Source organism: Vicugna pacos, chromosome 9, assembly GCF_048564905.1.
Source record: "Vicugna pacos chromosome 9, VicPac4, whole genome shotgun sequence".
In the NCBI taxonomy this organism is placed as follows: domain Eukaryota; kingdom Metazoa; phylum Chordata; class Mammalia; order Artiodactyla; family Camelidae; genus Vicugna; species Vicugna pacos.
The window spans coordinates 67,705,658-67,994,015 of record NC_132995.1 but is presented as its reverse complement, the minus strand read 5'-3'; the positions used below and the strand labels follow the sequence as shown (position 1 = coordinate 67,994,015).

Genomic DNA, 288,358 nt, shown 5'->3' with positions numbered 1-288,358 from the left:
TTGACACAACTTAAGATATGTGCAAAATAATTCATAGAAATATTCAGTAGATGGCAGAATACATAGGTTTGACTCTCAGAGAGAGGTCAGTGTACCAATGTATGGAGAACTGTGGGAGTTGCTGAAATGATGATATACTGTAATGAGATGCTAGACTGAATGTAGAACATCTTGGATAATAAAAAACTGTGAGAGACTTTAAGGAACAATCCAAGAATAGTGATGAAAACCAGGAAAGCATGATTTCACAGAGAGTGACACTTTTATCACTTGTTTTCCTAGAGTTCTCGGCACGTTTATACAATTCCTTGTTCTTTCCTGAAAAGGACTTAACAAGGTAGGAGGAGATGGAATGAAGCCTGCTAGTGGAGGGATCCATCTTTAGGAGACTTGATGAGAAATGATCTGTGTTGGTCCTTTGGGCTGCTGTAACAAAATACCAGACTAAGTAGCTTACAAAAAAAAAAAAAGTATTTGTTTTTGGAGTTCTGGAGGCTGGAAATCCAAGATCAGGAAGTGAGCGTGATCAGGTGAAATTTCTCTTCTGGGTCACAGAGTTCTTGTACCCTCACAAGGTGGAAGGGGCTGGGGGTCTCTCTGGAGCTTCTTTTATAAAGCACTAATCCTGTTCATAAGGGTTCCACCCTTCATGACCTTAGCACCTCTGAAGGCCTCATCTGCTAACACCATCACCTTTGAGAGCTAAGATTTAAAGGTATGAATTTGGAGGGAACACAAACATTCAGACCATAGCACTACTTTACTGATAACAGATAAAATGAGTGGGCACTAACACATGCACGACTGAGTAGTGGGAAAATAAATCATGGACTGCTGTCGGTTGTTTTGCCTGCCAGGCATCCTTCCTGATTACTCTGGCAACCTCCCTCCTTTGAGGAGGGACTTGTCCCCCAATAGGAGATCAAATGGGACTGTATGTCCTCCCTCTGACCAGAGATGTGTAACTGTATTTTGTACGGTAATCAAATTACCAAACACCCCTGGACGTATTCATGATGTATATCTATAAATTCAGTGATTGTTTTTACTGGTGTTCAAGAAAAATGTGCAAGTTATCTACCAAATTTGGCTGCAGTCCATAGCCCGTCAAACTTTCTGCTCCAGTACCCAGTCACTCTCTCCTCTGCCTTCCTGCCTTCTGTTTCAACTTCTGCTCCTTCCTGCTGCAGAAACTAAAAGCCTGAACATAATGCCTTTCCTCTCTGGCCTCTCTGATCTTCCTCCTTGAGGAAAGAGGAATCCGTTTAACAAATCTCACATATCACCCTAAATAATGAAGCCCCCGGAGGCTAGTACCCTCAAGCATTTAACAATAAATGAATCTAGAGGAAAATGAATGTAGACTCATCCATCATAGGTTTGTCTCTGTTAATTGCAATCTTCAGAAGCTATTAATCAGGGCCTGGGATTCAAGTTCTGTGACACTCATTAGTGGGCAAATACAGTGAAACCTTTATCTGATGTAAGCAACCTAAAATTACATTCTGTTCCACTCACTACTTGATGCAAGAGGAGCATGATGAATTGAATCCAATGTTGTCAATACGTAGCGATGAATAAATGTGTCCTTTTTAAAATCAATCCATCATTTAATCCTCACAACAAAGGTTTTGTCATTATCCCCTTGTACAGATAAGCAAAGTTAAGAAGTGCGGTAACTTGTCCAAAGTTGTCCATCTATTAAGTCAATCATACTATTTTGAGATCACTCAATTAATGATTTATTAATCCGTGATAGATGGTTAATTACACAATGTTCAGAAAAACTGAATTAAAGCTTGATGCATCTTAAGACCGAAGCCCGATATATAGGCTAATACTTCACATTAGAATATCAATGAAGAGTGCTTATATGCTGAGGATAAAACCACGAGGCAGCTGCATTTAGTAAAACATGGTTTTTAAATTGCTTATCCGTCCTTCATTAGGTGCCATTTGGAAAAAAAAACAAAAAAAGACCTTTCTCTCTGCTTCACCAATTATTGATGTCCATCAGGAGAGCACTTACATTTGAATTATAGCATATCAGATTTATTCTCTAAGTTGTACAAAAACTGCATGTTTTAATTAAATTTAAAGGGCCCACCAGGAACAATAATATTACATGAGACATGGCCAGTGGCGTGTTAAGAAACATGGCATTTAGCCACTGTGCCCATATTTATGGCTACTCAAGAAAAAAAAAAGAGCAAAAGTATTATGTTGTAATATATCTCTCATTTGGTTATAGATTAATTTCATCTTTGTATATGCTTTTAAATTATAATAGGCAATGGGTTGTATGCATTCACAACAAATATATTTAAATTAAGTGAATAATAATATTATATTAGTAATAATCAGGATGGCAATGTTAGTGATTATGATGATTTTATCTGGAGCAAATATAAGGGCAGAAAAAGTTTGGCATAATTTTATTTATTGCTTTAGCCTAATATTTCAGCTTAGATACATGCTTCTGAGTTCTGTTCATTTATTACTAAAATAAATGTTGAAAGTTTGGTATGTACAGATATTATAATACCAGGGTTGAAGAATTTGGGTCCTGATGGAGAAACAAAATATTTTCCTTCTCTAAGTATATTCTGTAGAACATTTCAAACACTCTTAAGATTCAGAATAGAGAAAGGTGACCATTTAAAACAGTGACTCTTGAGTTATTCATTTGTCATTTGATAATTTTCTCATTTATTCCTTTGATTGTCTATTGATTCAATCAATAAGAAATTATTTTAACAAGCTGAAACTAGATACATTGCCTTTGCCCTGAATAAATCCAAGTTTTCTGATGGGGAAAATCAGACATGTAAAACAAAATTCCAATCGAGGGAGTTAAGTATTAATACCCCAAGTGACAGGTAAAGGAACAATTCAAAGAATGGAAAATCCATTCTGCCTTGAAAAATCAAAGGTGATGTTACAGAGGCAATACCTGATCTGAGGATCAAAAGGTGAGTAGGAGTTGAACTCTAGCGCAGTATACAGCATGCAAAGAACCCTCACAAATAGTTCAGTTTATCTCAACACATATATATTGAATGATTTGTCCATAAACATCTATTAAATTGTTATTATCAGAGAATACAAAGAAAAAATAACAGTCCTTATCTTTTAGAAATTTGATCTGAACAGTGCACCAAAGAAGTAACCAAAATGATTGAGAACAATATAAAAACTTAGAACCCAGGACTATGCATAATATGGGAAAAAAATACTGAAGAAGGAATAATGCAGTCTGCAAGTGGCAGGAGTGAGAGGTTACTGAAGGATGGATGGAGATCTCTCTTGTAGTTCAAGGAAGGTGTTCCAGGGGAGTAATTGGGACAGTCACCCAGACTGGAAACAGCAGGATGTGAGTAATGAATTAGTCTATAATTTGGAGCTTAACATTTAAGGGAAAGGTGGTGAAAGACAAAAGATGTTGAAACTTATAAACGCTTGCTTAGAAGCACTGAATCACTAGCAAGCTTATCACTAGCCTCCAAGTCTGAGTGTGTCCCCTCAAAAGATTGTGTAAGATCATTAATCAGAATGTCTAAAGAAAAATACTGTTTTCTAATTGTATTTATCCCATCTTATTTTCTATTTGTGTATGTTTTGTAATTTCTGCAACATAGCAGTTCTGTATATAATTTATAAATAAGTAAACATAAATGTCTTGAAGGGAGGTGAAGACGATGGCAGTAGAAGGTAGAGAAGCATGCAAAATAGGAAGGTCATAAAGTGAGAGATATGCTTTGGGAAGATGCTTTGGAAAACTTAAGGTCAGAGAAAAGGAGACTAGTCTGCAGACTAGAGGAGGATACAGGAGAGCAAGTAAGGGCCTGAAGTAATTTGGCTTAACAGAGACAGAGGTGAAGAATCAGATTCAAGAAATAATGGGGAGGAGAATATAACAGTTCATTTGTTGACCACATATTAGGGACCAGATGCTACATTGTGTGCCTCAAAAACCCAACTTAATACTCATAGCACTGGGGAGACTGTCATTCTTATCTTACCTATGAGAGAAAAATGAGGCTTAATGAAGCTAAAAACATATATCAACAGGTACCTAGCTGTAAAGTGGCAATGCTTGATTCTGAAGCCAAGTTAGTAAGACTCCAGGGTCAAGGTGTTAACCAGTTGCCTCTGAAGGAAAAAAATCAAGAGGGAAATGGAGAGGCAGGCAGGTGACCAAGGTCAAGAGTTGCTGAGAGATGGCAATTTGTGCAAGGTTTCCCGTTTGGTATGTTGAAGAATGATGTTGTGGTAATAAATTACATCATCCAACTGACAATCATTTTCATTCATTACACAGGGATTTTCACATGCATCAAACTCTCTATTATATTTTAATATGTGCATCTCCATCAATTATAAATTCTGTACTTCCTTGTATCACTTAGAACCATAAAATGGTCAAGAATTTCATTCAGGCTTCAATAATGCACAACAGCTGAAAATCAGAAAGAAAAATCTATGTTGGGAATTATAAATCAATACAAGCAAATAATCAGAACATGATTTGACAGAAGTACAATTACATAATAACTTCCAGTTGGGAGGAAAACTTTAATAATTAATTACAAATATAAATCAATAAAAATATATCATAACCTTCAAATTAGTCCACCATCATTTTCAAGCATAACGCTATAGCTTTTCCAGTTTCCCAACAAGACTAAGTAGAATATTGGAGGTCTTTCCATTTGCTTTTATTCTAGATTTCTTCCTTTCACACAAACGAAAAATTATTAAGAAGTAGTCTGAGATATTTTAAAAACACCACACTGATAAACTCGGTAGTCCCTATCTTTTTTCTTCCTCGGGAAGGTATAATTTTCAAGTTGGGTAAGACTCCAGGGATGCTAACAGTAGAGTTTTGTTAGGGAAGTGAGTTAAGGGTATTCAGAGACCTCATAATTACCTTTCTCCTGATTATCTTGGGGTTTTGGGGCTTTGATGTGTCTATCTTCCTTGAAAGAGACGGCTGCTGCTGGACAGAGATATGCAGATGTGGCTGGCCTGGAGGAATAAAACTCAACGGAGGCCGAACAAGACAGCATCTTTTAAAAAGAGTATGTGGCTTTTGATGAGATTTTAGGAAGTATCCACTGTATTGATCAGGGAAAAGGCATATAGATCTGCAGCACACCATAGTTTTGGTGTAGAGACCATAAAAAGGAAAAAAAATTCTCTTTTAAAGACAATTAGCAGTTAAGGTAAATTCCAACAAATAATGCAACCAGCTCTGTCTCTGTCTCTGTCTCTGTTTCTGACTCTCTCTCTCACACACACACACACACACACCCCCACACCCCTATAAGTGCGTGCCCATCACTGATTTTTTACACCCAAAGGCAGGAGGAATTCAATAAACCATGTGTTACATCCAATGATATGTTTATCCAAGAGGATGAAGATTATAGAGTAAAAGAAAGCCCATTATCTTTCTTATTTCACTGACATTAAAGGTAAAATTAAATTCCACTGAGCACAGTGCAGGTATGTTGTATCATAACAGCGCAATATTTTCATACTTACACATCTCTATTGGTGTTTAATACTTAAATGCCTTCTAATTAAAAATACTTTGTATTTTTAAAAGTTTCAATTAATTAATTCCTTTTATTTCTGGAAAATTATCAATTTGTAGACGTCTTGATACCACTTCTTAATATTATTTATGTGATTAAATATTAAATAATTTGAATTTTCACTAAACTCACCAATAGTGACACCAATTGGTGAGGTGTAATTATAAAAAAAAAGTTTTTAACCCACATGTCAAGTAGTTTACTTTGTCTATAGATGAGAATCATCTTATAGTTTTGATGTTTAGTGTGTCACAATTAACGGCTGAATTATTGTGAATACTCAGAATAAATATGTCAAAACAGTCCAATTCAGTTAGTTTAGATATATTCTAAGATTTAGTTTTATCACAACAATAAAATGATGTTTCTTTTTTAGCTTGTTATAGGTGGATTAATTGGATAACTAGCTCATCTGTTGGCCATGTATGCTATGTGCCTCAAATACCTTACTTAATTCTATAGCAATGAGAAGGTTTTCGTTCTTTTTATTTCACTTACCCGAGAAAAAATTAGATCCCAATTTTTCCTTGGGATAAATGGTTTCTAAGTGCAACAAATTTGCACTTTTACTTATTCAGTCTGGATAAATGAATGAAAAGACCTCCTTCCTAGTGATAAAGTGCCCTTGGAAAGGATACTTTTCTTTCTATTTCAATCTCAAAACATAAATAAATATACTGTGTTTATCATGCTTATGTTGAAAGCACAAACTGTTGTAAAATGCACTGCATAAAATCTCCATGAAATGCCATGAAGGCGTAAACAATCTATCACTCTTAGTTTTTTGACATTATCAGATTCACTCATTCACTGTTCGTCTCTTTGTCTCTTTCAGTGAAGGATACAATAGGTCATGCTTTGAATAAAAGCCACTGAAAATAACTTTGACAAATTTAAAACTAAAGAGCTGCTCCCACAGTCAAAAGAAAATGTATGTTGGCTATTTTATTGCTCTTATTTTCTGAATTGATTTGGAGAAAAAAAAACCAGATCCCGATTAAAAACCCCTCCCCTCCCCACCCCCAACAAACCTCAAAGCAGCCAACCATGACTCATTTCTGGGATTACGCTCCATGCCCTCCTGTCCCTCCCAGAAACGGAGATCTTGTTTTGACGACTGCACCAGTTTTGTGTGGCACTGTTTCTATTTAACTGACGGTACCGGTGCCACTGAGAGTTGCACAACCCTGTTCAGTGGCAGTAGAAGTAAAAGCAACAAACATCAATTTCACATCAAATCCTATAGAGAAGGAAGTACCTTTTTATTTTGAAATGGGAGAGTTGACAGATATTTCACACTTATACGCTACAGCTTAGGTTTCTCCTTATGCGGTGACTGTGAAGACCTTGAGCTAATTTGTGCAGAACCACGGGTGCCTGTGCTGTGGGCCTGGTATTCGGCTGTCTATGGTTACGCTAACTTCAGTGAGATGATTTCAGCTAGCTCCCTTTTCTTTAGTTCACCAACCAAATATCCATGTCTTTATTTACTGAGTATCTTCTATAGTGTCTAGCAGCCTGTGAATGCTACTAGTATAAAATGAGTAAGCCATGATATCTGGCCACAATAGACTCAGAGTTTAATGATGTAAATAAACATAAAAAGAATTTTAAGCCGCTGCCGCTATCTCAGTGATCTGGGCCTTTGTCTCCTTTGTTCTTATGTAGCCGACTTGCAGAAGTGCTCTGTATCCCATTAGTTTTCAATAAAAATATAATAAAAATAGAGCATCATAATTACCGAAATACAAGTACATTCTCAACATTATTAATGCACTGAAGAGGAACCAATGAATTGCCTAAGGGTTTCAGGGTGGTTTTCACCTTTGCATTGAGAGGTGAAGAGAAATGTAAAACAACAATGCTAGATGTAGGGAAACAATGAAAGCTGGGTTTAGGGCACAGGTGTGTTCTAAATTACTACGTCAAATGGACTTCGAGGTACACATTTTGAACTATGCCATAAATCAATTGCCTTTCATAGAGCATGAGAGGGGTCTTGGCCAAGTGGTAATCCAATTCACCGGTAAACATCTCTAAATAACCCCGTGGCTTCTTTTTAAAAAAATGATTATCATTATTATTTTTTATTGAAGTGTAGTCTATTTACAATGCTAGTTTCAGGCGCACAGCAAAGTGATTCACTTATACATGTACATACACATATATATAGTTTCAGTTTCTTTTCCATTACGGCTCATTATAAGAAATTGAATAAAGTTCCTTGTGCTATACAGTAGCTCCTTGCTGCTTATTCAGTTCACATATAGTGATGCGATACCCAATGACTTATTTGATTTTCAATGTGGTAGGCAGTGAGAGAAAATTGAGTGGAGATATTCAGAATAAAACTTTGTAATTATTATTTTACAGTGGATTGAGTGGAAAATTAACAATTTTGTCTGTGGTCTGAAATATTTTTCAGTTTGGGTTTTGTAAACATTTATTATAAACTCATTATTCCGAGTTCAATACACACAAACCCTTAATAAATATATGTTAAGGTATAATGTTTCAGCCCCTATGCTGAATATAAAAGTTAAGGAAAAATGATGATGGGTTTGTAAATTAAGCCTCATAAGTATGATTTATGATTTAGGGTCACAAATTTGTTTATTAAAAATAGAGGAAGGTGTCTTTTAATGTAAGTCATACAGTTAAAAATTTCAGGGTGAAAATCTATCTTACAAAATCCTTAACATCACTAGTTTGAAGATGTTCAATTTCACCAGTTCTAGCAAACAAAAGGAAAGTGAATAAAAAAATAAGACATTATCTGTAGGGGAAACATCAAATACCAGTGAAAAATAAAAGTGGAGAACTAAAGATTTGATCAATTCTTGTCTAAAATGGCTTAGAATGATAGAGATGCATTTAATAGTAGCTAAAAGTAGCTATTTCTTGAATAAGTAAATATCCACCCAGCAGTGTAAGATTGGGTGGAATTGAAACTGGCTGAGGAGCCATGGCTCTCAAGGCACTAGGACTATTGAATGTAGGTTTAACTCACCCACAGCGTTGAGCTAAAATTATGGCAGCTACATAGCCGGCAGTGGGTTTGAAGTTATATGAATTATGCATCTCGTATCCCCACTTGTGGATTTCTCAAATTCGCTAGCCTTTTAGAATTACGTACACTGATCTATGGTAACAGTTACATCGCATGGATTTACACAACAATCCTGAGTGAAACGGTGGGGCAACACTGGGGAGTAAGCCGTGTCAGAACGGGCCTGCCAGTGATGATTTGGCACACAATCAAGTGTGCAGGCAGCTACTAGAAAAAATGTTAGATGAAATGATACTCTGTTTATTTCATTTGTTCATTTAGTCACATCCTTCTTTTTTCCAGAAAACACTGAATAGCTTTAAAGTAAGCATTTACATTTGCTGTATTTTAAAAATAAATGAAAAATCAAGAGAAGATAAGAATATTAAAAAAGAATTATAAAATCAGTGTCAGAGAGGTTGAGTCCAAATTCCACATTACAGTGTTTGCAAATAGTGCAAAACAGACTATGTTTACTTCTATGATTTAAAGTTGTCATGGATTTTTAATGCCATTTTTATCAGAAGCAGCAAAAACATTCCTAACACTAGTACTTAGAATACATGTATTTCTCATGTGAGAAAACACTATGAAATGTAATCAAGATTCTCAAAACCCTCACAGTTTCAATAAAAGGGATGTAAGATGGTGCATAAAGGCAAAGTGGCATATTGTAAGTTGCTTACTAAGTGGTGTTGGTGTTTGAGAGAACATCATATTAAATAGTGAGCAGCAATTCAATAGCACGTATTTTAGAGAATGTGCCCAGGTCATTACAAAATTTGTACATATATGTGTAATCACTAAAACGGGAAATAGGCTTTGTCACTATATTTTTGTACTAATTAAAAAAGCAGCTGTGGAACATAAGCTGAGTTATGATCCAAGCTCAATAATAAGAATAACTCAAGTAAAAACACATGGAAATATTCTTGATTTTACTTCAATAGCTTAGTAACATTAATTTTGCTATGCATTGTGCATATCTACATATCTCCCACCAAAAGGCCAACATTTTTTCTTTAAACGTTTAGATGATTATTCGTGCATCCATGCACCCACCCATTCCCTCAATAAATGTTTCTGAGTATATAGTATGTGCCAGGCCCTGTTGTGAGTGCTTGGGACATAGCCATGGACACAGCAGATGTATCCCTGCTTCCATGGATCTTATGTTACAGCTGGGAAAGGTAGTTAATAAACAATAAGTAAGATAAATAATTATACATGTGTAAAGATTTTTGATAAGGACTATGGAAAAACAGAAGAGGTAGAGCAGGATAAAAAGGTGGGGTTGCAATTTTAAATAGTGTGGTCCGAACAGATCTCACACTGAGACTATGACGGAGCAGAGCTTGGAAGAAAGTAAGAACGAGGATTTGAGAGAGGATTCTGGTAAAGAATATTCAATGCATAGGAAATAGTGATAAGGCCTTAAGGTAAATAAATGTGTCTGTGATACTTAAGGAACAGCTTGTAGCCCAGAACCTGGCGCTGAGTAGAGCTTTTTTTCTTGTATGTCCCAGCATTTCATAAGCAGACATTTTTTTAAAAATGTGATTATCTGATATTCAAGTTTAATTGAAATTCAGTATACACATCAACTCTAGGTCAAAAGGTAGGGTGGGGTTAGTAGATTACTCAGAATACGTGAGCACCTCCTTATATTTAAATAAAAACTTATTTTTCGTGTTGTGTTATTAAAGATAGCATGTAGTATCTGAGTACATACAGAAATAAAATATTCAATTTGTTATTCGCTTGATATGAACTCACTATCTCATACATCATGATTTTAATACTTCCTTGAGGTGCTTCCCCAAGTTTTATTTTTCTGAAATAGCTAATGAGTCCTAAAGCAAAAAAGAAAAAAACATTTTTAGCAAGGACCCCAAGTTAGGTGACATACAAAAAAAAATCTTACTTGACTTAGTTATAAAGTCAAAGAAAATGAGCAATAAGAATTTACTTTAAAATTTCTGCTGGGCTAAACTGTAGTAAAAACTTAAAAGGGGAGAGTGATTTTATGAGATATATTTAAATAATTAATATTAAGAGGACTTGTAATTTTGAAGTGACTTTATACTTATGTAAAAATGGCACAATATATGTAAAGCAGCATATTTTAGTTTAAAATCATTAAGGTCATTAAATTGAATATTTGATTCCCAGCAGAGTATTAACATGTCTCATGTGGAATGGATTTATATGACATATGAATATTGTCATGATGAAAAAAGGAACAATTCCAATGCCACAGTCCCTTAGAGTTGTAGCTATAATTGGCCTAAATCTACTAACCCATCACTTTTGAAAACCCAAAAGTTCTTTGCAAATTTGCTTTCTTATTCTTCCTTCTTTGCTCCTGGTACCAACCATGTTTTCTTTCCTATCATCAAATCCTCTCCCATTTGTAAAACCCCATCTCTTCAAAAGCAACTAAAATGAAAACAAAAACAAAAAATTCTTCCTGTATGCATTTCAGAACAAAGCATATTTAAGTGGAAATTACAGCATTATAAACTTGGTAGGGTTATAAAAATAGCCTTTGGCTGCTGCATACATTTTGCGAGTTCTTCACTGCACAGTTGCACCTGATTAATGGGGTGAGTGGAGGCTAAAACGCACCCTGCACTCTGTGAACCAAGCAGTGAACTATGTATGTAAAGAACATTCTCAGTGTCCAAATAAGGAGAAAAACAACCCAATAAAAAAGGAGAGGACAATAGAGTTGCGAAGAAACCTTATCAAAGAAGAGATATGGGTGGCAAATAAACACAAACCAAAGGTGTTCGACATCATCAGTCTTTAGGTAAAAACAAATTAAAATCACAGCCAGATACACAACATGTTTATAAAAATGATTAAAAATTTAAAACAGCCCCACAAATAATAGAAGAGTACAAAATGCTGCCAAGGAAGAAGAGCAACCCACACACTCAGCCGCAGCTGGCAGTGCACAATGGGACAGCCACTTCAGAAAAACTTCCTGGTAGTTACTTAAACATATATTCACCATACACCCTGGTTATCAAGAGAAAACAGAAAGCATTTGTCCACATGAATGTTGATAGAAACTTTATACGTAAAAGCCAAAACCGCAAGAAACTCAAATGTTCACTAACTGACGAATGGTTATATAAATTGCTGTATTTTCATACAGTAGAATACTATTTAGCAATGAAAAGGAACAGATTGCCGATACACATATCATGCTCAGAGGAAGAAGCCAGGCACAATAGACTACATACTGGTTGAGTTCACTTACAGGACATTCTTTTTTTTTTTTTTAACATTTTTTATTGATTTATAATAATTTTACAATGTTGTGTCAAATTCCAGTGTAGAGCACAATTTTTCAGTTATACATGAACATATATATATTCATTGTCAAGGACATTCTGAGAAAAGCAAAATTATAGAGACAGAAGTCAAGTCAGTGGTTATCACGGACTGAGGATAAAGAATGTGGTTAATCATGAAATGATACAAAGACGATTTTTGGTGTGAGGGAAATATTCTGTATCTTGACTCAAGTAGTTATTACACAGCTCTATACATTTGCCCAAACTCATCAAAGTGTATACATAAAACAGGTGAATTTTTCTGTTTACAAATTATACCTCAAGAAACAGGAGTTTAAAAACCTCACTTGTAAAGTCATCATAAAACGACCAAATTCTTATGAATTATATATATAATAAAATGTGTGCCAAAAAAGAAATTAAGGAAGCCCTGACTAATATTTTGAGTGGTTTAAAATTATTAACTCGCTAATTCTTTTCAAACTGATCTTTAGATTCAATGAAATCGCCATCAAAATACCAGGAAGTTGGTTTTTGTTTTTCCCTGTGTGTGTGGGAATGAGATAGTGGGGATGAAAAATGATTCTAGAATTTATAAGAAAATAGAAATTTTTAAAAGTTTATAAAATTCTGAAGACTTTGAAGAACACTGAAGGACTTGTACTTCAAAGCATTGAATAATTATCATAAAGCTACAACAATTAAAACAGTATGGAAGTCATTCAAGGGTAGATAGACTACTTGTACAGTGTTGAGAATCAAGAAAAAATCCCACACATTTATGGTCACCTGACCTCAAAATAGATGTAAGTGCAAAACATTTGGTAAATGATGGTCTTTTTGACAAATAATACTGGATCAAGGGATATATACATATGGAGAAAAAGTCTGTTTTGATAACTACCTCACACAACACAAAAAAAATTTCCAGTAGTTCATAGACCTAAATGTAGCATAGAGCTTCCATAAAAATTCAGGAACATAGCTTCATATATATGCAGATATTTCTTCAATATCATGTAATAAATGCAATAAAAAATACATTAATAAATTAGCACAAAATCTGTAAAAGTCTATCCATTAAAAGACAGCCTTAAGAGAGAGAAAAAGTGAGTCCCTGACTGCAAGAAGATAGCTTCACCGTATATATATTGTTTGAAAAAAAAAAAAGCTTGCATTAGGGATACCTATACATCAATAAGAAAATACAAACAATTCGACAGTGGAGGATCCAAATTAACGTCAAAAAGAGTACCAAATGTTGCTCAATCTCATTAATTGTTAACTAAATGCAAAATAGAAATGAAGAGTGACAAAAAAAAAGCTAACTCACGTTAAGTTAGAGACACTTCTGAAAATTAATAAACAAAACCCTCATTTAAAAAGGAGTCCGGAAGCCAGAAGGAGGAGCTCTAATGACTTACCATTCGTAGTCAGTTGTAGACTCAGCAGGAAGAGACATACTCTGCATCTCCAACAAGAAGGGTACTGCTTTACTACCCTAGCAGGAGGAAGGAAGAATTTCTCCTCACCTGGCAACAGCCTAGCCAATGAGAGACTGTCACAACTCAGCCAACAGAAAACCACTGCACTTCCAATCCCAAGACTCCAATGGACTCTTTGTTTATAACAACTCCTCCCCAGCGGCCCCTTCTCCTCAACAGAAGAAACTTTCGTCTCCTTTCTTCTCTGGACTGGCCTGTGGTTCACCATGGATTGCATGTCCCAAATTGCAATTCTTTGATGTTCCAAAATAAACCAGTTTCTGGCAAAATAACGGATTGTTTCATTGTTTTCTATCACCACGCTGTAGCAAGTGCTACCAATGATATGGAGCAGCTGCTGGTGGAAGTGTTAACTGGTATGCTCAATTTGTGTCTCTTGTTTGAGGTTGATAATAGGGGGTCCTAAATATTGAGAAGCCAAAAATGGGACAACTCTATATTCCAAATAGTAAGGAAAAAATCCAATCATGTTAATGTATGTATTCATTTATGAAATTAATACATTTATCTGATTATAAATAAAAAACAGCTGAGATGAATAAGACTAACCAAAAGTGTATCTAGAAGTTAAATAGTACACGGTGTTTTGGCCCAAAGCCTAAAGCATAATGCCTGGAGACTCAGTTAGTAAAAATAAACACTGGCATAGCACTAATTCATTTCTGGGAAACTTACTCTTTAGTAGAAATTTACCTTTAAAGTCTTTAGTCACATAACCAAACTCAAATCTCAGAAAACCATCCTGCCAATGGCTCCTCTGGCTATAGTGTAAAATACATTGGCTGACACTGCAGGGTTAAAAATGACTACATGTTATTCATATATCCAGGAAACCAAGAAATTGTCTCAAAAGTTTGTGAATCATATGGAAATCTTACTGGACTGTGGCCAAAAGCCCGAGAGCAGTGCTCTGTATGTCTGTGTGTAATAAATTCTCAAACTTGCCTAGAGACCAGTTAGTATTTTATTCTTATAAGGTTCAAAACTTTATACATTAAGTGGTTGGTAGACAGGTTCTTCCGTCTGGAAGAAAAGATTTCAGGAGGAAACCAAAAATGTGATTAGAGAAAATTCCAGTCTAGATGGCCACAATCATAACAACTAGTAAATGATTACTCACCATAATGATTTTCACTTCACCTTTGTGAGGAAAAATATGTATTTTATTTCATAAGCTTTTATCGGTTTGCTTTCAGAAAGTGTATCCATTACAAAACATGATCATGTAGTCAAGGCTTTGCATCTCATAGAAGGAAAAATTCTTTGAATTGAGTACCTAAAAATAATAATGGTTTCACTCATAATGCATTTCACCACGTAGCAACTGACAGCTGCCTTTCACTTTTAAAAAATCTCAATTAAATCAAGAGTAGTAAAATCAACCTCTTCCTGTTTAGTCTCCTGAAATAAAAGGCAAGGCTTAACAGTGTATTTTACATCACTGTGATGTGAGCACCTGGGGACCGTCTCTAACATCTTTGGTAGCTTAGAAAACTGTAATGTTCTTCTATATCAGAATGAGTTATAAATTACCAACTTTATCCTTCTAAATCTTAATTGAAGAATTAAAATTGTACTTAGAGATTTATATTTAACATAGAATGTAAAATAATGCAGGGATATTGTCTGTAGTTCAGGTAGAGGTCAGGTGAATTTGTGTAGTCAGCATTTCTGTTGTGAAATCATCTGTGAAATAATGACAAAAGTGACCAGGGAGCTGAGAAATAAATGCTAATCTAAAAAGGACTAAATGGAAGCATTTCATGGTACATGGATAAGAATGAAGACTGTGAATGATATAAACAACTTATTATTAACAGAATTGTAAAGAAGAGTATGTCACTCATAGGTATTTTAGAACTTTTATACAAAATGTTTAAAATCTTAAAAGTCCTCTATGACAAGTAGTAGTTAACCTCAAATGTTTTTGGACTTGAAAGTGGACATAATCTGTACATTAAATGCAATTTTATGATTCTATTTGCAGATTAGTTAAGGACAAATAGAAAGAAATTTCACTTATGTAGCTCACAAATTCTATAATCATTTATGAAACGAGAAAATTCTGATTTGGAACCATATTGAAAGTACTTAATGCTTAGAGCTTTTTTATATGGAGGCCATCACCCCCTTTAAGTTAAAGCAATAAGCTGTTCTATCTCCTGTTTTACAGATTTATCTCTTTCATAAACCAAATTTTAATATTAATAGATCTGGAAATGATAGCAGTATATCTATCTTTTATTCCAATTAAAAAGCCTATTGTGAAATGAAAATTAAAATGAGATACCGGTTTCACATCGCATTCTGAAAAGAATGAATACCCAGTGTAGGAAAGGGGATGATTCAGATACTTCGGCTGAAGGATAAGCTAATGTAATTGTTACTGAGAAGTCTGGCAATATTTATCAAAAACAGGTAAAATCAACCCACTCTATTAAGGATTAGGGTGGGGTTACCTTTGGGGAAAGGGAGGATGTGGTTAGGTGAGATCATAGGCAAGTCTTCTGGGGATATTTGAATATTTTATTTATTGTTCTGGATGAAAATGAACAGATGTTTTAATTTTGTAATAATTCATCAAACTTTTAATAATTTCTATGACTTTCTGTAAGTATACAATACTTTAATAAAAGTATTTATTTATAAAACAACATCTAAAGTTGTTTTCCATGTATAAACTAGACTACACTTTGATGGGCACATCAAAGTTGGTTTTTTTATTTTTTGCAGTGTGTATGTGTGGGTGGGTGGGTGGGTGTGTGCGCATGTGCATGTCGAATGAGTGAGAAGATAAATGTAAAGCTGGGTTGTTGATTTAATTAGGGCATCCAGTCACCAAGGTCTACTAACTCATTTGGAATTCTGATGGATAGCTGCTTCCTTTAATTTATTATTTAAACAACAATGACAAAAAATAAGGATGAGTTTTCAACTGAGAAATCTTTCAGCAGAGTTTTTGCATACAGAGCAGACTCTCTCTACCCACTCCAGTGGCCTGCTTCCGTGAAGGGGCACATAGATCTTGACCTGATTTGCTTTAAGTAAATAGAGATGATGAGAAAGAACACCCTTATATCTACCTGTGAAAGCATATGTATGCTAAAAAAATACATTCATGTATTCAGAGTATTAAGAATATACTCCTAAAATGTATTCTTAAAGGCATCTTTGTTTCGGGGTTTGTTCTGTCTGGTTTGCAGACTTGGCCAGTCTGCCTGGTAGGAATATGGCAACTGACCAATAGAAAAGCAAGGCAACCAAGAAGTGTGAGCAGGGATGGGGAGAAAGGTCAGCATTCAGAGAGGTAACTTAAATTTAGATTTTACTGAAACAGTCTCCGGTGTCTGAGAATCAGCTCAAATTGGGATGAGAGTGTCAAGAACCAGACAAATGATCAGAATTTCTACATTGGATATGGATGAAGGTGAGGTTCTTACAAGGAGAAATGAGTGTAAGTCAGAGAATCAAGAAAGTAATGGGAGAGAAAGGCAGTAGGAGGTAAACTGCAGATTTGTAGGCATCCAGGGTAAAGTTTGTGTCAATTATACCAATCTACAGATTTGAGATAATGTGTCTTCTGATTGCTGCCTCCTTCAGTCCAGGATGACTCAAAGATTGGCAGTTTCTGAAATAGCAGGTGAAAGGCCCTCAGGTCCCGAACACAAGTTGGGCATTTAGTGAAGTGTTAATCTAGACTTCCTGGTTTAGACCTTGAACGTATTGATTTTTAGAAAAATGTTTTATTTCATTTCATTTTCTTAAATCCTTGAGGCAAAATTGAGACCGAGAATAGGCTGCCCCTTTTATTAATTTCAGTGATTCTTTGGTTACATAAACAGTGCTCAGAATACAAGAAACGAATGTTTCTGTTTTCTAATATGCCAAGAATTTGACTTCAAAATGTGAATATAATCATAAAATTCTAGGCACTCCACAGTCGTAGTAGTTCCAATCCAGAAACTGAGTTTTAAATACATAGGTTGCAGTAGTTTTTCCTAATTGATTATTGGTGATAAATGTGAGCTATCTAATAGTTTTGATTCTTCCTCAATACCTGTGAGAGCAGTTAAAATCATAACCACAAATTACAAGATTCCATCACTTCTGCAATGTATTTTTCCAACCTATTGAAGTGTATTTGGATACATTGGCTTGCTTTGTTTTGTTCCTCAATAAACAAGTCACATTTTCTCTCAGCAAAGATGGATCATTTCTGAAAGTCACCCAGGTACTTAGATCATAGGCTCAAAGCAGTTTTTAAAATGTAACTAAAGATAGACTGTGACCTTTTAGATGGTGAAAAGACTTATTTTTGAGCCATATGGTCAGCCTCAGGCTTAAGACATTAAAACTGAGGCTGGAGGGAGTTCAGACTATGACACTGATTAGTGCATATGTCTCTACATTAGATGCAGCGAAAGACAGCAAGAAAATCTTTTATGACAACTTGTCTGTTGCTATTAATGAGATCCATGGAAAAGGAAAGAAATCATTCTTGGATATGTCAATGCCTGAGTTTGCTAGATCACAGTAAATTGCAGGAAGTTAAAATACAATTTTAGGCAAGATTAGAGGGCTGAAAGACTGAACAGATCATAATTCCGAGGGCACTTCTGACTGGTTTATCACAAAAGATACCTGAATTATCACATTTTCCTCTGTTGATATTAAATCCCTTGATATTTATTCCTGGGGTGTTTTCCATGGGACAAAAATAAACTGACCTTGCCTTAAAGTCATGATGCTTATGATAAATTACTCATGGTAAATGTCTAGATACTAACTTACCTGACTTACTCAACCAGTTAATTTTTTAAGGTTATTTTATTTCCAGTTATAAGACAATACAATTGTTATTTTATCCTCAGACTCTCATATTATGCAACAGGGCAGAGAATTCTTCCTTCTAAATAATACTTGCTTTTTTTTAAGGCTGAAGAGGGTTTATAAAGACGGAGAATGGCAAATTGATGTGACAGCTTGTAAAATTCCATATTTACCATTTCTTTTTCCATGATTTAAAGTTAGAACCATGATGAATTCTCTAACACTATTATCTCACCTCATCACTTCAGGTTTGAGCATCTGAGGGAGTCTCAAATACTGACTGGCAGGAAGAAGGATCTCAAACACATTATATTTTCAGGTCTCAGTATGAGACCAATACACTTGGTAGGGCTCCTGTGGCCTCCTTGTTTCACAATCATATTACAGTACAAAAATTTTGTTCATGATTCCATACAATTTTTTTTCCATTTTTATCTTCATCATAATTCATCTTCAAAGCCAAGATAAAATATATGCATACATTTTAATGGGCCTTGGATATCCACTCTTTGCAAGGTGATTGTTTAACACCAGGGAGGGCTAGGCTTCTCTGGTTCTGACATGAGCTACCGTTGTCCATCACTTACAGTCAAACCATCATTGTCGAGAGCGCTCCAAGAACACTGGCCCTTTGAGAGTCTCTTCAAAGGAAGAGCACTTTCTGCAATCAAATATATTTCAGAAATGTCACAAGCTTTACTCCACAGCAGAGATTTAAAATGCTCATTAGCAGAGATGTCTTCCAATAAAGAAACTTCTTTGGCTTGTTTAATTCAAAATTCTCAGTCTTACTCCAACACAGCAACATTTTCTCATCATAAATCTTAGAACCTCTTAAGAACCAGTGTTCTGTGAAACACACTTTGAGAAATGCTTTCCCCAAATGTTTAATGACTTTCTAACTAATTTCCTGGCCTCAAAGATAGTTATGCCAAATTAATCAAAACATTCTATGATATAACTTCCCTATTTAAAAGCACTTTACGTATCCCCACTGTCTCTTGGATAAAAATAAGTTCAAACGTCTCTTGGACAAAAATAAGTTCAAACAACTCAAGCTGAAATTCAAAATTAAATACAATATTCACTCAGGCTATCTTCCTACATAAAAATGCACCATTTCCTAAAACCAAATTCTTGCCAAAGTCAAATATGTTCTTTTATTATTCCTACAAAGGACAAGTCACCTAAGTTCTCTAAGTTTCCGCAAAGCCTGTCTTACAGCTAAAGTTACACATAAAGACTTTCGTATGTCACACTCCCTTGTCTGTTCTCTGAAACTCATTAAATGCTGTGCAATTGCACTTACCCTGTCTTTGATGTGTTTTGTTTTATTCAATGAGCTCAGAGAAAATATAATGATTAAAAATGATGAGCCCACATCTTAGCCAAGATCACTTAACGGTTATGTGATTTCAAGCATATTACTTATTCTTATGTGTTTTTCTTTCCCAATATCAAAAATGCAAATGAGTATAAGTTGGCAGGATTTCCATGAGTATTAAATGAAAATATACATATAACAGAGCTTTCTAATATGTAACAATTATAACTAAGGTTAGGTTGCCATTTTTTCATATCAATATTCACCTTTTACGTTTCTTTGTAGTGTCTTCATTTCATATGAAATGGTTTTTGCTTATGGGAAATACTTGAGATATTTTATGGAATCAAAAATATCAGAACTTCAGGGGCCCACAGGGGTTATTTAGTCCAGGCTCATTTATGCACTGGAAACTGATGTGCTAAACAGGTAGTTTACCCGCCTAGTGCCATACAGTTGATAGTGCATCCATGCACAGTCCTCTGGGCTAAGTGAGACCTATCAGATCCAGATTTTAATTAATGACTTACCTAGAAAAAAAAAAAGGCAAGCTACAGCTGACCTAATGTTTTAGCTGACTTCCAAAGTAAGCACTCTTCATGTAGAATGTGGTAAAATGCAAAACTGCCCCCAAATTCTTCTCCTCTTGTGCCCACATTCCCTCACTGAGTACTTTGTGGGGCCTCCCACACATAGCCTTGGTGTTGGCCATGCAGCTTGCTTTGAACAATGAGATGTTATTAAGTATGAGATGCTTAAAAAACATTTGTGACTAGGGCTTTTCCTCTTTCGAAGCTCCTGGAACCCGCTGGGCACCATATGAAAATATTCAGACAAGCCTGCTGAGGTATGAGGGGGCACAAAAGAGCTGAGTTGCTCTGATGTAGGTGCCCCAGAACCACCAGCCCCAGCCAACCTGTCAGCTCACCGGGGCACGTGAGTCAGGGCAAATTAAGCAGAAGGACTCGCCATCTGAATCCAGCCCAAATTTCTGACTTGCAGAATCATGAGGCAAATAAAAGGATATTTTATGCTACAAAGTTTTGGGGATGGTATGTCAAACAGCAAAAGTGAACCAATAGAAACTACATGGTGGCTTGGTTATTAATGAAAAGTTGTATGAAAGATAAAGCTCCTGGATTCAAGTCCCCTCAGACACAAGAAGATCTTACTTATGTTTCTGTAAATAAAATACTTATTTAATAAAAATATCACAGACCCAGATATTAAAAAATTGAGCGCTGTTGTCCTAAACATTTGTCAGTTGTTTAGATGATAAATCAGAAATACCAGCTGGACTTCTTTGCTTACCAACTGACTTGGGCACACTGCGTTCTTCAAAGCAAGAATTTTATAACACAAAAGACACTTTTGACAATGGCCATGAAGAAAATATTGTGGTATTTGAAAGTCATCTACTATGTTCAACGAGGATGATCATACATTATTCCCCTAGATCTTTGAGACAAAAAAATCAGCCATTTGTTTCTTTCCTTTAAGCAACGTAAAATTTCTCACATCCATATCGTTGAGTAAAGCACATCACAGCTTCACACAAAGACATCACATACATTTTCATAGTGCTCTTGGTAGGATAGAGCAATGTGATATGGAACATACAGCAGATTACTTGACTTTTTCTATTTTACGCAGATATCCATGAAAGCCTGAGAAGCACTTCATTGAAATCAGCACAGTGTTGATGAATGTTCAGCAAGGACTCTTAAGGCACGTTTGAATATGTAAATTATTCTCGAAACACAAGTAGTATGCAATCCACATTTTGCATATTGTTCAAAACACATATATGTATCAGGAAAATGAATATTTCGTCTATGGGTGGCAGCAGATGCTATGATAGGGAATCTGGACGTTCAAACAGGAGTGAATTAAGGATCATCATTGCCTCAGGCACAAGGAACAGCTTACTTTTTGCCAGATTTCTTAATTCCACCTGTGGTGGGGGATGGACGAGATAAGGCATTCTAGCAGAAACAGAAAGAGGAGGAGAAGAAACTCGAGGACCTAAAAGCCTTTTTTTTTTTGCCTTATGTCATTCATCTCCTTGGCCTGCTTCTTGGGCTGCTTCAGGGGCTGCTTCAGGGGCTGCTTCTTGCCATCCTCCCGGCTGGACATGGCACCTGGCTCACCTTCCCAGGACCCTGTCACCGGAAGCGGACAAATATTTTTATTTTGCCATGAATTTTAAACATGCTTCTTCTTTCCCCATGATATTTGTTAAACTATAAATAAATATGTATATTTTTGAAAAAAAAGTAAACTAAACTTACTTTACGATGTGTCCAACAAAAAGTCTGCAATTTGAATTTGATGTGGTTAGAGGTTGTGAAATCACTCTAGGATTTCCGTGAGCCTCGTGGTTCTGGATGGCATCAGTAGAGGACTGATGAGTCAGGCTAGAAACACGAAGGTGCATAGACGCAAAATTAGAGAGGAGGGCTTTTTGGCTTCTGAGTAAGTGATTGAAAACAGAGTTAAAGTATGCAATGGATTTCAGTTATACAAAAGGTCATTAAATAGGAGGTTACAGTCACCAAAGTGAGTAGGTGAATGTCGGAGAGGCAGAACGGGATGAAGCAGTTCCCAAATGGGGAACACTCAGGCACGGTAAATAAGAGAACAGGTATGAGACACTAATACCTGTGTGATATTGATGCAGAGGTGAGATTCTGTCTGCTCTACAATTTGCATTTTAAGTTATTTAAAATTATATACTTCCTCAGGAGTAGAATCCAGTTTCCAAGTCACCACCATTATAGGAAGACTATAGGATGTAATCCTGAACATTTGGACTACATTTGGGTTATATGGAAAAAAGTATGGAATAGGAATACAGAAATAAAATGACCGAGAATGATTCCTCAGTCAGTCAGTAAATCTTTACAGAGAACCTAGAATGTACAGGAACATCACCTCATCACTGGGATGGAGGACTACTGCAGACAATCTATAAGAAGAAAGGAATTAATTTATATAGTAAAACAGTAATTATGTTTCAGCTTTTACAGTTTCTGTAGTCATTTTACACACTTAGTCTGCTATTTTATCATATATAATTATTTGTATTACATTGGTCAATTACTTTTTCTAGTTTTTAGACCCATTTAGTATTGACTACTAAATTCCTTAATTGATATTTCTTGGTTCATAAATTGCATATGAATATCCATCGGCTTCATGGCATTTTTTTCATCATTTATGGAATCCAGAACCTAAAAGGTAATAGATTCATTCTGCTTTCACAAACTGGAAAAGTCTCCCTCACTGTGCTAAAGTCATGAGCTCACATGCTAAGCTTCACCGTTACAGTTGATACTTTTATTTTCTGGCTACCCGGAACAGAATCCTGCTCCTTGAGCCATAGAAGACTCTTGGAATTTGAAATAAGACAGTGCATTTTGTATATTTAAAAGGCTAATTCTCTAGGGGAATTTAAACTGCAGCGAGCAAAAATAATGTCATTTCATTCCTGTGTCTCCCACATCCATCTCAGCGCCTGAAACATATTGAATGTTCTATAAATATTTGTAGAATAAGTACATCATGGATAAATGAACCATGAGGCCAACTCTGACTACTCTATTCTGGTAACATTATCAACTCCAAAAGAATGGGCCGGGATACAGCCAAAAGGAACAGGGAAAGAAATTAAATTGAATGTACTCAATGTTTGTTGAATTCTAAGACTTAAAACGTCATTTTGTTATGTTTTGAGTATAGTACAGTGGCGAACACAAAACTAAAAAAAACCAAAACATGTAATAGAGAATATAGTCAACATGTTGATTTATTAACCAGAACATTCAATATCACGGAAAAAATGTCTTCACCTATGATAAAAACTAATTTTAGGGTACAATGTACATCAGTCAACGTTATTTTAACCTAGATTCATCTAAATTCACTTCTTTGAAATTTGGATGTCCTTTTTATCTCATGACAACTAACAAGAGTTCTAACTTTAGGTCAAGGTTGATTGGCAGAGATGCTTGGCAACAGTCAATGTTTCTATAAAGCGAAATTAAGCTTCGTTTTTTCATCTTGTTAATGATGTACATGCGCAATGCCAAGTGTTTAGCAATGTTAATCAGAGAATCCATTGTGAATGATTAAAGGCACATCAAATATATAATTTGTAATGCAGGCTCAGGGCTATTGTTGCATTTTTGCGCTGATGAGTTAATGGGTTTAAAGAAATGATACTATTAGGCTAACGTTATTTTAACTTCCAAAGAAAAGGGTTTTCAATTAAAATATTCATAGACTCTCCCTGAAAAACTCATCGTCTTAGTAAGGGGAATTAAGAAATGGCATTTTGTCCTGCAATTAAATTTTCAAAATACTACTGAAAATATACTAAAAAATAGTAAGAAATGGCCAGTATGGTCATGGAAAGATGCCTAGTATCATTATAGCTGATCCAGAATTTGTTAAAATTGAAGAACAAGAAGAGCAGCAAGAAATAAACGTCTTTGTAAGTCATGGAGAAGCTGAAAAGTGGGCATACAGCAGAGCGATAATTTGTGTTACAGAAATTAAATACTGAACTAAAAATGCTTGTAGAAGAAAGATTGTCTAGGCTTCTTGCATTCAATTCAAATAGATAAAGATTTTGTCACCTTATAAACTGAAGTACATCCAACAGATAGAATTGTTTAAAGGAAGAATCTAATCTATTCCTTTAAAAATTTTCAGTATCATCAGTAAACCCAGACCTGGGTAGCTGGTATCTGACTTGAGTTTAAGATAGTCTGATATGACAAATCTTGTGAGTTAATACTTTGGGATTATTTTTTATCAATTCTTTATCGTGGGAAAGCTACCTGAAGATAAAGAAATAAACATTATATATCTTGTTTGAACTAGTGAAATTCAATACTTAGCAAAAGGATATTTTTAAGCTTCTTTATAAATGATAGGTTGAAGGCTTTGTACAGAAGGTAGATCATATTGTCAAAATGAAACTTCATTGAATGTCGCCGCTATTTCTGGACACATCAAGAGAGAAAATGTTATCTTCGTCATTGTCTTTATTACCATCATCATGAGAACCAGTCAAAGTATTTGTTGTCATGATGATGTGAAGCATTTATACTCAGTGCATTTCAGTATATACTACTTCTATAAGAATTGTCATAAACAAGATAATAAAGTTATTTCACTTTCATTCATTCAGAGAGTTGTAATCTCTATTTGGTTTCAAAATGTGGTAAATGTGAATGATAACCTTGATAGAAACCTGGAGAATAAAAATTAAATTATATACTAATTTTCTTCCCAACTTTGGCAATATGTCTCTTTGTATAGGCATGAATAAAATTAGAACTTCTTTTAATTTAGAAAAATAACATTCAAGGAAACAAGGTGTTCCATAATACTTTCGATACTTTTTAAAACAATTATTTCTATAATGGATATTTCTTACCATTATACTTATCTAATCTAGTTTCTAGCTGAAAAGTTACATAGACAATTATTGGCAATTCTATTTTTATAATTAGTATTAATATTTTAATTGAAAATTCAAATAAAATGAAAAAATATAGGATTTATATGCCTGGAAAAGCGAATATATTTGGTTTTGAAGTTGTAATCGAAGAAATCTTTCTCATATAGCTGACTGATATGAGCCACCCAGCAAATGTGAAGTTACAGCTTTCCTTTTCTGTAAAGGCAGTGATGCCAAGGGACAGCAAACATCATTATTTAGCATGTTTATTAACTGGAGCTTAGGGAACATAGAAAACCATGTTTTCCTGGGGATGTGAAAAAACAGAAAGGCCACTTTATCTTGTTGAGCTCCTCTCCTAAGAAGTTTTCACATGATGGGATGATTTTTCATCTTTCTTATGTGATGAAAACCAGCCTCGTATTAGGCAACCGGTATCTTTGAAACTATGGAGATTTGAAATGTTCTCTAAGACCCACTCAGTTAATAAGCAAACAGAATGCCTTATTTATTTTACTTAACAGATTCCAGTCTACAAAGTTTTAGAACCAGCAACAAAGTATTAAATATGACTAGACAGTATGAAATAGAAAGCGAAACATCATGTGTTGAATAAAACTTCTCAAAGCATGAAAGACAGGCTCATTGAAGCACTGAACAATGATCTTGGGCAAACAATGCGACAGACATAGATAAGTTTAGTTAGATAAACAAAGGCTAGGGATAGATAAAAATGAAAAGAATAATTTGCAAAATAACAATTTTCACTGAGAATCAGAATAAGCAAGTAAATATGAATATTATCAATCATAGCAATAAGTAACATCAAAATATTCATGATTAACACTGTCAGGTAGTCCAAAGAGAATGATAGAGGTGAAAAATAAGGAATTGTATAAAAAAATGAGGCAAAATTATCAACAACTGATATGATCATCAAATGCAACACCATGGTGGACTGTTGAATGGAAAGTGAATTTTAAATCAGGAACAATCTTATAAAGAAAGAAATCAGAGCAGAAGTTTTCATTATAATTTAGGGAGATTAAAGGCCATAGGCAATCAAAGTTCTTTGGCTTGGAAGCACATTGTATTTTTCTAATGGCCAAGCTGATTTTTAAACTTTTATTCTGTAGATCTTAGTAAATATCATAATCATACAATATAGATAATTTTGGCAATAACTAGATATCTACAAATAAATGTATTCATCTAATTTCAGAATTTAAGTATGATAATGCATAAATTACATTAATATAGTTTCTCAATAAATGGCAGGACATTTTAGATTGATTCACACAATTTTATTACATTTTTGATTCTGTTAATTTAGGTATTTTAAATACTTTTATCCAAAAGAAATCTTTGGACGTCATTGAAATTAAATACTTCTGCTTTGCCAAAGACAGTATGAAGAGAATTAGAAGACAGGCCACAGACTGGGAGAAAATATTCATAAAAGACACAACTGACAAAGGACAGTTATCCAAAATTTACAAGAAAATTCTTAAAACTTAATAAGAAAACAAACCTAATTAATAAATGGACCAAAGACCTTAACAGACACCTCACCAAAGGAGTCATACAGAGGGCAAACAAAATGTGAAGAGATGCTCTATCTCATATGTCATCAGGAAAATGCAAATTAAGACAATGAGGTGTGAATACAAACCAATTAGAATGGCCAAAATCTGGAACACTGACAACAACAAAGGCTCGCAAGGATGTGGACCAAGAGGGATTCTCATACAGCTCCTGTGGGAATGCAAACTGGTATGGCCCCTCTGCAAGACAGGTTTGCAATTTCTTAGAAAACTAAACATACTCTTACCATCCAATCCAGCAAATAGTCTTAGGTATTTAGCCAAAATAACTGAATACTTAGGCCCACACAAAAACTTGCACATAAATGTTCACAGCAGCTTTATTCATCATTGCCAAATCCTGGAAACAACCAAGGTGTTCTCCAGTGGGTAAATAGATAAATAAACTAAGGTAGATCCAGACAGTGGAATATTAATCAGTGCTAAAATGAAATGAGCTATCAGGCCATGAAAACAATATAGAGGGAACATAAATGCATATTACTTAGTAAAAGAAGCCAACCTGACAAGGCTGCATACTCTGTGCTCCCACTATATAATAATCTGAAAAAGGGGAAAACAATAGAGACAGTAAAAAAAGTCATTTGTGGAAAAGGGTAGAAATGGGGGATGAACAGGTGGATTACAGAAGATTTTTAGGGCCATGGAAATTCTCTATGTGATATTATAATGATGGATATATGTCATTATACATTTATTCAAACCGAGGAATATACAAAGCTAAGAGTGGACCGTAAGGTAAACTATGGACTTTGGGTGATTGCAATGTGTAAATATAGGTTCATCCTTGGAAAAAACAAAAACAAAAACAAAAACAAAACAAAACAAAATAACCAATACCACTCTGGTGAGTAATGTTAATAGTCAAGAAGGTTATGCATGTGTGGAGACAGAGGGTCAATGACAAGTCTCTGTACTTTCCTCCAAATTTTGTTGTAAATCTAAAACTATTGTAAAAAATAAAGTCTTAAAAAAATCTTTAAAAATTCTGTCCAAGTACCTTAACCAAGATGTACTTTTTAAACAATTATTTCTCCTCACGTTTGTAATTGCTTTTCTTTACTTAAAATTTCAGGAGTGTTTTCCTCAAAGCTGCTTTTCTCTAAGGAAACCTAAAAGTTGCCTAGATGGAATATTTCAAGATGCTGTTTTTAAAATATAATTAAAAGCCAGAAAATTGATTAATATTTCTGGAGCCATTCAGTTACATAAATTATATTTAGTGGAGTCATAGATCAAAACAGAATTTGTTATAATAAAAGAAGGAGAAAATTGTTCATTCAGACCTTAATTTTATACATTAAAGCAGATCTTCTGGAGAATTTTAATTCAAAGACAGTATTTTAATGTCTATGAAAAACTTTGAAACTGAACTTGATTTGGAGGACTTGGGGTGGTATGGTGTCAGCAAGTGAAATGTTTGTTTTAATAAATATGAATAACACACCATAATTTCTTTATCCATTCATCCATCAGTGTGCACTTAGGTAGTTGCTGTATCCTGGATGTTGTAAATAATACTGGGATGAACACTGAGGGTGCAGATAGCTTTTTGAGTTAGTATTTTCTTCTTCCATGAATAAATACCCCAAAGTACAATTGCTGGATCAATCATATAGTTTTGACTAAATCTGGTAAAAACATAAAACAAAAATAAAAAGAACAAAAATGAGAATTCTAGTCTGAGCACCTACCTTACTTCTCTTGATGTGAGGATAGTTTGGTATGCCATTCATAACCTGGCATTGTTAAAATGTTTTTGTAGCTTAGAACTGTTTTTGAAGCTTTTGCATCAAACTACTAATATTTTTTGGATTTCTTCTGAGTAACATGACTTTTAGCTGAATTGCTGTGTATTACATTATCTGTAAATTATCTGCTAGAAAGTGCATAAATTAAATTTTGAGGTCTTTTAAGACTGTCAGATTATTTCCATTCCCATATACTACTTCTGGCTAAATGTAACGGTCTGACAAAATTCACAGGTGATGTTAAACAATTTGCTACAGAGGAAATTGAAATGTATAGCTCAGTTGAAATGAGACTAAATAATGTAATTGCTCAGTCAAATGTTAGAATACTAGCTGCCACTCATTATGCTTTTTCTCTTTTTGTCTTGAAAAATAGTTTCGTGGAGGAAGCAAAATACTCAACCTAGAGACTACATTTTCCAGATTTCCTTGCAGTTAGGGATCTCCACTAACTCACATATATGAGTGTTGTGTATGTTCATGAGAACTGGTTAATGCAATTCTGAAGTTCTTGCAGCCGTCCAAGACTATGAGTTTATTCTGAGGGTATCTGACGACTTCCTGGTCCTAGGAATCTGACGACTTCCTTGAGTAGCCATATCAGCCAGAAGATGCTTACATTCAGAATTTTTTTAAGAGGGTAAAGCTGTGTACATATAAGCCACTGTTAATACATTGTGTATGGAATCTACTGTTGATACAGTTCTGAGAGTGCCGCTCAGGAGAACTGAACTGATTGCCTCCAGTAATACTTAATATTTGAAATATTTATTAGAAAAAATAAATGTGTCTTTATAGAGTTAATAGCTACCAATAAATACCTTAATTCATTTTCAATGATTATATACACAAGAAAATGTAGTTAATTATGGGTGTAAGGAAGTCAGTTGAGATTTTTAAGAACCTTGAACAATAATTTGTGTAATCTTTGATCCAAAGATTTCCAACTACATGTGATGTTTCAATAGCATAAATCTATCTTTATTACATAACATGTGAAGTAAAAAAAATCTCCTTTATTTATATCTGATACAAAATTCACTGGGAAATGTCAATTATCAAAACTTTTAAAAGCTATTCATACAAAGCATACATTATCTCATTTGAATTTGTAAGGCAGTAGACGGGTCATTTATTAATTTAACTTCTTTATATATGAGCTTTATATGTGAGCTTAGGGTTAGATTTCAAATGGATCCAAATAGAGCTCTTATGCTAAATATAATGTCCTCAATATGAAAAAGTTATGAATACATTGAGGTATATGTGGTTAAGTGGATAGCTTCTCTCATGGTTTGGTTCAGATTTAGATTTCAGTGATTAATTTGCAATACAGAAGAAATAGGCTTGAGGAAGAAAAGTGATGAGTTTAGTTTTATACATTCTGAATTTGAGGGGACTACAGGACCCTGAAGGAGATGGGGAGGCAATTGATGAAGCAGGTCTAAAGTCTTGAGTGAGGACAAAGACTGCCATGGAGATCTGAGAGTCATTAGCATATAGATGAGAATGGATGTGGCTGTCAAGCGGGCTGTGTGGTTGGAAGAGCAGTGGGTGTCATGGAGACCTGCTGCTGAGAGATGCCTGTAGAAAAAAACCAGCAAGGGCAGGAGAGAACAAGAACAGGGTCACCCAAGGCAAAAGGACAAAATCTTCCCAGAAGGGAGTAGCCCTCAGTGTTAAACACACCAAGAAAGTCTGGTAGGACAAGGTTCAACGAGAATCTATTGGACCCTCAACCATTCAAGCTACTGGGGATACATTGTGTTAGAAGAAAGAAGACTGGAGAGGGTCAGAGCTTAAATGCGTGATGAGAAGGTGGAGGGAAGCAGTTGATCCTGACACCAGAGTAATGTCAATTTTTCTTCTGTATTTCTGATTCTTATGATTCATATTTCTGATTCTTGTATGACTGGTGCCTTCAGGATAATACTAATAAAAGGGGTTATAGTGACAAATTTTGACTTGTACTTTAATTTGAAAGAAATACTTCTCAATTTTCATCATTTCTCTTGAATTCCTTTGAGTTTCCAATAGAAATCTGGGCCAACCTATCATTCCCTGTTTAGATGTCCATTTAGGAATGAAGGGCTCATTTCTTCAGTGGCGTGGAACGCTACTGGCAGGCAGTTCTAAGCTGTTAAACTTCTATCTGGATTGTCTTGGCTAAAGAAAAGCCCCCCGACCCAAAGTAATTTTTCCTGGGATATCCTACACCGAATTACATAGTCACAGGTGTAGATGCTTGCTTGCTTACCCACGTCAGGACAACTTTGAAGAGGGATCTCAGCTTCAGTGCTCCCCTGTATCATCAGCTGAAGCTTCCTTTAAGGCTTCATCACAACCCATCTTTTCCCTCAGCTTTATCCTGGTCCCTTTTCCCTCCCTTCTACAAGAGTTGATTCCAGGAGTCCCCCCCAAGAAACCAACTATATGCTGATCTCTGTCCCAGAGTTGGCTTCCTAAGGAAACACGAATTGCAACAATAGTCTTTATCAGGTTATTCATTTCCCTTTTATTCCTAGTTTCCTAAATACGTCTACTATTATTTCTTTTTACATTTTATAAACTCCTGGATGATTCTTGGACTATACTGGTAGTATAAATTCATACTCAACTTTCCATGATGGAAACTTCTAAAGTTGTGTGTTTTCATATGAAATTAATAGGAGCTGATGGAAGGGACTCGATATTTGCTGCCTGTCACTCGTGGGCTTCAGCATGCACACTTCTGATGCTTGGACATTTTCTCTTTGCTCTTTCGCATACAACTATATATTTAATTCTTTTTAGTTACATTTTAGCCCGTATTTCCACATTCAGGGCAGAAGTTTCTGAATTATTCCAGTCCACCATGTTTCCCAAACCAAAAGTATAAAACATTCCCTCCTCGTCTATTTTCTATGCAAGAAAACTCACATACACAATTTCTATGGGTTATCTATATAAAAACATCTTTCTCTCTGATTTAAATTGTGACTAGCCATAGAAAATCTGCTTGCCTTAGGTCAGACTCCCTAGAAGCAGATATCCCAAGAAAGGATATGTGTGCCAGTGATTTAACATAAGATATTGGTTAAGAAGTTAGAAAACCCAAAAAACAAACAAACAAACAAAAACCCAAAACAAAACAAAAATAAAAAGAGAACAAGTCAAACGACTGTGAGATTGTAAGATTTCAGACAAAAACCCCAGCTTCACCTTGATCCCATGGTGAACCACGTTGCTTGACTTGCCCAAAGCAAGAGAGTTGGACTTGCAGATTCACTCACCAGTCAGTTACAGATTAAGGGCCATCCAGAGGGATATAAACTCCCAAACTCACAAAGAGTCTCTGCTCTCTGCAGTACGAGTTTTCCTCTGAAGAAAGATAAGTGCTCCAGCCTCAGAAGGAAACACACAGAAACAGGGGGAGCTGCTTACAGAAGCAAGAAAGGGATCCGGGTGGATCTAGTGGCAATAATGTCTGATAAATATATATTATACCAATATACTATACATTGGTATAATACATATTTGTATTATGTCTAGCAAATGGAAATCATGTTTTCTAACTGAAGAGATTTTTAGAGGTCTTAAGCTGACGAAAGGGAAAGATTGGGTGTTCTTAGCTACATTATACAAACTGTAAAACTGCAGTGGCAAGGTGTAACAACATTAATATGCTCATTAGACATGATCCCTTGTCTCTCCTAAAGGATGGAAGTAATATGGAATACGGAGCATTATGGGAATGAGAGTCCAGCAGTAATATATACACACACCATAGATCTTGTATGTGAATGATGCCTAAGGAGGCCGGGATGTGCACTGTGGCTGCTAAGACTGCTTTACATGTTTCTAGTAAAGTGAAGGTGAGTATCAGAGTGGAAGTGGTAGGTTGATTGAGCTCTGGCTGATCGGTGATCTACAGGCTTTGTTCACAGTTCAAAAGCCGAAGTGAATAGTTACCTTAGTATTTCCTACTGAGGTAGTTGAAGGTCCATAATTATCTGTCCAGGCAAATGGATTGACAGAATCAGATCCTTCATTTCTTACTACCTAATGAAATCCACAGCAACTCTGTTGGCTCAGAGCACTTTTTCTTCGTGCAAGATATTAAAATAATATGATTATTACTATATACACACAGACACACAAACTTGATAATTTAATGAAGTCTAAAGTTAACAAATAGCATTGACCAATTTACCCCCTGGAAATTGTGATTTATATTTGTCCTAGGAAAGTATTGTGAAGAAAAACCTCTCTTACTGATTTTATATCGAGGAAGAAGACTGCTTCGGTCTATATTCAATGTCTTTCAATAGGTACTACTGAAGTAAAATGTACTGAATTTTCTTCTGTAAAATTGAATACAATAATGTCATTTAAATTGAGTTGGAAATATGAAATGTCCAAAATACCACATATAAAAAAAGAAGTTTAAATTTAAATCTCAGGTTTTTCTCTAATAGAAATACATGTTTCTAAAAATAAATTAAATGGAACAGAAAATTATAATTCTAACTTCACTTGACAATTCCCTAAGGTTCTTGGGAATCAGCTCTTTAATATTAAGAAAAATACCATCCTTTTAAAATATATGTAAGTCTTTAAAATAAAAATCATGTTTTAAAATGGGACAAGTGAGGAAAGTCCGACTTAGTTTTTAAGAACAAACTCCTAACAGAACCTTTCTTCCAAGGTCATTCAAAATTATATCACAAGAAGCTAAAAATCATATTTAAACTCTGAAGAAAACTCAGAGCAGATTCTTGTCATTTTCTTCAAGATAGTTTCATAATGCTGCAGTGCCCCCTGGTTGCTATTTCGTCCACCACTCTGGCCAGCCTTTGAATGAAGGTCTGAGTCTCTGATACCACACTACGAAATGCTCTTACTCCTCCACGTCAGAGAAACTCCCTTAAATCAAGCATGTTGCACTGGAATCAATCCATTCGGATTATGTTTTCAAAGGTAACAATAGCTATCACTGTAACATTATAGCTGGTAATCGCTGGTTCATTGCATTTCTACTGTTGTATTGGGGACAGTTGGCTTTAATTTCAAATAATTTCCACGCTGACCAATATGAATAATTGTAGATTTTGAACATCATTAAAGCACTGATATTTTTCAAAATAATTCACTTCTTATTTTATTTTAAACTCCTTTCTGTGTGTCTAGAACACAAGAAAGGTAAATATCACAAATAGAGACTATGGCATTGTTGCCAAAATATTGCTCCCCCCACCCCCGCCAACTGATGAGCCAAATAACTCAAAGACCAGGTCTTGGAGCTTAGAAGAAAAGAGGCAGCTTTATTACTTTGCTGGGCAAAGGGGACCCACAGCAGGCGAGTGCCTTCAGAACTGTGGACCCATCTTGGGGACGGGGTGGGGTGATTATTCAGCCATAGCTCAAACAACAAAATATAGATAACAATCAACAGAATCATTTTCGTCATAAGGCTCAGAGTGGCATCATGGTGTCTCCAGGTGACCAGAGGCTAGTGGTTGTCACTCTTTCCATCTCTTTGTCTTTTAAGCTCCCAAGGCGTGGTCCTCTTGGTAATTCAGGCTATTTTGTAAGGTTACAGTCTTGTGACCTTCTCCCTAGAGAATGACTCAGGGACTAAGCATGATTATAAATTTTGATTACCAGAATATAGTAGAAATAGTAAGGTCAATAGCTTTAGTTTTAACGATGGGCCAGGAGCTGTGAGCAGTAACCAACCGGCCAGTCAGGTTTGCTGATTGTTCTAAAAGCAAGCAGTAAGCATAAAGCCAAGAATTTTTTAGCCTAAGTACGGCCATTTTATTATTCCTCCTTCAATATGAGAAAATTTATCACTTTTTTAAAAGTTGTGAATTACGTAGTTGCGCTGCCAAACAAAAATAATAAAATAATGCCTTCCATAAATCAAACATAAAAAGACGATTAGCATGAATAAATGTTAATTGACAGCATTTTAAAATTAATAGGGTTAATGATAAAGATTATTCGAAAATGTGTTAGTGAATTAATCATATTTCTCATTAAGAGAGAACAATAGATTAGAAAAGAAAGATACCAGATAGATTAGTGTGTTCACTTTTTACATAAAATAAAGGATAGCTCATTTATTAACATCTCAACATGAAGGACAGGAGAAAGATAATTTTAGTAGACCTTAGGAAAGCAAACACAGAATAAAGGAGTCCTGCAAATTTAAATTTTAACTATTCTCACTACGATCACATACACACACACACACACACACACAAACAAAATAAGCTTAAAAGACAGAATTCAATAAATAACAGGCAAAACTAGATGGTGGATAACTGTCTCAGGGGGATCAACTTGAAATTTGAAATATTGCTTTTCAAAAAATGTGTACCCAACCAAAATAACACTATCCCTGTATCTCCTTTTTGATGTGAATTGTAACAACGAATGTGCCAATGTTGTTGAAGAAAGTATAAAAGTAGCCTGTATTCAACACTATTCTTTTAGGACCTTAGTAACTTTAATATTAATTTCTGTAACTAATCAAACAAGAATATTCATTGCTAAAAAAAAAAAATCACCACACTTCCAGTCAACAAAGAGACAAACAAGCAAACCAAAATTCTAGTCAATAGAACCTGTTCTAATTTAAAATGTACCCTGCAGGAACTTGTAAGCCCTTCATTGAAATATCTACAGTTAATCAATACTCACCCAATGATACTTATTATAAATATTAATGACAATAGCAAATGTGCCAAACATCCTAAATTAATCATGTATACAATAATAGATATCAAAGTGAAAGATTCTAAAATGAAAGAATTAAATAGAAAAGAAAAAAATTCATTATAAATCTGGAAACTATGACTTCTGTGTATAGCTGGAGAAAACTGAAACTGAATTTTATAAACAAAATTAACTATGTATATTTAGCATACCAAGAAAGAAAACTTCCTACTTAGAGCATTGATTAATTAATATTCAGACCCTATTCCTGAGTGTTGTATTTTCCTCTAGGGTTTCCTTCAGATGAAAAGGCAGTTGTTTTATAAAAATGCTAACAAAGTGTTATGATAAAACCATCTGTGAGAATTCCTCCGGTGCTAGTACAAGAACAATTAGAAGAGCTCATGTGAGCCGCTCTGCACCATTTCTTGGCTTCGACAAGCAGCCATGCACACAACATTTCAACGCTATCCTCAGAGGAAGTCATTTTAGAAACAACTGGGAAATACCAAATATGAAATTCTGACAAGAAAGTACTCCAGTGCCGGAACTTGCTGCTTTGGACTTTGTGGCATAACACATTTTCAGGACTTGTTTGACTCCCCAGCAGCCACAAAAAGCGGAGGTAGGGTAACACTTTCACCAGGTCATTCATTGTCTCCGAGGACTTTATCCTTCTTATTTAAGTCAGAAATTATTTTGAAGTGCATACATAGAATTAGAGAAGAATGAATTCATAAGTTATTTATTTTAAGATGCCTATAGACAATAAGAGAAGAATAAATTGTCAATAAGTTGCTTTCCCCAAGAATCAAACTCAAATTGTGAAATGGATTGTAAGGAGCAGTGGTGTGCTTCGGAACAACGAATGACAGATGTGTACCAAGGTGAATAAAACAGCTTTCACAAACGAAATATGCTTATGGGATGATGTGGTGGAGAGAAATTCATGCTTTTTCTCAATCTCAGATATTTCTAATTTTCAAAATTATCAATAGAGTTGCTCGTCACCCCATCCTGTATGTCTGCTCCGGAATTTGCAATTTAATAGAATCAGCAAATTTATCATCACCATGATCATAAGGTGAAAATAATTTTATTTCACAGAGCACAGTAATATATTTCATTGAGGATAAAGTACAGAGTCAGTTTTGTATTATATTAGGAAGAGAAAGACTCATAAACTTTCAAAATTTTAGATTGAAGGTCAAAGCTAGTATAAATGAGTAAGACTCAAAGTGCTAAAATGAGCTCTGAGGCCACCAGAAATACTATGTTTGCCAAATTACTCTATCTCAGCTTTTTTCTTTTCTTTTTAATGATCTGGTAATAAAGTCAGCCCATCATATAACGTCTTATAAACATCAAACTCAGTAGACAATGTCAGTATAAATGAGCCCAACTGTCTGGACCAAGATCACACTCAATTTTCTTGATTTTTTAATGTCAGACCTTTTGGTGAAAAACCACTATTACAGATAAGGAAATAGCAAAATTTAAAAGTTACAGATTTTTTCATGCTCAGTCTTGTGTGGCTAGGCTTCTGAAATGTTCTATAAAATGTTACAACTGGTTTTCATCTGAAAGTTCATCTAGATTAAAGTTTTAGCCTTTATTTTCATTTTTCATTTTCATGAAAACTCCTTTGCTGTTTATGTGTGTTGTCTCTGTCTTCGGTGCCGGCTCTCCTTGATCTCTTTCAACAGTGGATGAAAGGAGCCAACGATCTTGGTAACAGCAATGAGCGCTGAAGGCACCTGAGTGCAGCTTCAAATGAAGATGGATCACCTGCAGCAGATGCAATGTCTAAATAACCTGCAAAACAAAAGACTACCCTAATGCTTCAAACTGAAATGAGAGAAAGCTTAATAATATCTCTGCAATCCAGCGGAGGTAGAACGGACTGACTCATCTTAAAGTCTGCTTGAGGTACCATATTATCATCATTTCGGTTAAGATGACATTCTTAAAGGCTGACTGCACCCAATATCCCTAAAGGACACTCAGGCCTGTAAAACATAATTTTATCTCTTGGTACTAATTTAGTTTAATATTTCCTGTAGCATATGGTCAGTAAAAACAATACATGTAATTCACATTTGGTTTATAAGTACTTTTAAATCAAATTAGATTTATCAAAATTACTCTAAAAACATAGTAGTCCAATGGTGACTAGTTCACACAAATGTTTTCAGGGTACTCTAATATTTCAATCACTTCATTAAATCAAAGTAGAATTTTTATGATCACATTCATCAGTTTCACTACTTGAAACAAGAGTAATTCAACCCTCCAATAAAAAAGTACAAAAGATAAAAAGCGTGACCTTGGTTTACATTAGTTTTTTTCCCAAAAATTTATTTTGTAGATCTATAGCAAAAAGCAATAGCTAAAAGCAATGGCCCTGTCAATTAACACAGTAGGGAATTAAGAGTAAAGCATCTGGCTACCACTTAGCTGGTATCTGCAGACAGGAGTAATAAGTTGCTGTGGAAATTAACACGTTAACAAAGATCTGAAATATAACATAACTCTAAGGAGAAAGGAAAATGCTAGAAGTAAAAGTATTGATACATTGCTTTCTTTGGTAGTGACCTTTGCTATGACTAAAACTATCAATTCAAAGATAGAGTAATTTATAATATACATTAAGTATTTTGGAAATATGTAATATTACACACTATCATAATGACTAATGGCAGTAACTTTTAAAAGAGTATTGCTGGACAAACAAGATTATACCGTATATCACAGGGAAATATATACAAGATCTTATGGTAGCTCACAGAGAAAAAAATGTTACAATGAATATATATATATATATATATATATATATATATATATATATATATTCATGTATAATTGAAAAATTGTGCTCTACACTGGAATTTGACACAACATTGTAAAATTATTATAAATCAATAAAAAATGTTAAATAGATAAATAAATAGCTGGACTTCAAAAAAAAAAAAAAAAACCAAGGGGGGAAAAAAAAAAGTATTGCTGGAGAGATGGCATTATGTCCTGGGAAGATATGGAGAATTACTTTTGCAGACTTATTTTTCAAAGTTCATTTTCAAAATGACTTGTTTACCAATACATACTCTTACACATTTCATTTCATTTGTTCTTCAAACCATGAAGAAACTGATTAACAGTAATGTTTTTTAGGGAAGGATAAGTTTAGGAGATTAACCAGATTTCAGTAAAGGTAAAAAACAAGGTGCAGTCACACAGCTAAGACACAGAAAATGTTATAATTTTTATTTTAAATCAGGAAGTCAGATAATACTATTTAAAAGTTCTAAAAAAGTTTCTGAAACTATCTATGGTGACAGAAATTAACTATACTTATTGTATTGATCATTTTGTAATATATACAAATACTGAATTATTATGTTGTACACCTGACACTAATAATAAATGTTGTGTTTCAGTTATACCTCAAAAAAATTCTGAAGTGAGGGTATCTTGTTGAGGAAGATGAATGGGACTAAATTTTACACAAATTTTTGAAATAGTTTTTCAGAATGTAGCTTCTAAAAGTTGATTAACTGGATCTAGCCTGCATTATGTACAGCTCTTTTGGAAATGGCTAAAAAATTCTGAAACTGATTTTTGTAAGTTCTAGGATTAAGAAAATAAACAATTTGTGGATATGAGAGCCAGTGTTCTCAATGTTAGAAAACTGAGTTACAAGTAGGGAAAAGAAGAAAAGGCCAGAATAAATATTTTTTGGTTGAATATGAATTAGAGGTAACAGTATGAACATATATATATATACACACACATATATATATATACACACACACACACATACATACACACACACACACACACACACACACACATATATATACTTATGGATATATATATATATACCTCAACCATTTTCAATCAAAGAAGAAAGGACACAGAAGTCAGCTTGTAGAGGATCCCACTGGTAAATCTGGGGAATTTGAAAAACAAAATAATTACAGTGCCATATTATAACCCATAGACTAAAATAAGTATGTATGAGTTTACAGTGTAAAAAGCATGATGGAAATAGATACTGTAATTTGGAAACCACTAAAGCAGTAATTAATCGTTAGACAAGAATCACCAATGGAGGCTTAAAGTAGTGGGGATGGTGAAAGGTATGATGAAAATGGAATATTTGAATAGTTTCACAGCATCTTCCCATAAGATACTTACTGATAAATGGAAAAGTAGTAATTTTACACTGGGGACAAAGGGCAGACACCAAGTTAACAAAGTGATCACATTTAAAATTACCAGTGATGCAACATACCAACACACGTGCCTCCCGACATGACATACTAGAAAGAAAACTGCATCATTTCTGTGTTATCCCTGACAAATATGCCTAACTTGACTATAACTATAAAGAGACATTAGATAAACCCAAATTGTGGGGCAGTCTATAAAACAGCTGCTCGAAATTCTTCCAAAGTATAAGGTTATGAAACACAAGGTCATGTAGAGGAGTTATTTCAGGTTAAAGGAAACTAAAGAGATGAGACAGTTAATGTGATCCTGGAATAACTGGTGACATTTTAATAAAGCCTGTAGATTATATAATAGCAATACGTCATTGTTAACTGCCTGATTTTTATAATTTCGCTGTGGTTATGTAAGACAATGTCCTTATTTTTCAAGAAATACACTAAAGTATCGAGAGATATATGTGTTTCCTGCTTATGCTGAAATGTTTTAGAAAAAGCCAATACCTACTAAGAGATGGAGAACGAGTGATAAAACAAATGTAATTCCCCTGGCAAATCTTAGTAAAGAAAATCCCTGCATTTTTAATGTTATTTTTATAAGTTGAAATTCATTCAAAAAATCCTTTAAGTAAATAACATTCCTGGGAGAGTGGAATTAGTATCTCTGGGACCATGTTTCCTTGACAGGATTAGAACATGGTTGGGAAAAGACCTGAGTGGAGTGGTTCCTGATGGCACGTGTAAAGGCGATTGTCAGTGAGTGGAGCCAGTGATGTTTCGTGGGCCGCATGGCAGATGTTTCCCACAGTGAAATTTTCCTTATTTCAGTTATTTGATGATCATTCTCAGGGTAAACTTGTGGACAAGATAAAGAAATATATTCATAGACCACCAATACATATCTGTAGCTTATTAAAAATAGAATTGTGCTGTCTTCTTTCCTAGGGCAGTTTTTTTTTTAAATCTAAACTGAGTCTAAGTTTAGAGGAAGGTTCCAGTTCTGTGACAGAAAACTCTGAATTTAACATAGAACTGTTCAAATTTTTAAAACTTTGATGACAAGAATAAAGGTGTGGCTATCACAGTAGCTTCTGACAGAAGGTAGCAAATATCTTTGATGACATAACACATTTGAAAGGATCAGAAGACTGAAAGATTGGGCAAATTATAAAGGACTATGATAATAGAGAAAAATAGAATTATCATTTTTAGATTCAACAAATAAATACAGAAATAAAGATACCCGCAAGATCTGACACAAAGATGACTCAAGGAGGAGGAAGAGGTTTGGAAGAGGTTAAATACCCACATGGCTCGCTTGAGAATGCCCAACTAAGATAAAAATACTTTTCTCTTAATTTCTCTTATGTATAGTCATGCCCTCTGGGTTCCTGGAAGAACTCAAGGAAAGAAAAAGGCCAACCTGGTTTACAGATGTGAGATTTTATTAATCTTAGTATTTCTGCTAAGTTCTTGGAAACAAGCTATTTCAGAATGATTCCATTTGCATCTAAGTTCAGATGGCCCAAACTTATAACTCTCGGTTCTATTTTCTTTCTCCTCCCATGGGACTGCTTGCTCATTTAAGAGCTTCTGTCACTCTGGCTGTCAAAGCAATAGTCTGCACATTTGAACACAACATACAAAATAGGAAACAGGTTATATCATTTCTCTTCTTCCTGGCTAATTTCTTGGCCTTAGTCCAGGTATCTCCAAAGCTCTGAAACATTTCGAAGGCACAAAGGATGAATGTGATGGAAATGTCAGAATAAGTATACTCCAGGGAATTGTCTGGAGTAATCCCTGATGAACAGTCTCAGCTCTCAGCAGGAACACTGGCAGTACCAGGGAACACAGCCACCTCCCCCATCGGATGGGGCTGGTAATTTGTTTGGTATGGGGACTTTATGTTGTGTATGCTGTTTTCTTGATCTCAGAAATGGAGCGAGTAATTCAAGATAGAATAGTTGGTAACTTCTCTCAACTTTGTCACGTCTTTGTAGTATCTGAGTAAATCTGACCACAAATTGACTAGATCTGTGTCTGCTCATCCTAATAACTATCAAACACGCGTGTCGCTCAAATTTACATTATTTCTAATGCAGATGATTGGATTACATATTTCTCATCTAGAAGACGTAACAGCACCTTCACGGGTGGAGTTCAAGCCAAACCTGACTCCCTACAAGTTTTTGAATATCGAAGATGGGTAAATAAAGACCACGTGTGGCTTGAAAACAGACAACAACTGCAAAACTTTTATTCTGAAACTGGACATTCAATACAGCTCAATCTAACTGGATTTTGATATTTCTCTGTTTAAGCCTTTATATATATGAAGTGTGTGCGTACACGTGCACATGCACACACACCCACGGAGTTAGCACTAGAGAACTCTGTACGAAAGAAACTCTTGCTCTATCTCACTGATACCAGACATCTTACCTGCTTCACCAAGCCTCTTTAAAGGCAAAAAAAAAAAAAAAAAAAAAGCATTCCAGGGTATAGCTGCGGGGAATAGTCCTAAGGCTCCCACCATTATCAGCTTTTAACAGCAAGTCACTGTCAATATAATTTAACTATTTGGGAAATATGTTTTGCATTACTTCTTATTCTTTTTTCCTTCTGCAATGCCAATTCTAGCCACTGAATTCGTATTAGAATATGTATATCATCATGTCAGGCAATGCTATTTGCCAGCCCAGTATTTATTTGAGATTCACATTCGATGATAGGAAGTGTTTCTAACTCCCTGGCCCATATAAGACTAAATTATTTCTATTTTACCCAAATGGAGACCTGTTAGAGTCTGTCCTGCTCTAATTGTCTGCAAATATTCACCAACGCCTAGACCTGCAGGCATCCTGGTAAGTGTTTGCTAATTGTCATTTTGAACTTCTTCTCTGCTAAATCCTAGGGCATATTGTTCGTTATTTCCTAAAAAAATGCGATCTCCTTTCCCCCCTTTTTTCTTAGTTCTATTTCTAACTTCAATCAGAATCACACATTCTAACAGCCTCCTTCTTCCTCTCTCACTGGTGAAGTGTCAGAAGTGGGAGAATATGAGTCATTCAAAGTAAACATTTAAGAGCTTGGTAAAGCAATTTTCTGTTTTTCCCCAAAGGTATGTTTCATCTGGGTGTTTTAGAAATATAGCAGCAAGATGGTGCTCCTCCTTGGAAGGTCAGTCGGGTACAGCCCTTTGGTGACCATTTGCACGACTCCAACCAAACATCAATAGAAATGGAATGTGGAGCACTGTCTAGTTGTGACAGGTGGACAATGGGATAGATTATGATTAATGCCATGCAATCATTCTTCTGTGAAGAGCCCCTCAGATTACCAAGAGTTGCCGCCAATTCTCAGAATGTTTCGATTCTCTCTGCACTCAAGTACAGAGGTATTTGATACCACAGATTGCTTACCAATAAATGAGATGGGAATTTGTCACCTGACCACTTAAAGACATTGATTGATATTTTGTGGAATGTTTAAAATGTAAGAAATGAATGTCAGGTTTCTATCTAAAAAGGGCTCACCTTTGGAAGCATAATTTATGGAAATCCATGCATCTCTAGCTTTGAAATCCATTTTTGCACCTAGGAGCTAATTAATGGAAATAAGATAAATAAGTCCCAGAAAAATGACACTATTTCAATCTCATGCAATATGGAAGTCCACTCAAATCCATCAGAAAATGTTCCCATCCAGAGAAATAGCGATTTCTGAAATTATGTAACAATATATTCTTGTTTTGCTTGTAAACAAAAGATAACATAGCATAGTTGATGCTTGTTTAAACTTCGCATACAAATATGCACAATGCCGATCGGATTCAATTTATCCTGCCTTAATTTGAATTAACTTGACGGATCTTTTGACACACGCTGAACAGACTAATTGTTGCTTATTTGGGTGCACTGAATCAGTGAACGTGGCCATCAGCATTCAAGCAGATGTTCATAGTTTCTGTGATTGCCTGGAGGCTGAGGATGGAAGAAGAGGGAGAATCATTTTGCTGATTTACTTCTGTTAGTCATCTGTCAAGTCACAGACTGCATTACAAATACAGCTGTTAAAGTAAGCAGACTCTGCTAAAGAGTTGTGAAGAACAGTTAGGAATGCTAATTATACTTTTACCTGCTGACACACTTGGATGCAGATACATAGTTACTTTGATCAGAATTTGGCAATGGTAGAATTGTAACAGCATATTTCTCTAGCCTTATTGTTTCCAACATCTTAATTTTTAAATATTATTATTATGATAAATTTCAAGCATACAGAAAACTAGAGAGCAATAAAGCAAAGTGTACCTACTACTCTTAATTCTTGCTTTTTCAAATCTGGTATTGTGCACTATTTACTAGAACTTTTTTTTTTTAAGAACAGGAACATTTACAGATTCTATTGAATCTTCCTCTGAATAAATGGGAGAGATACTAGAATCTGATCAACTCCATATATCCTTTAAATTTTTGTTACATAGTTTTGTATATTATCAATTTAAAGTATTATTTACTGCATAAATTAAAAATAACAATAAATTATATCAATAGGGTAAAGAATCTGACCCTCTTTAATTCTGTGAAGGCTAAGATAAGTGAAGATGCAGAAGGAAAAGCTGAAACAAGTAGAGGATGAAGTTTAAGGAAAGAAGCTGTCTCCATAAAAAGGAAAGTACAAGGTCAAACAGCATGGGCTAATGTAAAAGCTGTGGCAAGCCATTCAGAAGATCTAGCTGAGATCACTAATGAAGGTGGCTACACTAAATAAAAGATTTTTCAGTGTAGACAAAAAAAGCTTTATATTGAAAGATGATACCAAAATCACATTATCCTATTTATTATACTATTTGTTCTAAGTCTCCATATCTTTTAGGACAAATTTTCCTACCTTATTCTACCGAATCAGATTCTGGCTATTCTTAAATACATTGCTATGTAAATTTAGATAGATATTGCTAATTTTCACATGCAAAATAATTTGGGATTTTAAGTGGGCTTTGTTAAATTATAGATTAGTTTATTGAGAATTGAGAAATTTTAAAATACTGAATAGTTCTTTAAAATTTATGGCATGATTCATCAATGTTATAGCTTTCAATTTGTTTAGGCTTAATTTAATTCTCAACAAAACTGTATATTTTCGATAGATACTTTCCACTTTTGTTGTTACATTTATTGTTGTTACATTATTTCTAAACAGAATGGTTTATATTTTATTTTTAATTTTTGCCACTAATTGAAATACATTATTTTTATATATTATTTTTAATGATGCAGTAACCTGTTACAATAATTAATTATGGATTCACTTGATTATCTAAGTATAAAATTATGTCACTTGAGATAATGAAATTTATAGGTTACATAGCATTGTTTACCCATTGTTCGTTCAATCAGTTATTGCTTTAATTTTCCTTGCTGCTCTGCTGAGGAATTCCAGTACAAGAATAAATTGTATTGTATATATTATTTGACAGCTTAAGCAACATCCATTCCATTCTTAGCAATTGCTGAATTTTAATCATCATTTTAAAGAACTGAATTTTGCTTTCACTGAGTGTGAAATAATCAGATATATATATAGATCTCAGCCCCTGATTCCTGCATGGAGCTCCTAAGACCCTTGTAATTTCCTGAGTGATGGCATCTGACACAGAGTTCCTAAGTCCCTTGGAATTCCTGAGTGATAGGAATGCCTTTTGTTTTAATGAGGCAACACTTGGTGGGCTCCTGGGTGAGGACTGGTCACCAATAAGATCAAGCCGTGATTGGAAAGCTTGAAACGGTTCAGCCCCACTTCCGTTTTCTGGAGAGATAAGAAGGGCTAGAAACCAAGTTAATTATTCATCCTTCCTATGATATGATGAAGCCTCCATAAGATTCCCCCAGGTATGGGGTTCTGACAGCTTCCACACTGGAGAACACACCCACATGCCTGGCGGGGAGAGCCCCTCAACTCCACAAGGACGGAAGCTCTCGAGCTCAGAACCCTCCTGAACCTCACCCTATGGATCTCTTCATCTGTTTGTTCATCAGTATCCTTTATTATATCCTTTATAATAAACCAATAACTGTAAATAAGTGTTTTCCTGAGTTCTGTGAGCCATTCCAGGATATTGACTCCAAGGAGAGGGTTGAACATTTCAGTTCTACTCTCAGTAAATTTCAGTTCTACAATAGTGTACTGTTGACTTTGGTTTGCTAATATCTTGTTGAGGATTTTTTGCATCTATGATCATCAGAGATATTGGCCTGTATTTTTCTTTTCTTGTCATGTCCCTGTCTGGTTTTGGTATCAGGGTACTGCTGGTCTTGTAAAATGAATTTGGAAATATTCTTTTCTCTGCTAACTTTTGGAAGAGTTTGGGAAGGTTTGGCATTAGACCTTTTTAAATGTTTGGTAGAATTTATCAGTGAAATCATCTGTTCCTGTACTTTCGTTTGTTGGGAGGCTTTTGATTACTGATTTGATCTCTTTACTAGTAATTGGTCTGTTCAGATTTTCTAATTCTTTATGACTCCATTCTGGTAGGTTGCATGTGTCTTGGAATATATCTATTTCTTTCAGGTTGTCCAATTTGTGGTGTATAATTGTTCATCGTAGTCTCTTATAATCCTTTGTATTTGTGCGGTTTCAGTTGTGATGTCTCCTCTTTCGTTTCTAATTTTTTTAGTCTTTTTTTTCCTAGTAAATCTGAAGTTTTCTCTAATTTGGATGTCTTTTCAAAAAAACAGCTCTTAGGTTTATTGACCTTTTCTGTTGGCTTTCTAGTCTCTATTTTTTTTCTGCATTGATTTTGTTATTTCTATTCTTCTACTAATTTGGGCTTAATTTGTTTCTCCTTTTCCAATTCCTTGAGGTGTAAAATTAGCTTGTTTATTTGAGATCTTTCTATTTTCTTAAGGTATGTGTTTATCACTGTAAATTTCCCATTTGGAACTGCTTTTGCTGCATCTCATAAGTTTTGTCATGCTGTATTTTGATTTTCATTTGTCTCAAGTTTTTAAAAAAAAATTAGACTGAAAGCATTCTAGAGATAAAGTGAATTACTTGAAAATGACAAAAACTTAAATTCACCAAGGCGACAATAATTTTATATTTGTCAGAATTCTTTATAATTTGCATGCATTCCTTTCATAAAATAAATACATCTAGGTGAATATAGATATATACTTGTTAATAGGAGTGTGTGGAGAGAAGATGTTAGGTGACAAGATAGTAGAGTTGAAATTTTGGAGCATGGTGGGGAGCAATTGAAGTCCCCATGTTGTGCAAGGAAAATACTGAAGATCAGAAATAAGGAGCATGTTTTGTTTTGTATTTCCCTAAGAGTCACCCTTAGGTCTTAAACTTCTTCACTCAAAGGGCATTTCCAGTCCTGTCTACACCTGGAAATTAGGATGCAGGAGCAAGCTAACAGGTCTGTATATCATGGCTCATATACTTTAGAAACTGGGAATAGAGCCCAAAGGGAGAAGTTCTCCTCTACAAGGGGTCACCAACATTAAAGGGAATATCAAGTTATAAACTATTATATATTGCACGACAGCACAAATTTTCCCATATATATGCTTTAATCTTTATGATTTCAAGGACGAGTCTAGCACCTCTGTGACTCTTTTTATAGCTAATTTCAACATAATAATTAGAGTTAATGTGTAACTACACCAGATCTTGGCTGCTTCTACAGTGTACCCTGTAATTATAAATTTTACTAAACATACCAAGTAAGCACATGAAAAAATTATTATGTACTTAATTATACAAATGTCATTTAATCAATTTTTCTTAAACTAGGTAATTTCTGTTCCTAAAAAAAAAAATCAGGGAAATAAAATGATCAAATGATACACTTGTAACAAGTGGGATCCCTACTTGTGATTGCTCAATAATTAGAAAAGTGGTATAATGTAGCTTTTCACAGTAATTGTTTTCTGTATCCTCTCACATTCTGGATGTCACCAAAAGCCCTTAACCATATTCACACTATTCTCATTGCATTGCAAACATTGGTTGCCTAATTATCATGTCAATAAACTAAACTGCACTCCTTTAAAGCAGGGACTAAATTTTGTTTATAATTGGACAAACCCTCCCCCAGTGCCTTGTTAAGAGCTGACAGAAATTAAGCACTAAATAAGGATATTATACAAATGGGGAATTAAGGGAACAAGAGGAGGTGGTGGCTCATGACTTGAAAGACTGGATACTCTTCCAGGTAGAGAAATGGACGAAGGGCATTGAAGACAGAAAAATTTGTTTGCAAAGGCAAGTTAATTTTATTCATTTATTCAGTAAATATTTATTGAGCCTATTATCTGTGCTAGGCTGTTGGTATGCAATCTGATGCAGAAACATATGTGGTCCCAGCTCCCATGGAGCTTGCAGTTTCTGAGAAAAGGTATTCAGCTAACCAATCACCCAAAAAATGTGTTACTATAAGGTGAAATAAGAGTACAAAGCAAATAAGTGTATACACCAGAGAATTAATGTCTTCTCCGAAGTTAATTGAGCATGTTTTACAATCCTAACTTGTCTCTACTATGGCATCATTTATAACTTTTGAAAAACGAGTGGTTGTTCATAGCGTGTAAACCCTTAGGTATCCTGCATTATATGTTATGCTACATTAATGGTGTCTACTTACACATAGTGCTGTATTCCTTAATGTGTAGCCTAAGATGCTTACAATTTAATATACCAGTTCTTCCCTCCAATCTTCGGCGCTGTTACGTCATACATTTTACCTAGCTATCGTTTAAACATACAGTATATCACTATTTTTGCTTTCAATGGAGCTGTCTATTAGAGAGATTAAAAGTAAGGAAAAGGGGGGGAGGATAATGCTCAGTGGTAGAGCACATGCTTAGCGTACACGAGGTCCTGGGCTCAGTCCTCAGGACCTCCTCTAAGAATAAATACATAAATAGACCTAATCACCCCCCAATAAAATACAATAAAAAAAACTGTATTTTAAAAAATAAGAATAAAAATAAAAGTAAGGAAAAACCTGAATTTTATGCTTTCTTTTATTTATTTTAGATCCAGGATTCACCCTTCTTTTTAGTATGTCCAAGTTTCTGTCTGATTTCATAGTCTTTCTGCCTGAAGAGCTTTTCTTAATACCCCTTGTGGTGCAGGTCTACCGGACATAAATCATCTTTGTGTATGTATGTTAAAGGAGCTATTTCTCCTTTGCTTTGGAAGATATTTTAGGGTATAGAATTTTATGCAGATGGTTTTTTACTTGTAGCACTTCAAATATGACAATTGATTGTGTTTGTATGATTTCAGGTAAAAAGTGTGCTGTAATTCTTATCATTGGTCTTTTTATATAATGTGTCCTTTTTCTCTGGCTGCCTTCAAGTTTTTCTCATTTTCAAGAGTTTGAATATGATAGGCCCAGGGTGGTGTGTGTGTGTGTGTGTGGTATCTGTTTAAAATTTTAGAAAACTTGTGGCTGTTCCATCTTCAAATATTTCTCCTCCCCATTACTTTCTCCTCTCTTTCTGGGATTCCAAGAATACATTTATTAGACCAGTTAATATTGTCCAATGGCCCTTGGATTTTCTGTTCTGTTCTCTCATACTTTTTTGCTTTTGACCTATCTTCAAGGTCACTGAATTTTTTTTTCTTTTTCTTTTTTTGTTGATCACATGGAGCATGTTTAATTGGCTGTATTGGGCATAAGTATGTTGAAGGCATTCCTTATCTTGTTACTGTTTTTTAATTTGCTTGTTTCTAGCATTTTTTTTCTTTCTAATATATTTTACTTTTCTGCTGAAATTACCCGTCTGATCTTGTACAGTGCCCCCCTCTTCCATTAGAGACTTCTTCATGTTAATTACACTGATTTTGACATTCTCCTCAGAGATCTCTAACATCTGTGTCTGTTCTATTGATTATTTTGTCTCTTGGAGTGCACTGCTTATTTCTTGCTTTTTCAAAACCTTTTAATGCTTTTTTTAAAAAGAAACCAGACATCTTATGTAAGAGTAGTTACTGAGGTAAATGACTCTTTTTTGGCCTGAAAATCGGCATGCTTTTTCTTCTGCTGGACCTTCACTGTGTGAGTTTGGGGCTCTCCAGACAGGCGTGGCCTTGGCTGGGGTGGTTTTGCTGCTATTGTTACCCTCAGTGCGCCCTGCTCATCTAATTCCTTCGGTGATAAGTTGTGTTCAGGTTGGGGGCTAGTGTTTTATACGGTGTTATCATCTCTGCTTCCTCCTCAGCTTTAGGGCTTCTCTTTACAGTGTGCCTGAGAGAGCGTTCCTCTCCAGTCTTGTTCTATCCTGATCCTCTTCCAGGAGAAGGGCTCGCCTGTCAGTCATTATTTTTCAGTCTGATGAGTCTAATTCTCCCTCCTCCAGCGGTGGCTCTGGACAAGCCTGTGTTCCTATGCTGCCCCCTTGGTTTCTTCAGCAGTCTTCATTAATGCCTCCTAGGCTACAGCATTCACTGCTTCTCTGTTGCAGGAAGTTCTGCCAGGCAGGTAGGGAAGATGTATCAAAACGGGGCCCGTGCTCCTCCTGCACAGTTGCCGTTTCCCTCCCCCAACCCTGCACGGTGACCGACCTCTCCTCTCAACTTTCACTGATCTCTCTGGGACCATCTTATGTGGTCTGTGTAGGAAAACCAACAAGTGGGTGTGAACTCCCCGTATACATGCAGTGCCCAGGTCTCAAAACTCACACGAACACACAATCTGATGCCAATTTGTTAGCAACTCCAGCTGTGTGCTTCTTGTCAGTGCCTGGCTCTGTCCTCCCAGGGGAAGAGGTGCTCCTGTCCTTTCTTTTCCTCCAGACTCTAGTCTCATCTTGAGTTTTGGGTTAGTTGGTTGGGCCATGAGTTCCGTTTTGTGGTTCCAGAAATTCATGAACTTGCAATTTGCTGCTTTTTTTGTTTTTGTTGTATGAAGGTGAGAGTGGCACTCTTTCTATCTCTCTCCACTCCAAAAAGAAATGGGAAGCCCAAAGCCATAATTTTTAAATTGATACTTGAAAAATGAATAAGAATCCACTAAAGTGAAAAGGGGTACCACAGAAAAGAATTCCAGGTGAAGGAAACATCATGGTACTGTTATGGGGAAGACTGATATTTTCAAATAAATGAAAAAGGAGGAATGGAAGCAGTATAGCTGAGCACAGAAAATGAATGTAAAGGTGAAACTGGGAGAGACTGGAGAGGTAGGGCAGACCATATCATGTCTAGATCTTGTTTAGTTCTTATCCTGTGAATGATGTCTATTCCTTAATCTATTATAAGTAACTTTCAGAATTTTGTTTTAACATATTTACCTTGAATACACCCTGGAAAACTAATTTAAAAATCATATGGGTAGACCAGTTGGAAACTGCTGCAGAAGTCCAGGTAGAATTAGATGGACCTTGAACTGGGGAAATAGGAGTGGATATGGAAAGAAGCAGGCGGATTCCTCTCTTGGAGAGTCTGATGTGTGTAGAGAAAATGGTGGGAAGTTCAGGGTGGCAACCGCACAGGTTAATGAGTCAAGTTCCAGGAGATCAGGCTTGAAATCGGTTGGAATGAGGTTATGAAAGACCATGCAGTCCATGCTAAGAAGCCTGTATTGATTTCTTCTGTATGTAATGAGATCACAGCAGGTTTCAAGCTGAACTGTCACATAATCATATTAGATTTGGGGATCAGTGATTTAAACCACTAAATTATAATCTATGTGAATGGGAGACTGTTACATTCTAAAGAGTCAGCGCAATGTTGTTAAACCTATGTTAATAATAATGTATGTTAATATTGTAAAACCAAGTAAGAATTGCTTTTATAAGTAAGTGAATGAACTATTAAAACAAACAAAATTTGTTTTCTCACCGCTTCTACTTGAACAAAATAATCTGTCAGTAAAATACGTTAGTCATGAAGTTGGGATCATAGTCTACAGAAAACTTGATTTGAAGTTGAGAGATCAAAAGAGGTTATATTTGACAATTTATAGTTCCCTTTATGGTTCAAATAAAGCAGAAATAAAAAATACATCGTATTTTATACCATAGCAAATTTATAAATCCTGCTTTACAAGTGAGCATTCATTACATGTTGATTTTCTAGTTTTCAGGTGTTAATGTCTTAGTAGATTGAACGATCTAGCCATTTGTTTATTCAGGTTACCAAGGAGCATATTGGGCACAGAACAACTGCTGTGTACTGTGGATGCAAAAAATTAGATAACATATACTGTGTCCAAAACAACAACAACAACGTCTTTGCAATGCAGCGGAGATACAAGCAAAACAGTACGACAGTAAGGACGGAAATACCAATGTGAGGCAGGATGAGACTTTATAATAAAGTAAGCAAGCAAGACTTCGTACAATGATGTATAATGCGTTTATTTCTGAAATAATGTATCAGGAGACTGTAAATAGCCCAGCGTAGATAAACCTCGTGCAAGAGTATGCATCTCTCGCTTCTCTGCATAGTTCATCATTCCCATTGGGGTTTTTTGGTTTGGGTCACTTCTTCGTTCCAGCTTGTCACAGAAACTGCATCTCCGCCAGCTGCCACTTATTGACAGGCAGCAACCTCATCTCATCAGCTTTTACTTGGGAATGTGAGTGGACTGGCTGGAGTGCCCCAGGAGGACAGCCTCCCAAGCGGCCGCCCCACAGCTTCCGGCCCCATCTGGATGGCGTCTTCTCTAGCCCTGCTGAAGCCTTGCCCTTCAGATTTGGAAACTCCTCTTGCTGCAGACTCAGGTTTGGGGCCACAGTGGTTACTCTTGCTCTTTTCAGATCCTTCCCCTCACTCGCCTGCCCTCCTGCTGCCCATCCTTTTCCATTACTCCCTAGATACTGAACTCAACCTACTGCTTTTCCAGCTCCAGTGAGAGAATTTTCCTTTTCTAACTACGTCATCTCAGCAGGGACAAAGAAAAGTTTTGCTTTCGTTAAGCCACAAATCAATGATCAATCTAAGTCTTCACGTTGGTCATTAGGCCTTGTTTTAGTCTGCTTTCATACGTACGTTTATGACCCACCATTTGGTCAGTAATTTTAATATCCTCAGATGGCTAGATATTGTCAAAGAGTATTTTTGAATTTTGTCCTTCAAGATTTTGAAATCTACAGTTTATTTTTCCTTTTTTCAAACCCTATCTCATCTGTCCTTCAGCTGACTCCAGAGCCTGCAGAACAAGAAGACACCCTCACAGCTCGAAAGGAAAAGGAAAAGAAGCTGTACCCTTCCTCCCACCAAAATGCCTCTTCCCTACCAATCAGAGAATCCAGTGTCACAGAGTCCCCAAGTGCTTAGTAAACTCTGAAATGTTATTTAAAATTCTCCTCCGCCTTCCTCTATTTGAACTGCACTCTTTTAATTCATTTCTATTTTCCATATTACATTCTTTTTTTCCCTTGAACTAGGGCTATTGTATATTGCCTTGTTACTAGCTGTTTTATTGTTAACAGTGATGTTCTTGTGTACATTCCTCTTAATCCATCAAAAATATCAGAAAGGAGAAGAAATAATATTCAGAACCATCAAAAATGTCATGTATTATAATTTTAAATTCACTCAGAAAGGTTATATGAAACAACTCTTATATGAGTTATACTACATGTGGCCCTGCTCCTTAAGAACAGAGCGGCATGTCATAAAAACCCAATCAAGTTTAGCACGTATATTTTACAATTTATATGTTACAATTCCACAAGCACTTAACTCTCAGATATTGTCCCCATATTTTTAGTAGGTCTTAGAGATAGTTTTCTAAATTAGGTTCCTGGACCCAGTTCCAAAGCGTGTGTGGGGGTGGGGGGGAGGAAGGAGGTTCGCCACGTCTCCAACAAGCAATGCTTTGACACCAGCTGGGTTTCTTATAAGTCAGCTCAACTCTGACACTGTTTACCTGGAAATAGCATGAGATTCCACGGGCTGAAGGCTCAGTCCACAAGACCATACCCCCCACCAGGTTGTTACCTGTACTTCCAACCAATTGGCTCTAAATCAGAGGTCCCAACCACCCCCTCCTTGGATTTAATAATTTGCTAGAGTGGTTCACAGAACTCAGGAAAACCTATTCTACTTACCCATTAGATTCCTGGTTTCTTTTAAAAGGATGTAACCCAGGAACAGACAGACAGACAGACAGAAGAGATGGATAGCACAAGGTACAGGAGAGGGCGCAGAGCTCCCACGGCCTTTCCAGGCCTGCTGCTCTCCGGCATCTGCTCATGCTCACCAGCCTGGAGCCTCTCCGAATCCAATGCTGGGTTTCTGTGGAGGCTTTATTATAGAGGCATGGTTGACTGAATCACTGCCATTGACAAGTTTTCAACCTTCAGGCCCTCTCCCTCCCCTGGATGGAGGTCAAAGGTGGGACTGATAGTTCCAGCCCTCTGATCACATGGTTGGTTCCTTGGCCCCTTTCCTTGGGTAATTTCTAAAAGTCACCTCGTTAACATGAAAAGAGATACCTTTATCAACACTAAAGGAATTCCAAGTATTTGAGAAGCTGAGTCAGGACAAAGACCAAAAATTTGGACAACTTTCAAATACGCATTAGAAATACATTTTGGTCATCTCAATAACCCAATATATATTTTTCTTATAAATCACATTATTGCATTTTCACAAAAAACAAACACAGAAAGTTCATAAAATTATAGCCAAAGCAGGATTTACTGTAAATTTTAAAATATTCAAATAAAGTAAAATATAACCGGTTGGTACCTTCAATTTTGCATTTATTGTAATTGAATGGCTACCATATAGATAAAAACTTATATTCACTCATAAAAGATTAAAGTTATAAGAAAACAACCTTGTCCACCAAAATTGTTTTTATCTACTCATTTTTATGTCCTACAATTTTCTCAGTTGTGTAATACATCTCCATCATCTTTTACTAAAACATTTACATACATATAGTTTCTCAAACAGAAAATATAGCCAATTTCAATGGTAACTCTGCAAAAATATCCTTCTGTTAGAAAAAGTGGAAGGCAGTCTGTCAAGACCTATTTTCAGTTCAGAATTCCCAGAAATTGTGGTCTCTTGATAAAGAGGCTAATGAAAATATTTCAAAACGTTTGGCTTTGAGGAAGAACTACTTGATAACTACTTTTCAGATTATATTGGCATGTGAATACACTCTCTTACTCCTCTCTAACCAGTCTCTACCCAGTCCACAAAAAACAACTTTCACTAATCAATTTTATGCCAAAAAAGGAAACACTGATTAAAATAATCCATTTTATAATAATACTTTAATTTAATTTTTTCTAGACTGATACCATTCTGAATTCTCAGCAGTTATGGCTGATCCTAGAAATACTGCTGCATAGTAATCAAATACAAACAACAAGATAAAACTATGCACAGTCACTGTCTCATAATTTCAGGGGGTCAAGAGTGTAGGCACAGCTCGACTGGGTGTTCTGCCCAGTGCCCTACATGCTGCCATCATGGTGGCAGGTAGACTGCATTCTCTCCTGGAGGCCTGATGGGAGGAAGAATCTACTTCCAAACTCATCAATTGGAAGAATTTATTTCCACGTGACTGTGTGACTGAAAGTCCAGCTTCTTATTGGCTGTTGGCTGGAGTCTACCTTCAGTCCCCTGAGGCCACAGCATTTAATGCCATGTGGCCCTCTTCATAGACAGCTGACAAATAACTGTTTGCTTCTTCAAGCCCAGCAGGAGAATTTCTGGTTCACCAATCTGCCAAGATGGAATTTCATGTAACATAATGTAAATATGGGAGATGGCACTTTTGTCATATGAAGTAACCTAACCAATGGCATGATATCTCATCACTTTTGCTGTATTCTCCTTCCTACAAGCAAAGCAGATGCCCTGCCCACACTCAAGGGGGTGAGAATGTATACAGGCTTAACAGCAGAAAATGGGGCTCATGAAGCCACCTTAGGATTCCCTCTACCACACTTTTCTAATATTCCATCAATACCTCTTGAATGGGTCATATCCAGGATGAATTAAAAATATGTGTTTGCTTCTAATTGTACCAGTAGGAAGGTTGTATTCCAACTTAGTACACTCTGAAATTTCTAAACCTAAATTTTGACCCATTTGATCACACTGAATTTTCACAAAGAAGTCCAAGGCTTGGTCTGCAAAGAAATGGATTTAGCCAGGCTATTTTAGAAGAGTTTTCACTTTTCAAACTTAAGGCCAGTCTTTCCCTTGGCTACTTTCTCATGGGAGTATATTGAAGACAAAACCATTTGCAATGGCAAACCCTCTTACGCTGGAAATGTTTGTTATTTACCTGCTTCCCGTTGGTCTGGCCCTAGGGATCTAATCTTTTCCAGTGATTTCTTTTATCTTCAAGGTGGAACTACTTGAAGGAGTGACATTTGTTTTCATGATTTCCCTTCCATTCCCTTTGTCTCTCTAACCACAGTGAATTTCTCAATTGAGTATTGTAAGCAGGACCCAGGTCACGTGCCAGAGAGGTTTACTTTAAGATCTGTACCCTCTTTACTAATGTATCTCTCATCTAATGCCTGAATTACGGACTTGGTTGTGGTGATGTAGGGCATCTGCTCCCAGTCTCTGTAACCCCCATAAGATTCGCAGTCATTTTGCCGATTAATGACTGAGCAAGAGGAGGCCTCCTTTCTTCCTACCCTCAGAGAATTCCCCGTGGGCTTATCACACATTTCACTCTAAGTACACTAGCTGCTTCACTCTCCTGCCCACTGCCAGAATGGCCTGGGCACAGACGCCTCAGTGGTGGACGGTGCAAATGGGACTCCTTGGTCTGTTCTAATTATTCCAATATTTTGACCATAAACTTGATAAAATGCTGTCTAAAACCTTTCATCTCAGGCATCAAGCTTCAGGCCTTTAGACAAAATCTTGCAGAAGGGCCCTCTGTCCTGGTACCTCAATTTGTGAGCTGTTTCTTCTTTCCTGGAGATATATATTTCTGTATCTTTAATGAAAACTCTTTCATTAAAATTTCTCCAGGGTGAGGGGAGTTTCTCCTTCCAAGGCCAGTGAGCTCTGCAGGAATTCAAAAGTACACAGACATTTTGAATTAGAAAATGAGAAGGGGAAAAAAAAAGAGAGAGAGATTGAGCAACAGCTGATATGGAAGAAGGGAGTTTTTAAAGTGAGTTACAAAAACATATACTAATATATTGTATGGTAAATGCATGTAAATAGTCACAATACTTAAAAATATTACACATGTTTCTGTGGGGCCAGGACTGGAGGGGATGGGCTGTAAAGGCGGTGAAAGCATTTTGGGGGATGATAGATGGGTTTCATGCCTTGATTGGGTTGGTGGTTACATGGGCTTATTTGCTCATCAAACTTCTTATTTAAAACAAGTATTTTAATGTATGTGTGTTGCACCTCCTCGAAGCTGATCAAATAAACAATATTATATACGGTTTGTAGTTGCCTTTATTTGTAGGTAAATGTATACGTACAAGCGTGGGACAGATGATCAACTGAGGAAGGGTGTGGAATGGGTGGAGGGGGCATGCATTTTGCAGTTACCTATAGCTTCATATTTTTCTATTTTATGAAGTGATCACATGTATTTAATCTGGATGTGGGTCCATAGGTATCCAATTTTTTGTATTATTCTGTTTTATATGGCATATTTCAAATTTGAATTTAACTTTATTCTGAGATCACTGTAAATTCACGTGCCATAATAAGAAATAATACAGTGAAAACCAGTGTATACTTTCAGAGTTTTTGTCAATGGTAAGGTCTTGTAAAAATATGGTACATTATCACAATCGGTATATTGACATTGAAGCAAACTAGATACAGAACATTTCCCTCATCACAAGGATCCCTCGTGATGAACTTTCATACCTACATCCACTTCCCCCACATACGTACCCACTCCCTCCTTTACCCCCTGGCAATTACCAATTTGTTTTCCATTTCTGTAATTTTGTCATTTCAAAGCTACTACATAAACACAACTGTACAGTATGTGACCTTTGGGTTAGCTTTTTTCCACTCAGCGTAATTCTCTGTTGTGTATACCCATAGTTTGTTTCTTTTATGGTTGAACAGTGTTTCACCATGTGGATGGACCTTCACCCACCGGAAATCTGGGTTGTTTCCAGTTTTTGCATGCTATGGAAAAAGCTGCTATAAACATTTACTGACAGGTTTTTGTGTGACATTGGTCTGAATTTCTCTGATGTAAATGCTGAGTGCAGTTGCTGGATTGTGTGGTAGTGGAATGCTTATTATTATTTTTTAAGAAGCTGTCTAACTTTTCCAGAATGTAACATTTTTTTTCATTCACATTAGCAATGCATGAGTCATCCAGCTAATCTGAATCCTTGACAGCATTTGGTGTTGTCACGTTTTTTGTCATTTCAGTAGATGTGTAGGGCTATCTCATTGTGGTTTTAATTTACATTTCACCAATGGCTAATGATGTCTGAACATATTTTCAAGTGCACACTTTCAGCTTTGTATCCTCCCTGGTGAGTTGTCTTTTCCTTTCTTTTGCCAATTTTCTATTTGGAGTGTTTATTTTTGTTGAGGTTTGAGAGCACTTTATGTATTCTAGACACTAGTCCTTGTTAAACATATGGCTTGGAATATTTTTTCTCCCACTCTGTGTCTTGTCTTTTCACCCCCTTCACAGAACAAAGGTATGCAATTCTTTTCAAGCTCAGTTGTTTAATTTTTCCTTTGCTATGGTTTGTGCTGCTTTGGTGTCATCTCTAAGAACTCATTAGCCCTAGATCTCAAAATTTCCTTCTATCTCTTTTTTCCTAGAAGTTGTATAATGTATATTTTAGTCCACAATCCTTCTTGAGTTACTTTTGTTTAAGATGTGAGATTCATTTTTTGCTTATGAATTTCCAATGGCTTTGTCATTATATGTTGAAAAGACTCTATCTTCCATTGAATTACTTTTGCAGTTCTGTCAAAAATCAATTGGACATATTTGTATCTATTTCTGGGTTCTCTATTCTTTTCCATTGATCTGTTTATCTGTTCTTTTGCCAATACCATGGAGTGTTGATTGCTATGGCTACACAGTAAGCCTTATAACCAGATAGACCAATTCTTCTACTTTATTCTTCTTTTTAAAAATTGTTGTAACTATTCTAGTTGCTTTGATTTTCAATATAAATTTTAGGATTGTCTTGTGCATAACTGCAACGTGTCTTGCTTGCATTCTGACAGGAGTTGAATTAAACCTATATCAGTTTAGGGACGTTTGGCAAGTTTGCTACACTAATCCTTCAATTCAAAACACAGTATGTCTCTCCATTTGTTTAGATTTTCTTTGATTTATTTCATCAGTGTTTTGTAATTTGGGCTTACAAATCCTGTACATGTTTTGTTAGAATTACACATCTAAGAATTTCATTTTTTAAAGCAATGTTAAATGGTATTTTATTTTTAATTCCAGTATTCACTGCTAGTATACAGGAGTATTGTTGATTTCCGTATGTTAGTCTTGTGTCTTTCAACTTTACTGAACTCATTTATTAGTTCTAGGGCTTTTATTTTTGGAAATTCTTTTGGAATTTCTACACAGGTAATTACTTTACCTGTAAAGATGGCCAGTTTTGTGTCTCCCTGTATCTGTGTGTGCTCTCCTCTTCTTGTAGGACACGAGTCATATTGGATTAAAGTCCATCTTAATCCAGTTTGAACTCATCTTGACTTGATTATATCTACAAAGACCTATTACCAAATAAGGGAATATTCTACATTGAGGTTCTACATTGAAATGGATTTATAGGGGCTAATATTCAACTCAGTACAACTAGGTTTTCTTTTAGTCTCAGGTATAGCAGACTTGGAGTTGAAGTTGGAATTTAACAGATGTAGACTTTAAACAACCCCCCCCCCAAGAAAACCCTGCTTTCTCTACCCAAAGGACTATAAAAGGGGAAATCTAGCAAAGTAGAAAACTTTGAGATAATAACTGCTCTACTGTAACTAAAACCTTGTGGTCCTATATTTCATTGACACCAGGAAAAACTAAGTAAGGAACATGAAATTTCATCCTTATGGGACTGTAACAAGGCTCCCTAATATTCCCACTAGACTGATGTCAGAAAAGGCCAAGTAGGGACCTGGAACTTCTGTCTCTACTGGTTGGTAATGAGCCCTTCCCTTCACCACCTCCTCTATTTCCCTTGTGTTGTCAATGGAAAATCATGGGAAGCCTGAATTTCCATTCCCAACTGACAGTCAAGAGGCAACCATCTCTCTCTACGCTCCACTGGGGTGGTGTCAGAAGAGGTCGAGTTGAAAGTGAAGACTTTCACCATCGCCCTGCAGTAATGAGGTCACTGTTTTGTGGAGATTATGGGGAGGGGAGACTGAATTCTCACTACCATCCCTGTAATAAGCTGCCCACCCCCTAGATTATCCCCTTTCTTCTTTTGACCTTTCAGAATCTCCTTATATTCGATTTATATAACATGTACAGGGTTTTTCAGTTGTACTTAGTGGGAGCAGTAGAAGAAATTAAATCTACTCTGTCTTCCCAGCAGCACAAATCACTCCGTGTTTTAAGAGGAGTTTTAGATGACTTTGCTGTTTAACTTCCTAAACAAATTTTAACTGACGACATAAAAACATAAAATAAAATAAAAATATAGTGAACCGAGTGCAACACATCTTTCGGACCTTAAGCGCAGGTAGCTGTGTAAAGCACAGTTCCCATCTGGTGCAGACTGCTCAGTGTCACACAGTACAGCATCCTTCTCTGGTTCCAGGGAAGCTCAGTTAACGTATCATGCTGCTGCTTGGCTCTTTTCTCCTTAGAGAGGTCAGCCCTCCAGGACGGAGAGAGTAGTCTAAGCACTTGTATCTAGGTTGCTCCTAATTCTTACACAGGAACCCAGAGTTCCAGAATTCTGAGGTTGCTTTATAAACAGCAGTAACTTTCTTTTTTTTAACTTTACACTGACTCTATCTGAATCTGAAGGAGTAATAACCATTTAGCAGAATCTCAAAACCCTCTGAAGTACAGACTCAGGTTAACCTTCGTGCAGGAAAGTCACGTTTTTTCCCTTCAAGATGTTGCTCATTGTCTCAGGCACAGACTCTTCCCAAAGTCTTCCTTAAATGTTTAATGTACAGCTAAGTAAACCAGGGAGGATCTGATCTCAATTTACCAGTCACTTCATTCACTACATATGTTTTTGTGATGGTTAATTTTGTGTGTTAACTTGATCAGATTACAGGTGCCCAGCTATCTGTTTAAGCATTATTTCTGGGTGTGTCTGTGAGGCTGTTTCTGGAAGAGACTAGTATTTGAACTGGTGCTAGACAGAGTAAAGCAAATTGTCCTCCCCAACGTGGGTGGACATCATTCAATCTTTTGTGGGACTTCATAGAACAAAAAGTGGAGGAAAAAGAACTCTTTCCCTCTGCTGACTTTTGCTTCACATGAGCTGAAACATCAATCTTCTCCTGGCCTTGGGCTAAGACTTACACCATCCAAACTTCTGATTCTCAAACTTTTGGGACAAGAATTTACAGCATTGGTTCTCCTGGTTCTCTTCCACTGGTTCTATTTCCCTGGAGAGCCCTGTTACTGCAGTTTTCATTACAATGCCAGCATCACGAGGGACCAGGCTGGAGAGGGTAGCTTTGTACAGGGTATCTTTGTTGGAGACTGTAATGGACTGAACATTTATTCCTCTGCTCTAAATTCATATGTTGAAGTCCTAATCACCAACATGTAGTTGGAGATGGGGTCTTTTGGAGGTAAATAAGGAGAGTTGAGGTCATGAAACTAGGACCTTTGTGATTGGACTGGTGCCTTTATAAGAAGAGACCCCAGAAAGCTTGTTCTTTTTCTCTCTTTACCACGTGAGGGCACAGTGAGAAGGTAGCAAGGCAGAAAGAGGTCCCTCACCAGAAACCAACCATAGTGGTATCTTGCCTCCAGGACTTCGAAAAAATAAATTTTAGTTGTTTAAACCTCAAAGTCTAGGGTAATTTGTTATGGCAGCTGGAACAAACTAACATAGACAGAAAAACTTTTTACTTTGCATTTTTCAGGGTGGCCTTCACTATTCTGATTAAAAAAGTGTAAACCATCCCATAATATACCTGTTTTCTCTCCTTGCTTCGTCTCTTATCTCTCATGAGATCTGACCCCCCCTTCCTTGATATCTGGATGATCTTCCCAATTATCTCTGAATTTATTAATATAACTCTTTTGGTCCCTTGCTTTTTTCTGGACAATGAATTCCCTCTCTGATTAATAATTAAGATTATTTCCTAATCTCCATCTTCCTTTGCCTCTTCTTGCTCAAGATCTTAATCCTGGGTTTAGGATTTAAACACCTAGAAGGGCCAACCCACATGAAGCAAGTGAGATATAAACAGAAGAGGAGGGGAGTGCTGGGGGCTCAGCAAATGACAGAACGCACGCTCCCGGTGAAAAGATGCAGTGTGCACTCACTCACCTTTTGTTAGATCCTCCAAATTTTCAAGATAAGCCAAAATTCCAGTTTTTAAAGGTTAGCAACTAATTTAAAAGATTTAAAGATGATGTATGCGAGCCAGCATTCTTCAGGCCACACAGCATCGATATGAGAGCTCCATTTGGCCCTTCGGTCCCCAGTTGAGGATTTCTACCTCAATATCTTTAATGATTTCTCTCCGGAGTGCCAGGGCTTATTATGCAAACAGTTCTGCAGGTGGCTTATGTTGATATCCCCTTGACGGCTTTGGGTATCAGGCCAATTTAAGGCTTGCTTATGGTGGAATCATGTCTTCTGTCTTTTTTCAACTCCGTCTGGCAAACAGCTCCCCCTGGCTCAGAGAACCACTGCCCAGCTGACTGCTGGCAGTCGAGCAAGTCTCCTCCTAAGAACAGAACACAGGATAACTGCCCAGGCCACGCAGTCCTGGGGGTGAGTCTGTCTAAACTGAACAGTTCATGATGCCGCAGGCTGGTGCGCCGCTCAGCAGCCAGCCCTGCAGCAGCGGAGGGCCTCTGTCAGGCAGACTCTGCAGACACCAACACCATGTTCTCTTAGGCACCAGGATTTCATTTTCCTCAGTACTTTACTTACTTCATCGAACAATATTGGATTTTCTCCTTTCGCCTGACCTGGGCGGCGAGACTGGATCATCAGCAGGTGCTTTACACCGTCCTCTTGATGATTGCTGGTTTCTATTTTTGGTATCGTTTATCCTGGATATACTGCTTTGGGTTTTCAATTTTGGTGGTCAGACCTGGGTTGCTCTTCACCGCGGAAGCTTAAGCAAGTCTCTGCAGCACGCTGTTTTATTCCTTGTTTCTCATGTATCAGGCCAGGTCGGGCAGCAGCCTGCGGGAGCTGAAGACTGTTTCGCAGAACGTTTCAGAACGACACCAGAGAACAGGTTGATGTGGTGAAAGAAAGCAGAAAAATAAAAACTCTTTTAAGCCACATTCTAAAAGAAAAAGAATAATACTCAGTGTTTCTGACTTCCAAGATTTTTTTTTAGCCCAGATTCTTGATGTAATCATTATCTTTACTTAACATGCTTTGTCATTTGCAGCAACATGGATGCTCCTGGAGAATGTCATTCTAAGTGAAGCCAGAAAGAGAAAGAAAAATATCATACGAGATCACTCATATGTGGAATCTTAAAAAAAAACTAAGCATAAATACAAAACAGAAATAGACTCATAGACATAGAATACAAACTTGTGGTTGCCAAGGGGGCAGGGGGGTGGGAAGGGATAGACTGGGATTTCAAAATTGTAGAATAGATAAACAAGATTATACTGTATAGCACAGGGAAATATATACAAGATCTTATGGTAGTGCACAGAGAAAAAAAATGTGACAATGAATATATATATGTTCATGTATAACTGAAAAATTGTGCTCTACACTGGAATTTGACACATTGTAAAATGATTATAAATCAATAAAAAATGTTAAAAAAATAAAAAAATAAATAAAGCTGAAAAAAAAAACATGCTTTGTCTCTTCCAGGTAGAAAATTTCTATAGTGTTCTGGGTCTCATTCTAAACATTCACTCAGTTACCTTCCTGTTCCTCATCAAGGTTGGAACCCCTGCCGTAGACTCCCTCAGCTTCCTTGACTTTGCCTATTGCAAAATTAATTACTTGCTATTATTACTGTTATTAGAAATTTTTCATTTTTAAAAATACACCAACCTTTAAAATCTCAAAGGTGAGGGGGGGTTGGTCTGTCTCATTCACCACTGGATCCCCAGGAAAACAAGTAAACATTCAATGTCTCAGCTGCATTGATTACGCTGTGATACACTCTCGTTCATACTTGCTTCTCAGTTTCATGCAGTTTATTATCGAGCTCCCGTTCACAGACACTATTTTATAGTTGCACAGGGCAGAACAGCCCACTTTACCCCCTGCGTGCAGGACTTGTTGGTCATCTTTGCTGCTTCCCTCCAAGTGTGCTTCTTCTTCTCAGATCTAAAATACACGGTAGAGAATTTTATTTCCTTATGGGTCAGTAGTTTCATATCAGGAAACCCTAGAAGCTTGCTTTATATATTGTAAGTGTGTAATCCAGGATCTTAAGTTTCTAGGAATTCAGTTAAAATTCTCTTGTCGAAGAACATAGACTTATTAGTTTGTACTCGTGAATCTCTCATCCATTCAATTAAAGAAAAAATAAGTATTTGTTTAATACTTAATATTAGTTTGCGGAGGTCGTCTAACAGTGCCACAAACTGCGTGGTTCAGTAGCAGGAATTGATTGTCTCACAGTCTGGAGGATAGAAGTGCAAAGTGGGCTGGGGTTCCTTGTGATCAGGAAAAGATCTATTCCCGGCCTTTCTCACTGGCCTGTAGGTGGCTTTCTTTTCTCTGTGTCTCTTCACTTTGTCTTTCGTCTGTATTTGTCTCTGTGTTCAAATCTCTCTTTTTCATCAGTGTTAATAGATTGGGATGCACCCGAATAGCTTTATTTAACTTGATTATCTCTGTAAATATCTTGTCTCCAAATAAGATTATATCGTGGTGGATTCAAACTTAACAGTCCAACATATGGATTTCTGGAGGACACAATTCAACCCATGATATATCTTATATATGATTAGAACTAACGTTTAGACTCTAGGGGATTTATATTTTACACTTCCGTTGGTTAGAGCAAACTAACACTCGTTAAAGAGCAGTATGTGATACGGAGAACTATGCATCCAAGCGCGAAGTTGCGTAGAGCACGAGTTTAAACTGTAGGAATACAAAAATTTTTTTAAAAAAATGAATGTTAGGCTGGTTGGAAGCAGTTTTTGGGTTTGAAATATTGGGAGCAGAGTAGACATTTGCTCAGAATATGAAATAGGTAATCCTTGAAAGCTTTTGAGCATACGATTGACAGTGAGGGTGGGAGAATGCAGACGTCTTCACAATTTTCTACGCCTCCCCACATCCATGTGCTTTGTGATGTGACTTTGCAGCTCCTCCCACTGGGAGGTGGAGATTTTTTTTTTTCCCAGTGAATCTGCTGGTCTATGACTTACTTTGGCCAATAGGATGTCGCCTGATTAACACCACAGCAGTTTTGACCCTGACCTCAAATTAATGGTTGTGTACACCTTCTCTCTGCCCCACTCCCACCCCCGCCTGTATCTATGTCTCAGTCTCTTGCTTTTGCTCACCATTTGAGGAAGCCTGGCATCATCTGCAAGAGGATAAGAAACCATGTGAAGGAAATCCACCGTAGGCAGGGTCATTCTTGCCCCCAGCAGATCATTCTTTTGCCCACAGCCTTCAGACACGTGAGTGAGCCCAAGCAAGACCAGCCTCACTGGATGCTAGAAAGGCCTCCCATTTAGCCACAGTGATAATAAAAGCATAATGTTTAAACCATGAAGTTTTGCAGTTGTCTGTTAGGCAGTATTATTGCAGTGGAAAACTCAAATGATGACATTTGATTAATTAAAGAAAGAGGAACCAGGCAGCAATGGTTGTATGGGTTGGAGTGTTTGTGTATGTAGGTGGTAAGTAGAGGTGGATGACTACAATCAGGAGTGATAGTTAGGAAACCGATCCAAGAAGGGCTCCAACTAGGATGCTAGTAATTGAGTTCTACAGTAAGGGAGCCATGAAGAGCGTTTTGAGAAAAATGGAAAATCTTGTGGATTAAAAACAAAATGGTAGAGGAGGAATTTAGGAATTTTATTTTTCCTTTTGCCTAGTATTATAAACTTTTGCCATTTCCTTTAGAGACCTTTCTCAAATGATTTTTTTATGGCTCAAATGAGAACTTTCCTTAAGCCATTTCTTCATTAGTTTGTCAAAATATAACTAGTCATTTTGGAGTTCCAAGAATGGGAAGTTTAACCACATTCTATAGAGTATGTGGCCATAGTAAAATATTTCACAAAAACAAAAAGTCTTTGCTTGGGATGATTGTTTTATAGCATAAACACCAAAGATACCCCACTGTCAGGCATAGCAGCTGGCTTTTTGTTATGGCAACAGTTAAGAGATCATTTAATAAGACTTCCACGTGCTCCAGTCCCCGAGTATGCCAAGGATAAAACTAGATTAAACATATTACTGCCCAGCTCCTTTGCTTTCTGCCAGCTTCCCAGTGCTTCCTTATACTTGTCGTCTAACCCAAACTAAGTCCTTCCTACAACTTCTTTAAAGAATGTGCCATCCTAAGAGAGAAGGAACTTCTCAAACAAGTATTAGGAGCACATCCACCTATATAATAGCAATGAAAACACGGATTACTTTTTTTCTTCAATTGTCAAGGATAACAAGAAGTGAAGATGAAATTTTGAATATTTGAATAGTTTAATGTTCATGAATATACATTTGTCAAGGATCGAAGAATGGCAGTCTTTGGTTATTTTAAAACATCTCTCTCATCAAGTAGTTAGGTAATTTTATTTTACTTAGGTCTATGTTTATGTGTATAATGTGACTTTCTTTCATCAAATTTTCTTAGAAAATGATGTCTTGCTCATAAAGAGCTCCTCTCAGACAAATCACCCATTAAAACAGAGAACAAACAGGTGGTTGCCAGAAAGATCTTCCTTCTGATGAGGGAAAGACTGATTCCCTCTGATGAGGGAAATGATGCTGAGTGAAATAGGGGAGGGAAATTAAGAGGTACAGGCTTCCAGTTACAAATAAACGAGTCATGGAGATGAAATGTACAGCAGGAGGAATATATTCAATAATGCTGTAATATCTTCAAAAGCTGACAGATGGTAACTAGACTTACTGTGGTGATCCTTCTGAACTGTAAAGAAGTGTTGAATCACTCACTATATTGTGCATCAGGAACTAACATAGTGTTGTAGGATAATTGTATTTAACAAACAAACTAACTAACAAAGAGACTCACAGAAAAAAGATCAGATTTGTGGTTACCCGAGGTGGAGGGTGGGGAGAGAGGAAACTGGATGAAGGTGGTCAAAAGGCATAAACTTCCAGTTATAAGATAAATAAGTACTAAGGATGTACTGTACAACCTGATATATATAATTAACACTGCAGTATAGTATATATGAAAGTTGTTAAGATGATTAATCTTAAGGGGTCTTATCACAAGGAAAATTTTTTCTGTTTCTTTAATTTTGTATCTATATGAGATGATGGATGCCCAGTAAACTTATGGGGTCATCATTTCATGATGTATGTGAGTCAAATCATTATGCTGTACACCTTAAACTTATACAGTGCTGCATGTCTATTATAGTTCAATAAAACTGAAATAAAAAATAAAAATAGAAACAAGAAAGGTTAAATTTAGCTAAAACTTAGTGAGTGAAGAGGAACAGACAAAGTAGAAGTGGTGTCTTCTTTGCCTATCTTTGGTTCTTTCATTCTTGTGATTCTCCAAAGATCTACATCAACATGTCAGCTTTTCTTTTGTTTAATAGATGTGTTGTTTAAAGACAACAATCTGGAGCCATTAGGAGCCCTAATGCTTCAGATGACAATGTTATAACTTTCACACAGATTTGCGTCACTGTGGAGTGTTCATGCTGAGAAGCCTCACACAGTTAGCAACAGACACCAGGACACAAAACTAACCCATCACTGAGCTGGCTCCGCACGCTTTGTTTGAATGAAGTTACTAGAATTAGCTTGAAGATCTGTTCTTAACATTGTGGTGTTTATTTTATAATTTGTCTCTTCTTCTTTGCTACAAATGAAAATTTTATATGAAAATGACTAACTGCCATGCCTTTTGCTGATGACGGATGGGCGAATTTGTAAAGCTTGTTCCCAATGGTATGTGATTATTAAAACATACACATACACACACACACAAGAGCCAGAGTTACATTTATCACAAATATATGAAAAATCACCTTGTAAGTTGATGTTTTCTAGATTTAAAGATTTTTTTCATTTAGAAACTTGTTAGAAACAACATCCCATGTCATTAAATCTAACACTGATTTTACCAACTTTATCATTCATTCTACAAATGCACTATGCCTCTTTTAAAAACCAATTTTCTAACTGTATTCCTTTAGATTGTTTCCATTGTTTAAATTGATGTTGGATAGAGTATTGCAACAGCATAGTTTTAGGTAAAATCTTGATGCATAAAACTTAACCCGTATTGCAATGCCAAGTCGCGGTGCACTTAGACCTGTGGGAACAGAGCGAACCTCTGTGGACAGAACTCAGCCATCTTGGTCTCCCTGCCCTCAGGTCTTGCAGAACGTTGCTCTTTAATGAAATCTTATCCAAGGCTCAGTGTAGAAAAATAGTCAGGAAAGCATCTCAAAGGGTCTTACTCAATAATTTAAGATTTTTGACCTATATTTTGTTGGCTAGTGTTTTCAAGTGTAAATAATTTCTCAGTTTAATGGATATGATACACCTAATATTTTCTAAAATGAAATATAATACCAGAGAATGGAATATTACATATCAGGGTGCATCACAATGCATATGAGTTTGCACCATGTTATTTCAGTTTTGTGTAAGGTGTCTGTGAATAAGAGGAAGCAAGAGAGAGGGAGAGGTTGTGAACATACTTTTCGTATGCAGTGAAACAAACAACAACAAAAAAGACACTGTTGTAGGTGACGGGACACCACTGAGCAGTTTTACGTATGGGAGTGAGACAGGAGAGAGGTGTGTAGGGCACAACCATTAAAAGCATGACGCAGCAACTGAGGACAGGACACGCACTGGTTAGAACCAAGATGGTGGAAAATTCACCTCTCAGGAGACCTTGAGGCCCCAAATAGCAGAGCATTTGACTCCAGTTGACCTTGTGTTTCATTACGTGCTCACTGTAATATATTAGCGCGGTAAATGACACTCCCTCAGGCACCATGACAGTTGCAAGGCTGGCCATAAAAGCCCCGAAAGTGGCCCAGTTCCTGGGAATCCCTGCCCCTTCCCTAAAGTAGCTGGAATAACCACTCCTATAGCTTGTTAGCATATGAAACTACCTGGCTCACAAAGGCTAGCCACCCCACAGCTCGCGACTGCGCTCCCTTCTGAGTGAGACGGGCTGCATTCTGTCTATGAAATGTGTCTCTACCAGGGGTGCTCTCGCTCTTGCCTTCTGAGACAGCCTGCACGCTGTCTACAAAATGTGTGTCTCCCTGAATAAACTCGCTTTCACTTCACTGTGGCTCGCTCTTGAATTCTTTCCTGCATGAAGCCAAGGGCCCTCACTTGATGGGGTGCGTCCCCAGGGACTCACCTGGGGCCTGGGGTAGGACCTTCCTCTCTCACCCTATTTTCCTGCAACAGGAGAAATCCTTTTGCATTTGCGTTTCTCATAAAGAAGTCCTTTAGTTCTTTTTTCAGTAAGGCAGTTAGATTTGGGAATAATGGTGTCTGGAAGTAGGAAATTATATAGAAAGTCATTAAAATATTGTGATGAAATATTAACTACCCAAACTTAAACAGTGGTAATGCAGACGGGGAAACAACAGGTGTGAAACATATTTAGGAAGGAGAATTGACATAAACTGAGAACTGATTTGAAAGAACAGTAAGCAGTTCATGACTCTGAATGTCTTTGGCCCAGGTGGCTTTGTGGATAGAAGTGTCGTTAGCTGAGATTAGGAGCACGGGCAAGGGAGCAGGTTTTGACACAATGAGTTGTCATCTCTGAGAAAATGCACATTGAATTTGATGAATGTTCCATTATTTGTGATACTGAAAAGTTTCAATGTAGCCTAGGGATGAATTCAACTGTACTGGGTTGAATGGTGGATAAAAAAGTAGAAGCAGTGTTTACAATCCATCTATAGAAAGTTTGATGGGCAGACAATAAAGGGTATCTAAATATGGTTTCTCCATTTGCTTATTTGTTTATTTAAATATATATTGAGTGCCTACAATGCTCTGATCTTTTTATAGGCAGCTAAATTTTTTTCATATTAATGATAAATAATTATTTCCAAGACTTCCCATGTATTTACTTATTCCTTGTGTCCCAATTTTTACTTATGAAAGTTTCAACGTCAGCAGACAAAGTTATAATAACTAAGTTTTGGCAGTTAATTTTTCTTTCTGTAAGTGTATGGCTGATAATGTACATGAACTTTTATTTAGATAGGAGACAGGTGCTTGTCCATAAAGTTTTAAGCATGTATTGTTTAAACAATCAAAAATTATTTTCACATGTGATCCCGACAGTAATATATGAGATACAATGGGAGATGCAAAGCCAGTTGATACAGTTGGCTAGGTGTCCTACATTTTACGAAGACCTGTTGGCTCTTCAGATTTTTGTAGAGACAAGGTTCCCTTTCTATTATTTTATGATACATGCTCTTGAAGGCTAGGCAACTGTAACTTATTTGTAGATGTAGCCAATAAAAGTCTCTGAAATATTTTAAATGTAAAATTTAGTCATTTCTTCTTTCAAATTATTTTATACCTGTCCCTTCCTCTTAAATCATGCAGGTATAATTTCTGTAATCCAGATCTGTGTTACCACTCACTTAAGTTCAAAAACAGTCTCATGACACTTAGTCCCCATTATCTGACTCATCTCATAGATCCATCCAGCATAGAATGCTTACTAGGTGGGTTCGGACAAAACTGCCAAAACAGTCATTCTAAACATGACTGTCATTGTGACTGTCTTGCTCAAGAGCCAACATTCATTTTTAACCATTTACTGCATATCCTGACTCTTATGCATGATGTTTAAGCCATTACAACCCAACCCTAAACACAGGCCTTGGCCTTACACCTGGCCACCGCCCTCTCATGACTGGGGCTTAATCAGACCCCTCCTCCTCTTCAGGTGCCACACCCACGTGTGCCTCTGGAATTCTCCCCTGGGTTTCCTCCTTAAAGTGCTCTTCCGTCTCTCCTCCATAACATCCATCCAACTCCAGATACTTGCAGACCTGCCATCTTCTTCATGAAGCAAACTCACAAACCAGCATCAATTGTTCTTTTAGTTCTCCAAATACCTGTATAATCAGAACCTTGATAATAAACTAGTTTTTTTTTAAGAAGTGATGGTTTTATCTCTTCTCTTAATCTGTGAATAAGGATGTAGCGCAGACACTTTCTGACATCATTATTCTGTAAAGTTGAATTTATTTTATTTTATTTTTTTGTTGGAAGCCTGTCCTCCTCATGGAACTGAATCATATCCTTGGCCATTGGTTAACTAATAATTAAATGATCATCAAGTTTTCTGGCATTGATGTCCATGGTTCAGTGTCTCAGCACAACTTGCTTCCACCTTTAGAAAACATTTACTTCAAAATTTTGCCCCCATTGCAGCTGCCCCCTTTCCTCTCCCGCCTCCCTTTGAGGAAGAGGGCAGGAGGGTGGAGGGACAGGGAGGGCCCAGTGGTGAGGGAGGCCTCCCACACAGGAGACAAAAAAACTTCTAATGAGGCTTTTAACTATTTCACCAAATATCTAAAATAAAAGCTTTATTTACCTTGTCATGTCACTTTCCACTTTTAATTAGTTAATACCTTTAGCGGTTCTCTAATGTTCTTATTATCATTGTCTCTCTTTTTCCACTCTTCTCTCAGGATTGATGTAAAAATCTCTACAACTATGAAGAAATAACCAGGTAATAATATTAACTAGGAAGTGAATTCTGTTTCTCTGTAATGAAGGAAACTTACATAAAAATATAATTTGGTGTTCTTTTTAAAAATTTTTAGGTTTTTTTTTTTTTTGGTGGGGGGAAGGCAGTAACTACATTTATTTACTTTTTATTTTAGAGGAGGTGCTGGGGATTGAACCCAGGATCTTGTACATGCTAAGCACATGCTCTACACATTGAGCTACACCCTTCCCTCTTAGTGTTCTTAAAATATATTTTACCTTATAAATAGGTAGCTATGATAGCAATTTTTACTCAGTAATTTTATTCTCCTGAAATGGACAAGATGCCAAAACCCGTGTTATTAAGTAGCTGGTTACACAGAACTTTCCACCATGTTGAACTGAGGGATCTGCAAATCACTTCCTTTCTTAGAGGACTTACTTGTTCTGTTTGATTCCATCTAGCCATTTCTCACAGGGTTGAGCACATAGATGCATGTCATTTCAGGGCAAGGTTTCTTTATGCCTTAGAAATACTCGTTTTCCTCAGGGAGCCAAAAAAAAGCAGGCAAACTGATTTATACCAGAGACGCTACTGTGATGGGGAGTAGGCTGGTAGACACGTTAGCTTACTTTTGCCCCAAGTTGTCAGTGAAATAAGATTTGCTGCTGGGACATAGGATTTGCTCTACAGTTTTGACAAAAGGCGATTATTTCCATAATGGAAAGAAGGCCTACTGTATTTCTTTACAGACCTGTAAAGGTAGTTTAAAAATAGAAACCAGTGTATTTGTGTACATCAGCTTCATGTAGACAGTATTACAGGGAGAAATGTCATTACAAAGTTATTACAAAATAAGTTCTAGTTACTGTAACATGAAACATTTCTGAAATTATTTCAATTTGTATTTTTGGAAGGAAGGAGTTAACACTGTATCTGTAACTCTTCTCTCCTTCTGTTTTGCCCCTGACCAATCTCCTTATAAACACTGAGCAATGTACTTACTAGATAGAAGATAAATGAGGATCCTGCGGGGGTTGACTGTGTCCTGATAACTGAACTTGCAATGCTTTTAGCAGGATATAGTCTGAAAGATTTCAAATTGTGAATGATTCTGCAGTCTCTGGATATCTGGGCTGCAGCTGCAGTGAAGAATTACTAGTTATATGACCACCACAGAGACATGAGAATAGCAAAATATAAAATTTGAGAGACCCTAAAACGTACTAAACCCATCCTTCTTGAGAGCAATATACATCCTGGTAAAGGGGTCCTGAGAAGCTCTGTGTGATGACTTTGGGGTTCTTGGATATTCACCTGGTATACACTGTTGCTCTTTTTTCATAGCCTTTGTGAACCGTTGTAAAGCCTGTATTTTATGTGAGTCTGTTTGCTGATTTAGACCTCTGTGATGCAATAGATTGTAATGTTTTACTTTTTAAAAATGAAATCTTTATAAAGGTCTGCAGAGTAGGTGGCACACATTATTAGCTACATTTTAGAAAGGAACTAATGCTATGGTGATGACAGTAGAAGTAGGAAATCTGGAGCAAGAAAAATGACTTATTTAGCTCTTGGTGTGCATCAGTGTGCTAGGCCCTTAATTAACTCATGTATTTGGTAGTTATCCAGCACACAGTAAGTACTTGGAACGAATAAAGCTTAAACTTCATAATTCTCTTTCATAGGCACCATCTAAGACCAAATACATAGGAGAAAAGTGTTACTTCAGAGAATTAATAAAAACATTGGTATTTCTTCGGATGGTCTGGTACTTTAAGCATGGGTCCATTTTTTAAAATTAACAATTTGTTGTAACATATTTCCTCATTCTAAATAGTATCTTTTGTATTTGTTATTTGTAATTGTGTATTATTTTTCTTAAAGGGAATTATACCAACTTTTATGTGCATCAGGCCCAGGACCTACCCTTGCCTACGAGGTCCATATCGTTCTCCAGTTTACATGTGAATGACTTACACACGCTGGGCCAGGAATAGAATGTCAGATGATACGCTTCTTCCATTGCATCGAGCTTCCTTTTGTCCAGATTAAATCAATTATAAGAGAGAGGAAAAAAATTCGATACTACGCAGAAGACCATATCCATACATGAAAGGAATATGAGAGGGTAGGTGTTTTAGTTATTTATTCATTCATTCTACTGAGTGCCAAATTTGAAGCCATTTTGCTTAAATGGACAAATAATGCAGCTTCCCAATGCAGGTCAATATGCGAAATAGTTCCTCATTGCTATGCATTCATTCATTGTCTGATGTATGGAATTCCTCTTGATAAACAGTATTACTCTAGGTATGATTTACAGACTATTTCAAATAGTTCTGAAAAGTTTTCTAATGCTGAAACTACGAACATATGTTTGAGGCTTTGTAAAATGTTTAATTATGAAAACTTTTTTGGAAATTTTATATATAACCAATCTCTATTTTGTTAGGGTATTACCGTGTGGTGTTTTTATTTTAGACATGTGGAGAATTTAAACAACTAATCTCTAAAGAGTACTATTCTTTTCCAGAAGTGTAAAACTATTCTAATCTGGATGGTCAAGAAACAGAATTGAAAGCCTTTTCCACAACAGAGAGTAATTTAAAACCTATTTAAGAAAGAGAATGACCAATCCAGGTAGACAAGACTTGAGTTTATTTATACGATTCATATCTCCCTTCTTGAAAGGACATTTACAAACTTGATTTCAAAAATAAAAGAACTTCTGAATGACAAATGTTCACGTTTTAATTTCAATATTACAGGTATGGTCTTTTGTGATAAATTATCAGTTGAAAATGTTCCAGTGAAATCTGGTACCAATTAATTTAACACTTCATATAAGAAATAATAAAACATTTATTTTCAAGTCTTACATATATTATTTAAATAGTTACAAAGTTCAATTTTTAATTTTTAAATTTTACTGCTATTTCAAGCTACCTGAAAGAAAAGGCCTTAGTGGAAAAAAAAAAGTTTTGATTGTTTTTAGTAAGTATGACTTTTAAAACAAGCACTGTTAGTAACAGTTCACCCACATGTTATTTAGCAGTTAGGTAGGTCAGATAATGTGTATTGTCTTGAAAGAAAAGAAATGATACTTGTTGGGTAGGTGCAGGTAAAATAGTATTTGGAGACTATTATAATACGCAACTTAGAATCAGATTCAAGAAGTTGACTGATTAAAAATATAACATTAAACAAATTCATAAATAATTGCTTAGTTTCCACCTTTTAATAGTAATCTGAATGGTTGAAGCACACTGAAAACAATGAGATGAGATAAGGTAGTAAAAAAATTGTACATCTGATTAATTGCTTGATGGAGACATGAATTTGTTAAGTTAGCCTCTCATACACATTTCCTGTCCAAAAAATATAAGCTTGTTTATTTTCCATATATACAAGTATCCTGTGAAATCCTAGACTCTGAAAAGAAAAAGGCTGAGGTATAGCATTGAATAAAGCATCAAGATAATGCATGATGCTTTTGGCTGAAATTCAGCAAAGTTACGGTCAGTAGAGAAGAACTGATCGGAGTGTGCTTCCAAAAGTCTTCCAGGTTTTTGCCCTCTAAGAAATTTGTTGGCGACATCAAATAATTGAACTCTTCAACATCAATATATACAAAGGCATTTTATTATTCGTCAAAGAAAGGGAATGAGTCATCAGAAATTACAACTTTATTTTTTCATAATACATATATTTATTGCCATCATAGTTCTGCAATTGTCATAAAATTAGAGTCAGATGGAATTCAGAGACACGTGCAAGTTTTGGAAATGGACACATAGATAACAGTATAGAACTGTACATAAAATAATTACAATTTATCAAACACACTGTTTTAGCACATCCATGATGGATGGGAGTGAGCACCATATCTTTTATGAATATATATTTTTCTCTTTTTTTTTTTCCTACAGCACCAAAGAAATCCAAATAGGAGGAGGAGAGACGAAAATTGGGAGTCAAGAATAAGGCCTGTTTCCATCTCAGCCACACTGTCTTATAATTTTATGATTTCCAAAGCTTTTGTCATGTGATTCTGCCCCCTCACGGGCATCGGTATTTCTTAATTGGTAAATGTATACGTAGCAAGTTGTTTTCTATACCATCCTTATTCAAAACTTGCATGTGGCATAAAATGGATTGGTGGCACCAAGGTGTATTTTCTGTCGATTTCATATATTCTTTGTTCTAATCTTAGCCAAGGAAACAAACAGGACCAACTTCAAATCCAAACTTCTGACTCTGGTCACCAAAGTCATTGATCATCACATCAACGATAGGTACTTGATCAATTTTCGGTGTGTTGATTTCAATCACAGTATTTCCATAGCCTTTTCTTGACTGTAAAGTTAAGCACAAGTAATAAGTCATAAAGTCATTTCATATTTTTAACATATATGTTATTTTTTTCTTAAGCCTCTGAATAGAGGTAAGAAGGTAAGACAGAGGAAAGTGGAAAAAAAATTGTGTTCTCTGTGTAGTAATGAACTCTTCTGGTTATCACTGATGTCATATGTAGCTTTAAACCTTGAATGTCAACTGCATTCAACAGTTAGCTGTAATTACTACCCACACTGCACAATTGCAGAGGCTCTCAGTGAACTGATAAATACATTTCAATATGAAAACCGATGTTGGTACTGGAGCATACCCCTACATAAATAATTTATCCTTACCATTATAATCACAATTAAGATATATATATATATATATATAAACATAGTCAAGTTTTTAAAGAAAAATTTGAATATAGTATAGAAATTATAATGCAAGAAGGCCAAAGTCAAAGCATTTTTGCTGCTAGGTATCAACTCTGTAAATAATTATCAACACATTACTATTGGGAAATCCAAAACACTCGCTCCTTTTAATACGTTCTCTTTGATCTCTGCGTGCTCTACTCTGTTTGTCTGCAACTGCGACTTCCCTTCAGTCGTCAGCTAAAATAATGAGCTTGCTAGGTGCTCTTTTGGTCATTTTCTATTACCTAATTCCTACACGTGTGGGACAGTTCAGAGGATAAAATAACAAACTGACGGGAGCTGCCTAAACTGGCATAACATGGTACCAGTCAGCAAGCCCCTTATTAAAACAAAAAAACCAAAAAGCGAAACACACACAGGAGTAAGAATTATTTATGGTATAAATGGTATAATGGTGGCTCCTTTGCCATTTTAGAGTCATGGACTAAGGAGGCAAATGAAATAGGCTCTTGATTTTTTTTTTTTCATTTCAAGAATAACTAGCTGAAATAGAATTCAAGTATCAGGAATAATTCCATAAAAATAACATATGATTCAAGATTACCTTCTGTCAGGGCTTTAAAAATGTGTCTATAGTATGGTTCAGTTTCTGTGTGTGTGTGTGTGTGTGTGTGTGTGTGTGTTAGTGGTTTCTAACATACTATACTTTAACAGGTTGGAATTAAGCATCAAGTCTTCATAACAACTGACGTCCGCTGTATGAGAGAAATCTGACTTAGGACCAAGTTGGGATGGTCACGCCCGCCGCTCAGCCCTGAAAGAAGGCGTGCAGAGATCACACTCACCGCACAGCCGTCAGACAGGGCTCTGATGTAAGGGCTGTTGTCGTAGGACATTTCCTCGTCATTTGATCCCAGGAACCGAAGGGCTTTGTCATAGCTCCCTGAGGACACGTCATACCAGGCTACTGACTGATGACAGTTGTAGGTGAAGTTTTGCCGCGCAGAGGCGGTCAGCAGTTTCAGGAATGTCATTTGCACCATATTAATGGAATTGCCTTCAACATCTAAATATGAAAGCTGGGAATAGGAGGATAAAGAGACACATTAAGACTCATTTCCTCCTCTGTGCTATAAAAGAGTAAAACCACTGTCACAAGTGAACTGCGATCCCAGAAGCATGTGGATGAGTCAGCAAACCTATTTTCACTTAATGACAGAAAGTGGGCGTTGAGGGTCAGAAGATCCAGAGACAGGATTTTATGAAATAAGGATTGTATTTCCACCTGAGTTACTATCAGCGATATTTACCTTGGAAAAAAAAATCACTTTATACTTCTAGTTCCTAATCAGTCAGTAAATATTATGAAAAATGCTTTTGTTTCCAGGAAATCTTTCATTATATTGATGCATCTTTTCAAATAATAGAGTGGTAAAATAGTGAAAATGAAAATTGAGGAATATCAGTGCAATGTAACATTTAACTATTTTTATGTTGTTTGACTTCACCGATTTTGTGAATATATCTACTTGGTTCACATTTTTCAACAGGTTCCTGCATTTTTCATCTTGGGGCCACAGTCTTACAAGGCATTTTTGGTCTTCTAATCTTCAGCACAGACCTGCCTGTTTGTTCCTGGACGATATATTTATATATATTCATCTTTGTATCACCAGTGCCAAGCATAATGCCTGAGACATGAAAAGGAATATTTGTCATCTGGAAATACTTATTTTGTGTTTAGAGCAGGAAAATAGTCTTAATAGCAAGTTATTAAAAACTGTCTTTTTTGGTCAAATTCATAAATTATTTTATTGGTATAACTGAAGTATCTGGGGTCAGCTGAAACATATAAACCTAGATTTAAAAAAAAATTAAGCAAGAAATTCACCCGGATTATAGATTGTCAGTATAAAGGCAGTTGTCTCTGACTTTCTGCCTTATTGTTGATTTTACTTAATTCTTACTGATTAACAGCACAGATGAGGAGGATCCTTGAGAGGCTGCAGGAAAAAAAAACTCGGGAAATTCACTCTAAGGAAAACAAAACAGCAAAAATAAAACCACACACAGAGTTCTGTGTATGTATTTTTAACTCATATACAGATAAAGATGTAACATGGGTGTTTAACAAGTAACTGGAAGACTAAACTAGAGAGTTATGTCCAGTGGAAAACTTCACTAAAAGTTGTTAATTAATATGTGGAGGTTCTTATGGAATAACTGTATAAATAATCATCAATGGAAAATAACGGCTTTTTAAAAGAACATTAAACTATTGAAAAATTATCTGGATAATGAGAAACTTTAATTTGGATATATTCTAATTAATATTTTAAACACAAGCACACTTTTAAATAGCCTTTAAGTACAAATTTTGTTTTGGCATCTGATCTTAAAATATCTCTATAAAATTATTAGCCACAAACTGGTAATTGTAAGGAAATATCTAAGCGGACTTGTGCTATGATACAAATAAAAGTTCAGGTCAGTCAGTTCACTTTATCTCCAGCTGTAACAATTGGAAAAAAAAAAATTTCACATTCCAAAAGTTCTTATTGAATTTGAAAACAAAGAACAAATTAGGTTTCAAGCATAAAGGAAATGAAATCGAGTCAGAGGTACTAAAGAGATACTATATTGTCTATACCTGATTTTCTAGTATAATCTGTTTTATGAAAGCTATCTCAGGTACTTAGTGAAATGCATATTTTATTTGATCTTATTATTTTAGTAAATTTAATATAATTCTACATATTTTGATACAAAAGTTTTAGGCTTCTCTCTAAAATCCCGAAGTGGTCTAAGAGATTTAGATGGAGCAAACTGGGGATCGCAAGGACTCCTGCTTTGTGTAATTAAGATTTTCACAGTAAGAGTCTGGAGATACATAATTTGAGCTTCATTTACAAGGTTCAACATAAACCATTACATGTTGAAGTGATAACATACCAGTTTTCCTCTCTTGAATTCACTAAACCAGCTTCCTGGTTTCTCCTTTGGCCATGACGAAAGTCTCACCTGTTGCAAAGGAACAGGAAAATTTTTAAATGGGTTAAAGTTACGAACAGTATTGTGTATGTATGTATCAATAATTTTCAGTAAGATTAAGATGCTAAATGGTTTTCAAAATGGCCTACCCTGGATTATATAAAATGAGATAAAGAGCAAAATTTGAGATAGATCTTCTGAATTCCCATTTAGCAAAGACTGAGTCATTTTCTTCCTGTTTTCTTTAATTGCTCAGAAAGAAATGGGGAAAATAACCTGGTAAAGGCATGCTAAGGGTCGGCTGTAGGGGATATGGGTGGAACTCTTAGGTATCCCCTTGCAAAGGAAACACTCACAATGCCAGCTGGCATCTGCCATTAAGGTTCGTACCATCAGTATCTCATAGCCAAGGGAGGCATCCTGAAGTATCCTGCCAGTAATAAGAGTGGGATGCTTGGAAAAATCATTGCTGCAAGCCTGATCATCCCCTGCTGGGATAATGTTTAGAATCCTCTACAGATCTTCATTTATTGTTTTGCTTTGCAGAGATCAGCAAAGTATAAAGGTATATGAGGCCTCACTAGAGGGAATTTGCGTAATCCTGTAAGGGGAGGCGCTTCCATTTTCCCACACTTGCTGGTGGGCTGTGGTGGGGGCTTTCTTATGCTTCACTACCTACCAAGCGTGTTAGGAAACAGACATTGCTTTGTCTCCTGCCCCTAAGACGGATCCTTTACTTACAAACTTAACGTCTCTCCTAAAGAGACTAGTCACACTTTCAGCTATTTGTTTTGTTGTAAGGAATTTCTGTGCCCACACTGCTTACTAAGAAGAATGTGATTTATTAAGAGGATAGAAATAAAGTCAAAATTTCCCACCTGTCAAAAGTTTGGAGACTATAATTATGCTGGTGAAAAGTCTTATATTAATCATTTGCCTGTAGCTTTAAAGACAGAACTCAAAAATACTGAGACTGCTAGGTGAAAATCAAGAAATGTGTTTGAAGAGACTAAACGTTTAAGAAGTACACAAGTGCAGAGATACTTCTATGTGATGTGAAAGAGTCATACTTTATAAAAGTGTGTTTCTGAGCATACTACACAGCTGTGAGTTCTGCCACATGGTACTTGGAATGAAAAATATTATGTATGCACTAAAATCTGAGAATCAACTGTGCTGTGTCATGGAAAGCCACAGAATTTTAGCGGGTAAGCAGGTGCATAAAGAATACATCTGGGTGAAAAATAAGAAGAGAAGTATTTATTAACTCTGTGTGTCACTTTGGTGTCTATTCATGTTTCTGCAAATGAAATGCTCTAATTACCCTGTAAGAAAAGCAGATAAATGAAAATATGACAGTAATTTTCCTGTTTAGTTCAATATTGCAAAAACACGGCAAGAACTGTCAACAGTCACCACCAAAACAGATTGGTACTTACTCCCTCCGATTTTTTGTCTGGATAAATGCAAGTCTCACCACCAGACGTGAAATTACAGTAAACTTTGAAGGAATCTCCTGAGCAACCCTGGTTAGGATCAATCCAATATTCACCTGGAAGTAGGAAAAAAATATGTCACATACAAATACATTTATATCAAAAACTGAGTATATTATATACCAAGTTTTATTAGAGAAATAAGAAAAAAATGAATATTCATTGATCTATTCCCATATGAATCCCTTATGTCTTTGGTCAAATTGAGGTGTATGTTTGACTAGTTAAAGAGTGACCCTTTGTCTTGTCTGCTCAAAGCTTTGCTAATGGCCCCATACACTCTGCCTGGAACATCCTTTTTTTTTATTCTTAGCATGTCTATTATGTTTAAGTTTCAGATTAAATCCCATCTCCTCAAATATCAGCATTCTATTTATCCATGTGTAATGAATTGCAAGTACACTGGAATCAGACATCCTCAACTCTAAATCTTATATGTATCATTTACTACTTAAGTAATCTATTCATGTAATAATATTCTTCTTGATTTGTTAATCTGTAGGATGGAAGTGATCACCTCTACTTAGCCTCAGGGTCATACTTCTGCATTATTTTACAGTAAAAACTTTTTTGTAGTAAATGTCCTCTCCCTTTCAATGGGATCCTAAGAAGAAGGTCTATTTTATATATTGAAACACAGTTTGCTATTAATTCTATTATCTAAATGGTATGAACAAGTATTACCATGTGAATGACCATGCCTGTTAATTTAGTGTTAAGTGAGTAAAGATACTAAGTAGTGGGACTGACATAAAGTTATTCCTTAAATAACTGACAATGGGGTCTTTGTTAATAAGAACTATCGGGAGGCAGAATTGATAAACACGTGATGATGACTTTGCTTCTCTCCTACCATTTTTCATGCTGCCACTTTATCTCAAATACTCATTTGAATTATGTCAATCCATTGATTATGAACTTTGAATGATTTAAAAGCTCTAACTGCTTAGCTTAGTAATGGAATTCCTGAAAATCCAATGCCAGTTTGAATTTTGAAATGAATAAAAAACATTTGGACTTTCCCTGATTACACCATTACATTCACATCTGGAACAAACCGAAATTCTCAGGCAAAAATATACACAAAAATAAAAATCATCCAAGACTTTACCAACCAGAACAACCACTCAGTCTTTGATCTTTCAATCAATCATTTAGAATTATATGGTAAGCATTTTTGATCTTGTCTTATTCAGTTAGCAGTTACTAAATATTATTTCAAATAACATACACTTAATTACTTAGATACCTTTATTCAATAAATTCAGGATGAATACCATGACTACTATGAATACCTTGTTCAATTCATTTGTAATTGATTCACTTCCTATTTCTACTGACACATCCCTAAATCAGGCCACCATTGTCTCTTGCTTAGACTAGTCTGACAGCTTCTTAACCAGCCTCCTTTGATTCCATCTTGCTTCCTTTCAAATCACTTCAAGCCATTTTTCATTTTGCTCATTATTGCAGCCACAGAGATCTTCTTTCAGTTCCTTTAAGACACCAAGATCTTGTCTTCTTTAAAGCTTTGCAAATATCCCATATCCTCTGCCTGGAATACATTTTTGATTCTTTGCATGACTGGCTATCTCTTTAAGGTTTCAGCTCAAATGGCACTTCCTCAAATAGTGACATCCTATTTATCCAAAATGAAATCACTCCCTAATTATCTAAATACCCAGGTTTTTTTTTTCTTTTTCAGAATACAGGTATTCCCCCTTCTTTCTGAAAGCTCACTTTATTCCAGTTGGCTTTTATGAAAGACTTACATTAGTATCTGTTTTCTCTAACAGAAAGAAATTGGAAGTGGATTTTTGCTTTTACAAAACGAAGTGTAAAGTGAAACGAGCATTCAGCATGTGTTTGGCAACAAGCAGTTACAGAGGCAGCGTGAACCAGGAGCAGTGAGAGCGTCACCGCCAAACTCCTTCCCCACAACTACACCCAGCATCTCAGCATCAAGCCCCATAGCTCTGAACTGTGTCTGTGAGCATCTGTGGTTTATCTCGATTTATTTTGTGCATCCTTTAGCAAGATGTATCCTAGAGTAATTGCTTCTGTGCTTTATGCCATTTTGGCTTGCAGGTTTCACAGGAACTCTCTAATTTCCGAGAGCAGGGGAAAACTGCATCTGTCATAGTGCGCTGTTATTGATACTTATGGTTCACCTGTCTCCATCATTAGACAATAGTAAATTGAGAGCATCATTCTTTCGGTTTATCTGTGCATCTCTGCCTGAAGAACAGAGCCTGGCACTGCTAAATGAATAAATATTTAATTGTAATTAATTAACACAATCAAGAATTAATAGAGCTAGTTAATATATGGAAACCACAGGGAACTATAGTCTACAACGAGCTTTCCATCTCCAAAATTTACACATTTTTTTTCTTGACTGCTCAGGTTCTACCTAATTAATCACACATTGTTTTGTGCTGTCAGCACACGCTGCCATCTTTCACATGTGATCTGCAGCTACGTGTGTATGATTTACCTTAGCTAGATCAGAAGTCTGGGTCATTCTCCTTATAAATTACTGAATTAATATGAAACTAAATGTATCTTTTTCTAATAAATATATTACAAGTTTAAAGACTTTTGATAGTGATTTGTAAAGGACCTTTAATAATTACTTGTGTTTTCATTTTAACAGGCTGTGCTTGATTGAGATAGGATTTTATGACATTCTTGTTCCTGAATTGCATGAAACTTCTCTAACTACATTGAGTTATTTAGAAAGAGCTCAGTTATTAACAGTCATTATATTATCAAAAGTGCAAAATAATATTGTCCCATGAGTAAGAAGAGTAGCGAATTATTTCCACATAAAGTGGGAGATTTAAAATCAGATGCACATCTACCCTCTTGTTAGTTTAGTGTTGTGTTAGTTAGTCAACCAACTTCGGATACTTGGAACTGGTTCCTTCTGAGAATGGGTACGTGAAGGTTTTGTCAAATAATTCATATAATAAACTATCCTGATTATTATTACAAGTAAATCATTCACAGTTGTTTTGGTTATTCGTGGATCAGTGAAATAAACGTTTGCCTCAAACAACCCTAATTCTTCAATATTCTATTGACCTTGTAGTAACTTACAGTTAAAAAAATATGAAAATGAATATATGCATGTTCCTATGTGACTGAAATATTGTGCTGTACACCAGAAATTGACACAACATTGTCAACTGACTATACTTCAATAAAAATATATTTTAAAATATTGTATTTACTAAATCATTGCTAAACTGATAGGTCACATGTGATTCAGTTATGCTACTTAATCATATTAATTTTAAAGTCAGTTAGGACATAGGATATAAATTATTATACCGTAACATCTATGTGCACACTTAAAACCAAACTTACTACAAGGCAAAATGCATTTGTGTTATCTTAATCATTCCAAAATGATATTGTTATATTTAAGGAAACCTTATTTAACAAGATAAAGATTTTCCAAAGTAGATCTTGAATTATAATCGTTTTCTTTGGTTTTATTTACAGACTATGTTAAACATTTAAGTAGAATTAATGAGCTGACAATGCACCTCGGGCACTGAGAGGCTCAGTACACTTGCTTGGCCATGTATTATTAACATACCATCTGGGAAGTCAGGATGGCTGAGCTGCAGGTCTTTGCAAGTTCGGGCTGGGTTGGTCTGTGTGCCCATTGGAAACTTCATATGCTCAATGTCTTGTTTCAAGGAATTGAGGGAACCAAATATTTCCTCCATTCCATCAGTGTAATCCAGAATATTATCTCCTGCATCTGCCTGCATGCCTTCTGCATGTCTTCTCGTTTTTTTGGGTGACAAGATTGGTAAAGGCTGAATGACTTCACCAGGCGGACCCTGCGAAAGAGATGACGGGCATGTAATTGTGTCCTAAGGTACAACATTCTGCAGATTAGTTACTGCTAATTATGTTATTGTTATAAGAAATTATAGTTTGTTCAACTTTTCAATGTTTTTCCTATTTTCAATGTTTTCTCTAATTGCTAGTGAATATGTATAACATATATATCTTTTTGATATATATATCTTTATATATAAACTTTGTAAGTTTTTAAAAAAAATAATCTAGTAGAGATATTGAGGTAGGCACAGAAATCAGATGATTTCTGGACCTTTTTCTATACAAGTAACAGCACAGATCTGTGTGGACATATGGCATATATGCTACTTTCCTTATTAATTCTTCCTCATTTACTTGCCCTATCTCTGCAACAAGATTTTAGTCTCTGAAGATTAAAACAACAGTTTACGTTTCTTGTGCTGTATAATGAGTTGTCTATTGTACTTGATAATAGTTTATATAATGAAACATTCAGCTTTTAACTTAAATATATCAATTAACAAACTTAAAAGAAGTGCAACCAGACTTGAATGTATATATGTGTAAGAGTAGAAATACACCAAATAGTTAATTCATATTGTGATGAATTATGTCCCACAAAAATTCCTACACAGAAGTCTAGGAACTCAGAGAAAGACCTTATTTAGCAGTGGAGTAGCTGTAGCTATAATTAATAAAGCAAATGCATATGAGGGCACTGGAGTGGATCCTATTCCAATATGACTGGTACCCTTCTAAAAAGGGGAAATTTGGGCACAAGACACACAAAGATGACATTGTGAAGAGACAAAAGAAGACAGCCTTCTAGAAGCCAAGGTGAGGGGTCTCAGACATTCCCCCGCACCCTTTCGAAGGCTCCAATGCGGCTGACACTTTGATCTAGGACTTCTGGCCCCTAGAACTGTTGGACAGTACGTTTGTGCTGTTTGAGCACCTAGTTTGTGGTACTTTGTTTCTGTAGTCCTAGCAAACTAATCCACATACGGCTTCAAAACAAGTTCAAGAAGGAAGACTCAAATTATTTCACATGGATCTAACACAACAGTTGGGTGAAGTCTGGAAAACGTCAGTGTCAGTAAATGGCAGCTATTATTACTGCTTTTATTATTATCATTATATGCAGTAGGAAAAAAATGCCAAATGTCTGAACTTTTGTTTTTATTCCTAGGTCTTAAGGTATCTTTGTGGCAAACAAACAGTTGCATTCATGAAAATATAACATAAAAGTATATGATTTTCTTGAAAAACTAATAAAACAAGATTGTTACAATATATAGTTAAGGTTTCTTTATATTCAAAGAGTGAAACCAATTAAAAGACCGGTCTTGGCATGGAGACCTGAGTACTTAATTAAGGTAGTTGCTATTTCCTAGAAAATCAGCACTTTGACAGAATGTGCTTCTTCATCCTTATGAATTCAGAGAAATTGCTGGCAGTCTTAGGATGCCAATTGCCAGAATATCACTCTTGTTACCATGCACTTACCGGAGGCCCCGGAGGTCCTGGAAGACCACTGTCACCCTTCTGGCCAGCAGGTCCCTGTTAGAAAGAATAAGGAACCAGATAAATAGAGAACAAGGCATTTGGGTCGGCTTTGCCAAAAAATTTAAATGCCAAAGAGAAAGATACTTACAGTTGAGCCTTTGGTACCCTTTGGACCTTGAGGACCCTAGAGAGTGCAGAGGCGAAAGTACAGATAAAACTGGAGCATCTGTGTCTCTTCGGTATATTTGTACGTTTACTTTATAAAATTCTTTTGTCTCGTACTTACTGGTAAGCCTGGGGGACCAGGTGGACCTATGGGACCAGCAGGACCTGGAATTCCCTACAGAGAGAATTATCCAAATTAAAGCGTTTTTCTCAGCTATTCCATTTTCACATTTTGCAAAACAATGCACACTGCAGTTTAGCCAAAACAAAAATACATGAGAATAGCCTAAAATTTCCATTTTGAATCTAAGAAATAAGTTTTGAAAGACAATCTGTTTTTTCTTTTCCATTTTGCTGCAATGTCTCCCTCTCTACGTATACATCTTTACATTTCTGCAGCCTTTGGAGTCATAATTTGCACGTGTTGGGGATTCAATAAATGTTATGTAATTAGCCATTGGACTATAATTTTTATGATCTTTAACGTAAGTCATATTTTTAATTTATTTACTCTAAGGTTAAATAAATTTCTTTTTGAAAACATCATTGACTTAAGATTAATCACTTCCTTGGTCATGTTTAAAGGAATATGTGCAGGTGTGTGGGTGTTCGACTGGAAAGGAGTAGGAAAATGATTTTTGTCTTTACTCACTCCGTCCCCTTTTGCTCCTGCAGATCCTTGAGTTCCAGGGAGTCCCCTGTCACCCTTTTCACCTTGTTCTCCTGGAGGACCAATCAGGCCAATTAAACCAGGATGCCCCTTTGGGAGGCAAATAAATGTTAACAATATATAAATTACAACCATATGTTAAATTATAGTCAAAATAATTTAAATTAGATAAAATTTTAACCGTTTCTAAATGAAATACAGGATTAAGAACCTCTTTCCCTCACCTAACAGGATCATTCTGCTTACATTAAGTGAGACCTTTATTAAGGGTTGGGAATATGGTCAAACAAATGCTTTCTAGAAATACCACATTTAGAGTTCCACTTAAAGAGAATTTCTTCAACTAAAAGACCAATACAGACTATAAGTAATATTGGTGAAACAAACAACTGAAAATTCATTATTTTCATAAGCATCTTATTTTATATGAAATGATTTCTATTCTTCAGGTATTTGTAGGATCTGAGAAACACTTTGAGACTTAAAAATAGTTAAAAATATTAATGTTGTTCTAAAAAAGGTTTATTTTCTTTAACTATTTGATGCAATAGAGAATGCATATCTTTCAAATCATTATCCAAAAGATAAGTCTCATTTAAACTTTTTATTTTCATTTTGAAAAACTCTAAAAAAATGGGCATTTTGTTATTCTATTTATTTTCTGAATAGTTATTTTAGTATAACCATATGCTTTCTCCATATGGTTCCCACAAAGGAACATTGAGAAACAGAACACTGAATTCTGGTACACTTTTCATTACTACTTTGGATATTTTCTCTTTTCTAGATTCATCTTGTAAGCTAGAGATGGACAGCTTTTTTCTTTATTAGAATGACAAAGGTATCCTTTGAAATTTCCTTTTGAGTAATTTTAATTTGCAAAATTATTGTCTCTGCTATTAGGATATCAAAATTATAATAACACATTCTTTTTTTTCTCTCTCTTTTTTTTTAACATTTTTTATTGATTTATAATCATTTTACAATGTTGTATCAAGTAATAACACATTCTTTAATTCTCACCTTCTCACCCTTGGAACCAGGGTCACCTTTGAGACCAGGTAAGCCAGGAGGTCCCTAAATAATGAGAAATAATAAACATACATGGAGTAAGTACAGATTAGAGAATCATAATATTATCCACAGGGCAAGCTGGTTTTGATAATATGACAGAGTTCAAAGTAATTATTAAAAATCAGTGTTTATTTTTCAGGATTTTAAATAATCAAACTGAATGGTTTGATATTTAACCATAATAATAAAATATAATATTGATAAGTTTGATTGAATAAATATGAAATTAGAAATAGGACATGGTCTATTTGATTTTTTAGTTGAGAAGAAAGGATGCATTTTTAATTACACTAATTTTAGAGGAAGAGGTTTCCAAATTACACATTCATTTAATCAAATACTTTAGTGCTAAACTCATATTTAAAGGTTACTATATTTCCAATAAAATTTAAAGATAAAAACTTCAATAACCTTTTGACAGTCAACTGACCATTTTTAATCATTTTTCCTATGTAAACTCCAAAGATAGTATTTTTAGCTATAATTCCTGAGTTGAATCTCTTATCTAAATGATTTGTAAATGTAATAATAAGATAATTTACTTTTCTCATATGATCAGACCTCTATTTTAATAACTTAACCCTTTTTATAGTCCAAGGACAACGGATTTATCCATTTATGCTGAATTATATTTTAGTGAAAATTATGGCATGACTTTAGCAACTAACTCCTAGTCCTAACTTCTAGTCATGAAAATATTCATATTGATAACTTTGTAACAAACTCTTTTATATAAAAATTAGTGTTCTCCAAACTGAAGGCAACACAAAATAAGATCCTTGTTCTGAAATTACAACAAGTTGAACAGATTCTGTTAGAAGAAATGTAACTGACTGGTGGTTTGTTAAGTATGTGATTGATGGAATCAGGGCCAGAACAATACCTATAACACGTGAGTCACTACTGCCTACAAGTACCATGTGAAGAAACAAAGGGAAAAAACGAGTTTTCTCTATGAGTTTGAGTTATGTAGATTTAATTGAGTTATTTGAATTATAATTTCAATAATGATTTTAACATGCCACTTAGAAATCAAATTGTTTCAACTTTAACCAAACTTACTAGTTTTTACCATAGTATCTTCTACAAGGCTACCATGACTAATTTTTCCCCCCTACCTAGATAATTTGAGTCCTCACTGTGAAAGAGTACATTAAGTCCCAGTTCATCATTTTTGATGCCATGGATCTAATCCCAACAGCATGATGTAATATAAAAGCATGGGTTCAGAATAGAATAGATTTGGGATAGAAGCCAGCCTCTCTAATTAGCAATTTAAATTAGCTAGCCAAAGAGAGCTTCAGGGTTCTCATCTGTAAACCTAGGATTATATTCCTGTCTCAAGGGGCTACTGTGAGGTTGAATAGATGAGCTCTTTCCATCCCTTAGTTTCTCAAGCCAGCTCCACAAACTGAAATTCTGAACATCAGAGGAGAGAAAGAATACTGCTACAAGTCAGTCCTATGTAACAATAGTATTTTGGACTTTTATTAGTAATATTTATATTTGTTTTAATTAGGAATGCATGTGACATTCTGTAAGTACAGATATAAAAGTGAACAATTTCCCTACATCATTCTACTAACAATAGATAAAATTATTTTCACAGAAATTAGGTACAATTTTAAATGTGAATGTGCCTGATAATCTTCTAATATGAAAAGTATTAATCCTCAGATGTAAATTTATGTCAATTCACTTTAGATTCTTTTTTTGTATAAAAATAAGCAACCATGCCACTTTGTTAAATCTCTTGACAAATACTCTATCTTAGCGGATCTCAAAGTGTGATCCTCAGACCAGCAGTGTTAGCCTCATCTGTGAACATATTAGAAAAGTAAATTCCTAGGTTTTATTCACACCAACCGACTCTGAAATTCTGGAGTTAGAGACCAGCCATCTGTTTCATAGGTTTGTTACCCATTAAGGTTTGGGGAACATGGCTCTGTGGCATTAGGTCCCAAATCTACTAAATAAATATGCAAACCAGAGATGCATTAAGGATATCATCTATGGTAAAATAAAAACACTATGCATTTAGTCTGCTAGTTCAATAATTTTAAAATTAAGGAAACATATTTTGCATCTACTTTTCTCTGATCTCATCAGAAAGGCCTGGTGAATTATTTGTTGGGAATATAATGTTGCCTAAAAGCACATTTTTAAAGGAATAATAAAATGAGTAATGGAAATAATGAAATAATTTTTTGAGGTCTTATGACCATCAGGATAGATGCCAAAATTTCTACATATTCGAACAAGATGGCGTAAAAAAGCATTAAAAAACAGCCCTAATAAAAATGTGATTCCATGAAACAACCATATACTTGTACCAGTGACAGAAACCATTTAAAAATATTGGTTAAAATTAACGTATGTAAGTTAAAAGTAAATACATTCTTTAGACTGAAAACACAAAACTATTTAAAGAGGCCAGATTTTTTTTCTATCTCTGTTTTCTCATTTTTACATTCAAACTCTTGTAGGCACACAATATATTCTACAGAAATTTTGCTGCAAGTGGGAGAACTAATAGGGATGTGGCCTTTGGGGCATCAATATTTCAATCACTGCTTCATTCAGCATCTCAGGTCTACCACTCATTAGCTGGGCAATCTAGGGTCTATTCTTTCTTATCTCAGAGTTTTATTTTAAAAAGTATTCTAATAATAACTGTGTCAGAGAATTGTCATAATGAAAGAAAAACCAGGCCTACAAAAGCACTGCATATAGTGAAATGTCATGTAAATGTTAATTATTATAATTTGTTTTTGACATGGTACAGATAGTTACCAATTAGCTTTCTCATCCCATTCTAATAGTGATTCTAAAGCAGCAAAACAGAAGAAATACTAGGGATGCTAATTGCTCAAGTTTAATGAAAAACATACTAGACATTATTTGTGTTTATGATGCATTTTAAATCATTTCTATAAATATTATTCATGAAGGAGTTAGAGGAAATGAGCTTTAATTCCTCTAAGGTATTAATCTCTTATAAAATTATGAACTATATTTAAGGAGGAATTTGCCAAGCAAAATCAGTTTCTTATCATTTTCATCAGTTGGAAATAGAAATTGGTGAAGTTATGATGTTGATAGCAGTTATAAACAACCCTCTGAACCTGGAACATATCAAAAATATCAGCTCTGCATATAAAAATGTTATTTCAGGTACACATATTTTCTGTTTCCTCTTTAGGATACTGTAAATTGAAAAACCCTAGGGAAATACATAATTCATAAGTAATAAAGGGAAAAGGAAAACAGGGGTGATACATTTTTAAGTGCCTAGAATACACAACCAAATATTTCCCCTGCGGTATTATGTTGTGCAGAATATTTGCTTGGATATGCATCTCAAAATTCTAGAGCCCTGAAGTTAAAGAAACTACAGATCCTACATTTTATTTAGAATGTAATATTGTGAACTGATGCTTAATTTGGTGGAAAGCAAATGCTTTGTTGTTTAATCATTGTTTAATCAGTCAACCTGCTTAGTCATTACAGAATGTTATGCATCTCAAACCTGTTTACAGATTATTTAAATGTAGCATTTAAAAAAATAAAAATATAATTCAGTAACCCATCCTACCATTTATTCAGGCACTTACTGTTTTTTAAAATGATGTTATCAAATATTTTATTTATCAATATGTGAAAAGAATTAATGTGTGATAATAGTAAGGTAAACATGTCCAAAGATAATTATTGACCAATTTTTCAGCTATACTGAAACAAGTAGGTTCTTAATATGAAAGATTATGAAACAAAACAAAATAAAAGCTTAAACTAAAATAGATACTAATCATGCCTTCAAAAGATAAAATAATTAGTTTGAAATGATTACATCATGTAAATTTTGACTAAGCAGCAGGGGAGAGAATGTAGAACGATTATGATTCTCTCCTAAACACTCCATTTTATTCCCATTTGATTTTTGTTGACTATTTACTAAAAAAAAAAGCTTAAAAAGAATCAGCCAAAGCATTCTTTATACCGTCTCATCCTTGTCCTTCGTGTCCTCTTTTCCTTCACATGTGCTACTTATCTATTCTTAGTTCCACATGATGATTCTGAATATTTATCTATATATAACATTCATGCATATGTAAAAGTTTAATTTTTACCATGAGAAATATTTAAATTTTAAGGTAAAAAATAAAAACTGTACCATATTTAAACTCTGGTATAGCTGATCATATAGAGTGGTCAAATACAAAATATCATGGTAAGAGCTTGAACAGATGTTTGTCTCACTCTAGACCAAAGAATTTCCAATCCAAAGGTTAACATAAAGTTATTAAACTGTTGCTTAAATAGCAAATGGTCTAAGTTTTTTTTTTAACAAATAAGTCATTTAATTAACATAAGAACCCAATGGGGTAAAAGATATTAATATCCCCATTTAATTCATTTTAATGTCATAATACCCTGTAAGACAGATACTATGCATATTCTCATTTCACAGACAAGAAATCTAAAGCTTAAAAAAAATTGAGTAACTTTCCTAAAAGTCATCCACCAAGCAAGCAGTAGTGCTCGTTTTTAAACCAGGGCACTTGGGTTGAGAGTTGATGATCTTAACCAGCAATCACGATATACCACTTCTGAGTCTAATCCAAAATTGCCTACTAAAATAAGTATTTCTTAGCTGAGTTGAAAAGCTCATTGAACTGCTATAAAAGACAACCTGAAGATGATTTCTCCACCCATCCTCATCTCATGAAGACCAAGTAGCATCTTCATTAAAATTAGATATCACAGTCAAACTATTTGATGCTATGAAAATGCTACCATATATTCACATTCTAAGTACTCTCTGATAAAATGAGCAGTCAGAGAAAGGAATGGCATTCAGGCTGCTTGATTCTGATGCTCTTCATTTCACTGCCCAGAAGGGTGTGAGTTGTTCAGCTCCTTGCTCTGTAAACCCACATTTACCTAAGATTCATAAATATAAACTTTTCCAAGCCAGAGTCAGGTGGTACGTCTGATGGTTTTATTTTTAATATTAGCTGAAGGAAATCTCCAGCATGTTTTTTATTTCATCTGGAGAAAGGTCAGAATACTTATTGGAAAATGTGAAATAACAAGAAAAACCTTTGGCAAATTTTAGGGTGATATTAAGGTGAAGCATTTTTTTCCTGGGCTCTTGACTCTGCACCGTTAGGGGTTTAGGATGTCTAAGAAGAATATTCCCTGAATAGTGGTGCAGATGTGGAGCAGCGGATCCTGCTTCAGCCAAGCCCCTGTTCCTATGCCAATGGGTTCATTATCAGATTTGATAATTTCAAAATTTGGTAACCTCTGTCCAGTTATTAAAATAAGTGATCTTTAACTTTTCAGTGAAAGGTAAAAAAAATCTCTGTAACTTTTAGGAAATATCTGAAATGTTAGAGAAAATTTTTGTAACATTTTTACTAAAAGGAATGGCCAAATTCTCCAGAATAATTAAGATCGCAAATCTGTTTTGGTGGCTTTCTGAGCACGTACACATTTCTGAGGTAACTGATACATTCATGATAAGAGGCAGTTTTATAAGATTTAAATTTCTTTACTCAGGACTCTATTTAAACCAACAGACATTACACTTGCAAAGGGCGATATATACTGCTTCCTGTTTTAATTAATCCCTTTATATTGTCATTATTTTGGGACAATGAAGTTCAGGTATCTCTACCATAAAACAGAATCTGTCACTTAGCAAGCAACGATTTTAAAGGCAAGGCTTAGATTCTCACTTTCTGCCCAAATTTTATAGCAAGGATAGCCTTGGCTCCTACAATAAACTCCATGTATGAACCATAGGCTGGTCAACTGAATGCTTTACTGCATTTCCCAAGTGTGTTGTTTGCGTACAACGTTTATGATAGTAGCCAAGCTTCAGTGTTGTAATAATCACACCTCTCTTCACTCATGGGGGTTAATGTTTCATCTTTCAGCCCATATGACTCACGAAGAGAACAACTTATGTGGTGAAAGAATCACTGGATGTCTGTGCCAACGCTGTTCTTTTAAATGAAGTGCCAGGAAACTAAGTGTAATTGCATGCATTTGGGGGAACTATCCACATTTGGAAAAGAACTGGCTGGGCCATTAGTGGCATTTTATTCAGAGTGGAAATATTTGTTTCATCCAATGTCCATAAGAAAGGAACGATTTTCTGATCAAGGGCATATTTTCCAAATAACTTACCAGTTAGCATTATTTTCCTCTTTTTAGATCTGAGTAATTTCAGTTCCTTGAATATTATCCTACATATAACCAATTTACAAGAAAAAATTTCATGAATTCTAGCTTATGAGCAATTTCATTTCTGGAATTCGAAACGACACATAAGGTGCTACTCACCATAGGACCAGGTGGTCCATCTTGGCCTGCAGCTCCAGGGAGACCTTGCTCTCCCTGTGGAAAAAGAAATACGATTGATTTTTTAAATTAACAAAGGCAGGTTTTTTCCCCCTGTAGTTTAATTTTGGTAATACAAAAAAGAAAGAAAGCATTCCATCACACAGAGAACATCTACAAATACTGTAAGCAATTTTTTTCAGTTTTTGTACTTTCTGTGTTTATGTCTACATGCACATGCATACGCACACATATATGGATTGATGGAAGCATGTATAGAATTTTTACGTCTTTGAGATCTCAGGGTTTAGTTTTCTAGTCTAGCTTTATAAGTTAGAATTCCACTATGAACTTATTAAATAAATGACATGCTTAAATATTTTAAAAATCCCTGTCTTTAATTATTACATAATATTTACTGAATTCTCATAAAACATCCACACGGTAATTTGTAAAATAATGCTGACATAAACATTTTCATTCATTTTTTTTTTTTTTTTTTTAGAAATAAGACGTTCTTTTCAAAATGACATATTTCAGCACAGATGCTCACCACAGGGCCAGGGATGCCCCGAAGACCCTCTGGTCCAGGCTTTCCAGCAGGTCCCTGAGGACCAACTGGGCCAGTTTTTCCTGCAGGACCTTCGGCTCCTGCTTCTCCCTGTTAGAAAATAAAATACATGAACACACTCATAATGAAGAAAGATATGTTATCATTTTATTAAAAGTACTGGAATGGATGTTGTTCAATGAACAATGAGTTTTTCAAGCATAACACCTACAAAGTATATTTTACCTTAGCGCCTTTTTCACCTTGTCTTCCCTCTGCACCTGCAGCACCAGGAGGACCCTATAAACATAAAACTGCATTTAAAATATGTATCACATATAAAAGTAATGTAACTGAGAACTTATTTACAAATACTCTAGTTTAATTTGTAACAGAGCCTAATACAGTGTGGCTTTCTATAGCTATTTAGTTTAAAACACAGTAAGGAAAATCAAAACCCTTTTTATGTACAAACTTTTAGCTAGAATCTTAAGGATAAATGAAGCAAAGATTGAGTGGAATACAGATCATCATATCATAGTTAATGTAAGGAGACAATAAAGATATAATTTTGAAAGAAATGCTGATAACTCTGTCACCCTTAGTGTGATAAATACTCAGATATCATTTATTATGTTGAATAATTAGGAATGAATTGAAGGTTTTGAATTCACTTCCATCATTATATCTGTTTTAAGACTGGCTCCTTAATTAATCTCAGAAGAACCATGCATTACACATTCTCATAATATCGTGTTCAAACTAGAACAGCACAAAATTAACGATCTTGCTGGTCAACAGATACTGTATTTTCATTCTCAGAACTATGTAATTTGCATGAAGAAATGGCATAAAATATAGCATCACTTTTTAAAACCTAGTATTGGAGAAAAAGCAGAAAAAATATTCATACTCCATATGCCATTCAAAAGCTTGAGAAGTTACTCTGGAATTTGCATAACTTTTGTCCTGCTGCATGGATTGCTATGGAGAAATGCTAATTTAAAACTTTTCATAATACTACTTCATATATATAGTTTTCTATCTTTGTGGGATACCTATTTACCTAATTCTTTATTTCTTTTTTATTAGCTGTGTGACTTTTAACATATTGTATTTTTGAACTTCAGTTCTTTCATCCATAAAATATTATTAATAAGAATTCTCTTGCTATAGAATTGTCATTAAATTTAAATGATATAACACATGAAAAAGGTATTTTGTGAACTTTCCAGTATAGCTGTATCAAATATAGGTACGGAATCTGGTGCTTCAGATCATAAAGCCTGGACTCAGACTTCCTGGCTTTAAATCCTGGCTCTGCCACCAACTAGCTTTGTGATCTTTGGCAAGTTATACACCCTATGAGTGATTCAGTTTACTTCTCTGCAAAATATGGATTATAATAGTAGCTGTCTCCCAGCGTCATTATGAGAATTCAGCTAGTTGATACTTGTAAATGTAAACAAGAGCCTGAGACACGAAAAAATCTGTGCAAATATTAGTTATTGTTATTATTACTAAAATGATTATATATTGTTATTTTATAGAAACTCTATTAAAGTATTTTACCAAAACTTTTCACAATGCTGGCAACCTAAGAATCAGGTTAAACAAAACTGACTTTCAAAGTACAACTGCAGACACCATGTCAACAAATCACTTTTTCTATGCATGCTGTTTATAATCCCTGAAAAACATAAACTCCATATTTGAAACTACTTGTTTTAATCAGAAAGTTGAAAGTTGGTTAAAAATATATTGTAGAATATGATCTTGTAATATATAACCGAATCCTGAAAATTTGGCGTTCAGATTTCCTTCTTACATTTACATAAGTCATCTGTGAAATACAAAACTTGAAATTTCTAAAACTTGTAACAAACATGTAGAAAAGAATCATTTACATTATATAACATATAATATTCAAGGTATCAAGGACAACGATTTTTCAAACTAGAAATATACTAAAAATTCCCATTATATCTAAATTTTGTTCCTACTCATTACATTGGGTCTTTGATATTTTCATAGAAACCTTTCAAATCAATGCAAACACGACACTTGGTTTGATAGCCCACTAAAATAAGAGTCCTTTCGGCCTTTTATTATCTTGGGCTGCACAATATATATATTCATAATAGATTCCCTCTAAGACATAAAATTGATAATTATCTTATAAAATATTTTTTCATTTCCACTTACTAATTGATTTTTATTAATACTTAACAAACACAAAGATTCCATATGAATCTTAACTGTGCTGAAACTTTCTGCATACGTTCAGACATAATAGAGAGTTTAAAAAAGAAACAATGATCCCTGAAAAAATTGTATTTAATTTTCCCCTATACTCTTTGTTTCCCATTTGTTTACTTCAGTTTTTGTTATAAACTGTGCTCAAAATCATTAAATGAGATTGAGATTGGAGGCTAGGGAGTGTAGCAGAGATGGTATCAAATGGGGAAAATAAGGTGAGGCAGGAGGTTGACTTTTTCAGATGCTATATTAATATTCTAATAGTGAGTCATGCTAGTCTTTTCATACGGTCTTTTAAATCCACATTTAAAATGAGTATCAAGCATTTTATGAAACTTAAGAGAGTTCTGCGGCCTCATTTATCTCTCAGAGAGAAAGTTAATATATCATTAGTAATTATTTTTTCAACATCATCACCGTTAACTTCATTTATTATTAGACATTCATTGTGCTTTGACCCAAAGATAAGAAATGTACAAATTCTGTAAGCAGACGCTTGAAGCAGCAGCAATTTGTTAACAATAACACAGGCATTAAAAATTAAGTGTCATCTTTTGAATTTCATACTATTTATGCAAGAGGATTTCTATATAGAAGCATGAGCTTCAAATATTTCTTAGTGTCAAAGTGTTGGTTTAACACTTTAAACATTTTGGTTTACAGATGGTAATGAGACTTATTGTCATGATTATTTTGTAATGTATAAAAATATCCAATCACTATGTTACACATTGAAACTAATATATTGTAAGTCAATTGTACTTCAATTAAAAACATTTTGTTGTAATGTTTAAAATACAACCTAGCCATAATGACTATTATTTGGAGAACAGAAATTCTGAGATTCAACTGAATAATGGGCATTTCCTGAGTCTATGAAGGTTTTTCCTTAAAATCGTGACATAAAGGTATGGGGCATTAACCTCAAGGCTGCATTTACACACTTGAACTTTATCGTTTAGAAGATTTATAAATATCTGGCTTAAAAAAAGCAAGTCATCAATTGTCTAAAAATGTAACAAAAATAAATATTGTTTGGGAGAAAAGAAAATTTGAATTTGAAAAGCCTAGAGAATTTAAACACAAGTAAACTACAACACAGCTACAAAACTATGATTCGAGTAAAAAGTTTCTTCAAATCAAAAGGATGACTTTCCTCTTTGAAAAAATGCCTGATGTCTATCATGGTAGAAATCCACATTAAATGGTTTTACTCTGTTTTCTATCTCATTTTTCCATTTTCATTTATTCCTGATATTTTTTCCAGATGGCATAGTTTTTTTTTTTTGAAGAAAAACTAGGATGAAAAACAGATAACACACTTTTTCCAAGAGAATAGGAAGTTTCCTTTGAAAAAAACTATTCATGCTTATGAACAAATTCTTGTTTTAGTCATTTCTTTCTCATGTATCTGCATAAACAGAGCAGCAAGACTTAATGTAGTGAATTACTTGCTGTACTACCATGAAATAATAAGTATTCTGATTGGAAAATGCCTCATAAAACATGATACAATAAAACAGACCCTGGCTGAGTTTCTATCAGTAATCACTGTTACATGAAATTTTCCTTGCTATGAGAAATATACTTTATATAAAATACACAGTATAATCCTCTTTCCACTATTTACACATTACAGTATTATTTCACAATTTATCCACTCTTCCATGCATATTGCAAATTTTTAACTCTTCCTTATATGCCAGCATACCCTGTGCATGGACAACAAAAAAAAGAAAAAAGAAATTCTAAGGAGTTCACAAAGTTTAGTTATGAAGGTAGACAATAAAATAAACAACTATAGTACATTGTAAAACACGCAAAGGTGAAGTAGGCATGCAGAGTAGGTACACTGATCTAGTTTGGCAGTAGGGAAGGCTTTCCTAAGAACCTAATCTCTGATCTTAATCATAGTGTGCACAGATATGGGAGGGATGCTTCCCTCTAACACTTCACCATCTGACCATTCACATTCATGAATAAAGGCACAGGGATGGAAATAACAGATACATACACACACACACACACACACACAAATACACACACATATATGTTATATACTATAATATATATTTATTGTATATTACCTATATATTATATGGTATATATGGTAGGTTAAAGCTTCCTCTGTTTTTCTATCAATTAGTAATATCAATCACTGCTTTAATTTTTTTATTATGAAGTTTTCTTTGGCAACATGAGATGGACTCCTTAAGACTCCATTTAATACATGCATTTTCAGGTTACAATATTAAAATTATTTTAGTCATCTCCAGATTTTTTTTTCAGTAAAAGGGCATGGATCTAGCTTTTGATTTTAAACAGCCATACTGATAAATTCACTTATTAAAATTCCACAACTGATTGATACAAACTGCACAATCTTCTAGTGCCTTAAGGAAATATACATTTATTCTCAAGTATTAAAATGTGTGAGACAAAGTACATGTGCTACAAATGATGACTTAATTTTTCTACTGGTTCAATAACTGTTAGATTGTTATTCCTCAGTATCACTGCCACTCACAACATTCTGATCAATATTCTGTTAGGGAGGTTTATTATCATTTATTTGAAAGATTCACTCAAGGAAAAAAGTGACAACACTTTCCAACACATTGCTAGTCATTGCTACTTCTGCTATGAGATGTTGCAGCAAAATTTGTATTGGTCTACTTTTCTGTTGTCTCCAATGTAGGGAAACAAAAGATAAGAGAAATATTAATTTCCATAACACATGTACAAAGCTTACTTAAGATTATATTTTCTAGAAGAACTAAAGGGACATAAATGATAAGGTAATTATGTATTCAATTAAATCATAAGTGTGTAGATCAGATATTCTAATTGTTGTACAGGAATATGTTTTTGCTATTTCCAAAAGGGTAATAGTAAATTGATTCCTGCATCAAAGACATTACTGTCTGCTGGCTGAATGTAAAGGCTGGTGAAGACACAATTCTCCTCATCAGTTACAACTCACAAAATTCATTCTGCACCATACCCCTTTGGGCTCAGGTGCTGTGTTCATCCAGTGCATAAACAGAGTGACCTCATAGATGTGCAGTACATTTAAGTTCCCAAGTACTTCTTTCTCATATAACTCATTTTAATCACATTATTATTTCTGAAACTAGTTCTAAATCCCTGTTGCTTGGCAAGTCCATTTTATTTAAATTATATGCAGTCATCATGGATTTAATACTTTGGTTTTTGCAATAGGTCTCATAGCAAATTTCTTTACAGTTCATGTTACATGATTTTGTGAATTTACACCAAAAACTAAATAATATAAATATGTATCACTCAACAGAATCACAGTATTCTGTACTTCAAAATGTAATTATGAAGTTACTATGAATTTATTGCTAATAAAGTTTCATTTCAATGAATATAATTCAGAAATTAGAAAAAAAGTCATAATCTTTATTTTACCTATATATTTTGTTTAACGTGATCATTTCATTTATAAATGATGCCATAATTCAAAACCTATATTTACTCCTTAAGAAGAGCATTTGCTGTTTGAACTCTTGATAAAACCAGATATTAGACCTGGGGGTTTAGATATACATTTTACTAATTTAGGCCTTACTGTAGCATGGAAAATTAGTTATTATGCCCACTTCATAAATGAGAAAACTGAGACTCAAAGAAATTAACTTATCCTAAGTCATATTTCTAGGTATCAAAACAAGGATTTAAAAAACCAGGTCTGTTTGATTCTACAGTAACAGCATTTGGGACTACTTTGTGCTGATAGTGAGCTGTGAAGAGTGTCAGTGTATAGGCTGAGAAAGACCTAAGTAAATAATTTGCATTTCTATTTTTTTCAGCTAAGCTACTTTTTTTTTTCTTTTAGGTTAAGTTGGAGCCCTTGATTAAATTGACTAGTTTGGTTAGTTGTAATTCAAAAGAACAGAAACATTATATGCTAGTGTTAAATCAGAGCAAATTATAGTTTTAGTAATAAGACTGTTGACATTAGAGTAATCTTTTATATCATTAAAAATACATTTTACTCTGATAAACAAAAACGATTATTGTGTAAAACGGAGAAAGCCAATTAAACCTGCCAGTTTATCCAGTCCTGATACAGAACACAACACATTGTGTTAAATACCATTTTCAGGCTAAATTTAACGATGCCACATTTCAAAAGAGGAAAACCTGCATAATGTTGCTCAATTGGGCTGACCTAAGGTTGATGTTTCTGCTAAATCAAAATGGACGTAAACAGCTTTGTAAGCTTTGTCATTAATAATTCATGGTTACAAAGTCTTCTAATTTTGCTTGTAAAGTGACTAGAGCGGAATAAAAATAGCTTATCGTATTTGTAAAAATCGTTTTTTAAAATGGGAGGCTAGAACATCTTTAAATTTTTGATGAGATTATCTCATCAAAAGTCAAAAAGGGAGAACCCCACAAAAGAATTTTCTAGTAATACGAAAGAAAAAGATTATACAGGGAATGAATCAGTTAAGAACTTTAATGTCTTAAGTCTCTCAACATACAAATATATCACTTCCTACATGTCACTTGCAACTATTGCAATCCTCTTTCTCCTAGAGAAATTACCATTCTAAATTTTGATTAATGATTGCCTTAATTTTTAAACTCATTTTTACCACTTATGTTTGAATGCTAATCATGTTTTTAATTTTCTGCACGTTATATAAATGGAATTATATGCCTTCTCCAGCTCAACATTATATGTACTTTCTTCTTAACATCAGGTATTTGTGATCCATCTTTGTTGATTCTCATATCTGCAATACATTCATTTTCACTGCCATATAATATTTCAGTTTATGAATATATCTCAATGCACTTAATTTTTCTACATGTGTCTCTTGTGTAAGATGCCATCCAGAGTATGTACCTAGAAATGGAACTACAAAATAGTAGGAAAAGTTCATTGTTAAATTCTACTAGGTAACATTGAACAATTTTCCTAAAGCAGTTTTACCAATTAACTCATATACTAGCTGTATATAATAATCCCCATTATTTTTTTTGAAAACATTATTTCCAACATTTGGTTTGTCAGACTTAAATTTTTGTCAATTGATAGACGTGTGTAGTATCTCAATGTAATTTTTAGCACACATTTCCCTAACTTCTACACATCTTTTCATGTGTTTGTGGAGCATTTATGTCAAATATCTTTTCATGTCTTTTGCTGATTTTTTTTCCCTGTAAGTTGTTTGATGTTTTTCCTTCTTAATTTGTACAGACTCTGGAAAAGTCTTCTCTGTAAGTTTTATATATGTTAAAAGTATTTTCTCCTAATTGGATCTTTCCAATGTCCTTTCAGTATTTTTAGATAAACAGAAATTTTTCAGTGTAATATATTTGGTACATCAGGATTTTCCATTCTGATCAGAATGTGTGACCAGAATTTATAACTAAGGGTCAAAAATTTATTCTCCAACAATTTTTGCTAAAGTATTCCAAAGTTTTCTTTTTACATTTAAGATTCTAATTCAAGTAGAATTTTTTTTTTGTGAATGGAAAAATGTAAAGTCCAATTTTACTATTATATAGATTTTCAACTGCCCCAGCACCATTTATTCAATATTCTATCTTTTATCCAATGATCTGCAGTGTCTAACTGGACACAAATGAAGTTTCCATATATTTTTGAGCCTTTTCTAAGCTCTCTTCACTAAGACCATTTGCCTGTATAACTATAGAGAGGTTCAATTATAACTTTACTGACACAGTATCTTAATTTCTTATTTTCTACCCATCTTATTGATGCATTTAAACATATTTTTATTTTTTTCAAGGTTTTTAAATTCCTTTTAGTCAAGAGAGTTTATCAAGACAGTTTGTGTAGTTAGAAATACTGACAGGAAGAGAGTAATATGACTTGTTGCTCTCTAATTTTCTGATATTTAAATTTAAAAAAGAAACTTACCAATTAAACTTGCAATTTACTAGTATCATGTAATCATAACTTTTGAATTGAAAAAAATCACTGGCTATTCTTTATGCTCCTAAAGCAACAAATAACTAAAATTTGTTGAGTGTATACTATGTTCTTGTTAATACACCTTTAATATGTTATATATTATAAAAATACTCTATATTATAGTTTATAGTGTGTACTATATACCATGTAATACATAATTATTTCTAATCTGTGAAAAATATATAACCTTATTCTCATTATAAAGACTGAGGAATAAAAAATCAATGGTTAATATTCTTATATGGTACCTCATTTAAGCAGCAAATGTAGAGGTCTAATGCAGGTGTGAATGATGAGAATACAAATACATGGACCTCCCACTATCAAACACTGGCTCGTTTTCTGCAGCACAGAATATAATCTAAATATTTGTATATGTGCTGACTTTTCTATACCATGTTCTTAATTCTAGAATTGAATGGCGGTCTTTCTAGAGGTTTGTTTTGGTTACTCATTAGAAGTATGCTTGTTGGGGGAGGGGCTGGGCGGGGGGCGGGGCGGCAGGCTGGCCCCTCGGCTGTGCTCGGGGGCGCTGGCGGCGACGACATGGAGCGCGGGGCCTACGGCGCGGCCAAGGCGGGCGGCTCCTTCGACCTGCGGCGCTTCCTGACGCAGCCGCAGGTGGCGGTCCGCGCCGTGTGCCTGGTCTTCGCCCTGATCGTGTTCTCCTGCATCTTCGGTGAGGGCTACAGCAACACCCACGAGTCCCAACAGCAGTACTGCGTGTTCAACCGCAACGAGGATGCCTGCCGCTACGGCAGCGCCGTTGGGGTGCTGGCCTTCCTGGCCTCCGCCTGCTTCTCCGTGGTCGACGTCTTCTTCCCCCGTATCAGCAACGCCACTGACCGCAAGCTCCTGGTCATCGGCGACCTGCTCTTCTCAGCTCTCTGGACCTTCCTGTGGTTCGTTGGCTTCTGCTTCCTTACCAACCAGTGGGCTGCCACCAAGCTGGAAGATGTGCGGGTGGGAGCCGACTCGGCCCGGGCGGCCATCACCTTCAGCTTCTTCTCCATCTTCTCCTGGGGCGTGCTGGCCTCCCTGGCCTACCAGCGCTACAAGGCCGGAGTGGACGACTCCATCCAGAACTACGTGGACCCTACTCCGGACCCCGGCGGGCCTCCGGGCAGCTACCAGCAGCCGCCCTCCACCCAGAACGCCGAGACCGCCGAGGGCTTCCAGCCGCCTCCCGCGCACTGAGCTGCAGCTGGGGCTGGTAAGGCGAGCAGCGAGGGCGCCTGGGGGGCCTCCCTTCCTCCCGGACTCCTCCCCGGAGGCTTGACCCCGGAGCTGCGGGCCCCCTTCGTCCGGCCTGTCGGAGCTCCCGTCTCGCCAGCCCCGGCCGCCCAGAGCCTCTCGGCCTGACCTGACTGTGCCCCAAGGGCTCTTCAAGAGCAATTTTTAGGAAAGGGTTTTCAGTTAGACGTGTTCTGTCATTACTTTTAATGATGCCCAGCCCCGCCTGGAGTAGCTTGAAGTGCTTAACACGCTGTTTGACGAGTGCCTTAGCTTCTCCCCCGCCCAAAGGCGCCGGGCCCGGGCCCAGGCCCAGGCCTCAGGGCCGTTCTCTGCCAAAGACCAGGTGGGACCTTCCCCCTGCTCTGCTGCCGGCGCTGGGCTGGGGCTCCTTTCCTCCTCGCTCAGGTTCCTTCCTGCCGTCTGTGCCCCCAGCCCCGTGCCTGCTCTGGAAGCCTGCAGCCCCGTGTTCACTGCTGTGGTGTCAGCTTGCTCTTGATTCTGGGGTCACGACCCTGTGCCAGTGCCTCTGAGCCACCCTCCTGACAGCTGAGGGGCAGGGCCGGTGCCCGCCGCAGGGGGCTGGGGCCGCACTTCCCTGTCCCTGCTCCCAGCCCTTGGCTGCAGGGAGGGGCTTTGCCTGACCAGAACACCCAGCTTTATGCAAATATCCTGTTGTCAGTTAGGTGTGGGGCGCACCCCACGGCCCCTAGACGGTCCTGAATGTATTACAAAGCCTTGGGGAGGACGCACAGCAGCCTCGGATTCTGTTAGACTAATTTTGGAGATGGAATAAATGTTTTCCTCATTCATTAAAAAAAAAAAGGTATAACTGTTGATCATTATGCATTCCAAAGTATTCAGTACAAATATTTTTAAAACTCTCTGCTATAATAAAAGTGAAGTTTGTTGCATTGTATTACAAGGTTTAAAAACTAGTTCATATGAATGGAAATATTTTAAATGTTTATAATAGTGTCAACAGTGTCAATATTAACTATTGTGCTGAAATACTCTTTCACATATAGCTTAATAGATTTAAGATAATACCTTTTTGATAGTTTTGTCATAGATTTGCATATAAGTTTTAAGTCATATGTTAATCCAAAAGTTGCATGTGATATAGTGGTTCACATCCAAGTGCCCTCTCTTTATAAAAAAAGTTTCCATTCATACTCTCTAGTATATTTTTTATTTATTTACTTTTTTAAAATTTCAAAATCATTCAGTTGTTTTCAAAGTGAGTAAGTCACATAATCCACCACTGTCTAGCTAAAGAAACTAATTCATTCCATTACTCTGTCACCATATTAAAAGACATCCCAAAGAGCAAATGGTACTTAGTTCAATTTATCAAAGATTATAAATAATTTGTTTGACATATTTTAAAATAAAACTGCACTGGATAGCACTCACTGAGAATTTGCTTTGGATAATGGAATGAGCTGAGAAGCTTTTAATATATATTAATAAAGTATTCAAAATAGATTTTTAAGTAGTCCCTCTTTTTCCAGTAGTTACTGCACTTAAAGGAAGGTCTATTTCCCTCTGTATCAAAAGAATAATATTTTATACTTATACAAGATGGTCACTTTTTTGCTTATAAATATTCAATAACTATTTCATAACTAAGGACATGTTAGCATGTTTGCTAACATTATTATGTGAACATATATTATTATTTTTGTATTATATGAGTTATCTTAAACCCCAGGTAGTAGGCCCTCCCTGAGAAACAAGATAAGTCACTTGCCCAGTGTAGCACAGGTAATAAATGGTAGAGCTGGGTTAAAAGCCAGGTAGTATGACTTCATTGCCTGATTAACCACTACATTAAATAGCCTTCCATCATTTGACTGAGAGAAAGAAAAAAATGCTTTCATACCTTCTCAATCTACTTTCAAAGATTTCAACCCACTTTCAAAGACATTTTACATAATTATTCTTCTGAAAGGCCTGGAATACTAGAACATATATACACATTCACCTGGAGAGTTTTAAGGACATTCAGACTGCAGGCAAAAATGGACAACAGATCTTGAGAACCATGTCACACTTTGTAATTCTTTTCTCAGAATAACAGACGTATGCATTCCAATGCTCGTTTTGGAATACTTTTTTTTTTTTTTAACCAAGACTATACTTTAGTGCTGCTAAAGAAAAGAAAACAAAGAACAAAATAATTACAGTAATAATAATAATGAGAATGCGAAAGAGGAGAAAGGTAAAAAAGGTACTTGGTCCATGAAAAGAAAATGGTACTCGGAGAAAATATTTCCTCTAAAATAAGCTGATTTCTGTCAAAAAGAAACGTTCGCTTATAAATGTTAACTCAAATTTCTATCCTGAGAGACAGAAGTAAAACCTGTCCACACACTGTATATGAGGACGTGCAGTGTGACGATCCCACTTAGACGAAGACGCCGCTAGAAAACAACAGTGGCTCCGGCTGCCCTGTGCCTTAGGCGTGCTGAGGGGGAAATGAGCCTACAGAATACATTTTGATGTTTATCACTTACTTTGTTCATAGGTAGGTTGGAAAACAGACTAAAGGAGATACAGGAGAACACTGCATACTGATACAAGAGCTGTGAGAGGCAGGTCAACCGGATTGTTTTGTTATAAAAACAGTACAATCGTAGGAAAAAGGCAGTAAAGTAAATCTCCTAGGGTCCACGGTAGCCAATATTTTGAACAAGATCTTTTTATTTATGTTTACCATAGTTCTTTGTTAAAATCCTGCCAGTGTTTCCAAATCAGAGTAGCTGGATAGTGTAAAGAGATCTAACATTATACGCCGATTCCTGAGCTCATTCTATTGATACTGCATTCAGGTTTTTACATTTTCAGCAAGCACCAGACTTTGGACAACTGGCCTCCCTGGAGCACACCATGAGCTGAAGTTCAGGGTACCATCAGAGTCTTTTAGAAGAGCCTACAATATGTGTACGGTGGCAGAGATCTAAGCACAAAGAAGTGGAAAACTACTTTTCATTAAATCTGTTTAATCTGATTAAATCTGTCAAAGTGTGTTCTATTTTAATAAGTATTTTGACAAATATAAGGAATGAATCTCTAGGACTTAATATTCTTCAGCACCATTATAATGTGTTGCCTACAGCTTACATATATTATATAAATTTATACACACAATGGATAATGAGTAGATGTTTCAAATAAAGAATTTAAGAAACTTACTCTTTTTCCAGGAGGACCTGGTGGGCCAGCCTCACCAGATGGGCCAGGAGGACCCTATAAAATATGGAAAATAGTTTGTAAGCAGTTGGGTATTATTATTCTATGGCCCACAGCACTTTTCAAAATCTGGACTACAGCCTACCTTCTTTGTTGATTTCTCCACATCTATCTTTCCTGGAAAATCTCAGCCCAATTTCAGATACCTAAACTTCCTCCAAATGGCTATAATTAGACCTGGTCAATTCATATCGAAAACTTCTTCATTGCTGGAAAAAAGTGAATCGAATTCGCTCTAATCCAGACTGTCTTTTTTTAAATGCTAATTTGACTCCAAGAAGCATCTAATAGATACACTAATTAATAGAGTCATATGGTTAATAATTCTACTCATACCACGTAATTTTGGGAGACCATACATCTATGACCTCTAAATTTCTTCTTGTGCAACACTAGCATTTTTATGCCAAGGAATACACAACATGCGGGGACATGACCCACAAGTCTTACCTACTGCAAATGTCCAGTGGGTACGGCTCTAGAGACAAAGTCACGTTAACAGTACAGTTTGTGTTTGGCTCCTACTTAAGTTAGTGCCCTCCTTCACTTCCTCCCTAAATAACCACATGTGGCCAAAGCCTCCTATTGCATTTCCCAAGTTAAAAATTGAAAAAAAAAAAAAAAGTCCAATAAGATGCTGAGTTCATTTAGGTGAGTGAAGTAATTCATGCTAATGATATCCTGATAACCCGATTTTCTTCATTTAAGTCTTACTTGTGTTTTTAAAATGATTTTTTATTTAACACAAAAGGCGAGATGGCTGAGTTTGACACACTGTGACAAAATCACTAGTATGGCATGACTACAGGCTATTATGAAGACTTTGCTTATGTTCCTTAAATCACATCAAGTAAGAAACATCCCATGTAAGACGGACTCTAAACTGGAATTCAGATGTAACTGATAATTCATTCTGAAAAGTGTGTGCACACATAGTCATGCTTTTGAAAGTCTGATGATTTCTGATAATTCCTTTACAACATTTTGAGTCTTATTAAAGTGTTTTGAGACCAAAATAGTGTGCTTACTTACCGGCTGACCAGGATCTCCGTCTTCACCCTTGTCACCACCAACGCCATCCTGACCCTGTAATGGACAATAGAAAATGAACCCAGATATTTCTCACTATTAATTTACTTTTATCAGAAAAAAGATGGGGTGTACTATCTTAGTCCTTGAGATAAGTTATTAACAGATAGACAAAGAAAAGTAGTAGTATATTCTTGGAGTTGTTTTTTCAAGGATTATGGTATTTCTCACTCTTTTCATAAAATTGGTGAAACTGCTACCACATCAAATCTAAAATAGAGTATGTTCTTAATATAAGAAAAGCAGACGATATAATTAGTATACAAGGCCAGTGCATCCTTTCACTATGAACAAATACGGTGTACTCTGAGATAAGATTTACATTTTAGAGAAGAGACTGAGATAAAAGTAAAAATCCTGCAACTTTCAAATAATAGTAATGCTGCTACTCAGATAATTAGTATGCACAACCCAACAAAGTCTGTAAAATTAACCCAATGAAGAGATAATAATAATCATGCAGCACAGGTCGAATCGCCTCCAAGTACTTGGATATTATTGTGGCAGTTGTGACTACAATTTACATTATCCTTTTCTTTTTATTTTTGAGGATCCACTTAAGTAGTTAAGAATTTAGTTATTAGCAATGGAAGCACTGGGAACATCCCCAGCAGAATAACTGCTTTGTTTTTCCATGATACTTACTGCAGGGCCGGGTTCCCCGGGAGGACCAGGATCTCCAGGAAAACCAACAGGACCCTAAAATCATGTTTTTAAAGGAAAGAAAACAAATTTAAAAATTTTTTATAAAATCATGATATTCTGATGTGTAAGAAGTGAAAGTCATGGTTTACCCATATGAGAATATTTCCCTTATCTGGCTAGAAGAATTTAAAAAAAAAAGAAAGAAATTGATAAAGCTTATGAATATGGGAAACAATGAAAAGTCAGCTTTGCCAGCTGTAGGCCATAGTCTCATTATTTTTAATCTAATTTTGAAAAGCTCCAAAGTGGCTTTGAGAGATGCCACTTGAAAGAGGACCAAGGTCACTTACCGGGTTACCCTTAGGCCCATCATCACCTGGTGGTCCCTTAGCACCAGGAGGTCCAGCAGCTCCAGGCGGACCAGCTTCTCCTTTCTCTCCTCTTTCTCCTTTGGGACCCTACACAATGTAAGAAAGGGAAAGATTATCTTACAAGCTTTAAATCAGAGTTTCTCAACCTTGGCATAGGAGGTCGGACAATTCCTAGCTGTGGGAGGCTGTTCTGTGCATACCAGGATGTTTAACAGCCCCCAGATCTCTCCTACTTAGAAACCAGCAACTACCATTTCTCCAAGTGTGACAACCAAAAATGTCTCCAGACATTGCCAAGTGTTTCCTGGGAGTCAAATTCACTCCTGGTTTAAACCAATCTAAGAACAATACAGTTCTAATACAATTCATAAATGTCTATTTGATATAGCAGGGTTGGTTTGTTTCCTGTGTGGACAGTCCACCAAAAATATATGTATGCAATAAACAGCTCAGAGTTTTACTGTTCTAACTTACTCAAATGTGACTTATTTCAATTTTTATGTGAATCAAAATATGCAGAGGATAGGCAAAATTATTAACTAAAAAGGCTCTGCAGTTGTGATGACTCTTAACGAAATGGAAAAGGAAAGCAAATAACTGACTCACAGCTAGGAGTTAAGTTACATGTCTAAAATACTCCGAAATATCTGAACCATAACGCACTACACTGACAACAAGATAGCACTTACGCCTGGGCCTGCTTCTCCAGGAGGCCCTGGGTTCCCCGCGTCCCCAGGTTCACCCTATAAAGAAGAGATCACATGAGTATCAGAACACAGAAATGATGTCTTACGTTTCTAAAAATGCCTTCAATGACGACCATGACATTTTAAACTAGCCCTTAACTCATGATATTGTTTAAAAGGCAGTGGACGACTCTGATAAAAAGAAGGAACTTTTCCTATTACTGACGTTAATACTTTTATTTCTCAGGTGAGGAGACACAACTGGATAAGCTAGATGCTACAGTTCTCATCAGTTTAGTTAACAGCTGGAGCATTAACCCAAGTTACCACCAAACCACACAAAACAGACATTTGCATGTTTCCTAAAAATTGTATACTTGTGTTGCATCAATATTTATATTACAATTACGTTTATGGGTTAAATAATATAATTTTTTACTAAAATATGAACTTATCTTGATTATAATAAGCAAATAATTTGATAGTATTTTGATAATTCTATAAAATATATTTAGTAGAGGCCTAATGAGGTCTAAAGCTATAAATAAATACAAAAAGACTACTTATAAGATACATAAAGGTACTTAGATACTAATAAAAACTGCTCCTTTTGAGGATATACATGTATTATGATTATGGTCTCCCTGTGTACATATGGATGGCTATTTTCTGACTCAGTGGATTAATAAATGAACCTCCTAGACTAGAAGGTTTTAGTTACGCAAGTCTGTTACTAACTTTTCACCCTTAGAAATGCATACAAACATATTCCATTCAAGTAATCATCCAAGTGAAGACGGACAGTACATTCATGCACCATGTTTCTCTACAAAATCAGCTATACTGGAAACGCTAAAGTGAAAATTGTTCTAAATTTTTTAACACGTGAGACCTGAATTTCGTTTAATTTTTAGCTCAGCTATTTCCAGTATTTCTGGCACAAATCTTTTGCTCATAAATTGGTTTGAAATGTATTATATTAAATATAAACATAATTCCAGGGGAGAGACTATTTTGTGTATATCAGTTTTTACTCTTTGAGAATATGCACATATTTTAACTTTTTGAATTATCTGTATAATGATGGATGACAACAAGTACTTTCTAGGAATTTATTAGTATTACTGTTGTATGTAAATTATTTTCTCTCTCAAGGTGAGTAGCAAATATTTTCAATTACCTTGAATAAACTTTACAAGTAAAATACCGCATTTACATTATTTCCAAAGCAATGAATCTCAGTATGATGGATGTAAGTGATATTTTTATGAACCATTATTGACATCTTTGAAAAAAAAACTTAAGCAGTTTGCCATTCAAATCAACTATAAAATGTCCATATTTGATTCTTTGGAATAGATATAGTATACTGCATAACCTCACTTAGATGTGGAATTTAAAATAGCCAAACTCATACAAGCAGAGAGTAGAATGGTGGTCACCAAGAATTGGAGAATGGGGGCCGTGGGTAGATGTTGGTCAAAAGGTACAAAATTTCAGATACTCAAGATGGATAAGTTCTGGAGATCTAATATACAGCAGTGTGACTATAGTTAACAATATTGTATCGTGTGCTTGAAATTTGCTAACAGGGTAGATCTTAAGTGTTCTCCATCACACAATCCAAAAAAAAAAAACAACTGTGAGTTGATAAGTAAGTTAACTGGCTTGAGTGGTGATTATTTCACAATGTATACATGCATTGAAACATAAATTGTACATCTTAGAAATACACAATTTTGTTTGTGAATTATACTTCACAATAAAGTTAGGAAAAAGGAAATACAGGAAGCTTATTGACTATGTACAAAACATTTTTTGTGTACCACATTAACCCACGGTGATATCACAGAAGTTGGAACTAGAGGAGAAATAGTTGTATATTTTGTGGGGTTTTTTTTGTTGTTCTGTGTATTCTGTTATTCCCCTTTAATCTCTTTTTACTATAAAGTTAAACTAGATTCTGAAAAAATTGTCTTTTTTTTTAAATGAGGGATACAATATAATAGGTGAAGAGATAGGATTAAATAATTGTCAAAATGTGAAGACAAATTTTTACTACATAGTCTCCTCCTTTTGAGAGTAATTCATTAATATTCATTTGCCCAAAATATATATGATAATTACCATTTTGTATATTAGAGATAAGTGTGCACAATACAAATGGCAATTACTTCTAATTAATATTACCTTAAAAGGTCCCATTTTAAATCTTTTGAAAGGAGATGGGACAAAATCACGAGTAAAGAAATAAAACACTGCAGCAAGACTGCATTATATGAATTAAATCTTTATTTCTAGTATCAAAGACTACTGCATATTTATTCATAATAATAATAATTGATCTACAATAATATAAATTCTATGAAGAGCACTGGCATATGAAGGATGTGCTAGATCATAAATTCATTGTTACTTATCATGCAACCATTTTACCCCATTCTATAACACATTTGTTAAGATCAAAGCTTCCTTCACATTGGATGGCAAATTACTCTGTATGCCTAAAATCATAAAATACACATTCTTAGGTTAAGGTCTAATATATTTCCTTGCTTTGAGGAAAGTATTGACGTAAAAATCCATCAATAGCAAATATATATATAAATATAAATATATATATATGTGTGTATATATATACATATATATAAAATGGAAAACACATATCTAAGCAAAGTACATCATGACTAAAGCATTTTAGCTTTTTTTCTCTTTTTATCATTGAATTAGTGACTAGGAATAAATTTTCCAAAATAGAAATGGGTATATATTCAAACAGAATCAGAGCTGATGTCAGAAATCTATAATCCACATCAAAGTATATTACCCCAGATTCTGAAGAAAAATTAAAATTAGAGTTTTATTTCTATCCTAACACATAAAAATTTTTAGAGAAAAAATAAAACTCTATTTTTTAGTATAAAAATTTAGAATCAGGTATGTTCTAATTGTAAGAAGTCAAATACCATCTTGATTGATTGAATCATTCCATTAAGGTTCAGAATTGACACGGTATCATCAGCTAGGCTTTAAACAAATGGAAACAGTATGGAAAGAGAGTTTCCCCAAACTCCGAACGTCTAGCATCCATGTTTATCTTCAAGAACAACACAGAAAATAAAACCATAAAAGAAGCAACTGAAGTACTTAAAACTGTTCCCACTGCACCCCAAAGCTTTAGGGAACAAGCAAGATAAGCTGAAAGGCTATTAAATGGTTTTAGAATTTGCTACGTAGGAAACAGACTAGTTCTCACAACCATCTGGTCAGCACTCGAGTCAAAAGGGGCTGATGCAAAAGGAACTTGAAAGGTGTGGGCTACCTTCTTCCATCTACACTGTGATACCATCAGAGACCGGTCCTCTCTTCTGCTATTCTTCCTATGACAGCTGAACTCAACAAGCAAGTTCTTTCAATTCCACACTCAACTTTTCTGTATTTTCAAAACCAAATTTTAAATTTAAGAATATAAACAAAGAGCTGGTCAATAAAAAAAAACTGGACTGTTTAAGCAGTAAGAATTGGATACTAACTTCCAAATATTTATAATTTAGTAATTAAGAAACTAGTTAATCCTATAAAATTAATTATAATCAAAATACTAGAATGTGGATGTTGAGAAGAAATAAACATCAAATAGTATATTCTAAACCTACTGTATTTCCTTTTCTGAGGGCTAAATCCTTTGACTAAGATAAGTGAATACAAGATATGATATGTCAAAAAATTTTGAGACTAAACAACACAATCATTCTTAAGATTAGGATAAATCTGCACTTACATTTATTAATTAAACTGAAGCAAACTCAGGATATTTCTACATTTTTTTACTGTATAATATATGGTATGAAATTCAATTTTTATTCCTCAAAATGGGCAAGTAATTTATTTTTTAAATAAAGCAAATATCAATGTTAATTTTCTTGAAAATTCTCTTAAGAAAAGAAAATGAATGCATAAATAATTAATCAGAGAACCATCTGACATTTTCATAAAAAGGAAGAGCAGGTATTTTAAATAAAATCACATTCATGAAAAAAGGAAGCTATTCTAAGCCCAGATATTATGGCACATGCCAGCTATTCTGAAAAGTGCCAAAGACAGGTCACAATTTTGGCAATGAAAATATGACTCCAAATATGACAAAAACGAATGATTAATTCTTTTGGAATGTGAAGGGAGTCTTTTCTTCCCTTTAAGTCATCTGATCTCTTCTATTGTCTGTAACACATGATACTAGGGACAGTCTAGTCAAACATACCTGGGTGGAATGGATCCTGATTTAGTCACTTTCTAATGATAGAACTTTGGTGAAATTACTGAAATTCTCTAAGATTCAACTCACTCAGCCTAAAAATGTGGATAATAATAATAACAGTACCATCATCATGGGGTGGTTGGGTTGATTAAAGGAAATAATCCATGTACACCACTCAGCACAATACATGGCAATCAAAAATGTGATATCTCAAAATCATCTTACCTTTAATTATTTGACTAGTAGAGCAGATGAGCTGTGATTCATATGACTGTGTGTAAAATATTAGAAGCACTTAAAGTACTAGCTAACATTATCAAAGTCTTGCTGTTTCAAACTATCATTGCATTCCTTACCTTTTCTCCAACACCACCAACTGAACCAATGGATCCTGGAGGTCCTTGTGGTCCCTGTAGTGTAGGAAAAGGAATGTAATTATCTTTACTCTTATAAAAATATAAATTCATAAATATATACCAGTTGTTCTCAAAGAGAGAAAAACACATGCAAGAATATTTCAGGTCATTTGAAAGATGGGACAAATGATGAACTTTATTGAGTTGTCAAATTTACTGGATAGCAAATAATTTAATTGTAAGAAGTTGATTTTCAAATTCACCAGAATTTTGGATATAAGGCAGGAGACTTTCTAACTCTAGTCATGTCAGTTGACACTTGGAACATAAGTTCAATCTCTCTGCCTACTGAATAGATCAGATTTAGAGAACGATTTTGTCGATATTTTTTAGTGGATCAAAATACGACTCTGGTTAAATACTACGTAATCCATGGAAAAAGCAGTATAAACCATCTCTTAGCCTTTAAATTACTTAGGGAGAATTAAAACCCAAAGCATTTTCAGTATATCTGTTTCTAGTCTATTTTACCCAGTTCTGGCCTGCCAGAATTAAAAGCAGGAATGATAGGATAGCATAAAGACAAGAATAAATGACTTGTTCATTGTGAAAAGGGAACATCAAATGGAAAGAGAACATGAAAACCTATAAATTTGTTAATGATAAGATAAATATGGCACTACATTTCAAATCCTGTAATATTGGAACAGTGAGTCAATAATTAAGTTTAGGGGAGATCACCTTTATATTCAGAGGAAACATTTTTATATGGTAAGAGGTGCACGTATTTCATACACATATTACTCTGACATAGAAGGAAAATACAAAATGCAAAGCTTTTAGATAACATGCATAAGTAAGGGATGTTTGGAGTACAGACCTAGGCTAGTACAATCAAAGCCAATTCTAAACCATCTTCTCAAGCAATTGTAAAAGATAAAGGTTAAATTTGAAAAAAATTCAGTAACATTGAACAGCTATTATACGCAAGACAATATGTTGAACTGAGCAATGCGTTTCTTATAGCTAATAATTCCTACTCAGCAATAAACATATACTGAATGTAAACTTTGTACCAATATTGTATTTGTGGGGACTAGCCCCCTACAAAGCCTGCTTCTTTTCCTGTAAAATAAAATGGACTGAGTAAATGATCCTTGAGCTCTTGTTCACTTAAACGTTTAACAGTGGTGTAATTATCTCCACTGTATCTTAGACACCACCTGCCATTGAATAAAATCTACATAACTTCAAAATAATTAACATATTTCACAGTCTTACATCAGCTCCGTTGGGACCTTGAGGGCCTCTTGGGCCTGGAGGACCAGGTGGACCCTGTAAGAGATGATATTAAGGTTTATGAAGACCAAATTCAAGTGCATTATGATACTTGCATTTTGTGCTTGAGAAAACTAAAAGAATGTTTCAGCCTATAAAATCAGTCAGTGAAGCAAATCAGGGTTATAAGTCATTCTTGATGGATACAACATCATGTTAGCAAGTGATTCTTTACAACTGGAGCTGCAGGAAGAACAATTTAATTAAAAATCAGAAAAGTCTATTGTTACTCTTTGGTACAACGAATTCATAATACAACTAGAAATATTTTATGCCAGAACACACTAGAATGCTAGCGTATAAAAGGAACATAAAGTTGGAAAAAGAAGTGGTGCTTGAGTAGATTTAGGATTCATTAACTCTGTATTTTTTATTTGTGTATTTTTGGTTTTTTATGTCAGTTCTCATGTTACACATGCTAGGATTGGAATAAGATTAACTATTTCGTTGTTTTCCTAAAACAAAGGTTCTCTCTCTTGGTTATGAACTAAAATTATCTTGGGGAGCTTTTTATAAAATACTGATAACCAGCATCTCTTTCACCTCAAGGTTGTGATTAAATGAGTCTGTAGTGAATCCCAGGGCATTATGGACTTTTTAAAAATTATTCTAATATCACGATTAACATGCTTCTCTACCACTTGCTATTATCACATGTCAGGGAGAAACATTAATTCAATGAATGATTCAGGGAACCACAGCAATCACATTTAGAGAGGTACTTGCTATGTAACTGATGCTGTTGGGGTATTTATGAGTTATGTGAATCAGCAATAATTATTATGTTCCCTATTTTTAAGTTTATTGTAATGATAAGAATAATTGCTTATTTGCAGAAAATAAAATCTAACATGCAAGTATAAAAATATCAAAATATGTATTCTGAAGGAAGCAAAAGTTGGAAGCAATGTTTACTGAAGGGAAAGAACTATTAGGAAATTTATTTATTACATTTCATTATGGATTTCAATGACCTTGATTAACTGTTTCCTATTCAAAGTAGTGCTTAATCAACAAACACATGTATTTCAAATTTTCAGTTGAAATATTAGACTTAAACTTAGAGCAGAAAGGGGAATCAATAAATGCAAATTTTTATGTCATAGCATTCTGATTAAGACAGAATTCCTTATTAAATTAAGAATTTGTTTCAAAGTACAATTAATTTTTAATACTGTGTTAACATTCGCTAATTAGCCAAATCCTGGGTAACTATTATTTAATGTTTACCTGTTTCACGTCAAATTCCAGAGCTAAAGACTAATAAGTAACTGAAGTGTGGCAATTTATATACACCTCAACAATGTACATGCAATAAAAATATATAACAATATATCAACCAAATAATGCCATGTATATAAACATAACACTATTCTAAAGTGAGAAAGAGAAAAGATAGAGAAATATTTGAGATGATGAGAGAGATTCCAACAGTTGCAGACGCAGGTCTGGGTCAGGAATAGAGAGGCTTCAATCTGAAAAGTCATAGCCTTTAGGACTACATTGTTCATATCAATAAACCTTAAGAAAGATATCAGTAGTGTGGAAATTTACAATATACAGCAATTCCAAAAAACAAAAAAACTTACCATGGGGCCAACATCCCCATTTTCACCTTTTTCACCAGGTGGGCCTGGCAGACCCTAAAGAAAATGTAATAGAAGAACAATAAAAGTCATTTATATATATTTTTTAAATGGCCAATTTCTAATGTAAAACTAAAAATTAAATACAAAGTTAAATAAAAACATGGAAATTAGGATTCACAGACTGTCATTTATCAAAATACTTATAATGCAAATATTGACTACAGATTATGGAATCTCACATCTACATTCACAAATTTTATTCTTTGTATACTACTACTGGTTGATTTCAGTTGCAAGAACTAAGTGCGTAATTCGGTTTTGGAATTTGTAAACCTAATCATTGCTCCATATTTTATAAGTAGTAAATGGAACTACCATTGTAAAACTTTTTCTGAAAAATCTTGTCCAAAGTTATTTTAGAACGCCTTATCCAGGTGAGGACTTTATAGTTAGGTACAGTTTGACAAAAACTCTTTCAAAAATGAATATTCCATCCAATATATGTCCAGGGTTACAAATATCTCCTGAATTCTTGAGCTGTGAATTCCACTTCTGAATGTTAAAAACGCATAAGGTCATGAGACCCGATACCTTATACTTCCTTTATTCTCCCAAATCCATTTCCTTTCTATTCATTTGCAGTGTAATTGTTTTAGAAGTTCTGTGCTACCAAATAAACTCAGAGTAGCTGCACTTAAGTTTTCCCTGGTTATGCCTTCATGGAAAAATTATTTTACTTCCTCTTGATCTTCCTGACTAGTTTCCCTGTGCAGAGTTGTTTATATTTCCTCTTTTATATCACAATACTCTATATATACTTGATTGAATTGCACACTTAAAACTGCAATTATACCACTTGTTCATGCCAATTTTTTACCTCAAACAACTAACAGAAGGCCAAGTAAAAACTGGGATTTTAATAAAATGTTGAACTAATGATGAATAAATGAATTCTAAGAAAATAAATCAACAGGAAAAGCTACATGCAATAAAGTGCTTCTTGTAACACTAGCTATGATAGTCAAAATCCTGCATTATTCCAGATGTTTAATCAGAAAACATAAATTTGGTTATACAAACTAATGGAATATAATAGGACTACAATTATGATACTAATACTTTAAATATGAATAGTATGTATGATAAATAATAAAATACAAATAGAAATGAATGTTCATACTATAAATTTAACTGTAAAAAACGTATTAAAATAGGTATGATTATTGGACAGAAAGAATAAAAGTGGTAATAGGTTTTAATATGGTCGAATTATGGATTGTTTTAATTTTAAAATATTTTTAGTGTTATTACCTATATAAATCATGCATTTTATACATATTTTAATGTTTATGTAATAGTATTTCAGATATCTATATAAGAAATAAAAAATACACAATACAAAAGTGCTACATTTCTACTGGTATTTTAGTAAAATTATTGAGTTGGCCCTAAACATTGTGGCTGCAAATTATTTGACCAAGACCCATAGTGATAAATATATTTTACATCTTACCTAGTAAACATGCACATGCAAAATAGTTGAACCATGAGTTTCAAAAGGTAATACTTACCTTTAACAGGTAGATGATGATCTTTGATATTTTTATTCTGTTTTAACTTATCCTGTTGTATTTCATTTTTTAAATGCTGGTAATAACCCACTAAATTGTTTTGTTTTTACCAGTTTCATATGATTCTCAGTTTGGAGAGAGCGAACTTTACTGAGTATATTTGTGAAATTTAAAACAGTTCCATCTATTCATCTTTATAAGGAAATCTTAATTACTGATTTATGATGGACAACATATACCAGAATTTCATTTATTTTTTTCCCATATGGCAGTTAGATGTCCAGTAAAATAGCCTGTCATGTGTAATTTCCAAATAGTTATCGTCATCTGACGCTAATTTCTAGAATTACTAGAGAAGTTCCTGGGAGGAAATAGCCAGGCAGTGTATTGGATTTTAGCCTGCCTAAAAATTATCTGAAAGGAATTGCTAAACTTTTAGACTCCAAGATCCAAAATCTAAGAGATTCTAATTCATTGATGCACCACATGAACTTAAATTCTTAAACAGGCAAGTAGATCTAACACAGATGAAATAAATATTTCAAGTTCATTTCCTTAAGTAGTATGCTTTAGAACTTAAGTATTATTAAGTTCTTATAGACACTAAATAAATTAACAATCACATTCCTTATCTTTTGTCCAGGTTTTCTCCACTTTCAATACTGAGTACTTCTGCTTGGGGATCTCCAAATTGAATGGTACATAAATATTCGTCCATAGTTGTGTTTTTTTTCTGTAACAAGCCCAGTTCTGCATTGCCATCCTTTGATTTATGCATATGGTTATTCCTAATATTAGTCCAATAGAAATTTCCCAATAGGAAAACATTGAAATACTTATTTATTTTTGATGAAGTTTTACTATAGTTCAAATTAAAACAGAATATTCTTATTATTAAAATTAATAGAAACTTAACGAGTCAACTCCTCTTGACACAGGAACTAAATGTGCAAAGCAGCACGCCACTGTTAGTCAGTTTTCTATGTCCTAGCTTTCTCCTAGGGAGTAATTGATGCACGGAGAGACTCTGTTTTAAGGTCTGTCAATTTAAAATTATTTACCACTTAAGTGATAAAATGAAAAAAAATGAATTCAGGCCAAGAACTCTCATTCTATATGTCTCTTTCCTATGCAGACAAATAGTAACATCAAATTGAAACATCAAGTCCTTTAACGAGATATAGTAGATTATTATTATTTATGTCTATTATAATCGCTAACATCTATTCTGCCATGAAGGTTCAATTAAAGGATGCAGATGTGATTGTGAACATGTTAATTACATTAGCATCTTTTCAGATTCCTGATTTAAAGAGATAACAGCTGTGGGAAAATATAACCAATTTTTTGTGAACTGATTCCTTGAATCACCTTCATCAAAGAGCACATTTCTTTCTCTGTGGAAATGGAGACTTTTTAAATTTAATATTTTGTAAATATAAGCTATTAAGGCATCTTTTTTTAAATCATGAGAAGTAGATTTCTAAATTACAATATTATAGAATTCAGAGTAGCCAATTAAACTAAAAACCAGCAAATGAGTGGTAATATATCCAGTGGCAATGTAATTTTAATGCCTGTTGTTTTCAAATATGTGTGCTTCTCATACATATTGACATGTAGTACTCATGATTGCTTATTTGTTATTGTCTAATACGTATAAAAGAGTTAAACACAAAAATGAAAATGAAGTTTTTACATTTTCCAAATTGAAAAATAATTATTTTGACATTAAAAGAAAAGTGGAAAATTATATGTTCTCTGGTAGACATCCATTGAGTGTTGTAACAATAATTGTTATGATACTATAATTATATTTTTATAATATAATTTGTACAAATATGTACATAAGCTATTTAATATTAAAAACCACTATTCTATGACTTTAGTTATGAAAATAAAGGTCAAAATTAAATTTATATAAATTCAACTTCTATTTACTTCTCTACAACTTCACAAAATTTTAAGGAGAATGAACTAGATGATTTAATTTAACCATTTCTAAAATTGCCAGTATGGCATGACCAATATCATATGGCACTCAAAGATCGTTTAAAACAAAAATTTGTAATTTTTTAGAGGATCACTAAGTAGGTATCAAATAAGCAAGTGGAAGAATAAAGCCAGATATTTTCAAAGTTTCTAGGAAGGAGTCCACACCACATGGAAGGGTGGAAAAATCACTCAGAACAGGAGATGACTACTATGCAATGGTTTATCTAAGAATCCAATTGTAAGGTTTTTCTGAAAGAAAATTTCTTAGCTTTCAATGTTTTACAATTTATTATTTTATCTCCTGAATATGCTTCATAAAATATAAATTATAATATTAAATTTAATAAGTAATTTTAAATGACCAATTTACTGTTAATTTGTTTATTTTACCCACTATTGTTTAACATATGCTGTTGGCAGTTTCTGTTGGTAGTTTTGATTGACAGTCTGCTATTTCTCAAAAGGCTTTTAATTTTTGCTAGCCATCTGGAGTACTAGTACTAATTTTCCTGCTATGAGAAATATGAAAGAACCCTTTTAACATCTTACTTTTAATTATCACACTTAAAGAAGATTGTAGTTTTATTTTTCAAATACAGTGGGAATGAAGAAAGGTGGTGTTATACCTAAGATGGGGCTAAATAAATTCTCCAAACAGAAACCAAGGCTGATGCATAATAACTGATAAAAAGCATTTAAAGTTCAGATATACGTTTAAGTAAAACAGTCATTATGCTTCAACACTGTACCCAAGTTCCTACATAGAAAAAAGGAATGCTGTTTTGTTTTACATCCACCAGAAAACCTGATGTGACAAGGATGTGGGAATGACAGAGTGCACAATTCAGGGAATGTCTTACCTGCAGACCTATGGGACCAGGAGGTCCTGGGAAGCCTCTGGCACCCTCATCACCTTTCTGTCCAAACATTCCCTGCTGACCTCTGGGACCTGGCTCACCATCACCTCCCTAAGAAGAGCAATGAAAAGAATCACAAACTAGAAAGATCATGATTCTGATACAAGACATCATAAAAAAAAAAAAACAGCGATTTCCAATTTAATCAAAGCTGGTCTATTTATAAGTAACCAAGTGAGTAGATTAAACTGCCGTTATCTGCTGCAAATATACCATTGTTTGTTTTGCTTACATTTTTTCTTTTTTTATTGAAGTATAGTTGATTTACAATGTTGTGTTAGTTTCAGGCATACAGCAAAGTGATTCAGTTTTATATATATATAGATAGATTCTTTTTCAGATTCTTTTCCATTATATATTATTACAAGATATGAATATGGTTTCCTCTGCTATATAGTAGGTCCTGGGTGTTTTGCTTACACTTTTTTGATTCTGGAATATGACTGATCTTTTTCATGTATACCAAGTGAAGTAAAAAGCTTATCTAATAAGGGAAAAATTATGTTCAGAATTTCCTACAAATTAGGGACTTCTCAACTGGTTATTATCTATTTTCAAATGAAGTCATAGTGTTTTTTGCTTCAAAGATCAGCTTGGTTAGTTCTGTTAGATAATTTAAAGTTGATTCAGTGTTAAGCATACAAACCAACTTATTACCACATGAAATCGACTGGTTATGTGACAGTTTATAAGTTTAATCAAAGAAGAGTAAGGATTTAGATGTGCTGAACATAGAGGAATACTTACAGCAATTCCAGGGGCACCAACTGGACCTTGAAGACCTGGGGGACCGGGAGGACCCTGCGGTGAGATAAAAATCAGTAATTTTGGAACTGAAGCCAGAAAAGCCTCAATTATATAGTGCAGAACATTTGGTTGATCAAAATCTATTAAGCATCTCTATACTTCTTTGGAAAAAAAAAATTTCTTTTTTCCATTCAGTGCAGTCAACCATTATTTATTTTACTCCCTGAGACTCAGACTTGCATCCCTGCAATCAATTTTAAATTGGCAGTTATTGAAAGCATACTCATCTGTAATGTGGCTATTTACAAATTGATTTCTATGCTAATATAAATCATGTCAAAGCTTCACATTTGAAAATGTTCAAAATACCAGATTCCTTTAATATGGGTTGGGAAGATCACATGAAAAATTCATTTATATGCTATCCTCTAAATGAAAAACAGGATGTGGGGGATTCCATACAGACGGAGTGTACTAATATATGAAAACTCAGAATTTTCTTTGTATGTAAACACATGCGAGCACAGCATTATATATTAGGTATACCAGAGTCTCACATGCATAAATACTTCTTCTCACCTGTCTTTTGTTTTTTTACACAAATACCTGATCAGGAACTATAAAAGATCCAGACAGTAAAGAGTCACTGGACGGTGTTGCTCTTTTTCTTAAAACTGCCGCACGTTGGAGAGAGTGCTTAAAGCAATGGTTCTGGAAGGGTGGTTCAGGGACCACTGGGGTACCTGGGACCCTTTCAGGTTAGCCCAAAATTCTTTTCATAACAACACTAAGACATGATTTGTCTTTAAACCATATGATATTTGAAATGATGATGCAAAACGGATGGAGGGTAAAATTGCTGGTGCTTTAGTCTCATTCTGCATCTTTTAGGGTTGAAATTATTGCATTTCATAACACATCGTTTTGAACAGAAGTTTTATTAGAACTGACTGAATCTCAAACTGAATAGTTACCGCAGATGTGATGTAGTATTGATATCATTATCTTTGGATAGGTGAGTAAGTAGTACTATAGAAGAATATCTATGGTTAGTAGTCAAAGGAGTTAAATGAAAAATGTCCCCTCAGTTAAAAGTAGGTAACTCACATTTTCTCCTTTGTCCCCCTTGCTGCCTTTTTGTCCTGGTTCACCGATTTCACCCTGTATTTGAAAGATTTGAATTAAAGTTTATCTCTAGTATGACATACCTGCCACTGCATTGTCATCACCATCATCTTATTGTTAAGTTTTACTTTAATGTAATTACGTGCTAACATTTAATGTCACTGTTGAAATGAGAAAAGCTTGCTACTTATTTTCTATTGACTAATATTGCTCTCTAGTATTGATTCGTACAGAGACAAACAAAAGTCAAGTGAACTTTGAGGAATGTTGTAGCTGGATTTTTAATTCCCAAAATCAATTCTGTCTGAAATATCACCAGTATAAACTGATAATGGAAATACACTGGTATATATAAAAATTTAATTACGTATTAATCAAAAAGTACTTTATTTTTCTCCTAGTTTTCTAACTGCTGAAATGTGCATTATCAGAGCACTGGTTAAAAAATTTCATTATATCATTTCACAATAATATTAGAAAATATATTAAGTACAAACATTTAACACAGCTACACATTCAAAATCAAGAGCTTAGAATTTTACTTATGTGTTAGTAAAAAAATAGGTACAGGATCATCAAATATGTATACAGGTCATTCCTGTCTTACTCTGCAAAATCAAAGACACGTGGGCTAAATGTATATGAGTAATTGATTAATTTTGCATTTATTTCAGAAACATATACATTTAAAAACAGATACATTTAAAAATAGAGAAGCAATTTTGGCATCTGCTATTTTTTTCTCACCACTGTTGTTCTTAAGAGTCCCTTTTCTTATTTACATCCCACTTATTATTTCATGGGATAGATACTAATTCTCAACCTCTAAAATAAAACTTTTGAACACAAGGAAGATGTATGAAACTTTGAAAATGTTATCCTTAGATCTGACATCTAATCTTTGAAAGATTAAATCTAGGATTCTTAAGAAAAAAATGTTATTTTTCATAGTAACTAACATGAATGAAGAATCCTCACCTTGTCTCCATCTTCCCCAGGGGAGCCAGCAGGGCCAGCGGGCCCCGGGAGACCCACGGGGCCTTGTGTTCCATCTCTCCCTGCGGGGCCTTGGGGACCTTTTTCTCCCTGCATTGAAAATCCAGCAGATTGTCACTTTGCTGTAGGAAATCTATAAATGAGCTACTTGTTACAATTTTTAAGTGCAGCTATAGCAGCAATACTCTGGCTTCCATATTTGACAAGGAAATTGCTTTAATGTTCCCCCCAAATATATTTTCCAGTAGCAAATGATAACACAAAGATTCCTACATTCTTTCATGAAGAAGAATACTATTGTTAGCAATTTATGAATCTCAAGTTATGATCCATACAAAAAATTACAACTCAACTTAGAATTTCTCTTTCAAACACACATTTTTGAATCAAGTATTATGTATTGATAAATTAAATGCTTGATGTTTGTGAAAAGTCACTGAGCCTCTATTCTTCTGTGGTGCCACTGAAATAGCTGGACAGTGGCTATTAGGTCCCCAAAATATAAACTGTATTGCCTCATATGCCCAAATTTATAGTCTGCTTTATGTGCAGGCTTTTTCTATTTTTAACAGATGTTTTGATATTTTTTCTAGATTTTGATATTTTAATTCATTGCTGCTTCCACTGATTCAAAATGACAAGGCTGTTAGCTTTTTCTGTTGTTTATTCTTTGCCAACGGCATTATCTTCCTGTTTTAAAATTTACCTATATTGCGTAGTTTAAAAAATAGTGCCCTGACAATGAAGATGGCAAAAATAAAAAAAACACCTTTCATAGCTTAAATAAATAATTTCCTAAATGTCAAGACTTCATCAGTTTTGCACAAGGTATGTGCCTGATTGCACTCAGTGGTTCTCTCTTCTCCTGCTGGACAAGCAGGGGATCCAGGTCATTAGCTCCCACCTTGGCTTCCCCCTGCTCCCCACCCCTTTCCCTCACCACCTCCTGTCCCTTTACGATGATTAACTTTTATCTCTTGAATATATTTACTTCCCTTTATCTCTACTATTATCATCTTCCCAAAATACTAGTGGTCTTCCTCTGAACTACTGAAATAACCTCCTTCTTTTCACACATCTGTTCTTACCTCCAAACTATTCCCTCTGCTGTGACCAGAGAGACAATCAGATCATCTTATCCACATTCTTCAGTCAATTTACTTGTTGACACTTCCTAAGATAAAGACCAAGCTGTTCTGTGGCCTGCCATTACCTGGCTCCTACTGCCTGCGGAGCAGCGTCTAGTCTCCTCTTGTCTCTGCTCTCTGTGTTTCAACCCCTCTCGATCTTTTCTCAAGTTAAACTCAATCCCGTGCCCTTCCTGACACTTGGCCTGAGTGCATGTTGTTCATTTGGCTTGGAATGCCCCCAGGAGGACCCTTCACCTAGTTAATTCCTCCTTATCTTTCATGTTCCATCATCAATGTCCTGTCCAAGGAAAGGCTCTGATTCCAGCTTAGGTCCCTCTGTTACAAGCTGACATGCACCAGCTTCTTTGTATCATTGAGCAGAGCCTGTAATCATGCATGTACTCAGTGGTTCCTTGCTTATCATCTAATGCCCCATCAGGCAATAAACTGTGTAAGGGCAGAAACGGTGTCTGTTTTTTTATCCCATTGTATCTCCCTGGCCTGTGGCCCAGAGCGGCCATTTAAGGGATATTTGCTGAGTTAGTTAATTACTTAATGACAATAAAAATAACAAAATATCTCTAAAACGAAGTTAACTTGTTAGCTTTGATTTCTTACTTTATTGGGTTCCATAAAAGCTTATTTTTCAGAATTACACCATAACTACCATTTAACACACACCCTTGATGACACGCTGGAGAATTTTTATTTCTTTCAAATTAAATATTACAATGTCTCAAACTTATTTATACTCATAAAATGTGCAATGAATTTCACTATTTAGAAGACATCAGCCGATTCAGATAGTTCTCCTTAACAGGTTTCCTTGAGAGCCTGAACGCCAAAAACCAGTTCTTTTATATGAGTGTTATCTGTAAGTAAGACAGAATAATTCTTATCTGCCTTCATTACAGTATACGTAATCTCTAGCCACAAATCACCTGCCATTTATTTCTTCTGCCCTTGGTCTGTGTGGAGTCAGGAAAAGCCTTCCAGCTGACCTACCCCATTCTAAATTTAGACTCTTCATTCCAACCTGCAAGATGACAGACTCTTCTTCCATTAAGAAGAGTCTTCCATTCCTGGCCCACAACCTACAGGGCTCCCGGAAAGTCATCCATCCTGCCTTAAGCAGTCTTTATTTCATCACTTCTACCCCTTCATTAATATTAATAGCTGAATCTTACCTTAAAAATTGAAAAACAGCAGCTACTCATCCCCGTGTCTTAAGCTTGACTTGGTATGCTCTCAGCTTTTATTATAGTTCAGAGAATCCATCCCTCCTTATTCAAAAGCCAATTTATGCATTTATTTTCTAATTATTAATTAACCTTTTTAATGACAACTCTAGTTTACACAAATGATGATGGTGATGATGACAATAATTACTCACTCCCACCATTATGACTTTCTCTGAAGGGTGAGTTCAAATGTTTATTCTCTTCCCTCAATGTTACATCAAATGGGGATTCAATAGTACGGTTCCTACAACACTCTTATTCTAAATAACTCCCAGATTTGCAATCCTGACACGTATCATTCCCTCTTCAACTATCTTCACACATTCTTGAAACTGTAAATAATTTTTTCTTGTATCTACACCTACTATTGCCTAATCCATTTATGCTTAATATATTGCCTTCATTGTGTTTTGGATCTTGCATTTCTTCCCATTTCTACAGTTGTCTCTCAAATAAATACATTATCAACATAGCTTCCTATCTGTAGTCTAAGAATCCAGTACCTCCCTAATACAATCAATAGTTTTTTTCCAAGAATTATTCTTTCCATCAAAATATTTCTATCAATGCAGTTAGTTAGAAGAAGTTTTAGCTTTCTTTTCCTTACCTGCTTTCCAGCACCCCCACCCCCTAGAGTTTCTTATCAGATTGATTAATTTGGGAATACAGGTTAGGTTATAGTTATTGCCGTAAGTCATGTGGATATTCATGGCTCTTGTTTTCCGTTTTCTCCCTTTCAAAGAGGTTGGTTGGTAGGTAAGTGGACCAAGGATGTGCTTTTCACAGATCCGCGTCTTGTCTCTCTCTTTGTGCAAGCCTTCACATGCTGATAGTTATATGACAATTTATAACACAAGTTGATCAGAGAAGTTAAGATCCATAATTTATATTTGGTTTTGTAAAAGGCTTCACTTAACATCTTAGCCAACATTCCCATTGCATGGAGGTCTATGGGTACTTTCATCTAACAGTTTTGTAACTATTTTATCCTACCATCCCTAAATGGATCCTTCCTTCAAAAATACTACTTAATACAGTGTCCAGCATTTATTTGTTCTCAGTAACTATTTGTTGAATAAAGGAACAATAGAATGACCATCTCGAAGTTTTTGTTCGTGGTGGGAATAAATGAGAGAGATCAAATGGGCAAAGTGTTCCTCCTTTCCTTCCTTCTTTGGTCACGGTGTCATCAGTCACCAACAAAACCCAGGCCCAACTCTCCGCTTTTATGAGGGCTTCTGTCAATAATTTCTCCTTTGTCTCACCAAATTAATTTATTATCATTTTCAGTACTTTTTCATATTCTTGTCTCTGTTTCAATATTTTACTTCTTCATCATAAAATCGAGCCTTTAACCACTTTAAAACTCAGCATTCAATATATTATCTTTGTGGAATTCTTGACTTCTCTAATTAATATATTCTCAATTTGCATCAAAAGCAATGTATATCCCTTTTCTCTGTTCATTGTGTTGTGCCAAGATACGGGTGTGCTGAAATTTTGAATGAATTTGTATTAAAGGATCTGAATCTATGTCTTTTTTATCCTCGCCTAGTACACAGTTTACTATAAAGTTTTATGGACAAATCTTTAGCTTCTGAGGTTGCTTGGAAATTACAGAAATTGTAAGAGGGAGACAAAGAACAATTTTTTTCATAGTTGTCTATTAGCATCTCAGAAAATAATGTCTAAATTTTCAACAAATTTACTAAACTGGAAATACATTGCTTTAAAAATTGTCAGTAATTAAAAGTGTTTTTTCTGTCACCTAAAAATTCTATCCACAGGTAACATGGCTCTATTTTAATATTCTAAATGTTGTAAAAGGTAATATATTATAGAATCAATCATTTGAATTTGGAAATACTTTAAACTATCACCAACAATAATGTCAATGGATAAGGAAAGTGATTTGCCAAATCTGACTCAACTTGCTAGAACTAAGGCTTCAGTGATAAAAAGGTACTTTGAAGAATATAGGCTTTGACTGGATTATACATGTCAAGACTTACATATACACAAAATTATTGAACTCATACTTCTGCATCCTATGGTCAGCAATTTTTATACACATTCACTGAGTGAGTTGGTGTTTTAACCATGGAGGATGAGCGAGGGCTTTATTATTTTAGAAAATTCATATGATTAACCAAAAGCAGAAACAAAATTAGGGAAGAAATCATGATGATGAAACTTAAACCTAATGAGTAGATTCTTAATTATTTAAACATAAGCTTTTAAACAACAAATATAAGATAAAATAATTGGCCAGATGTTTTCCATCTCATTCACTGTAGATCAAAACTCAAATTACATGAGAAGGGCAGTCATGTCCTATGGGTTTCACTTACAGACTATGAAAGGGATTGGAAATGAAGTTGTATTACAAGAGGAGTGAAAGGTGCAGACTTTTCTAATATAAAGCAGCAAAGCGTAGTTTTAATCAAAACTCCAATTTTAAGTTTTAAAAGCAATATCAGAAGCCTTTTACATTAATAATATCCAACTCCCTCACAGGTATTAGGGTTTCATAAAGCGCGGGAAAATGTCATCTCATTTAATTGAATTTGAAATTTTCTGTATTATAAATATAAAAAGAAGTGTGTTTATATGCCAGGCACATATGCGGAGAGAATGCAGTAGAGTATGAAGAGCTAATATCCTTGAATAAAAAGCAATAACTTGTGCAGGTGGCAGTATAATATATTTTCTCCTTGAAATTACTTACAGGAGCACCTTTCTCTCCAGCTGGACCAGGAGGACCCTGAGGTCCTGGCCGCCCTGGTAAACCAATTGGGCCAGCTGTTCCTGCTGATCCACGTTCTCCTGGTGAGCCCTAGTACAGGGGAGACAGTATTTTGTTATTAATGATGAAAAAAGTGACACTGGCTTATGAATCACTTTCGTAGTAGTGGAATCTTATAGTATAGTAAATAATGTAAAAGTAACTTTCAGACAATTTTAAGATCGCAGAGAGAACCAGTATTCACTATTTAAAAAATCAAATTCTAGCCCCAATATCAAGCACAGATACTAAAGTTAGAAAATATTGATAAGATGAAAATATTTCAAAATTATATATCTTCAATATTTTATAGATGTTATCCTTTTCATTTAAGTATTCAAAAGTGTTTACAATGATATATAAGACGTAAATCCGATAAATGCTTTCCTATACGATTTTCTCCCTGTATTATTATGGATAGGCAGAATACACTTTCTAGACTAGCATTTTTCAAAGCAATTTCTGGACTTCACCTCAAACTTGCTGAATCACAAAGTCCTAAAAAATGAGCTCAGAAATTGTCATTGCATGGAAGTACAAAAATAATTTCTTATATAATAAAGTTCAACAATCCCCATCCCAGAGTTTGGACTTTGTCCCAGAAAGACCTTAAATTTGTCATGGAGTCCTGTAGGGACCACTGTGTTATATTATGAACACTGACTAGATAATTCACATTTGATGAGGTATGTCCAACTGAGTTTCAAAGTAGATGCCATTTATTTTCAACTAATTTGCTTTTAAAAATGCCTAATATGTAAAATTAAAAAAAAACAGTGCAGATACTGCTTTCATATTAATTACTACTATCAACAATTCAAGAAAACACTATTTAAAGCAGGAATAAAAGAAATGCAAACATACATTTGCTAAGTCACATAAAGCTCAAGTATAACCTATTCACTATTTCCAACTTAATTTAATGAACAATGACAAGAATATTGTCTTTGGATTGGATTCATAGATGGGTGACCAAGTTAAAATTTATCATTTTCTTTCATGATTGAACTAAATGTGAAATATTAGAAAATATGACCATTAGCAGTTTTCCCTAATAATTGAGAAGTCTAGATAAAAACATCATTTTAAAACTCAAAGAAATGATTTATAAAAGTTAAAAATATTATAGTTTAGCCTTCATTTTCTGATATTATCCTTCTTATGTAATTAAAATAATTTTATTACAGAAATATGAATTATTGACTTGGTTCTAATTTATATTTTTATTAACTAGAAAACTAAATACCTATGGACATAAGAACCATGAAAATGACAACAATTGGCACTGCTGTACTGCTTTACAATTTACAAGTCAGTTTCACATTTATTTTCTCATTTTATTCTCACAAACCTTCCATGGAATTGATGGTACAGCTGCAGAGTGGCGGTTTTAAGGATAAGGAACCTGTGGTTCCCACAGTCAGGGAACTAGTCAAGAGAAACTCTGAGCTTGGACTCCTCCCTGTGCTGTCCCCACAAAGCTGCTCACTGCTTCTCCCTGATGAAGATATCAGTGGCTCCCAGGGGCCACTTAAGTGGAATTTCTTTAAATTTAGTACCTGTTCGATTTTATCGAACTATTCGTTGATTAGAAAGGATTAGAAGAATACCTACTATTTAATTTCTTGACATTATTGTTCTGGCTAAATTCACAAACTACATAGAGTACTTTTTTATTTTGCAAAGTATCTGAATATTAAAGTAATTAAAATGAATGGAGAGGACATAGATTTTAGATTATTGGGACTAACTTAAGAGTAACACTATAAAAAGTGATTGTGTCTCTGACTTTGTTTGTCTTAGGACTAACTGAACCACTGCTATAGTTGTTTTAATTATAGAGTACCTTAAACTTAGGAAATAGAAATAATTTGAAGAGACTTCACCAAAAACATGGTTAAAGAAATCATGAAATTTGAACTTGATATAAACAAAAGGTAGCATTTTTGAGCTATAGTGAATATATATTTTAAAAACAAACTCAGGAATTGTGGTTCATATGGATAATAATTAATCAAGAGTTGTGTGAAAATTACATTTTTACCAATCACATAATTCATATAATAAAGAAATGATGACAAAGGAAAATTTCAGTTAGTATTTTTTTAGAGAATAAACATGTATCCTCTGTCAAAATTTATTTTTTACTTTAGTAATATTAAAATACATGAAAAAGAGTCAACCACAAGTGGTACGACAGTTAACCAGGTGGCAGACTTTAGATGAGTGATTCCAGAGGTCAGTGCACAAGATAAAAATAAGAGAGTCTTCTACATGTTTTACATTCAAGAAGTGCAGCCCGAAAAGTGAAAGGAGAGCAAAGATTTGTCTCTACTTATTAGAGAAACATTAAGTCGTTAAGTCTGGAGGAAAGGCTGGAGGATGAGGAGGAGGGGGAGGGGGAGGGACACATGGAGAGATTGTGAGAGAGAGAACAGGACAGAGAGAAGGAGAAAAAGGAGATGAACAAGAGCAAGAACCCTGAAGTTGAAAGGAACGCAAAGGTATGCCTTGAATTACAAATAAGAAAGAAAAAATGTTCAGAGATGAAAGCACTCTTTTTTGGTAAAAGTATAAACAGAAGGCAATATACAGTGTGATGTGGGTGATTCTGTTTTAATAGGTTAACGTTATCATCCCTAATGGTAAATCTCTATCTGAAAATCTGATTTATTGGGATCAACGTGCATACAAACAAGGTGACTGTATTACATTTTTGTTTTAACATTTTACTTGCAAAATCTTATAAAAGGATGACTACCTGTTAGGGTTATCAAATCTAAACTGAGCACCCAATTTAAGTGCTGAGATACTTTATTTGTAATTGACTATCCAAAAAGAGTTGCAATTTTAATTTGTCAGGCCATGAAATCTTTCTCTTTAATCCTGTTTTAAATTTAAACCCCAACTTTTCAAAGACTACCTGAGAAAGAGACCACATTAAACCAGGTTAAGGTTGACAGCTATGAGATGAGAATGATAAAAAGGGGAGATTCACTAGAAAGCAGAAGCATATAGTAAGATAATTTATTATTTTCCAATGATTGAGCCTATTAAACAATTTTTGTGCTAAGTACTTTACATGCGCAATATAACTTAACTTCTGTACGACTTGCTTACTTTTCAGGTAAAGGCCATAAGGCCCAGGGTCCAGCTGATGTGTCTTGATTCACACAGTTTCTTCCTGAAAGCTGAGTACTTTATAAATGATGAAGAAAAAAATTCCCTGATTGTTTGTACCACTGTAATTTACACGTATTATGCCAAATTTTGATAAGTAGAAGAAATAAAGTCATTTAAGACCAATGTTCCCAAAACAAGCTCATGTTGATTCAACTTTCTAAAATGAAAAAACTAAAGAATTGATAGCAATGCTCATCTCCTTTGTCAAAAAGTCACTCTGTGACTTTCGTATAATTTGCTCTACAATTCATTAGAATCTTTGCCCTTTGTCATTGTTGTTGACTCGTTTATTTTAAATATTAAACAAATAATTATTTTTAGTTTTGAGAACTAACCATTTAGTACATGTGACACTATGGGACTTTTTTATTAGGTTCCATCTCTGATTTTAAAAGTTAAAGATTTCTTTCTTATGTGCAGAACCCTAAACAGTTTGGGTTAATGCATTTTTTGAGAATATATTTATCCTTGATCTTCTTTTTATATTTATATATACACCTCTGAAGCTTATATATACCTCTGAGTGTTCAGTCACACTTATCTTCTACCTTGGACAGCCTTTGGTCTTTTCCTGTACTGGTAAATTCCAGCCATTTTTTAGGCCCAGGATAACAAACTTCTCTCCCCAAAGTTGTATTATTCTGAGAACTTAAAGCATGAGACATCCTTCTAAATATTCCTTACACAGTCTATCATTGTACTCTAGGTTTTCCACCATTATTTTCTGAGGGAATAAATGTAGCATTCGGTACTGAATTTTGTCCTGTAAATACCTCCATGATTTCATCATGAATATTTCCAATGCATAAAATATTTACTGTATATAAATAATAGTAATAAGCTTAAGGACATAATAATACAATTAGTTATGTGCGCTTGTCTTTTAATAAATTATGTGAACATGAAGGATATGTTAAAAAATTTAATACCTAAATGTACTCGTGTAGTCAACAGAAATTTCCCAAATTTTCAGGAGAATATCAATTGAATGCATACTTTTCAGAGAGGATGTGGTATAAAATTAAAAGAAATACATATTATCTTAACTAGATACACTATGACTGACAAGTTACATGGAAATAACTCATGGCTTTTATAAAGAATGCTTATTAATTTTGTAGTGAAGTATATTTGGTATTTAAGAATAATCAAATAAATGTTTTCATGTATATCAAGTAGAGAAAGAATGCAGATTTGAATCAATGACAATGTGTATAGTTTGAAGATATTATATATCATTTTTTAATTACAAAGCTTAACTACTTAAATTACTCCACTGGGGCATTCATAAGATTAAATTTTAGACTGCCATCTTGGCTGTGAAACCTGCATTAAAATTAACAATAGGGTGGGGGAGGGTATAGCTCAAGCACTAGAGCACATGTTTAGCATGCAGGAGTTCCTGGGTTCAATCCCTGGTACTTCCTCTGAAATAGTAAACAAACAAACAAACAAACAAACTGAATTACCTCCCTCCCCCCCAAAAAAAACAACAAAAAATTAAATTAACAGTAAAAACTCATTACTTCCCTGTAGCTAAAATAGTGCTCATGATCTTGTCATAGCTCATTAACTATGAAACAGTGGATGAAAACAAGAAGAGACTTTTTCAATATATATTTATGCCCTAAAGTACAACTGCAATTTCCTTTTCTAATCGGTATTTCAAGCATTCTATAAGTCTACATATTTTTAATAACAGTATGCTCTGCAATGATTTTATTTTATACATCTAAAAATGGAAAGTGAAAATCTCTGATGATACCTACTGATTAAGCAAATGATATTACAAACTTACAAATCCTACTTAAATACCCCAGGCCAACTTTGAAAAGAATAAGCCTTACCAATCCTGTAATCCCAATTGAATCACTGAAGAAATTCATTTAAAAAAAAATGAAAGTTTGAACCCAGTACTAAAAAGAGAAGCCATTCACCCATTCAACAAAAATTTAGTGAGACTCTACTTTCTTGTGACACTGACTGAGAACACAGAATGTATTACGGTAGGTATCAGCCCTTGAGAAAGTCACACTGCAAATACATTTTTTTCTATAAAGGGTAGACACTTAATAACAATTACTGCATTGCCCTATAGCTCGTTATAGTGAAGAACAGAGGGTGTTATAAATGTCAGATAAATGAACAATTACATCTAAGATGAATATGCTTGGGTTTAAACATAGGTTAAACGGATAATGATAAACTCACAACAGTAAGGTTTTTGCTTATTTTTAAAATTGATCTCCATACTTCGAGTAGTTACCAGAACATCACAAGCCCTAAGTAAATATGTCAACTGTATGTGTGACATTTTCATTTCCAGAACTTTCTCACCTTGAGCAAACTGATTAACTTCTATTTGGCTCAGTTTTCTTGTCAATAAAATGGGGATAGAAATAATTTGTCAGACTTTTTTTTCTGATATTAATGTGTCCATATGTCTAAAGTTCTTCAAACAATGTCATAAAGTATGAATGTGACAGATGTTAGAGAACTGTACGTGAACAGCTATATATTTCAAAAGTAGATATGCAATCTCAAATGACTGCAGAATTGAAATTTTATAGAAAACTAAGATTCAGAAGTGTATAAGGTGTATCTAAGGTCATACCATTAAAAGAAGAGTAGAGTTTTCCACAAAACATTTAAACCATTTGTATACTCATCTGCCTATAGTAATGATAAACTTTTTACCCACCAAAAATGCTTAACTGGAAAGAACGCACAAAAAAAAAAAAGCTAAAAGCTATGAAATATTTCCCCAATTTATGATTTAGATAGCAAAGGACACATGGCAATTTAAGCTTTCCAAAGATATGTTTGGAATTGCATGAATTGTAACAACTGTAATATCATAAAGAATTCTGTTATTTTAATACTAAACATTAACTACTACAGGTCACTTGTTTTCAGCTGAAGGGTTGAGATTTACTTTTTCTTTTTTAAAGGGAGGAATTTACAATTCTCTAATTAGTTACCTTTTTTTTACGTTTATGTTGGCTTTATCCTCTTCGGTACCCCTTTCCCCTAAACCTTGCAATGGTAATGAAACAAGTCAACAGCATCAGTTTATTTTCTTGGAGTGGTGAGAATAGTGGTTATTTCTCTAATTCTTCATACACAGGAGAACACCTGATACATATTTTCTGTTACTTTCATTAGGTGTTTCATATTCTGAGGAGCATTTGGAAAGGAAAGGAAAGAAGTAAACAGTGAAATCATCTCATCAGCATTCAGCTAAAAGGCAGCCCACCAGAGAGAAGAACAGAAACAAACACAAGTTCTTATGAACCAGAGTTATATAAGAAAAAAGAAAAGAAAGAAAGAAAGAAAGAAAAAAGCCAAGTTTTTAAAATAAAAGTTGACCTTCATGGCAAAACTAGTATGAGGAAATTCCCACTCTCTGGATTACATATATTTTAACTCAGATTTTTAAGCTAAAAATTCAGATAAAATACCAAGTATTACCAGAATTTAAAGAATAAATTCTGAATGATTAAGTCAAAGTCCTACAATATCATGGTCTTTGGTCACTGATCCTCAGCACCATCTCTATACTTTGCTCATCTTGACTGGATATCATAACAGCCCCCTGAGATCTATCTGAGTCTCAAGAGAGAAAGAGTGCTTTGACTCAAAAAAAAGAAAAATAGCACATACCCAATTAGTCAGTAGTTGTAATCCTTCTAAAATCTTGTCCCTTGTTTGAGGATTAAGTAAAAGCCAGTGAAAAGAAGGTTCTCTGGAATAGGATGCAGAAAAAGATTAGGAGAAATAGAAATTATGACAGAAAGGGCACACAAAATCCTAAGCAAGAGACAACAACAGGAAGAAATTATAGCACATGAAGAGAAAGAGAGAGTCCGATTCATCAGGGGACAATTATGACATAAGAGTCATAGGAAAAGGATAAAGACTGATATATTGCACAGTTGTGAGAGCTCAGACATTCACCCTTTAGCAGCTGTGTGTCTGGCCCCTTCTCATCTACATTCTCCATGTTAAGACCCACTCCTCCAGGGGGACAAAGGAAATGTGGCTGTAAAGACAGAGGGCATTTACTAGTGCACTATTATATTTCTTTCCATCTCATTTTTAGAGAAATAACTGTTGGCAATGAGGGCATTCCATATCAGAAAAATACACAGGAGAGAGACTATTTCAGGGATGGATTCTGCTTGCTTTTGTTTTATAAAAATATAGGTAGTAGGTATGCTCTGAGAAATGTTTCCATAGTGTATTTGTACACATGGTGTGTTGACATAAATATAAAATGTTTCCTCAATTTGTGTTCAACAAAAGAGAAAATGCTGCACTGCCTTCCTCTCTTGCTGTTAGTCCCTTGCTTCCCTCTGCCCTGTGTCTGTACATCAAGACATCCACTTAGTGAGCAAACCCCCGAGATCAGAAGGCATGCTCTGCTTTGATGGGCATCCATTACCAGCTCTCCGGTACAGCATCACGCATACAGTGAGCATTTGGTTTTTGCCAGACTTTAGAAGCCCAAAGTCACAGTATCCTGTTGGGATAATTTTGTTTGTCTAGAGTGGGAGCATTAAAAAATGTTTCTCAAGATACATTCACTCCTAGTAGCAAAACCTTTGGAGAACTATGACACTGAAATACTGGTTCTTTGCTAAGAGGACTAAAACAGCGATGAACACGTCAAGACTAAATCTAGCATATAAAAAAACTTGCTTTTCATAGATAAAACTGATGTTTATTTATAGCTCTAACTTCAACAGAATTCCTTTAAGGAAAAAATCATTGTTTTCACCTTGCCTTCTTCATTGTATCTCTTAATATATTACTCTTTATTTACAATGTTATTTTATCTATTTCATATCCTTCTTCCTCACTAAACCATAAGCTCAATTCAGGAAATGTCCATTTAATGAATCTCTATAAATTCAGCTTAATAGATTGTCAGGCACATTCAGATACTTAGAGTTTTCCGTAAGAAAAGACTTACAGCAGCTTACAGGGAAGACATAAATAAAAGACACTATAAATCATAAATGTGAAATAAGGAAAATAAATAAGCAATTAACCTTTGATTGGCAAAAAATAATTTTTTTCAAGGCAGGTCAGGATGCACTGAAGTGTTATGAAGTCAATGTAAAGGATTTTGTCCAACATTTAAAGAAAGTAACTATAATAATATATAATAGTTAATATTCAAGTACATCACATGTACTTTTTGAATAGAGTTGAATGCAAAAATTCACAGAAACAGTCATAAATCAAGGAGTTATCTTCTCTATTGTGTCCCAAATTTAACTCCAAGATTTCTGTAAGCCACAGCAAAAAGAGAAATATAATTTTTATAATTCATATCAGTTTTAAAGAACCCCAGCTAACTGCTCAAGAAATAACAAGTAATTCTAATGCTATGATGAGTAAGAGATTTCTTTTGAGGATATTCATAATAAAGGCACTTCATAAAAATTTCCCATATCCTCAGGCAGATCCTTCAGATCCTTTTGGTTGATACAACTCTACACACTATAGATCCTCTAAATACAAGGCAATGACATCACAGCTAGACCTATCAGAGTTCAATAAACCCGTTTCGCTTCTATAGATACCATAGCAACATGATACAAATAGCCTCGTCTATGTTTCCAACTGAATAGATTAGGAATAGAAAGAATGTATGTTAACATACTATACGTCAATAAAAGTTTTGTGACTTCTAAGAGGTTTGGAGTTTTCCTGTTTGAATGTTTTGCTTTTGTTGCTGTTCCTGACCAGGTAAAACTGAGCAGGCACGGATGGCACTGCTAAACTGTCATTCCCACAAGGACACAAGCTTGAAGTCATCATTCAGTTTTCATCTTTCCTCCCTCCCCATATCCAGTCTTAGTAACAGATCCTACTAGCCTATCCGCCTCGTGTTTGCTCCTTCTGCACTGGTCTTTGGCTTCCCACTGCCCTCTCAGTGGCTCACTCTTGCATTATGACACCGATCACTGAGCTTTTATGCTCCTTGAGTCTCTCTCACCTCTTATATATTGCACACTAATGATAATTTTCCCTTAAAACTTTATTAAATTTATTTACTCCAAAAAACTTCAATTTTTTTACTCTATTTGTTCCCAAAACTTCAAATCTTCAAATTACCTCAACTTGTCATTTTAGAACTTCAGTAATCATACAGCATATTATATTTCCACTCTAGCATTATATTATGTAAATACACAACAGAGTACCTGGATCCTAGAAAGAATTCATCACATTTTAGACCTTCTCCCAAGGTGCCCCACTTTGGTAAAACCAGATATTCCTTAAACACCTTGTCTGTTCCCTAATTTCAATCTCTTAATTTAAAATGATTACGTAATCTTCTATACTCTTTGAAGTCAAGTTCAAGGTCATACACCTCTTGCATGACCCTTCTGCTGATTTCTCTTCTCTTCTCCTGCCCTTGCATAATTAACATTTGTTGTTTAATGTCATTTAATATCATTAGGCATTAAGCACTGACTGTCTTATAATGCTATGTAGTTTTGGTTTGTTTCTTTTCAAAATTGTTTACCTTATTTTAAGTCTCTTCAAGGTTTGTCTTCTGAGTTTAATTGTATACAGGAAAATAAGTAGTAATTGTCAAATAAACAGTTGCTAAAGCTAACTAAATAAATATTAGATTTTTTAAATCATATTAAATATGTTCTTCCATATGTAATTGGATAATCGTTGACTGTTGTTTAACCACCTGTTAAAGTATACTTTGGAAATACATGCACCCTATAATACATCAATTTCAACTGTCCAAAGACATGGGATAGCATTGTTTGCCTGGACCCTAAAAAATAACTTTCAACAATTTAATTCTTATATTCATGAATCATGTTTCACAGATATAATAACCATTGATCTTAAAAAAATCCATCCCCATACCTAAAATAAAATCATTTTAGAACCTGAAGGTCTGGTTAAATAGATTGCATTATAGATTTTATCTATGCTTAAATAAGCACTTGTGTCTTATTCAACTATTGTTCCTGCTAGCGCTACCACCACTATGAGACTATCTTAAAATTTCTACATAGTTTTATGAATTTTATGAATAGGGAAAGTCAAATGTCATTACTGAAATATTTTATTTTTCTTTAAAAAAATCTTTACCAAATACCCATACCAACTGTAGTCATTGTAATATGAGTGACATTTGTATGATCTACAGATTAAATATAATGTTAATCAGCCTGCCAGAGGCTATATTGCTGTGTTCTCAGTCGTATTTATGCTATGTCTACTTTACTCCAATATCAGGATACTCCAATATATACGATAATTTAGATAGAAATGAAATGATTACATTGACAGCATTATACTGTGAAGGTAACCAAAATAATAATACAAGGAACACACAGTCTAATAAGAGAGACAATCAGTTACACTCCAATGCAATTTCTAAAATAAACATCATAACAGAGAGCACATAGGGTGAAGAAATTTCACTAATAGATAAAATGGAGGCAAGTTGTCCGAAGATGACTTTAGAGATTTAACGTTTCAGCTTGATCTATACAGATGAGTAGGATTTTTTTTTCCAGATAGAGAAGGGAAAAATGGGGTTTTCTGGAAGAAGAAGAAAAGTATATCTTCTCTGCAAAGTATAAAAGCTCATGGTGGCTTGGGAAGGAAGACGTTAAATGCATTAGGCTAGACAGAATTAAAATGGAGGCTTTAAGAAAAATAAAATAGACTATTGTGATTGGCATCGAATTTTGAAGATAACTGTTGGTTATAATAAGGGGTTGGTTTGCAAAGGCAGCATGGGACCATGAGGCATATCTATATATATAAGCAGAACAATGGCATAGGTAAGGATTTATATTAAAGCTATCATTCTAGAATCAGTGGGCAAAACTAACAGAGGAGGATAAGAAATGAAGCCAAGGGGATAAGTTAAGGTACTAGTAAACATGAGAGAAAGGAAAGAGTCTGAACAAAGGTGATGGGAGTGGAAGTGAAGAAAAGGGGACAAATTAAAGAAATATTCTGGAGGTAGAACTAATATGACTTCAGCATGATACGTAAGGAATTGAGAAACTATTTACGGCAACATTCAGCTTTTTATTTTATTTTTTTAAGATTTGATATAAACATGATTTTATTAGTGAAGTGAAAAAAAAAATGTAGTGAAAGATAGTACACTCCTGAGAATTGGGAGCTGGCCATCCCAGAAGGGAAAAATGACCAACTTTTTATTTCGGTGAAATAAAATGGAGGAAGAGATGAGACCACTGAAATTGGCAGTTTGGCTGTTATTGTTAACTTTACAGAGAACAGATAAGAACGAACGCAGATTTATGGGGAAAAAAGAAGGCTGTATTCTATTGCTTTCTAAGGGATTGATATGCACCTCAAGAAAAGAAAAGATGAGGTAAAAATCTGGTATTTACTCATTTGCCAATCATTACTTTGACTAAATAAAGCAATCTGGATAATATACAAAGTGGATATATGCCTTTCACGCTCCTGGGATTTTTTAAATAAGTATAAAATTCAAGTCTCATCAAGTACCAAGAATGAGACAAATTATGATTTATTTCCTCAGGTACTGTAAGAATAAGATAGCTCCTTTTTACCTCCTGACAGCAGTGGTGAAGTAAATATTTTCAATCATATAAACTCTTCTGTTTCTGCACTCATTAGAGCCTGCAATTAGTAGAAACCAGGCATTGACTGACTTGATTGACATATGTTTATTTTCTCTCCCACACACTGTGGGATCACAGCATGCGAGTAATGAAAGAAGAGCTGTAATTCGCAACCATGGATAGCACGGCTATTTATTATAATCATACTTACAACTGGACCTGGTGGGCCCTGGGGACCTTCTCCTCCTTTCAGTCCAGGTGCACCCTGGGAAACGTGAAAAGCAAAGAAAACGCATCAATGTGAGTTGAATATAAATAGAAGGAGACGTACGACTGATAAAATGAGGATGTCAGGAATTGTTTCCAGACACAAATGTATATTGCTATATGTATTATGATAATCAATGCAGATGCTTACACATTTCCCCATAATTACTCATAAATCTTTATTTAGTTAAGACCTAAGATATTGCTTCTAATAAGCACTTTTATTCACATGCTTTGTTAACATGCTAATTATACCTGAGCTCCAGGAAGTCCTCTTTCACCTGGGAAACCGCGTAACCCTGCTGGTCCATCTTTCCCTGAGACACCTTGAGGACCTGGGTCACCCTGAGGAATATAATATATATCCATCAAAGAGAGTAATTTCTACATGTTTCCACAAACCAAACTGTGACCACCTCTAACCTACTGCGAGGAAAGCCTGAATATGATTTAACGATGAGAGCATAATGCTGAGAGCAATGTCCTATACACTAAAATGAACTAACTACTATCTAAATTTAAGATTGTGTATAAATGGATGGTTTTATGGTCAGTGGAGCTAACTGTTCCTATATCATTGTTCAGTCATGCCTTGAAGTACAATAAACTGAGTATTTCACTGACATATCTAACATTCATTTAAATACTATGCCAACATTTAGAGAATCTATGGACAAGTAATGAGAAGCTACAGTGAAAAATAAATGGATGTTTCCAGCCAAGAAAAGTCCTTGAGATACTGTACCTTTGCCCCTTCTTTTCCTGCAGCACCAGGAAGACCTTGCTCGCCGGGAGGGCCAGGAGGGCCAGGATGTCCACGTTCACCTATTGGGCCAGTCTCACCAGTTGGTCCCTAAATGAGATAAACAAACTTCATTAGCTTGCTCTTTTATTTTTGGCAACAATAACACAGAACCAAAACCCTTTCACAAAAGTTTATCATTTTCCATTATTTTCACGATGTTCTACAAAACATTTCACATAAAGCGGTGGAAGTAGTATATCTGGTGGGAGTCTGAATGGATTATGCATAATCTTGGTTAAAATCTGAGCACACAAGGGAAATATATAGATAAATTCAAAGAGCTGTTTTCTTTGTTTAATGCCAGAATTGTTTCAGAGTGAGGACAGTCCAAGTATTGTTAAAACTGTTTTTTACCTACAAATTCATCTGATTCCTTCTTTTTTATGTAAGGTGTCAAATGAGTTTAGGAGTAAAAGAGGCATTGGTACCCCGCTGGTAGCTACTCAGTGAATCACTGCTTGATTATAAGCCCAGGTTCCCTGGAACCCAAACAATCAAAATGATTCTCCTCGGAATTTCCATGACTGGAGACATCCCTATTGTTAATCTATATTCATTTGACAGAATCTAAATAATGCGGCAGGAGGATCCCAAAGACTGTGAGTTGCGGTTGGCAGTTCCTCCTAGCCGAAAGCCACAACAAATAGCCCACTGCCTAAATTGCTGCAAATGCCAGTGTGAAAAATGTCAGGTCATCTACATGTCCCCTGAGTAGTGCTGTTTTGTGGTGCTAGTTTAATAAGCTTTCAAGTGTAAATAGAGAATGGTGACCAGTTGCTCTCTATTTCCACTTAGAATAAAGCAAAATGAAGGATTTAAGTTAGCAATATATAAAGGGAAATTTTCCAAATGCTAAGGTTGTTAAACAGTGGAATGTGTTACTGAAGCTGCTTATGGAATATTATTTTCTGCTATTTTTCTAAAAGTGCCAAAGATTCTTACCTTTTGGTCTTGGATAAAGAACACATCTGCCCCAAATTTGAGTGTACAGTTCTAGGTTTAAATTCCTTTAATTATGTATTGCTGAATGTCCCCAACATATCATTAATGCACAAACATTTCCTCTCGAAAGGAATTTTTCCTTAAATATCTGATCAGAATTTCAACAGAAAGGAAGGCAAAAATTGATCCTAATTTAATGGCTATCACCACTGAGACAAAAATTAGCAGTGATTCACATGCCTGTCCAAAAAAAAAAAACAACAAAACAGTGAATATCCAGTAGTACAATAAATACTGCTTCTATTAAATCACTTCCTTTGTCCTAACATAAAAATATGGTTACATTTGGAACAGGCTGTAGAATTTACTTTCTTAAAAGGACTGATAAAGAAAAATAATCCAATGAAGATGCATACTCAATAAAATACCTGCTATTTTCATGCCTTAAAGTAGGGAGACAAAAAAAGAACACAGGTCTCAGAAACCAGATGTCTGCATTAGGCAGAGAGAAATTTTCAAAAAGCGTGAGGTCCTGAAATAGTCAATTAAGTCCCAAGATGTTTACATTCAAGATGGGACTCTAACTCTATTGCTGCTCATAAATAAGTAATCTAATAGGGATTTAATAAGAAATTGTAAGCTAATTTTTTTTCACAGAAAATTGTTGTGAAGTTGTTTTGAATAAAAAGAATTAAAAGTATTTGGGAAGGGAATTTTTTTTTAATAAAACCAATAAGCAGTTAAAAGGAAGACGTGGCACATGCATACACAAAAGTACGCAAAATGAGTACCACGAGCATGTGTTTTCTTTATAAAGTAGCAAACAGCAGTTCTCTTGGTTCAGAATTGATCTCTGAAATTAAAGAAATCAACCAATTCAAAAATTCTCTGTTTTTTGCTTTTATCACATGTATTTCTAGAAAGAAGATGCAGTTTTTGTTTCTGTGTGTGTTTGTGTTTGAGATAAGAAGTATTAAGAACTAGTTATAAGCCAAGAAAAGAGTATGTCAATCAATTAAATAATCAAAACACTTAATTCAACTTTTGCTATAATTTGTTATTACCAGTGGACAATTCCAGCTGAGTAAACCAAACGTGTCTTGTCCATTCAATACACTATGCCAGAGTATAAACACTGTTTTCTACCCCCAGGAATTATTTTCTATAACTGTTTAGTGCTGTAATTCAGGATACTGCATCAATTTTTGAGATTCTTTCTGCCACCTCTGTTGAAAAAGCTACTTGTCTTTGCCATTATTTCGATATACTCAAAGATTACAAACTAGTATTTTATCACTGATGGAAATCATTGCTATGAAGACAAACATTTTAAAAAACATGCAATATATTACAGACATTAAAATTTTAGAAGAAAATTGTGTTAAAGGCTTTTATATTATATTTCTAATATACTGTACCTCTAAATCTAATTTATACTCAACACTGAAGTCATCTTTTAAAATTTGAAATCCCCAAAAAACATGACAGCTAATCTATTTAAAAAGTATTCTGGTGTTTTTAGCAGGTGATGCCATGATCAGGCTTTTGTGTTAACTTTGTTGTGAGCATTCTGACTTATTTTCATTACTTATTTTATTATTTTATTCTTTTCTTTTATTCATTTAGGCAATTGAAAAATTGCTTTAGTTAATGATTTGCTAGAGTTCATTTGATGTAGGCAAGTTACATATATTTAAATGCCATCTGAAGTGTAAAAATACATCATTTTCAATAATAATAAAATAAGCAAATTTGACACAACTTAGGAAAGGTGACAACATAAACAGTAAACAATAAATCTTGTTAGGGAAATAATGGAATGGAATGTACCTGTGGTCCAACGACACCTCCTGGACCAGGAGGGCCAGTCTTGCCTTGAAATCCCTAAGGGAAAAAAAAATGTAATCCATAAAAATCTATACAGGACACAAAATATAAATTTAAATTCTCCGAGATAGTTGAATAATCCACATTAAAAGAAAGCCATCTTTTGATTAAAAGTACTTATTTTTATATGTTTACGGATTATTACATTCTAGTTCTCTTTAAAATTTATCATCTATTTCACACTGTAGTCCTACAATTACTTTCAACAAGCTTAAAAAAGGAAATAAGAAAATGGGATGACGCTGGAGCAAAAATATATTCTTTGTCCTCTTTCACTATTGCAGACAACGTAGAAAGTTTAACCTAGAAACGTTTACAGATGAAATAAATGATAATTTAGATTTTTTGGAAACAATCCATTGGTTATTTATACAGAGATAACTCTACAGTCTGTGATATTAATGCGTTTCTCTTTCCTGCATTCCAAAATAAGCAAGATACAAAAATAAATTTGTAAAAAGAATACGTTGCATGATTTGTAATCATTTCAGCATTTAATCAGTGTTCTTCCCTAAAACCCAAAAGAATATACTTACAAATGTACCTTGCATACAATGTGGTCATTAAAATAAACTCCAGTAGATGTGAGTGCATGTATTCACTAACAAGGACTTTGGGCATATATTCTGGTAACTGTATGTCTCGAGACTCGTGGGTTATTCATTCTGCATGACCATACTATGATCGCAAGTTTATTTCTCATGTGAGTTAATTTACATTTAATAGTTGGAGAAATAGACTCAAAATACTGAGAGAAAAACTTGCCAAATAACTGAATTAAAGCAAATAGTATTTGCAATGCAGTTATTCATTATAACATCAAACTGGAAATAAGAAAGTTAGAAAGCAAAGGGCAGAAACTGGCCCCACGTGTGAACCACAACCTTCCTGATAATTATGATTAAATTATTTACAAAAACAAACTTAAAAGTAGGAAAAAATTCTGTATTTGTAATTATTTTAATTGATGCTACAGGGAAAGAAAACAGATTTCTCCTATTTTTTAAATAAAAGAATGAATTCTTAAGACCATCAGGTTTTCACCTGAGCTATTACTCACCATAGCAAAATAAATCAATTCAAGGGAAATATCTCATAGAATTTATTTAGTAATTTATAAAGGGAATAGTAGCTTGACTGCTTAATTTTAACTTCTCAGGAACTTACTGGTTTGCAAGTTTGCATATACACACATATAAACACATATATACATTTATATTATATACACAGTACTTTTTTCTTTTCTACTGAGAGCTAACAGCTTGCTGTTACTTACCATTTGTTTACAGCGTTTAGTCCTACACCCTAACTACTCCTTAGATGATCTCAAGAAGTTCCATGGCAACTGCTACCTATAAGCTGACCAACTTCTCTGCAACCACCTATTTCTCAATGTCTAACCTCTGCTGAGTTCTGAAACTCCGCCAGTAAGTGCCTGCTTGACATTTCCAATTGTATTTCATGCCTTCTCGACTTAACATTCTCGAGCTTGTTCTCACTAAATGAATCCTCTCCTTTGATTCTCCCCCTCTGTTCTCTCCCTTTTTAAGCAGTGCCTGCAGATCTCAGGCTCTCCTTCAGTCCTCAGGCTCAGTCATTTAACCCTACCGGGTCATCTCGGAAACCCCCTCAAGTCCAGCTTCTTCTCTCTTGTCTAGCAGACATGTTTGACTCAAACTGTACTCACCGCTTTCCTTGACCACTGCAGTTTTTCAAGTCACGTTCACTCACTTGCCCACTTGTCGTCATCTCACGAAAGCAAATCTGTTCAACTCATTGCTAAGCATGTATCATGAAATATCCGTGACCAAGTCTGCACAGTCTGGGCCCAGTCTGATGCTCCAGTTACCTCTTTGCTTTGAAGATATGTGCTAAATTCTAGCCATGCTGATTTTCTCAACTTTCCCTGAACCACATGTTTGTATGGCCTGTTCCTCTGTCTGGATTATCTTTGCCCAAGTTCTAATCACCGAGTTTGACATGAAGACGTAAACACAATTCAGAACTTAAAAAAAAATTAGTCTTATAAAGTGTTTTTCCTAGTAACTGTGAGAGCAAGAATAGCACACAAAATGATAATGATAATAATTAATTATGAAGATCAACTGATTAAAAATAAATACTTACCCAAGGAAATTCTGTGGAAAATTTGCAACCTTGTACTCATGTATTCTAAGAGGGTGCTAGCATATCGGAGTGGATGACAGATTTGGGAGGCACTGGAAAACAGCACTGTCCATATGTCTACTCATTCAAAACAATCAGAGTGTTTGCAAGTATCTAATAAATCTGACACTAGAGATCTTGCAAACAAACTATGTACAAGAAAATTTTTATAGTTCAGAATTGAGAAGAGGAGTAGAGATGAGCAGCAGAGTGTATGCTTATCATGCACGAGGTCCTGGGTTCAATCCCTGGTACCGCCATAAACAAATAAGTAAATAAAAACCTAATTACCCTCCCAAAACAAACAGAATTGAGTGTGCTTGTTCAATATTTTACAGGCCATTTAATACTAGGATAACAAGTTAAACTATGTTTTCCAAAATTCCTGGAAACAGAAATTAATTTGATACATGGGGGTAATAGAAATGTAACACCTATTCTGATCACCTGTAAGGGACTGAGTTAATTTTAGGATCAATGCACAGTTTAACACTGTTTCTGCAATAAATGTGGGCTGTTTCAGCACAATAAAGGCTATCTCTTAATTATTCCTAGTGGCCTTAAAAAGCTTTAAATTGTAAGACATCAGAATGAAACTTCGATTCAAGGATTTCTGTCTGGGGACAAATCTCAAATATAACAAAATAATTTCTTCTTTAAAATAAGTAAAGACATATATATCAAAATACAGCTGCCCTAGATTCTGACTCTTGTACAAGGCAATCTTTAAAACCCCAGTCAGCACAGAATTAGGTAAGAAAGAAAGGTTCCTGGCTGTGAATCCTGGTGATTCGCTACTGCTCTTAAAAGTGGACTTGAAATCAGGAACACAATTTACCAGAAGTAATTCTAGTCTTTGTTTATGAGAAACTACTAGACTAGAATATCCATCCGAGGATCATTAGCTAATATGCTATTTTTCCACTTTGTTTAACTTTAAATGTTATATATAACATGGTTACTTTGGATAGAAGCAGAAACTCTTGATTAAATTGAAGACAAAAGGGATTTTATAATGATAAATCTCTAGGTACTCCTTCCTCAAAAGACACTGTAAATATTCTAGAGTTATTCCCAAGAAGCTCCACCACGACTTAGTTAAAAATGATTGACTGCAAGATTTGAATGAGAATATATCTGCAAATTTGCATGAGGATTACCCCTTACAGAGTTTATCTTATGCTCTTCATGCCGATGTCATCCCCAAGAGGAAACCCAAACAAGTATACTCTTTGGTCTCACTAAATCATTTTTGATTCTGCTTCTGTAACCGAAGACTTTGAAGTTTACAATCTGACTGAAGCGGAGAAGCTATTACAGTAAGAATTGTCACTTGGTGAACAAAACAGGAATTGGCTGCTGCTGACACTGTTTCTCCTATGCAGAAAATCACCATGTTTTTCAGATTTTCATTGGGCTTTTCAGCGGAACTCCAGCTATGTGTTCATGCTGGCAGAATGCCTTAAAATTAATTTTGAGCCACATAGTCAAAGGTAGCCTGTGTTTCGGTTTCCTTAAGAAATCTGGATAAAATCAATCAATGGTAGGAACCAAGAATCGATTCCAAGGAGACATGCTAATCCATAATGATTTCTGATGAGACCACCACCCCACAGCAACAGCCAGACACATAGGCTTGTAACAGCGGCAGAACAAATAAGCAAAACCACAGGACTCTTAAACCGCAGCTGAGCTTCCAGCTTCCCCTCCGCCCAAATCACTGTGATACGTATTGTTCAATTTTGTTAATGCTCTTTGCCTTATAATTTTAAAATAAAATTATTACATTTTTCCCATTTACATTTTTCTACTTGAGAGGAGAGGATGCATTTGACACAGGTCCAGACCAATTATAGCCTTATGGTTCCAGTATCAGTAAATATTTCATCCCTTAATTCTGGATAGAAGAATGTGTTAACCACATGGCTTATTGTATTGTGTCTCCTTTAGAAGTGGAAGGGTGAAGGGTGGAATATATCTGTAAAAAAGACTTCAGTGAAAGGGTCATGGCTGACAAACTTGTGGAGGTATCCAAAAGATAATGAGGTCTTTCCATCAGCTCATCCCTAAAGTGCTGCTATTGAAAATAAGGAAAATAAAATCAAGTAACATCCCCGTCCTCAAGTATATTCATTTAGGTGTTTAGATACAAACATGGATCTCTTTATGTATTTAAAAAATATTTTTAAAAAGGTTGAGTGAAATTTCTCCATTGTCTTTAACCTGGTAATTGACCTGTTAATAATAAAGGAGGTTTCTATGACATGATGAGGTGCTAGAGATGGAAAATTTGATTTAGAAGAATGGGGTCACTTACAGTCTCCCCACGTTGCCCTGGGTGTCCCGGCAGGCCATCCTTCCCAGGTGGTCCCTGAAATCACAAATATTAAACATTAAATGTCATAAATATTCCTTAAATTATATTGATTTTATATATGGTTGTATATGTATTTATCTCTTTAATGTAATTCTATAGCTATACCTGAGACCAAGAGAAAATTGTACAACTGCAATCTGAATTTTCTACTTTTAAATATTTTATTAGCATCTATCTTTTAAAAAAGAATATTCATATAGGTTTGTATTTTTATTTTTGTAAAAATGTTGGTGCTTCAGTATGTGACAAATGAATATTTCTCCCTCTTTTTGGTGATCTATTTTTAATTCAATTTCCTACACATCAAGACTAGGATAACAGAGATAGACAGTGTCCTCTAGTGGTGGTCTCAGCTTCTAACTGAAAAGAATGTGAAAGAAACACAACTCTTACTAACAATGGCATTTTACTTCTCAATTGCTTCACATAAAGGAAACAAGGTGCAATGGTCAATTTTAGACGTCATCAGGACCAGTTTTTCCCAATAGGTTTTCTTGGAAGCATAATGTTTATTGAGCACTGAAAGCAAATCTACTATGTTACCACTTTCTATAAAGGATGCTGTCTTTGTCATGATTGAAGAAATAAATGAAACTGTTAAACAAGTACTTAAAGTAAACAACTCTGTGAGGTTCCTGTTTTAGATATTTAGTGCTTGTTTAGGCGGCATTATGGATTATTCGTCCTACTCGAAACCATTAGCATCAAGTTCAAATTTCAAAACGTGTAATAGGTATAGGCAGAGATATTCTCATTCTTCTGGATAAACAAAGAGAAATGATCACTTTAATAACAACATTTTTAATGATGGCAGGTGTACCTCTCACAGTATGTTGATTAGTTAAATAAATACATTATTTACATTAGCCTATTTTCAAACATCAATTCTTTGTACACTGAGTTTGAAAAAAGTCTTTGTTTCAAAATAGGATCATTTTCACAGCTTTCTTTTGCTAAAGTAAGACTGTTTCTAGGTTGAGTACAACATTTCAGGAGAAAGGCATTCTTTGTAAAATATTATAACTCTTTAAAACAGTGAACTTAGATCTAAATAATGTCACCTGGGGTATAATGAAACACTACTTTTAATGGCTTTCTTTGATTTTTAATAGATCATATAAAGAATTAATAGCATCAACATTTTTCTTTATTTAAGTATATATCCTTAATATTAATTGATTAATCCTAAGTAATTTTAATGGCTCTACACTACTAATAAAATAAACATATTAATTACCAAATAATTTCATGTCATTAATTTAAAAATAATAATGTCATTGATCAAAAGTGACTGTCCTTTGATGTCGCTGGTGAAAAGCAGGGACAACAAATTTATGTGAATGGGGGTGTGCACATACTGCAATCTGTGAAAAGACACATAAATAAATGTTAACATGTTTTTCACTTCACAGTAGCACTGAGTTTTGACTTTTCTCTAACTAGAATGTATCTTATAGTAGTCATGTTACAAATCTTAATCACCTAATTTTTTAAAAATAGGGTAAATATATGCTGACATTGGCATGAGATTAGCAGACCTTAAACATGAACATTCCAAAGCTCAATCCATAATCAATGTGTCTTGTGAATGTATATATATTTTGTCATTTATTTTCACATATATATGAAATATATTTTCTGATTACATTGAAAATGAATTGATTAATCTGCAGGAAGAGGAGCTTGGTTCTATCCCTCTACCTGAATCTTTCCTTCTAAACATGAAAGAAATTAAGACATTGCTTTCCTATACGTTCTACCACTGCATACCAGAGAAATGATAGGTGCTTTTATTTCATGCTCTCATGTTTCACTTGTCAGAGCAATAGAGTATAAAAACCATTTTGTTTAGGAGTGAAAGCGATGTTCCTTAACAGTGTCATGTGTCTCCAAGCAGACTGCATGCTTCTCAAGGGTAGGTATTTATTATACTTCTAATATTCCTTAGAGACAAAATACATGCATGATCAATGTCTCAAAGCTTGTTGAAAGATACATGAGAGAACAGACTGAAAAAGTCTGAGGAAAAATGGCTGTCTTTGACAATAAATTTATATTACATAAGGGAAACTACTAAACAATTTGTACAAATATGATTGGTACGATAATGCTGAAGTGATAAATAACACTGGATTTTATGTTGCTAAACAACGATCTATCCACATGGCTTCAAAATAGTTTTGAAAGAATCTTACGTGCACATTTTTGCAACAAGATTTTCACTTCTTTGTTTACGTGCAGCTTTGCATGAATTAATATTACATTTGGTGTAAAACTAAAATAGTGGGTAAACAATATTATATGCAACTAGTATCTGTATTATCTTTTATTTAATACTAGCTATTTGTATTAATACTTTTATAGAACTGTAATATAGAGAACAAACTTTCTTGACATGTGTGTAATAATAAAGCAAGACTGTTCGTGATAAACTAACATTTTAAACAATGTCAAAAATATTGCAAAAAGAGATTATCTCAATATTTAAGTTAGTATTTCACAGTAAATAATTCATTTTTAAAATACGTGTGCTAAAGTCACATTTGAAAGTAATCAGAGAGAGGAGGTTAGTCAAACTCAATCAAAATACTGGAGAATATTTATTTATAAATGATTTTCAAACTGTTTAAAAATATAATGTAATCACATATAGAATTTATTTAAATTTTTAGCATCTTAGTTCAGAGTTTTCTGAAATGTTCTTTTATGCAAGATTGTTATTGGACTATATTTGGTTAACTATAATTATTTATATTATATATATAATTATTAGAAATTAGAAAATTGGGATGAACAGTTTTTGAAATATTAGCATATACAAAAAGTCTTCCATAACTTTCTCATACAAGATGTAAGTTGTTGTGGTTTTGTCAAAAAGTTTCAGCTCACAAATCAGTTTAAAATATTCAGCCAAAAATCTGTATCAATGTGCCTCTAAATGAAAATATCTATGATGTGAGTAAAACTGCCATTAATTATTTACTGGAAACTAGTTATTTGTATTATTACATTGAAAAAAAATTGGCTCTTAAATCATTCACTGAAAATTTTAGCTACAATTTGTTTCCTACAGAGTAGATCATATTCAAACTATGTTGGTCTTAGTCTCAGCCAAAATGCTTTTGAACTTTGCTGTTTGAAGTATGGCCCATTGACCAGCAGCACTGCCATCATCTGGACATTTGCCAGTAATGTCATGTCTCAAGACCCATCCCAGACCTACTGAATCAAAATCTACATTTTTAACAAGATACTGATGTGATTCACGCGCACATTGAAGTTTGAATAGCATTGTCCACTCTAGACTAGAACAGGGCTTCACAAACATCAGCAGGCACCAGAACTAGAGAGAGTTTGTTAAAACACAGACTGGGCCCCACTCCTACAGTTTCAATTAGGTAACAGAGGTGAAGACAAGATGTTGCATTTCTGAAAAGTCCCATGTGCTGCTGATGCTCTGGTCCAGGGACTACACTGTAAGAACAATTTCCTTAGATAAGTGGGGGCTATGGGCTATGGTTTGAATGTCTGTGCCCCTTGAAATTCAAATGTTAAAGTCCTAACCCTCAAAGGTGATGTTATTTGTAGGTGGAGCCTCTGGGAGATGCTTAAATCACAAAGATGGAACATTCATGAATGGAACTAGTCACTTATAAAAGACGCTCCAGAGACCCCTTTCTGACAGGTGAGGATACAATGAAAAGTCCATTACCCAAAGGAGGGCCCTCCCCCACCATTCTGGCACCCTGATATCTGACTTCCAGGCTTCAGAACTGTAAGAAATGAACTCTGTTGTTTATTTGCTACAGTGTGTGTGCTTGTTTTTGTTGTTTTTGTTTTTGTTTTTGTTTTTGTTTTTGTTTTTGTTTTGTTATAGAAGCCAGAACAGACTAAGACAGTGGGTAAGCTGATCCTAGCTCTTATAAATAAACTGAATAAGTTGCCAAAAATTAAAAAAAAGAGAGAAAAGCAACTGAGCACTGAGTATATCTTATATTCCCATGAATATCTGTGTAAAAAGAAAAGATATCAATTAATTTTGTCAAAATATTTGATGAAGATATTCAAAAAAGTGTTGGTCTAAACAAATTTTATAACAGGAATATGATTCAGGAAGGGTTATCATTACCTTTCCTAAGAAGAATAGAGACAAAAATACTAAATACAAATAAATAGATCTTGATGTGATAGAAGTAATATCAAAATGTCATAGGGTGTTTAGGAAGTGACTTTTTGAAGAAGGATACATTCGATGATGGTAGGTAAAAGAGAAATTGATACACCAAATATATAAAATTCAGTAATGATTTTTAATTGAGTACAAGGGTACTTGAGAAAATGATACTAATGTTGTTCTAGTTTTCATATACTTTGAAAGAATATTTAAACAGAATATTTAACTAGACATGTATAAATAATATTTATTTATTCAATAAGGTATATATGTCATATTCAGATGCATTTATAAACTCCGTAAGTTTAAAATATCTATATCCTTTGGTGTTATTAAGCGTAAATTTATTTTTATAGAAATTTTATCAATATTTATATCTAAAATTTTTTAAATATCTAAGCTATTACTCTGGAAAATTTGAAAAATTGGCCAATGAAGAAAGAGAAAGAAAAAACTATGACACTTACAGGAGGACCTTTTGGTCCAGGGAATCCAACTGGACCCTGAGGTCCTTGAGGCCCCTGAAAAGAAAAAAGCAGTGGGGAAATTTAAGAATATGCTTTAACAGACACATCTTTATACTTTTTAGTTTATTTCTACAGATAAAATGCAAAATCGAATACAGCTCCTTTACCATAATGGCAGAACTATGGCAACACAACAAGATAACCTATGTTAATCTAAAAGCAAAATGGATGATTTTTCACACTATTCAGTACTCAAAACTGCACATCCCATCACTGGTCTTAGCTCAAGAACACTGTAAATATTTAGAATTCATATTAAAAGTGAATAGAACATAGATGTATCAAGGAAGTCCCATAGACCATCTATTTTTAACATTGGCTAGAAACATCCATAAAAGGAGGCTATTTCAATTCCACAGTGCCGCCAAAAAGAGTAACTATTTTTAAAATTCACCCTATAAATGTTCTGGCTCTAGTATACAAAACTAACAGAAAAAAAAATGTTTCTATCTCAAAAGACCATAGAGGATAACCTGTAACTAACCTCTGTATTTAAAATATATTTATTTTTAAGGATGTCACTATTTCATTTTACTTATGTATAAACTCCTTTGTAGATAAGATAAAGAGAACTTTTTATATAATATTCTCATTAACATTCAATCCAAATATACATTTATAATATTGCTTTTGACTCGATGCTTAACCAACCATATTGTTCAACACTCACATTTACATATTTTTAAAATGCATAAAGTCAACCCTATTACAATGACTATATTGGTGGCAGCAAAAGGATAAAAGATAATTCTTTCTATGACTGGAACATAATTATATTTCTAAAAGGACTGTATAGAAAATGAAAAATAATACAAATAAAATTTCTTAAATAACAGAATTACAGTAGACTTTATTTATACTTACATAAAAAATAAAGTTTACTAAAGTTGATCTTTAATATAATTGACTCTTTTCAATTTACCAATTTAGCCTTCCCACAGGAAATTTCATTACCATTCTTAACTCAATGCAAGTGCAGAAATCAGCACAAATTTTTGCTATTACCAGCATCTTATCTTATAATCAAAAAGAAACTTCAAGGTTAGGTATGTCATTAAAAAAACAGATATCTCATGCAATTACCAAAAACACTGGGTGGTTGGAACTTAGAAACTTTGGTATTCTCATTAAAGTATAAAACTTCATTCTTAAATATCTAGCATAAAAAGAAAATTATAAATAAAGATAGTTTTAAATTCAAAATTTAAAAATGGTATTCCTTTAAGGTTATGTAGCAAGCTCTGTATCATAATTTCTGAAAATGTCATTTCTTTGCTTTCTAAATTTTTACTGCTTTTCAAATAAAATATGATTTTGAATTTAAACTTCTTTAAGAAAGATAAATTTTCAAAAATCATTCCTTCAGAGAAAAGAAAGAAGAGTGGGTCTTTCTGCATAAACTGCACAAAAATGTGTTGACACATTCTCCTTGTATTAATCAAAAAAGTTTCTAGGTAAGGCAGAAATTATGTAAAAACTCAGTGTAAAGATAGTGTTGGAACTCAATTAGTGTTGCCAGATAAAATACTGAATGTTTACTAAAATTTCAATTTTAGATAAATAACAAATAATTTTAATATGTCCCAAGTATTACAAGAGACATACCTATGCCACAAAGTATTCACTGTTGGTGTAAAATTCAATTTATTGGGGTGCCTTGGGTGTCTTAGTTCTTTGTTTTTGTTTCATTTTGGTTTTGCTAAATCCGATCATCTTAGACCCAACTAAAAGCTGCATTAAGTCTTTAATAGCAGGCATTCATGTTTTGCAAATCCTGAGTATAAGGGATCATATTTAACCTGCAGAGTATTCTAATGACTGTTTACACACATATATATACATAATACGTATTATTTATACATATATACTATATATATACACATAAATATATTGTTAATAAGAGTTCGTTGAAATGAGCATTGCCATTTCTAAACCAATGGTACAACAAAATTCTCTCCCTGAACTTCCCAAATCACATATTTTGAAGAAAATATTTTTGTGATATTACTTTTATTGTTCTTCAACTGTGTGCCTGAGACATAATAAACAGTTCATGATACTTAAAATTCTTTGCAGAAAATGTGAATATATTAGGGAGAAAATGTCTCATCCATTACACAGAACACAAGAAATATGTTTTCCATCTTTAAAACGTAAAAATGTTTATTGAAAATGGTTTCAAGCTTACTTAAACAATCTTTAAAATCAACCTTTAATTTGAGAGTCTCAAAACATACTTTTCCTACTCTCAAAGTATTTTTACAAACATTCAGTAAAGTTATCGTGCTCTGGGGTTATACTGTTCTGTTCTAAAATAAATTTGCAAAGATTTATAGTTGATTATGAAATTTTGGAATGCATGCGCAAAATATGTAAAGACAGAATAGAGTGTGTTACAGACAGCTCTCCTATTTGTGCTACAATTTGTTAAACGGTTCTACTCCATTTAATGATTCAGTCATTTTAATTGAGTTAGCTGTATCCTCTTATTAAAATGACTTTGGCCATAAAATATTCAAATGTATGCATTATTTACGTAGTCAAAATGTATGAGATGAACTTAACTTGGGAATAGCTCATCAAGAGTGAGAAACATTTAGTAGAAAGTTTAATTTAATTAAATTTGAACCAAAGCCTTGAAACAACTGTAATTAAATATTTATTCTTTTGTCTTATCTACTGACATTTCTGTCACAAATAGAAAGTTTATTCCAAAAAAAGACCTATTCTCAGTTTTAAGTTATACATCAGAGTATTTCTGCTTTTCTTGTTGTGAAATATCTATTATAAATTTCAAAAAATAATATACAAAAATATACTAATATATCTACATAATATTAAAAATTATAGACTATTGAGAAATGAGACTAATTTCTTTGACAATAATACTGAATTAATATTTAAAATTCTTTCAAGAGGATAGTGTTCAAAAAAATCTGGCTACAAAAATGCTACATTTTGCCAAAAAAAATATAATAAAGGACATGCTTACTCATGTGTATTTAGCTTTACTTTGCATCAATTGAAAATCAATTTACTAAATAGTTCTTCTATTTACTGGAATAGATGTTTTATCTTGATTTGAATGTATATCGATTGTGACTTAATGGCTACTAGTAGCTTGCATTTTACCAGCACAGTGCTGCTGCCAGCTGCTCAGACAAAGTGAGCATCAGTATGGGAAGCAAGAGGTGTGGCGGAGAAGGTAATGGGTGTTAGATGCACATTTAAAAGAAAAAAATATTTTGGTGTGAGTTTAAGAGTTGACATCATAGGCCAATTACACACATTATTTCGCTCATTTTTATAACAGAATTAATAGCACATAACAAAGCTTTTCTAAGAGAAGTAAATTAAGGAATACAAATTTTAAACTCTGACTAGATTTTGTGGATGACTGTGTCCATGTATTTGCAGACACATGTAACTTTTCCCAGAAATTTAAACACTTGCAAAATACTAATATTTATATGATGTGACTGCATCATACTCACTCTTTCACCAGGAGGGCCAGGAGGGCCATCACCACCTGAAGTGCCCTGGCAGGAACAACAACAACAAAACAGAAAAGAAAAATCAGTTTTGATTCCTTCTTCTGGTAACATCCGTCCTCTGGAAGAGGCCCTTACAGCAAAGCCCAAATGGAACAAATGCTGATGATACCTTGGGACCGGGTTTCCCAGTCGGACCCCTCGCACCTCTCGAACCTCGAGGACCCTGCACGTGAGCGCAAAGAGGAAACTGGTCTAGTTTCAAGCAGATCCAAAGCCACAGGATCAGTTTTCATTTCTGAGGAACATTATTTTGAAAAATTAAACCCAAAATGAAAAATGAAACTCATTATTTTAAATCAAGGAACCTACCGTTGGACCTCGCTGACCCCGAGGGCCTGGTTTGCCAGCAACGCCCTGCCAAGGACAGTTCAAACAGTTTCAGTATGAGGTAGATCACAGTAAATTGTGTCTGGTGCTGAGAGACAGGTACTCATGCAAGAATTATATTAGATAATCTGGAACAGCATACTTATATACCATACCCGTGCACCTTTCTCGCCATTGGCACCTGGAAACCCAGGAAATCCAGTGGAACCCTACAGAAGAAATAATAACAAGCCATGAATGTAGTAACTAGTATTGTTAGCCACAAGCTGAGTCTTTTGAAACAGTGATTCTCAGGAGCTAGTAGCATTCAAATCAAAAATATAATTTTAAGATACCATACAACCTCCATTTATGTATTTAGAAATGAACTTACAGTAACAGCTGAAATCCTGGAAGCATTGAAAGCATGAATTGATAAAATATTTTAGTTTTTAACTTTAAGTAAATTAATTAATCAAATAGTATCATTTCTCATATTAAAAAATAGCAGTTAAGGGGCATTTCATATAAAATAAATTTTTGACTTACAATTCTACATACTTGCTTCAACTCTGAAGAAAAATTTTATTTTTCACAATCATGAATAATCAAGTACTAATATAGGACTTTCATAAAATATCTTTCCTGAATTAACAATATTGTGTTCTTATACTTAACACTTTTTAGTTCAGTATTTTTATACCTTTAGAACTGGATCAAATTGTAAACACTAAAAAACTTCATCCACCTTTTCTGTTTGATGTTTGAATGTGGTTAGATCTAGTTGAAAGTCTGAGTTGGATACTCCAGCATTAAAATCCATTTTTGGAATTCCAGAAACATAAATTCAAGACTTATGTTTGTCATGCATTCACCTAAGTAAGTTGGGTACATTACTTTTCCTTTTTGAGCATAGTTTTTTCTTCTGCAAAGTGATAGCAATCAATCGCATCTTATAGGTACTTTGAAATTTGTAGGAAATTGGAATAAAGGAAGGCAAGGTATAAAAATGATAATGATAAATAACAGTAATAATGGTTATTTAAAGATGTAATAAGCACAGTAAAAGCATTGTGTATTTTAATCCACAAACAGCTCTATTTTACTAATATAATTTAATTCCTCCGTTTTACCTTGTATATATATATATCTAGATTTTCATCTGCTGAGATTTCTTTGAATATGACTGTGATTGGTTTGCCTTGTCATTGTATCATGAAATAGAGCAGATTAGAGTTCAATCCTTGCTCCTCAATTTACTATGAGACCCTGGGAAGGGTAGGGTGGGGGGCTTCCAAATACTCACTTTTCCTATTCGTACCAGTATATGGATTATACGCAATAAAGCGTACAATGTCTAGCGAAGAATAGTGACATGCCAATTTTAAACACTTCCCCATGCATTGAGGAAGAGTAACAGTGTCTTCTTTGACTTGAATATATTCCTTACTTTTTTTATCCACTCATTTGGATTGAACTATCCCTAAAGGAACGTTTCTCTAAGTGATAAATAGCTCCTCTGTATCAGAATAAACTGGAGTGATTGCTAAAAATATGGACTGTCAAATCTCACTGCAGACATACTGAGACAGATTCTCTAGCAATAGGGTCCAGGAAACTGCATTTTAAACAATTTCTCCAGGTGATACGTACAGGATGGATGCTATCAATTTGTATTTCCACCACAAGTCAGGACAATTGTATGTGAAACCTTACGGGAATTGATGGACAAAACTCAGCATCCACTGCTAAGCTTTTTATGACCCATTCAGCAAAATATTCTAATTCCTGCCTGTAGAGACCACTATGTGATCACCCTAAGGACAATTGTTAGGACATATAACACTCACATAAGGGGGAAAAATGTCTTCAAATTATGTGTCTTTGAAGGGCTCTCAAAGCCTTTCCTCTTTCTCCACAGAGAATCAGATAGTCTCATCTGGGAGGAAATTACTATGTGACGACTCTAGGAGTTTGGGAAGTGAATATAATCCAATATGGATGTAATTCACCTCTATCAAATTTAATTTGGGGACAAATATTCATCTGTCTTGAGCAAAACAGAAACACATTTGCAGACTCCACTCAAGCAAATTGCTCATAGGCATTAATTTTATGTTTAATAAATTTATTTTCTTACATAATTCCTGCTCGAAGAAATTTATGGGAAACAGACAAAAATGTCTACCACCTACTAAACAGTTTGTATTAAATGGGCATATTCTTTTCTCACATAAGGAGAAGTCAGTAAAACATGTAATTTCCACGAAAAGGCATTATCTGCTTTTAAATGGAAAAAACAGTTAGCAAACAAAAGGCCAAAAAGTCAAAGGTTAATGGCAAAATTGGCTCAGTCAATATGTATGAAACTTTCAAAATTATCTTAAATGCTATTTTAAATATAAAAGAATCCTAACTTAAAATAGATTTTACTTTCTGAAATAGCTATCATTTTATAGTGCATAAGGCAGTGCATCTTTTAAATATCCATTATGGTTTTATGGCTAGCAAGATATTGGATACATTATATTGCCTAATTATAGTCCTTAAATTGCTTGAAAGGATAACAGCTGAATTTCACTTCTAGTACAATAAAGACAAAAACTATTCAAAATTCATTGGTTTCCCCATAGGAAAAAAATGTGAAGCTATCTTTGATGTACCCATCATTTTTTGTTGTAGAACAGAGAAACGTAAATGGTTTTGATCATAATAAAAACTTACAAATAAAAGTAATATAAAAAGATAAAGAACAACATTTCAGACATTTAGGTTAAAGGGTAAAAATAAAAGGTTTGATTCCTCTAAGAAGAAACATTCCTTTTAAGTCATTCTAGTCCATTTTGTTAATAAAAATAACTCAGTGAATGCCAGAGAATTGACTTAGGAAAAACAGAAAAAGATAAGAATGTCAAACTCATAAAAGAAAATTGTACTCATTCAAGCAACATGTAAAGGCAGTCTTCTGTTTTTAAATCAAAACACCGCTATTGCAATTCAATGTAGTAATTAGATAAAAAAAATTTAGCAAGTAATCTAAGAATAGTTTAAGGTGTGGGGTATGCAGTGAATATCTTATTTTACTCAAAATTCGGTGAAAATGAGTGACATCTGAAAGGAAGATAACTAGGTGACAGAGCAGTGTATTAGAGACAATATTTAAAAGATGAAAATTACTAATCAGTGTTCTAAATGTAGCCAGAAACATATAAACGATGTTTGTACTAATTTTAAATCATAGCTAAAATGAATCTTATTTTAGAAGGGCCCAAGTACCTCCTACCATACAAGGGAATATATATTCTAGATATTCAATGAAAAATTTTGGGACAAAACCACACGGCAACTTTAAAATGTTGTTATCACACGATGACAAGTCACAAGTGCATGCAGTTTCTCATTGGTCAGGAGAAAGAATATTTTTGTCTCCCATTGATTAGCTGTGACACTTCCTAATAAATATATGTTTGGGGATTATTATAAAACTAGAATTCATCCTTACCTACTAAACTTGTTAAGCCTGACTGCATTAAGCAGGGATAGATAGATGAGAAAGAGATAGGTTGATAGATAATAGGTAGATTGATAGATAATCCCATGTGTATATAACTATCTTAATATTAATAACCAAAATTTATGTATTAAAACATTTAACCACTTAATGTAACTAGTCAATACATCAAATGCAGCCTTAAAGTTTAGCTTGAGAAAAATTACTACACCAAGGTAAACAGATATTTCTAAAACATCTTCCTTTTTGCTTAAAATATATTTCAAATAGTCAAAAATAGAATTTGAGTGTATTGAGTGTAGTGGGCTAAGTGGTGCCCCCCAAAAGATACATCTAATATTCAAATGCTGGAATCTGTAAATGTTACTTCATTTGGAGGAAGGGGGCCTTTGTAGATGTAGTTAAGTTAAGGATCTTGAAATGAGATCATCCATTTGATCTAGTCTCCAGAACTGTAAGAGTAAATTTCCATTTTTTTAAGTCACCAAGTTTGTGGTGATCTATTACAGCATGGGAAACAAATTCTGTAGAAATGAGGGCAAATAAAGAGGATGAAAGAAGTATGATTCTTTCTTTTAAAAAAAAAATCAAGTGGTAATTCAAACCCTTAGAGAACTAGAAATGAAATCAAGAGCTATTATCCACCACCTGTCGTCTACCTATAACTTCTAGGTATCCTATCTGCTGTCCTGCAACAGACCTTATTGCAGTCACGAGGAAGTGGCTGACTGTGCCTTCCTTTCGTGACCCAGTCTCTAAAATGCTCTAATGCATAATCACCTCGGCTCTCTGAACTCCCTGCACTCCAGGTGCCCGTACACTCTCTCACTTCGCCTTGCGAAATCGTATTTTAAGGACTCATCATCTCTGTGTTACAAACTGAAAGAAAACCATACATGATTAATAAATATAACAATCAAGCTAATAGTTTTACCTTTGGACCTTGTCTTCCTGGATATCCTGGTAATCCTGGAACACCAAGCTTCCCCTAAAGTTAAAAACAGTAATAATAACAAATTCTAAGTTGAATTCAGTTTAAATAATAATTAGTCATTTTTCTAGAATTTAAAAACACATATTGGCACACTTGAAAGGAAGATTTGCAAGTTTTTACCGTATTTTTATTTTCTTTATATTTATTAATTTGAATAGGGAAAAAATGTTGCTAATGCTAAAATTAATGCTTGCTAACTTAACCTCTGTTGTCTAAGTGACAGAGGCTTCTTTGGGGACATAGAACCCTGAGTAAAGAGAATTCTAGGACTCTTGGTTAATTAAAGAATATGGCTACAAACACACATAAGTTTTATCAATATTAAATACTATATAAAGTTAGTGATGTAGTTAGAAGTACATCTAGATCTTATCATTCCAACTAAAGTTAATCTTTTTGATAAAATAATTTCATTCTTCATTGGAAATACAAAGCAAGCAATCATAAGTTACTTAACTTTTTTTCACTGAGTAAGTAAAGTTTAAATAACTATACTAAGAAATTTGAACCTAATTTTTGAGCAAAGTTTCTTCTTTTACTCAAATATTTGAATAAATCTGGGTTGATAAATGCACTAAATGTTGAGAGATATAGTTAAATGACGATAATTTTTGTGGAGTGTTAACTTCTACAAGTGGGAACTTTAATGTACAACTATTTTGTTCCAGTGCAAATGGTAAAATACAATGAAGTCCAAGATGTGTAACAAACATCAATAAGTTTAAAATGCTACATTAACATTAAAATGCTGAACAAAGCATTAATTTAAAAATACAAGTAGAGAGACAATTATTAAGTGAATTGAATGAATTAAAATATATTTGTGAAATTTTACTGTTGCTCATTTTCCTTAAGATCTTAGGAAAGCACACTTCATACATAAAATATTTTTTATCAAAGTCTTAAACATTAGCAAGCAGACAGTATCATTATTTCCCACATATATTTAAACAAAATAATAAAAACAAAAATAAGCCCAAATTACTATATTTCACATTAAAAGATGAGAAGGACTTTCTGAACAAAAATAAATATTTTACTGGATGAAGCAAGGCAAGAAATTAGGAATATAGTTTATGACCTTTTCATTGAAGACTGAACTAAAGAGTAGTCTGATTCAAGATCAACATGGCATAGGTGAGCAGTCTTCAGATGGAAAATATTCAAACAAGCCTTAAGAAGCATACTTACAACGATGTCTTGGATACATTAAGTGATCATAGCTTGTTTTATGCCACTGATTTCAAAGTTAATGAAATTCTCTAATTATGATCACAAAACTTTTGTGGTCTATGTTAATTACTACATTAGAATATGAACGCATTCATTTTAGAGTCATTTAAAAATAAATCCAGACAGAAAATTTGTATTTTCAGCATGGTGATAGGCTACTTCAATAAAAGGGAAAATAATAATGAAATGTTAAAGATGAATTGCAGGGTAAAGTCCTGAGGCCCCAGAATAGTTTGTGGGATTATTTACACGGAACAGAGCAGCACTGAAAAGAGGAAGGTTCTAGAGTAGCCTAAACCATTAGCAAGTGAGCACTTCAAGTGCGAGGGTCATAGGCCTTGTAAGCCCTTGCTCCCCAACCTCATTTTCTCCTTCTGTTGCCTAAACACAAGGACATATTCATCAGTGCACAAACGGCAACTGGGAGTGTGAAACTGCAGAAGAGCTGCATCTACGTTAGATGACTCATAATGACACAAGGAAATGATTTTTTATTTGTCTGGTCACAATTCCTATATAATCTTTACATATTTTCCTTCTGGGACAGAATGGTGAGAGGCAGAGATGACAGTTTTCTTAAGTAGAATGGAATTTCCATATTTTATAGAAAAATGGCATGCTCAGTTTCAAAAAACTGGAGAATAATCATATATTACAAAAGGAAATCATTTGATTTATATCACCAAAAGACATCTATTATATATATTTTCCTTTGGTGTACATAATCAGATAACAATTGTCATAGATATTTCTAGTTTCTTCTTCATTTAACTTCAGATTCATCATAAGATGTTTACAGTATCACTAAACATCTTATGAAGGCACATTTTTAATGATGCCTAACATTACATCTAAATATAAATGTAATGGTTGCAATATTTTTTGACATAATGCCTACATCCCAGTGACTCTTAAAGCAATGAATATTAATATTATCTGGGGATGTTTTCAAACATAGGGATGCCTGGGTTAACTCCAGATTAAAACAAAAAGCTCTTTTAGTTCAGCCTGAGCATCAGTATTTTTTAAAACACTTACTCTATTAAAAAAAATACGTTTACGTGAAAAGAATAGAAAATGGACATTTTCATCTGAAGGCCAAAGACGATTCTGCTTGTTCTAAAGTTATAGGTAGACCACCTTTGATTTATTCTCTCATCCTTCATTAATCACAGTCAAATTCTCAGCCTCCAATATAGAAGAACTTTAAGAGTGCCTGATGGGGAGAGGAATAGGCTAGAAAAGAAGGAAGAGTGAAGGAGAATAAATGTGCCCATCTCAGGATTATACTTCTAAGTAATATATGGATGTGCTTAAAATATAATAAAATCCTTTAGATTTATGTCATGAGTGATTAAAAATACCCTAAAGTGACAACGAAGCATCATGTGCAAGAGGACCTATGAATTTAACATTGCTCACTAACCTTCTCTCCTGCTTGACCAGAAGGACCAGGGTCTCCAGTTGGACCAGCTCGACCTTTGGGGCCTTCAGGGCCATCTTCTCCTCTTGGACCCACTTGACCAACTTCTCCCTGAAACGCAGAGTAAGAACATTCTTGTAGTTAAAGTATTATGGAGATTGAATGGCAGAGATAATAGTCGATCAAAAAGTTATATTCTTCAACTCTTGGTTTGTTTACTCACGTATTATATATGATAAAGCAGCTTGAAAGTGTTTGACTTCATCAATGTTTCCATTAATAAATAAATAACTGAATATAGTTTCACATTTGAAAACCTAGAGAAGCTCAATGCTACCATGTATCACATTAATTTTAATACATTGTGTTGCAGAAAGACAGAGAGAGGGAAAAAAAAGAATCAAGATGAGCTAGTACAGGGTGGCAGAATATGCCACCCCAAAATATGCCACTTTGGCATAAGGATTATTTTGAGCTGAAGGCTATTGAGAAGAAGCAGGGACAAAGAAAAAAATAATTCTTTACCCACCACTTACTAGCTTAAAAACAGGACATAAATTTGCAAAGGTATCTTTCCTCCCCTATCTACCAGAAATGACCAGAATTAATCACTAGAGACAACTAGACCCTCACCATTCCGGAGTCAGAAGCAGGCACCAGAACCATCCACACAACGAACTTCACTACTAGCCTTTTCTACCATTAGTTTCCTGTATATCTGCCTTCCCACAATTTACAGCGCTAGAAACTCAAAGTCCCCTTCCTTTGTCTTGTCACTGCTCAAAGTTTATTGTTTCTTTGCTAAGATGCTATAGAAGCCCAAGTTCTAACCACTCACCTGGTTACTCATCCCTGAGCTCCCATGTGCAATCATGTTACGCAGGCTAGCAAATTTATGTTTGCTTTTCTCTTATTAATCTGCCTTGTGCAGGTTAACTTTACAGGATTACAGCCTGAGAACCTAGCAGGGTAGTAGGAAAAAGAATTTTTCCTGCCAAATGATAGCAACATTGGAAAACAACTAAAATGTCTCCATTTTAGACCTGATTTTCACATTTCAGGTATTAGGAGCTGCAAAGTGTAAATTATCACCCCCACATACATTTTAGAAAAATCAATATTCTATACAAAGTTTTTTGCTTAAATTTATTAGAGACTATTATGCTAGTTATAAAGTAAATCTTCCTAACAAAACATTTAATTAACTTTAGGTGACACAATTTTGTTTTTGAGATACTCATTAACAGAAAAACAGTGTACCATTTTTACACTCAAAAATTCAAGATAATTAAATAATGAAAATTCATGAAACTTGCAGATTTAGTTTCCAGACAGCATAGCTCACTATATATGGATAACATTTAGCACAAATCTATTGAATTAATTATATTAATCAATTTGATCATTTTAGAAAATACCTATAAACAATAGCACCATATATATAACATATAATATGCTAAGAATAATGTATATATAAAACTATGTCTATGTATACATGTTATAGGACACAGAGAGATTTAATATAATATCTGACAGCTGATACCACTTTATCTCCACAAAAATTAAAACACCTATTTTCATATAAAAATAGAACTGAAAAATATCTTAGATAATACATTTTATTTATCCTATGTTCGCAATTATTTAACTTAGGAATAAATACACGCACAGACATAAATGTTGTAGTAGTGCAAATTTTCTTTTTACTTACTCTGTCACCTTTGAGACCCATGTCACCTTTGAATCCTGGGAATCCATCTTCACCCTAAAATAAGTAATAAAACAAGTGTTTCATCAGTGGTTTGGATGAAAGTAAAATATGGCTATCTAAATATGAATACTGATAAGTAAGGAAAATTGTTCTGAGAAATGTGAATCTTAGCTGTGAAACCTCCTCTTCCCTATTTTAACCCTTTATCTCCAGTATCCTTCTATTTTCCCATAATTAATGCCTTTAAGTTACTGGAAAACTTTTTCACAGATGTGTCCATTAAATCTTCCCCTTCATATGGGGGAAATAACCATTCTCTTATAACAACATGTAGCCTTTATTATTTGAACAAAGAAAAAGTAAAAATTTAATTATTTTAACTTCAGATTGAAAGAACTCTGGAATACCACGTCAGAGGTCTTTATCCTTAATTTACAATATATAACTAATAATTTTATGCCATGCATTTTGTCTCCTGTGATTTAAATAAATGTCTCTGGCTTAACTTTCTCTCTATATTACAACCTCTCTTCAGGTGAAGAATAAGCAAATTACTATTTTCTTTCATAATTAAATAGAGATTACTTATTGTCACATCATGTGCACAAACCAAGGATGCTGCAAACTGGGCATCCTTTAGCAAAGAGAGAAGAAATTTTGACTATGGAAATATTTATGTCTAGGCTTTTAACAAGTAAGCTTCATTACTATCTCTTAATCTCAAGAAAAAATTTAAATTCCTAGGGAATACTTATTCATGTCTTCAATAGCATTAATTGAGCAATTACTCTCTTCTGCGAACCTTGGAGTACTTGGCAGTTTTTGTTTTACCAATACTGACGGTAGAACATTTGCATTAATTTTAGTACAGATGGAGTAGGATGAGTGTTTAGAGTAGAAAAACATGATGATGATGTGCTGTGCTGTGCTGGTGCTGGTGGTGGTCCTGGTGAAGAAAGGAGTGGACTGGAGAAGATGTGAGGAGGCAGTTGGTATCTTAACTAGTAGTTGGAGAAGGGATATGACTTGCAGAGTTTCAGAAATCAGAAAAAGACATGTCAGGCCGAGAATGAGAACAGGGCTAGGGAGACTGGCACCTACACTTCCATATCCTGCTGCCAAAATGACCTCTACAAAATACAAAACTGATCACATCAATTTTTACTGTAAAATACCTTGATGATTCCAAATTAAATATAAGCTGCCCCTTACCCTCCCCTTCCCAACACGATCTAGCCCTTGTTCACCTCTTAAGTTTTATCTTTGGTCTTAAATCTCCCCTCTACTCCCACCCAACACCCAGGGACTGAATTTTTGAAAAACCGAATTACCTGTATTTCTATTTCTAATTCTTGCATCAGTGAACCATTTATACAGACACACAGATCTGCAAATCCTTCACCTCCTCTGTCTACGTGATGACACGTTACTCTTCTTTCAGGACTTAGTTGGCGATTCTGCTATGAAATTTTCCATACCCTCAGTATTTCCCCCCCTTAAAATTAACTGCCTTGTCCTGTGTGCTCACTGAACATTTATTACTGTAACAAAACATTCTCTACTTAGTAAATCAAAGGTCTCTTTCTTTCTACTAAATGGTAAGAAACAAGAATTATGCCTAATTAACCTCTAGATCTCCAGTGCCTAGTGCATTTTGACCCTCAGTAATCGTGATATTTAATAAATATTTACCTAGTGACATTTGGACTCAGCCATGCCTCAGTGTCAGTTTGGTATGTTAGTAAGGTACGTGAGGGTCCAGAAAATGTCAGATTGTTATGGATACATGAGACCGAGACCTGGGAAAGGAATCCAGCCTGGTATTCTACCTACATCTAAGAATTCTGACAGGTCTAAAAGTTTCCTTTAAGACAAAATCATGATATTTTCAACATTCTGGCCATAAAATAGCCTTGTGGAGCTAGGATTCTCCCTGCATGAATGCAGTTGGGCAATAGCAGGGGCTTAAAAGTTGAAAAAGACCACTTAACTTCCTATTAACTAGTGTCTTCGTTACCTTCTCCCTAGAGAGAAAAGTAATTACACAGTTGCCAAGTTTAGTTTAAAAAATACTGCATACTATGTCTAAAATCAGTAACAGTTTTTTGGATTTTGTGCAGGGAAAATTGTTTTTAAACAGCGAACATAATGGATTAGATGCTTTTTCTGTCAAAATTGTGTTTTTCAATACATTCACAATTTAAAAAATTAATTAGATGACTTAAGTTATTAAGTATATCCTTACAAGAAGTGACTTTTTTTTTTAAAAAAACAAACGGCACTTCCAAGTTACTAAGCTTTCCAGTCCTAAAATGATCAGGTCTGAATTAATAATTTATAAAAGGAAATAAATGGTGGAAAAGTGTAAAAGAAGAATTCACGTATGTCACTTGGTTAATTGGGTTACGTTGCTTTAGGCCTAAGGAACAATCTTTATTTCCTCCTCATTAATACTTTTGCTGTGCATGCAATATCACATATGAAGACCTCCTTCTCCCCTAATTAATTCATGGTACTTCTAACTTTCATATTTTGCATTTCATTTCAATTTATGAAAATTGAGAATTTCAGTGAAGAAAAAAGGAAATAAAGATTCCTCCATCATGCTTATAACTGGATATTCTACAATCCCTATAACAAATCCACGAATAAGGCCAAGCCTACAATTTACAAAAGTTAAACATACGCAAGGAAAAAAGGGGATGAAGGACTGATTTTGTTTATGACATATCTTTGCTTCTGTTTTATAATTCAGTCTTCACCCCAGGATGTAAGAATATATATATTTTTAAAGTTTCCAGGATACAGAGTACAAAATTAGACTTGTGTTATCTGGTATATAAGTAGTCACTCAGTATATTTGGGAAATGGAATATCTGCTGAATAAATTTAAATTTTTATAGAATAGATGCATAGCAATTAAAATCACCTAAATAAATTGTATTTTACCTTTTCACCTTTAGAGCCCTTGAGACCTCTGACACCATCTGCTCCCTATGGAATAAATTAGAAGGATTAAATGACTACAATATTTTACAATTAAATTAAATAATGGGGGGAAAATCAAATAATATTTACCTTTACTCCTCGGGGACCAGGGTAGCCAATAGGACCCTGTGGGCCAGGAGGACCCTGAAAAAGACCCATTGCCATTTAAACACATAAAACAATGAATGTGCCACTCATTCACATACCATAATTTTACCAAAGAAACTCTAAGAATATGATATTTTTCTACTTTTGGTAAAAATTTCTTGTGTAGTTTATCATTTGTTTCTAAAGTCAGATATGATTAACAGATCATATAATAAGCCCTACCTACTTCAAACTTATTATATCACATGTTCATGCTAAAAATAAGATAAATATTATGAATATGTGAAATAATATAAATAATATATAATTAGCAACTAATTTTCTAAACATGAAATAAACTGTTCTCAATGTCTACAATGAACAATTATAGATTTCTAACCAAAAACTGGTATAAATTTGTAGCATTCACATCATCAAGAACATGATCAAAATTACATATTTTCCACATCTGGCTTCATTTCACTAGTCTACCTAAAGGAAAACATGATTTCCACTAAATGTTAGCAAAAGTCCTTTTGAAAATAAAGACATATTACAGATACACAATAACTATTTTCAGAAACTTATTGTCTAATATTCATATCCTTAAATGATCACATATGTATTTATATAAATCAGAGAAATTTATGTATACATATACATACATATATATGTGTATATATGTGTGTATATATATATGTATATATATATATATATAAATCAGAGAAATTAGCAAAGTAAGGCATTTTCTCTAAAATACAGTGTGACAGAACATTTAAATGGATAGTTTGTAACATACCAGAGAACCCTTTTCTCCAGACTGGCCTTCTTTTCCAGGATGACCCTATATTTACCAAAAGTATATATTGGTGAGATACAAAATTAATGGTAGTTTATACTATGAAAGTATTCCCTTTTTTCAATCTGTTAAGGTTTTACTCTTTATGTTTCAAAATGTGTTGAACATTCTGCATTAGTATATATGGCTTTAAATAACACTGGAAACTGTGGCATTTGGAAGGAAACATAATAAGCTTATATGGGATAGATGTAAGTTTCATCAACTGCATAACATTTTTGAGAGAGCTTGGGAAAAACACATAAAACATTTTAGCAATTCAACCCAGTCTCAGAATCTTACATAAAGGTGTTTCAATCTAACTTTTATTTTGCATATTGATCAAATAATCACATGTGATATCTTCAAAAACAACTAAGATATATGGATGGGACATTTTAAAACACAGCAACATCATAAATACTAATGATGTCAATAATCAAGTATTGAGAGTCAGTAAATAAAAATGTACAGCTCCGTAACAATTATACTCAATAAAGACAAGTAGTGGCAGAATGAAGATCTGTGTACACTAGCTCTGAGTTTGGAGAGAAAAAGAAGCGTAAATAACAAATGTCTCAAAACAACAACTGTAGAGATTATTACATAACTACATTATTTATTACTATGTGATAAGATAAAATAAATTGCTATATTTCTAGAAAAGTAAAAAAAAAAATTCCTGAAGCAGACGATGTCTGAGGAAACTTATGAATGGTGAGAAATTTCACCTGAACTCTTACAAACATGTACTTTGCAAAGGAAGAGAGAATGGAAAAGTGTTTTCTATGAAAAGAAAAGGGCGTAACACAAGACATAGCAACGGAAAAAGTAGAGCATGCTAAGAAAAAAGTGAGTGGTAGGAAAATAAGAGATTCTGGCCTTGAGTTGTCCAAAGACCCCTGGGAACTCCTCAGAGATTTTGCACTACGGAAGTGACATGATGAAATGGCATTTAGAGAGATTAATGTTTAATTCCTGGCTCAATTTGCTTTCATTACTGAATTTATAAAATCACTTCTAAAGCACATGTAAAATCCGTTTTTGAATATAATATGTAGAAACGTTAGTGACCAGGTAACTACGACTTACGGGAGGCCCGTCGGCACCAGGAAGTCCCGCAAGCCCTGGTTTTCCTTGTGGTCCCTAATCAAATAGAGAGAAAGAATATTTTAGTTTAAAAACTGAAAACAATGAAAAGTCCGACTTTGTTTATAGGAATATACTATCGAAATTCGTAACTTGAGTCACTGGCTTTTATCCATAAGCAACAAACCTCTAAACGCTTTTTAACATATTATGTAGAAGAAATGGTAAGTAAAGATAAATGAAAACCAAATTTACTATGTCAAAAACATGCTAGTTTTCATCCTGTGTAGTAGTCCTAAATGTGCCTTTTTTAATGAACAAGTTAGTTTTTGCATACTACAATGAACTGAAGCTTATAGAATAAAAAAGGGAAACAATATAGGTCAGAAGTACATTGATTTATATCAGTGATAAAGCAAATATTGGATATTTCCATCAATGGTATTAATAAGTGCCATTCAAATAATTACACAGTAACACTGATGAAACCTCAGTGATTATTAAATATATTAAGAAATATAAGTTATAGATTGACAGTTACAGGACATTAAAAAATACTACTTTGACGTAAAAAGGGCATAATCTAACATGCAACTAACAAATAATAATATAGTATTTATTCAACAGATTAATCTCTGTTTAACCACAGAGATTTCAGAAGTCATTTGATCTGACCATTGCTAAGGTTGGAACATGGTAAAAATGACTATTGCAAGAAGTAGACCCTTCAATGGGAACAAGTTGGCTTTCTGTTGAGAATAATTAACTTTATCAACTCCCCAGAGCCCAAGCCATTATTGCTTACTGGTCAAGTTATTAGCAACAATTAAAAGGGCAAGAATTTATCAGCAAGTCTAGATGCGGGACGTAGGAGGATTTTTCCATTCTCAGTATTTAGGGAAAGTGCTGTATTCGTGTATATGAAGAGCACAGAGTTTAACAAGAAAGCCTCGCTTAAATCACTATGGAACAACACAAGAAATTAAAGTTAACCTTTAAATTGAACAACTTAGACTTTATAACAGAGTTTAATTGCATCTCATTTACAGGATTTAAAAGTTTCAATTCCCTTTGCCACTCGGCCAAATCATATTCAGTCAAGTAATCTCACATTATGAGGTAACTATTAGAAATCCCTGTTTTTTATGGCAGTATTTTGTCTTATACTTAAATTACTCTTGCTCTCAGAAAAAAAACAGTGTTATTTCTTCAAAACAAAACGTAGAGTACAAATGCAGAACTATTCCACTAATTATTCTTTTCAGCAGGTGTGATATTTCTATGATAATGCCCTTCTGTGTAATATACTATATGGATTTCTTATTGTTGCTATATATTTAAGGATAGACTAGAAATACCAAAACTCTTGTACAATAAGATGACTTTTTAATGAAGTTAAAACCAATCCATCTGTATTAGAGTGGAAGCGCCAGGACAGCACAATGTTTTGTCTGCTTTCCTAACTGCTTTTTGTTTCACTACAGGAAGGGAAATAAAGTTACATGAATAAATGTCATAGTTTTTAGATTTTAATGAAATAGTTAAAATTTACCATGTTTCTATGCACTATATTAAGCAATATATAACACATATTATATACATTTACATATATAGCACCCATTTTAAGTCTCAAGCAATTCCATGAAATAATCAATGTTAATATAATATGTGACAGAGTTGCAGTATAAATGACCCAGATCTGTAGCCATGTCTTCAAAGTTCTTGCCTTTAACTAATATTTATTTTGTGTCTTGTATTTCTTACTTAGCTCAGAGTTATACAGCACCATTTGTTTTCTGTAAAGCAATTAATATATGAGTGACGTAAATTCTGAAATCATAAATTAAATCATAGGATATAATCAGTATATTTGGCTATCAACATGTCAGCAAAGCAATATAACGGTCAACCATTTTAGTTAATTAACTTAAACTTTATAAAATGTTTTATCACAAATATAATAAAAGCACAGGCTACAATAACTTTAGACAAAGATATAAAAGTTATTGGGAATTAAAAATATATGACATTACTTTAATTATATTTAATTGTGGGATTATACCACAATCCAACTGAAAACACCATCCACCAAGTTTTGAGTGGCAATGCTCTTAGGCCAGAATGAACAGGTCACAGTATATCATAAAGAAAATAATATAAAGCTAAAATAAAATACATACCACAGATGCAACATAAACAAAACACATTTCCCTCATGTTCTGGAGTTTCTTTCTCCTTTTGATGGAAGGAAACTGACTTTGGACTCAAGAGTGGGATGTGTTCAGAGCAGAGAAAGAAGTAGTTTGTGCTTAAGACAGCTCTCTTTCTACTGCAAGAAGTGTAGTGAATCAGAGCCTGTATTTCACCTGTGGCTCAACAAAGGGAATCCAAAAACACTAACTTTCCTTAACAGCAAATTCCTCTTAGGAATCTAGTGCATAGGTGATAAAATTATCGTAGAAAATGTAATAGGTTCATTTAACCATATAGAAAACGTGCAAGGAGAAAAATTATTTTAAAGGCCCCTTAAGTTTGATACACAAATTCTTACATATTAATAAGTAACTCAATTAGAATATTACCAAAGGATTTGAATATATAATTTACTAAAGAATATGTAGAAAATGCCACTAAGCATTTAAAAGGTGCTCAACATCACTAGTGATTAGGAAAATTCAAATTAATACCACAGTAAGATACTATTTCATACCAACGAGAAAGACCATAAGCAAAAAGAAGAAACAATAACACATATTTGTGAGAATCTGGAGAAACTAGAATCTTCATAAATTGCAGATAGGAAGGAAATTTGGTACAACTACTTTGAAAAATAGTTTAGAAACTTCTTTAAATGTTAAATATAAATTTGTGTATAATCCAGCAATTCTAAGTATCTACCAAAAATAGATGAAAACATATCTACACAAATACCTTCTTGCAAATCTTCATAGCAGTACTATTCATAATAGCTGAAAAGTGTACATAACTCACATGTCCCTCAATTGCTGACTAAGTAAACAAAATATGGTATATTCAATCAAAGGAATACTATTTGGCAATAAAAAGGAGCAAAGCACTGATATATTCCACAACATGGATAAACCTCAAAAGCATTATGCCAAATAAAAGAAGCCAGACACAAATGTCACATGGTATAGTCACTCACATGATTAAATTCACATATTCAACTCATTCATATGTCTTATTCAAATGAGACATTCAGAAAAGAAAAATCTATAAAGATAGAAAGGAGACCAACAGCTGCCAAGGTCTGTGGGTGGGATGGGAGGACAAATTAACACAAGGTTTCTTTCTGGGGTGGGATATATATTCTAAAAATGTGATTGTGGCAAAATTCTGGACACTGACTAAAAACCATTGACTTCTACACTAAAAATGAGTGAATCTGTATGGTATAAAATTAACCCAATAAAGCTAATTTTTAAAAAATCATATATTCATAGAAATCAACAAAAATAAGAAGTATACGAGAAAGAACTAGCTGACACTGTTCTGTAACTGTAGGGGACAGGAAGTATTTCTTAGGGAATCTGTCAGAGAAGATAGGAAAAAAAGACATCTCTTTAATTAAAGATGTATTCTTGCTTTGATCCAGACATTTAGTTATTAACAAGAACATCTTTGCCATTTATACATGAGAAATGGTGGCAATGATAACATCACAATTACCCTTAATTAGATCTTGCTAGGAGCCCTTTGTCACACGTAAGCCTAATTACATTTTTTAAATAATGAGAAATTAAAGGAGAACCAAAATAAAGAGAAAACATTCACTCATACCAGTACATTTCTGAAATGAATAGAGCTGAGACCATCACGTCTGGAAACTCTCCAAATGGAAACTGTGAAATCTTATCATTGACAGTTCAGAGATGTATGAATGACTTCTGCTCACACTTTACTTTCATGATTTAACTCCAGGTTAATTCTTTATATGCTGAGCCATCTAGATATCTTATCAAAAATGGCAGGTCTTATACCTGCCTAAGGTTGCCAACCCAAGCCTGTTTACCAGACATTACTAGAACAACAGAGTAACTTACTTTTTCACCAGGAGGACCAATCGGACCTTGTGGACCCGGAAGACCCTATTTTGAAAGAATATATTTCAAATGTAAGGAATCACATCATAAGAATATACTCTTAAAATAGTAAATAATTAGCCCTGTATTTTACATGAAATGAGTTATGAGACTCAAATATATTCCCCCACACCCCATTCCCCAGAAAGTTTTGGAACACTGTCAGTTTTACACAAGCTGCTCTTTTGGCAACAGGACTGTCATATGATCCTATTCAGAACCCTCCTGCAGGTGTGGCTATTCGTCCTGGCATTCCACGAACACTGAATAACCCAGGTCTCTCTAGGAAGAAAGAGGCCCCTGCAAATTTACTCAAATATTTTTTAATTAAAAAAAATAATTTTCCTACATTCACAATGTAAACAGTTAGCCCCACATAGAAAGTTCTGAGGCTGTCAATTTTCTTGTAAAAAGATATCGCCTTACCCCATAATCTCAAAAAAGCTGTGACGGCTTAGACTTACTTGAGGTCCTGGATTCCCCTGCTGACCTGGTGGTCCAGGCTCCCCTTGGGGACCCTGCCATAGGAAAATATAAAGAGTCTTTAATAGAACTATTTTACACAATGGGTTTTTTCTTCTCAATTGAAAAATAGTCCCCGAAACAGGTTTCTGTATAGAAAATTTGGAAAATTTTGCAAAATATTAATGCTAACAGAAGCTAATGCATTTAGCAAAACATTGTGAGAAATGTTAATTTTAGATTTAGCAACAAAGGTGGTTTGTTGGTACTTAGATTGCAGAAATGAGTTACCTTATGGACATTTTCTACATACCATGTTCCCTTTTGGTCCTGGGGGGCCATCCACACCTGCAATACCCTTTAGTGAAGAAAAAAATACACATAGGTGTTTACAAGTTTAGATGCTGTAACAGAAAATTAATAAGGCAGATCTTAATAGTGTGACAACCACTAGCCTAGGGTGACTAAAAATCATTTTAGAATTTAATGAAAATGAGGGAAAAAAGCAAATCTATATTCCCCACTCCATGTCCATGGAGATGAGCTAGCTGCATTTTCCACTGTGTGTGGGGAATTTGGCATGAAACAGTAAAACAGACAAACTAAAAGGAAAGAAGCAGGTGGAGTGGGGAATGATCAGTTAAACCGATAGGCAGCATCATTCAGTCCTAGAATACAGCAGTAAACACCTGGCTGTCTACTGAAAGCTCACAGCCTCTCAGCTTTGAAAAGTCTGGTAACAAGCCTTCCCTAGAAAATCTTGATTGTTTTCAGCAATACATACAGGCTGCCCTATAGGTCCTGGAGTTCCCCTTGGTCCCAGCAAACCTCGTGGACCCTAGGAGGAAAAGAAAAACACAGTTTCATAAGAAATGCCTTCAAAACACACCTCTTTCTTTAAAGAAATCTTAATGTAATGTTTAGATTAAAAATATTTGTTCATCTTCTTTTAAAACACTAAAAGTTTTGTTTAAAATACTATCTTCATATGACACAAATACTTAGCACTTATACTGACCCAAAGGTCAAAATGGGTAAGTGAGTCTTTAACCAGAAACTGTATCTTTGATTCTATAAATTTACATATGAATCACTCGGAAAATTTTAAAAATAGGAGATATTTTAATGCTTTAAATAAGTCACTTCTGTGTCATTTCCCAATTTGAATGGCAACACTGAATCTTATTATAAATACTCTTATTCAATCAGATAGACTACACAAATAAAAGAGTCCTGAGTCTCATTTATTTCACATTTAGGTAGATTCCATCCCGAGAGAATATTTTACTGAGAAAAAGAAACAAACAGCTAGATAACTATATATGTAGATTAGAGAAACCACTTTTTTGATTTTTAAAATTATTGTTATTTAAACAGTCGACTTCTCTTCTTCATCCCCCTCCTCCATCTGTTCTTCTTCAGAAAAATCAGTACAATGATATACTGTCTCTCATATTCACTTGAGCCACTGTGCCTTTGAGTTGACAGGCTCTGTAATGTCACAAGCTAGGACTAAAATTAGGAAGCCTGCTTCTAGTTTGGTTCTTTGATTAACTAGCTTTGGGTAAACCTTCCCAATTTACTTTCCTCAGTTGTAAAATTCCGTGGAAAAAATGATAAAATCTAGCATATCTTATAGTTATATCTGGTATATACTAAGCATCTCGTTTTTTTGTTTCTACTGGTAATAAGATTAAATTATCTAAACACATAAATAGATTCTGGAACTATTGATGGTATAAAGAATTGAAATGAAACAAAAAAACAGCAACAAAAACTAGGTAAGGTTTTTTGACTGACAAGATGTTATTGCCCACATTTTTTTCTCTTGTCTAAGACTTTCTCAATAACAAAAAAAGAGCTCTAGGTATCACTTTTTAGGTTTTTTTTTGTTTTGTTATGCTACCTGGTTAGCATAGGTAAGATTGCAATAGTCACCTGAGTTTATTATTGATTTTGTATATGTAACACCAATTATTATTCCTCCAAAACAGGATATTATATAAAAAATAAAGAAACTTGCTTACAGCTTCACCTGGAAGACCCCTTGGTCCTATTTCTCCATCTTCTCCCTGTCATTGACAAAATGAATGGGACAGTGATACAATCAGACAGCGTAACATTTCAACACAATTTTGTTCTAAGTTTTAATTTTAAATATTTCTTAAAGGAAATAAAATTTAATATACCCTCATTCCATCTTCACCAGGAGGACCGGGAGGACCTTGGGGACCTCGTTCACCCTATTAAATGAATCCAAATATAATTACAATATGAAATAAAGCAGTATATTTAGAAGTCTATCCTACAGTTATCCTACCAAATATAACAGAACATTGGGCAGAAAAAACTTATGCTTTGTTCTCCCTTCTCAGAAAACTTCAGAGATGAATCATAATTTTACATTAACCGACTTTACATACTAGTATGCTAGAGAAAATGTTCTCTCAACTTTAAAAAGGTTTAAATAAAATACCCCAAAAAATTTTTCAGACATTTAATTATTAGAAACTAAACCATTTAGAAAAGCATTTTACTGAAGATTGTCCTAAACATGGATATACTTTGATGATTTTTATTTAATTTAAAAATTTTCTGCTTCTAAAATAATTCATATTAAATCAGAAGAACTTTAAAAGACTAAAGAAAATTTGGATTTAATAAAAACAAAATTATTTATTTCTCTTGACATGTGGTAGGCATGCACTAAATTTCTTGCTAAATATTCATAGGGTTCTCTTTTTTTCTTTTTTTTCATATTATTCAATTTTTCTAAAGGTTGTCCTACCTTCATTCTCAATTTCTGCAGAAGAAAAATGTGAAGATCCAAAGCTGATCTTTTTTTTGAAAGACCACTTCTTTGCTCAACTTCCCACTAAAAATATTGACTGGGTTGCTGTCCAGCATCGTGTTTTGTTTAACTTTAGCTGGTTATAAACTCTTGCATTGAACTGCAAATTCATATTATCACAAAGAAATAGCCTGTGCTGTCTCTGTCTACTAGAACCATCTAATTAGTATAATAAAATACAGTACCCGGTATATTGTTACATTAATGGCAAACTGCCTACAGGTGTCCTCTTTTGCATATATTTCCACAGACAAAACATAAGAAGGAAATTGAGGTAATTATCAAAAAATTATAGGCAAAATTAAATCTCTACACTTGTTCTTCTATAAATATGATAAATATGATACACATGTACATAATGATTCTACCTCTAACTTACGTTTGCATAAAATGAGTATTTTAACATCTAAAAGAAATGAAAGAACTTACATGGGATATCACATTTGTAATTCTACATTTCTTTCTTCAAGTAGATATAATAATTTAAATGAGTTCACAAACACTTAAATTTTCTTCTTGTTTCTTAAAATGTATTGATTTGAAATATTTCGTAGTATTCCCACATTATCCCTAATAATAAAATAAAAAAGGGACAGAATCGTATATCTTACCCTATGACCCTTGTCACCTGGCAGACCTGGAAGTCCATCAAATCCTCGATCCCCCTGTAAAATAAACATCATCGTCATCATCATCATCTTCATCACACTCCCAGGCTAACTCCATACTGTAATTTCAATGTGAAATTTTCTTTCCTATCAGGAAACTTTATTTTAAAATATGAAATTTTCAGAGGTGAACTGAGATATAAGATCTGAATATACAAACGTATGAGATGAGCTCCTGACCTTCGCCCCGGGTTCTCCGGGCATTCCTCGTCCTCCATCAGCACCTGGACGACCCTGATAATACCAAGAACATGACTAAGCAAAAGGGATTCCAACTCACACAGAGTAAAAGAAAGTAAAATAACTGACAATTTCAGATGCCCTCAAAATACACAACTAACACCAACCATACCCTTTTTCCAGGTTTTCCTGTTGGACCTGGAGGACCTTGGACACCACGAGGGCCCTGTATGAAAACATCAAAATTAATTCATTTTATAGAATTATTAATCAATGAACTCAATCACATTAAGTGAAGTGGTTTTAGAAATTTATATCTTCTTAGCTTAACCTTAATCATTTCAGCACCAGAAAATGATTTCTTATGTAAAAATCCAGATAAAGTGGAAGACAAAAGAATCAATTTTTCCAAATGGCATGTTGCCAAAAAGGTCACTATTATTTTATGAAGTTTATATAGGCATATGATTACGTTTAAACAAAACGAATACAAAGTGATATTTTAAACTTTAAAAAAAAAATCCTCAATTACTCATTTAATTCTCAAAACCTTGGTGTTTGACTGAAAACACTCTTAAACATCCATTTCATTCCTCTTCTCTTTCCAACTGCTTTGTCTTCATCTTTCCCTTTATTTTTTGGAGATTCTCTCCTAAGATATTTATTCTTTTATAACAGGTATCATATTGGATTATAATCGTCTCCTTTTCCGTAGCTGAATCTCCCATTAAATTGCTGACTATAGTGGTTTTGGACTAAATCTGTCTTTTTTGCATCATACTAATACAATTTATAGCATTGTGCCTGGTACATGTTCCTTTCAATTGTCTACAAAATGCTGGAGGATGACTTGGCAACCCCTAATACAAATTACTGACTAGAACCATGCCGTATCAGGTTAACATTCAAAGATTCTCATTATCTTTCTTTCTTGAGGCAGTAGAATACAGTGTTATATCAATATTTAATATAATGTGTGAATTGATATACACGTTTTTTAAAATAAAATTACACAGCTAATAATAGATCAAATGTAGTTCCAATATAAAGATTATATGATCTATTTAATTCACTATACCCTTTTTTAGTTAAAAAGTATGTATATAATAAGTGTGGTAGAAACTGGAAGACACATTTGAAATTACAAATAATTCCTATGATTGTTGTGAAATGTTGATTATGGAAATATGAAATTAAGGTTGTCTAATGATTAAAGGTTAAAGTAATATAGCTTTTAAAAAATTTTGTAGCAAGGAAAACTTTATCCTATACCTCAGCTGGAAGACAAAGGACAATAAGAACAGGACAAATCTTGTTAGTTTTTAATGAAAATGACTGTTCATTTGATATTGCATCTCTTTGGACTTGAGGAGTTAAGGAAAACTGCAAAATCCATGAAGAGTACTGCAGCATGTTTTCAGACATCTACTTTGTAAAGAGGTGAGTTTGATCCAAAAGTTTACAAGCTTTGCAAAAGATTAAACTCCCTAACTTCTTAAGTATCGATACATCATTATCTTTTACACACCCATGTAAGGGAATACTACTCAGCCACCAAAAGGAATAAACTATTGATTCACTCATCAACTACAATGAATCCCAAAGGCATTATGGTGAGAAAGAAGCCAGTCTCAAAAGATTACATAATGTATGATTCCATTTACCAGGTATTCTTGAAAACATAAAACTTAATGATGAAAAACAGATCAGTGGTTGTCAGGTATTAGGGTAGGAGGAAAATATGACTCTAAAGTTGCACCAAGAAATTATTCAGGGTTTTAGAACTGCTCTCTACCCTGGTGACTGTGGTGGTGGTTATGAAGAATACAGAAAGGTGTTCAAATTCAATTTTACATTATAATATTGTTAAAATAAAACTAATTTAAAAAAAAGTTGAATGGACACTTGAGAGATCCTACAGCCCAGTCTGAATGTATATGTTTTGAGTATATCAGAAGCATTTTCATTAAAAATGAATGTATTTTAAAAATAATCACAGTTTGCTTTTCTGTTTTCTAAAATGAGTTTATTTCATAATGTGCTTATAGTGGATGTCTCTATCTACTTATTACCCATCAAAGGAAAAATAATACTTTTAATTGGGCACCATGTAAATATAATCTAATATCTTTTTAAAAATTTCAGCTCAGATGTCCTCAATTTCTCTTAATTTCCTTAGCTCTACAGAAGGTTGAAAGTTAGCTTCTTTGAGGCATATTAAATACCCTTTCTGAGGTTTGCTAGATTTACTCTCCATAGAAAACATCTTAGGCTTGGGGCAGGGCCACTGTAGGTACAGTTGTAATCGTAGCTATGCAATTGTATAACAACATAAAATATACAACACGCTGCTCTGTACAATCTCAAGTCAATTTAACATTCTGAAGACCTATTACTATCAAGATGTTCCCATCCTAGCTTATTATCTTCTTTTAATAATGTTTAAATTAATCAAGTGATTGGCAGCCAACTGGCCATTAGAGGTTTTTTAATTAAAGAGCTTAAACATAATGTAATTTCTTTACTCATAAAACAGATGGCAGATACTTCAATTCCCCTAAGAGATAAAATAGAATCAAAAATAAAAGAAGTGAAATAGATTAATTTTTACCTGAGGACCTGGATCACCAGCCTCACCTTTGGCCCCAGAGGAACCAGGTCCCCCCTACAGAGAAAAAGTAAGCATATAATGATTTAATTTTATCATTCCCTAACCACTTTTCACTTCAAGTAAACATTATTGAAACTACATTTCATCAAATAGTATGATTTTATTAATTAATACAAAAATTTTCAAGTCCTTTACATCTCATCTCAGACTCTGATTGTGTTCCAGTATGTGAGCTATATTTGAAAGTTTATATTTTGCTGATAACTACAAAAAAGCCAATTTCGCGAAACCACTTTGAAATGTTCTTTAATGTGTGTGCCATCAGAGCACTTACGACGATACACAGGCATTATTTATCATTACACTGGGGTGGAGTACTGAGGAAACACATTTTTATGGAATTGGGTACACACTGAATCCATTTATACAACTTGGCAAAATGTTCATGCTTTTATACTCAGAAATTTCTCAGACACTGAATTCTATAGCAATGAAATGTCAAGAACAGATGCTAATGTTGTCATTATCATTGTCCTGAAATAATGTCAAAGCATTTTTTCCTAGATTGGTCTTTTTCCCCAGGAGAAGAAGTCCTTATGACAAACATCTCTTACAAACATTTATATAATTCAAAAAGTGCAACAAAAACTTGGAATATTAGCTGGAAAAAATATAAAATTACGTTATAAAAGTGTTGTGAGTTTTAAAAATAAATACTAGGCCATTCACTCTCCTAAAAAGCTTTAGAACATTAAAATTGAACATGGTGATAATAGTTACTTCATGCTGAAGAAGGATACTTTGTGTGTTTCAGAAGTTTCTAATTTATTTAAATCAATACAGATTCAATTAAACAGTGCATTGAATCAAAGTACAAAAAGATTAAAATCATGCTGTCTGAAAATGCTAGATATCTAGAGCCTCCTGGTGGCTCCAAAGTAAAATAACTATTAATATAACTCCCCAAAACATGGCAAGTATTAATAAATCTCCCAAAACATTGTAAAAATGAATATTCCAATCTTGAAAATTATAAGAACAATGACTCTCAAGCTTCCCATTAAGAATTCTTACAACTAAATTTCTTCAAGAGAGAAGCTGGGGTTCTACATTAAATCAGATTATAAATCACACAACTGAATGCAATTAAAAGTCAATTTACTTTTAATTAATTTACTATATTATATCTTCTATATTTAAACACTACCTACTCAACAGATCATAATTACTTAGCCCAAACACTTATTCTAAAAACCGTCATGCAATAATTGACAGTAACAGAATAGAGAAAAGAATATTTTCTATGTTTCCTGCATATTTTATAATATAGATCTCCTTTCATTTATAAAAGTAAATGGAAAAAATAATTGAATAAAAGAGTTTTTCATTGGAGCAATGCACATATTTATGTCTTAAAATATTGTTTCTCTTTTAAACCTTGATACATAAAATACTTTTGGAATTTAGAATCAGGATTTTTGAAGGTCTGTAATAATTTGATGTTTTGGAGCAAAGGATAATAGAAGAGAAAATGGTGTATACAATATGGATTTTTTTGTCAATATCTACCATTAATATTTTTAGGAAGCTAAAACTTTCTATAACAAAGACTTAAGCAGTAAAATCAATTCATCTTGGATAGTATATTGAGAATCTGTACATGGTTGTCAATGATTTCTCATTGCCAACATGCTATGGTTGTCTGACCCTTAACGACTGGTGAAAACCACTTAATATAACATGCTTTCTTTGGCTCTGCTCATCACTGCCCTTACCCTCTACAGATCCACAGGGCTTGAGTCTGTCAGGATGATAAGTAAGGAAATTCCTTTGGAAAATACAACTTTAGAGACCCTAGACTGACATTTTTAAATTAAGCAACAGGCAGTGTTTCCCAAACATGCTTGGCCATAAGAATCAGTCTGCTGCACTGATTAAAAATATAATTTTCCAGTTCCAATCCCAACTCTGCATCAGCAGAGTCTTGAGTTCAAGGCCCCAGAAACTTTCACTTTTAATAAAATATACAGGTAATTCTTCTGCCAGCAAATTTACAAAGCACTAGCATACTGTTGACTTTCCTTAGTCATGTAACTTTGTTATTACTAACAAGCAATTAAATATTAACTCTATTTCTTCCTTTGTTAAATGGTATGAAATCTTCCGTGTTCCTGATTATGTTTTGAGAGGCAGAACAGTAAAACTACAAAATAAATACATAATAAGGCATTTAGAAACATGCATAATTTAATTCTGTGGAACATACTGCCAGAACACGTGCCACATGAGTTCATATGATTGAGTGTAAAGCCCTTCAAAATACATAAAATGTCATAAAACTTCAAGATTGAATTAAGAAAACTATAAATTTATGTAAAAGTACATAAAAAACTTGAATAAACTTGAAGAAAGCTACTTATCATCCTAATAAGATCAGTAAAACAGATTAAATAATTAAGAGACTATTTACTTGATTCAAGTTTGAATAAAATAGTTTTGCTGTGTCTACTAAGTAAATGAAAGGTAAAATTTTAATGTTCAGAGTAATAATTTCTGTAAATACCATTATTTTAACAAAGCATGTTGAGCATATAAGATCACATGAAATCTCAGTACAGCATTTTATATCAAAAACACATAATTAAAATAGAAATTATTTCATTAATTCTAAAAATCAATGAGAACTCAAGTTGGAATCCTACAGTGTTCTTTTCTCTTAGGAAAAAAAATATGACTTAATAAGAATCTGTGTTTTTGTGAACTGCTACACTGCTCAGCATTTGGTAAGTTTCAAAATACCTGAAATGTTTAAAAATATATAGAATATAACAGCTTATCAGCAAGCTAGTAAGGAAAAATAAAACAATTATTTTCCAAAAGTCTCTAAAAGACAAAATAATTGCTCTAATCTCTGAAGCACTATGGAATCCTGAAGGCAGCTTAAAGTTTAAGCCAAGTCTCCAAAGATTATGGAATAATTTTCAGTGGCCTCAAATATTTTTTCTTTTTTAGTAGAAATTCTGCTTAGCATAAAATTAAGTTTCAAGAATTTACTGTAAAAATGAACTTTAGTAACTCTAACTATTATGTAAATAAATTATATTTATAGTTTGAAAAGTTAATAGTTTTGCAATGGAAATAAAATCAAGCATAAGTAGATATTATGTCCCTTACTTTCACCAGCGAGAGATATGGACAATGCCTGACCAAAGTCGCACAAGAAACTACTAATACGGGAATTTCAGCATACACTATGTTATTAGGTGACCTACCACAGGACCCGGTCTTCCAGTTAGACCCATTGGGCCAGGTGGACCTCTCAGAGCAATCTAGAAAATAAAATACAGCAAATTCAGATGAGTGTTCTCCTGGATGAGCACATTAAACCACAATATTCATTTGCACACGTTACCCTCGAGTAACAGACGATCAACACAGGTATAATAGCTACATACTAGAAGAATCACAAGTTTCTAGAATGACAAATGACCTAATAAGTATCAGACATTTTTTAAACTGTTGTAACTTACACACACTCTTGTAGCATATACATTATGATTTAGTCAATGATAAAAGTTAAAATAGATTTTACAATAAGAAACTTCATATCCGACAATTTTTCTACTCTAAAGTGCACTCAGAATAATATATAGACGTCTCTTAAATAGGTGGGTGCAGTTCTCATTGAAAATAATTTCAGATGTGAACAATTTGAGGTGCTTTAAATAAAAATTTTCTAGCAATATTCTCGGAAAAACTATGACAATTCAAGCCAGATAGCAAAAAGCAAAATTGATCAGAAAGTGTTAGGATAATACATTTCTTTTAATGAATCTCAAATTTAATGCTTTATAGAAAAATACACTTATTTTGTAGAATCCTAGGTACGATAGACTGATTACATGCACTATTGACACTGAATATTAGAAATGTGAAATTAGCATACTTGAAAAGCTGGAACAAGTACAGTGCAAAGAATAAATATTTGACAGATGTTAAATTAGTATGGTGTGCTATTTTTGAATATTAGTGATTCCAAAAGATGAATACTTAGATCATCACAACAGATACCAAAAATAATATTGTAACAGAAATAATACGTAAAATCATATTAGAAAAGTGCATGAGATGAAAACAATAGAATCTCCAAAATTTCACTACTGACTCACCATGAGATTTTTGACAATATACTTCTTAATCCTTGAGATTAAATATCTGAAAAATTGGAATTATAATGCTTGCTACCTATGTCCAAGTAGGTTAAAAGGACTAATAAAATTAGGAATTCAATGGCCTCATAAAATATTTAAGCTCAAATAGTTACCTAAAATTTGTTCAAAGTAGGCATCATTAGTAAACTGATTTAAAGATTTTTAAATTTCTATATGCCAAGGTCTAATAAACAAATATTTAAATTTTTCATTGTCTTTATACATGATGTAACCAAACATTGGCATCTTTTCAAATTGAAAGACCAACATTTTCAGATAATTTATGCAATCATAAACTTATGATAATAAATAAAACGTTATCACCCAAATGATTTATATCACTTAGAAAGCAGGTACCCATATCCATACCACCTGTAAGTCCTTTAGCTCCTTTTTCCTTAAAAAAAAGGCTATACTATGAATAAAAGTATTATATGATTTTCAACTCTCTCCTGGTCCATTATTTTGGTTTCCTTATCTTAATCACAATGGAGTTAATATTAAAAAACGTAATTATATGTTTAATAAGTAGGTAGATAGTGGAAGTTTTCAACTGACAAAGAATTATAAACTGGATGGATCTGGTAAAAAAAATTATAGATTTAATGATTAGTGCTTAGAATACATATTTGAAGTTTGCTCTCCTATATAAGAATGACTAAGAAATTTAATTTTCAGGATTATTTGGGATATCCTGACTAATCTAGAAGATTAGGTAGAAAAAGTTATTTTAAACTTTATCCTTTTACTTTATTCATTGATCATAGACATATACTTTAGCAGGGAAAACTGGATGTAAAAGATAGAGTGCTACATATAAATCCATCAATACTCTTTAGGAAAAAAATGAGAAAATTTGTACTTCATGGTTTGTGTGTTTTTGCCAGAATTACGTACAGCAATACTGCAAGGGCCAGTCTTTTAACTTTAATATTCAATTAAAGAAAATATTCCTACTGGAAAATAGATATTATCTTAGCATTTTCTCCATCTAAGTTCAATATACTATTCAGAACTATTTTGTTCTTAACCGGAGCATCCTCCAGACACACACACACACACACACACACACACACACACTCACATAGTGTGACACGGAAGCAGGTTACGGGAACCCATCTTTACCCTTTCTTACCCGAGCCTGCTGAAGAATGGCCTGGGCCTGAGCCTCCTGAGCAGAGATGGTTGGTCCTTTGGAACCATCGCCACCATAGCGAAACTAAGAAAAGATAGTAACATCCAGAAGCTCAAAATCAGACTTGGTCAAATAGGTGCCTTAATTACTAGAGTAAAAACTGCTTACTTAAAATGGCAGAATTTTACAAAAGTTCAAGGTAACTTCATCATGCATCGTGACACTTAGATTTCATTTTTTTAATTTTCTCTGTCCATTACAGATGTTCTCTAGACCATGCTTTACCACTTGAAGAGACTAGTTTCAAATTCCATAATTTTTGAAAACTCTGGAATAAGCCATTATCCATTTTCCCACCTGCACAGATGATACCCATTCTATTCACTCATTTGTAAAAATTCTAAATGTACTAAGTTTAGTAGTGGTTACAGGCCAACTGCTATTTTGTTGAGCAAAATTTTTGGAATCTCTATGAACACAGAGGAAATCTTCCTTGAGATAGATTCATTTTGTTTACCTTTTCTTAGGTAATTATTCTAGGAAACTGATCCTTAATGTTCCCTTCCATAAAATTCTAAAACTTTTTAATTTTAACTCATAATGCAGCATGAGTAAATTTCTCACTCTAAATTATTATTACTTGAAATTTCATTACATTTAAATAGATAAACTCAGTTTCTCCCCAAAGATCTTGGACAACTTTAAAAAGCAATCTTAAGGTAAAACAAATAATTTTTGTGCAATGAATAATGATGCTATAGATATGTTATTTAAAAAGTATCAACTATTGTCTACATAGTAGTGAATACTATAGATATTTTAAGTTAAATAATACATGAAATGTATATAATCATATGACTATGATTAAAGCACATAATTTAAAATATTAAGAAAATCTTTAAAGATTTGTCATCAAAAATATAATGAAATATTGAAGGCTTAGTTCTACTGCAGAGATTAATATTTACCAGAATTTTGTTTCAATAAAATTCAGTAAAATGTACCATAATTTCTGAATTATGCTTGACTTCAAGTATCTCTACCTCATACCATGGTTTTATGATTGATCTGTAATATGGTTCAACAATATTTTTCAACAATAAGATGACAAAATACCAACTCATCTTTATAGCAATTTAAATAAACCATACCGGTAACATTAACATGGTACCAGGAGGGCCAGGTAGTCCGTCAGCCCCTGGTAAACCAGGACGTCCTGGGGGACCCTAGGGAAGTAAGTGAAATCATCAAATTAATAAGTTAACAAAAGGAATTAAATTAATTAGAAACAGAATAACTTTTAATAACAGAAGTTTACATTATCTACTTCGTATTTGTCTTCTACTTCTTGGTTAATCTCTTTTGAGTAAGTATACCTAGGGAGGACTATATTTCATGGCACTAGTTTTACATAATTCAAATAATGCACAAAGTTATTGGCTACTCAAGGAAGGAGGAGAAAGAGAGAATGGGATTTTATAAGAAGAGTTTTTGAAAGACAACACAAATGGTCTATTTCACCATGTGACCCACGACTTGATCTTCATATTGGGATGCAGGCTTATTAACTCATTCTACCAGCATCCAACTAAATACCCATGGGAGTTCCTGGAAAATTTGTCTGAATTCAGACTGAAGAATTGAATCTAATGTATCAGGTTCATATCAAAATGGAATTGATTAGAAATAAAAGTTTTCTTACTAACGCACATTCTTTACACTCACTTTTTAAATTATACTTAGAAAAGTTAAAATTTTGCACAACACTGAATTCATGTGTTATCCAAGTGAGAAGGATAATATGTTAAACTTGCAGAATATAGTTTAATTCTTTTCATCTATTTTGCACTCTTTTGTTATGAGTCCCTTCACTTACCCTTTCGCCAGGGTCACCCGGGGGTCCACTGGGGCCTTGTAGACCTGGAGGACCCATAAGACCCTACAGAGAAATAAACCATGATTTGAGTCAGAATCCTGATTTCATTAGCATTCAGGAAAATTCATCCTAGTAAAATCAAAGATGAACTCATTTATATTTCATAAATAAACACTTTTCTCTCAAACAATTGCCCTATTTATCTCCCAATAAAAAGACAACATATAGGGACTACTCTGAAGCTAGCTCCACTCCTCCTCTGCGAAGCTGCTCTCGGGATGGAGGCAGACATTCCAAGGAAGAACAGGAAAGCAGAACATGCCAGCGTACAGTCCCTGGGGTGAAAGCTGGTTCCCAGTTCTTACTGAAGAAATGATATGCTCATTCAATTACACCACAAAAATGTGACTGCAGAGTTGAAATGTAGAAATCATTACATTTCTCTATGGGGAAAAGTATTTAAAGGCACCAGCATAACATGTTTGTTTCAGATAACAAGAATTTAATTAATTCCACAAAAGACAGGATTTCTTTCAAAGCCAGATCAGTACAACTATCTGAGAACAAAGACACTGAGAGTAACATCAGCTTTTCTAGGAAACGACAATGGAAGCTGATAATCACTCCATTCAGGAGGTGACATAAGGCAGTTATAGTCTACTTAGAATTCTCAACTTCATACATTGAGATATATCTATACATCCAAAAAAATAAGGATGGCTTTTTAAAAATTCGTCTAGCTCTCAGGTACAAAGTTGCAGATGAGGTTAGAAGAGTCAGAGATACTTAAGCAACAAAAATACTGAAAACAAAATTTAATTTAACAGCTCTCAAAAGAATTTCATTTGGATAGCCAAATCAGAAAGTGTTTCAGGACCACCAGGTCCTCTAAACAAGTATTAGCCTCTATAATTCAATACTCAATTAGTCTAAAATCTATAAATTTAATAATGTAATAGAAACCTTATATCTGATTATAAAAAAAAAATCAAGACAAAAATAATCTTAAAATATTTACATACCGCAGGTCCTGCTGGCCCTGGTGGTCCTTCAATAAGCATGCCCTATAGTTTAAAAAAGACAGAGAGTCATTGCTAGGGAAAGGTAACCCCTAACCTCTTGTCTCAGTGACACTCAGAAAGCATCACATCATTGCATTTTAAAAGGTGAATGCTCTGTTCCTACCTATAAACCAAATTACAAATATTTTTGCATAGGGAAGAGAGGAAATTCAAAATGATAGAAGATATTAATCCCTGTCCTCAGAAAATCTGTGAACTAGTTAGCCAGGAAGTAACTATTCAGATAAGTAATATGACAAGGAGAATATGCCAAGTGCTCCCCCAAAGGGCAAAGCAGAGACATTTAACCAAGTTTTCTCTAGCACCCAGAATAATGACTGGCACAAAGCAAGAACTTAGTAAATACTTGCTGTGTGAATGGAAGAATGGAAGTAAGTGACACCTGAGTACCTTAATTCAGGAAAAGGAGGGACAGCCCAGGTTACAGAACCGGGCATAAATATGAGATAAGTTCTTAAACAGATAAGAGAATAGAATACTACTTCAGGATAAGAACCCAATTCTGGAAAGTTTATGTTTCCACTGCTGAAAATTGTTCTGTCATTTAAAAATTTGGTTTTAAATTTTCATAACAAGGGCAAATTAATTTTGAAAAATGTATTTTTTATTTGGCATGCTTTCTCAGATTATGAAGTAATACAGTAAACAAATGTCCTTATAGATGTATCTTTTTAATCTTTATCTTCCCCTCCGTTTAAAAAATTCTTGTATCTTTGAAGTTTCTGAAATGATTTTCATGACCTTGAGGCAAACAGTTAAACATACTTCTTTAGTTCCATGCAATATTTTTCCCAAGCTGCTGATTATGGAAAACAATAGTAAAATTGATTTCTACTAAGAATTTGCTTCTCATCTATATCTTGAGTAGTGATAACATTAATAAAAATTTAAAAAATCACTTTTGGAACAAATGGGAGATTTACACCAACAGAAGAAAAGAAAGTGAATTTTAAAAAGAACATACTCATATTATTACACAATATTATTTGGATATGAAACAAATAAGTACCATGTCAGATAATATATTTCTAATAATGTCAAATCATAGCAGTTAGAGGGAAAATCACTGGATTGGAAAGTAGAAGAGCTAAAGTCTGGTCATGTCTCAACCACCAAACATTTGAACCTCACAAAAGTTACTTAAACCCTTTAGATCTTAGGTTCCTTAGTTGTAAAATGAAAGAATTAGACTAAAACATTTTCAGCTACTTTCAAATTTCAAAATTCTTTCTCTCTACATTTTTTGGTTTGTTGAAATTCTACTGTCCAGAAATGGCCTTATCAACTTACTTATTTGTGATTTTACTTACTAATTATAAACAATTGAATGTTAGAATTTTCAGTGGTAATACGTAAGCATACATAATAATTTATAGTGGTGATAGCTCATAATATAAATTAAACAATTGTGCCAACTTTTACAATGAATGTATTCACACAAGTTACTTACAGGTTCAACAACTGCTGGTTCTCCTTTCTGCCCTTTTTCTCCATATGCACCATGGCCATTTATCTGTTGAGTGAAAAATTCAAGCAGCCTGTCTTTAAGTAAATAAGGCCATTTAAGTATTTTTTAAAGGTAATATATTCAACTAAGTGCATTTAAAACAACCTATTAAAATGTGCTTTTTAAAATAGAAACTTATTAAAGGCTTAAATACTGAAAATATACAAAGGAAAGCATAATGAACATTAATACTAAATCTTGAATGAGATTGAACAATTGCTTCTTAAAGACGTATTACAGAAAGATAAAGACATCTGTAGGCCTCACTTATTATCCCAAAGCATTAAGCAAAAAATGTCTTCAAATTAAATTTAATAAATTAGAGGCGGGGGGAAGAAATGGGTGAAGGGGGTCAACAGGTAAAATAACAGTAATAAGAATGATAATATAGTAATTAATACAGTGCATTACTGAGCATGACCAGAAAATAAAAATAAATAAAATAGTCTAAAAATCAGAAAACAGTATCAGTACCCAGAATAACAATGACTAAATTTTAATCTTATCAATGACAAGGAAATTTGGATACAACACTATTAAGGATTATTCTTTCAAATTAAGACTCCAGTGGTGTGGCCTGAGATACAAATGCTGAAGATGCCCTGGAGGAAGAATCCATGAAGGTGCCCTAGTAGCGAAGAATATTCATAATTTATATAAGAACACAACTATATTTTAAACCTGAAATGACATCAAGATGATCATGAAAATACTCCAGAAATAAGACATACAATAATGACACACAGCGTAATACTGACTTACGCTTGTTTCTGTGATATCTGTTTCTGCTGGGACACCTGGACCAAATTCTTCATTAGTGGGGCTTGTTGGTTTATCTTCATATTCTTTATATTCATAAAAGTCATATTCGCCTAAATCTCCATCTACCAGAAGATCAGAGTCCCTGCCGTCTATTTCTTTGTTTTCATATAACGTATCCTCGGAATTTTTCCTCTGGGAATCATAATCCTCTCCAGTTAGATATTCTTCAGTAAATACTTCTTCAACTGGATTTGGCTATTAATTTAAGGTGCAAGGAATTGGAGAACATGAAGTTTACTGTTAGTAAAGCAAGGTAAGTGTTTGCAATTTCAACTTGATGGAATGTGACAGGAAATGGTGTGAATGCTACTCAAGCAAGTCTGAAAGCTGGGAAAGGATGGCTTTTCAGTTTCATTGAAAGAAATATTTCTGTACTCTGGTGTGCACAAGGAAATATTGCTTTCAAACCACTTTTTCCAATAAACTTCAAATATTCACATAGATTCAACATGTGTATTTGCTTGTTTGTTGGAAAAAAGCTTGCTATGAAATTTGATATTTACTTTATAATTTAAGATATGAGTGATAAAGTTATATAAGTTTAAAGCTCGTTTAATTTTCAAATCTCACAGAACATAATGGAATACAATTGCCACCAGAAAAGCCATGTAAGTTCAACTAATCCAAAAAAATATATAATAATGCCAATATTTAGGTTTATCATTACAATATTTATGTAGAGTATCTAGTACGTAGGGAACTATTATATTACCAAAGAGTTCTTTAAAGCAAATAAAATACAAATTATAGTTCTCAGAATTTAAGACAATAGAACAGATTGCTGTACAGTCTCATAAAGAGTAGAAAATATTTACTCAAAGGTAAAAATTATATCAAAAATACTATCTCAGAGATATAGAAAAATAAACCAAGTATATTTTTTCATTAATAATTCCTCATTAATAACATGAATCTGAATAATATTTATGAATTTTTGGCCATATTATGATTTTGATGAGGTTCAAATTAAATAATTTATCTTGCTACTTTTTGAATTTTATTTTTAAATAACTTGTTTGCTATGACATAGTAAATCCAGATGATAGAATAATATTGTAAATAAGTATTTCATAAAATTATGTGAATGAAAAATGTGGTTAAATGATTAATTGAGCAATTATTAACTGAAATAAAATGTCCAATAACCATAATATATTTGTATTCTTAGACAATGAAGAAATCTTATCTATAAGGAGTGCATATTATCCAGAATCAGAATATTACTATGTTCATAGCTCTGAACTAAAAAGCTGTAAGAATTAGAGTAGATAAATAAACATCTTGAATCAAGGTATCCATTTTTGGAAAATAACTAATTTGGACTAGATGAAACAAAACTTGTTCTTATCCTAAAATGTTGTTATTCTAAATGATGCATTTGCATGCAAAGTCCCACTGAGTTTATTTGCCTCATTGAGACACATATTATATAAATTTTCTAATAAGTAAATGACTCAGGTATTCCTAATACTAGGTGTGACGGGAATTTAACAAAGTTAAACTGTATTGTATACTTATTTTCTTCATGATCAGAATGTATGCATAATACGAAATTCAGGAAGACTATTCTATTTGTACGTGTATGTACTTTAACAATTTCATTAAAAGGACTGGACGAGGTTAAGATATATTATTATAACCATAATTAAGGTTGAAAATGTAAATAGCCATTAAAATCCAATAAGACTATATTTTCTCAAAATGTTTGTGTCATAAAAATGCATGATTATTGGTCAGATGGAGTGAATTCTAATTGTATCATTTGATGATACAATTTTCACTTTAGAGGATTCTCCTCCTCAGAGAAGGATCATGTTGTGAAGACCCTTCATCACAACATGCTGAGAAGCCTGCTCAGTCCAAAGAGCAATCAAGAAAATGACAGCAGTCAATTCAGTTTGATCAGTTTAGCATTTGCATGAAGCAAAGGGTCACGCAAAACCTGAATTGACATTAATTTTAAGTCATTGTTTTTAATCATAGTGAGTCAATGCTCTTGTTTCTCTTACCTCAGTAAAAGAATAAAAACAACAAACTTTTCACAGGTTATAGATTCTTCCAGAGTAATATATATGAGAAATATTACACATTTTAAAAATTTGGTCACCGATTTAATGCTGTCTATGAGCATTACCTCATTTGGTCCAGATACACGCCTAGGAGCTTCTGTCTGGTAACTTTCCACTGTTCCATAATTGTATTCTTGAAAATCATCAACAATATTCGCCTAACGGTAAATTCAAAAGAAGAGCAGTTAGTAAAAATGTAAGGTAATCCCAAACCTCTGGAAATCATGATTTAACTGGGGTATCGTATTAACCAAATGATAATTTAACTAGTTGGGTTGGGACAATGACTCATCATCAGAGATCTTCCAGCTTATCTAGGAGAGATCTTGATTGCTTTTTCTTCGCTACCTTTACCCCTAGCTTGGCTTTTGCCGCTGCTTGATAACTTTTCTTCTTCTTGGATGCAAATTTTTCAGATTTAGGGGGTGTAAACTTTTTGAACTTTTCCTTTGAGTTAGTGGCCATTGTCTTCATCTTCGTTTTGGAATTGAATTTCTTTTTCTGTAAAATGTGGTGAAAGATGGGATGGAAAAACATAAATAAAGTGAAAAGAGAAATAAAGAGCATGGATGAAAGAAAGGATAAGCAGAGCAAAACGAGCGCCATTCTCTCAGGACCGCTACTGCCAAATAAAAATCACAGTTATCAGGTCACAGAAATCAGATGAATGAAAGGTTCGTGGTAAGTTTGAGGAAGAGAGGACATAAGGAACCAAGGATGGCAAACAGCAGGACACCGTGCACAAGGGTGCTACTGTGCTTTTACCTCGGTTTGGGTTATTGTCTCCTCAGTTACAGTGGGTGTCTCTGTTACACTCTCAGCCTCTTTATACTCTGCTTCCCCATACTCATAGTCATATTCCATTATATCCTCAGGAGCATACTACATCGCAAAGGGAAAAATATCAGGCAATCTTGTTAGCTGCAAGTAATACGATTAACAAAGTGGAAATCATCGTTCTTAACTTTTACTACCAAGAGTAATAGTTAAGAGACACGGGAATACTGTTATTCCAATGTTACTTTGTATTACAAGAAGTATTATACTGTCTTACACAGAGTATAATAACATAGTGACAAAGCAGGTTTTCTAAGAGCAGCCCAGTGGTTAGGAGTGTGAGGAAACTAAAAGTTTAGAATATTAATTCAAATTTTTAATTGTCAAATATTAATTCAAACATAGCAATTACATACTTTGGACATAGTTTTTAAATATTCATGTTAATTCTGATTTGTAAAAATTGCTACACTAGCCTCCTTTATAAAAATTTTACAGCAATTTCAATTGGTTTTTTTTTTCCATTAAACTACATATTAAAAACAAAACTAGGGAGAATAGTCTTCCCAAGTAGGAAAGAATTTTCATCTGTTGTGAGATGGAAAAGGAAGAAGGAAGGGAAACAGAAGGAATACGAGGTAAGTCTACATTCTATTTGGAATACTGGAACCAGTGGAAAACTACAATCTAAAATTTATTCAGAAATAATGAATTTGCTATAGACTTACTTAAGATCAAAATAAGTACAGAATACTTGTGAAGCATTAAAAGATTCAAAATTAGATCTGTTTATAATTAATACATTATTTCAATTTTTAAAAATACAGCTTTTTTTCTATCAAAAAAAGAGCAAAACAGATATCTTATTATTTATATTTATTAATATATAATGTTATATATACATATATGTACGTATACGCTAAAAGCAACCTATTTGCAATTCCCTAAGTATTATATTTGGTAAAATTCCAATTATATCCCAACGAGGCCTCCCTTGGCAATTCAAATTGCCAGAAAATTCCTTTTAATCTGCCAGAAAAATAACTCTTTATCACGTCTTTTAGGGAATTGTGATCACTGTGCCTTCTAATAAGTTCTTTTAGATAAAGCAATGCAACTGAGCATAAATTTCACAGAGACATGTAATGAGACATGTCCCAAACTGATCCCCTGGCAATATTGTACACCTGGCCCTTAATGAAATACCTTCACTAGAGCAAACTTTTCTAGATGGTTCAGCTGAATTTCATATTGAAATATACGCACATGCCTTTAGTGTTCTTTATGATTGTCAAAAGTTCAACCTGGTTGAATTAACTGAAACAGGTTCATAATTTTATCTATCCAGTAATAGTTTTATTATCATTGAATATACATTTGAAGGGCTTTAACAAAGCTTCGTTCTAATTAGAATTTGAGTAGAATTTGGTAAAATAGAAGAATGCATTTATATAACACTTCCAGCATTTTTGTTTCTTCATGCCTCTACAAGCAAGATATGATGCCAATTATTTCTAGGAAAGTTAATACAAGTATTAACGAATAGCATCATTAAGTAAATAAAACAACTAAATACGGAATTTATATACATATTAAAACATACTTATGGAAATTGAATATTGCCTAATGAATACTATTTCTGTGGTTATGGCCACCCATGTTGGAATAAGAAATATTGGACTTGTATAAATACTAGCTGCTACTCTGAAGTAAAACCACAACAAAAAGCAGCCAACTACCTTTACTAAATTTGTATCATGTTTTTCCTTATAGAAGGAAACCTCTTCTAACCTCCATAATTCTCTCCTCGATTTAAACGTTTTTCAAATGGAGATCAAGCAGACTAGGTGCGGTTGTGGAATGATGAAGGCATAACACGCTCACGTCCTTAGGTACTAAAGCACATCTTTTTCTTAGAGCCACTCAGGAGTCAGTGAAAAGAATCACTGTTTCTGTTCTCCTCATTTCTTTATCTAAACAACACCCTACTTTTGGTGGGTATTGGTGTACTGAGGGCCGTGCTGGTCTACGTGAGGCCTTACAAACTGTTTTTAGAGATGATTCTCCCTTCTTAGTATGGAATTTGGGGGTGATTCCAAGACAGGTCAAAAAGAGAGAACTGGTTGTAATCAATCAGATGAATATATGCAAAAAAGACGTGCAGGGATGGAACGATTCCCACTACAATCTGTGAGTTGCCGAACATGAATTATAGTGTATGAGGAGGAGGGGCCTTCTTCTAGAATGTCATGAAGTCTGGTCTTACTCAGTTTGTTAGGAAAATAGTAGAATCAATAAATACCTGTTCATTTATGAGAACCAGAATATATAAAAAATACTGAGTGCAACAAGATTAAGGTAATAAATTTCTTTATAAATATTGTTTTTCCTTGGCTTCTTTCTCCTTTTCCATCCTTTATTTAAAAAAAAAGGTCCATTGCCTACTATATATAGGGCATTATAGTCTGTGTAATACATTTAGAAAGAATCATATGTAGATTTAACATCTAGTTTCTTATCAGATAGGAGGATAACTTAACTTGATGAGAAAATCCCAAAACCACCATAATTTTAATATTAGTTACTCTGTCACATAAATCGTATCGTGTAGGTACAAGTCAAATTATAGTTTGATATTATTGCTATAATTTAAGTCTATCTTCATTATATATTTCACTGTATGATGATTATGCAATGTTGTGCCAAACACATAAAAAACTGAACCAGAAGAATAAATTAAAATGTTATTTAGAGGATATGAACTACACACAAAAAAATCACAGGTTGAAGAAAGTACATTTGAGTTAATTTATAAAAGCAATTAACATATTTTGTTAATCCAAATTAGAATAATAAATATGCATTATCAGAAGTTTATTAACAGAAAATTAAGCAATATAAAGTACAACAGGTATGTTTGATGCTCTGTATTGTACTTTATGTTCATTATTCACTGGTAACATTGCATTCCAATTTTGTAAAGGCAGAACAATTATTAAAATGTATTTTTGTAATACAACGACATTTTAATGGCTATAGTTCAAAAGTAATACAAGGACAGCTTACTAACTGTGTTAACCAGGTTTTTTTTTAACTAGTGTAGAATGGTTATCTTAGGATTGAAGTATCAGTATAATTTAGAATTGGAGAAAAAGTGAGAGCTGCTTCTTCAAAAAATTTTTCACTGTGACACATTCAATACAGAAACTATAATAAAACTATTATCGCATCACCCGAACAGATTTTCAGGCAGTGTTTACTATAACAGCGTGCTGTTTTCCTCATCAAATGCTTCTAGTAGAAACAAGTTTTAGCAGCAGAATGTTAAATTTATGAATCAACAACTAAAATCAAAAAGGGAAAGTTTACTTGTAAATAAATTTAAGATAAAAATGGTTTAAAAATACTATTTTGCTTTATAATAACTCAGCTTACCTGACATAATAGCATTAAAACATGGGAATAAAACATCCCAAGGTGATATAATAAGAAAGCATACCTTCATTCTTCCCCAAATCAGAGCCATATCTGTTGCTAAAAAGAACAAGACTTGTCTTTCTTAAAACAAGAGCAAAATACATTTCATCAGACTTGAACGTGTATACTAAATGTTATCGATTTTAATTGAATCATCACAAAATCTCTAAGATATAAAAACACTAAACCTGATCAGTAGTTTATCTATCCTCTTGAAATTCACAGACTGTTTTAATAAATCATGAAGAAATAAAAAGACGGAAGCACTTGAGAACTGTGAAACAAGTAAACATAAATATCCAAGTAATTTCTGTTTTTTCTCTCAGATATGCCTTCCTACAAGCTTCTTAAGGCTTTATCATGTTTAAAAAAATTAATATTAGGTCATGGAAAAGATCAATGAACAGAATTCACTATTATACCTGAAAAAGAAAAGTGATGTCAAAAATTATATTTCAAGCACTTAAAAGGTAAAATCCAAATTGAATTCACATGCAGAAATAGCAGTAAATTAAAATTAAAAGTTAAGATCTAAACCTATTCTAAATAGTAAAACTCAAAAGATGGCACCTAATATATTATGAGTCAAGAAGAAGGCTATTTGAGTTATTTGGAAACATATGGACAGTCTGGATGTTTTAAAACTTTTCTTCTTGAGAAACTAAATAAAAATATAGTTTTGCTGCCAGCCAAAGACTCAGTTCCTTCCAGTGTTTGCTTTTTAATTTCCAGAAAATCCATATTAAAGAATTTTACCTAAAGATCTGCATAAAAGGTACACCGTACTATATTCTTTTTGTTCTTTGGTGTAGTCAAGTCTGACAAAATTGCTAAGGCTATGTTAACTTAGATGTATTTTTGGTCAGAGAGACAATAGAGTCAAATTTCATGATGGCGAATTTTCCTGCAAAAATAGCCTGGAAGAATGGTTTCACACCTAAATTTCAAATTAAGTAACATAATATTAATCAAAGTACATAAAACAGTTTTAGTTACCACAAACAGTTCATACTGCTTTTCATTTCATTTCACTTCATTGTATCACATTTTGTGCAAGAAAAAGAAAATATACATCTCAATGTAGCATAGCCTTATTAAACAAATAGAAACAAACTCCCTCTAAATATTCAATGCAGCCTGCAAACTTTAAGAGACTACTAACGCTCCTTTCTCATCTGCATGAGTTGCCAAAGGTCTTGGGATGTGACAGGTACACCAGAAGACAGTTATCCCTGTCTTGAGGCTGTTTTAATTATTGAAATGCTAACGATAGAAATATATATTTTTGAAATTGTCTTTTTTTCTCATCTCCCCAAAAATAAAATATGCTCTGATACACAGTATATAAGTGAGGTATCTCTATTTTTAAGAAATTAAGTAACAAAATACCTAAACAAGAGGTTAAAAAAAACCCCAAATCTTCTTCAGATCACCTCATCTTAGAAATATTAAAAAACTATTAAATACAAAGTAGAGTTTAAAAGTTAATAAATAAAGATAAGGTTCAAAACCGCAAGCCCACGTGCTTCGCATTGAAATGAGAAAACCTGCCTGACCTTCCGGTCCTCACCTCATCCACCTGCGGTTCCTGGGCCTGAGCGGCCCTGGGCGCGGAGTTGTCGCAGTCCGGGCTGTAATGCTCGCAGTAGTCATACGCTGCTTTGGGGTCCCCCGTGATCAGCAACTGCTGGATGTCCCCCTGCCAAGGCACAAGCGTGGATGTCGTCGTCAGCATATTCAAATGCAGGCAAGCTCTATCCAAGACAGTTTAGGTTTTGTTTTTGTTTTTTGACAATTTATTTTTAAATACCTGAGAGGAAAAAACACTTATGTGTCCATGTTGAAAACAGTCCTATAGGATTGAGAGAGAAACCCACATCTGTTTTACAAATCAGATCTTAATATTGCTGTTATTCTGTTATGTTGTGATTCAGAGAACCTACAGTATGTTCAGAGAACATATACTTATGCATGTTTGTTAAAACTTGATTTTATTGCATTCACAGTACTCTGTGTGAAATAAGACAAATGAAACATAAGTAATAATTGATAAAAAATTAAGTAAAATTTTAAAACTGTAAATATATAAAAGAGTAATGTACTTCCAATATTAAATAACTAAGGAGTTCAATTAAATTCAGTTGAACTCTTTTATAGGAACATTTATATGAGAATTTTTAAATGAAAATATAGATCCAACTATTAAGTTTTGTTAGAGATATCAATATCAAAAAAATTCCTACTTACAAATATAAATGAGAAATGCAGAAATCAGAGAAATCCAAATTATAAATTAAAAAGCACGAGTTTGGCATTCTGTATTCAAAAAACGGACTACTTAAGCACATTTTAAAAATCATTTATTTAGGATTCAGAATAATTTTAATAAAAATAAATATTAGAAATAATTACTAATGGGACTATCTAAAGAGTTTCAGTTTCAGGAGGTTCTGGAAACTGTCAATGAGAAAAGTCAACTATTTTGCTCTTGAAGTCACCTGAATATTTCCACATGGGTCTAACTTGACATGAAATTAGTTTGATATGAACCTATAGGTCATGACCATACAAATTCAGAATTAGACTCAGGCCCAGAAGAATGTTTGAGGTAATATTCACTTGACTTGGTGACTCAAGTCCCTGTAAGTTTGAGTACATGAGTTTGGTTTATAGAATTCCTGATTCCATTTGGAATTAATTTCAAAATTATTTCAGCTTTTCTGACTTGATTAACAGAAGCTATTTAGTGCCTGACAAAAAATTTAAAAGTCTCTAATACTGACTACTAGGAAAGAATTCACAGAACTTTTATACCACAACACTCATTTATTCACCAACAAATGTGGATTGAGAAAGTATTATACAAAAGACATGGAACATAGTTCCAGTGGAAGTGGAAACACATTTAATGTAAACCCTGTCCTTCGGAGAGTGCAATCTAGTAGTTAAGATTTAAAATTAAAATACAATGGACAATAAAATTTATAACTTGAAAAGGTAAAAGCAAACTCTTGTGAAAAGTGCCAAGGAAAGAGTGTAAATTATTTAATTCTAGCTGGTAATCCTTTATTAAACACACTGGTTACTCTCTGTGGTGTCATAGTTATTTTTATTTGCATTGCTTTCTTCTGCCTAAAAAAAACTGTATATTCTTACTCTTAAAATCAGCATTTATTCTAATGGATCATTAATCTATATTTCCATTCCTACTGCTTTACTGAAGTAAAACCTACATATAGAATTTATTCCTTTAAAGTGTGCAATTCAATGTTCTTTTAGTTTTTTCACCAGAGTTGTCCATCTATCACCAATATCTAATTTCAGAAAATTGTCACCACCCCTAAAAGAAACACCATAACCATTGACAGTCATTCCTTGTCTCTCCTTTTCCTCAGCCCCTGGTCACTGGACATTTTATACAAATGGAATCATATGTCATGAGGCTTTCTGCAACAAGCTTCTTTCATTTATTATGTTTTCAAAGCTCACTGGTGTTTCAACATATATCAGTATTTCATTCCTTTTTTCAAATAGTAATCCATTGGACATACTACATCTTGTTTATCTACTCATCAGTTACTGGAGATTTGAGTTGTCTCCACTTAGCTATTTTGCTATGTATTTTTTATGTCTTATGCCTTTTTTTGTTACAGTGTGTCTCCTTTACTGTCTTCTTTTGTGTTGAATAGATATTTACTACTGAATAAGTATAATTCTTTAATTTCTTTTACTATATTTTATAGGGTTCTTTTTAGTGAATTACCCTGAAGATTACAATTATCATCTTAACTTATAACAACACTTTTCAGATTAATATCAACTTAATATAAGCACTATACAAAATTTTATTTCTAAATAACTATTCCTCTCCCCCTGCTTTGTAATATTATTGGTATACAAATTGTATCTTTATACAATACAAGCCATCAACACACTTTTATAAATTTTGCTTTATGCAATTGTATTTTAAAGCAGATAAGAGAAGGAAATTGGTAAAACAACAAAAAATATTGCAGTTTTTATATTTACTTATTGTTGATACTTTTACCAGTGTTTTCTGTTTCTCTATATGGATTTGAATTACTGTCCAATGTCCCTTCATTTCAATCTAAAGAAACTTCTTTTTTTTTTATCTGGTAGGGCAGGTCTACTTATGAACCATTATTTATTTCTGATATATCTGGGAATGTCTTAATTTCTCCTTTGTTTTTTAAGGACAATATTGCAGGATATAGAATTTGGGGCTGACCATCTTTTTCTTCCAGGACTTTGAATATGTCACCCTAGTGCTTTCTGTCCTCCATGGTATCTGACAAGAAATTGGCTGTTAATCTTAGTGTGAATCTCTTTTATAGTATGAATCACTTTGCTCTTTTTGCTTTGAAGATTCTCCATTTGTCTTTTGACTGATTATAATACTTTGGGTGTGGATTTCTACAAGTTTATCTTATTTGCAGTTTGTGGAAATTCTCAGATATATAGATTAAAGTGTTTCATTATATTTGGAATGATTTTGCTATCTATTTCTGTGAATATGCTTTCTATTTTCTTTCTCTCTACTCTTTCTGGGATTCCTGTTACTATGCCTGTGTTGCTATGCTTGACAGCATCCCACAGCTCTTTGATGCTCTGTAGACTGTTTTTCAAGTTTATTCTTTCTTTCCTTCATACTGAGTAATCTCAATTGATTTTCAATTTCAGAACTTCTATTTGGTTCTTGTTTCAGAAATTCTATCTCTATTTATAGTCTCTATTTGATAAGGCATCATTCTCATACTTTATTTAGCTCTTAAATCATGGTTGCCTTTAGTTTTTTTAAAACATTCATAACTGCTGATTCGAAGTCCAATGTCTGCATTTCTTCAAGGACAGTTTCCATAGATTTATTTTTCCTCTGCATAGGACACAATTTCTTCATATTTTGCCTGTCTCGTAAGTTTTTGTTGAAAGTTGCACATTTTAAATGTCACTTCTGGAAATTAGATACCATTCCCCACCCTACTGTTATTTTTGTTTATAGTTGTTTCTGCTGCTTGTTTGTTTAGTGACCTTTTGAAGTAATTATACATCAGTGTTCTTTGTTGCCTGCATTCACTAAGGTCTCTGCTCGGTTAGCTTAGTGATGAGCAAATGATTGGACAGAGACTTCTTTACATACCTTGAACCAGTGAATATCTCTCTGTTTGCCAACAGCCTTTGTGTGTGTATTTGTGTGTGAGCATGCCTTCAATATTCCAACAGTTTACAACTCTGCCTCAGCTCTCATTTCTTGCTGTGTAGATCCTCAATGTCAGTGACATTTAAGATGTCTTTTCTGGATATGCACACAGGTCTCCTCGATCCCCAAGAATAAACTGAAGCTTTTCAGGGCCCTTTACAGATATCTTATTTCCAAACATTTTCTTAGTGTTTTTGTCTGACCCTTGTTTGCTCAATATCCTAACATTTAAATGAACGCTGCCGACTACTTGCTAAAGATTTGTATCTAGAACTTCTCATTAATAACAGAAAAAGGACCACAAATAAAATGTCAAAAACACACATCCACCAATAAAAATTTCAGTGATGTGAAATATTATAATGTTTAGTAATCCTTGAGATAAATTTTGTTGAATTCAGAAATTTCTCCACTATCAGATTTGGCTATATTTCTTCCAGTTATTTAGTCATTTCATCCAATCATTCATCCAAAAGGTGCTTTAAAAGTGCATGTCCCATGCTAATAAATTCAGATAACACCCAAATACAGAAACGCCTACTTTATTTCATAGTAAAACATGATATAAAGCAGAATCAGCAAATATTCATTCATAAACTATATGGTTTATAATAGTCATAGTATTATTGGTGTTCCCAACCTCAAAATTACTTATTTTTATGTTATGAAGCAGTACAATCAAATTAGCTTTTTCTGAGATTTTTTTCAAGATTCTTTTTTGGTAAATAGCTAGACTAGACTCTAATAGTTCCCTTAAGCCTACTGATTTTTAAACATGCTCACAGGAAATGAATATAAATTCTTAAAATTTATTGACAACATTTCTCAAACACTACCTGATGAGTTTAGAATACTGAGTAGCCACAACTGAATTATTATAAATGAACAATAACTATTAACAAAGAAAAATCTGAATACACATTCTTCATCCTGCTGTTTTAAAAAAGACATCACTGAATACATCTTGCACACTGGTATCACTGAGAGTTTCAGTTAAAAATCCTGATTCTTGAATCCCAGCTTTGCCATTAATTATTTGGAATTATGCAAGTCACTTACCCTAATTCATCATCATTTGTAAAATGAATGCATTTAGAGATCATATCTAAGGTCTTCTCCAGAATTAAAAATCCTAGAATTCCATACTTAATTTATAGGGAATATCATTAACCCAATGAAACTTTGGCTGAAACACACAAAAAAGTTGCCTGTCATATTTAATATTATATATTTTTAGAAGAATACTGGTTTCCTGAGTATTTACTATTCTAGTTAAGGCACTTCACTTCATTAAATGGAATCCTGCCAACCTTTCCACTATAAATTCTTCTCTCAGGTGTTTGATATTCAGCCATAAAATATACTACTGGAAAAAAACTTGGAAATTCAGTTAAAAACCTACAGCACTATTTTCCCCAGAAGGCATTTTACTATGTTTTATGATAATCATGTGACATGTTATGAGGCCCTCTGTAGATAAACAAAAGCATTTTGACAGGTCGAATGAACTATAAATATTTAGATTCAATAGTTATAAAAATTTCCACAGCTGGAAAAAGGTGACGTTACCAAATAAAATTGGCACCTGCAGTACCCAACATATGAAAAAGACATCCTCCTCCACTAATGATTTATAAAAAGCCAAAATTAAAGTAGAGCTGATGCAATTACCTTACTATCTACAGCTGTGCCAACTAGGTCTGTTCTCTAGTATTTGCCTATGGACAAGAGGAGTCTGGAGGAGGAAGGCAAAACAAATGTAAGAAAACTGAATTGAAAAATTGAAAAAATTGAAACTATCTATAAAGGTAAGGTTCTTCTGAACATCACATGCATTGCAAAAGGATCCTGCCACATTTTCATCAAGACCAATTCTATAAGTAATAATACATCCTTCTTTCAAAACTAAATATAATACACATATTCTAACAAATTTTGTTTCTTTATTTTTGTTTGTATATACATATACATAGTAACTCTCTGAAAGGCCTAGCGAGTTCATTTTCTGTGCTATGAATGTAATTACATTATGACCTATGAAATACAAAGATTAATACACATTTAGCTCTTCTGCATGTATAAGAAATAACATTTATCGAAAAAATATGGCACAAGAAATGGATCTAGTGTCTAAGGTCACATGTCAATGCGTCAATGTGAAGTGACTGAGTTTCCAGATTCAACTCCTCATCCTATGTGAAGTCAACCAATGCTTGGTTGAAGTCAGTCACCAGCCTGAACATCCACTGAGTTGTACAGTACAGCAGCTGATTCCTGAGAATGAGCCATAAAAGACAAGGCTTTGATCGGCTTTCATGTTCAAGTCTATGTGATCGATCATTGTAACTTGTGAATGGATTATGTGCTTGAAACATAATTCGATCCCAAGAATGGCAGAGGAAACTCAGATACAACCAAAACAGCTGAAGCAGAGGCTGCGTCAACAGAACACTATAATTGTTTAAATGAACAGTTGGTTTTTCAACCGTTTATTTCTAAATAGTCTCTCTAATGTCCACCTAGCAATTAGTAACTCTACGAAATCATAAGGCTTTTAATTCCACTCTGAATCTTGGAAGATTTAAACTTTCAGCATTAAAACTTGAATTTTAGTTACATTCCAAGAGCATAATTTACTTTTGGTAATATCTGAAAAAGAAGACTCCACGTATTTATTGACTGTGTCTCTCACGGAATTTCAAAAGTTTCTAGAACTAGAAGTTTCATCTTCCCTAAACCTGGAGTAAGTCACACAGCTGAAACAGTATTCTATAAATCATCTAGCCTCCAAATTCCCCATAGCACATTTTTATCTCCATTAACTTCAACATGCAGGTATCTCAATGGGAATGAATGCTTTTATAAAATGCTTTTTGGAAAAAATCTTGATTATATGTTATAAGCAAATAGGAGTTAGCTTGATAAAGAAGCTGGAGAGGGAAATAGCATTAAACAGAAAAGTCATCTTTAACAAAACTTTGGATGCATGAAATTGACAAATCTGGAAAAGTACATATAATGCCGTATGGTTGAAGGGAAGGGTCTATATGGTGATAACCAGCAGTGAGGGTAGGGTTGAGAGTGGAAAGAGATAAAGATAGAAGAAAAAAAAAAACCAAGCAAGGAACTGATTTAAGAAAAGCCCTGTGTGTGAACTGAATTCTGAAAGTTACAGAGTGTCATTCAAGGAATTTGAACCATGGAGTACATTGATCAATGTTATATTTTAACAGAATCACTAAGATAACATAGAAGCTGATGATTTGAAAGCAGCCAGTTTGGAAGCATGGGGATTAGTTGGGAATCTATTGCAATTAAACATTGAGAAACTAATTCAGCAAAAGCAGGAATGGAGTAAAGGATACACAGGGTTTATTAGAAAACAAAAATCTGCAAGATTTGGGAACTGACTGGATGCAGATGATGGAATGGGATGGGAATGGCAAGGAGAGAGGGAGGAAGTGCATTAGACAGGGGTTGAAGGTAGTTCTGTAGTTTCTGGTATGAATAAGGGTAGGATGGCAAAGCCATTTACTCAGCTGAGAAACATAATAAAAGAAAAAAAAACTGGGAATCAACACCTTAAGTCTATGAAGTGAAATGATACTTGATGATTGTTTCCAATTTTTCTTTTAAGAAACTTGCCTTCATTCACTTTTGAATTGCACCCCTCTATGTGCGGACTGTCAGGTGGTATCACTGAAGCCAGACCAAGGTGTAAGCATCAATAAGCAGCAGCAGAAATTATCCCTGTGGCCTGAGAGCCCACACCTCTCTCTATAGTAGCTTATACCCATTTTTTCACTGCTAATAAAAGACAAAACAGATTTATCTGGGCTTAGTGTCATAGGCTGAATTGTGTCCCCAAAATTCATAGGTTTAAGTTCTAGACCCAGAATCTGACTGTATTTGGCGATAGGACCTAGAAAGGGAGAATTAAGGTTAAATGAAGTCATTATGGTGGGCCCTAAGCCAATCTGACTGGTCTTTTTAAAAGAAGAGGAGACTGGGACACAGACACCACCAAGGGAAGAGCATGTGAAGACACAGGGAGAAGACGGCCACCCGAGAGCCAAGGTGAAAAGCCTCAGAAGAAATCAACCCTCCAGGCTATCGTGACCTCAGATTTCTAGCATCCAGAAGTGTGCAAAAATTCATTTCTGTTGTTTAAGACACAGTCTGCGGTATTTTGTTATGGCAGTCCTAGAAAACGAATACAGACTGATTAACACTAGTTTTATTTTTATTTATATCTTGCAATTACAGAATAAAGAAGAGCCCTTTATTTTTATTACAGAATAAAGAAGAGCACTTCAAAATAAGTATTTTTGTTTGTTTGTAACAGGGCTAATTTCTATGTCCAGGGACATTCATGAAGTAGATGTTGTGGAAATACTAGCTGATTTAATTTGGCAAGTAAGTAGAAATCAGGGTTATCATAGGTTATAAGACATCTGACAGAATTATCATGTGTAAATATCCCTCAAGCCCTGGAGGTAATAGTAAGAATAATAAAAATAAAAGTATTTGACTCCAAGTAAAAACAGAGAATTTGAAGGGAGCAAGATTTTAAGTAAATTTACCAGGGATTTAAAGAACTTTATCAAATTAAATTGTGCTAGAGTTCATACTGAGTTTAAATATTCATTTATATGATTTTTAAAATTCATTTTCATTATGCTAGTAAAAAGTTAAAACAATTCCTGATTGTATCATTAACTCCATGTTAATGAAATTATATTCTAATCCTACTTCATACATGAAAAGAACAGAAAAATGTTCTATCATACGAGAAATATATAATTATATATGTAAAATCAGAATGATATTATTTTTTGTATTCTGTATTTCATTTTATGTGTTCACAGAAATACAAATTAAAAGCAAAACAACACACTTGTCTCTTTCTTGGTTTAAGAAAACACAGGCAAAAATTTAAATTATAAATCTTAAAAAATACTGAGATGATTCTCAGTTTACAAAAGGATTTTTCATTTGAAATTTTCACTAAATAATGAACATGCAAAATAGGTATCACCAAAATTTGATCCCCCTCCCAAAATAAAGTCATCTGATATTTTTTCTTTCATCTGATAACTTTTTACAAAATCTATTGTTCAAAACAATATAATTGAAGATAACATTTAAAATCCAAAAAGGATTTTAAAATGAAATGGAAACCATTTAAAAATTAATGTAAGAAAAAATATTATTTGTATGAAAGGAAACATTACGAATCATTTAATATTCTTAACTTCTATTTTAACACAAGCTCAAAGAACAAATTAATATAAGTGATATCAACATAAAGGTCAAACATGGCCTTTGCAAGCAGGTATGGTTTTCACTGCCTGTCACACCAAGTTAACAACAGAATTTGACGTTTACTTTATATTGCATGGCCCTTGATTTGGCGGTACATTTTAAATTCATTTTTAAAGTAATTATCATGTTTCGAAAATGGAAGAAATGATAAGACTTTTCATCATTTCATAAAGAGTTCAACACTTCAACTGGCACATTTACTCCTTTAACTCAAGCAAATCAACCAGATATTTGAATATCACTTCTCTTACGTATCAATTTACCACTTCTTTTTTATTGTCTGTCTTTAAGTCCAGAGAAAATATCTTTCAGTGGATGAAAAGAAATCATTGATAGCGGCATTTTTATACTCTTATTATGCTAGTTCTATAGACTAACCCAGAAAGAATGGGTCCCAGAAATAACATTTAAAAAAACCTGTTATTTCTACTCTGTTGCATTCCTCTACTATAATAAATGATACATTTCTTTAGTGAATTAAAGTTTTATTAAATCAAAATTAGCCGTTTTATGAAATATAGAAGCCTAAGAGGATTTAAAAATATGCATATATATTATAAAGTAATTGAGACACCTTTTACTCTTTTCTAATTAAAAAAAAATTTTGTGTGTCAATGTGAAAACTTCTTTGCTCACTACAGAATATAGTCAATGTGTACATATGTCTACTGAACACTGAAAGATGGGGTCATGCCCTCAAAGTTGAAAGCAGAATTCCCTATTGAAATGGGAGTATCTGGAAAGAACTATAATTCTTGTTGAAGGAAAAAAAAACCTGTTACACAGCATTCCTAATTTCAGGAGGCACTGCATGCCTTACAATTTTGTGACAAGCTACAATTTTTCCCCAAACAAAATATTTTCTTTTTGATATATTAGCATAAGTAATGCATAATTTTATAAATAGGCACAGGTACTCAGTCAGATAATAACTGTATTTCTCTTATAACCTTTCATTGTAACTTACACAAAAACTTGACAGCCAGATTACTTTCAGAATCCATTTCCCTGGCTGTTTACCAGACATCTATTTTTTTCAATCAACAAATATTTATTCAGGCAAAGTAACACACTGACACTACATCAGCAGAAGAGGGATAAAGGGGAAAATCAGACCCAGATCCTGTTCTCAGGTAGCTTATAACCTAGTAAGGAAGATTAACTATACACAGATGTAATACACAAGAAATGTTTCTTTAGTACTTACTGTATTCCAATTATGAGAAAAAAAGTAAATTGGTGCGGCAGAGGTGGAAAGATGAGACAACTTTCATCTGGGAAACCAAAGGAATAATCTAGAAGGGCCTAGCATAAAGGAGATAATGAATGAGCAAGTGTCTAGTTTTTCCTTTAAGTATAAAGCTACTTGGTATTCTTTGATGGCTCCCTGAATCCTGATCATTCACACAGCCCTCTCTTACCCTGTGCCTAACGAACCTGACCCCAGAGCCTGCATCATCAGACTGTCCTGCAGGTCGGTTTGCAGTACAGACAACAGAAATGGCCACCAGGAGTTTGGACGGTGGGAAGAGAGGAGGCTGGGTAGTTTCGTCCCACACTTTCCTATCTGTCACAGCAGTCTGGTACCCTGACCGCCGCCGCCACTGTCAGAAAGCACTTCTGCAGGGCTCCAGCTTTCACTGTCCCGGGTTTCTGCTCCTTGCCCCTTTAACCCTTGGAAGGGTAATGCTCCTCACGGGGTAACTTTGCCTCCTTGTCCACACCCCTGAAATCACCTGAGTAGAAATTCATTTTCCTGCTAGAACCCACTTAGAATTTTCAAGGAATATGAGACGTTGAAGACCACATACTTGAAGATCCTAAAGAAGATTCCTTTTATGTGTATACTAAGTTTAAGGATTCAAATAATCAGTATGTATCACTTTCCAGGAGAGTACACTGTCTCTACCAGATGACATGCAATTTATAGTCTGGGCTTCTCTGCTTAAGAAACCAATCTATATTGTTCAGTTAAACTCACTGGAATGTAAACTTCACGTGCAAGGACCTGTCTGTTTTGTTCTTCAAAGTCTCCACAATTCCTGGCACAAGCCTGCACGTAGTGGGTATGTAATAAATGTTTGTTGGATAAATAGGTACCCAGGCAATTAACTTATTCACCATTACAAGACTTGATTTCAACAACTATAAGTTAAGAACACTATTTTTGTCTTGTATTTCCTAGAGATTCTTTAAATATTAGTACACGCTTAAGCAATTTTTAAAGTGTAACATGTACACAAATGTATGGTATAATTATTATAATACCTGAGGTCAATTAAAAGAGAACACACTTTTGAGCTGCAAACTTCTAGACCTGTCTATAGACACAGTAAAATTTAAGAAATGCTGCTGGAGAATCCACTTGTAATTGTTCCATAAATAAATTCCAAAAAAAAAAAGTTGAGTTTCAGGAGACTTAAAGTCATTATTCTATAAGTAAAGCCCGTCAGGAAAAAAATATAGTAGAAGAGTAAGAAAAATACACTTAGCTAAGCAGTTTCCAGCGTGTGCCACTGTAAAAGCAATAGCTTAACAAAATTATACAGTGTTTCCATAACATATTCCCTGGACACTAAAACTTATGTTCACACTTGATATTAGAGCTTTGTTGAAAAGTATCATGGATCTTGGAGGGTTTTTGATTGTGTATCCAGGAACAAGACTGACATTAAATCTTAAACATGGTACAAAATACTCCAAAAATAACTACCATTATCAGAAGATTAAGCTTCCTGTCTACTCAGACTTCTGGATTTCCCAAGGCATTAACTCTCATCACAGTTTTTTTTTCAAACATTCTGTACAGTTACTGATTCTTTCTCAACTATTTTGTGTGGAAAAGGAAAGCTGCCAAAATGCTTAGAATTTTAGTTTAATTGAAAAATGCATCAGATTGCATCTGGACTATAATTCAAAGAAAAGAATGAGGAAAACCACATAATCACAGACAGAACTGTTACCCACACAGTCCTTCTATTTCACTGTGTCCCCAAATCAGCTTAAGAAATCAGTTTTAAGAAAATGAATAGTGTCCCTATGTTACTCGAATGTACTACTAATTCAACAACTATTTACCAAGTATTACAAGAAATGCTTAGTTGTACAAAACACTACCACAAAATGGACATATTTATCTTATACTTTCTAACAAACATTCTTACTAAAAGATAACTATCAGTGTGCTCTACACCACAAAAATTTATGAAATAAAAGGAAAGAAAAAGTGATTAGAAAAAAGGTAACATCTTGCCTCCTGCTTTCTTGTTTGCCAATTGAATTAATAACTGTTAGAAAACTATACTTATTTCATTCATTTTTAAAAAATTATGTTTCAGGCACTGTTCCAGACACTGTGGATACAGCACAAAGACTCTGCTCTCTTGAAGCTTACATTCTAGAGAAGGAAAGAGAAAATAAGCAAAAAGAAGCATCAGAAAGTAATAGGAGCTGTAAAGAATATAAAGCAGACAAGAGATGTTTTAGAAGGGAGGCTGCTATATTACAAAGTGTGATCGTAAAAAGTTTTTCTGATAAAGGGATGTTGAGACAGAGATAACCGAGGAACTAAGGAAGCAAGAAATTCATAAAGATATTTAGGAGAGAGCCTCCCCAGCAGAAGCACTAGTGGATGCTCAGGCCCCAAGGCCGAAGCATGACTGCTGTGTTCAAAAAGGGATGCCTTGGGGGAGGGACAAATTAGGAGTTTGGGATTAACAGATATACACTACTATATACAACATAGATAAACAACAAGGACAGAGAACTATATTCAGTATCCATAACTATCATGGAAAAGAATCTGAAAAATACACACACACACACACATATACACACATATGTATAACTGAATCACTTTGCTGTACACTTGAAACTATTACAACATTGTAAATCAACTATACATCAGTTGAAAAAAAAGAGGGATGCCTTGTGGACCAGAGAGAGCAAGAGGGAGAGGAGGCACTAATGAGGTCAGAGAAAAGGGGCAGAGGTTAGATCACTTAGGAGCCTACAGGATACTGAAAGAACTTTAATTTGTACACTGAATGATATGAAAAGTCACTGGACGATCATAAACAAAGTGACATTCTTTACTGACTCATTCATTCTTTCAGCCAGTTGCTATTTGACAGGAATAGCCTTGCTAGTCTAGACTTGAGAGAACAGACTAATGGATGAGCAGACAAAAGCAGACAGGTCAATTAAAAGGCTTTTGTAATTATCCAAGAAATAGATAATGCTAGTTACAAAAATAGATTAATACTTGACTGGCACTTACTGTATACCTGCCACTCTTCTAAGAACTATATATAAAGCTTCATATTGTAAACAGAAATGAGCTAGATCATGCCTTAAAAAAAGCTAATTCTTAAAAAATTTATAGAGAACAATTTAAATAATTTACTACATTCTTATTTGACTTCTCTGAGCTAATGGTAATTTCACATTAACTCTGTACTTACTATAAAGCTCAGGAATTATATAGAAAGATGGTGAAATAAGATTGTTTTGTCCAGGATAATCCCTATGGCCTTTTAAAACATCACAAAAAGCACACAGTTCATAAATCACCAAAAAGAGAATTAAAGACTTTTGAATTTAGCTAAAATTCTAAACAGTTCACGTCTGTAAGAAGGAAACACTGACGATTGACTACGCTGTGTAAAGCTGAAAGTATTAAGCCCCTCTCTCCCTTAACCCCACATGCCCAATCAGTCCCCTCAAGGCCTATGAATTCCACCCCACATTAGCATCCTGAAGCGCGACTCTCCTCCCCGTTTCTTCTGTCATGGCCTTGTCTCTACTCTAAGTAGCTTTTTATTTGAACTTATAGTCTCAACGTAACAGTTTTGGGATTTTTTTTTTCCCATCAAGTTCTTCCGATTCTAGACTAACTCCTTTACTGCCACAGAAAGAATTTTTAAAAAAACAAATCTCCATGTTAAATTCCTCTCCTTAAAGAAACTTCTCATGATCTGTGGTTTAAAGTTCAAACTGCTCAGCATGGTGTAAAATGCAGTCCACAAACAGGTCCTAACACATCCAACAGGTCATCTCCCAAACACCCCCAAGCATATTGCATTCTCAGATATGCTGAGCTCATTCCAAACTTTCATCTTTTTCACATGTGCCCTCATCTTTAAATATCCTTTTATGTCTTCATCATTTTGGATACAGCTGTTATTTTCTCCTTTGAACATTTCTATATCTTTAATTATGGACACAATCATATCTTACTACAACTGTTTATTTGTATCTCTGTATCGATTACTTAAGCACAATGTTTTTCATATAATGTTTATTCTGCTGCAACAGAGAATAGTCAGTTACTTAATAAACACCTAACTTTCAAAGGACATATCCTAACCTGCAACTCTCCCTACCCCTTCTCCTCCCAGACACTTGTAACAAAGCCTTCACCACTTCCAGGGACAGCACTCACTCATGCATTCAGTAACCTTCACTGGCTGTAAACACTGTGCAAACTTTGTGTTTGATGCTGCTGCTGGAATACCTAAACTGATAGGATTTAAATCCTCTCTCAATAAATTTATAGCCTAAAGAGAGCCCTTCATTAATAGATAATTATAAAACAACATAGTAATGGGCGATGATAACAAGAATGCCATATGAGATGGCTTATTTTTTGAGATGTTAATAAAATGCCACAAACTAATAATAAACCTTAAAAGGAAAAAAGAAGACAACTAATCAGAGATAAAAATCTATAAAAGGGACAACAAAATGTGTGACACTTTATTGTGCACTGTTGGCAGCAGAAAACCTAGTGAGGCGCTAATTAAAAAGTAGACAACTAGACCAAGAAAGGCAACACTCATATTAGAGAACAAGCAATAGTCTCTGTAAGTGCTACTTTGGATTTTTTATAGAGTTCTGAAATCTGAATCCACCTCAGATGCTATATTGAGTTTCTTGAAACAATTCCAACTATAAATTCTACTAAATATGAAATTATACTAAACTATCAGTTTAGTTTAGTGTAAGTTTAGTGTAATATGCAGATAAAGCCTGTTACCTGCATGTCACACAGGTGCAGATCTGATCACTGTCTGAATGGCAACAGGATACCACATGGCTGTTATGTAATAAAGCACAGTGATGTCTAGAAGGAGAACTGAGGAGATGTCCTACAGCATCGCTGAAGCTTGGTCATAAATAATGTGGCGTGTTTCTGCGTGTTGTCCCTTACCACACTTGTCAGACCAACTTGGTGTAAGGAATGTAATTACACACCCGAAAGGCAAAAGGAGATACTCCTTCCAGACTTGGCCAAGACTAACTCTCAAAAAAGGATTAAACTAATATTATATCTTGATCCACTCATATATGTGATCCACAGGAAAACTTAAATATCTCCCCAAAGCAGAAAAGTCCAAAGGGAAAAATCATATTTGCCATCACAACTTTGTAAATAATTGATTATTAACACCAAGTCTAGATGAAATCTGACAACTTCTAAATTTGTTACTGCAAGAAAAAAATTATGTTTTATAAAACTACTATTACAAGATGTTATCATGAAGTTACATTGGATTATTCCTGCATAAAAGCTACAAGATTCCCTTTTTAGAAATAACTACATATATGTATCATTATTCCATATATTAGAGAAGTTTGATCAGTGAGTCTTGAAAGCAGTGTTGTTGCTGACCCCTAATATTACATGGGCATGAGGAGTACCTTGGGATTTTAACTCTAATTTGCATTGAACATATGTTTGTTACAATCAATGTGTACTTGAACTGTGTTTGAACATCAACTCTACCAAATTTGTACCTCATGCTTGGTATACACGTCTGTTACTTCTGTTAAAATTGTATGTTATTTCTTGAAATTCAGAAAATAAATAAGTTTGATGTCTTACTACATTATATAAAACATGAATCACAAAACTGAAACCAGACAACTTTTCAACAATTACAAAAAGAACCACAGCTACATTTCCAAATGCACATCTTAACTAAAGGTTTTCAGGACAAGAACTAAATAATCATAGTAAATTCAAAGCGTTCTTATTTTTCTGTTTTGCTGACCTTATGCTACTTTACACAGTAATAAAACTCCATTCCAGAATGACATTTTATTTCTTCTTTCAGTTATTAAAGCCTTCTTTAAAATAAATGAACTTTAGAGTCTTTTACAAAGCCAAATGTGGCTCCTATGTTAGACATATCTGTTGTTTTAACCTAATTTCAGAAATAATCAACAGAAGAAAGTTGATTTTTCATACATGCATTCATAAAATACTCAGTACTGCAAGACACAGATATAAATACTTTATAAATGTTAATCCATTTAATCTTCAAATGACTCTATGAGGTAACTATCACAACAACCCCATTTTACAGATGAGGAAAAAGGCATAGAGATGTTGAATATCCTGCCTATGATCTTCAATCTGATTAAGTTCCAAATCCAAAAGTCACAGCAGGGCTGTCTGACTTCTGAGGCAATACTGCTAACTACTATGCATATGGTTAAAAAGGCAAAAGCTTTATTTAAAGAGACTCAATAATCATCATTACAACATTTTTTTTCATTTAACCATTTCTTTACCTATTGAACTGAATGATACCTTTGTCTCCATCTTTCATTTCTCTAGTGAAGCAATGGAAATAACTTTATTATCTGTGTTCACTCACTTCCACTTTTCTATTTTCAAAGTTTATATTTTGTGGAAGATCTTAAGTATTTATAAAGAAAAAATATTTAAAGAAATAATTAGTGATTATAGTTTTCTGTTTAGATTTTAGATTGAAAACACATAATAATAATTTTTAAATATAGTGATAGCTGGCTTTTTTGTTTCTTAATTAAATAAGGTCCACAAAGAAGCCAGGGAAAGAAGGTTTTAGAGATAAATATTGTGATACTAGAATTTTACCAATTTTAGAGACTTTGAAGATGATACTACAGCCAAGTACCATGCTAAGCCTTTACAGCAATGTAAATTTTCATAATAATGAATTAACACTTTTAAATATATATATCTTGGGAGTTTCAGTACTCTTATGACAGCGTAAACCCATTACAGCCCAATGCTCATGCTGGTGATAACTACAAACACTGAACAAAATGCAATGAGCAACTCGTTAAGAACTTGGAAAAGCAGGTAGATTGTGAAGAAGGGTGAAACCTTGGAGAAGTAAACCCACATGTGATAAGTTACCTGTGTATGTGTGTGTGTGTTTTGCCCCAAGGTTTTGTCCCTACAGTGGAAGCCAGCTGTTGAGCACTGCAACAGTGCCATGGCTGGAAGTTTGAAAAAAACCCTGTGTTTCTGGACAAAGGAATAAGGGAAAAAATGCAAGTTAGTGGACATGGAGGGAAAATGAAAGCAAAGACATGGAAATAGGACATCACCTTATTTTGTGTATAAACCACAAAAATATCAAATTATCTCCAGAATTAAGCATGTGAAATGGGCTCAAGCCAATTTAGTAACAACTGAGACAATGGAACTGAGATTAAAACTACCAATACCAGTCTCAGAATAGCTCTTGAACACACACACACACACACACACAAACATAAAAAGCAATATTCTGAGAACTGAAAACTCCAGGGAGAACCAGTCATAAAGGAGGCCCTCATCTTCTGATTGTACCACCAGGAGCTCTACCAGGCTTCACAGGGAATACCAGAGAAAACTCCCCTCATGCTTCCAGAAGGGAAAAAGGAGTCATTTTGAAATACACTAGGGCATTCTGTGCAACAAGACCTGCCTTCAGAAGAAACAACTTTCCCAGATCCTAACGTGCTGGAGTTTTATTTGAGCCTAACCTAACTGGAGAAAAGGAAATATCCAACTCCAGCCCCGTGGCCTTTCATGTGGGAAAAGAAAAAGTACATCTCCCCCCACCTTCAGCCGTCCTGTCCCACCTACAGGGGGAAGAAAACTGAAAAGCACTGATGAACTTCACAACCTGGGGTACAGGCTAAGCAAAAGTCTGAGACCTAATCATAGGACTAGGGAATTTTCCTCTTCCCCTGAATCTTTTTCCCAGAATATAATATCTGTCTTCCAACAAAAAGTTAGAAGACATACAAAAAGGCTAACAATGAAGTCTGAAGATACAGAACAAGCATCAGAATCAGACATGGTAAGATGTTGGCATTATTAGACAAGAAATTTTTTAAAAACTATTATTAATGGTCTAAAGATGTTAATGAAAAAAATTGACAATCTACAAGAACAGATGGATAATGTAAGCAGAGAAATGGAATTTCATAGAATCAAAAAAGAATGCTAGAGATCAAAAACACTGTTAACAGAAATCAAGAATGCTTTTAATGAGCTTATTAGCTGACTTGCCATGGCTCAGAAAAGAAACTCTCATTTTGAGGATATGACAATAAAAACTTTCAAAACTCAAAAGCAAAAAGAAAAAAATTGAAAACAAAAACAAAACAGAACAGAATATCCAAGAACTGTGAGTCAACTACAAAAGATATACACGTAATGGAAATACCAGGGGAAAAAAAGGAAGAGAGAAAACAACAGAGCAATATTTGAAGCAATAATGATTGAGGATTTGTTCAAATTAATGTCAGGCACCAAACCAAAGATTCAGGAAGTTCAGAGAACTAGGAGCTGCATAAATGTCAAAAGAGAACTACATCTAGACACATCATATTCAAACTTTAGAAAATCAATGATTAAAAAAATTTTTGAAAGAATAAGAGGAAAAAAATACCTTACCTATAGAGGCACAAAGACTAATAAATACATCTGACTCCTCTTCGGAAACCACAGAAGTAAGAGGAAAATCTAGTGAAATATTTGAAGTGTTGAAAGAGGGAAAAAAAAGAAAACAACCTAGAATTCTGTACCCTGCAGAATTATCCTTCAAAAGTGAAAGAACAATAAAGTCTTTCTCAGAAAAACAAATACTCAAGGAATTTGCTGGCAGTCGATCTATCCTGCAAGCTATTTAAAAAGAAGTTCTTCAGCGAGAAGAAAAATGATGTAGTTCAGAGAAACCAGATAATGAAAGAAAGAGAATTGAAGTATAAGTAAAGGTAAAATAGAAATTTTTATTTTTCTTATTCTTAATTGATTTAACTGATAAAAGTTTCTTCAAAATAGTAATAATAATACACACACACACAAACACGCACAGAGTTGGTACTCTATATCCATGGGTTCCATGTCCATGAATTCAACTAATCGTAGATCAAGAACATTCAGAAAAAATAATTCCAGAAAGTTCCAAAAAGACAAAATTGAGTTTGCTGCATGGTGGCAACAATTTACATAACATTTTCATTGTACCTAAAATTACTTACAAACACTTGCACTGTATTTGGTATTATAAGAAAACCAAAGGTGATTTAAAGTACACAGGGAGACAGGAGGGTGGACTTAGGAATATTATATTATTATAAGGTACTTCCACTAACTGTAAAATAGTACAGTGTTATCTGAAAGTGGACTTGGATTTGTTGTAAATGTATACTATAAATTGTACAGTAACCACTAAAATAAATAAGTAATAAAAGAAGTGTAATTGATATGCTAAGAAAATAATGAAAAGGGAGTCATATAAAATGCTCAATTTAAACCAAAAAAGGCAGAAAATTGTAGAAGACAAATATGATAAAAAAAAATAGCGGCAGCAAATACAAAACAGTAGCAAATATGGTAGATACAAATTTAACTATATCAATAATTATCTTAAATATCGATGATCCAAACATACCAACCAAAAGAGATTGTCAGAGAGGATCAAAAAACAACGCCCAACTATATTTTGTTTACAGTAAACCTACTTTCAGTATAAAGATACATAAAGATTAAAAGTATAGGGATGGAAAAGATATACCATACTATCACAAATCAAAAGAAAGCAAGAGTAGCTATATTAATTTCAGACACAGTAGGCCTTAGAACAAGGCAAGTTATCAGGGCTAAAGAGAGATATTACATACTGATGGTAGAGTCAACAGCTCAAGAAGAAATAACAGCCTTTGATGTTTATGTGCCTAGCAACAAAATATCAACATATATGAGGCAAAAACTGATACAACTGCAAAAAGAAATAAAGTAATTCTATATTATATTTGGAAGGCTTAACACTCTTCTACCAGAAGTTGACATATCCAGTTGCAGAAAATTAGTAAGGACATAGTTGAACGCAACAGCACTATCAATCAAGTAGATATAATTGACATCTATACACAACTTTATCCAAAAAAACAGCAAGTTATGCATTCTTCTCAAGAATGTTCTCACATGGAATATTCACAAAAAGAGACCACTTCCTGGGCCATAAAATACATTTTAACAAATTTAAAGGAATAGAATTACATAACATCTGCTTTTAGAACACAGTGGAATTAAACTAGAAATCAGTAACAGAAAGATGTCTGAAAAGTTTCAAAAAACTTGGAGAATAAATTACACATTTCTAAGTAAAATATGAGTTCAATGGTGCTATCTCAAGGAAAATTGTCTTTAATATTTTTGAGCTAAATAAAAATAAAAACACAACTTATCAAAATGTGTAACATGCAGCAAAAGCAATTCTCATAGAGAAATTTATAGCATTGAATGCAAATACTAGAATAGAAGAAAAATTTAAGCAATCATTTAAGCTTCCAGCTTAGAAAACTAGAAAAAAGAAGAGCAAATTAATTCCAAAGTGAGCAGAAGAAAAAAATATACTAAAATTTAGAGCAGAAATTAGTGAAATTGAAATTGAAAATTAGTGAAATTTTATATATATATAAAATAAAATCAAAAACTGGTCCTTTGAAAAATATCAGTAAAATCAATAAGCATTTAACCATGCTAATTAAGAAAGACAAAAGACACAAATTACAAATATAAGTGAAAGACAGGTCATCACTACAGATCCCACAGATATTAAAAGGACAATAAAGGAATATTATGAACAACTCTGTGCTTACAAATTTGATAAACTGGATGAAATGAACTAATTTCTTGAAAGATTCAATCTGCAAAAACTCACATAAGAAATATATAATCTTAATAGGCCTATATCTATTAAAGAAATTGAATCAATAATAAATAACCTTCAAAAACAGAAAGCACCAGGTCCAGAATGATTCACTGGTGAATGCTACTAAATATTTATGGAAGAAATTATGCTAAACTTCTACATTCTCTTTCAGAAAACAGAAGCAAAGGGAATACTTCTTAACTTATTCTATAAGGCCAAATTTTCCAAATACCAAAACCAGACAATGACATTATAAGAAAACTACAGACCAATATCCCTTGGGAACACATGCAAAAATCCTCAGCAACATATTAGCAAATCAAATCCAACAATATATTTTTAAAAACTATACACCATGACCAAGCATAATTTATCCCAGGCATGTAAAGTTGTTTTAATATATGAAAATCAATATAATTTATCATATCAACAATCTAAAAAAGAAAAATCACATGATCATACAAATAAAAGTAGAAAAAGTTTATGACAAAATCCAATATCCACTCACTATAAAAACTCTCAGCAAACTAGAAATAGAGTGAAACTTCTCCAACTTGATAAAGAACACCTACAAAAAACCTACAGCTAACATCATAATTACTGGTGAGACTTGCAGCTTTCCCGCTAAGATCAAGAACAAGGCAAAGATGTCCCTTCTCAGCTCTGATTTTCAGCATTGTACTAGATGTCCTAGATAATGCAGTAAGACAAGAAACTGAAATAAAAGAGACAGATATTGAAGGAAGAAATAAAACTCTTTTTGTTCACAGATGATAATTGTTTACATAGAAAATCTGAAAGAATGGACAAAAAAAAAAAAACTCCTGAAAGTAATCAGTGATTATAGCAAGGTTGCAAGACACAAGGCTAATACACAAAAGCCAACTGTTTTCCTATATACTAGCAATGAACAATGATTTTGAAATTAAAAACACAAAACCATTTGTATTAGCACATAAAAAATGACATACTTAGGTTAAATCTAACAAAATATGAACAAGGTCTATATGAGAAAAACTACAGCAACTGACGAAATATCAGATAAGAACCAAATAATTGAGAAAAGTTCCATTGTCATAGATAGACTTAATATTACCAAGATGTCAGGTTGTCCGACCTTGATTTATACACTCAACTCTCCCAGTTAAAATCCCAGAAAATGATTTTGTGGATATCATCAAGGTGATCCCAGAGGTTATCACAGGAGGCAAATGACCCAGAATACCCAACTCAATAGTGAATGAACAAAACAAAGTTGGGGAGCTGACACTGCCTGTTAGCTTACTATAAAGCTACATTAATAAAGACAATGTGGTATTTGTGACAGAAAAGACAAAGAGATCAATGCAACAGTATAGAGAGCCCTGAAATAGACCTGTGTAAATATAATCAACTTTGACAAAAGAGCAAAGACAACACAATGGAATAGAGACAATATTTTCAACAAATGGTACTAGAAGAACCAGAAATCCAAAAACCAAAAAGTGAATTTAAACACAAAACTTACACTCTTCACAAAAAGTAACCAAGATACAACCAAATTATATTGCTTTAAATGTAAAATGTAAAATGACAAAAATCCTAGAAGATAACATAGGAGAAAGCTTAGATGACCTTGGGTATGGCGATGACTCTTTAGATACCACATCAGAGGCATGATGTATGAAAGAAATAACTGATACATCAGACTTCATTAAAATAGAAAACTTCTGCTCCATGAAAGACCATGTCAAGGGAATGAGAATACAAGCCAAACTGGGAGAAAGTATCTACAAAAGACACATCTGAGAAAGGGCTGTTATCTAAAATATACAAAGAACAGTTAAAACTGAACAATAACTTGATTTAAAAATGGGCAAAAGACCTTAACAGACACCTCACCAAAAAAGACATACAGATGGCAAGTAAGCATATGAAAAGATGTTCAACATGTCATCAGGGAAATGAAAACTAAAAGGAGATACTACCACACAGCTATTAGAATAGCCAACATACAAACAGTGACAGAACTGTGAAGCAACAAGAATTTTCATTCATTACTGGTGATTATGTACGCTAGTACAGTCCCTTTGGGAGACAGTTTGGCATTTCTTACACAAGTAAGCATACTCTTACCAGATGATCTAGTGATTATGCTAGGCGTTGAAAAGGGGTGAAAATATGTTCACACAAAAACCTGCACACAGTTTTTTAGAGCCGCTTAATTCATAGTTACCAAAACTTGGAAGCAATCAATAGGTCCTTCAGTAGATGAATGGATAGATAAACTGTGACACATTCAGACAATAGAATATTCAGCACTAAAAAGAAATAAGCTATCAAGCCATGAAGGACATGGAAAAAACGTAAACGTATATTACTAAGTGAAAGAAGTCAACCTGCAAATACTAAAAACTGTACGACTTCAACTGTACGATATCCCGGAAAAGGCAAAACTAAGGAGATAGTGAGAACATCACTGTTTGCTAGAGTTTAGGGGAGACCAATGAATAGGAGGGCAATGAATAGGTAGAGCACCGAGAATTTTTAGGGCATGAAACTATTTCTTAAGATACTGCTGTGTACATGTATTGGTGAATACATGTTATTATACATTTGCCAAAACCCATAGAATGTACAAAACCCTAATGTAAACTGTGGTTGTTGGCTGATAATGATGTGTCAGAGTCGGTTCACCCACTGCAAATGTGCCACTGTGGTGGGGAAATTGATAGTGGGGGAAGCTGTGTGTGTGCGTGCATGTGTGTGTGTGTGTATGCACAAGGGTATGTGGGAAACTCGATTGTGCTGTGAACCTAAAACAGTTCTAAAAAATAAACTGTATGAACAAAATTTTTAAGACAATAAACAAATGCCAACTCCAAGATAACCCAAATGTAAAAACTCTCAAAAAGAGACTTTGAAACATCTATTAAGTAAAACACTTGACCCAACAATTTCACAACACACTTTTTTTTTAAGGTAATGGGCTACATTTACCAAGATATACTGAGTACATGCTGGTCCATAAAACGATTGTCAATAAATCTGAATGCAATGAGATAAAATCAAGTTTACTTTCAAAAAAATAAATTAGATACCAATAATGATAAGCAATATAAGAAAAATGCAAGTGTCGAGACAACAAACAACACACCTTTCCATAATTCAAGGGTCAAAGATGAAATAAAGACGGAAATTATAAACTACTTTAAAAAATTACATAACAATTTTATGGGTTACAACTAAAACAGTGTTTATAGGGAAATGTATAATTTTTTAATTGTTTCTACTAGCAAATAGTAGATCTGCAAACAATGACTTGCCTTTTTGAGAAACTAGAAAAATGATTTTCCTCTTTCAAATTTAGGATAGAAAGAAAACAATAATGGAATAGAAAAGAGGTCAGTTAAGAGAAATAATAAACAGAGCCAAATATGATTTGTTTAAAAATACCAACAAAATTTTCAAAGGCCTACTTAAACTGCTTGATCTATGAAAAAAAAGAGAATACAAATCATTATCAGGAATGAAAAGTGATTATCACCAGTAATCTTATAGACATTAAAAAGTAAACAAGAAAATACTACAAACAACTTTATACCAACAAATTCAACAATTTAGTTGAACTAGAAAAAGTTCTTAAAATGTAAAATTTACCAAGATTTGTATTTAAATGAAATAAAAAATTAATTAACCTATATCTATGAATGAAATTAAGTATGTTTAAAACCTTTCTGAAAAGAAAACTCTGGCACCTGGCATTTTCACTGGTGAATTCTATGTAGCATTCAAGAAAGAAATAGTATTGGGGACGGAGCCAAGATGGTGGAGTGGACTCAGCTCGCCCTCTCTCACAAATACACCAAGAATTACATTTACAAACCCACTGAATTGCACAGAACATCTACTAAACTCTGGCAGTGTCTCTTGTTTTGAAATGCCAGGAGGATTCTCACAAAATCTGATAAACAACAAGTTCATACTGTACAGTGCAGGGAACTATATTCAATATCTTGTAGTAACTTATGGTGAAAAAGAATATGAAAATGAATGCATGTATGTTCATGTATGACTGAAGCACTGTGCTATATACCAGAAATTGACACAACATTGTAAACTAACTATACTTCAATAAATATATATACCAAAAAAGAATAAATTAATCATACAAAAAATTTTTCAGAAAATAGATGAGATCACTGTCCAAATCATTTTGAGGCCAGTATTATCCTAATACCAAAACTTGACAAAGAAATTACAAATATAGAGAATCATAGACCAATATCTCTCATTAATAAAGGCTCAAAATCCTAAAGATTCTTTAGCAAATCAAGTCCAACAGTAAATAAAAAGAATAATACGTCATGTACAATTGGAGTCCATCTAAGGAATGAAAAGTTGGTTTTAAACATTTGAAAATCAATTGATATAATTCAACCTGCTAACAGAAAAGAAAATTATCATTTTAATAGGTATATAAAAAGCATTTGACAAAATTCAATACATGTTCATGATGGAAACTTTTAGAGAACTAAGACTCGTAGTGAAATTTCTCAAACTGATAAATTTATATTGAACAGTTACAGCCAACATCATAGTTAATGGCTGAAGACTGAGTATTTTTCTACTTGAGATCAGAAAAACAAAAAGACAAGAATTCCTGTTTCACCACTTCTGTTTAATATTTTGATGGAGGTCCTATACTTTGTCATAAAAAAAAATAAAAGGTATAAAAAAATAGAAAGTAGTGAAAGGTCCCTATTTACAGATTATATGATCATTTGCATTAAAAAATACCTCAACTAATAAACAAATTTAACAAGTTTGGAAGACGCAAAATGAATATTTAAAAATCTATTGTATTTTTATATGGCAACAAAATATTGACAGATGACATTAAAAGCAATTTCATTTACTGTAGCATCAAAAAAAAAAATCACCTAGGCACAAAATGAATAAAAGATATCCACGATGTCTACACTGAAAACTAGGAACCATTGTGAGAGGAATTAAAGAAGACCAAAATTAATGAAGAGTTATACCACATTTAGAAAATGGAAAACTCAATGTTTGTTAAAATATCAATTTTCTTCATTTTGGTCTACTGCTTAAATGCGATCCCAATTAAAACCTCTATTTTATTTTCCAAATCCCCAAGCTTATTGTAAAACTTATACAGAATGAAAATAACATAAATAAAGCAATGTTTACAAGGAATAAAAGTAGAAGCAGTTATCCTACCTGACTTCCAAATTTCCTATAAGACTACAGTAATCAAAATGATTTGGTATCAGTGAAAAGATAGATAAATAAATCGATGGAATAGGATAGTAGAGAGTTTAGTAACAGATCTAATTATATGTAGTCAACTGATTTCTGGCATGGAAGCCAAGACAATAACAATGAATAAAGGAAAGTCTTTTTAATAAAGTATGCTGGATGAACTGGATAGCCTTATTAAAAAAAACAATTAATGTTGACCTTTATCTCATGCCATACCCAAATATTAAATCAAAATGGGGCGTGACCTATGTGTAAAATCTAAAACTTCAACACTTCTAATAGCAAGAGATCTTGTGATTTTTATATAGGTAAGGGATTCTTAGAACACAAAAGTATAAAACATTAACAAATCAATAAATCAAACTTTATCAAAATGAAAAGTATTCACACTTTGAAATACATTATCTAGAAAATAAAAAGGCAAGTCACATGCTGGAAAAATGATCTGCTCATATCTATCAAAGTACATGCATGATCTATAAGAACTCTTACAATTCTGTAACCAGAATTTTTTTAATGGGCAGCCATTTTTTAAATGGGCAAAAGACACCTCACAAAGGAAGATGAATAAATGGCCAATAAGCACCTGAAAATATGCTTGTCATCATCAGTCATGAGGCAAAGCAAGTTAAAACCACAATGAAATACTACTACACAACCACTTAGAATGGCTAAAATTTAAAAGGCTGACCATATATTGGCAAGGATGCAGGACAACTGGAACTCTCATTCACTGCTGGAGGGAATGTGAAATGATTAATATCACTCTGGAATGCAATTTGACAGTTCAGTTTTTTTTCTCTTTAAGTTAAGCATACACCTACCAAATAACCCAAGCATTCCACTCCAAGGTATTTAACTAAGACAAATAAAAATAAACACCCACACCAAATCTTTACATGCATGTTCACAACAGCTTTATACGCAGTAACCAAAATCTAGAAACAACCAAACGCCCACTAAAAGCAAAAGTGGATGAAAAAATTGTGGCTTTTTCATATTTGGAATACTGGTTACAAAAAAAGGGAAAAAGCAAAATAATGGTACATATGAAGACATGTGTAAGTCTCAAAAATGGTATACTGAGCAAAAAAAAAAAAAGCCAACCTAAAGAGGGTGCATTCATTTATAAACATTCTTGAAAAAATAAATAAGCTATAATGATAAAAAAGCAAATTAGTGATTCCCTAGGGTTAGAGTAGAAGAGATGGCTCATAAAAGTGTGGAAGGAAACTTTTGGGTGTGATGGCAATGTTTATTTTCTTGATTATGATGATGGCTTCAGAAGTCTATATGCATGTCAGAACTGATTAAATGGTGCACATTTAAATTGTACATTCTTATAGTTTATTATACTTTGATTATACCTCAATAAATAAAAATCTCAAGGATTCTGACCTAAATGCATCTAAACTGGAAAAGGTGAATAAATGGGAAAGCTGTTCTCTAGGGAGACTATGTCTACTAGCACACAATTTCTTCAAAGTATGCACTTTGGAAAATATATGCAGTAAAAAAGATACAGGGACGTCACAAACTGGTAATCAAATCCTTAGTGAAATATTTGAGATGTACTTTAAGGTAAGTTTTCAGGCGTTATAGAACTACTGAAATAGTATAGCTTTTATAAATTATTATACATTGATTTCTTCGAAGAGAATTTCATGTAAAAGTCCTTTCTGAGAAGTTTGAAAAAAATGAAAAATTTCATAAACGAGATTTTCCACTCAATTGTCATCACATTCCTCTTATTCCTTTCAAAGAAATAAATAATCTGCCTAAAGATAGACAACTGTTAAAAGTATAAAAGACTTGTAATAACATGTTTTGATTTATTAAAAAAGGGAAAAAAGATTGAAAAACAGTGCTTTGAAAACTTGAGTTATAATGGCTACAACTTGATATTTAGATAAAAAAACAAAAACAAAAACAAAAAACAAAAAACTTCCTGTTCAAAGGACTCCAGAAGTAACACACTACTAAGGTGGTGTAGCTTTTCTTCTAATTTAGATTTTCTTGACATTTTTGAACTGCATCATCAAGCCAGAAGAAACCAAGGCTGTTGATTAGGGTTGAATGCATATTTTGTGCCTGCATGAAAGTGTTCATCTGTTCAGACCATGTTCCACTCACTAAGGTCCATACCTATGTACTACCTCTCTCTCTAGAGAAGGCAAATTTATCTAATTCCCACAAGGTACCTTGTAAACAAGCAGTAGTCCAGGAAGAAGCGCTTCATTTACAAGTCATAAAGACCACTTAGAACTTTTGACTGATACATGGGTCACTGTTGTTCACTAATACCATAGTGTATAAGAATATTTAAAATGTCAAAGTTGTAAGATGATAAAAAAGAATACAAGTTATAATAATAATTAAAAAATCTACATATCAGTGCATAATTAAATTAACATATAACCACGTATATAAATAAAATTAATAATAGTATTTTAAGCACTTCACATACATATGCTCATTTTTAATAAATACTTAGATTACTATTCCCATTTGAAGATTGAGAAATTAAAACTTACAAAAATTAATTACACACAGAAACCTGATTAAGCTAGGTACTGCAATTCAAAATCAAACTTTTCTCATTCCAGAACCAATTCTTGTATTCATTCTGCTATGCTGAAATTATATAATCTGAATTACGGTCCTGCATATTAATTTTGGCATTTTCATATAAACTAATCTTGTGATTCTTTTAAAAACATTCTCAGTTTTGCTTTTATCTGTTTAAGGCAGAATTCTTAAAAGTCTTCAGATTGCAATTCATATTAAATAAATGTTCTATTTAAAGTTCCAGAGGGTTTCATGCAAAGCAGCTTAATAAACTTATTTTTGCTACTCACTGTCATACTCACTAAAGGTTTCACTAACGAGCCTTTGAAGATTATTTTTCTAATGGCTTAACAGTTTTTCCAAATAAACAGCTGGAATTACTTCAAGATTCAGAATATGATTTATGTTATTAGAAAGTCAAGAATTAATCAAAGAGAGTAATAATAATCTTTGATTCTAGTACCTCTTCTTTGGTAATTTACCAGAAGCCTCTTGGCTAGAGGTATTTTGATCAGCAGTGGTTGAAAACATATGGAAATATTTTAGGGAAATCATTTTTATGTGTTCTAGTTGTTGATACTATAACGCACCTATAAAACACAGAGGCATTTACTGCACATTTTTTAATATGTAGCATCAGGTTCAGTTATTTATGTTGAAAAAAGAACTTACTATGATAGTCTGTAACTACACATCAAAAGCTCTAAACTGGACCCCAGTGAGCATGAGCATAGTATATGGCAAGGAAGGTGGAGGATAGTCTCGTTCTGTGTGTGTTGGGGGGTAAGGAGTCAAAAATAAAAACTAAATGACATTCACCTAGAATTATGTTCAGGTAAAACTAGAAGTCTCAGTACTATGAAACTGTATGGAAAAGAAATCTAATTAACATGTACATATGTCAAACACTATCTTTTAAGGCTAGTAAATTCTGAGAATTAATAAATATTAATTTGCATATTTCCATCCTAATTTCCTCTTTATATGTCCTATTCATTTATGATGAGCAAAATCTACTCTTAATCTCCATTGTTTAAGGCTCTGCAAATATGTACAGCAATAAATTAAACGAACTTATGAAATGAAACTATGTACTGATTTAGCCCTTCCATATTACTCATTTATGTTCTATGAATATAAGGTGTTGTTGGGTTATAAAAATAAACTTAGCTTGTGAAACTGATGTTTAATTTTAAAATAGAATTTTGTAAGCTTAGAAATTAATTTGTTCATGATTATCATTTATCTAATAAATAAATATTCATGTATCATTTGTGTTCAATCAATGCATGATACTGGAAGACCTGACAGCATATTATTATATATTGCCTGAATCAATCAGTTTGTAATTTAATTTTGTATGATATAACGTGTTAAACATTTTGTTTGAAGTCAAAGGCTTGGGCACATACTAGTGCAGAAACTCAGAAACAAATAGAATTCCAAATAATCTGAAAATGTCACAAGATTTAATTCTATTTAAAATTATGCCATAGATTATGTATATAACTAAGTACAGGGACGTAATATTCTACTGACACTCTGAATTTATGTTGTGTTTTTTAAAAAACATACATGCTGTGTGTGTATGTGTGTGTATACATACACATATCAATAAAATACAACAAATGTCCCATGTAGAACTTGTCTATTAATCCATAATATATTACACAGCTTTACTTTGTTATACTTTGAAAAATGAATTACTCAGAAACTGTACAAAAATAATTAGAGTAATGAATAATATCTCAGGAGTGCATCCCTTTATGGGTCAGGACCCAGTTCTGTTTGTCCTGTTTATAATTGACTAAATGAAAGTTAAAGCAAGAGTTACCAGGTCCCACGACTGAAGGATTAGAAGAAATAATGTGATTATCATAATTGGTGAATTATAGTTGGAAAGAAACTTTTCACCATAACCTTCACATTATTAAAAAAGTGATTTTAAAAACTTACAGTTCACCTTTGGCAATATGGTCTCTATCTTACCTTGGAAACATTCACAAAGAACAGAGAAAGGCAACATATCTCACTTGTCCATTTTAATAAATTAATCTCTGAGAGGAGTGAAGATAATGTTCTTTACTCCAAAGGAAATAACAAAGTACTAAGAGGAATGCCAACTGCCCTTCCCAGGAGAACAGCATGCCTGCGTTTTAATCAACCCATCTCTGGAAACGTTTCCCAGGCGTTACAGTCACCATTGTCCACTTATTCTCTTCCGGAACAATAGAAAACATCACCACTATACCACAGAGGAAGAAAGTAGGTCACTCTTTAGAGTTTGTAACTTTGCTTCATGGCATATATTGATTGTTATTGCTGTTACTAACTCATTTCATCTGATTTAGTGATATTCAGCTTAAAGTCTGATTTATTTTACCTCAAAAACTTCTTCATCCAAAATCCTTGTTCCAAAAACCGTGATTCCATTGGTGTCAACGATTGCTCTCTCACTTCTGTCGAGGGGTTTTGTGGTTTTCTTCTTACAATCAACAATCATTGTCACAGTTTTCTTCTCCACGCTGATTGCTACCCGATGCCACCTGAAAAAGCCAAATAATTCTTGTGTAAGTTTCAAAGATATTGTTGCCAAACTACTATGCACACTGAAGTACAATGCATTTTAAATTATACAAGTGAGCTGAAATTGTACAAAATGTAGGCTCATTTATAGCTCAATCAGTAAAACAGGTGACCTCTTCCTATTTACCCAGAATAGTGCTAGGAGCTCAAAAGGACACAGCAGTGTAAGAAGCACAGCAGTCTTGGCTGTCTGTGCTGATAAGGAAGTGCCCAACCTTTGCTTCCCTGTGTTGTAACAAAAGCTTAATCTCACCATGTCCTGATGAGGGTATTTGATATAGAGATCAGGGGTGGGATATGGGGTAAGTAATAGTTTCTATGTACGTAAATGCTCTCTCCCAAAGTGGAATTCTACTTAAAGAAAATTCTGCTGAAGTGATCCCCTGAGATTGACTGTAAAAGGGTACGTCTACTAATTGAATGAATGCTCCATCTGGAGCAATTGAATGTTCTAATTACACAATGTGCTTCTCTGTCTTTATTCACATTTCTTTCAAGTGCTTTCGTTTTCTTTTTCCACTTTAATTTCAAGACTGTTGTAGATCACTGCTGTGGGCAGGATCCAAGACTGAGACACAATATCTCTCCTTCTTTGCAGGGTTGGCAGGAAGTGGGGACACTGAAAGCAAGCATAGTCAATGCATGTGTGGAGTGAGAGTCTCAATTCACTCTGAAGCTACTACTCCAGCTAATTCAGGGCAGTGATGACAGGCTTGGGGGGAGACATGGCCAGCCTTCTGGAAACATACATACCCTAATCATACTGTAAAACGGTTATTAGCAGTATCTGGTGCTAACATAAACAGCTAAGTGAAGCTCACTTGGATTTTGCAAGCCACTCTCGGTTTTTTTTTCCCAAATGAAAAGTGCTAAATTAATATTCCAGAAGTGTCTAGGAATAGATCCATAAAATAAAGTACACAAAAAGTGCAGCAGCCTTTCTAAATTGTCTGTTTCATGTGACTTGGCATGCACACTGACGAGGACCAAGTATATTTCCACATACGCTTAATCTTTGGTCTTTCCACAGCACTTTCAACTAGTATAGGCATCTGATTTGTTTGAATAGTCAAAGATTTACATTAGGAGGCACTTAATACTGTGAGAGTAAAATTTACACATGTTTCTGCCAAGAAGCCTGTGTCTTAAATTAAACCATCTCCTCCACCATTGTAGATACGTGCTTTTCATTAACAGAAAATAAAAATGGTTTCAATTGTTGAAAGCGGATTAGGACTCGAAATAATATTTTAGTTGAATTAGTTAAGCTCTAATAATAATGACATGTCATAATCATGGTGTCACATACAATATTCAAAATCCTAAATTAACCCTTAGTTTTGGAGTCATTCTGATTTATTCTCCTTCTCTCACACTATCACATTCATATCATCAGAAAATCTGCCAATCTTTATACTCAAAATACATACAGAATTCAGTGTCTCTCAACTTTGTCCGAGCCCCCATGTTGCTCACCTAGACCCCAGTAGGTCTTCACTTCCACTGTGATGCAACCAGAGTGACCATTTTAAATTGTAAGTCAGATCAAGTCCCTGCCTTGCTGAAAACTAATCTAATACTCCCAGTAAGAGCTGAAGTCCTTACTCTGCTTCGCCCTGACCCTCTCTGACCTCACATCAAACTGCTTTTGGACTCCTGCACTCCAGCCACACGGCTGCCTCCTCCTGGTTCCTGCATGTGTTCTTCACTCTGCCAGGAATGCTCCTCCTCCACAGCCCCACATGCTCACTCCCTCACTTCCAACATGTCTTTCCTCAATGCAACAATACCAAAGAGGATTGCTCCGGCTAAAACAATACACCCTACATTCCCAACCCTGATTTAGTTTCGATCGTAGAACTATCATCACTTTTCATATTAATTATTAAGGATAATGATGTAAATGACTCGTGAAAGCCTAGGTTTTCCTGGCACTGGGATGAAGTTTTCTCCATGGTCCTGACAGTGATATACTGAGTGAGAATATTTTTTTCCATCTGAACAGCTATTTCTTTTTTAGGCCTATAACCAAATATATTTCAGTTAAAGCTATTTTTGAAGCCTGAATTCAGCAATAAAACACCAAGTAAATTTAATAAATATTTATTTCTATTTAGCTGCTTTAAGCGATAGACAGTGTTCACAACACAGAATTCAGAATCCAGCATGATCTTCAGAAGAGCATGGTTGTTACTGAAGTCTGACTACCTGAGTTAACTGCCACTCTTCAAATATCTGTTACTTAAACTCCCAGTGCCTCACTTCCCTTATCTGTAAAGTGGGTTTATTAACATTATTTTCTTCAAAGAGTTGTGAAAAATTAAATGAGTTAACTATGCATAAAGCATTTAGAACAGAGCATAGCATACACTGAGTGTCATGTAAAGCTTCCTGTGACTGTCAATATCAAAGTGATTGCTAAAGGTACGTCAAATCAGGCCATTCCTCTGCTCAAAAAGTCTACAGTGACTTCCTGTTTCACTTGGAATAAAATCCAAAGTGCTTACAATCACCTACAATGTGTTATACCATGTGGCCTCCTACTGCTTCCCCTTCTGCATCAACCCACTCCGCCCCTGCCACACTGGCATTGCTGGGGTTGCTTAGACCAAATCAGCCACACTGGGAATCAGAGGCTGTGTATTTGCTTTTCCTACCCCTGGACCAGTGTGCTTTTAATTAGTAGCATGATATGCACTCCACCTCCTTCACATGTCACCTTCTTAGTGGGATTATTCCTGACCTCACTCCTCAAAACCGCACGTCCCAACCACCATCCCTTATCTCCTTCACTGCTGTGTTTCTCTTGCTCACTGATCACCATCTGATATACTATTTATCAGTAATTTTTTAATTGTTCATTATTTGTCTATCCAGATTATAGACTATGTAAGAGTAGGTAATTTATTGTTCTGTTTATTTCTATATCACCATTCCCTAGAAAATCTGCATCACACTTTATGAAAATTTGTTGAATGACCAAATGAAAGAATTGCTTTCAACAGCTGAAACGTTAGATTTTTGCTACTTACTTTCCATCAGCAATGTTAACAGTTCTGAAGAGGGGATAGTCTTCTGGGGCTGGTTTCCCAGTGTGGTCTTCAAACAGGAAAACCGGTGATCTCCCAACCTCAACACCGAGCTGCTGAATACCATGCTCATTATATATAGACAAAAGGAAAGACTGAATTCCTTTTTTGGGTTTTATTGTAAATAGTATTGAAAAATCTTCTGGAAAAGTTCCTCCTGAGAAGAGAAGGCCAAAGAGTCAGAAATTCCAAATTTCCGAACTATTCCTGGACCATCTTATTATTTGTGAGCTTACTAAGTGCCCTCAATAAGTCACCAAAGTTCAAACGGTAATAAAAATACAAATTTAAAAACCAGTGGGGAGGGGACTCTGTTACGCTTTGTTTGCAATAATTGTTGAAGCTGTATTCAAACTTTACCACCACTTATTCAAAGCACAATGATTATGTAAAACTGAATTCAAAGTTAGGAAACAAGATCGTGGTGCCAGTTTGTTACCGCGAGGAGGGGAAAAAGGCCTCGGTTCTTTGCCTTACCTGACGAAAGAATGCGAACAGAAGACTGAAACGTTGTGGTAAACAGAAGATTTTATTAGCAGAGAAAAAGTTAGTAGAGTGCACCTTCAAGAATTGAAGGTGGGCCAACCCAAGAGAAGAAAAATGGCCTCACTCCTTTGCTTCTCCTGTCTTCTATCCTGGCTTAGGGGCGTTCTCTGACGGCTAGTGTCCCTTGAGTGCTCAGACGCGCCCATCTCCTTTGCGCATGCTCTTACCCAAGATGCACACAGAAAAACCCCTGGGAGGGGCCCAAACCGCAATGCTAATTAAATTATAATGAGCACTGGGTTATGTCAAGCTGGGTCCTTCTCTTTGCGCAGCCACAGCGGCCGCTTCTAACCGGCTTCTTTGTCGGCACTCATTTAGAGAAAGTAGAACTCTTCCAAGCCCCTTATCCTGGGCGCAGGTGTACCATAATTTTCTCGATTGCTCTCTTCCCTTTCCTCTCCCCTTGCCTGGTGCTGATTTCTAACTGCCTAATGAGTTCAATATCAAACACATAGTAAGCACTTTTGAAACACTTAAGTAGCACTTTTGGTGTAAGATTTGCATTTTCTGCCCCTGTCTAATCTGTGGCCATCCATCTTCTCTTTCAAGAGGCTTTGCAAGGACCCAATACATAAAAGTCACCTCTTCAAAAGCTAAAGAGTTTCTGACCAGTTATTCCTATCACACAATGAAGAAAGCTTACTTAAACCATTAGAGCTTTAGATACTGGTTGATTTGATTCTAAATTCAAGAAGGTATATTTTTTTCTTTTCTTTTCCCTCTCACCATCCTATCTTAAATATCCAGCATGGGGCCTGATCTACGTAAGTGGTTAGTAAACATTTATTAAATCAATATATCAAATGATTGCCATAAATATCTCTCAGATAGTTAAGCAATGACTATTATATACATTTTTATAAAAACACTGCATATAAAATTGTGAAGTTTATTTTTCAAAAGTAGTTTTACATATATATATTACTAAGTCTTCTTACTACCTTGAGGCATAAGTAAAGCAGGTATTATTATTTGAAGAATGAGACTGTTTAAATTAAAACGTTTTCTATATGCAAAACTGGCATATACGTGCATGTGTAATCAATGATATCTGGGCCAACACCAAGAGCTTCCATATTCAGTCCATTCATTCCAAATTCTATTATATATAGTAGTATAAAATAATAAAAATGTTATGAGTATGACTGCCATGGAATAAAATTCAAAAGACTACAGAAGACCAGAAATTCCATGTCTAAGAATTTATAGGGGTAAGAAAGATGCTTCTATGTAAATATATTACGTTAAGTCAATTTATCAGAACACTACTTTTCAGCATAAAATGTTAAAATGACCTGCAGTGGTTAGGACTGATTAAATAGAATACAAAATGTCTATATATCTTTTGCAACCACTTAAAATAATGTCATGGAAAGATGTCTTATGAAGTGGAAATTATTTAAAATGTTGAAATTAAATAAGAATGTGTCACAAAGAAAGCAGTCAATTAATTTTAACTATTTGATTCTAATATATCTAGATCTAGATAATTATCTTCAAACTAAAAAAAAAAGTTTACTTAAAATTCTCAATTTTAATTTTTAAAATAGTTTACCAGTATAACTTCATTATATCACAAATAGGTCATAAAAGCCTTGCTCTCATGGCAATAAATATATGTATATATAATATAAAGAGAGGGAGAGTTTTGTTTGATTTGATTTGTATAGTTTAAATTTTATATTTAGGAAAATCAATAGAGGAAAAATAACCATTGTAAATAAAATGGAGAGTTAATAAACACATCAATTAACAAAACACATTTTACCTGCTTATACTACAAATAAAAATTAGGTAATTCAGCCTATTATTGAGGAAGTTTCATAGCAAATAAATTTGTTATTCAAATGAGTAGCTCAGAATGTTGAGAATCCTAAGACTTCTTTCCTTAAATGTACCTCAACTATTCAAATATCTCATACATTGAAAAAAATGATGTGAAAACAATATGAGCTAGGGAAAACTCTTTTTTTCATTTTTGCAAAAGCATTATGAAATAATGTCTACATAGAGACATTTAGAAAGTTTTGGGCAATAATGTACTCATATAAGACTAAAGAAATTGTAACGAATTTTAATTAATCATCCAATTTATACAGTACAGCTTCTGAGAATTGTCAACCTCTAACTACACTAGTGAGTAAAATCTTTCAATTATGAAAGTATTCCCCAATTTTAAATTCAGCAATAAGCTTTTAATTATAATGCTTAAGCTGACCTTTAAAAAAAATTTAGTTGTCTAAAAAATCATGATGAGGCCAGAATGTTCACAATGTAATCTAGGCGCCTCCCTTAGTCTCCTCCCTAGAAGATGCTATTTAGAGTTGTTTATAACCGACTAAATTTATCAGAGAGAATTCACTATGAAATAAGTTCAACAACAGAAATGCAACAACTTAAGATGTGAAATTTTATCTAAAATAGTAATGATCAATATACATGACACAGATAAAATGTGGAATTTTTCATCTTAAATAATTTATGTTTTGAAATGTATAAATACAAACTAAAAATAAAGCAAACCTCTCTGGTAAATGACTGCTGTTAAAGAAAAAAATGCTATTATTACCTTTAATAAAAGTGTATATGTAAATCATATACATATAATAATAATCACAATTCACTGAATATATCAGATTCAATAATGATTCTCAAAATGGGCTTTAACATCAATAGATATTGCGTCCATGAACACACTTGATATATTTGATATACAAAAGCACAATAACTTTATTATTTGATTTTAATTTTTTAACTTGTGGTCAATGTATTTCCATGCAAAATATGTTGCCCTTTAAATAAAATCTCTTTCTTATGTAGCTTAGTGGTTGGTAGGATTTTAAAAATGAAGAGTGAGGGTCATTTTGCATAGTCGGAAAAGCTTCAAGTCTTAAAAAAAAAAAAAAACTATCTCAGCTTCATATCATTCACAGGTTTTATGATTATATTTAAATACTTCACCTTTCTAACTCCCAACCCATAAACTGAGTTTAAATATTCCACAATCCAGGTGGTTAGGAAGATAAAGATTAATATGCACAAAGTTCTTTGCACAGTATCTGTCCTACAGCAGGTTTCTAAAAAGGCCAGATGAAATTTGCAAATCACAGCTTCTATCCAGTTCACATGCACAGAGTTCTCAGATATTTAAATTCAAGGTCTCAGATTGGGACTTTGGAGGACATAGCCCTTAATTCTACAGAATATTACAGTGACAACCTAAAATCCCTTGCCCCTACCCCAGTGTTGAAGTTTCCAATACTACTCCTTATGTTACTCATTAGAAAAGAAGGTGCTATTGTGTCTTTTCATAATGGAAGAAAAAGTATTCAAATAATTTTTCAAATATATTTTCTTACTTTTTTTTAAATAAAAAATACTATTCACATATTCACTGTTCAAATTTTTTAATGGTGAATGTGTCACTGGTAATTTTTGTTAAATGCCCTTTGCATTATTTTGGCAGAAAGCTCTGCCCTCTAGGAAAGTAAGCCTATAATCATTTGAATGGGGTAAAAATGACGTATCTACCATAGATAGCTCCTCTGTCTGAACTACTCACTATTAGAATCGTACACCTAAGACAATGTTGTGAGCAGGCTGAGAATAAATGTTGATATATACTCTGTTAAGTGACATGGAAGGAAATTCTAGAAGCATATGTTGTATTCTTTTTTCATGAATAAAACAAAAGAAATAATCAAATTTATCAAAATAAGTACCACACTAGAAAGGCAGATAAACAGATCCTGAGATGACAAGCCAAATATAAAAAAAAATATAAACTAACTTCTTGAATATCGCTAAAGCTTTCCATTAATCTACTTTTCTCTCTTGAAAATTCCCATCCTTTTCCTGTGTCTGCATTGGAATACGAATAAATATAAAAGCAACTTAATTTTTACTATTCAAAAGTTTCATATTTGACTTGAAAAATACTTCATGGATTTAATAACTATTTTAATTTTATTTTTGAAGTCAGAAAAATTATTCATTAACCATCTTTATATTTGTAGTTTGGTTACTTTTGTCCACCACAAATTATTGCAAAATTAGAAATATTTTGGAAGAATCAATGATTTATCAAAATAAATGTGTTTTCAAAAATACTTTTAAATGCTCTTCCCTGAAAAATATGCTATCTTGTTTTGCAATATTTTTGGCCCCTTGATTCATAATTCTTCTATTGTTACAAAGTAGTTTTATATGAAAATAGGGAATTCGAATTTCTTTCAGTGGGGACAGTAGAGGATAATATGAAGAATTTAAATGATACATTGCTTCTTAAAAGATCCCAAAGCACAAAAAAGGAATGCTTCATATTACAGACAATATTGACCTTGGCAACAGATAAGACCTGCATTAAAAATACTAGCCCCCTGTAATCTGGACAAGTCAGAGAGTCTCAGTGACACTCAGTTTCTTCTTCTGTTAAATTAGAACAAGGACACTCAACTTAGTAAAACATAAGAAAAAATAAATGACGTGTATCCAATAGCAGACAAGCACTCGTAACAAATTACCTGCTTAGAATATGTGATACTCAGAAATTGTCATTTCACTATTCAACCGCTTTCCCTACATTTTCATGATTTCCAGACAATTAGTGCTATTAAGTTAATTAGTGCTTTCACAGGCAGAAAGAAAGTATTCACCGAGTGTTTTTCAAGACATTATGAAAAATCTCCCCACAACAGTACGTTATACAGCATGAGAAAAATAAATAATGATAATCAGCAAGGCAGTAGCAGGCATAGCAATGAAGAGAACGTACCTGAGAATAACTGTTTTGTTGGGGCACTGAGTTGTGCTTGCTTTGAAACTCTGTAAGCAGTATCTGAACCTTCTGAATTCTTTCTGTTTGTGCAAAAGCCCGCTGTTCTTGATATTCCCTCTGGAGAATTGTGAAAATCTAGAGCCTTTAGTACATCGACTGGAGCAGCTGAAAAGTAAGTTAAAAAAAAAAAGAAAACAAATGGAACAAATGCGCTAATACTAAAATAAGTATTTTTTAACAGAGGAAATAGTTTGTAGCTCGAATCTATTTATCACGTGCCATGCTTCCCTAACATTTGGGTAGGGAAAGCTGAGGACTGGCGCAGCATGTAAAATATAAACCATAATATTCTCAAACACTAAATATCTCAAATAAGAAATCAAATGACAGAAAAGCAAAACAGATATTGAGAAAGCCAGCATCGGTATATATTCCACATATATTCCATTAATTTCTAATAGAATCTCTATTCAACTATTCATAATCTAAACAAAGGTGATTTTGAAGATTCAAACCCATAATGAATGTCATATATAAATATTGAAAAATATGCAGTTACTAAGCCATACTGTATACCCAGAGATAAAAGATGTCTAAAAGAATAGGTAGCAAAATATACTTCCCTTATTTTGAGTGCTTTCCCATGTTAGTTATTTACAAAGTATATATGAATATATGTGTACATTTTGTGAGAATGTATATATCTGAGTATCTGTGTGCACCTGTGTTAAGTGTGCATGAATATATGTGTCTATGTATAATTTGTTGATTTTTAATCCTGTAAATTTGCCAGAGTAACTTCATGGACATTGCTTCATGCTTTATGATTTAAATTGGAAGTCCCCTGGAGACAAGTAATTCTTTTTTTCCCCTTTTATGTAGCTGTAAGGTGTCTAGCGCAGGATTGTTCGTTGGCAGAAGCAGAAATTTCCCAAATCCAATCCATTTCCAGTGACCTCCTGCTACCATGAAGTGGTCAACATAAAATAATTTTGGAACCTTAAACCTCCCTTTTGTAAGTATAATCTTTTCGGGTAAACTCAATGTTTCAAACTGCTTTACTGGAATATAATTCACATACCATGCAATTCACTCATTTATCCTGTAGAATTTATTGGTTTCGGTATATTACACTTCTTATGCTATTCATTTTTTAAATTGCGGAAAAATATATACAACATAAGATTTGCCATTTTAACCATTTAAAAATGTACAGTGTAGTAGCATAACTACCTTCGCAATGCTGTGCAACCATCAGCACTGTCTGTATCCAAGACTTTTTCACTATCCCAAATAGAAACTGTTAATCATTCAGCATTAACTCCCTATTCCCTGCTTCTGCCCAGGCTCTGGCAACTGGTCCTCTACTCTCCATCTCTATGAAGTTGCCTATTCTAGAAATTTCATGTAAGTGGAGTCATATAATATTCCTCAAAATGCTAAACATAGAAGTACCATATTACCAAGAAATTCCACCGCTAGGTATATATTTAAACGAATTGAATGTCAGGACTTAAAACAGATACCTGTATGCAAATGTTCTTTGCAACGTTATTCACAACAGTCAAAAAGGTGAAAACAACCGAAGTTTCAATCAATATGTGAGCAAAATGTAGTACAGTCATACAAAAAAAGCCAAAAAAGGAATGAAGTTCTGATACATGCTACAACGTGGAGGAACCTTCAAAACATTATGCTACATGAAACAAACCAGATATAGAAAAATAAATGATTTCTTTTTAGACCCTGAAATTCCCTGGCCCACAACTAATTATGTACTTAATTCACTAGGCAAGTCAAAACATGAATCATGTGGTGTAAGCATTGTTATAAAAACAGATTTTAGAATCCATATTACTCAAAATACTTGTATTTTATTGGCTTTCTATCTTTATTCAAAAATAAAAGTATTCAGAGAAGGCCTTGTGTTGGCCAATGTATCACTAAGCATGTCTGAGACATAGTCCCTACTGCAAGTATTTAGATTTTAATTAAGGAGGCACGATGACTGTTTAAGAGGCAGTGTCTAGGGTTTTATAGAGACACACACAGTACTCTTTTGCACAGAAGGAAAAGACGTCACTTCTGGAAGAAATTGAGACCAATATTATTGATTTGAAAATTTCAGTTGTTGGTTAAAAAATACAGAATTGTCATCAAATTTCAAAATATGTTGAGTTTTATAAATCCACTGTCACTCGGAGGAGTTAATGAGAATGAAAATGGAACTGACTGTAGAATCAGGAAATACCATCACCACAATTTATCACACTCCACAGAGTAGGGAGTGACCTGCAACAGAGTGGTATTCTTTGAAAATTAACAGTTTCAATTAACACTTTTTTATAATAACTAGAGTTAGCTATAGAATGTACAAATGAATAAATGAGTGTGTGAGTAATGTGCATCTGGTCATTTCTTAAATTAATTATTAAATTACAAACATATGTGAATGAAGCTTTATATACTTTTTTACCTTATAACAAATGTTTTCTTTTAATAATAGCAACTGTTTACCTATTTTATCAAGCTACTGAATGAAAATCAACATATCCAGAAGAGTACATATCTGGATTATTAAAAATCAAAAATCCATTTCTTTATGGAAATCAGACATTTTGAAGGGATCATTAACCCTATCAAGTATGATACTCTTTAATTTAGCCTTGGAATATTTAAAAGAATAACAACAATATTCAAGAATACTTTTTGCAGTAGTCCTGCTTGCAATGGCCAATTTTTTAGGCCAGTCAGATACCTGAATATTCTCACATTCTTCTTTTGTCTTGTCATAAAACTAAGAAAATAATAACTATATTAGCTGCGGTGCCCAGAGACCTAATACTTGACGGTCACTAGGCTAAGTTCTTCATAGCTTTAACCCTCACAGATCTTGCAGGCCACGTGCTCTTGTCCCCACTGCGCAGATGAAGGAACTGAGAACCAGAAAGCAAACGAAGCACTCCTGAAGTCTGTGCAACCATTGAATCTGGCTCATTCCACTTTGTCATCCTCATTGCTACAGCCCATAAATAAAAATGCTGCAAAAAGAAACTTAAAACATAAATACACTATATTATCTTGAGTCAGTTCATTGATTCATGTTTATATTTGCTTTAAATTAACCTCAATCCATGCTTCAGGGTATAAATTACTCTGAAGGAGACTGTTTCTAGAAGCACAGCATCTTATCTGCTTATTTTATCTTATCTTCTTGCTCTGAAGCCATTAGCAAAACTACATCGGGAAAGGGTAAAGCCTCCAGGATCTACATGAACACAGCTATGAAACCCGTAATTCTGTGAAGAAAAGGATGCAGCCCCATGGTCAGGGTCCCAGCTACACATCAGTAAATAATACATAAAATGAACCACAACTTTCCTTCTCTCCAAACTACCCTTTAACAGGATGATCGTTTCCAAGAGCACAGGCTTTGTTACATTTGTTAGTTTCTCCTTTGAAAGTAATGTGATAAAAACACACTCCCTCCACAGGACTCAAAATGAGAACTCTATTTTTAAAGCCTAAACCAAGTTCTGTGTAGAGACACATGATATGAAGCAATAATTCACTCTACCAAAAATAATTTAATAGGGATAGGTAATAAGGATTTCAAATAGTTTTTTTCCCCAAAAGTCATATAAAGTTACAAAAACGTAAAACTCAGTTAATCAACTCAAAGTTTTTTTCCTTTCAAGTAAACTAAATCATGAATTAAGCCACTCTGAAATCTGCCTGTTATTTGATCTCATAGTTATAACGTTTAACCAATTCTCATTATATGGGTTCTACGATTTTATATACACTCACACACAGGGAGAAACTATTCTTCATATGTTATTAACTGAACTTCAACTGTTTAAAGATTAAAAGCAATAATTTATTGTAAATTAACTCGATATATCTAAAAAAGTAAAATTTCCATATTCAAATCAATTCTTAAATGTCCTTAATATTTTGTTTCTATGTTGCCAATACTGACACAGACCTTGATTAACATTTCAGATGTATTCAATCAGCACAATATTTTGTTCAATAATATTTTCCTGCCTTTTATTGTAGACTTTTTTGTTTACTAAATGGGAGAATAGGATAGCAGACCCAGTGCTTTACTACAATAGCCATTTAACTGGTTTCAATGCCTTTTCTCATCAATCTGCATACCACCCGCTTAGGGGAGCTTCCAAAACTCCATGCCTCAAGTCACTTTGCTTAAACTCCTTCAGGGAAACCCATTAACTTCCATTTGTATGCATATACCTTGCATAACAAATCCTGATGATCTGGACACACCCACTTATTCTCCCAATTCCCCATCACTACTGCATCTCCATCTCATGACCCCTTAATTCCTTCCTCACTCAGTGTTCCAACCAAACTGGACTCAGACTTCCCAGACTACCCACCATGTTCTTTCTCCTGTCTCTGAGCTTTGATAAATCCTATGCGGAGGAATAAGCAAAATATAACCAATGTGCAATTTCTTCCTGAAAGCATTTCCCATCACCCAAAGCTGGGTTAGATACACTCCCCTCTATCACAGTACTTTTCACACTTAGTTTTAATTATTTGCCTACAGCTGACTTTTTCCAAAACTAAAGGAGAACAAGTACACACACACACACAGACTATATAAAATATTGGTTAACTGTGAAACACAATAATGTGAAACATATAGAAGCAACTTCCTCTGAAGTCCATAGGGCTCTCTTATCTTGAAACAAACATTTGAGAGGGCCTAATCTGTCTTTCCTATTGTGTTCTGTTGAGCTCTTGAACACCTCCACTAACTCACTGATCAGGCTACCCCAGGTCTCTAAGCTTTTCTCCTTGGTGCCTATGGTGTCTGCTTGAGCTACTGCTCTGATGTCACACAATGCTTTGACTGTTTAGTCTCTAATTCATTCCTCCTTTAAACTTCTTCACATACTCCCATAACCAGTAAGTAGTATAGAGCAGCAATGCAATGTGTTGGGAGAGCCAGACTGGTCTGAATCCCACATCTAGCATTTAGCATCTGTGTGATTTGGACACATTTCCTGCTTTGTGCCTCAGTTTCCACATCTGTAAAACAAGAAAAATAAAATGTATACCTAAAGGAGTTTTTGTGAGAGCAGAGTTGATACGTGTAACAATGTCTTAGAAGAGTGACTAGGAAAATTGTGCTTATGGGTTAAGACCTCCTTGATGCCTATTTTTGTATGGTACATGGGATTAGAATGTTTTTATATTTTTACTTGATTAAAAAAATTAAAAGAAGCATAATATTTTATGACACATGAAAATTACATGAAAGGTTTATATTGGAATATAGCTCTACATTCATTCATTTATACATTGATGCTTTTGCACTATAATGACAGAGCTTGGTAGCTGACAGAGATCATACGTCCCACAAAGGCTAAAATATCTACCATGTGGTCCTTTTAAGCTGAGTCTTGAAGGATAGGTTCATCAATGAGGAGGGAGGTGACAGAAATATCAAATATGACAGCATAGGTCCAAGACAGCACAGAGTTCAAGAAAACAGAACTAGTCATGTCCTGATAAGACATCAACATTGAATGAATTTAGATGTCCAAATTCTCCCTGATGCATCATGGCCACTGAAGACCTTGAGAAAAATCACGTCTCCTCCATGAATAGTCACAGCCACAAACTCCAAGTGAGACATCTACACTAACTTCTATCTGTTCTTCCAAGCCCAAATTTTCTGTTCCAGCTGAAATAAACTTTCAGTTTCTAAAATGTACTGTACTCCCTTTGTTGGAGATTTTTTTCAACCCTTCCCTAATAGGCTATGGATAGTTGACTTGATTTTTTTCAGTCCTAACTGTCATTAGAATCCCCTGGAGAGCTTTTCAAACACATAGATGTCTGGGTCCTACTCTGGAACTAATGGAGTAGTTCTCTCATGCTAAATAACTTGAATGACTGGGGTGGGGCCCAGGCATTCATATGCTTTAAGTTTCCCAGATGAATTTAACGGGTAATTAGGGTTGAAACCCAGTGGACTCAGAACTAATGAACCTTTTGATACCAGCCTAGGCATGACGTTCTTCAGGAAATCATTACTTAACCCCACCATGCTGGGTTAAGCGACCCTCTCATATGATCCCAAATGCCCTATATTCCTCTTGGATAACTCCACACTCTATTTTGTTTGCTTGCTTAGTTATCTCATTTTCATGCTGTGTGATCTCAGGCACAGTGTAGGTCTAAATTGTGGTCGTGATCTCTCTGTTACCTCTCATGCCACTTAATTTCTTTCTCTCTCTCTCCCTCTTTGCCAAGCTTGTAATTTGTTGGTTAATGTCTGCTTCCCCTGATAGACTGTAAACTATCTGACAGGAAACATTGGCAGTATTGATGCTCACTGTGGTATTCATAAATACCACCGCAGCTGACACAAACTAAATAATCAACAGAGATGTTTCATGAATGAGTGAATAAATGAGTAAATGGCCAGCTACATCCTGTCTCAGAGTTGAAGCTTCTTTCTCATCCGTCTCAGAAGGAAAAAGAAGAGGGCCGGGGAAGTCGCCTTTATAAACAGCACCTTGACGAGCTTGACAAGTGGTTTCCATTCGTATCAGGGATGGCGAGAACATAGGTCTGAGGTGACTTTTCTAAGGTATGTGAGATGCTTTCCCCACTACTTGAAAGTCAATTATCCTCACCTGTGCTTCACATCCCAGGCCACATATGAAGTACATCATTAAAGAGAGAAATAAAAATGAAACACAGAAAGAGTTATAAAACATCTCCCACCCAGTCATGAAATGCATGCATTGTTGCCCTAGATAAGTATTAAAAAAAAAAAAAAAGGAGTGCTCCTGTATTCCCGTGGTAGTGAGATGAAGGACTGGCAAAAGGAAAAATAAGAGAGAAGTGATTATCTGTTACAATTTAACTGCTATCAATGCTCTGCTATATTTCAAAACCATAAGAGCCCTTAATAAAGAGTCTAAAATGTAGGATATGACAAGTGAATAGACAACAATTAATAACTCAGTTTCTGCCGTGGGAACAGCTCATCTTCTAACCCACGTTCAGCATTTATTATCTGTGTAAGTTTGGGTAAGCTACTTACCCCTCTGAGACTTTTAGTTTCTTCAGTATAGCCAAATTTTGACAATGAAATAAGGCATTTTAATTTATGAGGATTATGTTTAAGACATAGAAAGCACTCAATGAAAATAATACTTAAAAGCACTATTGTATCAACATTTTAACCTTTTTGAACATCTCTAATAGTTCCAATGAGCAGCACCAGTGTCTCCCTGGAACTGTAATTCACCTGATTTCTGTTATTCATTTCCTCTGACTACCTTGGGAAATCTATGGATAGTCAGTAGAAGACTGAACAGTTTTCTGTCTCTAAAGGTCCATTAGATATCATCCATGAAAATTATATGATGCTTAGCAATCTCTCCAGCATGTTCTTATGTTATCCTAGGGACATGTAACCCCAGGAGGCTTCCTGGGACTTAGCTTAAGCAACAAGTGAATCTCAAATCTATATTTTTGTGTTCACTGCTCCATTACCACCCTGTAGCACCACTTGACATTAATACATTGATATCATTAATATTTTTCACTTTCAACAATTGTGTCTTCACATTGCATAGATATTAGTATAACTAAATTAAGCCTGATTTGCTATTTGTTAAAAGATTTTTTAAAGAACTAATATTTCAGTGTCTTTCCTCTGATGCTATTCCTGCATTTATTTCAGACACACATATGCCACATACCAACCTTGTATTATAAACCAACATGAAGTATTACAAAATAAAACAGATCAACTTAAATTTTCCCATATTTAAAGAGGTGTGGAAGTCCATCTTTAAATGCCTAAGTGGCATAAATAATGGCAATTAAATCACATAAGTGACCTATGTTCCAACACAACTCTATTTGGCTTAAATTACCAGATTTTTTTGTCTGTATTCTATAACCTAATCATTGTAGACAAAAAAAGTACAAAATGAGAGAAATGAACCGCTTGAATACATTAGTAAATTGCAAGTTTAAGATTATAGTCATTCAGTTTAGATTAAATATTCCTGGGCATGGAAAGTGTTTACAGTTTATTTTCCCCCAAGGAGTTCTACATTAAACTTAAATGTTTTGCCATTTTAAGCCTATTTTTAAAGAATATATTTCCCTACAGGAAAAAAATGAATAAAATAAATGTAAGCACCTCAAGACTCAAGTTTTGGAGAAGAAATATCTTACGCTTCTTGGGAAAAAATGGTATTTGATATTCAAACAAAGAACAGCATCAAATTGAGAATAACATGGACAAAGACAATATAAAACAGGAGCCTGGAGTTTTAGGAGTTTTATAGTTAATTTTATGAAACCAAACACTTAACAAACCTGTTGGTACTACCATTTCAGAAAATAAAAACTCAATGATCAAATGTAAATGTACTTCCTTATAACTCCGTGAAAATACCAGTTTTTTGAAAAAGAATCAATTACACAGTGAAATTCAAAATTGGAAAGGTCAAGGACAAAAATCCATAGTAAAACATTCTGAAGTGGAACTAATGGAAAAATACGACTCATCAAAATCATTGTACTCGCGACCAGTCACTGTTCACGATTTATTCTAATTCTGACCTACCTAGTGGTTAAGGGAAATCTGCAAAACACAGGATCCCAGATTTAATGTTAATTAGGAACAATTAATGAATTTGCTTTTAATATCAACATTTGTTTACATCTTCCTGATGAAATCTAAACTGTAATTGCTTTCTAGGGCTACAGCTGGAAACATCTTCCCTCTACTTTCTAAGTAACTACAAGTCTTACCTCATTGTTCTAGTAAACCAGTGAAACAAAGTACAAACTCCCATTACTATTTCCACATGACTATAACTCCTTTTTTTAAAATTAATTTTAATTTATTTTTATTTTTAATTTTTGGTAGGGGAGGTCATTAGGTTTATTTCTTTATTTGTTTGTTTATTTATTTATTTCAATAGAGGTACTGGGGATTGATCCCAGGACGTCATGCATGTTAAGCACGCATTCTTCCGCTGAGCTATACCCTCCCCCTCAACTATTATCTCTTAAAACAACTGGATCAATGTGCTCGGTGGCTATCAAAAAAGTACAATATTTTACTATGTGGAATTTGGCTGTCATATTGTCTATATCTAAATATGTAAAATGAAATGAAAAGCCATGGGAATTATTTGGAGAAGTATGGCCTAGAAGCTGCCCAGATTATTTAAGGCAATATTTGTACTCTAAAATTATTTGATTCTATATTTTATACAAAGCCTTAAAATAAAACCTCAACCTTTATTTTAAATGTCATTACCTTTCATAAATGACAAGTATTTGAGTGGTAGCAAAGAGAAAAACAAAGCACTGAATGAGCAAAGGGAGGGTTGAGGAGGCATGGATTTCAATATAAAACAAGAAAGACAGGAAAAGCCTCGATAAGAAGATGATATTTGAGCAAATTCTAGAAAGCCGTAAGATGTTCCTCTACCCTGATATTTTTACAGAATGGCACTGTAAGCAAAAGGAATAGCAAGTGCAAAGAACCTAAGATAGGAGGTGGTCCAAGATAATGGAGGAAATGTAAGGAGACAAATATGTCTCCAGCAAAGGAAATACTAGGGGTATAAAAGACGAGGTCAGAGAAGTAAGGGTGAGGTCATGCTGAAGGCTGATTGTATAGGTCCTGTGGGATCTTCAAGGAGTTGGGATTTTATTCCAAGTGAGATGGAAAACCACTGGAAGTTAAGGAGAGAGAAGTAACATGAACCAACTACTGTTTCAGACAACTGTGGCTGGCTATGTTGAGAACAGACCCTAGGGTCACTGGAGCGGAATCAGGGAGCAGAGAAGAAGGATTGCTCTAGTGTAAAATTTTGTGGGTTTTTTGTCATCTTGGACTGAGAGATGAAGTACTTTGTCAGATTCTGGACATATTCTAAACACAGAGCAGACAGAAGTTGCTGATAAGTGGATGTGGAGTATGAGAGAAAACGAGTCAAAGCTGACTCCAAGCTTTTGAGCTCAAACATCGTGACTAATTGTGTTGCCATTAACTGAGATGGGGAAGACTGAGAGGAACAGATTTCAGGAAGGGGGTTCTGCAATTCAGTTTTGAGCATGCTAATTTTGACTTAGTAAATGCCACTGGAAATAGCTGAAGAGGCCTTTGAATATATGAATCTGAAGTTCAGGGGCAAGGTCTGGGATAAAAATGAAACTGTGGGAGTTGATAGCCTATTAATGCTATTTTAAATTATAATTAATTTAAGTAAGGTTATGGTTATTTTAAAACTCTATTTGATGGACATTTCCCTGAAATAAATCATTATGATTTAAAAATGCTTACAATAAATATTTTGTTCTTTCAAATAATCAATGTAGAGATCTTGGTCCAACTATTAACCCTCAGAAACAAAAAAATCACTATGTACACTTTATGTTCTAAAACATGCTATAATTTGGTTAGTAACAAGAACAATCATGTGTTAAGGTTTAAAAATGTTAGGCTACTTTGTCTTATAATAGATTTTATAAATGTGTTGAACATACTCCTTTCTAAACTAGGAAGATTATTCACTCGTATTTTTCAACTCTATGATGGTCATAGCTTCATATTAAGTGTGACTTAACTGTACTAAAGTATCATTCAGAACCCCAGGTGACTCTACAACAGGATGGCTATTCCAGAAAAAGCAGCATGGCCCTACTTCCTGGTTATTTGTCAGAGAAGCCAATGGTTGCAAGCAATTGGAACCACCTAGTAGGGATAGATATCAAAGTATGCACTGACCCTGCCAACTTAGCAGCCTCCCTGCACTTTTCAATTAGTCACATGATTCCATTCTACAGAGAAAAATATACCCATATTGCCTTGTGTTATGTCTTGTCCCCTAATCCAGCACTCTCCTGGTAACATACATACTCCATGAGACTAGATGGCATACCATCTTCGTAGTCCTGGCACCTAATACAATGACTGCACATCGGAAAGAGTCATTTAATTTTCATAGTTATTGAACAACCTCAATCCTGAACTTTCTCATGTCATAAAAAGCCTATATGAACTGAAAGTCAAAACCAGAAATGATGTCACGACTTCAAGAATGGCAAAGGAAGAACAAACACTAGGTGAGACTGTGATGTTGGAAACGCATGGTCAAAGTTATTAAAATACATTTATTATAAAACTAAAATTATATTTTCAATACAATCATTTGACTTTAATGTTGAGAAGAGCAATACCTATTGGCATTTGTTATACGCTATGGAGAGGAAGATTTTTTAAAAAAGCATCATCAATATCAAAATCATAATCATTTGATCTACTTAAATCAGTTTTTGCAGAGCCAGAGCTGTTTGGCAATGAGGTATTTATCAAATGATATGCACCTAGCAGATAAATAACTTTTCACTTGACTTCCAGTGCCCTGTTACACAATTCAGGCATATCCTAATTTCTGTATACATTATTTCCTATTACGGAAGGTTCATAAACCTTTGGTTGTACATCAAAATTATCTGAGCTGCAATCAACACCTTATCCTCATTTAACAAAAATGTACCAAATGCTTACTATGCAACAGGCTCTGTTCTTTGTGCTTAGGGCACACTAAATAAAGCAGATAAAAATGTTTATCCTAATGATTTTAGTGGAACTAAAATATACAACAGATAGGAACAGAATATAAAAAATACAAAATTTTCATCCAAAAAATTCTACAACTACTATATATTAATCTTAGTAAGCGCTTGAAATTTTACAGACTCCTTGCCTTTCGAAGATGGTATTTCATAATATAATAATTATATGAGTAATATGTAAATTACTTTCTAACCTGAAGAATTAGTTTACTAAAATAAACAAAGTAATAAACATAGACAGGCTACTCTTTCTAATAGTTATGAAGCAAAATCAGACAATCCTTAATAGCACATAAAATTGAAATAAAAGGTTCAGAAATGAATATATGACAGGAATTATCCCAATTAATGCTTTTACACATTGATATCATTCTTGGATTTAACTTTCTTGTTCACCAGTAGACAAGTGAAATGATGATTTATGTTACTGTCAAAGCAAAAATATGACTTCATATATTGTTTTTCTCTTTTTGATTACTATGTTAAAGCCAACTACAGTTTTAGAGGTAATATGGTCAATCAATTGCTTCAGATATATAAAGATATCTTGGAGAGACTGTGCAAAACTATTTTCCAGCTGAAGACAGCTAGAAAGAAGTAGCAATTCATTTACTTTCAGAGAATGAGTAGAGGAAAAGGGAGGGAGGATCTAATTACTGCAAACAACAAGACGTGAGAAGGTCACTTCACTCCACTCCCAGTTAACTAGATTTTGACCTTGTTTCAATCTGTTGAGCAAGGTAAAATAATTAATAATCGAAGCAGTGACTATATCATATACTGTGCATTCTGGCATCTTGGCAGACACTAGGGAAAGAAAGAAAACTAAATCACAGTCATTATTCCCCAGCTACTCCTAAAGGAAGGCTAACATATGAATCAGAATTTTAAAAAATAATTATACTTTGTGTGTGTTAGGGGGCAGGGTTCGAACCACGTGTCTTTCAGATACATTTTCCCCATTGATTACATTCCAAACAGCTTTTAGATAATCAGGTCTGATATTTTTATATTGCAAAGTAATAAACATACTCCCATACATCAGTCCCATAAAGTGGAATAGACCTGTTGTTCTTTATAATGGATTCTGATTAGAACAGGCAGCAATTTGTAAGTGTCCTTGTTCTTTAATGAAACCAGGCCAACCCTAAAATGAGCCTTGAACACTAACAGATACAACTGTCAACTTCTCCTTAAATTAGTCAAAGGAAATAAAATAACATTTTCTAGCTTCCACTAGAGAATCCACTCCCCTTTGGGTTTTCCATCATCATTAGGGCTTAGGTTTGTCCCTAAAATGGAAAGGGTGTCGGGTCCGCCACCACTGAACTTTAATACAAACTGAAGAGCTACCTGAATTGTAACATCACCTTTCACCAGAGTTTCTTTATATTTCTCCTTGGTGACATTCAAGTTATTCACACAATTTACATATTTGCTGTGGTGCAGCTACATGATTTGAGCATTAATGTTGGGCCCCAGGGTACCACAATCATAAACAAAGTCAGGCAGGCTGTGCAGAAGCAGTAAGAATACACTACATAGTGAACATGGACAAGTGATCAAGAGCAAGGGCTCTCTGGGTTCCAATCCTGGGTCCATCTCATAGTAGCTGTATGACCTTAATCGAGATAATGAACTTCTCTGTTTTTCACTTTCCTCATGGGTAAAATGGAGATTTTAGTATTAGTTTGCTTCCAGGGCAATTGTCAGAATGAAATGATATGCTATATGAAAAGTGCTTACAACAGGACCTGGTACGTAATAAGCGTGCGCTCAGTGTTACAGCTTATTATTACATATGCCTGGAGAGATGAAGCTTGAACTAAATCTTGAAATATGAGAAGGCATTTGCTAGATGGATGAGAGGGGAACAGATATTCCAGGGAAAGAGAACAGTGCGTTTAAAGATAGGGGAGAATACAGGCAAGAGGTTTAATGTGCCTGAAGTGCAGGATGAATGGGAGTGGGGCTGTAGCAGGTGGGAAAAGGCTGATCATGACCTGGACACACAGAGGGACACATCCTGAAGGATGCTCTACACTATGCTGGACCATTTGGATGACACATCTGTCCTCAAAACCAGTGAAGTATTTGAAGACTCATCAGGGTTCAAAAAGAAGAGTGACAGGAGGCAGTAGGCTGTGCACCTCTCTTGGTCTAAAGAGAGAAGGGGAAATACCACTCTAATATTTACGGCTCTTTCTCTGCAGAGTGATCTAAGCGCAAAGTACGAAAGTTCGCTAGAGCTTCTTATTAGTTTTGTCAGGAATTGCAATGACTGCTCTTTCTGGCAGTCGTCCCTTTGGGAAGCTGTTTGTGAAAATCTGAGTAGGGAAGGAAAGCCAGCCACCTCCTACAGTCCAAGGTTCACTCCTTTAAGCCCGGATGTCAGTCTACCAGTCAGACAGAGGAAGGAAGCTTCCACTGACACTCTGTGCGCCCAAGTTCTATGAATAGGGACCTTCATTGGCCTGTACAGTACAGGGCCATTCAAGAGCAATTAAATTTGGTTAAAATAAGAAAGAAATGCTTTTTAAGGGAAAAAAAAGAAGGTTTGAGGGGATTGCAAAAGATGATTGTGCTAAAGCACTTTTACACAGGTTTGTTTTAGTTCTCAATTGTCAAGTCGTATTTAAGCTGGTCTCTTACTCTGAAATATGATAACCTTTCTTTTCTCTGAGTTCTTTCTCCTAAATTAATAGCACTGTCTCTAATTCCATGCGCAGCAAGCAAAGAGTTTATTTTACCAGATAACAGTAGGTCTGGGGATCAGCCAATGTCTAAAGAACCACTAGCCAAGTCAGTAGTAGGCCAAAGACTGCAACTGATAAACAGATACTACTCGCTAAATCACTGTAAAATTGACTTTCATCTTCTCTACCAGCTGGTATCATTCACATTGAGTTCTGACACAACTGGAAGCAGAAAAAAAAGACACATCCGTAAAAATAAGATCATATTAGGGTTTTGAAAGGAGAAATAAATATATTAGACACATCATAATGTAGAAGGCAGTTAAAAGGAAAAACAAAACCTTTAGGTTCTGAATTAAATCGCAAAAAAAATTAGAATAGGGACGCCATTATAGTACACTAGGAGTTACACTGAAAACTGCATTTAAACTGGACTCTGTAGTGACAGAATTTAGGGAGCACTGCAACTTTTTAGAACATCTGTGTGTACTCTTTCTTCTCTGCTAAGGAACAAAACTTCAATGGTCAAAAAAAAGTGTGGTTTCCTCTCCCAGCTCAGGTCATATTTCCCCAGTATTAAATAAGGGAAGTGGAGGAGTAAAAGCAGAAATGCAGATCAGCTCTTAGCCTCCACGCTGTAGTTGCCTTGAATTCCTAATGGTTACACCAACTGCACTTAATTATTTCTCCAAAGGTAGACAAGAAAGAAAAGTACTTAGGATACTGTAAGATTCTGGCTTTTAAGCACCTAACTATCACCATTATAAAATATAAAATGCTGGTGATGGTTCAATATTTATAAAACCCTATATTTATATAAATTGTCAATCACGAGTATAGGTATTAATTTCCATAGTATCTCCTTCAAAACCCTAAGGACATGTACTACATTTCCCAAAAGACAGAAAATACTTCATTTGGTAGAAATACTAGCTCTACCATATACCATACCACATAGTTGTGGCCAGCACAACACATCACGGTAGCCCATTAAGAGTGACTACTTCCCTATAAATTAACTGTCCATTTACTCCTGAAGTAAAAGGTGTTTATATAATTTCAGATGCTTTGACAATCCAAAATAAAAATTTAATATGATTTACACTACTATATGCTCTCTTATTTTTTTCCCCCAAAATCGACCACTTGTTTGGAAAATAATTACTGTTAAACAAACAACTCATATTGAATAAAAATCCATTCATTATCTGACTTATTAATAAAAACCATAGAGTTATACATGTTATATATCACCCAATCAACCTAAAGTCAATTGGAAATGCATAGAAATTTGACATTATTTGCCTTATTTGAAATAAATATATAACTTTCTTAGGTTCTTGAAAATTCAGTTGTGCCTGGTCCTCCATTAACGACTTTAGAGAGAATGAAAAATGATATTCTTAATCCAGCAACAAATGTATACAAAAAAAATTTACGAACTATTGTGCTTTCTATTCTGATACAGATAACCTTATAGAATTATGAACTAGGTATAATAACAATTACAAGTTATCAAAAATGACCTATGTCTAAACTTAGGAAATTGAGGAATTTTTAAATGCATTCTATAATTGCCTATTCATTTCTCTTAAAATCAGTCATTTTCACTTAATCTATCTTCTCACTAATCTATAAACTTTGGAACGTACATGTAAGTAGCATTTGGTCATTCCATATTCCACTAATATATATACACTTAAATAATAATTCTTTATCCTATAAAGTCTCAGATTACTATTATTTAAGGCATTTTTATCACTATTGCAGATCTTTTCTCTCATTTAAAAAAATCTTGAATGTTGTAAGAATAGTTTTATATTTTTTTGAGAAAGAGGATTCTCTATGCCTCAGTTTTTGAGAAAGAGGATTCTCTATGCCTCAGTTTACTATGTTAGTAAAGTGAGAAGGTAGTTTAGAGAAGCAATTTTTATAAGAATTTCTATCTCTAGCATTCTCTTAAAAAAACCTGAACATCTTTTCTTCCTTTGAAAAAAGCTTTTTATTATACAGGCTCAATCAAACTTGATTTGAGTCCATTCATTATCATGACATAGGTAGCGTTTCAATAAATCAACAAGAGCAAAGAGGATCTGTCTCGGAAAAGAAGTAAATTTTTAGAAAAGAAAGGTGACTACTTAAATTTTCTTTTGCTGGAATCCTACATGCAAATCTGGAAAGCGGTTCATGTTAGCCTTGCTATATTTCAGGGATAACTTAACTTGAATAATGTGCTCCTTCAATTTTAGTCACAAATTGAGGCAAACACAGAACCTAAAAATTAATTAAATAAATCATAAACAATCATACATACTATCTTTTTTTGCAACTTCATAATTTTTTTAAAACTCTAGGAATACCTTGCAGAGAGTTGCTTTTATAAAGTAGATTCTAGTTAAGTATTAATTATAAAGTGATCTGTCACATTAAGATATTAATAAACTCGGTTTCAGAACTAATAGATAATTTTGTGAAAGTGTCTATAACTAACTGAATATATATGTGCCACCTAAACCGAGGCTATCTGCATAAAACATGCAGGAAGATGCATCTGATAAGATGTCTATTTTTCTTGTTTCTCTGTTACAGACTTTGTCAATTTTGATTTAAAAAAACAAAGAGAAAGACAATATTAATAACTGTAGAAGACACTACATTTGTTATCAGAAGCATATCTGATCCTTTAACTGATTTCTGATTAAGAAACCACAGGGCCAAACTTGATCTCTTTGCAAAGTTGGATTAGCACATACTCTGGAAGCCAGCACCATTTCACCTGCTGATCCCAGGCACTCAAAACACTCCAGCAGGGCTCACTACCAATTGCTGACAAACTTTAAAAGTTCCTCGTAAAATTAATAAACTTTTTTGCAAGGCACAGTATTGGCTTAACCACCAAAGGTTGAACACCATTTTAATTAGTGAAAAATTATTCAATTAGATATTATTTTTTCTTTGTACTCAATTTCGCTTACATCTTTTTAAAACCGCTTAAAACCATCTATCATAACACAATCACGGACTATAGTCTATAAATTCCAGGTAAGTCTCAGGTTCTATCTATAATAAATAATGAACTAATTGAAAATGGAATCTATAAATTCTTGAGATAAAACATTTATATTAACCATGAGTAAATATATGAAACATGAAATTAAAGTTAATGTAGATGAATACATTATAAAAATAATGCTTACTCTTTTATACTAAATCATATTAAATACTAAAAATTTTGAATAAGTATGCTAAAGATTATCAAGTGATAGAGTTTGGATTTGCAAAGTAAAATAATATGACTCTGTGAATTAATAAATTTTCTTTTAATGCATTACTCCAACAACTTTTCTCTGCAAGGTTAGAAGCTTCTGGATCCTAACTACACATTTTTAGAGTCTAATTTATTATGAACCCAGAACTTCTTAAGGTTTTAGTGTTTTTAGTCCAAGAAATTATAAACGCTAGGTGAAAACAGGCTGTTTTAAATTATCTTTTGGGTTAGCAACCAAATCACACCACTATATCTCAGTGAAATCAATGAATTACAGTATAATGCTAGTCTATAATACTTCATTTAGAAACTTACTCATTGTTACTTCAATTACAAATCTAAAGGCCAGACACTTAGCTTAGTTTTCCACACATCCTGTATGATGTTTTAGGCTAGGGTTTCCTTTTTCAGCATCAATATACTATTTCCTTTTTGAAGTTTATTAAGTTGCAAGAATGCATACAAGAGTAGGTTTAAGTAAATATGTAGCTTCCAGCTAGGCAATAAGCAACTTGGTGAAACAAATATCAAATCTTATAATACGAATATCCAACAATCACATAACATTCAAGACATTTCGCCAAAAATGACAAACAGAAACAACGTATGGTCCTTAAACTTTGCTATTTCTCACATTAGATGGCTTTATAATAATACGGAAGGCTCTTTGTCCAACATTTATTTGGTCTGGAACTGAGATATTTTCTTTTTTAAGTGTGTTAAATCTATGCAGCTAGATTTAAAGAGAAAATTATGCATTACAGCTGTAAAAATTTGATCTTTCTGATATCCTTAGAGCTTGAAGGAAGGCCCAGTGTGGAAATGAAACAGGTAGCTTCAGCGAAATAATCCCTGAATACCTATGATTCAAGTGTCTCTCGAAATTACGCTTCATCTGTCTTCACTGAAGAAAGTATTAGTTTCTACATTTTTTCAAAAATAGCTGCCATGATGATACTTTTTCCCACATATTTGAACAAATAGCTGAAAAAGCTGACAGAGAAACAGCATATCTGTACTTCCCTAATCGGGTGACCTCCAGCATCACTGCAGTTGTAAGAATTTTAAAGGCCTCCTTTACTTAGGCAGATGCTTGAATTCCAAATAAAAAATAAAACCAGCAGAGGGCAGACCTGCTGACAGAACAGACCAATCCAGCTGGTGACCAGGTACCAAAGGTAAAATGCCAACTTTTGATGGATTCCACTTTCAAAGACTCTACTATTTATCCTTTAAAACGTAGAAATAAATGAACTCAGGTAAGTAGCATAACTTATTTCAAAATTCAAACATAGTTCTAGTGCGGCCCTGACTATATTCACCAGGAAAAATCACAAAGAAATAATCCACCACTGCCTGCTACTCAGGAAGGTGAACATCACAAAGTGTGGGAAAGAAATAACAGACGTGGTTTCGCAGAGTTCGGCCTCCGGGAGCGCTAACTCCCATTAGGGAGAACTCAGATCTTGGCACCTACCAGGCCAGACTCAGGTTTCTGCTAAAGCCTGCGCATTTGGGGTTGACAATTTCTTTCTGCCTCTGCCAATCCGCACCACTCTCCTTCCTATCCCCCACTTCTCTGTGCACTCCTGACAAAGCATGCTTTTCTACCCTAAGCTGTTTGGGCTCCCTTAACTCCAAAAGCGTTCTCCCGCCAGCCGTGTCTACAGCACCTAACGGACCGCTCCAGCCAGATGCCTTTGCGGGAAAGGGCGGGGGAAGGGGAGGGAAGAGGCGGAGGGGTGGAGTGAAGTCGCTCTCCCTCCTCGGGTACTGACAGGGCTGCAGTCTTCCGAGCAGGTCTGGTCATTGAATATTTGGTGGTGCCACGTAGGAACTTTTCCTTACCTCTCTCCTCCCATCCCACCCCACGCCCCCTCCCCTTCGCTCCAATCCCTATTCCTCCGCCCCCACCCCATTTGCTTGGCGAGTTTCATCATTCTCCAAGAGAACTGCACGTCCAACCTGCAAGAAGAAGTTGGGGGGTGGGGTGGGTCATAGAGAGGAGGAAGGGGCTGAAATCAGGGTGAAGAGTTTTCCCTATCTTCACTCGTTTCTTATCATCTGCCATTTTTTCCCATTTAAAATCTCTTCAAAATCACACACACACACACACACACACACACACACACACATACAGTGTTCTCAGTCTTCAAGATTCATTCCCCCTCTCTACTTTCCTTCATATCCTTAAAAGTAAAACAACTTGTTTCTCACTTTATTCCAGACAAAGAACTTTATCAAGGTTCATTTTATACCCCTCCTCTATATTTTCTCCTCAGCTCACCTTTAAAAAAGCACTCCATTAGAATCTGAATCTGAAGAAACCAGAAGATGTGTTCAAAGGGCAGTCTAAGGACCGTTCCTCAAACAAAAGCTTTGTACAACTGCCCCTGTGTTTAAGGTAATATTTTTCCTCTTTTCAAAGCCCCTGGAAAGTGGTGAAGGGCATTTCAGCAGTCTCTGTGCCTGACAGATCTTTTTTCCTGCTACCTCTTCTCCCATTACTGTCCCGCCTACATCCATCTCTCTCCAGGCTTCACTTCCAACCTGATGGCAGCTACAATCTGGATTTTATTTAACAGAATTGGTTTTTTTTGGGGGGGGGAGGGGATTGGGGTGGGGGAAGGAAGGATAAAGAGGGGGAGGGGCACAGACTGAGAAAGACCGACGGCATTCTCCCACCTCCCCCAAACCAATTTTTCTTACCTCCTCTGACTTCTCTAGCCTGGAAGAGGAAAGTCAATGCGAGAGTTGTAATGGTGAAATCCCACAGCCACCGTTTCGTTTTCCACCTAGAGGACCACCGCTCCATCTCCGAGCCCCGCGCTCACAACCGTGAACTCAACCCACGAAATTGCGGCTGCAGACCAACGTCGTCCCTTCCAAGGTATCGTCGGGGATGTTTGCTACACAGCCATTGGGGAGGGAGAGGGGGGAAAAAGTCAAAGGGCTTTTTCTTTGAATTTGATGGTTTGCTTCCTTCCTGTCTGTCGCCCCCTCCTCTCCCTCTCGGTTGGCCCCGCCGGCCGGGACCCTCAGATCCGTCCTCTGCGGGGCCCTGCCTTCAGACTGACGGCAGATGAGGGGCTTCAACCAAAAATCTGAGAGGACTGCGTGCCCCTAAAGGCTTCATGCCGTCAGTGGGCCGGACGAGAGGCTCTGGGCAGCCCCCTCCCCCGCCCACTCCCCTCGCGCGCCCCCCTTACCCCGGGCGAAACTGACAAGCCGGCTGAGGGTCAGACCCAATCACACGCCTCGCGGGCGGCCCGGCGCCCGCCCCCCTCTCCTTTGCCCAAGAATCAGGTCTCCCGGCAAGCCCAGCCCACCAACCACCCCCACCTCCCCAGTCCTCTCCTCCCTCCTCTCCAACCCAAATCCCCGAGAAGAAATGGGAGGGAGTTACGGGGGACGCGTGCTTGGCTCTAGCACTTTGGGAATGAAAGGAATTGCAGGAGAGCCCCGGAGCCCACAGAGTTTTCAAGGAGCTTCTGTATTCAATAAAAACAGCTACTTGTCTACTTGCACCCGTCTGTTAGCCTCTCGTTCGTCGGCGGGGGAGGGGAGGAGCCCGCGTCTGTTCCGCCACACCGCTGGAGTTCTGGGCTGCCAGCCGTAGGTAACCTTATCCTTGTGCAAAAATGTGCTTCTTATAGCAGACGTGGAACCAGCGGACTCAACTGCTCTACCTGCTCCGAAAAGTATTTTTTTATTAATTTTTTAAACCGAGAATTAGAAGAAAAGGATGAAAGTGAGATGGAGGGACCCAAGAGGTCAAAACCCATGATCTTATAGGGAAGCTCTCCTGCGAGACCTGAAATTGACAGGTTTCTCTCTTGAATGTTTAAATTCTGCCCTAGCTTCATTCAGAGGCTCGTCTCTTTAAGAACTGAACTGTACTCTGAGGCAGGAGGAGAGAGAAATGTATGGGAGCTGACGTTGAGGGGGTGAGTAATTTAATTTTCCAGCTGATTCCGTCCTGAACCCGGATGAGGGGGCAAAGGGGGAGGAGAAAGACCAGGAAAGCAACTAGCAGAGATCTCCAAGCGTCTAGGCCCTCAGCAACTCAAAATGGGCCCCAGGAGCTGAAAATATGGTCATTCCACAGTGAAAATAACGAGAAGGGGCAGGTTTCTAAATTCCTTCTACTTGCCCCTCCTCAAAGTAATCCACTTAAACCTGGAATATAGATTCCCTGGTCATTTTTTCCCCCCATGTTTAAATTGTTCCCTCCTATCGACTCCTTTTTGTTCCTTAATGTTTCTTAAGATGTTTCTTAAAATTTTTCTGGAACAGTGCCCAACAAGGTGCCAGCATACATTAGGCATTCAGTAGAGATGTGTTGAGTGAATGAATACATTTTCCTGTTGGCAAAGACTGGAAGCTTTGGCCAGGACCTATGTTGAGTATTTAAGATATTTCAAGGCTAAAGGGTTCTCAGCTAAGTTTTTGAGGGGGCATATGCTCATTAATTTTTAGGAACCGAGTTTTCTTTTAGTTATCAAAATATGCCTTATGACCCATGAGATTAGTCAGATATTCTAGCAGTGTGGTTTAAGAGTTGGAAGGAAGGTGTTCAGAGACGATACTGAGGTCCAAGATGGAATTGTTTAAGGACAAATATATGTAGCATATAAAATGAGAAAAGCAACTAAAAAATACTTTCAACATTACTGTTCACTCTCTGTGTCAAAGAACCATTCCCACCTCAAGAAATTTACCTCTTAGATAATAGGTAAAAAAACCAAAAAACTTTATATTAGTATCATTGCTGGCAAAATGTTTGGGATTCCTTATATCAGCAGAGAAATATCTGCTGAAATATCACCAACTAGTTTTTCAGATCATAACTTCAAATTATTAATATAATTCAATAAAACAACTGACTATTATACAGTGTTTGAATGTGAATGTAAAATTAAAAATTAAGAACCTGAAGGTGAAAATATACCTAAATTTACCATCTTCATTACCCTTCATCTTCGCAAACTGAAAAATCTGCGTGAGTTTTCAGTTTCAAATTTTTTTGAAACCTGATTTTTCGGTCCAATTCTTTGTATATTTTTAAACTTATTCTCTAGGTCTTCTCTTAAATGTAAAACAGGGAAATAAATACAAAGTTTAGAAACACATTATTTGTGAAGCTACCAAAATCCTAAATCAACTCAATAGCTAGAGTTACAGTGCCTGGAGCAACATGTAGAAATGATGTTCCAAATTGTCTCTCAATAGCTTTCCTGATTTATAGAGAATTCCATGGCCTGATACTGTTCTGGGAGGTGAGAAATGATGCAGTCAGGCTAGCAAGCCCCACCTTCTGGTCACAAGTCAGGCCTCCTCACTGCGATGAAAGGGTCCTTTCAGGCAAAGTGGCTTGAGTGAATAGAGTTATTACTACCTTATGCTCCCTGTACGCTGTGGTCTGAATTCCTCTGGCCACTGCCCAGAGAGGCATAATCTAGGTCTGAATTAATACTCTGGAAGGAAATATAGTGGATTCACAGTAAGGAACAGTTAATTATGCCCAACTCCTCTCGCCTGTAGCTAGCTGCCGGATCTAGAGCCTCCTAGGAACCTGCCCGTTTTTGCAGTAGGTGAATTCAGTGCGAGGAAGGATCATGCCAAATAACAAAGGGCGCAGAGAGAAGCTGGAAGAGACCCATCTCACTATCTTCAGCTTCACAGGGGATGAATTCCAGGGACATGGTTTTCTATGCCACCTTTCAGCCAATCCTTGCTGACTGTTTATATGCAGATTCAGAATGTAGTAGAGTATGACAGTTTTCCTGACATAGGTCTTTTATTTGAAGCGCAGTTAGCTATATGACATTTCCTACCTTGTCGTATTAAAAAGCGAAGTTTAAAGATATATGTTCAGCTTTTGTAGAATTTGTTTTGATTGCAGGTCATTCAAAAACAAGATGAAAACAGTTGAGAAAAAAAATAGTCACATCCTTTGTAGCAGTATGTTAGATTGACCATTTGTCCACATTAGCTTGTCTAAGAAACTCAGCTAATAATTTGATAATTGATTAGGAGGTCGGATTAGGGGAACTTAAAGGTTCTAGACAATCTACAGTGTTCATAGAGCTTTATTAAACATTGTATAAATCATAAATCTCCCTTAATATTGTCAAACATTCTTAGGAATGAGGGAATACGGAATCAGAACCTTGTCCAAAAGTGAATGCCCTTAATACCAACGGTAATAGAGTATTAGAGGTAGAGATAACTCTATAATAAGACTTATGTTACTACAAGTAGAATTAGGTCCAAGGAGTAGATTTTTGAAAAGATGCATCACCTTTGAAATCACTTGGCATCTATGAGAGAGAGGGAGAGAAAGATAGAGAGAGATGATATATAGAGAGAGAGACATTTTCTCCAAACACTGGTATAACTGAAACGAATGCATCAAATTTGGGTTATTGAATGAGAAATTATTACAGGAGTGGGAAACTCTTTCACACATCGGAAATACTTAAAATGTTTAAAAGAAAATTGCTGTTGAATGTAATCCCTCTCTCACTGTGCCTAATGGTTTTGTCTTTCTTGCCCTTTTCTGAACATTAGGTCAATTATTTTAAGAAATAAATGACTAAGCACTTTGACATTTATTTTACAGTTTTTCTAATACATGAGTGGCTAAAAATTAGTCTCTGCTTAAAAATGGAGTTAGTCTCTCTTACCTCACAGATGGGCCATTTTATTATAAAAAGTGGGGGTGGGGAAGAGCTAGAGTCATTTATTTCCACAGTCAGCCTAGCTCACAAGTACAAGTAGCTCACAGTGATGACTAGGTATTTTTCTTCACCTTTACTGTGAAATAACATACAGAACTTCAGAGGAATCCAAATTTAGCACAATTTTCATGATAAAACAGAATCTTCAGATGAAAAGTTTGGTCTGTTAGAGTGTTGAGGGAGCCAACTCAGAGATGACAGAACTATCCTGTTTAAAAGAACTTAAAGTAAAATCAAATCTAAATGAACCCCAAACAAGCAAGGAATATGGCCTTATATATTCATGTACATCTCTCTTAAAAATGTCCTTTAGTTAGCCATACTCACAGGAAACTACCATAGTTCTTTCTCATAAATGCCCAAAGACAGATGAGAGGAACAGAGAACAGAATGATTCGAAGTAAAATTTTAAATATTCTTGGATCTTTGTCGAGATATTTTTACTCTCTGTATCTTTTTTCTTCATAATTGAATGGGCTTGGCATTTACTAAACTCCTGTGTGTCAGCAAAATTATAACAAGCTTTTTACAAAGTGGTATAGGACAGCATCAACATCTCTCTTGGTAGAAGATGGGAATTTAAACATTTTAGTGAACCACGTGCCATGGCCAAGGGAAGTACCACACCCAAGACATATCCCAGTGATGTTTCACTGTAATGGCATCCCAATCATCATTTGAGTAGTAATGGCCTGGATTCACACTGGCTGTTCCCAATAAAATAAGTTTGCTAAAAGTACGGATTTTAGCTTCTTTTTTCTCAGCTTCTTTATAGGGATTATTTACTTTTAAAAATTTACTCATAACAATGTTATTAATTTTTGTATTTAATTTCACAGGTAAAATGAGAATATGCAAATAGTTTTCCTTTGACACATTATTTCCTAATATAAATAACTTAAAAATGACCAAATATATCAGTGCACTTTCTAAAATAAATGAATCCTCTTATTCACCTCAGTCATGCCTTCATAGATTCATCCATCCCAATGGCATTTGTCAATATTTTTGACTTAAAAATGAATATTTTTTCCAGACAACCAAGTGCAATCTGTTTTGTGTCTCCACCATTTGTACCAGCTTATTTAATTCTGAAATCAAATGCATGTGCTTCAGAAATCTAAAGACTCACACAAACAGATTTCTGAATTAAAAACAATATTTCTGTTATTTTTATGACATTCTTATACATTCTTTTGATGCCAAAACAAATGCCAAATATAAGATTTAAGGCTGGTGAATATAGTTAAATATTGAAATAGATCTGATTTTTAAAACATCTGTGATGAATAACTCTGACTTAATTTGTTTTGCAGATTCTCAGTGTTTAATAACCCTCCCAATATTGTACTTTCTGCCAGTACTGGTATGGTCAAATTATTGCACATTCAGATGCCGGACAAACAATAGATCTGACTTCAAAAGTTTTCCCAATCGAATCTGTAAGGCTGAAAAATCACATATGGATTTAAATAGTTGCAAAACAAGCAATATTTACTATGAAGGTTTTCTTTTGAAAGCAAAATACCCTTCTCACTAAAATGCAAACTTTCTTATTTAAAATATTTAATGGTTTTTTGTTGTTGTTAGTTTTTATAACGTCTTCATGAAGCAGGAATGTAGCAATTTTAATAGTTTCATTTTAAGGATGAGGGTAAGGGCACTCAAACTAGGGATACAGAAACAGAATATGTGAAAAACACTTTATTCCCAACTTCTGCTCTCATTATCAGTTTTTTCCTTATAAGTAAAGTGTTTCTAGAGCGTTTTTTGTATTTTATAGTAAGCACATTATTTCTTTGCAGATTAACTATTAAAATGAATGAGATCCCCAATAATACAAATATTAAAATAAGGAAAGGGAATGTCAGGCACTATAGCTTTAAAAAAATCTATAAATATAATTAAAGAGTTACATCTTTGAATACATTTCTAAGAAATAAAAAGCCTATTTCTAAAGGTAAATGAAGATGAGTTATTTTTATTCCGATGCCAACCCTCAGATATAACTCTCTGCTGGGAATATAAAATTATTTTATAAGTTTATGTTTTTGCAAATGGAAAACACCAGTGAAGTGAACCTCAGTGATTCACACTTCCCAAGAAGAAAAAGAAGAAAGACAGTCAATATGTTAGAGAAGAAATATAATCATAATTACATCAATATTTTGTAAATATGTGGAACATCTTAAAAGTTGTAAGCACTATTCAAGAATTGTTAATACAAAACTTTAAAACTTTGTGGTAGATAAAATTATATCACGCCTTAGATAACTATTTCCTTCTAGACTATAAACACCTTGAGGGCAGAAATCCTCATCCCATACTGTATCTTCAACATCTTGGATTCCTCTTCTCATTGAGCTTTGAATGCTTTTGTTGGTACTTAACCTTAATTGTGCATTTTAATTCTGCTTTAAAACACACAAGAGTCTGTTTATGTGATTTTGTCCATTATTTTAAAATATTGGAACTTTAGATATGAGTCACTATATTCCTAAGACCCAAGCTGAGATTGGACCCCCTGGTAACTACTAATACCATGGAGCTGATGAACCTGGAAGGAAGATTCAACACCAGCACCACCCATGAAACTGGACCTTTGAGGTCTGGACAATCAAGACAAAGCTGACATATTCCATGAGGCACAGTTTATTGGAATATTTAACTAAATCAGGATTCAAAGCTTTAGAAGGATCAGTTCTTCTGATACAGGTCTCATCTAGTTCAGATTTCCTCCTCATCTCCACTATCTCATGATAATAAGGATCCTGCATGATTTGTGTCAAAGATCCCATGGACGTCAATATTGACAACCACCCAGCTCTTTTTCCTGTAGCCTCCACTGTCTTCCATGTTGTTTCTACCCAGTGATTCTGAAGCAGGGTATGTGAGTAAATTTTGATGAATGGGTAAGAGTGGAAAAATGAAAATGTCAAGGAATTTATGTAAGGATTTCAAATCACTGGGTTACAAATTTTTTTAATTTTATATATAAACATTCATATTATATTATGAATATATAACAGCAAAAATAATTCTATGAGTTATCCTCAAAAATATTTCATAAATAAGGATAGTGATTTCACAAATATTTGAATGGGACATTGGCCTAAATCTTAGAACCTTCCTCATGTTAGAGTAAAGAAAGGAAAATCTATTAATGAGTCAATTAATTGCCTATGAAATCGGGCATCATACTCTGGAAGTAAATTGTTACTTCTTACAGAAAGTGATTTTCTTTTAACAAATTCTATATTATTTAATACTGTCTTAAATAGACCTTTATTTGAGATTAATAACTTAAAATAATGATCAGAAAATGTTTTAAATACACACTTAAATACATATACACACCCCTTGCTAGGTCAGATAAATAACTTAAGGAAATGTAAACATAATTGGTGATGACTATTATAGTATTCTAAACAAATGTACAGTGGCTTATTTAGTCTGATAACAGAATAGAAAATATAGTCATTGCTATTTACTGAAAAGCTAGCTCAGTTTTCACGTCACCTTAAAGGTCTTTAGCAATATCCCTTGGGGATTGTCCAGGGAATGCCTATCCTGCCTTATATCCTCATAGCTTGTGGACATCTTTGAGATCATTTACATTTCAGATCTATTACTGGCAATTTTTCCTAAAATTTTGTCTTGCCAGAGAATTTTATTCCTCAGAATCTCAAGGGCTAGGATGGGATAAAAAGTTGAGCATTTCTGCAAGAAAAGCAATCAGCATAGGAGAAAATTACTTATCCTAAGAGAGAATGCCAGGGCACTAGTGGAAGGAAGAGATGTGGAGCACATGTGGAAACAGGAAAGAAAAGAGACTATTAGCAGCCTTTATAACTGAGAAGTATTGAGGAAAGAGAGAGCTGTCTAAGAAAATGTTTCAAGAAATGCTGCTCTAGGATACATTTTCTTACATACCCTGCTTAGCCCATGTTTATATATGTATAGAGGTATGTATCTCATATTTGATGACAACATCTCATCTTATCTCATTTCATCTTCTCTTGCCCTTGGGCTGGGATTTACACTATTGACTTCCCTGGTTATCAGACCTTTGGATTACAACTGAATTATACCACTTGGGTCTCCACCTTGGAGAAGGCAGATCATGAGACTTCTCAGACTATTATCACATGTGCCAATTCCTCATAATAAATATTTTATATCCATCAATTTTATTAGTTTTTTTTTCTCTAGAGAAACCTGGATAATACACCATTTTTTTTCAGTACTATTGGTTTCACTTTAAAATGGACTATTCAACTGTTCTGGAAGCTCTTTCAGAGAGATTTAATAGTATTCCTTTCTCTATACTATCCAAAATATTTGTTTTAAAAAGACTACTAATACAAACAATATTTGTTAGATGATATAAAAATGAATTAAAGAGCACATGTAGAGAAACAAGTCTTTGTATAACAAATATTAGCATCACTAAATTATTACTCCTCCATATATAATTAAATCATAATGACAGTAGAATCCAGAGAAAATTTTACTATATTGTCAAATTTGGTACAAACTGATCTTCTGTTCTCTAAAGCAACATGTTAGGTAATGAGATATGTGTGTGTATATATTATATATATAATATGTATTATATGTATGCATATAATATACACACACACATATATACATATATATGTATATACATATATATGTCTTTTATCACTAACAAAAGAAGTAACAACAGGCCAAGCTTAGGGACAAGGACACTTTTTATTTACAAATATAAGAGGCAAGGATTTGTACATAACTTCAAGTAGGACAGCAATAATCTACTTTGGTTTTATTGATAAGGAATTAAGATAATTTCAAAAGAAAATTTCTGTTTAGTCTGTTTGGGCTGTTATAACAAAAATACCATGTAATCAGTGGCTTATAAACAACAGAAATTTGCTTCTCAGGAGGCTGAGAAGTCTAAGATCAAGGGGCCGGCAGATTCAGTATCTGATGGAGACCCACCTTCTTGTTCATATGTAGTGACTGTCTTTTCACTGTAACCTTACATGTCAAAAGGGGCAAAGTAGCTCTTTGAGACCTCTTTTATAAGGTCACTAACTGCATTCATGAAGGTTCCACCTTCATGACATAATCACCTCACAAAAGACCCACCTCCAAATACAATCACATTGGGAATTAGGTTTTAATATATGAATTCTGGCAGGGAATACAACCTTCTGTCTATAGCAAGTGTCATTCATTGTACTTATCAGTTAGCAATATAAACTAGCCATCTCTTGGTTCTTATGCAAAATACCCTAAAGATATGTATCAAGCAAACCAAATGAAGCCTGTATTTACTGCTTTTAAATGGTGACCCTCACTAATGACAAGCTTAAGTTATTTCAGTTATCAAGACGTGGTTAATTAACTCCTCTATAATTGGGAGAGAAAGCTCCATTTTTGTCAGGGATGTGTAACTTCATATGAATTATGCGATTTTCAAAAGTTCAGTACATCTTAAATTTAAAAACTGCTTTTGACATTTCAGATTTAATAGTTAAAGACAAAAATTCATAGAAGGATCAGACAATGTCAGCAAAAATGACAGCTGGTAGATTCAAGCAACGGTCTTTCTATAGTAATACAGAAAAATCAAGCAAAAAGGGTCAGAATCAGCTTTGTTAAAACTCTAGAAAAAATATTTACAGTAATTTAGAAAAACACTGAATTAATAAAAAGGCAATGTAAAAATGGTAGGAAAGATTTGTGGCATTTTTATTTTGTTTTGGCCCCACCCACCTTGCTGGCTCAGCAGCAGTCTCACAGACCACAGCTCACATTTCCAGTATGTGACCCTGGTGCCAGGGAGGAGAAACAGAGCAGAGCTAACTGAAAGACTGATACAAGATACTTGTCTTTATTTTGCCTTACTCAGAAATCACACTGGTCAGAAAAGTGGTAGACATTCCTGAACCACACTGTAAGGCTAAAGAACAATGTGCAACTTCCTGGGGCAAAAGATTAAGCTTGATTCAATAGTGTGTCCAAAGCCCAGGAGGAAAAACTGGGGAAATAATTCTTTTTTAATTTTGTTTTTTAAAGTATTCAAAAGCATCTTTGTGTATGGGAAAATTAGAAAGCCGCAGGAAATACTCAGGGCAAGACACATCCTTACTAAAAACCTAAGAAGATTCTTATCTCTCACTTCTGGCTGATCTCCAGGAAATGAAGGCTAAGGCAGAGTTTTAAATGGCCTGGCTGAGAACTGAAAAAGTAGCAAACACAGAAGCAAAAAGGACTGCTCTTCTTCGTCTTCTTCATCTCCTCCTCCTCCTTATTCTCCTCCATCTCCTCCCTCTCCCCATGCTTCTTTTACTCCTCCTCCTCCTTCTTCTCTTTCTCTCTCTCTCTCCCCGTGTCTTTCTAAGAAACATCTGTTCAAACACGAGCTAAAGAAACAGAGACTTCAGAGACCACACATGAAAAAAGTTGCAGACTTTTAAAAACAGTCTGGAAAAGCACTAAACAAATAGCTAAATTCTTCAGTAAACAAATCCCTACAAGGGGTAAAGATCTGATTTACAGAGTTGCCATGTCATAATATACAAAATTTCCAGTTTTCAACAAAAATTATTAAGCATGAGAAGAAGTCAAAATGTATGTCTCAGTCAGAGAAGAAATAAACAGAAACTGTCCCTGAAGAAGCACAGACATTGGACTTCTTAGAAAAAGATTTTAAATCAATTTTAATACATGAATCAACTGTCTTAAATATACTTAAAGAGTGAAAGGAAACCATAGAAAAAGGGTTAAAAGAAATCAGGAGAATGATGATGAACAAGCAGTGAATATCAATAAAGAGAGAAATTTTTAAAAAGAACAAAACAGAAATTCTAGAGCTGAAAAGCACAATAACTGAAATGAAAATCTCTCCAGAGGATTTCATTAACAGAGGAAAGAATCAATGAACTTGGAGATAGGTTTGAAATTATTTAGTCTGAGGAACAGAAGGAAAAACAAAAAACAAAGAAAGAAAAATGAACACAGCCTTTGGGATACCATCAAGTGTATCAACAACTCATAATGAAAATTCCAGAAGGGAAAGCAAGAGAAAAAGGTTAGAAGAATATTTGAAGAAATAATGGCTCAGAACTACCCAAATTTAAAAACAGAAGAAAAGGAAACAAAACAAAAAAAAACAAACTAAAACAACAAAACTCCCCAAATTTGATAAAATGCATAAGTCTGCACATTCAAGAAGTTCAACAAACGCCAAGAAGTATGCAGACAGATCCACACTGAGTCATATAATAAAACTGCTGAAAGCTGCAGACAGAAAATATTAAAAGCAGCAATAGACAAGTGGATCATCATGTACAAGGAATCCTTAGTAAGATCAACAGCACATTTCTCTCCTGAAACCACAGAGGCCAGATAACAGTGGGATTAATTTTTTTAAAGTGCTGATAGAAAAAACTTTCAACCAAGAATTCTGTAGCAAAATTATTTTTCAAAGATGAAGTAGAAATGAAGACCACTCCCTAATAAACAAAAGTTGAGGGCATTTATTGCTAGTAGACCTATTTTCACAAAATGTTGAAGGGAATCCTTTAAACCAAAATAAGAAGACACTAGATGGTAACTCAGGGCTATATGATGAAATAAAGAACTTTGATAATGGTAACTACATAGGAAAATATAAAATCCAGCATGGTTGTACTTTCAGCCTGCAACTATTGTTTTTGTTTTTTACATAACTTAAAATAAAAATGCATACAATAATAATTGTAAATCTATGATTATGGACTGAATTTTATTCTTTCCAAATTTATATGCACAAGCTTTAATCTGCATTCAGATATAGGGTCTTTAAAAAAGTAATTAAGGTTAAATAAAGTTATAAAAAGAGGTCCCTAATTCAATGAGAATGGTGTCCTTATCAGAAGAGGAAGAGTGCCAGTGGTGACCACACACAGAGAAAGGCCACATGAGGACACAGTGAAAAGGCAGCTATCTGGAAGGCAAAAAGAGATTCCTCGGAAAAAACAAACCAAACCTGCTGATACCTTGATCTTGGACTTCCAGCTTCTACTGTTGTACACAAATAAAAAATTTGTATGTTAAGCAAACTGATCTGGAGTACTTTTTTTATGGCAGTACCAGCAAACTTATGCAATGTTAATGGGCACACAATGTATAAAGATGCAATTTGTGACAAAAACATAAGGAAGGATGGAACACAGGTGTATAGGAACAGAATTCTTGTATGCTATTGAAGCTAAGTTGGTATTATTTCACTGTTTTATAGTTAATTGTAATCCCCATGATAACCTTAACAATATATCTTAAAAAACATAAAAGGGAATAAAAATAGAATCAAAATGGTATAATTAAAAATACATTAAGCAGAAAAGGCAGCAATAATGAAAATAAGGAACAAAAATGTATAGGAATTAATGAAAACAGATAGCAAATGGCAGAAGTAAGCTCTTCTTTATCAGTACTTTAAATGTAAATGCTTAAACTCACCTTTCAAAACATAGAAATTGACAGAATGAATTTTTTAAAAAAGATTCAATAGTATGCTGTCTACAAAACACTAACTTTAGATCCAAAGACACAAATAGGTTGAAAGTGAAATGACACTATCTTATTCAGTTATGAGTGCTGTAGCAAATCACCACAGAGTGAGTGACAAACAACAAACATTTATTTCTCACAGTTCTCTAAGTTCAAGACTTACTGCAGAGCTACAGTAATCAAGACAATGTGTTGCTAGCAAAAGTGTAGACATATTGACAAATAGAATAAAATTTAAGTCCAGAAATAAACCCATACATTTATGACAAATTGATTTTAACAAGTCTTCCAAGACCCTTCAAAGGGGAAGAATAGTTTTTAATAAATGGTGCTGGAACAACAGATATCCACATACAAAAAATGAAGTTGTACCCTTACTCATACCATATACAAACATTAACTCAAAATGGATTGACTAAATATGAAAGCTAATGTTATAAAGCTCTTAGAGGAGAACATGGGGGGCATCTTTACAATTTTGCTAATGGATTTTTAGAAATGACACCAAGCATGTGCAACAAAAAGAAAAACAAATAAATTAGACTCCATGAAAATGTACCTCAAAAGACACTTTATAAACAAAGTAAAAAGACAATCTACAGACTGTAAGAAAATATCTGAAAATCATGTATCTGACAAAGGTCTGATATAGAATATACAAAAAACTCTTACAACTCAAGAGCAAATAAAAACAACCCCATTTAAAAATAGACAAAAGACTTTAGTTGATATTCCTCTCAAAAATATATGCAAATGGCCAAGAAACAAACAAAAACTGCTTAACATCACATTCCCTTACACCATACACAAAAATAAACTCAAAATGGATCAAAGACTTAAGCATAAGACAAGATACAATAAACCTCCTAGAGGAAAATATAGGCAAACCATTATCTGACATACATCTCAAAAATGTTCTCCTAGGACAATCTACCCAAGCAATAGAAATAAAAGCAAGAATAAACAGATGGGACCAAGTGAAGCTTATAAGCTTCTGCACAGCAAAGGAAACAATAAGTAAAACAAAAATGGGAGAAAATCTTTGCAAATGAAACCAACAAAGGCTTGATCTCCAGAATATATAAGCAGCTCTTACAACTTAATAAGAAAAAAATAAACAACCCAAACCAAAAATGGGCAGAAGACCTAAACAAGCAATTCTCCAAGGAAGAAATACAAATGATCATTAGGCACATGAAAAAATGCTCAATATCACTAATTATCAGAGAAATGCAAATCAAAACTACAATGAGGTATCACCTCACACCAGTCACAATGACCATCATTCAAAAATCCACAAATGACAAATGCTGGGGAGGCTGTGGAGAAAGGGGAACCCTCCTTCACTGCTGGTGGGAATGCAGTTTGGTACAGCCACTGTGGAAAACAGTATGGAGATTCCTCAAAAGACTAGAAATAGACTTACCATATGACCCAGGAATCCTGCCGCTGGGCATATATCCAGAAGGAATCCTACTTCAAAATGACACCTGCACCCCAATGTTCATAGCAGCACTATCTACAATAGCCAAGACATGGAAACAGCCTAAATGTCCATCAACAGATGACTGGATAAAGAAGAAGTGGTATATTTATACAATGGAATACTATACAGCCATAAAAACTGACAACATAACGCCATTTGCAGCAACATGGATGCTCCTGGAGAATGTCATTCTAAGTGAAGTAAGCCAGAAAGAGAAAGAAAAATACCATATGAGATTGCTCATATGTGGAATCTAAACAAACAAACAAACAAAGCATAAATACAAAACAGAAATAGACTCACAGACATAGAATACAAACTTGTGTTGCCAAGGGGGCGGGGGGTGGGAAGAGATAGACTGGGATTTCAAAATTGTAGAATAGATAAATAAGATTATACTGTATAGCAGAGGGAAATACATACAAGATCTTATGGTAGCTCACGGAGAAAAAAATGTGACAATGAATATATATATATGTTCATGTATAACTGAAAAATTGTACTCTATACTGGAATTTGACACAACATTGTAAAATGATTATAAATCAATAAAAAACGCTAAAAAAAGAACTGCTTAACATCATCAGTCAAGGGAAATGCAAATCAAAAGTACAATAAGATGCCCCTTCCCAACCACTAAAATGAGTATGATAATAAAATAATGAAAACAACAAGTGTTGGTGACAAGGTGGAGTTAACTGGAACCAACCTTCATACTTTGCTGATGGAAATGTTAACTTTTTTAGCTGCTATAGAAAATAGTTTGGTGGTTCCTCAAAAAGTTAAATACAGAATTCCCACATGACCTCACAGTTCCAAGCTTAACTGTATATCTAAAAGAATTGAAACAGGTGTTACAATAAATACATGTACATGTGTGTTCATACCAGCACTATTCACAAAAGCCATACAGTGGAAACAACCCAACTGTCTATGAAAGAAAGAATAAACAAACTGTCATAGATAGATAGATAGATAATGGAATACTATTCAGCCATATAAAAAGAAATAAGATACTGATATAGATTGCAATATGGATGAATCTTAAAAATATTATGCCAAGTGAAAGAAACTGACATAAGAAGTCTCATGTTGTATGACTCAATTATATGAAATATCTAGAATAGTTAAATTCATAGAGACAGAAAGCATATTTGTAGTTGCCATGGGTTGAGGAAAGAGAAGAATGAGGAATAATGGCTTAATGAGTATGGGATCTCCTTTGGAGTGAGGAAAATAGTTTGGAGCTATATGGAAGGGGTGGTGCACAATGCTTTGATTGTACTAAACGCCACTGGCTTGTTTAGTTTAAAATAGTTAATTCCATGTATGAAAATTTCATCAATGTTTAAAACAATTTCAAAACACTGGATAATTTTATTCCTTATTGCTATTGTAAAATGGCTCAAATTATACTAACAAAATAATATGGCACAAAAACCATGTATTTATTTAACAGCAAGTACTTTAGGAGAAACAGAAAATATTGCCAAAGATTTGGAGGAAAAAAAATTCAAACGAGTATCATAGCATCAAGGGTTTTCTGCTGAAGGAAAGTATAGCCATTTACAACATTTCTCAGATTATGATTTTGGTAGAACTTGTCTCAATAATAAAACAGAAAAGGTTATTTGTGTGTGTGTGTGGTCAGTAAAGAAAGATGTGCTGGAGAAGATTTAAAAGAATCCTTAATAAAAATAGTTTTTTCTTAAAAAAAATAGTGTTTCTTGGAACAGCAATGTACGTATAATCATTTTGGCATGCCCACTTTGAAAGCAATAAAGAAAGAATGATTTTGAAGCTATGTTCAGTGATATTACTACATGAAATTTTCATTCCTAAAGTTATTCATAGACAAACCATTGCAGTAAAGCAGTTGTAGCTAAAAAGGCACAAAGATGTCATCAATGTGGATAATTTCATTTTGAAAAAGAACTAAAAATACAATGGAAAAATACCATATGAGATCGCTCATATGTGGAATCTTAGAAAAAAAAAACCATAAGTACAAAACAGAAACAGACTCATAGACATAGAATACAAACTTGTGGTTGCCAGGGGGATGAGGGGTGGGAAGGGACTGGGATTTCAAAATGTAAAATAGATAAACAAGATTGCACTGGGTAGCACAAGGAAATACATACAGCACCTTGTGGTGGCTCACAGCAAAAGAGAATGTGACCATGAATGTATGTATGTTCATGTATAACTGAAAAATTGTGCTCTACACTGGAATTTGACACAACATTGTAAAATGACTATAACTCAATAAAAAATATTAAAAAATTTTTAAAAAATACAGTGGAATGTGGAATATGCCATCTAGTCCTCTCTTTTGCTTGGAATGTGTGCAAAGCAAATGTTTTGATTCATGGAATGACAAGAAAAAAATAGGTTACCTATTTTATAAAGTTTTATTAGAACACACACAAAAATATAGTTGATTTATTATATATAATACTTCATAATGCATTGGGGAGTTACCATGAAAATATCTGTTGGCAAAGTATTTAATACTGTTGTGAACACAATTAAAATTATACATCTTTTGACTATTACCTCATAAAAAATCTTCTACATTTTTACTAAACTTTTTTCTTGATAAACAGCTGTCAGTATTGTTCAACCTAGTAAATAATTTAATCAATTTTGCACACTGAAATATCCCTTCAAGGTAAAGATAATATTTTAGCAATGACTAAGAAAGCAGTGCCTTTGACTGGAAAATTGTGCTATGGAGAGAATGTTTTGAAACATATATATGGAAATGTTACTGTCACTATGCAATCAATGCCAAAAGTCACCTGTCTTATCTACAAAAGTTTCATATCTGAACTCATTGAAGTTGGAAACATTTCAAAGAAAGATTTTCAGTGAATTTAAAGCCATTGAAAAAATATAGACACAGAACACTCCCTGAAATTTGCACAAATATTGCTGAGTTGAAGAAAATCATTTACCTAAGTCATGGATAGGATTAAAGGGTGAATATCAGTATTTATTACTGAGAGTAGACTCTTTCCACTTATAGCAATGGAAATGAGATATCAAGATAAATTAACTGTAGACCATATTTTTAATTTTTATAACAACTTGCAAAGGCAAAATTTTTAAAAATTATGAAACCATTTCTATCATATATCTCTCACTGATAATATCATTAATATTCTGTATTTTAGAGAGCCCAAATATCAATGCAATAGAAAGGAGACATCAGCAAGAAGGCAGAATCATAAGACCTATCCTCATTCTTCCATAGAAATACTGATATAAGCATCATATTTAGACCAAAACACCTTTAGGTGAAATCTAGAAAACAGTTAATAAGAAGTTGCAGCCACTCCAAAAGAGCATAAAGCTACTAAAAAGTAGCGCTAGTATGTGTGAGAAGAGCGAATTCACTCTGCATTAATCACCTCTGCCCCTGAATCAGTTAGCTTAATGTCAAGAAGATAGCTTTAACCTGTGACCTCTTCCTCAGGGAGAAAGTGAATGTGGAGTATGTGCCTGGGTGCCTGACCTCCTGGCCTTGTGGTATGCTCCTCTGCAGGACTGATTTCTATCTCTCCTCATACTAAGCACTGAAAAACCAGCAGAGCCTAGAAGCCAGGGACAATTATGAACAAAAAAAGAGGTAGATTTCCCCATACAGCAAACACTGCCCTGGAACACTGAGAAAAGCTGCAGAATTGAGGCTTTTCCTTTGTGAGGGAGGGAGAAAGAAAAGTGAGCCTTGTCCCAGCCTTTCAGTGTGCTCCTTGAGGAACTGGTTTCGATCTCACCTCATAGTGAGTGCTGAAGGACTGGAAAAACCTGGACACATGGAACAGCTAGCAACAAAGAAAGGAAACAGGTTTTCTCCTACAACTGGCACTGCTCTGAGTTTAGGGAAAGGTGCTATTTCTTCAAATGAACAAGCACTGTTGCTACTCTACAAGGAACATAAAGAATCAAGAAAATATGCCATAGTCAAAAGAAAAAAAATCTCTAGTTACTGAACCCCCCCAAACTCTAATAATTGACCTCAGATAAATGGAGATTTATAAATTACATGATAAACAATTCAAATTAATCACCTAAAAGTAGCCAAGTGAGTTATAAGAGAATACCATAAATAATTAAATAAAATCAGGAAAATGACACATGAACAAAATGAGAATATTAACAAAGAGACAGAAATTATAATAAAGAACCAAACAGAAATATTGTAGCCAAAAAATATAATTAAACTGCAAATTTTACTACAGGAGTTCAGTAACAGACTGGACCAAGCAGAAAAAAGTATCAGCAAGCGTGAAGACAGGTCATTTGAAATTATCTAGATAGAGGAGAAAAAGGAAAATATAATTAAAAAGAATTTTAAAAAAAACAAACCTAAGATATTTATGGGATAAATCAAGAGAATTAGTATCACATTATAGCATTCCAAGAAGAAAAAGAGAAAAGGAAAGTCTATTAAAAGAAATAATAGATGAAAACTTACCAAATCTGGGAAAAGAAATAAACATCCAGATTCATGAAGCTCAAAAAGACTAAAATTAAAGAGGTCTACTCAAAACACTTTAAACCAAATTTTCAAAAATCAAAGAAAAGGGATTTTCAACCAGCAAGAGAAAAGTGACTTATTATATACAAGGAAGCCCACCCACAAGCTTATCAGCAGATTACTCAGCACAGACCTCGGAGTACAGGATAAAACAGAACGACATATTCATAGTGCTAACAGAAAAACTGCCAACCAAAGTGACTATACCTGAAAAAGTTGTTCTTCAGAAATGAAAAATAGATAAAGACATTCCAAGACAAACAAAAGCTGAGGGAATTCATCACCACTAGACCCACCTGACGTGAAATGCCAAAGAGAGTTCTTCAAGTTAAAACAAAAAGACACTAATTATTAACATGAAAACATATAAAAGAATAAACTCACTTGTAAAGGCAAGTATAAAATTAATTCATAATGCTCTAACGTTCTAATGGTGTCACTTAAATGACTTTTAACCCTAGTATAAAAGTTAAAAGAGGAAATGATTAAGAATAACTGTAACGGCTAGTTAATGGATGGACATAAAAATATGTAGTGACATCAACTATATAAAATATGTTTGGGAAGGGAAAGTGTGGAGTTTTGTATGCAAGTAAAGTCTCTATTGGCTTAAAAAAGATTGTTTTAAATAAAAGATAATTTATGTAATTTCTATGTGTAATACTGTGGTTTATAATAAAAATATATATATATTTGGTCTTCATCCCCATTTCTGGCACAGAGCTCCTGAATCCCTTGGAATTTCCTAAGGGATAAGCATCATAAAGGTGTCTTTTGTGATTGTTCATGAGATGACTTTTGGAACTCACCTAATGATGGAGTCTGGTTGCCAGTGGAGTGAATCAAGTGATTTCAGGGTCGGAACTTTCCATTCCCAACCCTGGAAGAGGGAGAGAAGCTGAAGGTTGAGTTCAATCACCAATGGTCATGATTTAATTAACCATGTCTATGTAATGACACTTCCATTAAAAACCAAAAGGACAAAGTTTGGAGAGCTTCCAGGTTGGTGAACATGTGGAGGACCTGGGAGAGTGGCACATGGGGTAGGGCATGGAAGCTCCATGCTCTTTCCCTATACCTTATGCATCTCCTCCATTGCTGTTCCTGAGCTATTTTATTTTCTAACTAACCAGTAATCAACTAAGCAAAATGTTTCTGTGAGTTCTGTGAGCCCCTCTAGCAAATTAAACCCAAAGAGGAGGTCATCGGAACCTTCAATCTATAGCCTGTCATCAAAAGTATAGTTGATAACCTGGACTTGTGACTAACATCTCAGTTTGTATGGGGGAAGAGGTAGTTTTGTAGGACTGAGTCCTTAATCTGTGGCATTTGATGCAATCTCTGGGTAGATGGTGTTAGAATTGAATTGAATTGTAGAATCTTCTGCTGATGTCAGAGACTTGTTGTGGATGTGTGGAATGCCTCCCTCCTCTAGATACACTGGAGTTTGATCTAGAACCCCTTTACATGGTAATCACAAAAGAAAAATTTACAGTAGATACACACATACCCAACATCAGAGCACCTAAATATATAAAACAAATATCAACAGAACTGAAAGAAGAAATAATCAGCAATGAAATAATAGTATTATTACTGTATTATTTATAATACATTACTATTAATATGTTATTATATTGTATTATAATAGAGTTATTGTATATATTACTGAAGGAGACTTCAGCATTCCACACTCAACAACATATAGACTATCCAGAAAAAAAATCAATAAGGAAACGCAGACTTGAGTAATGTGATTGACCAAATGGACTTAACACATATGTAGATCATCGCACTCCCAAACAGCATAATACACATTCTTCTTGAGTACACACAGAACATTTTCCAGGACAGACCACATGTTAGGTCACAGAATAAGTCTTAAAATAGTTAAGAAGATGAAAATCATATCAAATATCTTTTTCAACCACAATAACATTGTGATAGAGAACAGGTGGGAAGAGATAAATTAGGAGTTGGAGATTTGCAGATACTAACTACTATACACAAAATAGATAAACAGTAAGTTTCTTCTATATAACACGGGGAACTATATCCAATATCTCATAGTAACCTATAATGAAAAAGAATATAAAAAGGAATATATGTATGTACATGTATGACTGAAACATGCTGTACACCAGAAATTAATACAACATTGTAAACTGAATATACATCAAAAAAAAACTTAAAAAAAATAAGGAGATTGAATCAGTAATCAAAAACCTCCCAAAAAAGAAATTCTCAGGACCAGATAGCTTCACGGGAGAATTCTACCAAACATTTAAATAAGAATTAACACCTTAATATTAAAGAGAAGGGAACACTTTCATACTCATTTTGCAAGAGCAGCCTTACTGTGATATAAAGCCAGACAGTGACACTGCAAGAAAAGAAAATTAGAAGCCAATATCCTTGAGGAACATAAATGCAAAAGTTCTCAACAAAATTCCAGCAAGCCAAATTCAACAGCACATTAAAAGGATCATACACCATGGGTCACGTGGAATTTATCCCTGGGATGAAAGGGTGGTTCAACATATGCAAATGGATAAATGTGATATATGTGATACACCACATTAACAGAGTGAAGGGTATAAGTCCTATAATCATCTCAATAGATGTAGAAAAGGTATTTGACAAAATTCAACATTCATTTATGATAAAAACTCTCAAAATACTGAAGATAGAGGGAACATGCTTCAACATAAAAAAGGTCATATAGGACAAGCCCACAGCTAACATCTTACTCAACAGTGAAAACCTAAACTTTTTTCTTCTAAGATCAAGAACAAGACAGGGATGCCCACTCTATCAGCATAATACTGGTAGTCACAGCCAGAGCAATTTGGTAAGTAAAAGAAAAAGGGCATCCAAATTGGAAAGGAAGAAGCAAATTGTCTCTATTTGGAGACAACATGATCTTATAAATAGAAAACCCTGAAAACTCCACAAAAAGTCCACTAGAACTAAGGAACTAATTCAGTAAAATTGCAAAACAAAAATCAACATACAAGGTCAGTTGTGTTTCTGTACACTAACAATGAACTATAAGAGGAAATTGAGAAAACAATCCCCTTTATAATAGCATCAAATACAATTAAAGACTTGTAAATAAACTTAACCAAGAAGACGAAATACTTGTACACTGAAAACTACAACACACCAATGAAAGAAATTAAAGACACAAGTAATGGAAAGATATCCACATTCATGATTGTTAAAATATCCATACTACCCAAAGCAATCTTTAGATTTAATGATATTTGCATCCAAATTTCAATGGCACTTTTACAGAAATACAAAAAAATAGACCTAAAATTCATATGCAACAGCAAAAGACCCAGAATGGCCAAAGTGATCTTGAACAAAATCAGAGGTAAGACACTTCCTGATTTCAAAATATACAACAAATCTCAGTATGTAATTAAAACAGTATGGTACTGGCATAACGACAAATATATAGACCAGTGGAACAGAATAGAAAGCCCAACAATGAACCAATGCATGTATGGAAAATTTCACACCAAAGTGCAAAGAATATACAACGGGGAAAGGACCATCTTTATGTTTTTCTGGGCCTTTTTGTTTTTTATATTTTATTTACTGTTGTATTTATTTTATTTTGGTAGTGGGGGAGGTAATTAGATTTATTTTTAAAGGAGGTACTGGGAATTGAACCCAGGACCTCGTGCATGTGCTTTGCCACTTGAGCTATACCCTCCCCCATTCAACATTTTTTAACATTTTTTATTGAGTTATAATCATTTTACAATGTTGTGTCAAATTCCAGTGTAGAGCACAATTTTTCAGTTATACATGAACATATATATATTCATTGTCACATTTTTTTTCTCTGTGAGCTACCATAAGACCTTGTATATATTTCCCTGTTCTATACAGTATAATCTTGTTTATCTATTCTGCATTTTGAAATCCCAGTCTGTCCCTTCCCACCCTCCACTCCCTTGGCAATCACAAGTTTGTATTCTATGTCTATGAATCCATTTCTGTTTTGTACTTATTTTTATTTTTTAGATTCCACATATGAATGATCTCATACGGTATTTTTCTTTCTCTTTCTGGCTTACTTCACTTAGAGTGACATTCTCCAGGAGCATCCATGTTGCTGCAAATGGTGTTATGTTGTCGGTTTTTATGGCTGAGTAGTATTCCATTGTATAAATATACCACTTCTTCTTTATCCAATCATCTGTTGGTGGACATTTAGGCTGTTTCCATGTCTTGGCTATTGTAGATAGTGCTGCTATGAACATTGGGGTGCAGGTGTCATCCTGAAGTAGATTTCCTTCTGGATACAAGCCCAAGAGTGGGATTCCTGGGTCATGTGGTAAGTCTATTCCTAGTCTTTTGAGGAATCTCCATACTGTTTTCCACAGTGGCTGTACCAAACTGCATTCCTACCAGCAGTGAAGGAGGGTTCCCCTTTCTCCACAGCCTCTCCAGCATTTGTCATTTGTGGATTTTTGAATGATGGTCATTGTGACTGGTGTGAGGTGATACCTCATTGTAGTTTTGATTTGCATTTCTCTGATAATTAGTGATATTGAGCATTTTTTCATGTGCCTATTGATCATTTGTATTTCTTCCTTGGAGAATTGCTTGTTTAGGTCTTCTGCCCATTTTTGGATTGGGTTGTTTATTTTTTTCTTATTAAGTTGTAAGAGCTGCTTATATATTCTGGAGATCAAGCCTTTGTTGGTTTCATTTGCAAAGATTTTCTCCCATTTTTGTTTTACTTATGGTTTCCTTTGCTGTGCAGAAGCTTATAAGCTTCACTTGGTCCCATCTGTTTATTCTTGCTTTTATTTCTATTACTTGGGTAGACTGTCCTAGGAGAACATTTTTGAGATGTATGTCAGATAATGTTTTGCCTATTTTTCCTCTAGGAGGTTTATTGTATCTTGTCTTATGTTTAAGTCTTTGATCCATTTTGAGTTTATTTTTGTGTATGGTGTAAGGGAGTGTTCTAGCTTCAAACATACAAAGAAGAACTCATACCAGTACTTCTCAAACTCTTCTAGAAGATTGAAAAGGAGAGAATACTCCCAAACTCATTCTATGAAGCCACCATCACCCTGATACCAAAACCAGGCAAAGATACTACCAAAAAAAGAGAATTATAAGCCAATATCACTGATGAACATAGATGCAAAAATCCTCACTAAAATATTAGCAAATAGAATCCAACAGCACATAAAAAAGATTATACATCATGACCAAGTCGGGTTCATCCCAGGGACACAAGGGTGGTTCAACATACACAAATCAATCAATGTAATACATCACATCAACAAGAGAAAGGACAAAAACCACATGATCATCTCAATAGATGCAGAAAAAGCTTTTGATAAAATTCAACACTGATTTATGATAAAAACTCTCACCAAAGTGGATATAGAGGGAACATATCTCAACATAATAAAAGCTATATATGACAAACCTACAGCCAGCATAGTGTTCAATGGTAAAAAACTCAAAAGCTTCCCACTAAAATCTGGGACAAGACAAGGCTGCCCACTATCATCACTCTTATTCAACATAGTCTTGGAAGTCCCAGCCACAGCAATCAGGCAAGAGAGAGAAATAAAAGGGATCCAAATTGGAAAAGAAGAGATAAAAGTGTCACTATATGCTGACAACATGTTACTATATATAGAAAACCCTAAAAGATCCACACAAAAACTACTAGAGCTGATCGAAGAATTCAGCAAGGTAGCAGGTTACAAGATTAACATTCAAAAATCAGTTGCATTTCTTTACACTAATGTTGAATCAACAGAAAAAGAAAATAAAGAAACAATCCCCTTTAAAATAGCACCCAAAGTAGTAAAATACCTAGGAATAAATCTAACCAAGGAGGTGAAAGAATTATACACAGAAAACTATGAACCATTGATGAAGGAAATTACAGAAGATTTTAAAAAACTGGAAAGATAGCCCATGCTCTTGGAGTGGAAGAATCAATAGTTAAAATGGTCACACTGCCCAAGGCAATCACAGATTTAATGCAATCCCTATTAAATTACCCAGGACATATTTCACAGAACTAGAACAAATCATAATAAACTTTATGTGGAACCACAGAAGATCTAGAATTGCCAAAGCATTACTGAAGAGAAAGAAAGAGGCTGGAGGAATACCTCTCCCAGACTTCAGACAATACCATAGAGCTACAGTAAGCAAAACAACATGGTACTGGTACAAAAATAGACAAATAGACCAGTGGAACAGAATAGAAAGCCCAGAAATGAACCCACAATCTTTTGGTCAACTAATCTTCGACAAAGGTGGCAAGAATATACAATAGAATAAAGACAGTCTCTTCAGCAAATGGTGTTGAAAAAACTGGACAACAGCATGTAAATCAAGGATCATCTTTTTGAAAAATGTTGTTGGGGAACTGGATATCCCCATGAAAAAGGATGAAATAGGACCACTATCTTTCACCAACATAAAAATCAACTCAACATAGATAAAGATATAAATGTAAAACATGAAAATATAAAACTCCTAGAAGAAAACATAGGGAAAAGCTTCATGATATTGATTTTAGCAATGATTTAATGGCTATAACACCAAAAGTACAGGCATCAAAAGCAAAAAAAAAAAAAAAAGACAAATAGGACTATGTTAAACTAAGAAAACAAAAACAAAAACAAACAAACTTATTTACAGCAAAGGAAAGAAGGGAATTGTGTGAGCCGTGAGAATTGAGTTTTCTTTCTTGTAACGCAAGTGCCTGACTTGAGCTTTGATTGCAGAGGCATCTATTTTGAAGAGTCATCCAATTCATGATGGCTAATTTGAATAAACTCATTGTTAACTATACAACTACGTAAAAAGCCAAGCTGCACTTTTTTTTTTAAGAGATCGTGGTTGGTTTAGATAACTGACTATTTGGGCTGCTTTTCTTTTTTCTCTTGCTGCATTTTAATATTCCGCATCTTAACATTTTAAATTCACCAATATTGAGCCTATGAAACACTAGGTCCCTGCCATTGACCACAAATAAAAGCAGAACCCCAGACTTACACTCTCTCTCTCTCCCTCTCTGTGACCTCACACACAAGCCCCAGATGGCTTGTAATTTCTAGAACTTGTAAATAACAAATCATTTCCCCCAAAATTTCCTCATGGTTACTGCTGAGGGTGTCTTGCAATCATATTAACAACCACAAGGGCCTACAGAATAGAAGGAATATATTCAAGCTATAGATCTGATAAGGAGTTAAATATATA

The 288,358-nt window shown here is 34.3% G+C and overlaps 1 protein-coding gene, 1 long non-coding RNA gene and 2 pseudogenes across 5 annotated transcripts; 2 read left to right on the top strand and 2 right to left on the bottom strand.

The window, feature by feature from the left end:
* Nucleotides 1–73,996: 73,996 nt before the first annotated feature.
* Nucleotides 73,997–263,113, bottom strand: COL11A1 (collagen type XI alpha 1 chain). Of its 3 annotated transcripts, XM_072968109.1 has the most exons (68): nt 262,989–263,113; nt 262,489–262,688; nt 242,149–242,316; nt 236,772–236,985; nt 233,537–233,699; nt 202,361–202,489; nt 197,302–197,418; nt 196,602–196,694; nt 194,408–194,662; nt 193,589–193,651; nt 192,079–192,120; nt 191,057–191,119; nt 190,332–190,406; nt 189,181–189,264; nt 187,107–187,163; nt 183,835–183,888; nt 181,396–181,449; nt 181,224–181,277; nt 180,987–181,040; nt 179,714–179,767; nt 179,552–179,596; nt 178,309–178,362; nt 177,838–177,882; nt 177,527–177,580; nt 177,024–177,068; nt 172,963–173,016; nt 171,832–171,876; nt 171,036–171,089; nt 170,907–170,951; nt 167,958–168,011; nt 166,250–166,357; nt 163,531–163,584; nt 159,262–159,315; nt 159,089–159,133; nt 158,889–158,942; nt 158,720–158,764; nt 155,166–155,219; nt 150,465–150,518; nt 145,925–145,978; nt 143,093–143,200; nt 142,603–142,692; nt 142,292–142,345; nt 130,229–130,336; nt 125,112–125,219; nt 124,116–124,169; nt 123,009–123,062; nt 122,205–122,312; nt 117,779–117,832; nt 116,133–116,186; nt 114,852–114,905; nt 110,241–110,294; nt 109,531–109,638; nt 109,181–109,234; nt 108,479–108,532; nt 107,390–107,443; nt 94,969–95,022; nt 94,726–94,833; nt 94,176–94,229; nt 87,771–87,824; nt 86,730–86,837; nt 86,199–86,252; nt 86,061–86,096; nt 85,913–85,966; nt 84,174–84,423; nt 80,510–80,622; nt 79,032–79,100; nt 76,925–77,158; nt 73,997–75,717 (listed from the first exon to the last, which is right to left on the bottom strand). In XM_072968109.1, exons 2-68 carry the CDS (start codon nt 262,592–262,594, stop codon nt 75,571–75,573), a joined length of 5,421 nt encoding a protein of 1,806 aa, XP_072824210.1. In that variant the 5' UTR covers nt 262,595–262,688; nt 262,989–263,113; the 3' UTR covers nt 73,997–75,570. The 3 variants fall into 3 exon arrangements, with proteins under 3 accessions (XP_072824210.1, XP_072824212.1, XP_072824211.1); XM_072968111.1 differs by lacking the exons at nt 197,302–197,418; nt 262,989–263,113 and adding an exon at nt 196,885–197,037 and having other exon boundaries at nt 262,489–262,894; XM_072968110.1 differs by lacking the exons at nt 197,302–197,418; nt 262,989–263,113 and having other exon boundaries at nt 262,489–262,925.
* On the top strand, nt 103,486–122,193 carry LOC102541158 (synaptogyrin-2-like; annotated as a pseudogene).
* Nucleotides 254,714–255,270, bottom strand: LOC102541414 (superoxide dismutase [Mn], mitochondrial pseudogene; annotated as a pseudogene).
* On the top strand, nt 261,501–262,955 carry LOC140698283 (uncharacterized). Of its 2 annotated transcripts, none has more exons than XR_012075958.1 (4): nt 261,501–261,579; nt 262,062–262,183; nt 262,507–262,669; nt 262,822–262,955. It is a non-coding gene; the product is annotated as an uncharacterized lncRNA (long non-coding RNA). The 2 variants fall into 2 exon arrangements; XR_012075957.1 differs by lacking the exon at nt 261,501–261,579 and adding an exon at nt 261,705–261,805.
* Nucleotides 263,114–288,358: the final 25,245 nt, after the last annotated feature.

Excerpts from the sequence above, each read along its gene's own strand:
- COL11A1 (XM_072968111.1), bottom strand. The coding sequence starts at position 262,594 with ATGGAGCGGTGGTCCTCTAGGTGGAAAACGAAACGGTGGCTGTGGGAT. Across the intron at positions 179,768-180,986 it reads CAGGTGACAAGGGTCATAGG|GGTGAACGAGGTCCCCAAGG; the intron begins GTAAGATATACG and ends TTCATTTAATAG. Across the intron at positions 142,693-143,092 it reads CAGGAAAAGAAGGGGCAAAG|GGTGACCCAGGTCCTCAAGG; the intron begins GTACAGTATCTC and ends TATATTCCTCAG.